Genomic DNA, 284,213 nt, shown 5'->3' on the forward strand with positions numbered 1-284,213 from the left:
TGACCACATAAGGAAACCCGTCGCATAACATTTAATGGAAGTCATCCCAGAGAAAAGGCTCGATCCCATCCGAGGCTCCGCTTGATATTTTCCCTGATATAGTATTCGTTTTTATTAGTGCTGTCAAGTGATTTATTTTTTTGAACTAATTAATCACAAAAAATTCCAGGATTAATCGCGATTAATCACATTTTTCAACTACTATTTTTTGCGTAGCTTGTAACCGATATTTACTTGAATAATATCTTGGAATAGATGCAAAATCACCAAATATGAAGTATATTTAATTCAAAGACTGTTCTTATAGCTTTCTCGGATTCTTGAATACGATCTAAATGGAGACATCTTAACAGGCATTTTTCTTCTAAACATTTCTCGAAACTGCTCACAAGCGCCAACACTCCAGCAGTGTTGATTTGCAAGGCCCAGTGGTAACTTGAACGCGGTGTTTTGTTCTGACAACGTGCTAAAGATGGACAGCTAATATGGCACAATATTGGCAAAGTATGCAAATTATTTTTGAAGTAAATCAAACTGAGTTAACTGAATTAAAATATTTAACCGAGTTAAAAAAAAAAAAAATTGGGATTAATCACCTGAGTTAACGCTTTCATTTTGACAGCCCTAGTTTTTATCCATTAACCACCATGCAGTCGTCTGCAACGCTCCTTTTTTAGTCTGATGTGAATAACGCTACCGAGAAACACATTGCCATCATTGACAAAGAATGACTGGATCATAAAACACTCGACATTCTCTGCGTTTCCTCGTTCTTCCATATTGTACTTAGAACATTGTGTTGATGAACTTCAAGAACTCATAACGTCATTATTACCCCGCACAAAAAAAGCAGCATAGCGAAAAAAAAAAAGAGTCATGGAAGGGTTTATACGACAAATGTTTTATGTATGACGGTGATTTGAGGAATACGCTTGTGGAAATGCATAATCTATGGATGTACGTCGGATTGCACTTGTGGATGGAAAATGTGTCTTAGTTAATGGTGAAGGGCGACTAATTCTTTGCAAATTAGCAGCAGATTTTGCTTTTTAATTTTAGTACTGCCTGTTTGCAATAAAATGTTCAACCAACAAGTCAATCAAAGGTGTTTTATCACATGATTAAGGGAAGTTGTTTTCTAAACCCCCTTTGTGGGCCCCGAGCAACTGGCGGCACAAATGATTTTTTTTTTTCTCCAGCATTACTTTGCAAATTTAGCTTTACCATCAGCTTCAACAATCCCAACTTTCATTCTTAGTTCCGACACTACCTTTTAATCGTAACACCCGTCTCACGTAACTAAGGTATTAACGCTCTTGTTAATGAGGTCCTGGGTACTTTGGCAACTAAATAAATGAGCAGGAGATGCAATAAAATAATAATTCTAGACCTCAATAGTAAACTTTAAATGACGGTGTGTCTCCACTTTACTTTTATGTCTTACGAAGAATAAGTCAAGTAACTTGAGCACGTTGGGTAAACATAACCCAGTCTGCACGATATGCGGTTTGAACATCGTGATTGCGATGTACGCATGCGCCATAGTCACATCGTAGGACGTGCGAGGTTTCTTTTTTTTTTTTTTTTTATTTTAGAACACGGAAACCTTTGGTTTGTTTCATAAAAGCAGCGCGCTACACTATGCTCTACATTGTATAGACTACACAGACCGTCTTGCTCACGCCCCCTGCTAATTAGTCAACTAACAAAAGGTATAAAATGCCGTGGCGCACGTATTTCTCTCAAGTGGCCATCCCAGAGCTGTATAATAAACAAAGCAAAGTCTTCCCAAACAGAGCTATTTGAGTCATCTGGTGAAAACTTTTGTAGTTTCAATATCGCAATGTACATCGCAGCCTCCCCAAAAATCGCAATGTCATTTTTTATCCAATATTGTGCAGCCCTACTCAAAAGCCTAGGAGAACAACCCAGCATTTTTTTAAGAGTAAGTTTACTACTCTGCAGTCTTGATATTATTTTAAAATGTTTTCTTTTTTGGCGAGGTGGGGGGGGGGCGTTTCAGACCCTTCAAAGACTAGAGGACTGCTTAAAATGTGTTTAAAACAAATGACATGTCATGGTTGCGAGTTTCCCATGGATCCGCCCCCCCCCACTGCCACGTCTCATTTGTTTGGGACCCTTTCCCAGTTTTTGTCCCTTTGGAAGAAATCCGTCGCAGCAGTGGAGGATTGGCTTGTTCCAAAAAAGTGTTCTTGCTGAGACCGCTCGACGCTGAGCTCCATTGAGAGGCGCTTGAATGCCTTCTGCTGAGGCAGGGCATCCAGCGGCCATGCTTTGGATGGCCTCCGGCGTGGCCCGCTGCCCTTTGTGTCACCCAACAATGACCAACGCGCCATTGTGTGTCGACCCAATGGTCACCACACACACACACGCACAATGTATGTGTGTGTTATGTGCCATTCTGTGCATGTATGTTGGCTGATTTTACTTTTTCTGAGCGTTCACAGGGGGAGGCTTCGTCACCGCCACGGGGGGCCAATCAGGCACTTGTCCTTTGGATTTATGCCAGCGCATCCAGCTTGGCGACTTTAATCCAAGTGGCAACATTGGTATAAAAAAAACCGAGAAAAAACACACACACGCGTTCACACACACCATAGGTGAGCGAAGAGGGACAAGATGCCCTACACACCGTCTGGCTTTTTCTGCGACCGGCTCATCCGGGAACGAGAGCGGCGTGACGGCGAGGGCACCCTCAACAAGCCGCTGCGCTTCAACGGACAGGACTTTGGTGCCCTGCGGCGGGAGTACGTCCAGCGCGGGACCCTCTTTGACGACGACTCCTTCCCGGCCAGCATCGAGTCGCTGGGCTTCAAAGAGCTCGGACACAAGTCCAACAAGGTCAAGAACATCGTTTGGAAGAGGCCCAAGGTAGGAGGGAGAGAGGATGGATGGAAGATTGACAGGCAAGGGGGGGGGATTAATCACGTGTGTGTGAAGTGGGAAGGGCGGGGAGCTATGGAGAGCAGTTTGATCATTTACAGTATTCCAAATTCTTCACGTTCAGCTTGAGGGTCATGTGCTAGCATGCTCATCAACATTGGTAGAAAGATGCTGTCTGACTGGTAAGTTGATTTTTTTTTTTTTGGGGGGGGGGGGTTTGTATGATTTTCCACCAGAGCACCAGGACAATTTTGGTGTCCTTGTCGGACAACTACAAATTTAAAACCAAACAAAACTTGTAGTGCGTGTGACACATGCCTATAATTGGGCAACATTGTTGCAAGAGTAGTCGAGTTGTTTACGAGTAATGTTTAATTCTGTACCAGTAGGCCGAAAGTGGCACGGGTACTGGAGAAAATGTCCCAAGTAAAATTTGAAACAAATTAATCAAACAATTTTCCGTAATTAATTGCAATTAATCACCTTTTTGTACTACAATAAGCTTGCGACGGATGTTTACTTGAGCAAAATCTTGGAATTCATTTAAAAATCAGCAAATGGAAAGTATAGCTCGATTCAAAGACAGTATGAATAGCTTTCGTTGATCCTTCAATATAATTCTTCTGTAAAATACATGTGTCGAACAAAACGATCAAAACTTACTCAGCTTCAGAGGCATCTTGCTTATATTCAGAAACAGAAGAGGCACAGGCACAATCTGAAATATGCTTGGACACCACAGTTGCCAGAACAGAGAATTGAATTTTGGGTATTTTCCGATTATTTTTTTTTTTTTCAGGGGAATTGTTTTTCACGTTAGGGACCATAAAAGATTTTTATCAGCATAAAAAAAAATTAAAATGTTCCGCGGACCTCCTAAAATATCCTTAATCCCACCCCCTCCCAAAATTCTACCTCCCCTGGATAACACCAAAGTTATAAACTATTTGAACTTGGCTTTGCAAAGTACGGAAATTACTTTGGCTTTCTCCAACAAATGTCAAGCAAGTAAAACAACCATATTTTTATTCCACTGATACCATAAAATTTGAGATTTTTATTTTATGTGGCCAGTTGAAGAAATTGGGTCAGAGGTCAATCATTTGAGCATTTACTGGACATCCTTGCCCATTCAGCGCACTGGAAGGACAATTTCATTTTTACTAGTATCCTTTTTTCCACTACTAACCTACTAGTGCGACAAGTTCCGAACAGTCGTTTACTAATATGGTTTGATTGCATACTAGTTGACCAAAAGTGTAACTAGTAAGACACAGTCATACTATCGTGCGGTCATGTTATAATAGTGAGGAAAGACTCTGCTGACTTCCACTAACAACCCAGGCTAAATTTAGCTTCAAAGGATTCGATTTGAATCGATGGGATTGCGATGGGATTGCGATGAGATCAGGATGATGCAATGAGTTTCTTGTTGTCATTTAACATCTATGAATAAACTTGCCTGTCCTGTAAATGTGGCATTTCCTTCACATGTATACTGTATCTCTTCAGTAAAAGACGATTTGATACGCATCTCGATAAATTTTGAAATGGGACGATTCCATTTGATGCACTCGCATCTTTTAAACCAAAACCGATATAATCTGGTATAATTTAAAAATGTATATTGACGTATAAAGCGGGGGGGCCCCATCGTGCTTGCGGGTGGTCTCGCTTGCTCGTTGTAATCTAATGATAATTTATTGCTGTTGCTAAAGTTCAAAGGTGTTTCAAATTTTTAAGAAGGCTGAAAGTCTTTGTCTGTTGTGCTTTGTGCAGGAAATCAGCGAGAACCCACAGTTCATTGTGGGCGGGGCCAGTCGAACTGACATCTGCCAAGGAGATCTCGGTGAGTTCAACTGCTTCTGATGGTGTTCAGGCCTCGCTGGCTCTGACCTCCCAACACTCGTGTGTTGTTCTGTGCGCAGGTGACTGCTGGCTGTTGGCCGCCATCGCCTGCCTCACACTCAACGAAAAGCTGCTCTACCGGGTGGTTCCTCCAGACCAGAGTTTGACGGAGGACTATGCTGGAATCTTCCATTTCCAGGTGGGCCAAAGAGCTCCTGAGGCCTGAGGTCGTTCTTCATCGGGTCTCCGCTTCAAAACGATCAATCTGACCTGACTACTCCTGCCGATCTCGGTCTTCGTCCTCTCCCACAGTTCTGGCGGTATGGCGACTGGGTGGACGTGGTCATTGACGACCGCATCCCCACCTTCAACAACCAGCTGGTGTTCACAAAGTCGGCGGAGAGAAACGAGTTCTGGAGTGCCCTGCTGGAAAAGGCCTACGCTAAGTGAGGCGCCTAATTCATTTGAAACGCTCAAGACTATAAAGTCATCTCTCTCTCAATATTCGATCGCTGCAACCTCTCCGTTATATTTTGTAGTAAACCCTTGCTTCAGATCCCTGTGATTAACGTGTATTGATTCTCAAATTTGCTCCTCCAACAATTTTTCTTCATTACTGTGTTCAGACTGCACGGCTCCTACGAAGCCCTGAAGGGCGGCAACACCACCGAGGCCATGGAGGACTTCACGGGCGGGGTGACCGAGTTCTACGAGATGAAGGAGGCCCCCAAAGATCTCTACAAGATCATGAAGAAGGCTCTGGAAAGAGGCTCCCTCATGGGCTGCTCCATTGATGTGAGTTTGGCGCATTGTGGCGAGATTTTTTTTTTTTGTTCACGCTTTGTTTGTTTACGCTAGAAATAGCTGAGTTGTTTTTGTCCACTCGCTGAGTGGCGGCGGACTTCGGGCAGTTTGGGTTACTTTTACCCAAGATTGGGTTTATTTTAGCAGATTGGGTTGGAAATTGGATTTGGGCAGACTGGAGTGATGAAGCTGGTCGCCATTTTGGACTTTTTAATGTCGTTTTTTAAGTAAAGTGCAATTTGTCTCAGTTTTGATAAATCAAATGGTAAATTAATTGATTTATTGGTGTCGGGCAGAAACATTGTATGTCCAATGAAATTTCCCATTTTTTCCACATATCAGAACTGGTCTTTCCTCATTTTTCTGGTATTTTTACATATTGATAACCAATTCAAAGCGCAGAAAATGGCTTGAATATTTTTTTTTAATTTTTTTAGAATTGACTTTGATGCAACGGCAGTTTTTGGTGCAAACAAAAATAAGACACGCATGGCTATGTTTGCATCCCCAGTCACTGGTCCCTGCTCGCTTCGAGACCCGGACCGCCACGGGTTTGGTGAAGGGGCACGCTTACTCCGTGACAGCGGTAGAGGAGGTAAAAGAGTGGCAGCATCGGGAGGAAATATTTGATTAGGAGAATTTCTGATTTGTTTTGTCTTTGGCAGTGTCGGCCCTCACAGCACAGAGAGACCAAAGTGCGCCTGGTCCGTCTCAGGAACCCTTGGGGCCAGGTGGAGTGGAATGGATCCTGGAGCGATAAGTCAGGGTCCCGACCAGAGAAGTTCCAGTCCAGAGTGTGGAACATTGGCTACTTTTACAGTTTGGTCTGTTCCTTTTTAGCTCGAAGGAGTGGGCGACGCTACCCAAGGCAGAGAAGGAGAAGCTACAACACCAGAGCGCAGAGGATGGAGAGTTCTGGTAATGTGGCTAAAGACAAGACCAAATGTTTTTGTGGACATTTTACTCCCGTTGAGAGGAAGTTGGATTTTCTTGATAAAATATATTTGTGAAATGTGACTTATATTTTCAAGAAAAAGGTAAGGTGGTAAAAATTAAGTCTGATTTTTTTTTATTTTTCAACACGCTGTTTGAAAAAAATATATTAAAAATAATTCTTGTCAGGTAGAATTTATCTTTAGAAATTATTATTTTTAAGGAAATAATGTTTTCTCTTCAAGGTGAGCATGTCTATTCTCATTGAAAATTCTCTATTTTTCCAGAGCAAATTGTACTTTTTGAGACACAAATATGGTTAACTCGAAATTGAAATATATTTTTTTAAAATTAAAAATTAATTATTTTCTTGAAAATTACTTTAAAAACGTATTTCAAAAAATCTTTTTTATTTCCACCATAAAAAATAAAAACCAAAAATACTTTTTTTTTTTTTTTTATTCGAGCGTTCCAAGGGAAAACCTTTTCGGAAAGAGATTCTTTTTTCCAAGAACAAAATGTACTTTTAGAGAAAAGTTCCTATTGTCGTTAAAAGGGTTTATTTTGTTTGTAGCTAACATCAATGCATTTTCTTTTACTAATTTTTCAAAAAAAAAATATATATTTTTAAATTTTTTTCCACAACTGATGTTTTGCATATTTACTATTTGGTTCATCCATCAGTCACTGATTCACTATTATTGCCCCTCTGCAGGATGTCTTTTGAGGACTTCAAGAAGAATTACACAAAGATCGAGATCTGCAACCTCACTCCTGACGCCCTTGAGGATGACAAGATTCACAAGTGGACCGTCTCTGTGAATGAGGGCCGCTGGGTGCGAGGCTGCTCGGCCGGAGGCTGCAGAAACTACCCCGGTAAGACACATCGTTGCCGAGACGAAATCCCGAGGCACTCAACGGCATGTCCAACCGGGATGATGCCACAGACAAACTTAGGACAGGCTAAAGGAGCAATAAGCCTGCTTTACTAAGATCCCAAGTAGCAGACATTAAATTGCAAATCCTGTGTAGCATCGCCTTTAAAACTTGGGAGAGCACACCTGCAAAGCTTCTCTGGGAGAAGCCAGCACCAGTTGTCACTGCGTGTTGATATCACTTAGATGCAAGGAATTATAGCGCTGAGGCGTTTCATCAAAAGTCATATTGCATGACTCCTTCTTGTGACTGCCTTGTGACAATCATTCACAAGCTCCAAAGATCTGTTGTCCCCATCGTCTCCTATTTTCTCTGAACGCCCTCGTCATGCTAACACATAGTGGTGCCGTTTGCACCGGTATATGCGCCGCTATCTCTGCGGCCCGTTCCAAATGGCCCGTGGACCAGTGGTTGGGTACCACTGCTCAAGCGCATGACTAGCACGTGACATTTCAAACGGAATGAAAGGAGACACACCGGTTGGCTATGACTGAACTTGACTTTAACCACTCCCACAGTGGCGCTGCACTCCGTCTCGTAGATCTGCCGGCCTGCAATTATTTGCAAAATGACCAACATCGGGTCTAACCGACTTTCACACAGAGATGTGTCAAATGCCGCAAAGGCTTTAAGGCAGTCACGAAAACAGAGTCCGATGTCTTTGAACCACACCAGCAACGTTTTTTTTTCTTGTTTCGATCCCCGCAGATACCTTCTGGACCAACCCTCAGTACCGCCTTCGCTTGCTGGAGGAGGATGACGACCCGGAGGACAACGAGGTTGGCTGCACCTTCGTGGTGGCTCTGATGCAGAAGAACAGACGGAAAGAGCGCAGGATGGGCGCCAACCTGTTCACCATTGGCTTTGCCATCTACGAGGTTCGTAAGCCGGCTTCGGCGTTGGGTAATTGAGCGGTAGCAGGTAAACGACAGATCAGGTGGTTCCTGTGGTCTGGAACGCTGAGGTTCTAGGTTAGGATTGAGACTAGCAGAGAATCTTTTGCACCCAGTATCACCAAAAAAATAAAAAGCCGAGTTAATGAAATGAGTAAAAGCGCTAAAGAACAAGTTCTTGCCTAGATCTGCTTAAAGACTGCAATGGCTGGAATATAAACCACCGGCTTTCCACCTCGCAACGTGAGGCACTAGCCACCAGCTATGCAGGATTTAAAGAAAAATATTTTAAGCCGCTCAAACATTCAGCACAGTTTTAACATTTACTTCAGTGACTTCACGTAGCAAGAGAGGTACCACACTTTCAGAACTACTGCCTAAGAACTTCAGGAGCGCCCATTTCCAACCAAGAGGAGGCCAGGTCCTGATTGTTAACCATCTTCTCTGTCTGTCCACAGGTGCCAAAGGAGGTAAGTCCGTCCCCACCCAAGATCCGAGCGCTGAGGCGAATCTTTCTCCTGAGTCAGAATCAGAATCAGAAGCGTTCCCACCAGAATGTTCTGCGTCCTCTTCCAGATGCACGGCAACAAGCAACACATGCCTAAGGACTTCTTCGTGGTCAGTTCATCCAGGGCACGCTGCAAGTCATACATCAACTTGCGCGAGGTCACCCAGCGCTTCCGGTTAAGCCCCGGAGAGTACGTCATCGTGCCGTCCACTTACGAGCCCCACCAGGAGGGCGAGTTCATCCTGCGTGTCTTCTCGGAAAAGAGGAACACGTCAGAGTGAGTGGACGCTGGTTTACGGGTTCCTTTTGGTGGGGGGGGGGCGCGGCTAGACATGTTGGCGTTTCGAACACAAAAGTGCGCTTGTGGGTTTGTGGGGTGGTGGTGGCGGTGGGTTTTTGAGGTGCACCGCCAAGAACGAACCATTTTAACGGAGATTTGATTTGTAGAGCTGGAAGAAAGCGGCCCCAGTTCGAGGCTGTTATGGAATCTTTTTTAGGACAAGCCAATCCCGGCTGGGGCGATCTGCGGTAAACGTTCAAAAATGTCTTCAACGAGCCACCGCCGATCGTCACTGGTCCCAAATCCACCATCCAAGCTGGCCGGGAGTACCAAACGTCAGCCTGACGGACTGTGGGAGCCTGCACAGGAGTCTGCCATCGACATTCTCCAACTGGGATACTCACACATGCTACATGCTATAATTGATGATTATAACTAGGGATGGGCATGGTAATGGATGAATAGATCGTCAGGAATTATCGATTAATCGGGTCTGTGTCTGTTATGGGAAGTTCATCATTCCCAGAAATCCCTTGATTGTTAATTGCCCAATGAAAATGTATGACGTCAAACACCCATCCCTAATTATAATAGCGGTACGGCTCAAATATTTTTCTTAGCACACGGCGTACAGCGAGTGAGCTGATTGGCACGATGGACCGCACGCGATGATAAATTGTTGTTGTTGTTGTCAGTAACCGTCCTGACTGTGTTTTGTTGGTCTTCTCTCAGGGAGATAGAGAACAGGATCGAGGCGGACCATCCTGTGGTGAGTCGCGTCATTTGCACTTTTACGACCAATTTGCATCTTTACTAAAAGTAATGCTCACTTTTGATTGACATTGTCAGGGAGGCAGTCATGTGTTTAGTATTGCGCAATTATTTTGTAGTGGCATATAATTATATATAATAATACATTTAAAAAATACATTAGCCTTTTTAAATCTACTACTTGTACATTACTGAAAATTGTGACCGACTCCATCGTGGACGTTTGTCACCACGGTGGTCCGGGCGTCCCTGACCTCAACCTCCACCTCCACATCACCAGCCAGCGCCAGCCTCAGCAGAGGAGGAGAGCGAGGAGGACCAGCAGTTCCGGACCATTTTTCAAGAGATTGCCGGCGATGTGAGTACAAACAAACTATCAGAGGTGGCAAAATATTCACAATCTGTATTTCGGGGGATTTTAAACGAGCAAACGAGAGATTTTTTTTTCGGGTTGTGGATATTCCATCGTAGTTTAAGCAAAGCACCTGAAGCACGAGCTACCAAGTGAAACATTCTGTTTCTGATTTTTATTTTCGTACAAGATGGTGTCGAAGAAGGCAATGTTTTTCACAGAGCATTTTACAACTGTCCAACGGTTGATATATACATATTTTTTATCTTGAAACTCTTCCTTTAAGGAATAGTCGAGATACGCTAGAATCTGAAGGTAATTAACACTCATCTTCCAAAAAGTTTATAATTGACTACAGATACCACAAGATGGTGGCCAAGCATTTTTGCAAAAAGACAAGGCTATGACTTGACACAATGAAGCTCCTCCCCTCATTCCAACATAGTTGCTTCACACCAATATACCACAAGAGGGCGCTCAAGCCATATTTTTACATTGGACAAATTACTTAGCTGGTCTTTTTTCACCCCCCACGATCTCGATAAAAATCTCAACAGCAGTTGACTTTACAACTCTCCATCTACATCGTCATGCCGTTTATCGCGAAGGTTGAAAAAAGTAACAAGCCTATTTTAAAAAAAAGTAGATAGGACACAAAAAAAAAAAAAACGTCAGTAGGAAAATAAATATTCAAATGAGATCTTTGTACCTTATTACTTTCAGCCAAACCGCGCTAAAAAAAGGTAACAAGCTGAGTCTTCACGTCTGTAATAAAATCACAGAGGTGACTAACCCTCTTGCAGGACATGGAGATCACGGCCAACGAGCTAAGAAAGGTTCTCAACAGAGTCATTGCCAAATGTGAGTACATATTTTGCGTTCATTCTTTTCACCGTGACGTCACGCGTACTTCAGAGTGGCAAGAGCTCATGATGACTGATAATGATGGTGATGACGATGATGGTGGTCTTCATGATGTGCTACAGATAAGAGCTTGAGCACAGAGGGCTTCAGCCTGGAGAGCTGCAGGAGCATGATAGCTCTGATGGATGTATCCTTCGTATCGAGTGCGCAACAGGCCGACACCAGGGCCACATCTCGTTCACTGACTTAAGGAGCCTCTACTGGTATTAATTATAATTAATACAGTCAGTGGCGGGCCGTGCATTTCACATGTCGGCCTTCAGTGAAGTCCTACTTGAATAAATCCCCCCTCATAATACTATCATTTATGATACCGGCTGGACAAATAATATATTGAAAGACACTTACAAAGTACTGGGTGAGTGTCGGACGACCTAGCTTCTCTTGAAAGGTCCATCTTGATAATGGCCTCGCAAGTGTATCTACACTGTATTAAATCTACACTTTTCCCTCCTTTGGCCATTGTGGTTTAAAAAACCAAGAATATATTTGAGATTTTTGAACGGTTGCCAGTTCAGATGATAACGCATAGCGTTGCCCCCTCACGAGTGAATATCCAATCACAAAATGCGTTCATCACCTTCAGCGTAAGGCCAGCGAGAAGGCTCACTGTAACCAATTCGTGATCTGATTGGCTGTCGCAACTGTCTATCAAATCTGTGTTGTGGCGCTTTAAAGTTTAAACATTTGGGCAAAGTATTGAACACAAATGATGCACCCACATGAAGATAGACAAAGTACTCGTTGTCAGTTATATATTCTTTCTCCTCTGTTGTGAGGAATGACTAATATTAATGCCAACGTAGTGGATTCCGACCAGGTCTCCGCTGGCAGGTATACAAATAATCCTTTGTTTTTGGATATGTGAGAAATAATGATAATAATAATAATAATCAGTGAGGCAAGACACCTGCTCCTCATTCTCCAAACACTTAGATTGTCTTTATTTACATTTTAATTTTAACATTGGACTGCAATTATATAACTCTGTTGATTTGCATTATTTTAAGCAAACGCACATATGAATTTCGCTTATTACACACAAAGAAACAACCCGCAAATGCCCAGGAGCCAAAAGAAACGAATAAATAAAAATAAATTGCTGTGTTACACTTCCTCAACGCCATTACGTAGTCACATACCGTGTTATTTAAATACACTTACGGCACTTTTAGCTGATAAGTAACACATCGCTGAATATACATATGTGCTCATAAAAAATTGTAATCATAGTAAAAAGAAATAACTGACCTGGATATGTGAGAAATGACGCACATTAATTAGCGACGCAGGACACCTGAAGTTTATTCTCCATTAATTTGGATTACGAGCCTCACTTCCGCAAGACGCCGCGACATCCCTGCGACGCTGCAGGTCAGTGCTGCCACCTAGTGTCCACTTTACAAAATCACATACTGTTATAATTTCTGAACATAAAATAGAAAATGTAACAATAACTCCAAATTGACTCTGATGGAAAGAGACAAAACATATAAACGCACACCTCAACAAAATACTTATTTTGCGAGTATCACACAATACTTATGAGTTGAGACATGACAATTTACAGAATATCAATTCGCCTAATATTTTAAGAAAGGTTGTGTCGTAACAACATGGACTCAGATGGACGGAACGAGTCGCCTCAACCTTCAAGAGTTCCGCCATCTGTGGAATAAAATCAAGCAATGGCAGGTCAGGAAGTGTTAAAAACCTCCTCAACATTTTTCTATTTTCTCCCGCACTCACTTTTTTCACTCGCTCTCTTCCAGGAAATCTTTAAGCACTACAACCCCGACCAGTCCGGCAGCATCAACAGCTATGAGATGAGGAACGCCGTCAACGATGCAGGTATTTGACCCACCGCCTTCACCACCTTCACGTCCGTCGTCGCCGTCATCCTCACTGGTGCCGACGTTGATGAACTCATCCTGTTTTGACTGTTCTTGTCACTGTGCAGTCATGTGTCTTGTGTCCTGCTCAGGCTTCCGCCTCAACAACCAGCTGTACGACATCATCACCATGCGCTACGCCAACGAGAGCATGAACATCGACTTCGACAGCTTCATCAGCTGCCTGGTCCGCCTCGAGGCCATGTTCAGTAAGTCCTGCGTCTTCAGGAAGTTGTCCACGTTCTGTTAGTCTGACATGTTTAGGAAGTCATGTTCAGTAGTCTGAAAGGTTCGGGATGTCGGACATGTTCTGGAAGAAGTCAGCTGTGTTCGGAAAGTCGCCCATGGTCAGTCAAGCAACCATGTTCTAGAACAGGGTTGGGCAAACTTTTTGATTGGCGGGCCACGATGGGTTCTAAAATTTGACAGAGGGGCCAGACCATGAGCAGATGGATGGAGTGTTTTGGTAACCACACCTCACCTAAAAAAAAAATGCATTTAATTTTAAATGAAAGCGAACAAAAGCATTGCAACTAAATATATGTCTTTGACACACTACAGTATTTAGAAAATAAAACATTAACAAGGTTTATTCATTTCATTTTTTTTCAAGCTTGGCGGGCCGGATTAAAACGTTTAATGGGCCACATGTGGCCCCCGGGCCATAGTTTGCCCACGCCTGTTCAAAAAGTCAGGTGAATTTCAGAAGTCAGCTGCGTCCAGGAAGTTGGACGAGCTCAGAAAGTGGTCCATGTTCTTTAAATCCGACATGCGTAGGAACTCGTGTGTGTTCAGTAATGTGCTTTGTAAACAAAGTTGTATTGTATTGTCTTCTGTAAATCGAAAATATTCAGTAAGCCAGTCAAGTCGTTCAAGAAGGCGAATAAATTTAGCAGGTCGCCAGCGTTGAAGAAATCGGCTCGGTTTAGGAAGTCCCATGAGTTCAGGACGACAGACGCGTTCTTGAAGATGGATGAATTCAGAAATTTGGACGCGTTCAGGAAGTCGATCGCGTTTCAGGAAGCGGTCTATGTTCAAGACGTCAGCCGCGTTCTGCAAGTTGGATGATTCCAGGAATTGGATGCATAGAGGAAGTCGACGGTGTTTCAGGAAGTCGGACATGTTCAGGAAAGTCGTCGTCCGTGTTTAGGAAGTCGTCCATGTTCTGTAAGTTGGACACGTTTGGGAAGAGGTCAGTTATGTTTTTAAAGTCCGACTTGTTCAGTCAAGCGGCCACCTTCGAGAAGTCGGATGAGTTTCAGTCAGCTCAGTTCAGGAATTCAGATGAGCTCAGAAAGCCGTTAAAAAAAGTCGGTCGCATGAGTTCAGTAAGTCTCCTGCGGTTTGTTGAAATTTGCTGTTTTCTGGTTTCATTTTTACCGTCTTGTGTTTTTTATCGTGCCTCTAAGGGGCGTTTCAGGCCTTCGATCAGGATGGAGATGGTACGATCCGACTCAGCGTACTGGAGGTAAGAACATCACACGACATATTACAACTCTGATTTGTATTAAATAAAAAAAAATACAAAAATGGAAAGAGCACTGTTGGACACGGTGGCACCTGCATGACTCGTACAAATCAAATCGATGTCACCCCTGCAGTGGCTTCAGTTGACCATGTACGCCTAAAGAAGACGGCGGCACGATCGAGGACCAGACCTGCCAAGACTTTACCTCATGACTTCCTCCTCAATTCAGGCCATTTGCATCGATTCTGTACTTTTGTTCTTTTCCCTCAACCCGCCGCCCAAAGCAATCACTTTCTTTTGTCATTTGCATTCACGGAAACAACTTTCCTCCCGGCTGTTTGCTCCAATTTTTTTTACGTACAGGCCATTTGCATCTATTCTGTGCTTTTGTCCTCGATGCATGTAGACATCGCCACCATTTCCTCCTCCCACTTGAGCATCCATTTTGTTTTTGAGTCCTACCACCCCCAACTCGCCCCAAGAAAACCCTCACAAGCCTTTTTCACACTTTCCTATCATTCCGCCATCATTTCCCCTTCCATTTTCCTCCTCGTCTTTTTCATCCATGGAGAGATCCTACCTTTCTTCCTACCAATACAACCTCCTCAGTTTGGGCCATTTGCATGCATCTATTTTACAATTTTGTCTTTCACCAAGAAATGACTTTCTCTCCTCCTTACAGAGTTACCCTTTCCTTCCTGCCACCTGTGTATTTTTTTTCTCTCAGGCATCACACACACACAACGACCTCTTGACGTATGCCACCATACCTCACAGGCCTCACCACCTCACACACACACACACACACACATTCACGCACACACCTGGAGGTGAGGACTCAGTGGACTACTTGTCGAATATTTTTTTTTTTGTTCACACCAACATTTGGGGTTCCAATAAGGAATTGATGAAGAGAATATGGCTACAAAAGGTTGGACTGCTGTTTATTTTATTTATGATTTTCATTTTTACTATTTAAGGCTTTGGTCAAATGAGTGTAATGCATTTTTAGAGGCTTTTTATCCCCAACCAATAACTTAATACATGTTTTTAATTTACACGCTTGACGTTGTTCAGAAAGAGTTTCAAGCAGTAGACCTCTGCAAAGGCCATCTTAATGTTTAAAAATGTAATAAAATTATATTTCAACCCAACCATTAATAACATCTGATATTTGATTTCTTTTTGAAAGGGAATTTTTCATGTTGCATTTACTGCATGGTGTGCAATATGGATCTTATACCGATCAATAAATAATGCAAATACTTGGTATACACACACACACACGCGCGCACGCACACACATTGTATATAGTACATGCATACTTAAAGTGAAAGAAAGAAATCAGACTGTCTATAGTGTTGCATATTTTTCATTTTTAATAAATGTCTTTGATTGCACGGTAAAAAAAAAAAAACAGTCAGGTAACATTGAAGAAGTTTAAGCAAAGTCAGTGTTGCCAGGCCGGAGGTGAACGCCGTGATTTGCTTCCTTTCGACTTCGGCTGAAAACGTTGTATAGAACATACGCCGGCGAGGGCGAGTTGAGGTTAAAAAATTAATCGTGACATTATTATTATTATTATTATTATTATTATTATAAAACCCGGACTTTCATTAGTAAGAGAAGCGTTGATAGGGGGTATGGCATGGGAGATAATCTCCAATTTCTTTCTACTGCTCCATCAAAGACCTCCTTCTACACGTAACTCGTCACCTCCTCATGTTACCAAACCGCTAATATATTAATAAGTTGGAAGTAAGAAAAATACAATGCTGTATTCCTTCAGTATTGATAAGAAAACAGCCAGAATCCAATTATAAAATCAGCTAAAAAAAATGTCACAACTTCTGAGCTATCCTTTTTGGCTCCTGTTGCCGTCTCGAGACGGTCACACGCACTTTCATGCCATCACCTTTCATTTTCACCGCAAAAAAAAAATGACAAACGGCCACACGACACTGCACCAAAATCCTTCGAATGTCTTCAAAAAAAAAAAAAAAAAAAAACCTTGAGCAACAGCCCCCTCCAAAAAAAAACCAAAAAAAAAAACACCTTTAATGAAATAAAGATACCACATAATAAATATAGCAATAAAGTTTTACAAACAGGCTAGTAGCCATGTCATAAAACAATTAGAAAGTAAACAATGGCTAGTGCCATTTATTCATAGCTAAGCATTGGAGCTAAATACAGAGATTTTTTTTTTTCTGGGCAAGATGGATGTTGCTTCTTTTCCTAGGATTTATAGGTGGCGATTATTTAAGATGGCTGACTCTGTGTCAAAAGATTTATAGGTTTACTAAAGCTTTTTAAACTGTTAAAAGTACTTAAAAAACATTGTGAAGTGTAAACAAAATAATAATAAAAAAAAAAAAAAAAAAGCTTTGTTCGGCTAACAAGACAGTCCGTCCTGTTGTACACTTAAAAGGAATAACAGCTGCTCTTTTTTTTCTTCTCAACTCAAATGTAAAGAAAAAAATAAATCAAATCAAAAGATGAAGGGGTTGCTCACAAAGACACGTCACAACAACTACAAGAACAAAAATTCCCATGCCATACAGCTCGGCCGTAGGACTCAAAAGCACGGCGTTCGCTCTCGCGGCGGCGCTGACGTTTCCTTGGCAAAACAAAAAGAAAGGTCTTCGTTTTTGGTCAGTGTAAAAAGACGCAAGGCGGCGGCGGCATGTGAAGATGTCGCCGCCGCCGCCGCGCTCTTCAGGGACGTAGAGAAAAAAAAAAAAAACGGACAGGGAGACACTTGAACGTTGGATTCCAACATGGAACGCAAAGGTCCCAAACTTCCGCCCAATATGGGAGACGGGAACTCAAGGCTCCGGTTGGGCCTCGTCAGCGTGCTTCTGCACGTGTGCGAGCATCGCCTGAACAGACAGAGCAGAGCCGCGCTCGCCACATATTCCGCCGAGGGCTATTGACGAAAATGAGAAGCACTTACCTGCTTGGAGCCGTTGCGAGTGCCAAAAAACTCCTGGCAATCCTTCCAGCGGCACCGGAGCGTCGGCTGGTTGGCGGCGTGGTCAGCGGCCACGTGCTGCTGCAAGTGCGCCATGACACCGAAAACCAGCGAGCAGCCATGCCACTGCGGGCACGGAAAAAAAACAGCTTTAACCAGCACCCTTTAAGATAAAAAATTCAAATCGTCCCCAAAAGCCACCGTTGAAGCTACATCAAATTCAGCAGGGATGTCTATCATGAACAGAACCCCCCCCCCCCCCCAAAAAAAGGGGGCGAAAAGACACAGCAAGACCGTTAGGATTGAAGGAGCCATTTTGGTCCAGGTGCACTTCTAAAAAAAATTAGGCACGTCATCATGAATAGACCCACAAAAAAAGTACTCAAGAACCCAGGCCTGAAAATATAGCTAGTCGGCCATTTTGTTTTGACGTGGCCATTTTAGCACAGTAAAAAGTGCTAGTATAAAAATAAAAAAGTACAGCTGTACCTTGATAACGAGACAGTCAGCGGAATAAAAAATGAAAACAACTCACAAGAAGCATGGAGGAGACGCTAAGATGTAACTAACGACAGGTAAAAGGCCAATCTGTGTTGGGGGGGTCACTTACTAGGCCACGCCTCTTAAATGGACACATGAATACTACAATATGTCTGTGTAACCTTTGGCCTAATTACACTTTATTTTATAACAGTTATTCCCTTACATAAATTTAGGACCAACTTCAAAAAGTTCCCCACGTTTTGTAAATGTTCCAACATTTTTTTAAATGCCAATTTATTTTGGGGGTTTTAGACTATTTACAATTAATTAATTATTACTGATCACGTTACTAAGAATTTTGAAAGTTAGATTTTAATACATTTTGATGTAAGTTAACGCCGTGTTTTTAGATTCACTGATTTTGTTTTTAAGCTTTTTTAAGGATCCACATGATTGTTAATGCATCTTTATGCCGGCCAGCATACTGCTTTACTTCACTTTTTGACTTTACAGAACCCCTTTAGGGGACAAATTAGCGGGAAAATCCCACCCCAAAAAAAAAAAAATTATAAATATACCCTGCAGTGGTAGTTTTGTGTCAGGTTGAGCTGGACGGCCTGCACGGTGCCGTCGTAGCAGCCAGTGTAAATCTGGAAAAAAGGGAAAAAAAAAAAAAAAAAAAAAAAGGTTACCAAAACGTCTTCCGTCCAACAACACCGACCGAGCATGTTACGACTCACCTTGCTCTGGTGCACCGCCATGCTCGTCACCATGTCCGAATGTCCGGTGTACACCTGCAGCTGCTCCCGAGACTGCAGAGGTTCAGAAAGCAAGAAAAATAAATAAATAAATAAAATCAGTCGGCGGGGGACATGAGGGATCCGTGAAAACGGACGATCGAACATCAGCCGCACCTGTAAATCGTAGACTCGGACCTGCTTGTCAAGGCAGGCGGTCACCATCACCTTCCCCACGACCGTCACCACGGTAACGGCGTGACTGTGGCCCTTGTAGACGCGCAGCAGCTCGCCGCTCTAAACGGAAAATGTTGGTGACATACGACTAATTGATCGTAGAGCTTCAAATGAAATTGCTAAATCTTAAAAGGGGATTTTAAGTGTTTTTCTTTCCATTCACAAAAAGGAAAAGCTGATGACAATCACTTTTTTTTTTTTTTGCTTTAAGGATTTGCTTTATTTCTCCTGATCATAATGTCCATTTTTTACGGAAAAAAATAATCCGTAATAAATTATCATTCTCAAATGTGCAAAAAAAATTAACGATGCAAGCAGCGATGAATCCTGACAATGACCAACAAACTTTGTCGCCATGCTCCGCCCACATTAGAAGCCACTGGCAAAAAAAAAAAAAAAAGGCGTGACAATTTAGGTCCGCCATCTGACTAAAATGCTTACAGCAAATAATAAATGGGCTTTCCCTTGAATAGCGCTTTTGCACCTTTGAGCTACTCAAAGCTCTTCAAAACTCTTTCCTCATTCACATCCTGATGACGCAACACCAGGACACCATAAAATCATCTGAAAGAGGACTCACATGGATGTTGTGTGCAAAGACACACTGGTCACTGGAGCCGCTGAACACCAAATCGTTCACAACCTGAAAGCACATACATTCAGGTTGATTTTTTTTTTTTACAAGCATCGGCCTGAACATCGCCGCGGCCTTTGCGGGAAGGGCCGGCGCCCGGCGGACCTTCATGCAGAGGATGGTCTTGGTGTGTCCCTCCAGCGTGCGCAGCAGCAATCCGGTTTTGGCGTCGCGCACGCTGATGGTGCTGTCGTAGGAGCCCACCAGCAGGATGCGCCGTGCACCCTCCTGCGACGAGGCCAGGCAGCTGACGGCCCGTGGGGCGTGGCATTCAAACACGTCATGTTGTTTATTGGTCTGTGGCAGAGGTGAAGTTGAGTTTGAGTACAGGAAGAGGTACTAATAGGAAAAGTGGTACTTCGTTACTGCCCGCCACTGACGTTACTCACCGTAAGATCAAAGGTAACCACGGTGCCGTTTGCCAGACCGGCGTACAAAAACTTCCATCGGTTGTGCAGACAAAGGACCCGATCTGCCAGATTGAACTGCTGCTCTAATTCCTGCGTCTGCAAGCAAGTACACAAGCGCCCACACCAAACATTTAAATAGCTGACAGCCTGGTGGAGGGCAAACAGTTTTAAAATGTCTGTTTAAATATTCAAAGGACTGGTGGAAATTATGGCTCCCAGTTTTGCTGTAGACAGTAAATAGTCAATTTGTCAGGCATCTGTCTGGACACCTATTTCCATTACTTCTTACTAGAGAGTATTTTCATGTGTAAATGTCAGACTATAAAATATGATGAATGAAAAATGTCATGAATAAATTCAACAAAAGTAAAACAGATAAAATTTATTGCAAAATATAATAATAAAATAAAATATTTTGTGGCATTAAAGAGTGTGTGTTTCATACCTGGATGTTTGCTACCTAAATTCTCAATAGTCTTTTTGTGCAGGCATTTGTAAGGACACCTATGACCCCTAGTTTGTTATGAGAGACATTCTAAACAAGATATTAAAACAGGCGTGGGCAAACTACGGCCCGGGGGCCCCATGCGGCCCGTTAAATGTTTTAATCCGGCCCGCCAAACTTGAAAAAAAATTAAATGAATAAACCTTGTTAATGTTTTATTTTCTAAATACTGTAGTGTGTCAAAGACAAATATTTTGTAATGCATTTGTTCACTATCATTTAAAATTAAATGTATTTTTTTTTTCTCAGATGAGGTGAGGATACCAAAACACTCCACCCATCTGCTCCTGGTCCGGCCCCTCTGTCAAATTTAAGAACCCACCGTTGCCCGCCAATCAAAAAGTTTGCCCACCCCTACATTAAAATGTTTACATGCTTCAGTCAGTATAATAAAAAAAAAGAAATGGGCCAGTCATGTAGTCTTCATTCATCTTACCTTAAGACTATAGCAGCGTATGGTCTGGTCGCTTGAACCCGAGTACAAGCGGCGCGGCAGGCAAGGGGCGGCCGAGACTAGCAGGCAGCTCACTTTGGACGTGTGTCCGGAAAAGACGGCAACACACTTGCGAGTCTGCGAGAGGCGGAAGATAGAAGGTTATTTGCATTCCATGCTAGAGATTGCGTCAGGACCCACCATCAGGTCAAACGCTTTGACGGTGCGGTCTCCTGAGCACGTGTAGAGAAGTCCGTTGTGGATCTGCATGCCATTCACCGCCTCCTGGTGGCCCTCAAAGAACCCAGTTGACGTGTCTGCCCAAAAAAAACAAAAAAAAAACGCATTCTAATTTCCAAGAGGGCAAGAAGATGCAAATGATAAAAATCTGCTCAGTGCAAAATAAACTTACAAGAAGGGCTCCATGTTATAGTTGGAAAAGAAAATTCACTGGAGAAAAAAAGCAGAGGACAACAGTTTGAATTATGTCAGGATGTCATGAAAGGCCGCATGCAACGACCCAATTCAGGCCAAATTCTCATAATGACCAATAAATTTCACCCACTTTACACAGCATAGGCAAAAAAAATAAGTTTTGCAATATTAATGTTGCCCATGTGGAGGCGTACATCTTTAAAAAAACACCAGAAAAGCATTGAAATGATAAACAGGCCATTCCAAAAGTTTTTTTATAGCCAAAATTGAAATTTTAAACTAAAATGGCAGACTTCCTGCGTCATTTAAGCAGACTTCTTCGAGACGTTTTGGTGGGTCTTCACATGCCAACCAAATTTCAGGTTGCTAAGTGGGGGCTGAATTTTTGTTGCAATTCTACAAGGCCGCTGCCAACAGCAACATGACAACAGGTCCTCAAAACAAATCTTCAAAAAGTCTGGTTGCTAAGGCCAAGTTAAAAAAAGGCTTTGTAAAGACTTCACCTCTCGGATGATTTACAGATGTCCATGTCGCTGGTGGAGGTGACCTCATTGCAGGCCAGGCTCGGCTGCTCGCTTCTGGACGGCTCCGGGAGGTGAGCAGCAGGAAAGAATGACGTGGTCCCGTGGGGCTCCTCAAGGGTTGCGCCAGTCTCCATCGTCTCCGCCACTTCCTGTTTGAGAGGCTTGACGTCTTCCACTATCTTCACGTCGCCCCCTCGTGGTAGCGAGGAGGTGCTGACCTGAGTGCTGCCGCTGCCACTGCTGGCCCTCCTCTGCTGTCGGAGCCACCTGGGTCTGGAGGCCTCGGCGTCCAACTCGGTGTCACTGCTCTCCGGCAGCGCGTTGCCGTGAGCCTTTTCCAACACTTTCCTCTTCTTCAGCTTCCTCACCCGCTTGCCGCCGCTCAACTCCGAGGGCGAAGCGGGTGAAGCGTTTGGCGCGCGGGGTGTCTCGAAAGCCGGCGAGTGCGATCGATCGGCGAGGTTGCCCGTCTCGGTGCTCCCCCTGCTGGCCAACAACGGCTTCACGTCATCTTTGGAGTCAGCGAGGGGGGTGGCTTGAATGGCTTTATCGGTAGAATCCAACAATCCCGATAGACTGCAGGCGTCGCCTTCAGCTTTACGCAAGGGCTTAGACTTTATTTCCGCATTTGCTGTTGGCTTGGGGCATGTTGCGCTCTCCAAAATGTCTGAGTCGCAGCTGACGTGCACGGGGGATGCGGGTTCCTGCTTGATGGTTATGGTACCGGAGAACGACGGCGGTGGCGAAGAGCTCCGAGCAGGAGCTGCAGTGCTCGCAGGAGAGCACAACGGAGCCACAGAAGCCGGTTCTTTTTCCGCTGGGCCCATCTTCTCTTGTTTCAGTCGGATCTGTGGTACTTCTGCCACTTCCGTGGTCTTGGCTTGAAAAAAGGAAAAGGAAAAAAAGCTTAAATATGAGTTGTGAAGTACAGCGTTGCCCAGCTGTTCCGATTTAAGCAATCATGTGTTTTTTGGAGAAAACAGGCAATTTAAGATTAGAGCACCGTAATGTTTTACTGGAAGGCTAGAACGGATTAATGACATTTCCATTCATTTCAATGGGGGAATATGATTTGAGATACAAATATTTTGCTGAGAAGTCAACACGAACCTTGCATCCCTTTTAATAACTCAATTCGTTTTGCTCTGAGCGTGCTCATCTCCGCGGTAATCTGAAAAAGAAAAAAAAAAGAATATTCAAAAGCGTGCAAAAATAATCATGGCTGCTTATTGTAATGTCTACCTGCTGTTTGACCACCATGGCTCTCTGAACCTCCATGTAGGCGGCCTCCAGTGCCGCCCGCGCTTGGGCTAGTTGTGTTTCCGCCGTGTGTAGCGAGCGACTGAGTTCCTCCTCCCGCAACGACACGGCGAGAAGCTGGTCGATCTGTAAGCGATCCGCTTCAAATACAAACAAGAAAGGCACTTATGTTTTGTGGGAAGAATGCACTTAAAAGTAATATTTAATGTAGGTTATACATTTTTTTTTTTTTTTTTTTTCAAACCGGGAGTTTCACCCCAATTTCTTGTATTCGGAATAAATGTCCCAAAAATTCACAAACTTGGTTTGGATTTGGTCTTTCTTCTTTTGCTGTCTTGTTCCACACCTGAAGCCTCCTGGCTCAGAAAATCCTAAAAAAAAACAACAAAAAAAACTTCATGACACCTTTTTATGGGTCGCATTCCACTAAAATCTCCAGAACTCACGCCGGGTGTTCTTCGCCTCTTCGCTGTTCCCTGTCCGTCCATCTGCTTGACTCCGACGCTGTTCTCCTCAATCTTGCAATCCGCTCTCTGAAGAGCCTTGGCCTTCTCCGACATCAGCTGATCTGCTCGCTTTTGAGCTTCCTCCACAGCGAGGTTCAGAATCTGCTCCGCGTCCGATCGGCTGCCGCTCTCCTTGGCGACCGAGGACCTCCGCGGCGTCTCGTTGGATTGTAGGAGCGAGTGCTCAGACGCCGGAGCCAGGCTGCTCTCGGAGAGGGAGCGCTTGCGGGAAGTGGAGGGAGGAGAGATCTCCATCAGTGACTCCCAAGGGAAGTTCTCCAGCATGGCCATGTCTTCCTCCTCTTGGCTCAGGTCTCCATTTGGTACCATTTCAATCCCGAACCTGGAGGGAGGGAGACACCGAGTAGTTGTGAGACTTCAGAAAAATTTAGAGAGTGAAAGAGCTGCAGGGTTAGGTGAGTTACCTGGGCATTCCTTTCCCCTTGTCCTGCTTCTTGCGCACCTCCTGGTACACCTGCTCCCAGTTGACTTTCCGCCGAGACCCGGAGGAGCTGATGAGCTGCCGCACGGTCGGCTTGAGTCCAAAGTCCTTTTCGCTGTCGGTCCGCCGAGACTCGCTCAGGTTGCGGACGCGCCTGGCGCTGTGGAGGTTGGGTTCGTGGCTGCCCGGCTTGGTCTTGGTGCTGATGTGCTTGGTCAGGTCGCGCTTCAGGACGGGAGGCAGGTCGAGTTTGGACAAGCCGGACGCCTTGGGGGAAGCTTTGTCCGAACCGGAGGCCTCGCCCTTGGAATTCTGATCTTCTTCCGCTTCTTTTGCGTCTTCGTCGAGAGGCGGAGAGGCCAGAGCATCCTCCGGGTTCTCTGGGCCGTCGTGTTTAGAGGCTGCGGGACACGACTTCTTAGCGGTGGACGTGCTGACCTGCAGGGACTGGAGGCTCTCAGAAGAGGACGCGGAGAGCTTTTCTTTGGACGCGCAAGATGTTGGCGTGCTTAATTTTGGCTTTGCCGCATTCTGCTGCCAGTTGTTATCCGTGTTCGCTGTAATCGGAACCTGCACCGGACACTTGGGCGGCTCCGTTGCGGTGGTGTGTTGGGGCGTTTCTAGTCGGCTGTCCAAAGAGCTCCTCCTTTCAGGCCGGGTCAAGGACTTCCTGGTGGTTTCTGTTTGCTTTGGCGCTTGTCGCGATGGCCCGTCAGGAGGGGTTCTAATTCCTTGAGGTTTTGGAGGCACTTTGGCTTGACTGTTGGAGGGACCATCTTTGATCCGCTCCAAGTTTTTACTTTTAAGTGTCTCCTTCCGGTCCTTGGCAGTGGAGGTGAATGCTTCTGCTGCTTTTTCCTGGCTTTTCGGCCCTTTTGGTTGTTCTGCTTGTTTGGATGCGGAGTCCTTGCTAGGTAGCGAGTCAACTGTCTTGCCGACGGAATATGGAGACCATCGGCTGGTCTTGTCCAGCGTTGGATTGCTGGCAAAGCTCGGTTTGCCATGCGGCTCCCGGTTGGCTGTCGGCACACCCTTGCCTCGGGGCCCTGCGCTGTCATCAGACCTGTTTTGGAGGTTGCTTACAGGACTGGCAAAAAACTGTGGTGGCGGCGGGTACATTGGAGAGGAGTTGTTGTAGCTCATCGGGCGAGTATTCGGTGGGAACTGGGAAATGTTATTCCTGCCGTACATACCGTAGCTGCTGCCTTGGTTACTGAGCCAGGGCAGTCGACTGGGGTTGCAAAATGGACCATCCCGGGAGCCCAAAGCACCATCCTGCGAATAGCAGCGCCCGCCTTGGAAGTCACCGGACCCCCACCTCTGGAAATTGGGGGGTGGCTGAGCGTGCCAGGTGGCGCTCTTTCCTCGCACGTTGTTTGTGTTGCCGTTTAAGGAGGGCGACGCTGCTCTGAAGTTTCTGTGCTGGCCGCTTCGCCAGTCGTAATGGGGATGGTTCCAAGAGAAACCGTACGGCAAAGGCTGAGAACCTCTGTTCGGCTGGTAGCGTTCCTTGGCATCCTTTATTCTCTGCTGGATCTCCCTTTTCTTTGCTTCGGCCGCCTCCTGGGCCAGCTTAGCAGCAGCCGCCGCCTCTTTTTCTTTGCTGAGGATGCAGACCGGATGGTATAATATAGTCAAAGGAAAAACATACAAAATGACACAGACGACTATCAGGGCCGAAATTCGATTATCGGCATCAGCCCTTTTTTTTTTTTAAACATGCAAGCTCTCTCTCTCTCTCTCTCATAGTATCGGAAGTTCCTTTAGGCCATTTAGGTCATCATCTCTATGACTCGTTGTCCTGAGTGTAAGGTACCAATTGAGGATGGAGGAGAGTTGAGTGACAAGTTGACACCCGACACTCACAGTCACCCCCATTAGCGGTGTGTCCCACCTGAATGAGTTCTGAGTGAAAGCAACAAGAGAATAAATGCCAGTTCTACAATTATCAAATGCGTCAATTTGGCAGAAAGATGGTGCGAAAGGGGCCTTAAAAAAAGATCACTCCCGGCAGTAAATCCCGCTTCTGTTTTTGGCTGCACACGTGAAATTGGAGTGTGGCCCAGATTGGACTGAGGCAGCTGCTGAAAGAAGCCTGTGAGTGCTCATGATAAGAATGTGACTATAGATAGCAGGCGAAAAACACTGTTCACAGGCTTTACAGTCAGATTCAAAAATAGCAACCACATACAGTACCGGTATTAAGTATTAGCATTTTATTCAAGGTAAAGATTATGGAATAATTTAATTTAGCTGTTGTGTTAAGGGAAAATTTGTTTTAACTAGAGCAGAGGTAACAGATGGCCTTAGTGCAACGCAGTAGCTAAATTAGGGGTGGGGCGCTGTTCTGAGGATATTTTATCCATCATATCATGATAAAGCAATCACGCATTAATCCATTCATTAATTATTATTATTTATTGTAATTTATCATTTGTTTCTCACATTTTGCCTTGCACCTGATTGCAGTGACGACAGTGACCTCTACTGCCCCAAGTGGTGAGTATAGGAAGTGATACCGCACATCTTTCTGATCTGTTTTTTTTTTTTTTTTTTTTTGCACGCAGAAGCTAGGCAACATCTTTATTCAGATCACGTTCAAATTTGGTGTGTTTGCAACTATGCTTGATATCCTAACCTGGGTGGAAAACTGCACATCTAACATTTTTCCCTGGTAGATTCCACAGAGTTCAAAAGACATTTGAGCTTGCCTTATCATCGTAACGTGATTCATTTTTAGAGCGACTTTTATGGTGACTATGCAGCAGGGGCGGGCAAAGTATGACGCGCCGGGGCACGTACAGCCCACTCAAATCTTTGATTTTGCATTTGAATTATAAAACCTTTTTTATTTTATTAAATAATTTTGGACAAAAAAAATCAAAATAAGAATGATATAATTTATCATTTAAATTACCTATGTTACATCCAAATGAATTTTTTTTGTACCAAATCTACAAATGACCTGGCACATCGTTTCATTTTAGAACTCAAAAGGTTTGCCCCTCCTGGCACACGATGTCATAAACAACTTGGGGATACATTTCCGTCATTTATATATAAACAACACATTTCTAGTTTTACTAGAAAGCCAAAAGCTAAAAAAAAAAAAAAAAAAAAAAAAAAAACAACAACGAAAAAATATACAATATCTTACCGTATCTCTTCTTTCCTCTTGTGAATGAGCTCCACCAGCGTCTGGTCAAAGTAATCCTCGTCACGGTGGACGGCGCCAGGGGTCGTCTTCTCCCTCTCCACGTTTTGCTTGTGCGAGGGACTGGAGATGTGGCCGGCATAGTCTGTCAGGCTCACCAGCGACACCTTACACACCCGGCAATCGTGGCCGCAATCCCTATCAGGGAGGAGAGGCGACAAAGGGCGCTCAATGCTTCCTTCGGGCATGGTGGCAGCGTTCTGATGAGCTTCTTTGACGTCTTGGGAGAGGAGAGTACTCAACAATCCCTTGTTTTCTTAACTTATCACCAAATGTTCTATTTGTTGCAGATCAGGAGGTCACTAACTTAAAATTTCCATGTCAAAACGTTTAAAAAAATAAAAAGTATCTTCCTGATCCATGAAGTGAGTAGTTCCCTAGTGGGTCATTAATGGCAAGCAAGCAGGAGCAGGCGGAAGCAGCCGGGCCCGGGCGGCGCGCTAATGGAGCTTGCCGGCCACGCAGCTCAGGGACGCTCGGCTTAGTGTTGGGTCATGATGGCGCCCGCTGCACTGTGAGACCTCGCTCAGGCGGCTGTTTTGGAAGTATCCAAATGCCCCCCCCCCCTGCCCCCTTGCGAGCCACCTCCCACCACCGTGTGTCCTCTTCATCCTGCTGACCAATCGCAAGCAGCGTAACCAGAGCTGGCAGCTGCTGGCCACCTTTGACTCCCTAACCTCACCCAAATATGTCACCTTGCGCTTTTTTGGGGGCCGTTTTCTCACCCCTCGAGCACGTTTCCGCTGTGGTTCTCAATTTTTGTCACCCTGGGACACACAATTTCATCACTGACACTAAGTTGTGACCCACTTTCATACAAGTCAGGAACAATTGAGTAATGTATTGGTCAAAGATTTGAAAACATACACTACTTGTAAGAAGTTCTATTAGGGCAGTGCTTCTCAATTATTTTCTGTTACGCCCCCCCCCTAGCAAAAAGAAAACAATTCGCGCCCCCCGCTCCCCCATTCTCCGCCACAACTATAAATATCATTTTTGTTGCAAAACAAACCTACACCGTAGACTTAATACGCACAATGGGCGACGAGAGTGCCACTGCCAACTACTGGAGAGGATGTGCAATTACACATAGTACGGCGGGAAAAAAGCAGGTTTCCCAGGTTCACACGTGCCCTGGGGGGGGAATTTTTTTTTTGTGCTGATTTTCTGATCAAAAAATTAATCATACTGGATTTATGTTTGTGCATTGTCCGCACTGTAATTTGAAATAACATCCTGTTTTTGAATAACTTAAGAAAAAAAATTCCATCCATTTCACCGATTAATCGAAAAAAAATATTAACGGATTAATCGAGATCTAAAATAATATTTGGTTGTAGCCCTAATTGTCTTGTAAAGAAAATGACTGCACAAACAAATAGAGGATTCAGCACCAACTACAGCGACATAACCTAACTTTGTGCACAAGTCACTCACCGACGCTAACCTACTGGGTTAGCTGGGTCATCGTTAAGAGTAAATATTTACATTGAAAACCATCCCATAAGCGGTCCGTGGCCCACTTTTGGGTCCTGACTCTCGAGTTGAGCATCATCACTTTTGGTGAACTTTGGTCTTATCACTTTTTATCAGCCTGGACTGACGGGTAAAAATATTTCACATTGACGCCTGGCATACTTTTATCAAAGAGTCACGAGCCAGCCAGCTGCCTTCTAGCGGGTATCCGGCAAGCTTGTGTCTAAATATACGTGTCACAGTTGGAACAGCTGCAAAGTCTGTTTGAGCCCTGACCGGCACGTGCCCGTACGCGAATGTGCTACACGGTGACCCACATAAAATAAAACTTAAAAAGATCTTTTTAAATGGATTAAAAACAAAGATAATTTTGTACAATTTTACTCCGAATGATTCATATACTGTAGAGGGGCAAGTATTAACCACCATTAACAACTATTAACCTCAAATTGAATTAGTTAATCAACAGCTATATTTTGATATTTAAAAAGAAAATTCACCCAAAAAAAAAAAAAAAAATTCAATTCATCGTTTCTGGAGAAATTCAATTCAAATTGTCCAAATCCTCTGAATTAAAGCTTCTCAATGGGAAATTTTCTCAGATGTGTAGTCCACAATGAAAGCAGAGTGATTTTTTTTTGTGTGTTTAAAGGAAATAAGACATTCAGAAACAGTTACTTTTACTTTTGAAAACAATTATCAGAATAATTATTTTTGCCTATTTCTTCACATCCTCCAGACCAAACCAGTAACAACATAATCAATATTAGTGTTTTTTCTGCACTGTTAATTCGAAAGGATGATGGGTTTTTTTTTAAATAAAGAGATAGACAGTGTTTTCCTTATCAGATTGGATTTATAAAAAAAAAATATTTACAGATTAATTCTTTTTTAAAATAAACATTAGCTGAAGCCCCAGACGTAATGCAGTCATAATCAGATCATTAAGTTTAAGATGCGATTCCTTCCCAGTTATGATTTGATTCACTCCGATTAAAACAATGTGAATGCAATTTATTCTGTTTATGATTTTTTGTCAAAAATGAAATGAAATTACAACTATGATGTGCTCGCACCAACCATGATACAATTAACTCTAGTTACAATATAATTCATTCCAATTCCGAGCACATTGCCAGCTAATGTTTGGCAAAAAAAAAAAACCGCTCTTGCAGCATGTTTCCAGTTGACTTACCGCCCTTTGAGTTTCTCCAACTCGCGATGGTGCAGCATGCTTCTCATGTGCTCGTCCATCTCCTACGGATAGACGAAATAAAAATATAGTTGACAACTCATCGCCGCATTGTGCCTATGGCCCCTGAACAATCAGCTGTAGTTATAGAATGTGCAGATTTAAAATTGAGTGACAAAGTATCGTTGGCAACTGAATTACCTTCTTGGAGACGTGGACCGTCTCGCAGAGGATGCACTTCCTGTCTCTCGTCATCTTGACTGAAGCAAATTTGCCTGTGACTGACAACACAGAGAAAAGGGAATATTGTACATTTACAGTGTTACCTTGACAAATGACTGTATAAGCTTGACTGGCCCATTGAATTCAAGCTACATAAAATAAATAAATAAATAATTAAAAATCATACAATAACAAATGAACGGCATACACAGCCTAAACTAATCAAATCTAATCAAAAGAAATTCATGTTTTTTAAATATGCCTTTGAATTGAAAAATAGATTTTAATAGAAAATCATGTCTCCGTTGTAAAAATAAAGGGGAAGTCAAGTCAAATATGTTCTTTGCAAAATAACAGGTTCCCGTCGTTACCTGAGCAACCGTGATGTAATTTTTAGTCAACAGCAAGTGGCAAAAATCTCCACCCAAGAGATGAATAAAAACGGCTGGATTTTGCTGCTTAATTCAGATTTCACAAATGCAATATTAATCAGAATGCTGTGTTATTAGTGGAAAGGACATTTCTGACTAAATTTCATCTTTGGACTCTGAAGGTCTAACTTATTGTAAAACAATCAAATGCTCTGCTTGTAATTTATATATTTTCTGTTTATGCCAAATATTGCCAAACCATTTTTTTGTTTTCGAGTACTCGTGAGATTATCTTGCTTTTCTTTTGTAATTTATGTGCCTTGGCTCACTTAACGTTGGGAAACCCTGGCCTACGTAATAACGTGACGTTTGGTGACGTCACAGTATCCATGTTTAAAGAGGGCAAGGAGGGAAACTAAACCCTTACAAACGTTGTTTCCTTTTCACTTTAGGAATGGAAAAAATACAAATGTTTTTGCTTAAACGTTCGAATTTGGATGAATTCCTTCCTATGACTTTATTTAGACAAAGTGGATAGTTAACATGAGCCAAAGCGCATATTGGTCGTCACCTCCTTCTCATATAGTTATTTGTTTGTTAGCATACCTTATGCTAACTGCATTATTTTAGTGACCAAACGCTTGACGCGTCCTCACGAAATACACACAAAAAGGACATGAATGAACCCAGCAAGTTACCCGATCATTTGCGGTCATTATGAAACAAACAAAGTCCTACGTAACATAATATTTGTAACAGTGGGCAAAACTGGGCTAGCAGCCACCTAGCATGTTAGCCACCGTAACTAAGGTAACGCCAGGATTTCTTGAACGCAACCGTGGTCGTATGGCGACGGAACGCAACTACATCGAACCGTTCTCGAACATTCGAATCGTAAAAGATGGTTCGTTTGCTACCTTTATAACATTCACGAGTGTCCGCGGCTCCACATTTTGTCCTCCATCGCGATCCCAGTTAACAACATCCTCCACCCGCGAAGAACGAACGAGCCACCGCCGTGCAGCACGGCGACGGATGCAACGTTCAAGTACACCGCTGCCCAGTGGGAAAGAAAAGAATCTCAAATTTGCATAAATCCGGAGTAAATTCATGTCATATTTTGTGATTTAGTTAATCTGCATAAAAATAAGTAAAATGTGTCTTAATTTGTGAAATTCCGTTTGAAAATGCGGAAATGTTCAAGTTGGAAATAGAACCGAAGGCTTAGATGAGAAATATTATGATTTTTGGGGAAAATGTGGAATAGCCAACTAAAAAAAGGGATTAGTTGGATTATGTGAAAATTGTAAAATGTACATGTGAAACGCGGAAAGAGGCAGTAAATATGCAAAATATTTTTGTGCAAAAATGTGTAATTTTTAAGAAAATTTGACAAATTCGAAAGACGGAGTTCTCAAAATGTTATTGTCATTAAATGTTATAATTAAATTGGAATGGTTTTAATCAGATTAGATGTGTGGAGGGATTAGAAAAGTGTGAATTTGGTTTATGATTGCCTGAATGATCTGATTATTCACCTTGTGGAATGGTTCGAATTACTTTCAGGAGTATGAGCGGAGAAAAAAAGCGATGGAATAATACAAAACTGTAGTCTCAAGTTTAGACATACAAAGATATTTTATCCACACATAATTTTAAAAACATGAGCTATGAACACATCATTTCATAAAATCACCAACACATAAATTCAAGTCATTTAAATCAAATTAAACAACAGCAGGACTACTTAAGGCTTCTTTTAACACAACAAAATTGAATTGCAGTAAAAACAAATGCGAACGATTCCCTGTTAGCCATTTAAAGATGGCAATTGGCGATTAGTACGGAGCTACGGAGCCCCTTAGGGGACATGGAAGAGAAAAAAAAATAATTTGCGTTCCCTCGCAAAATCTTTGCGTTCCCTTGCAAAGATTGCGTTCCCTTGCAAAGTTTGCGAGGGAATGCAAAGTAGTTTTTTTCGAGTGAATGTTTATTTATTAATTTTTTTAATGCGCGTTTATGTACTTCCGGGTCAGTTTGACTACCCTTGCCTCGAATGCGCTGCTGTTCAAGAGACAACAGTACGTTGGAGGCGGCACTAATCATGGAGGAGGGCTTGGAACTGTCATACACTTATTTGAAAACCGTGCTTAATATCCAGAACTGATTTTATTTCAAGACAATTTCAAAGTAAAATTCAATTAAACTCGCCCACGGGTGAACACACTCCATCTTTGCTGCGTTTGTTTACACGGAAGATGACCCGGAAGTACATAAACGCGCATTAAAAAAAATAAACATTCACTCGAAAACAAAACAAAACAACTTTGCGTTCCCTCGCAAAGTTTGCGAGGGAACACAATTTTTTTTTTTTTTCTCTTCCGTGTCCCCTAAGGGGCTCCGTACTAATGTTCACAGGTCGCATACACTGGAATGTTTCTGTAACGGATCTGAAATGTTTGACTGTGAGAAAAACATCTTACTGCTTAGGACAAAAATGTAACGAGAGGTGAAATTCATCTTGGTTTGAAATGTTACAACGACCAAAAGAAACGCAGCTCTTGAGTCCGATTTGCAGACCCGACTACGTTTTTTTTCTCTTTTTTTTTTTAGATATTTTCACCATTGTCCACATTGTTCAATTTAGGATGCCCTGTTGGCGGGCTTTGTTCCTTAGATGGCGCTTTCGCATTCTGATGATCCACTGGACGGTCAGCTTGGCGAAGTTGGCCGCCTTGAAGAGAGCCATGAAGACGCCGCAGAGAATCGCCGCCGATGACCACGGGTTTGCCGTCACGATCTGTTTGAATTCCAAGAAAAAGAAAATATTTTGTTTCCACGGAGGAGTATGTTTCAATTCAGCTTCATTTAGGAATTGGCCAATTCATCGGAAAAATGGAAAAAATGCACACAAATTTCCCAAGTGCTCAAATACTCACAACACCCCTAAAAAATGTGTCTCTTCTCCTTGTAAAATATGTACGTATATATAAATGAGTAATAAAGTCTTATTTTGGCGGCATCTGTATCACATTGGTGCTCAGCAACTGTGTAGAACCAAAGGGGAGGAGCTTCTCAACAATGATTGATTATTAATTGTTAGCATGTCAATGCCTTGTTTTCTATGGTATGAGAATTAGCAGTTGTTAGCATTAAGCTAGCAGGGATATTCTTCAGGCAAATGTTTTCTATTGTACGAGAATTAGCAGTTGTTAGCATTAAGCTAGCAGGGATAGTCTTCAGGCAAATGTTTTCTATTGTATGAGAATTAGCAGTTGTTAGCATTAAACTAGCAAGGATAGTCTTCAGGCAAATGTTTTCTATTGTACGAGAATTAGCAGTTGTTAGCATTAAGCTAGCAGGGATATTCTTCAGGCAAATGTTTTCTATTGTACGAGAATTAGCAGTTGTTAGCATTAAGCTAGCAGGGATAGTCTTCAGGCAAATGTTTTCTATTGTATGAGAATTAGCAGTTGTTAGCATTAAGCTAGCAAGGATAGTCTTCAGGCAAATGTTTTCTATTGTACGAGAATTAGCAGTTGTTAGCATTAAGCTAGCAGGGATAGTCTTCAGGCAAATGTTTTCTATTGTACGAGAATTAGCAGTTGTTAGCATTAAGCTAGCAGGGATAGTCTTCAGGCAAATGTTTTCTATTGTACGAGAATTAGCAGTTGTTAGCATTAAGCTAGCAGGGATAGTCTTCAGGCAAATGTTTTCTATTGTACGAGAATTAGCAGTTGTTAGCATTAAGCTAGCAGGGATAGTCTTCAGGCAAATGTTTTCTATTGTACGAGAATTAGCAGTTGTTAGCATTAAGCTAGCAGGGATAGTCTTCAGGCAAATGTTTTCTATTGTACGAGAATTAGCAGTTGTTAGCATTAAGCTAGCAGGGATAGTCTTCACAAGGCAAATGTTTTCTATTGTATGAGAATTAGCAGTTGTTAGCATTAAGCTAGCAGGGATAGTCTTCAGGCAAATTTATTTTGGTTGTTTTAAATATTAAAAATGGAATTGTCTTTGTTTTATTTTTAATTTGAGACTAAACGTCAACTGGAATTGACATTAAACAGTTTTGGAAGAGTGGTGTGTACCATCTCTGTCGGGATTTCGAACGTACCAGTTGGATTTCTTGTATAAAGGGATCGCGCCACTCAAAGACAGCAAAGAAAAGCTCGTTGCTCCTTTCGGTTTCGGGTCTCTTGTCATTGAATTTGACCACGGCGGACTGAAAGACAAATCAGTAATCATCAAGACCACAAAGTGGTAACCGATCAATCTTAGCTCTAGGGTCCAACCAATAAAGAGGTTTTTTTTTGTCTGATTCCGATATTTGGCAGGAAAAAAAATCTGATAACTAATTAATCACCGCATTATTTTAAAAATACATGATGACTAAAATAACTTTTTGGGTGGTCCCTTAATGTTTACAGCAACGCAGATATGAATAAATAGTAGAACATTGCGAGTGTTTTACAATGCCTTACATTTTAGTATTCATTTAATTACATAAGAGAGAGTAATATTCAAATACAAAAACGTGCAACGAAAAAAAAAATCTTCTAAGGCTTGTTTTCCTTAAAGCAGGCGTGGGCAAACTACAGTCCGGGGGGCCACATGCAGATCCGTAAACGTTCCACCGAACTTGAAAAAAATTAAATGAATAAACCTTGTTTATGTTTTATTTTCTAAATAATGTGGTGTGTCAAAGACATATTTTGTTGTAATGCTTTTGTTCACTTTCATTAAAAATTAAATTTATTTTTTTTCTCCGTTGAGGTGAGGTTACCAAAACACTCCATCCATCTGCCCTCCGTCAAATTTTAGAACCCATTGTGGCCCGCCAATCAAAAACCTTGCCCACCCCTGTCTTAAATCATTAACTACCAGAAGTTTATTGAATTGAACGGTGTCAGAGCTCCATCTAGTGGACAAATGAAGCAACGGCATCTCTTAGTGAGTCTAACAGCTGAGGAAATAAATAGGGCTTTATCGGCATTTAATCTGCAAAACTCCGGCCAATTTGGATTCTTTTGAAATGCGCTAGTATCGGTAAATATTATCGTCAGTCGGATCCTACTTACCTCTTGGCGAAACTCCACAGATTGGTCGCTTTTCCCTGATGTCGTGACCAAGGACATCTTGACCCACGTGCGGAAGCCCCCAGAGAAGGTCCATGTGGAGTAGTTTCTCTCACAGTCCCTCATGAACTCAGATTTATTTAAACTGGACAGTCAGATTTTGAAGAATCAGTAATGGGCTAACGTCGCTGTCATTAATTTAATCTGATTGGACGCTGAGTAAGGGCTACGCTCTTTCTCCGATTCTGGGATATCTAAGCTTCGTGTGATTTTTTTTTTTTTTTTTCAATGTTCGGTTTAATGTCATTGGTGTCGGAATTTAAAATAAAAAGACGATGACAGCCTTTGTAGAATTCAGAACCAGTACCTTATTGGTTCAACGTCATTCTAGCACACAAATCATCTAAACAATAATTTGCAATCTGATATTCAACAGTATGAACGCTATCTTACCTGTTGTCCAGGTCGCGGAACTTCGCAAATAGCATGTACGTGATTGCGCTGAAGTCCTCCTCCGTTTCGTTCTGAATGAACTGCATAAAGATCAACTCCTTGTTTCGGACGTCCGACGGTCCTCGCACCACCAGCGCCTTCTTCTGACACACAGCCGCTAACAACGGTTAGCTCGTTTTCGACAACAGCGCCGTAGTCACCACGCACCTTCGTTCGGTTGGTGAAGAGCCCGTCGTAGGTCACCTCCTTGAGGACGCAGTCGCCCTCTTGAGGCTTACCGGGGTCCACTAGGGGCGGGATGTGGTCGTGGTAGTGGTGCCGGCAGCTCAACAGCCGGGCATTGCCGGGATACAGAGCGATGCCTATGACGATGCAGATTAAAAGCTTTTGCAGAACAAGCCATAAAAACCGAGGCAGCCATTTCATCATCTGCGTCATCTTCAAACTCGGGAATCTTAATTCAGCTGGAGGAGCAGGATTTGGATGAAGAAAGCAGGCATGGCACGGAAGTTGAAAAGTAAAAGTCTTAATGTGCACAAATTCAAAGTAAAAACAGAGCAGGGCAGGATTCAGAAGATGACAAGAGTTGGTCTTAGGGATGGGGCAAATGCGACCTTGTTTCAAGGTATCGAGGACTCACGAAGGAGGCCGATACCAGCCACCGATACGTCTTCATTGCCTCAACGCTAAAACTAATTCCATTCATTTGAACAATATGCCAGAACGGAACGAAGACAAATGTGTATTGTCTGAATTGTGGAATATATTGCAACCCTGATAGAGCACCTGGCGGCGAGAATGCGTCCACTTCCTTGTAGGTGACTGACATGACGGGATGGTTGAGCTTCTCCAGGAAGTCAGAGATGGTCTGGTAGGCCAAGAAGGCGGCCACGGCGGTCAGCAGCAGATAGATGAAGATGAGCACCACCGTGAACACGTTCTTCAGGCACGCCTTGCTGACCCGCTTGGACGGCGTGCTGCTTCGACCGTCATCCTCTGAACAAGCGGGGAAAAAAAGCAACTTTTTGACAGTGGACAAAAGAAATAAATATAATGACAAAAAAATAAATAAATCAGCAAGAAAAAGAAAAGTAACAACTCTCTGTACCTGGCGAAACGCTTTCATTGCGCTCCTCGCCGTCATTTTCCACGACATCTCGGAAAAAGTCCGGTGACTGCATTTCTTCACTGCGTTCCTCGTCATCGTTGAACTAAAGCGTCAAACATACTTACTGGATAACAAAGTCAAAGCCCATAAGCTGCATATATTTGAACTAACGGTGGGGCAACACATGTAGATGGAAAACGTCACAAAACTCACACAGATAGCAAAGCCAGTCACAGTGACCCATATTTCCGAAATGAGTTTTTGTCAAGATCAAAAAGCATTTCGGCTTTTTCAGTTTTTCACAACCAATACAATGTCTTGAAAAACTGCTGTGCTCAATCATTTGAAACAGTGAATTTAAACAAAAACGACATTTTTATTTATTTATTTTTTTTAATACTTTTACCATTGGAATGAAAACATTTAGTTGATGACTTGAAAAATATGCTGAGTCCTATTTGCACAGAGTATAAAAGTCAGAGAACATTTTCATTTTTGCGTGTAACAATTGAATAAACACAGACTTACAAACACTTTTTTTTTTTTTAAGTTTTGCCAGTTCGTTCAGTCAGGAAGCTTCTTTTCCTGCACTTGCATGCGGATCACATGACTAGAAGTGTGCAGGATACACTCAAACACGCTCAAGGAATTCCGAAAAGTTGTTAGCCGCACAGACAACTGACGCGTAATAAAACGAATAAGCATATTAGTGCATTTCGTTAAGAGAAACGTATTTTTTAATCAACAATTAGACATAAAGCAACGTACCTCTTGATAAGTTCTGTCCTTTCCGAGCATTCCGTAAACTAACCTCCTAACCGAAACAGCACTTCTGCTGAATGTTTTTCCCCACTCCACCCTTAACTTTTCGTCAACATTTTAAAGCGCAACGGCAGAAAAAGGGGGAAAGAGCGAAGCGCATAAAAAGACGAATTGTTCAAAAGACGATAAAGGACCATTCATGACACGAAGAGACGCAAAAGTATCATTTAAAACAAAGTTCGCGTCTGGGGGTGGCTTCTGCGCCGAGTACAGCCTCGCTGACTGACGTTGACTTCGCGGACCCTGTGGAAAAAATGCAATCCTACTTTAGGGTTAGGTGTAAATTACGATATAAGAGGACAGGCGTGAACCTAAACCTGGTCGTATCGTATTAAAAGGTGGCGACCATATAAAATTTGGTGGACGGGAAATTCTACTTGGGGTTTTATATTAGGCCCATGACAAATTGGACGTCTAGGTATATAAATGGAGCGCGCCTTTGCTAGATAACGTAACGGCGATGTCCGCGCCCATTCCGCTTCAAGACAGGGTGCGTTCGATTTGCTTGCCAACAGGTCCAGACATCACATTAATTACATTTACTCGTAGTTCGTGTGTGCACATGACATATAAACGTTGTCGCTACAAAGTATTTTATAAGCATGTTATACCTACACGGTGGTTATTTAATTCCCCAAACGCCCATGTCACGGCTGCGGCTGAACAAAAAAAACGTAATGTAAAAATAAAAATGCACAGTTTGACCATAATATTGGAAACACGTGGTTAAAATTGAATATGCAATATAAAAAGTTATGATTACAATTTAATGATAAGTATTCGTGTCAAGAGTTTCAATTGAGTTTGAGAGAATTGGTTATGGTGCAAGGAATGAATAATGTATGTTTTAATATAACACACATTGTTAGCACAAAACATTCCAGCTTGGGTTCGAAAGAAAGAAAGTTGGAAAAATCTACTAAAACAGATTTTAATTGAAGTTAATTCAGAGGCACTTTAAATTATGACAAATATGTGCAGACATCAAATAATTCTGGATGGAGACATCTTGTAGTTACATGAGAATATGTACACTTGTTCAGTTTTTTTTTCCAACCTCTTCCTCACAAGAAAGTAATTGAATCACCATAGGGCACAACACTGATGGAATATGTTTCTTTTAAATGAGTTATATTAGTCTTGTGGTATTTGAACTAGGATGTGTTGACTTTTACATCCACTTGGTTATAATTTGTATGTACTGCACTTTGCTTATGCTGCCATTTTTCAAGCATTCCATCGAAAAAATAAATAGTAAGGCTGTATCTAATATTTTCTATTTTATACGGTGACCAAAATTTTTACATGACTTTTTTTTTTTTAAATGTACTTTATGGTACGACTAAAATTGTTGAACCATTTTATCAATAAACAGTATGCTGTGGTTGAACAAGATTTTATGACTTGAGACTTTGCTAAACTCAAGCGATGACGTCTGAAACGTAGTGGGGCCTCAGCTTGACATACATAATTTCTGCAACATTAAATTAGGATTTGCTTGAAACAAAAAAAGTTCAGATTTGAGCGTAATATGACTAAAACCTCTGATACTTGAGAGTTAAATAGAATAACTAACACTGTTCCCAAACTTGATTGAGCAAAGGCATACTTTGCAAAAGAAAAATCTCACAGGACAAAATTCTCGCAGAGGAGCCTCCTCTATGGAATGGTGAAAATTGCAGGCTTTTTATTTTAGAAACAACAACAGAGTAACAAAGCATTAAGTAAATACAATGAGCAACCAATTTGCACAAAAATTGCTTGCACACACGCTAAAATGCTAACAAGCGCCAAGCAACCACTACTCGCCAAAACAAGATGGCGGTAGACAACTTATTTACAAGACAAGAAGCAGTCGAAAAATAAATACATTTTATGTCATCACCAAGCCTCGCCGCGCACACAGTAAGTTGGACTTCTTCGATTTGCGCTCTTCGACTTGTTTGGCTTGTCGCTCGGCCCTGAAAAAGCCACAGAACAATCAGCACATTACGGTGTTCAAAGCGCTACGTTGTGGAAAATCTGAAAAGCCCTCATGAGGGATTGGCAGCGACAAACAAAATACAGTTACATGGTGAAGACAATTTTTACAAACACATTATGGAAAAACAAGCAGAATTGGTCTTAAAAACTCAATTTGGATTTATAGATCTTTAAAGAAATTAAATCAGTTAGCATCCAGGTTTTTTTTCAAGCATACGCCATGCATGATGAGCAAAGTAAACAAAAGATATTACCCAACTCAGTACGAAAATAGAGGGCTGAACGCTGTTTCTTTTCTACCCAAGTCATTACAAATTGTGGAAAAAAAAAAAGTGAAAGGGGGGAAAAAAAATTATGCTTATTTTTACAAGTCCACATTTTGAGAATAAACTCACATGAAGGCTTGAAAAATATGAATAAATAGAGTTGAAATGCAATTTATTTCATTGTATTTCATCAAGACGGAATATAATCTCATTTCACATCATATCCCCAATTTCCTAATTGTACTTTAAATTGATAAAGGATTTGAAACTCCATGTTTTGCCGTTCACAATTCATAGGGGAATCGAGAAACTTAAGAATCCAGGTCATGCAAATGTGTCTTATAATGGGCAAGGTGTGAACAGCAACAACTTTGCTAATTAAAACAGAACCGACCCAAGAGGGGAAAAAAAAAAAAATTAAAAATAAGAGAGATTTAGCGTATTTTCTGAACTATAGAGCACCCCTAGTGGTGAAAGAAAAATCCACAGAAAAGCCGCACCGCTGTATTATCTGCATGGTTCAAAGTCTAGGGAAAAAGTAGCGGTTTTTCGTCCGGAAAATACGGTATCTGTGTTCCCACCCCATTTCATCGGGGGGGGGGGACTCTCTAAATACACTTTGCCCTGAAACATTGAGTCAATTATGAGAATATTCAAATAGAGCATACAGTGCTACATATGCAAAATGAAGACTAATAATACACACCTGGTCTGCACTTTGTGCTGTTTGTAGTAATTCTTTCGAAATTCTGCAACCAAAGACTTGTTCGCGACTTGGTCGTCTTTGCAGTCGCCGAACGGCTTCAGCTTGCCTACGAGAGCCAACGTGGTTGGTTAATATAGTGGCGTCGGGACTAAAAGGTGTTGTGACGTTTTGTTACCCGTGTGAGGCTTGTAGGAGAGCGGGCGGGACAGGCTGGCCTTCAGGTCGAAAACGGCCTTCTTCTGTGTTCCCGGGGTGACGTTCGTGTTGCCAGTGAACACAAAGGATGCTTTTTTTTTTTTTTTTTTAAGGAGGGTTGGGGGCAACAAAGGTTATTGTTAGACCATGTTTGCATGTATAGCCCACAAATTAATTCACCCAAGTACTCGGCAATAAGTGGAGCGCAAATCTTGGGAAGAATTATTTTTTTTATGCACTTCATTTCAAAGTCCACACAAGACACACCTGTGTTCAATTCATGCTCCATTTCGCTGCAGCACTGACCTGAAGGTTTGGTGGTAGACAATTTCGAGGTTTCCCTCTCTGCGGGCGTCTGCATCTTGGGTGTGCTGGTGGCCAAGGCGAGCGACATTCGCGCCGGCGTCTTCACGAGCGACCTCTTGTACTCGTTGTCAGGCATCAACTCAGAAAACCTGCACAGAGGCGTTATGTAGAACGTGGAAAAGGAAGGGGGCAATTAATCAATGTGAAAATCCCCTTTTTATTTATTTTTTAAATCTTGCATGCTCCATAGTTCAAGTCTGATGTGCACTACTTGCACCGAGAACATGGCTGCGAACAGAGAAGATCGTTATCAGGATTCTACAAAGCTTGCTGATGAGCTGATCATTTAAAATCGGGTGTTTTGGAGGAGGGAAACATATGTTAACAGGCTGCATCTATAACAGCATAATGGAAACATTTATTTCAATGGGGAAAGATGATTTCAGATACAAGTGCAGATACAGATGCAAGTTCTATGGAGTGGTCTCCTGGGCAGGAGGCATCTCGGGCCGGGACAAAAAGAGACTGGACAAACTAGTGAGGAGGGCCAGCTCTGTCCTGGGCTGCTCCCTGGACTCTGTGGACTCAGTGGGGGGCAGGAGGATGACGGCAAAACTGTCATCAATGCTGGACAACCCAGCCCACCCACTCAATGACACTCTGAGAACACTCCACAGCTCCTTCAGTGATAGACTGTTACACCCTCGCTGTACCAAAGAGAGATTTCGCCGCTCCTTCCTGCCGACTGCTGTCAGACTTTTTAACAAGAACATTGGGTCAGGCCTACAAACGGGAAGGCATTAGTGCAATTGTGCAGTCCTGGGATGCAATATATACTACTACTGTACTTTCAGCCAATGGTGTACTTAAATATTGACCAATGATGTATTTTGTTTACCATTACAGTATTCTTATTACAGTACTTCTATCACTGCAGCTTTTCTACCATTGCAGGACGTTCACTATTACAGTACTTTTATCATTGCAGTATATCTTATCATTGCAGTACTTTTTACCATTAGAGTACTTTTATCATTGCAATATTTTTATCATTGCAGCATTTTCAATCATTCAGTAGTTTTTATCATGACAGCGTTTCCCCTTCTGTATAATGGACAGGCATTAGGAGTGTTTCCTTACACTTAGATACGTTTATACTGTGTATATTTGCATGCTTTTTATGAATGTCTGCTGCTAATGTTCGACATTAACGGCTACATTACGCCGCCGACTCTGTGTGATCTTTATCTTTGCTGCTGTAACACCTCAAATTTCCCCATTGTGGGACTAATAAAGGACATCTTTATCTTTACCGGACGTTGATCCTTCTTGTGGAAAGCACAGAGGGCTTGAACACAGCATCTTGCTTCTTCTCAGCAATCTTGCTTTGAGGATCTGGTTTGCCCGTAGTCAGTGGATTCTTGTTCCTGTAGGGCGCGGGGCTGAACAAGGACACGCGACTAGCCTTTGCCGCCTGTGACACACCATAATCTGGGATGTAACTTTCGGCGCACTCTGTCGTCAGATAGCTCTAAAAAGATGCCCTGTGTGTACCTTGAGCTCTTGAACAGGCTCCATCTTCCTCTTGTTGTTGTTCTTCCTCTGCAAATAAGTGTCAATGGACTCCAGTTTGGTGAAATGGGCTTCGTGGATTTTTTGGAAGTCTGTGCGAGAAAAGGAAGGGATCACATAGAAATGTTCTTGTATAGTGACCAATTGTTTTGAGGAAAAAGAGCACCTACTGGGAGTGACTGGTTTCAGGGCTGCCCTCTTTACCTGCCCACCTTTGTAACGAGGGATTTTACCAGTTTTGGCCACAATGGGAACATTACCTGCGCAAAAAAAAAAATCATTTTGGACACCAATGCCCATTCATCACAGAGTATATTTATAACTGATGGAATTAGTAGGGGACCTTCTCTAAATTCTACAACATGATAATTATTAGCATTACTGACCTTTTTCATCCTTGGACTTGCTCTGAACATGACCACTCACATTTGAAGACACAACCACAGGTTCATTCTCTCCCATCTTTTCCGTCTTGGATAGAGAAGACGATCGTGTCTTCTTGGAGGCGTGGACCCGTGGGGCCATTTCAATGCCATCCTTTGGAGGAAAAGTATTCAGTGTTGCGTTCAGGTGGCCTCGGAGCACAACAAGTATGTGTGTGTATACCTCATCAATCAACTTGGCATCAGAATCACAGGTTCTTGTCTTTCTCGCTTTTCCTCGACGTGTGTTCACAAACACTGAGGACCTGCAAGCCGCCTCCTTGGATTCGTCTGCCTTTACTTCGGCAGTTACATTGACCTTCATCTCTTCCACCTGTTCAACACGAAGTAAACAGGATTTTAAATAAAAACCATATGGCTTCTTTGTTTGACAAATCAGCCTGGCCGAAACATCAGACTTGATTCAAAAGTGTACCTTGTCTTCCTTGGTGTCATTTTGTTGCTCATGATGCTTCTTAATCGCTTTTAACAACTTGTCTGCCTATTTGCACACGTATAGAGAGATGAGTACATCTGAACAGAATCGCGAGTTTGTAGTCTTTGGGCTAAATGTTAGCGCCTGAGAAATCATCGTCCTCCTTACCTTCATATTAGCCTTGAGACCAAGCTGCTTTGCTTGGTCGCGTAGCTCCGCATATTTCATTGAATCAAAATCCATGGCTTAATAAAACTAGTCAGAAAAGAGCCGAAACTCGCACAGTTCTCACACCAAACAGTGTAAAACGACTCGAGATTCAAAACGGGGGCGCGGGGAGCGTGATTGGCTGAAGCCGTGAAAGGTTTCGATTGTGTCCAATCGCTGAGGCGGAGGTGCTTAACCCATGAGCCAATCGCAGAGGACATGACAATGCGACAATTCAATTCAACGTTGACATGCCTCCCTCTTACGAAAAATGGCCGAATTTACATGCACAAAAATTGAACAAGGAAAAAGGCAATCTTAGACAGACGAAGAAAAAAAAACGCAGCCAGAAACGTGTAGTGCTGGAGCGAACCACCTGGCCGCCGTTTATTCAATACAAGTCACCACCCCGTGAAACTTAATGCAAAGTATTTTCAATTTGGAACAACCCAGAGTCCCAATAGTCATTATCTACCCTGCAAAGTTAAATAAAATAAATGACTACAATTCAGAAAATACGGGATATCCCCAATTATAACAGTCGAAACAAAATTCACAAATAATAAAATAACTCACAAAAGACGCCAGGGAGGTTTCAAAGAACATCCGAATAACATTAAGATTAGATACAAAACATCAAATACAAAAATATGTAATGTAAACTCAATCAACTATAAATGCGCTATATAAATAAAGTTCTATTGTATTGTATTGTATTAAAAAGTTTTCAATAATTCACGTTTTCGCAGCTTTTTGTTTCTTATTGATAATGTAGAGCAATTATTATTATAAAAAAAACTAACTCAATTTTGCTGTAATAATATGAATGTTTATTAAATAAAATAGTGCGTAACGCCGTCTATTTCAGTCATGAAATAAACAAAAAGAGGAATGAAGGCATCCGAGCCCTGTGATTGGTGGAAAACACCATCACGAAGTTAGCGCGATGACGTCATCGCGCGGCGCCCCAAAGAGCTTCAAGAAGAAGAAGTGACCGTGCGGATCCATTTAGCGCACTCAAACGATAGTTACAGGGGTGGGCTTTAAATACACGCCCAGAAATGTGCGCCTAACTATCGGCGCCGCAATATTTAACCTCGCGCAGCTGACACAAATCCACTAAAAGTTGTTCCCATACCAGACGACGCGCCGAAATTCCGGGTAAGCTGTTTGAACAAAGCTAACTCGGCTAACCGCGGGGGGGGGGGCTAACAGGTGTAGCATGCTAGCTGAGTTTAGCCGTGTTGTTGTTCTTTTGTCTGGCAAACTTCTCGAACTTGACTTTATTTTTTTTTCATAACCGCCTGTTTTATCGAAACACCGTAACCTTAATAAGCACACAATTACGTGCAAGTGTTGTCATTGTAAGTATTAGTGGTTAATTGAGTGAAAACGTTGTTTTTAGTTGGTGCGACTGGCTCGTTTTGAGCTCGCTGCCATTGGTACACAAATGTGAACAACAGCAGCCCTCATGTGATGGATTATGGTATTAATCGTGGGCTGTTCATCCAGCAAAAGATGCCGGTGTTCAGTTAAAGCCCCAAGAGGTGGAGGAGGGTCAGCCTGGAAGAACTGCCGAGTTTCCATGTAACTAAATCGCGGCGTTGCGACATGTTTTACTGGGTCGCTTTCGTAAGCACTCCCAGACAGGCACTCGTGTGTTTATGGAACACACGTGTACGTATGTGCAATATGTTGACAAGGTGTGTTCTTGAAATCACATGAGTTATTGCAAAAGTATTTTTTTAATGACGCAAATGTGGTTATGTGCAAAATTCCCTGAAGAATTCATCCAAAATTTGTTACAGTTTATATAAACTAAGTAAGTAAACTTTTATTATTTCAGTTTATTTATTTTTATTTTTTTACATTCATTTTCCTAAAACATTTATTGTTGTTTGGGTTCTGGAATTCATTACATTTAATTTAACAAAAGTATACCTTTATTATTTCATAAATACCTTTATTTGTTAAATTTAAAAAATAATAAATTATTCTAGTCGTGATGTCTTCTCTATTATTATTCTTTCTTGTTATTGGATCAGCGACTTGGACTCGGGTGCTTAAAAATGTGACATGGACATCCCTACAGTCAATAAAGCAGTCAAGGTTTTCTGAAATATAAGTTTTTCCTTTTTATTCCCAAATTTTTATTGGAATACCATTTTTTTCTGTGTCAAATTGTTGAAGTATCTGTGTTATATTAGTAAACTTTTTTTTCTTCTCTTTCAAAAACTTGAAATGTTTAGTTTTTAGTTTTGGAGTTCTTCTGTTTCATAAAAAAAAATAAATCCACTTTATTCAGCAGACTTGTGGTTAAATAAGAAGAAACAATAAAATAAAAATACTAAATGTAAACTGTAAGTTTGTTTTTGAAATACTAAAAAGGGTTGGTTCTAAAAAGTGGATTTTTCTTTATTTCTTGAAAGATATTTTATAGTCAAAACATTCAAGGGGGTTTAATTTTAAAATCTCCACCACCAAATGTGACTTTGAGATGCAAATGAGCTCATTTTGTCTATTCCAGGGTTGTTCCCCATCGCCTTTAAAAGAAGATGGAAGGTCTGCACCCGCACTGCCTTAAATGTATCAACCGGCGGTGCATGGTGCGGCCGGAAGCGGGTCTATCCTGTGACCTCATCGGCTGCCCGCTGGTGTGCGGCGCCGTCTTCCACGCATGCAAGCTGCCCGAGCACCGCCTGCTGTGTCCGTACGAGCGCCTGCCGTGCCTTAACAGCGGCTTCGGCTGCCCCTTCGCCGTGGCCCGAGCCAAGATGGCAAAGCACCTGGAGACCTGCCCCGCCAGCATTGTGTGCTGCACCATGGAGTGGAACCGCTGGCCCGTCAGCTACGCGGACCGCAAGTCCTACGAGAACCTGAGCCGGGACTTTGACGATGTAGAGCAGCTGGACATGGCGCTGGCTCTGCAGGTACGGTTATAAAATGAACCCCTGCCGTTTCGCAGGGCATCGGGACTAGGGCTGAACGATTTTGGAAACTAAGATAATTGTGATTCACCCCACGAGGAATTCCTAACTCAAGTAGAGTTGTGAACTTGCGAAACACTCGGACTTCCCATCTTTAAGCGTTCACTATGACAACGTCACTAAATTCAACCAAACGAGAGTGATGTCAACAAAGTCACTCGATTGCGCTAAAAAAAAAAAAGGGGTGCTTCAAGGTGTTTATTTGTCACTCCTAGTCGAATTTTACACGAAAATTCAAACGTAACACAAAGGAGAGTTAATTTAAACTCCACAATGGTCAACAAAACTCTATAATAACAAAAGTCTGATAGCTTAATGCAATAATGTGAAACGGGGACCTTCTCTGAATTCAGTCTTGCCAATGTTATGTGTAAAAAAAAAAAATATATATATTTTTTAAATGTAGTGGTCATGCGAAAGATGTAAGAGAAGGGGGGATTTACTGTGCTTCCAAAATTTCACTGTAGAAATTTAACGTAAACCTATCAGGAAGTTTGTCGAAAAAATTCCGCCCCTTTGCAATTGTACCCGCAGGACCAGCGCATGCTCCTGGAGTCCCTCAAGGTCACCACCACCGTGTCCAAGGACGGCAAGGCGGACGACGCCAAGATGGCCACGGCTCCCGGGCGCGAGACCGCCAACGGGGCGGTGGAGATGGAGGAGGAGCCCTACAGCGACTTGTACCGAGCCTCGGTGGAGACGAGCCGGAGTTTGGCGGCGGCGCTGGACATCCTCACGCACTCCAAGGGCGTCGTCCCTCTGAACGGGGAAAATGGCGACGCGGGGAAGAACGTGGACATGCGTGAGAGCGACTCTGACTCTGAGTGCGAGCTCGGGGCGGTGGGCGGCGCGGACGATGGCGTTCTCGCCTGGCCGGAGGAGGACGAGGATTTTGTGGAGTTGTTTTTCGAGGACAAGGAAGACGCCATCGAAGACTCGGTGGAGGAGGAGGCGTTGGAGCCCGTGTGGCCCGATGCGCCTCGGGACTTTGTGCCCGCCGTCTTGCCGGACCCGCAGGCGGAACCGCTGGCCGCACCCATGCCCTTCCTCTTGTCAGACCAGGTGAGGAACAACTTTTTGCACCAGCTACCCACAGAGCTCAGGTACCGCTGCCTGGAGCGCAAACTCCAGAATGTGGAAGTTCTGCGAGGCATCAGCATGTTTACTTTCAACGGCCGCCGCGCGCTGCTCTCGGACCCGTACCTCTTTCGCGCCAAGATGGAAGACAAATCGGTGGACACGTCGGACCTGGAGGTGGCCGACGACCCCATGGGCCTGCACGGGATCGACCTGATCACGGCCGCCTTGCTCTTCTGCCTGGGCGACTCGCCGGGCGGACGCGGCATCTCCGACAGCCGCTTCGTGGACGGCTACCACATCGACTTTGGCACGCAGACCTTCTCCTTCCCCTCCGCCATCCTGGCCACCAACACCATGGTGGGCGACATCGCATCGGCATCAGCGTGCGACCACGCCAGCCCGCAGCTGTCCAATCCCAGCCCCTTCCACACGCTGCGCCTGGACCTGGTGCTGGAGTGCGTGGCGCGCTACCAAACCAAGCAGCGCTCCATGTTCACCTTCGTGTGCGGCCAGCTGTTCCGTCGCGACGAGTTCTCCTCGCACTTCAAGAACGTGCACGGCGACATTCACGCCGGGCTCAACGGCTGGATGGAGCAACGCTGCCCCCTGGCGTACTACGGCTGCACCTACTCGCAGAGGCGCTTCTGCCCGTCCGCGCAGGGTTTCCGCATCATCCACGACCGACACCTGGGCTCCTTCGGCGTGCAGCCGGGCCACCCCGCCAAAAGTGCCGACAAGCCACAGAGGAGTGCCCGACCGCGCCTGAGCTCCAAGTGCGACCAATTTAGCGGTTTGCCCTTCGAGGTGCTGCAGCATGTTGCCAGCTTCCTGGACAGCTTCAGCCTGTGTCAGCTGTCGCGGACGTCGCGCGTCATGAGGGACGTGTGCGCCAGCCTCCTCCAGATGCGCGGCATGGTCGTCCTGTTGTGGAAGAAGAAGAGGCGGGAGGACGGCTCGCTGTCGTGGCAGATCACGGACAAGGTTGGTGTTCCCTGCCTGTTAGGTTGTCATTGACGTGAATTTGTTTGCCTGTGAAGAATATTGTTCTTAACAATTAACGTGGTGGAATGCAAATTTCTAATTGCAAATGTTGCTTCATTCTGGTGGGTTGGCTTTCATTTTTTTTAGATGTACCGTGTACCATCCGTATATTTAATTTATTAATTCATATCGTGTCTGGCAAAGAGCAGTATAGAGGTAAATATCCCGCTACTGTATATCTCTTCTCGCTGCCTCTTTTTTCACAGGTGTGGCGCTTCAGCACGGCCTTCGGCACGGTGAACGAGTGGAAGTTCGCCAACATCACCAGCATGGCCGACCACCTGAAGAAGTGCACGTTCAACACGGTGGCGCGGCGCGAGGAGGCCATCCCGCTGCCCTGCATGTGCTTCACCCGCGAGCTGACCAAGGAGGGCCGCTGTTTACGCTCGGTGCTCAAGCCCGTGGCCTAAACTCCTCAACGTCAAGCTCTCTTATGCTATGGAAAGCCATTTGACAATTTATTCCATATCCTTGTTCTCCATCTTAAACCGTTCACTGCCTTGGCTGGCGTCTAAAATTTGAACGTTGCCTGTTGTCGTCTCGGGTCGGCAAATACATTTTTCAGCAGGGTGAGACGGAAGTGTGTTTTAAGCTTGTAAAGATAACCAGTAGAAGTCAGCAATGTAGCACTTTACATTTTACAAAGTCGGTTAAGCCCCGTTTTTTTTTTAAGGGATTTTATTGGAACTAATGGCCATAGTTTGAAAGTCCGACAAGTTTCGGCATTTTACACTCGAGCAGAGCACGTATACAAATAGTATTAAAAGAGTTTATGTCGCCGTAGTTAGCCTAAGTTTGTGGTTGGCGATTGTGACGAAATACGAGATCTCGGAGTGGATGAAGAGGATGATTAAAAAAAAAAAAAATCTGTCTATGGCTGACACCGCATTTACATCGGTAAATAAAATTTTATTTCGCTATCAAAAGCCCTTCTTAAATGTTGTTCAGGCTGTTTTATTAACGGAAACCACTATTCGGATGTTCGAGGTCATTCTTTGGTCATCCCGAAAAAAAATAAATAAATGGTCAACTCCTCTCCAACGCTAGCACGGAACACAAGCTAACTTAAAGAGTGCCTGCCACAATGTTAGGCACGACTTATTTGAAATGGCGTCTTATTGGAATCCTAAATGGCACTTATGAAGTATTATTTTGGGGAATGTATAAAAAATTAAGCCAAAAGAAGCGATAAACGAAATCGTCGAGCAGAAATTATGCTAATGCCGCATCGTCGACCACTGTCAGGTTTCCCCAGTTTTAATTATTTCATTTTTTAATGACAAACCTTGTAAGATGGATATCCAATAAATACTCAAGCAGCTTCATGGAAAGCTTTGTCAGGATTTATTTGATATCCTTGACCATTGTAGTGCAGACTAGTGGAACGACTGTCTTATTAGTCGCATTTTTTTTTTTTTTTGCAGTCATCGTCCAAAAGCGGCACAAACAGTGGAGAAAAAACTTGACTAGTATTTGCTCTACTAATTTGGTGAATGGTCTGGACTGTACAGAGTGTACTAGTATTGTCAATTAACCTTGAGATGAATTGCAAAGATAGAATATAGTCTCAAATGGCTTTCCATACTCACGTGTTTACAAAAAAAAAAAAAAATCACCATGAACTCCTTTCCCTAAACGAGAGCACATCCACAACCACGCCACTGTTGTGTAAATAATCTCACCCTCTGATGTTTATTTTTATAGCAAACTAAAGTCAGTACTGTGCATACGTCGTCGGTGGAGGACGTAAGCGTCGCAGCTTTATTTCTATACAGCAACACCTACCAAACATCTGTGTTGGCAAAATATTTGAAATGGTCAAACACTTTCACCTCCAAGCTAATTGCGCTGGCACGCGAAACTAAAGGCGAGGAGCGGCCACCTTCGTCCGTTTTCGATCCGAAAATGTAGCAGATAATTAAGAGAAAAAGTGAATGTAAACAATTAGAGTGTTTTCAAATAGCGAGAGTCCGAAAAAGAAAGTCAAACAAGCACCCGCGGGCACGGGACGGCGAATAATAAACCTCGCTGGAGCTTCGAAGCTCGCTAAAATAGTGAGAGAACAATGTCAAGTTGGAAAGAACGAAAGGTAAAGCGAGATTGATAATGTTTCACCTTCGTAATTATGATCGAAAGAAATGCGAGAGGGGGGGGGGACTTTTTGACTTGGGAGTGTGGAAAGAAATACTTTAAATATTTTTTGTTAATTTTTTTTAGCTGAAACTATGAAGAAATTGTGGGTCAAAAGAACAAATCAGATATTTTTTTTATCCTATTTTTTTCTTTTGATCGAGTATCTTGTGCAAAAGGAAAAAAATGATAAATATTATATATATATATATATATATATATATATATATATATATATACATATATATATTTGTGGCACTTGGAATGGGAGGAAATAATTCTCGGTTGGGGGAAAAAAAATCAAATTCTCTTTTATTTTTATTTCATTTTAATCTAAATGATTTTTGTATTTGTTTTATTTATTTTTTAAAAGATCAAATATTTAGGAAACATTTCATTTGTAACAAAAGCATAAAACATATTTGCGGTTGATGTGGAAAAAGAAATGTCGTGAGATTCCATTGAGCCAAAAGTTTGGTGAAAAATGTCAAACAAAAAGAACATTTCTCAGAAAACGTTGTTTGACATTTTTAACCTTTTTCTTCCAATTCCAATCATATTCCTTTTAGAATGAACTGAAATATTTTTCACCCACTAGCAAAATGTGAAATTGTCTTCGGATTAAAAGTAAAGCTTTGAAAGAAATTCAGAGTTTATTAGTATTTTTTTTAACCCGAAAATGTAATAAATATTTTCAACTTTGTCCTTTTGATCCACAAAAAGTCTTTAAATCTTACATTTCTGATGAAAAACGTTGCTGGCATTTTTATTTATTTGTTTTTTTTCCCCCAAAAACCATCTGACGAATTATATTTCAAATTTCATCCCACAATTTCCGTAAATTTGGCCCCGACTAACTTAATGCGGAGTGATTACTGAAGTTAAGAACAAAGTTAATCTCACTTTACGTTTTAGATTACCTTTAGCGGGTAGCGGAAGTGACGCTAATGAAAGAGTGGAGACGGCCATTTTGCTTGGTTACTCTTCAAGTGACAACGAGGCCTCAGTGTTACAAATAGCGAACCGTGTGTTGCAGTGTTGACATGAACAGATTTACTGTATCGTTTTAATAACTACTTCGATCTAGTTTTTGGAGTGAGAAATGTAAAAAAAAAAAACTAAAAAAAACGGACGTTTTATATGTCAAAGTATCAGAAAGGAGCGCGTTTGATGTTTTTTTCTACTCTTCCTGGTACTCTGAAAGCTGCCTCTGTAACATCCACATGAGTATTTTTATTTTTCGGTGAATTATGGATTTGCACTTGAAGCATGTACTGTAAAATGTTGAGTTGTTATTATGCATGTGGGTTGTCGACTTGTTTTGTAGTCTGTCGCTGTCGGGCGGAAGCCTCGCGTTCTCAAATTGATTAATTTTGACGACTTGGTTAAACTTAGTCGTCCGGTCGGTAATTGAATATGCTGTTTAAAAAAATCACAGCGGGTACTCATCAAAGGCTGCGTCACACTGCAGGGCCCAATTTGTTCAGATTTTTTTTTTTTTATGTACACATAATGAAAACAAATGCGACCACTAATGTGAACGAAAAGTGTCCGTCGAGTCACCCCAAAAAACGACAATTTTACCGAAGTAAAATTAGCGTGTCGTGGCTTTTTTTGTCATCTCGTATCGCCAGAGTAGCCAAACGGGAGGAGGTAGAAATATTTTGCGGATATAAGACACTATTCCTCGAGCTCTAACTTATCATTTAATGTCAATGTCAGGTCATTGGCGTGTGAATAAATGAAAAGTCTGCGTGGATGAATTACTACGACCACCACATATATAACAGTAAACGACGATGGTGACATCTTCCCGAACTTTTTTTTCAAAAGTCCATGAGCCATTCATGTGTGAAAACTCTGAATATACAATACAATACAACTTTATTTATGTAGCATATTTTCACAACAGCTGGAGCTGTAACAAAGCGCGTTCCTTATGGTATATTTATTCATTTGATACACCAGGCTCGCTGAAATGCATCTAACCGAGCTATTTTGACTTGTTACCGTCTAAAAAGACATCAGCCACATAATGCTGCACGGCTCCCGCAGAGTGAAGAAAGAGCCGGAGTGAAAATACAAAGAATGAAAATTGACCATATTTTGGACAGATGGGATTTCTGCCTGACAGCGACAAATTCATTAATAGTGTTCAGTTCTCAGGCACGGTGCGATGTTAAAAAGCGTGTGTGTGTGTTTCTCTATTTAGGTTTTTTTTTTTTTTTTTTATGTGTGAACTTCCATTTTGGTTTTATTTGTACTTGTTCTCACTGGTGTTCTAAAAGCCTTTGTTTTCACTCCAGCTGTGAAGTGTTCTTTCACCACAGGTTGCCAGCTTTTGAAGCGTTTCAATAAGAACAATAAAGAGGCTTTGCAAAGCTGCTTTTGGACTCTTGTGGGCGGTCTTGTGTTGATGAAGCATTGCCTGTCACACTTTTCAGAGAGAAAGCACCATTCGGTGTTTTCTTGTCATTCATATTTTTCAGTTGTACTTTTTTTCTATATATTATAGAATATATCTACATTTTTACTTAGTTTGAAATAATATTTATTTGAAGACATTTTTCTGTTTTAATCCAGACATTTATTTGGAATTTCTTATGTATTTTGTAATTTTCACTTTTTTAAATTTATCTTTTCATGAAATAACCAGATTTCACATTCTCTATTTTTTTTAAATTTCATCTGACAATATGAAAATATATTTTCAATTGGCTCATTACCACCCAAAAATTTGAAATATTTTTAAAATTTGACATTGTTTTTAGAATTTTTTTCAGTTTCATTTTCTCAAATATTTTCAGCATTTCTTTCTGAAATATTTAATTTTTTAAAAATATTTTCAACTCTTCGCTTTACCCCAAAAATGTTCCTGTCATCACAAATACTCGAGCAATATTTAATTTGGTACTTTTCATTTTCCCCAAGAATCCTTTGCATCCCAAATTTCTTATCCTTCCAACCACCCTACTCAGACGTCCCATTTTCTTTTGCATGAATGTAAATTTGTGTCACGGTTTCCCTTTATGACTTTAATTGTTGCAACCACGTTGTTGACTTGGCATTGCAGTCCACATCAACAACAGAGGAAGTGCAATCATCTCAGTTGAGATGCAAAAATTCCCCAATGACGAACAAACTGCCCGGACAGTTATTATGGGAATTAGCTCGTGACAAAAAATAAAAATAAAAACAAATTTAACACGGACATACTACCAAGGATTTCTTTCAAATTATGGTTTCAACTACGTGTTGGGTTTTAAATGGGAAATATGAAACATAATGCTTATTTTAAACCCTAATTTCAAACCAACTATTTGTTTGAAATCCTTTATCCCGGCGAAAATAAATTAGATCCAAATGTATTTCCCTTTGGAAGGAAATGGCGGAGCTGGTATTTTTTTCCTTGTGAGGATCATGGGAGGGCCAAGACTATCCCAGGAGTCCGCAAAACAAAAGAAATCACGTCTTATACATCCAAGAAACACTGATAAACATTCATTATAATTCTTCTACGTTGGGCCAGGTGAAATGAAAACTAATTCCCGGGAAAAAAAAATCAGAGAATACCCAAAAGTCAAATAGGTGCCTGGGGGGGGGGCAGTGCCCCTGCGCCCCCCCTCTAGCTCAGCCAGTGTTGGAGCACATTTGCCTTGTTCACTTCAGTGGCAGCAGGGGAAACAACAGCAGAAGATCTTCTTGCAAGGGTTCGCCTTCTTGTACCTGACCGCCTGGCGCACGTGGTTACCGGCGGCAACCACGTAGTCCCGGGTGTCCCGCACGTGCGCCTCAATCTGGTCCGCCTTGCAGCCTTGCTCCTCGGCCAGCAAGGCCACCTGGAAGAAGAGGTCGCGCACGTCACGTATGCGGCCTTCCAACTCCACCAACTGGCGCCGGCGGCTCTCGATCTCGCTCAGAGCCGAGCGGGCGCCGCGCAAGTCCGACGTCATCAGCAAGCCGTTCCCTGCAAACACGTCCCACTTGCCCGTCTCCATCATCTCCTCGATCTGACCCCGGGTCACCTCCTTCCCCACGATGGCCGCCTGCCGCTGGATGCGCGTCGTGCAGTTCTCCCGCTGCTCCATCTCGGCGCTGTTGTACTCCGTCATGGCCCTGTGGAAGCTCCCGGTCAACGCGGCGTACTGGCATCGGGCCACGCGGGCCACCACCGAGGAGTCGCCGTACACCCGCGCCAGCTCCTCGCTCAGCCCTCCCAGCTTCTCCAGCCGAGTGATGAGCGCCTCCCCGCGGGTCTTGATGGCGCGCCCCAGAGCGTTGGCGTCACGTTTGATGCTGCTGAAGCGTCGCACTGAGGTGAGGAAGCGACTGCTCTCCTTTCCCAGACGCTTGACGTCCATGGTGAGGAGCAGGATCTCCTTCCTGGTGGCCTGGACCTCCCTGTGTATGCCCTCCATAACCTCCTCGCCGCCAAAAAGCGGAACGGCAGAATCGTCCTCCTCCAGGTCCTCTCCGGTGTCCCCCACGCGGTACTTCACCACCTCCGGTGGCTTGGAGGCGGCGGCTCGGAGCTCGCTCAGTCTGTCGATCATCTTGCCCTGAGTGATGATTGAGCAAAGATATTTTTTACTTGGAGCTGCAATATGCTTCAATAAGAACAAAGATCTTCAACACCGTTTCTGATTAGACTAAAACTCGAACCGCCTCATGATCACCAACATACCTGTATGGCCAGGTCCATGAATGCTGGGAAATCAACACAATTCTCATCTTCGGGAGTCATATCAATAAATACAAGGCAACCAGTTGTATGGGCACCTGTTACATATTTTTAACTAATTAATCGCAACAAAAAAAAATCCGTAATTAATTGCGATTAATCACGTTTCGTTTATTACTATTTTTTGTGAAGCTTTTAACAGGTATTTACTTGAATAATATCCTGTAATTAATGTAAAATCACCAAATATAAAGTGTATTTTGAATCAAAGACTCTTCAAATAGATTTTTTTGATCCTTGAATACAATCTAAATAGACTCATCTTTACAGGATTTTTTCTTAGACACAATTCTCATAACTTATAAAATACATTTAATTCTAAACACCACACACCAGCAGTGTTGGTTTGCGAGGCGCAGTGGTAACTTAATGAGGATGATATGCTAACGATGTTCAGCTAATATGGTACCGAGTTCAATTTGGCTTTGCAATTGTTTTTAAAAGTAAATAAAACTGAGTTAAAATATTTAATCGCGTGATTTAAAAAAAAAAAATCTCGAGTTAACGCTTTAATTTCGGCAGCCGTAGTTTTTACTTAAATATCTTAACACATTAGAAGAATTTTGAGTATTCTACAAGTCACGTGGTCTTCACACGCAGTAAATTCTTTCTTTCGGATTCTAGAAGGCCAAAAGTAAGTAAATCATTGTCCTATGCTACATTTCAATATATTTCAACGATACTGTTGACTAACTGCGGGTGTTGAAATCTCAACTCTCTCATGATACTAATTTTCTTCATGTTATTTATTTTATTTTTTTACGGAATCCATCGTAATATGCTAAGTGTCAAAATGCTATTAGCATAAATCCCATATGACTATATTCCAGTCAAATGCTAAACCTGAAACTTGTTACTTCCAGCCTCTTCTCGTCAATGAGGAGTTTCAGATCATCAAAAAAAACCCTTCGAAAACAAGTCCTTCACTTTTTAACGATCAGAACTTCGGCAAATGAGAACAATTCTCCAGAAAATAGGCTTCAAACTGTTTGTTGAAAACAAATAAACTAAAACAAACTCTCGGTTGGAGTATGTCAAATTAAACATAAAAAAATAAAAAATACATGTACTGCAATTAAAACAACCAAACAATTGTGCCTTTAAAATGCCCTCCCTTCTAGCTTAATGCTAAAATACTCGAGTTGGCGAAATAAAAATAAGAGAAATTTGAGTTTATGCAAATGAGCACAATTTGATGGACTGATTGGCGTTCTAAACATTTCTTTACATTGAACACACTCGTTGTTTCCGGTGACTAATGCTGAGTAATTGTCAGCATTAGTTGAAAAGGAAACTGACGTGTTACTTAATGACTCGATTACTTACTGTACTTCCTCATTCTTCTCGTGTAGACACTTAATAAGGTTAATCAAATCTACAATCGACAAGCACTTTGTTTGCAACCTAAATGTGAAACAATAACCCCCGACTTGAAACTCGATCCCCCCGACTTGAAACTCGATCCTGATAACGACATGTGATAGCAGTGGTAAGAAGAATTAAGATCATCATTCAATATTATTATTTACGTCACTTAATGTAACTCTCCACTGAAGGCCCAGGTCCGAAATGCAACGCCTGGAACAAAATTGGATCATATCTACTTTATCTTTATTGCACTTGTCTTTCTATCTATTTGCCATCCAAGTCTATCGTATATAATCTATAAATATTTGTATTTAATCTTTATTGTATGGACTATCTATCTATTCATCCATCTCTTAGCGTGACCAGTAGATAGTAAATTATGATTACAATGACGCAAAAAAAAATGAATTCAAGTGCAGTTACCTGGTTCTCTTCGAGAGCTTCAAGTTACTCGGTGTTGGTTTCCTCTTTTTGTAGATTCCGTTAGACGCGAGCGCCTCTCAAAAAGGATGCGGAAGATTACGCCGACTTTATTTTTAGACTCTTTCTCATGTCTTAAGAGCTTTAGTTGAAATATGACACTGCATTTCCAGGAAATGAATTCAACAGCAACCGGCGGTGTCATTAACATCGAATCGGACCACTGAAAAAAATAAATATTTTCTTTTAAAGAGAAAAAAAAGTTGAAGTGCGAAAAAAAAAAAGTCCAGGTTGTTTTCTTTTGACCGCCAGCAGGGGGAGACAAATCCTGCTAGATTCGCACTCCATGGACATTTCATTAGGTACACTCCGAAGATTCATTTAACACTTCGACTGTCCAATACGAGGGTACGGCACATCCGTCGGAGTTAGAATACTAACCAAGGGTTAGGGGTTTCAAATTAAGGTTTCAAGTCTGGGTTAGGGTTTTAAACAAGAATTGGGGTTTCCATTCCCAATTAGTTTTGAATTAAGGTTTTGAGGCAGTTATTTTTTTTCACAAAGCCTGGTTGCAAGACAAAATGTTTAGTAACGCCACCTGATTTAAAATGAATAAATCATTAAATAACACCCAAGACTCCACAAAACAAACATTTTCACCAGTACTCAAAATGGCAATTTATCTGCAAAAAAAAAAAAATCCAGTTTTGCTGGATTTGTTTGTGGATTCTTCGGAGAACTTGCTGTTGGTATGTTGACACTTGCAAATGCCTTGCAGCATTTAAGATATGGTACTGAGAGTGAACTGAGCGCATCCTTCAAGCTGATTTTTTTTTTTTTTGCCACACTGTATCAGAGGCAGTAAATGACACGTAGGCTTGTACAAGATTAACAAAACAATTAACTAATGATTTTTTTTTAACACTAAATTGTTTGAAGTTAACATGCAAAAATGTGGACTGTTAATTAACCAAACCCAACTTAGAAAAAAAACCCACATTTGCTCAGCTTGTCAAAAGACTAATTGTTTATGTGGACAAAGATTGGAAACATTAGGTTAGTTTAAGTCTTAACTGTTTTTGAATTTTACCACAGCATTTCACTTGCCTTGTGAAAGATTCAGAGAAATAAACCATTTTTGATGGCCAAATTGTTTTTGAGGACAAAATAGTGTCGAAGCATCTTCAACACAATAGCAGGAAGATTATTCACTTTTATGATTATCACAAAACCAGGAGATTTGTTTTAGGTTTGTCCGAGGACTTTGTCAACGCAGAAATAACAAACACTTAACCAATGTTTCCGATGTGTTTATTTTCTTCTGTATTAACAACACATAACATTGAGGCTTTAATCGACATATTTCACGGCGTGATCACGATACTGTACTAACACGTAGTGTCATTAGATTATTGAGCGTTTTGGTCCTAGTTGGCTCAACTTTTCCCATCAGCGGCTGATTTTGTAGACGTGATCGCCCACCTGGATCACGCCAGTCTTGTCCACGCGAAGCAGCTGTCCAAACAGCGGCGCCGTCTTGTAGATGTGCTTCTCCTCGGGTTTGCACAGCCGGTAGCTGTGCAGGCAACACCAGACAAGCATTGTCCCCCAAAAAACAAAAACAAAAAAAACAAACAAACACACACATACAAACTTGCACAAAAAATATAAATAAATAATAAAATGCATCCAATGTAAATAATGTTGGCATTTTTTTTTTTACTTGGACGGTCTTAGAGTTGTTGTAAACTGAAATCTATGAACTACACCCAATGCATTGTGTGTTAGGCATACCCGTCAATTCTAAAAATGTCCAATATGAGAGCTGGATCGTAAACATATGCTATTTCTTTACCGAATGATTGTCGTTTTTTGTGGTGCGCTACAGGGGGTTGTGTATGATAAAATGAAATGACTACAAAGGCAATCAAATTAAATTGTTTTTTAATGCCATTACAATTTAAATAGAATTAAAATTAAAATCCTCATGAAATTCAAATTAATTCAGGATTAAAATTCATTCAATTCAATCGAAATGCGAAATAATTAATGATTAAATTGTACAATCTGATATTTCTGAATCAAATTAACCGTGAACTATAAAAACAAATTGCATTATATTTGATTTCAATCAGAATTCAAGTATAATTAAAATGCTATAAGAAATTCAATTTTCTACATTAAAATGTGAATGAATACGCAACAAAATTACATTTAAAACAAAATTGTAAAATTTAACGGTTAAGAAGCATATCAAACCTATTTCTTATAATCATTTATTGACAGTTATTATTATTATTATTTTTAATTATTGAATTTTAGATGTTGAATAGCATTTTAGTTTTAATTGACTGCTTGGTTTAGTTTATGAAACTTGTATTTAATTAATGGTCTAATTCCAGGGATTTATTCGTTGATTTAACGGACGACCGTTTGTGACGCAAAATATTAAAAACAGCTCTGTCTGCAAACTACAAGTGTCCCATACCTCTTCAGTGTTTCTAAAGGCTCCTTTCTGTTGATGATTCCAGTTTCGGGGTCGACCGTTGTAAAAATGCACCTGACGAGAGGACAAAGTTTAAAGGTCAGCTTTGAAGAAATTTGCTTACGGACAGCATACATCTATGGTCTAAAGCTTAATTTAAAATCATCAGTTCATTTATCAAAATTCCTTTCTGTTTTAAAGGTAAAGTTTTAAAAATAATCCACCCGTTAGTTGGTCATCGGATATTTTTCCTGCAATAATAAAAAATGCATAATTTTCTAAAGCCTTCATGCAAAATGCCATAGATGGCCTAACGATACTAGCACAAATATCACACCTTACACTTTAGGCAACAGATATTGAAACAAATAGTGGTGCAACACACGTAGACCGACAGCCTTTAATAAAAATAACATTTGCTCACCACCCAGAAGCAAAAAAAAAAAAAAAAGTTACCTCCCGCATGACATCACTCGCTGCAGACGAACGCTGCCAATCTGGATCTCTTCCCATGAATCCTGTACGCGCACACCCACACAAGGGGGAAAAAAAAAGCATGTTGCCAGTTGAGCCGTGAGTATAATTAGTCCTCCGCCCCCGTAGCACATGATGACTTTTTCCTATTCTGTGACAGAAGGAGGCTCGTCGTACTTCGGCAAATGCCTCGCAGTCGCTGATGACGATGTTCGGCCGGAAGCGCTCCACCGTCACGTTCTTGTCCAGCTTGCTGCTCAGGTCCTTGACGGACGCCTCGGACAGCAGCATGACCGGACCGCAGTCAGGGTACGCCACCTCCTGGACCACACCCACAAAAACACACATGGAAACATTAGGAGGGTTCATTGTAGATTCCTAAGCAGTCTTGGATTTTTACAGCCAAGGAGTTCTTTTTGTCATATGTATTGGTGGCTGGTATCGGCAGCCCCCAAAATTACTCGATACCTTAAAATAAGGCTAGTATCGAACCAATATTGATCCCTTGTATGGGTACCAGAACTCATACATATGGTTAAACGACCCTTGATGTATACGAAAACATTTCTTTTCTTTTTTTTTAAATACTCCATCCGGACTAATTAGGTTTGTAAAAAAAACTCAAAATTACGCATGTGGCTTTAAAATAATTTAAATCCTGTTAACTGACCTCATTTGGAGGGAAGGGAGATTCTGCGTCCACCGCCCTCCTGGCCCTCATGCGGGGCTCAAAGTGCACCAGGCGGAAGGTTTTCTCCGCATTCAGATAGCGGACCAACCAACGGGATGCTTCGTCGCCGCAGTCACGCCCTTGGATGTCAGCGCTGAACACTCTGCCATCACAAAAAAACAACAAAGGCATTGCGTGGACAAACAAACCAAGGATGCCATATGAACATTAAGCAACGCACCTGCAGTTTATCACGGCGTTGTTGGGCTGATTCATGGGGAAACGGAGCTCGGCCATGTCGGGCCCGTTCAGGCACACGTCACCTCCCTCGCACGTCAAAGACACCAGAACCAGACGAGGCTCCTTGCGGCCCGTCACCATCTGGCCGTCCTCCGTCACCACCATCCAGTGGCTGCCGGCACAACACTGACAATGGTCTTTGATTGAATAATAATAATGATGATAATAATAATTAATTGAATTGATTTAAGATTATTTTCCCCATTTCCACACATTTTCCATGGAGAATGCATTTCTTTTAATAGAAGAATTGCAAAAATGTATTGCGTTTGAAAATAATTAAATAAATAGAAATCACTAAAAACGTTTGTGGCGACTCAGGGTGATAGATAGATACTTGTGCACTTTCATTAACAAATGTAACTTTTTGGTGGCTTCAAAACGCATTGACAAATAATCTGGAGGGTGACACCGACTCACCGGTCCTGCAACGGGCCGCACTTGAGGCCCATTTTGAGGCACTCCGCAAGCGGCACCGACGTCGCTTTGCCGGACTTGAGCGGGTGGACGAGGAGCTGCGACACGACGCCCACTCGCACACGCGTCTCTGGCTTCCGCAAGTATTTATAACCGACGCCCAGAGCCACCACCGCGGCGGCGGCTGCCCCGCCGACCAGCAGCAGCGTCGACTTGTTGTGGAGCAAAGTTTTCACGGCTTCCCTCGGCTCCATTTTGGAAGTTTGCTTGCACTTCGGACTTCCGCGGGGAAACTAAAAACGTGACGTTCATGGAACCGTCGGTTTATTCTAGCGTCACCGTTGCTGGTGCTACGTTCAAGGACACAAACACCCTTTTCCGTTAACGGGGGTTTTGAATGAGCATTTTACGCTTTCAAGTTTTGTTGCCCGTGGTATTGATTACATTTTTCATATTTTTCCCCACGAAAGTCTCAGAATGTGTTATTGTGGGCCATTCAAGGAAGCAAAATATTTCTTATGAACGGAAAATTTAAAGGAATGGGAAGGTTTTTTTTAACTTACTTTTTTAAAACTTTTAATCAAGCAATTTGAGTTTTCTGCTGATATTGCCGCATGTTATAAGCGCATTTAACAAGAAAGAAATTACCTGACATGTTTTGTTCATTTTTATATCCAATGTCACCAAATATATCGTGGAGTTACAGCAATCCCCAACTAGAGAGTGTTTCGACGTATGTGCTAAAAATAGAAACATATCCCACAATCCCTTGCGATCGTCCATTTTGGATGTCAACCCGGCGATTTTTGCTTGTTAGCAGACGGCGGTCGCTAGGATGTTCTGTGGATTGAAGGACTTTAAGAATTCTAAAATTATGGAGGCATATAACAGGTGTGTTCGGCTGGGTTCGCGATTTGTTTGTTTCCAATTTTCAAAATGGCTCCTGGAAGCTTGTGAGAGCAAAAGGGCTTCATTCACAGAGACTCTCAACTTAGTTCACACTCCTGGATCATTGCGGATACCTCCTCTAAGATATTATGGGCACACTGCTAGTGCATTGCAGTTGGGCTCCTCAATTATCAAAAAAAAAAAAAAAAAAAAAAGTCACAAAATGAAATGTGAATGTAATCTTTTCCGTGACCTCAATGGTCACTCAAAACACTCGTGTCTTATGTCATATTTCTCCACTGATATAAATGGAAATGTCATGCCACAAACCCTACAACATTTACTTAAAGACATGTTTTGCTTCATTTCAGTGAAGATTGTGCTGCTTCGTCTCGCGTGACGACCTTGACCACCAATATTATCTGTTCTTCGTAGAGCATAAAGAATATGCCTGTGAGTATTGTTACCTGGCCTGTCTACATGAGTTGCTCCACTGCTTGTATTCAAATATCCATTGCTTCAATAACGCTGTTCCAACGACACTATTCATTAGCCCATCCATGGTTTTTCCCGTTATTTGTTAGCATTAAGCTAACTGACTTAAAGGCAACATTTTGTGGTTATATGATTTCATGTAATTCTCAATAGTGTATCAAATGGTGGCTGGCATAATATCTCTTGAGCCTGAGACAAGGTTTTTGTATCTCAAGACCCCGCTGTACTTCCTTGACACCAATTCCTACTTCCCTATTAGCCATGGCTTTGGCACCAGGCGCAAATGGGTGGGAGTTCACAGAATGTAATGTAAAAATATGTATGTTCTCCCACAACAAATAAGACACATGTAGCAAATTATTATGTGACAGAGGCATTTATTAACCAAAATACGTGATCCCATAGATGCGTCATAAATTGCTATCGCTCTAAAAAATATATTTTTTATTTAAAAAGAAAAAAAAAATCCACGTACAGTTGAATAATTGCATTACCCAGTATTATCATCAAAGACCCCCCCCCCCCCCCCCCCCCCCCCCAACGGAGGCTCAGTTTATGCGACATGGCTGTGTGAGAAGTCAAGTCTAACATGGAAGCTACACGAGGTGCGCCAGCTCAGGCAAAGGTGTCCCGGGAATAATTGCTGCCAGGTCCATTTAAAATAGCTCCACTTTTTTGGGGGGACCCAATGGTGCATTCAATGTTCAATGGATGCAACGTGGAGGCTGACCTTCTCAGGGGGACTATTTTTGGGCTCTGACATAGATAGTCGGATCCGCTGCCAAAGCACAAACAGCAGATGCTCGGCCGGCGGGGGTTCAAAACAGGGATTTGTCCAACGGATGCTCCTTCTGTCGATGGTTTAATGGCCCAAGGCGGCCTTTGTAGGCACGTCGCCAGGTCTTGAAAGCCTCGACGTGCCCAAGATGCGTTGCGTTCGTTATGTCCGACTGTGTTCTTAACGGTTTCCCGTCAAGAGTTAGCACTAAGGGGTGTGTATCGCTCCAAAAAAAGACAATTTGAGACGCATCTCGAAACGCAAGCAGCGATACAATTCAAAGGGTCAGTTGTGATGTGCCATACTTTCGCACGGTTACCCGCCCCTTCTCTTATCCCTCCTCAATTTGCGCGACAGAGCATGTTTACCTCCCGATTTGACACTGCACTGACCAATGCTCATATTGCGCTGAATGAGTATTTTTAAATTTGCCGTCACTTCACAATAAGACACGAGGTGTGTAACGGAAAACTGATTTCGAATCGGGAAATTGATTTTCATTTAAAATATGTAATTGCATTGAATCGAACCAAATCGTTCCACTTTAAAATCGTCCTTGAATCGTATCGCACATATGCACATATGATACGTACCAAAATCGTCTTTTATTGCTGTAAAGTGATTCATTATATATATATATATATATATATATATATATATGTTGCAAAGTGATTCATTTTTTGAACTAATTAATTCCCAAAAAATTTTGTTCTGAGATGATGTGCGTTAGAAGTAAAGGTAATGTGGTACAATATTTGAAAAGTATGCAAAATATTTTTGAAGTAAATAAAACTGTGTTCAAATATTCAACTGAGTTAAAAAAACAGATTAATCACCATAGTTAATGCTGTAATTTTGACAGCCCTATATATATATATATATATATATATATATATATATATGTGTATATATTTATCATTATTGTGCCGTGTTGTTTTAGCACCATCACACCTCCCACAGCTCTCTGTCCGGCGCTGGCCCGCGATAATACCGACTGAGCACTTTCACATGACACTGTGTCACGCCGCTGCTTATAATGAATCTGCTGAAGGTTTTCCGGAACTGGACGTGGGTCAGAATCCCAATGGGGAAACCATCTGGATCGCACAGCGGGTTCTATACCGTCTATATAAGTCTCGTTAGATGCGTAGAGAAACTGGCAATTTTGTCATTATGGATTCCGTTTACTGATCACTAATATTTTTGGTATTAAAATAGCAAACCGTGATGTAAAGTCTTTTCTAATTACCGTCTATTGGAGGCAGTGATTGACAGCTTGATAATTATCCTTTGTGCTAACATCGCAAAGCCCCTCCCATCTGCCAGTGAAGACCGGAGCTAAAGATAGTCCCTAAAAATAGTCCCCTTACCATCTACTACTCCCACCCGTCCTTTTTGGGAAAAAGGATCACTTCATGATACAACCGTACATCAGCGCAACTACGTCGCTTATTTTGAGTGCTTCTGTTTTTTTTGTTCTGGGCTGTAACTATCGGAGGACTTTTGAGACCTCTCTTCTCACGTTTGCATTTTCAGGCTCCAAATCGTTGTGGTCGCTTCATGACACGGCACATCACTGCAACTTTGCCGCTTGTCTTGTGTCCTTTTACATCGAACCGTCGACCGAGAGGACCTTGAGAATTTTCAAATTGCTGTTCAAGTCATGATGCGACACTTAAACTGCAACTTTGCTCACTTTGTCGCTTATTTTGAGCTACGGTCCTTATCAAACCACCCTAGAGACTCTTTAGAGCACAGGTGTCAAACTCAAGGCCCGGGGGCCATATCTGGCCCGCGACCTCATTTTATGTGGCCCGTGAAGGGCAAATCATGTGCGTCAACTTTCTGTTTTCTAACACATTTTCTTCACTTTTAACAACATTGAGATATGCGATATTGTCATTTATTTGGAACCAATCCTCCCCTTTTAAAATGAATTGAAAAATTGCTCAACTAACTATTACTGGCTTCTGATTTCAAAACTTGCTTTCCATCATTTTTTTGTGTGTACGTGAAAATGTAAGGTGATCACACACTTATATGGTTTCACAGTCATAACGGCCCTCTGCGGGAAACCATAACTACAATGTGGCCCGTCCACAGAAATGAGTTTGACACCCCTGCTTTAGAGCTTGTCCCCCTAGTAATCCTTGCCTTCGTCACATCTAGGATAGATTACGGTAATGCATTTTGGAGTCAGCCAGTCCTCGCTCATGCTGCTGGAGGTGCCGAGGACTAGGCGGAGCCTCAGGGGGGGAGCGTGCCTTTTCTGTTGCCGGTCCTTCCCTATGGAATGAGCTTCGATTAAATGTTCGGCAAGCCCCCTCTTAAATCCCATTTGAAGACACATTTTTCTTCTTTAGCTTTCGACTCGCTGTTCTTCTGGTGTCTATTGTATACGTGTTTGAATTTGTGTTGTAATTACTCGCTAATTACATTACACCATATGGAAAGCACTTTGTTACGGGTCCAGCTGTTGTGAAATGCACCATATAAATAAAGTTGTATTGTATTGTATCGACCTGTTCCAAAAGTTTCCAAAAGGAGAGAATGTGACTTTGCATAACGGAAACCTTGTTTGAAATCCTGAAGATGACGTGCTTGAAGAATACTTGAAGTCTAAACGATCAAGTTTGCTGCGTGTTTGTCTTTTTTAGCACCACAAGTTGACCAACTGATGCGCTGTCACTTCATGACACGAAATTGCAACGCTGCATTTTTGCTCTTCATTTTGAGTCGTTCCAGAGATGGGCACTTGACCCTTTTTTTTCACGGTCAGTCCCCCACCCTTCGGCCGCGATCTGGGTAACCATCCGGCCTCGACCCTCCGGCCTTATACATAAAAATTGTCGGTCCCCGGATTAAAATCCACTGCCGGCCTTGGTTTATCGAACCATTTTTTAAAATTGATCACTCCTTTCCCCCAGCCCGAAAAAATGGGCGTCTGGCCGGGCCGTAGGGGCCAGACCGATCCCCCCCCCCGGGACGGACTGCCCAGCTTGGAGTCGTTCTGTGATTTCATCTGAAGCTTATTCTTGAACCGCCATCTCAGGACACTGCACCACTGCAACTTTGTTGCTTGTTTCGAGTTACTGGTCGAGTTGCTCGATATCTCTGAGAGCTAAAAGAATTTACGATTTCATTTTGAAGCCATCACCTGAAGAAGAAGGCCATCAAGTTCACTGCATGTTTGTTTGCTTAGCACCAGAACCTTTGAAATCTCCCAGCCAGCATGAGTGGTCCGCTTTTGGTGGACTTTAAACGGAGCTCCGTCTCATAAACATCCGGAAAGGCGAGAGAATGTCCAGGGGCTTCTTGGAGCGCCGGCGCGGCGTACACACGCAACCGGTGGACGCCGTCTGGACGTCACGCGTCCTGTCGCTCGGCAGGTAAGTGTCAGAGAAGCCGAGCTCCCGCGGCACGGCGTCGGCGCCGCCCCGCGGCTTGCCATCGCTGCGGTACCACAGGCATGAGCAGATGGTCTGGAAGTGCAGCACCTCCGTGTAGACGCCTTTAGCCTTGGGCGTAGACGGCGCCGAGGCGGCGGGCGGCATCAGGCACGCCATCTCCGAACCGGGCTTGCCTCCGCCCGGCGGCGCACCATGCCTCAGGGCGTCCCTGCGCTCGTCCTCGGCGTTCATAGTGAGGAAGCGCAGCACCACCAAGTTGAGGAAGGCGCCGATGACCGTCAGGCCCGTCAGGATGTAGACGAAGCAGAAGGCCACGTAGCGCGGCTCCTTCTGCAGCGCGTCGTGCCGCTGCAGCGCCACGTAATCGCCGAAGCCGATGGTGGTGAGCGTGATGAAGCAGTAGTAGAAGGCGTGCAGGAAGCTCCAGCCCTCGCTGCGGGAGAAGGCGGCCGCCCCCACGCACAGGGTGCCCGCGCAGGAGAGGAAGCCCACCGCCACCATGTTGGCCATGGAGACCTCGGTGTGGCGCAGGGCCAGGCACTTCTTGGCTCGGTGCAGCAGGTGGCGCACCAGCGTGTTGATGCGCTCGCCCAGACTCTGGAACATGACCAGGGTGAGCGGGATGCCCAGCAGGGCGTAGAACATGCAGAAGACTTTCCCTGAGTCCGTGCTAGGGGCCGCGTGGCCGTAGCCTGTGGGCGACACAACACATACGTCTTGACCAGAACTAAAACATTTTTTTTATTTTTTTTTGCGTTACGGCTGCATCATCCAGGTCATTGTAATATGTAACGGTTGATTCAACAGACTAATTGGAGGAAAGGTTGTCCATGAAAGTGTTCGTTACAGTACAGTAATACCTCCATCGGCAGAATGACAGTCCAGGTCACTGCCTCAATATGTGAAATCCGAGATGTAGAAACATGCAATTGAAACCCAACCCTTGCTTGGAACCATAATTTAATCGAATCTCTGCTTGAAATATTCCCGCCGATGTAACTCTCTCGAATTTGTAACCCGATTCTAACTAGTTTTAAATCCTAAAGTCTTGAAACCCAATTTTTTTTTTGAAACTTTCAGCATGATTTAAAGCCTTAATTTGAAACCCTAATTTTCTTTACACTTTCAGCAGGATTTAAAGCCCTAATTTGAAAACCCAACCCGGGCTTGAAACCGTAGTTTAAAACCCTAACCATGTCTTGAAACCCAATTTTTTTTTGAAACTTTCAGCATGATTTAAAGCCTTAATTTGAAACCCTAAGCATGTCTTGAAACCCTAATTTTCTTTACACTTTCAGCAGGATTTAAAGCCCTAATTTGAAAACCCAACCCGGGCTTGAAACCGTAGTTTAAAACCCTGGCCATGTCTTGAAACCCAATTTTTTTTTTAAACTTTCAGCATGATTTAAAGCTTTAATTTGGAACCCTAAGCATGTCTTGAAACCCTAATTTTTTTACACTTTCAGCAGGATTTAAAGCCCTAATTTGAAACCCAACACGGGATTGAAACCCTAGTTTAAAACCCTAACCATGTCTTGAAACCCTATATTGTTTGAACACTTGATGACATGATTTAAAGCCCTAATTTGAAAACCCAACCCGGGCTTGAAACCCTAGTTTAAAATCCTAACCATGTCTTGAAACCCTAATTTTTTTACACTTTCAGCAGGATTTAAAGCCCTAATTTGAAATCACAACCGTGGCGTGAAACCCCAGTTTGAAACCCTAACCATGTCTTGAAACCCTAATTTAAATCCCTCATTTTTGGGACACTTTCATCTTGATTTAAAGCCCTAAATTGAATACAACGTTGGTTTGAAACCCTAACCATGTGTTGAAACTGTCATTTGAAACACTAACCTCGATTCAGAATGCTTATTTAAAACCCAACCCTGTCTTGAAACACTAATTAAAAGCCCCAATTAAAAAAAAAACATGGCTTGAAACCCTATTCCAAAACCCTGAGCCTAGGCTCCAAATCCTGTTTTGAAATCCAAATTTGAAACCCTAAACATGTTTTGAAACTATAATTAAAAACACAAATCTTTGCTTGAAACATATACCTCAACTTAAAACCCTAATTTGAAACCCTCAAGATCTCATCCCTGTTTGAATCTGGAACAAGACAATGCCCTCTTTTTTTTAAACCCTCACCATGTCTTGAAACCCTAATTTGAAACGCTGCCCCTTATTTAAAAGATTAACCTGCAGGCTCGAAACTAATTCAAAACACAACCCTTCCTTGAAATATTCCGCCCTGACATCAACACCCACCTTGAAACCCGACCCTACTTGAAAGCCTGATTCCAAACCCGACCCGCCACTCACCTATGGTGGTGATCACAGTGATGGCGAAGTAGAAGGATCCCGCGAATCGCCACTGCACGCCCGCCTTGTGCGCGCGCAGCTGGGCGACCACCTGCTCCAGCTCGTCGAAGTTGGCCCGGCTCAAGTTGAACTTGCGCATCATTTCTTGACGCCGTACCTCCAACCGCCGCTTGTGGCCGCGCTCCTCGCGGGACTCCAGCGTCTCGAACACGGCGGCGCCCACCACCAGATAGGTGAGGATGCTGACGATGAGCGCCAAGGTGCGGGCGTTTTGCCGCTTCATGGCGGAGGAGGGGGAGGAGGGCGTGAGGAGGGGGGGACGAGCCGGCCGAGAAAGGTTTCTCCAAGTCGGGGTGAGCGTCCGGGCAGCACCGCCGCCGCCACCGGAGCTCTTTGTTCACAACCTCCTCCTTTCTCCTTCTCCCTCCGGCACACGTCACTGGACTGTTTGTCATCAGCGTCTATTTTGGAGGATGACACGAGTGGGCAACCCCGCACAAAAAAAAAACGGAGAGGAGGAGGAGGAGGAAACCGAATGCAAAAAAAAAAAAAAAAGAAAAAATTGACCGAGGTTCAAGTTGTCTGTCAGGTTACACGCTACTTAACGGACGCCAAAGTCAATATTGAAGTGGCACGCCCCGTTTTTTATTTTTTTTTCACAACTTAATTTTTTTCTCTCTGCTTGGTCCAAACAAGTAACTATTATTTCCTACCATATTTATCTTGGCTTTAGTGTTACTTTAAACCAGGAAAGTTGCCATTTTAAATGGCAAAATAAAAAAAAAGTTTTTTTTTTGCAAAATTAAAAAAATAATATTTTTTTTATTATCATTTTGAAATATTGATGAATTTGCCAAATGCTTGAGAGTTACAACACTTTTTTTTAAACAAAAATGTAGTTAGCCCACTTTAGTACTTTGAAACCCGAATCCTGATAAGAACTTTTTCTCCAACCGACCCTTCTCAAGATTTCATTTTGACATTATCTTTTTGAAAGGTGATGCTCGTTCCTTTCCATGAATTTGTGTTTGCAACGCGCTTTTGGTGGGGGACGGGGGCAAATCAGGTTCATTTTTAAAGTCTTGCCCATCTGCATTATCATGGGATCGTCTTCTAAAAGTAGCATTGGCAGCTTTTGTCTTCATCTCGGGGAAGTAGTCAATGCCGACAGTGAATAAAACACACGCGCACGCGCACACACACGCACACACACACACACAGGGCAATTCATGGTTGAACCAAAAAAATTCAAATACACTGGAAAAAGGGAGCCTGAATCAAGAGTAAGGTATCAAATTTGGCTTTCAAGGTTTCTAGGAAGGGTCTAAGTTTTAAATTAAGGTTTCAAGACCGGCTTAGGGTTTCACAAAGGTGTTATTATTTAATAAGAGGGCTCTAAACACGAGTTAGGGTTTCAAATGAGAGATTGAAGTCATGGTTAGGGTTTTGAACAGGGTTTTGAATTAAGGTTTCAAGAGAACAGATTGTTTTAAAATGTGACTCTTGAAACCAAGAGTTAGGGCTTGAAATTTGGGTTTGGATTTCAACAAGGGTTTTGTTTTAAATTGTTTAAAAAAAAAAAAAAGGTCCAGGGTTTCAAACCAGGGTTAGGGTTTCAAGTTAGGGTTTCAATCCATTGTTAAAGTTTACAGTTTAGGAAGAGCTATGGTTTCAAATTTCGTTTTTGGGGTCTAGTATCTGGTTAAATCTTGAAATTAAGGTTTCAAGACAGGTTTGGGGTTTCAAAGTAGGATTTAAAGACAGGCTTTAGGTTGTGATTACGATATCAAGACCAGGTTAGGGCATCAAATTAGGGTTAATTTGTTAGGGCAGGGTTATGCTTTCAAAGTAGGGTTTCAAGCCTGGGTGAGGGGTTTCACACTAGGGTTGGTGTTTTGAGTCTAGGTTAGGGTTTCAAACGAGCGGTCAGCATTAGGGTTTCAAGTTAAAACTAGGTTAGGGTTTTCGAGTAGGGTTTCAAGACTGCGTTAGTGATTCACAGTAGGGTTTTCGACTAATGTCAACAGCCAAGTTGTCATGACCCGTTTCTGTCATGCCATGTTGTGTTCGTTTTCTCAGCTGAGTGGGGGCGTTTCCTCCAGCGATCGTCTCGTGCCATGTCATCAGGAGCGGAGAGACGCGCCCACCAGCTCCACACCTGACTCTCATTCACCTACTGATTACACACTACTTAAGCCACCAACACTGACAAATCAGCGTCGGATTATTATCCCACATTGCTCGTGGTCCTCGTATCGATAGCGTTCTTGCTTCGTGTGTTGTGTTCAGCGTTTTGTTCGTTTCGTCTCCAGCTAATGCTCGGTTCGTTTCTGTTCTCTTTTCACTCATTGGTCCTCTTCTTGCCCTTTTGCGGTAAACTATTTTCGTTATTTGTTTCCTTGCCTTTTGCAAGTGTTTTCCGTTCCGTCGTGATTCCTTTTTCCTGGTGTGAGTTATTCCACCAGCGCTTTGTGTTGATCGTTTTCGTCGACGGTTGTAATTATAGATATAACCTTATACGTAGATACCTCGATACCTAGATTTATTTTTGGATAACTGAATATTCAGTGTAATAATAAATATCTTTGTAACCCATCTTTTCCTGTGTCTGCGTTTTAAGAGTCCAGCCACAATTTTGCAGCGATCGCTGGAAAAGCCTAACACAAGTGAAGGGTTTCAAAATATGGTTTACAGTCTGGTTTTTAAAAAAATACTTTCAAGTCGGGGTCAGGCTTCCAAAAGCCTAGGTTAAGGTTTGAAAAACGTGCTACGGTTTCAAATAATGGTTTCATGTTCTCATTCCAGTAACAAACGCGACAACAAATAAAACAAGTTGGAACAAGTTTAATTGGAATGTGAGGAGATTCAAAAATTAAAATGTTAGGCCAACGTAATAATAAAAATAAAATAATAATTAGATTTAGATTTAGTTTTACGACATCAAGACACACACACAAGTGTGTGTACTGTACAGTACGGCCGTTTGAGTGCTTGGGTGGGCTTTGGCGTTACAAGGCCTCAAATTCGTCGATTCTTTGCTTGGTGTTGCCCATGCGGATCTGCCTGAGCGTCTTGTACTTGTCTCGGCCGGCGCGCACGTTTTCGGCGTGCAGCAGGTCGCTGGCCGTCTTCTTGTTGTGGTCGCGAGACTCCTCTAGCTCCGAGCTCAGCGCCTGACCGGGGAAACAGGTCAAAATGGGTCAAGAGGTCAAAGGACACGAGTGAGGAGCAGGTGATTGAACGTAACGCGCTTCATTTACAAATTATAATTTAAAACCTTAACATTAGTTTGAAACCGTAATTTGAAACTTTAACCCTGACATGAAAGTCTAACACAAGCTTTAGAGGCAAATTTTTTAAAATCCTAACAAAACTTTGAAACCTTAATTTGACACCCGAACCCTAATCATGAAAACCTGATACAAATTCCTAACTGACTTAAAACCCTAATTCAAAACCCTAACCCTAGTTTGCAACCTTTACCCCGATTTAAAACAATAGTCCTGTTTTAAAAGCCTGATTCGCAACCCTACCCTAAAATTTAAACCCTAATTTAAAATCCTAATGCTGTCTTAAAACCCTAATTTGAAACACTAATCTTGCCTTGAAACCCTAATTGAGAACCCTACCACTGGTTTGAATCCCTAATTTGAAACTATAAACCTTATCTTGAAATACTAAATTAAAACCTTAATCCAGGTTTTAAAGCCTTTGTTCAAAAATTAAACCTGATTTAAAACCCTAACACTATCTTTACACCCTAATTCAAAACCTTAACTCTAATTTGAAATCCCTGTCTTGAAATGCCAATTTGAAATCCTAAACTTCAAATCTTAATTTGTAACCTTAACCCAATATTGAAACCCTAATATAAAACTACATCCCCCATCTTGATACCTTAACCCTGCCTTGGAATCCAAATTCAAATCCCTAACCTTATCTTGAAACCGTATTTTGAAACCCTGAGCTTGCTTTAAAATCCCAATTTGTAGCCCCTAACTGCACCTTGAAACCGTATTTTGAAACCTTAAGATTGGTTTAAACCCCTAATTTGTAGCCCTTACACCAGCTTGAAACCCTACATAAACCCTTACATCAGGTTGAAACCCTAACATGAGAAATTAAACCCAATCTTAATTTGAAACCTCTAAATCTAAAACTCTAACCCCAAACCACACTTGAAATCCTATTTTGAAACCCTACTTGACTTGAACCAGCCCAATCCCCGCCCCCCTTCTGCAGTACTCGGTTCCACGCCTTCCAACTCACCCTGAGCTTGGCCTGCAGGCGTTCGTTCTTCTCGGCCTCGGTGAGCCTGTCCTCCTCGCGGCGGTGGTCGTTGATGCCCTGCGAGTGCAGCTCGGCGCTGTAGGTGCTGTTCTCCTCGCTGTGCTCGTGGTCGCTCTCGCTGTCCGAGGAGGACGAGGAGGCGGCGACGGCCACGGCCACGGGGGCCGAGCTGGTCATCACGCTGCGCAGCTCCTCCTTAGTCTTCACCAGGTTCTCTTCCACCTCTTTGGCCTGGGGACAAGGATCTCGGTCTAGAGGCCACTTTCACGTCGGCTGGACTGCGGTTGCCCCCCGAAGGTGGATAACAGGAGCCGCGCCCGGTTGACTCCCACACCGCAACTACATTATATCATTGTTCAACATTCGTGGCCCGCTGTAGCGCTGATTTTTTTTAAGCAAATGTTTTTTTTTCTAATGTATGCGTTCACAGTTTTTCAACTAACGGCGATGGAGAGCCACCATAGCCGATGCACTTTTCAGCTGTTTATTTGAACGCTGAAAGAACAGTACAACAAGTAAATGCAATATGTCTCTATTGTCTCTATTTATGCGTTGTTTCAATGCTGTTGTCAAACATAAGGAGTCAAAAGTTCAAACCCGTTGGAAATCGGTAAAAATCGTACTCAAGTAAAGTTAAGGCTGAACAATTACCGTAATTTCCGGATTATAAAGCGCATCGGTTTATTAGCCGATGCAACTCCTTTTGGAAAATAAAGAAATAAATTAATAAAAAAAAAAAAAAAGCCGCAGTTTTCTATGTTGAAAAAAAATTGTTGTTTACTGTATGTACAGAACGATTTTGTACTGTGAATGCACATAAAGGTACATAAACAGATTCTTAAAACTTTGCTCATTAAAACAGAACAGACCCAAGAGAAAAAAAAAATCTAAATTTATTTAGCATATTTCTTGAACAGTAGAGCGCCCTCTAATGGTGAAAGTAAAATCCAAAGAAAAGCCGCGCCTTTGTATTAGCCACATGGTTCAAAATCGAGGAAAAAAGCAGCGGCTTAAAGTGTGGAAAATACGGTAATCGAATTCAAGTCGCCATCGCAATGTCATTTTCAAATCAAAAGGCTCCAATTTCCAAAGGCAAAAAAAAATATTTAATTGCAGTTAGCTGGTAGGCTTTTTTTTTTTTTATTATTTTATTTTACCTCTATGTAAAAAAAATATTTATTTTATGTACTTTATTTATACACAATCTCGATACGTTCAGAGCTCAATGCAGTTTACAGATCATAATTTCATGAAACATGAAAAATTTAAGTCATAAAGCCACAATCTGATTAACGCTTTACTAACTTGTTTGCGCCACACTCGTTCGGTAGAATTTGGTGAAGTCAAAGTGTTTAGGAAGTTAATCACAAAAAAATCGTAATATCGAGGGTGGGGGGCGGATCGCAATTATTTTTCAAACTCGTTCAGCCCTAAGCAAATTTGGATAATAAAGTATTTGTACTTGTCGGAAGCTCACCTTGCAGTGCCACGTCTCCGCCTCCTCCTCCTTCACCCGCTTGGCCTCCTCCAGCAGCAAGATCTTGGCGCTGTACTCGGCCAGTTCCATAGCCTTGGAGAAACACACACGGGAACATCTGGCACCACTGGTTGAACGCAACACAAAGAGGCGGGGTCTACTGGGATCTTACCAGCTGCTCCTGGCTCTTTATCTGGTCCTCAGCCTGCCTGGCCAGCTCCTCCTTGGCGATGATGGCCTCCATCCTCTCGGTCTCCAGCCGGGCCGCCTCCTGCGCCACCTTCCTCCGTTCCTCCTCCAGCCGGATGGCCCGGTCCAGCTGCTCCTGGAGCTCTGCAAGGCGGGAGAGGGTGTTCCGTCATCATTCAATCCAGAAGACGTATTTATACATTTTCAAAATTGTAGTCCCTGCCTCCCGAAGACGTATTTATACGTCTTAGCCTTTTTTTTTTTTTGCATCATAGCTCCATGTTTTTATCTTTCGAACACAATATTCTGTAAGCCTTGCAAAATCAGTCAAAATCCAGGGAAAAAAGGCTGTTATTGAGGTCTTTCCTGTCGTGAAAAACGGCTGGGATTGAATGAGTTAAAGTGGGGCAAATACTTGCGTGTACAAGCCGCACTTTTCCGAAGTACTTTTTACGAATTTTGTGAAGCACTTTGAGTTATCTGGTGCATGAAATTTTGCTATTTAAATAGAGATGCCTCGCCTTGCTGTTAAATTTGGGTGTGGATTATTTAACAAGATTATGGTAAAAATCAATTTTGCAAAAGATTTCTGCGCAGATCCAATTACGGACCAGACCAGAAACTAAAACATAATCATTCAACAGTTTGAAATGACGTCCGGGATAGAGAATAAGACGTTTTAAAAATCGGATTAATTGACGAAATAATCGGCTGATGAATGGATTATTAAAATAATCGTTATTTGCGGCCCTATCGCACTGCCTCACCCCTCTCGGCTCTCCTGGTGGTTTCCTCGTACTGCTGGAGCTTGGTCATGAGCTCGCGCTTCTCCCGTTCCATCAGCTCCTTGTCGAGCTCGATGGCCTCCCGCCGCTTCTTCTCGCTCTCCAGCTGGTCGCGCTCTATCTTCTTCTGGAGTCGCTCCTCCTTGGCTTGGGCCTTCATCTGCTGCACCTCGATGGTGTCCGTCTTGCGACGGCGCATGTACAGTTCGTGGTTGCCGATGCTCAGCTGCAGGATGCGCTTGTTGACGCGCAGTCGCGGCGCGTAGAAGATGAAGTCCTTGAGGAGGGGAAGAAGACGACAACATTGCCTTCATGTGGGTCGATTTAGTTGACTGTGTCTTTGATGTTTTCACCAGTGAATGGCTTTTTGGTTCCTGACAGCCAGTGATGACGTTGACCCGGTCTTCCTTTGCCGCTAACCAATCAGCTCCTGGCATGTTCTAATGTCAAACCAACTGTAGTCTTGTCCGTGTCTTTGATATTGAAATCACTTTTGATCGCCCTTCTAGCTAAAACCTTGACCACTGTTCCACTTCTGCATGATCAAATCAGCTCCTTCATACTCCAACATCCCGCCCACCTGTGTAAGTGATTAGCGTAGCTGTGTCTTTGATGTCATCCCTCAAGGCAGGGGTGTGCAAACTTTTTGATTGGCGGGCCACAATGGGTTCTGAAATTTGACAGTGGTGCTGGACCAGGAGCAGATGGATGGAGTGTTTTGGTAACCTCACCTCATCGGAGAAAAAAAATACATTTAATTCTAAATGAAAATGAACAAAAGCATTACAACAAAATATCTATCTTTGACACACAGTTTTTAGAAAATAAAACATTAACAAGGTTTATTCATTTAATTTTTTTCAAATTCGGCGGGCCGGATTAAAACGTTTAACGGGCCGCATGTGGCCCCCGGGCCGTAGTTTGCCCCATGCCTGCACCACGCCTGCACCAAAGGGATCCGCTTTTGTTCATGCCGGATAGCCACTCATTACTTCATCCATTATTCTCGTTTTGTGCTGGTCAATCAGATCGTTGCCCCTCCTACCCATTGTCTTGTGTCTTTGATATTTGCTTCACTTTTCTTCTTGGCAGCCAGTAACTACTTTGCCCACTGTTCTCCTTTTTTGCTAGCCAAACAGCCATCATGTCCTACCCACCTGTGTATTGTCCTTGTGTAGCAGTGGCTTTGATTTTTTTTTTTTTTTTAACCCCCACCCAGCTGAATCGGTTTTGTCTGCCCGCCAATCAGTTCCTTGCCCAATGCACTCTATTTGTGTCAACCAATCAGCTTCTAATGTCTTGCCTACCTGTTTTCTTGTCTATGTGAATGCAACAGCTGTGTCTTTGATTTTCCAGCGAAATCTCTCGCATTCCTGCCTGCCAGCCAATCACGACCTTGCCAGCTGTCTCCGCTTTCTTTTAATTGGCTGGAGTTCATTTACTCATGACCCGCCCGTGTGTCTTTGATGTGTTTAATTGTATCCAGCTAATTAGCGCATTGCGAATATCCGACGCACCTTTATCTGACGTGTGACTCATGTAGCCACGCCATTGATGTTTTTTTTTTCTTCCTGGATTTAATTACTCACAGGGGATTTCTTGTCGATCGGCTTGATGATGAACCTTTTATCGTTAAAGGAAATGTTCCTGATTTCACTCCAGGGAAATCCGATCTTCGGTGTCATCCTGAATGAATGAAATGAAAAAAGTTAGAAAGCATAAAACTCTACTCGGACTACCTCTATATTTTTTTCCACTTATTGAGACATTAATGAACATTTCAAAAATAAAATTGTGAATGTATGCATTTTCATTGGTAGTCCCGCTGGCTGAAGAAACATTGTAATGCAACTTGATATTAAAAACCAAAAAAAACCAAAAAGGGAGTTTATAATTGAAATTTCAGAGCATGTCTGATCTGGTCAGGCCATCGTAACTTTGTAGGTGGTGGTGAAGAACCGCAAGTAAGAGTTCAACGATCTCGCCAAACTAATGCGGTCAGCAGGACGAGGTCGACAACCTGAAGTGCGATGACGGCGTGTCTTTGTTTGTGTGTGTGTGTGTGTGTGTGTGTGTCAGCATATCAACACACAAAAACAAAACCCACTTGTCCTCCTTCGCGTAGATGTTGAGGCCCAAGGTGTCCACACCCAACCACAAGTCGGTGCCCTTCTTGTTCTTGATCTCAAAGTAGTTGACACCGTACATCTCCAGGTCCTGGGCGATCTTCAGGTACTCGATTATGGCCTCGTCCCTGCGTGGAGTGCAAAAATGTTCACGCTGTTGCGAAAAATAACATGATGTGAGGAATGAGTTCCAGCAGTCATTTTAGGGAGCACGAGGGTGATTGTTTTGACACTGCAAAGGTGTTATTGTTACTACCACATGATTGTTTTGACACAATGAGAGAGTGATCTTTTTTTCCGTTTGACCACTCGTGTGTGTTTTTTTTTAACTACACGTGAGAGTGATTGTTTTGACTACACGAGTGCGTGATTGTTCTGCTGAGAAGAATGTGTGATTGTTATGACCACATGAGTGAGTGATTGTTTTAACTACTTGAGAGTGATTGTTTACACCGGAAAGCACGAATGAGTGAGTGTTTTGACACATGAGAGTGTGATTGTTTTGACCACACAAAAGAGTGATTGTTTAGACCAGAAGTCTCTAAATCCGGTCTTCGGGAGCCCCTATCCAGCCTGTTTTGTGTCCGAGGACCGGACTTGAAGAGTTTAGAATGATACCAGAGAGTGATTGTTTCGATGACATAAGTGACTGATTGTTTTGACTAAATGAGAGATTTCATATTTTGACCATACAAATGATCAGTGATTTTTGGAGACGAGTGAGTGTCACATTTACAGGAGTGTGAATGTTTTGCCAACAAAAATGAGTGCTCAACGCGATTATAGTCAACTACACAAGTGTGCGATTGTTTTGACAATATGAGAGATTGTTTTGAACACAAAATAATAATTATTTTTGACGAAGGGAACATGTGATTGTTTTGACTAGTCTTGATAGGTTTTAACTACCGTGACGAGAAAGTGTCAGTTTTGACAAATGACCAGGGGTGGGCAAACTTTTTGATTGGCGGGCCACAACGGGTTCTAAAATTTGACAGAGGGGCCGGACTAAGAGCAGATGGATGGAGGGTTTTGGTCACCTCAACTCATCGGAGAAAAAAAAATACATTCAATTTGAAATGAAAGTGAACAAAAGCATTCCAACAAAATATCTGTCTTTGACACACCACAGTATTTAGAAAACATGTACAAGGTTTATTCATTTAATTTTTTTTTCAACTTCGGCGGGCTGGATTGAAATATTTAACGAACCGCATGTGGCCCCCGGGCCGTAGTTTGCCCACCCCTGCACTAGACAGTGGGTTTTTCATATTTCATATTACAGCACGCCGCACACAAACAGATGGACCAGCAATCGTGAAAACTTGAACTTGGCGCAGCTCTTCAATTGAACCTACTTGAGCATGCTTCCGTGCTCCTCGTGCCAGACCTGGATCTTGTCCTCCCATTGGTCCTTGGACAAGCTGTGCTGCTCCAGGACTCTAAGGAAGTTAGCAGGTTAGCATTGTTGTGTTTGTGTTGTATTTAGCCTTCAGGCGTCCTGCATTTCCTCTAACCTTCGCGACATGAGACGCTCCGACGACATGTAGCCCTGGCGGTGCACCAACTTCTTGTACTCGCCATACTTGGCCTGTATGGCGTAGGAGGCGAGGAGCACGGCCGACTCGGGTGGACAGTAGACCTCCTCGTTGAGGATGTCCTCCTTCACCTGCAGGTAGAAGAGTCGGCGTGTCACGTCCTGAATCAGCTCCTCCGTCACGTCCTCCGGGTAGTACTTGGCACGCAGTTTGAATTGCAGCGGCGTCTCCTTGCGAATGTCCTGGGACATCACCTAAGGACGTACCCAAACATTTGATTTTGGGTTATGAGGACATTTGTGAAAAAGCTTATTGTAAATGTAAAGAAATGAATAAACAAAAGAACCTTTTTGTCGATGTTGAGCCAGGTGTATAAACCTTTTCCATCGACAAACTGGAGCCCAAAATACCAAACTTCACGCAGTCCGATTGTCCTGGCCACCTAAAAAAAACAACAAAAAAAAAACATTTGAATAAATATGGAAAATTTCTCACCCGTTACTATTCTTAACCAAAGCTAATTTTAATAATAGTCATCGTAAACCATTTGGGTATGATGCTGAATCGGAAAAGGCTGATTATAATACGTCAACTTCACACGATTGCGATATAGTCTTGGCTGCATGAGAGCAAAGGCAAGTTACTTCCCAAATTTGATATATTTCATTTTTTACTATTTATTGCATTTAGAAGTAATGAGTTTCTTTCCAATATTACTACATGTGCAGAGCAATGTTACCTTTTATTTTTAATTTAAATGTGCGATTTCTTGATTTATTAATGCTTTTGACATCTTCAACAGAAAATGTCACATTTGTATCCACAGTTGGTCAATCTCACTTGTAATGAAGTACAGTATAAAGGTAAATATTTCGACTCTAATGGTGAGAGAAAGCTACCTTTGATTAATGTTTGTAATATTTGCATCAATAGCAAATTTTATTTTTTAATATTCAAATATTGGAACGGATATTTGTTCCAATAAATAAATCTACAGCATAAATAAAATGATCAACATAGTCAAATGAATTTACACAGATGGGAAAGATACCTTTATATTGCCAATATGCATTCCTATTATCATTTAGACCAGGCGTGGGCAAACTACGGCCCGGGGGCCACATGCGGCCCGTTAAACGTTTTAATCCGGCCCGCCAAACTTGAAAAAAAATTCAATGAATAAACCTTGTTTATGTTTTATTTTCTAAATACTGTGGTTTTTCAAAGAGATATATATTTCTGTAATGCTTTTGTACACTTTGATTTAAAATTAAAGTTTTTTTAATGTTTTTTTTCCCGATGAGGTGAGGTGACCAAAACACTCCATCCCATCTGCTCCTGGTCCGGCTCCTCTGTCAAATTTTACAACCGCCAATCAAAATGTTTACCCACCCCTGCATTAGCGTGTATTGTAAATTTTTGGACGCTAACCCCACTCTCTATTATTCCTATACAATAGTAATAAAGTTTAATTCCTTAATTGAGATAGTTTGCTTGATAATAATTTTTTGTAGTGGGCCTCCAACCTGGTCAAAGAGCTGCTTCCCAGTCGTATTGGGGTGGAAGGAAAACTCCAACTCAGCATCCATGGTCGTGACGCGAACGTTGACCTGCGGAGGAAAGGTTGTTCAGTCATGTGACACAGTGACGCTCTCTTCACACTCCTCTTTCTCTGATGTCTATACTCAGAACAGAAACTTCCCTCAAACTCTAAAACACACACGCCGTTGATCTGAGCGGAAATATTGATTTTTCTGAATGAAAAGCAAGAAAAAAAGGTGTAAATAATTGTCTTTTAATGTGGAAGTGGATTGCTCATAAGCTCTAATTGCTCACTATCTCATCAGACTTTGGACTGCGGTCACCGGGCGAAAATAGCACAACGGTCGCTAACAACAACTTGCCGGCTTTCGCGTTCATCTCCATTTTTTTTTCCTCATGTTTTTTGCTTGTGCCACATAGCGACGGGTTTTGCTCGCCGAAAACGGTTACAAATCGCAAATACATGGATGAGAAATACCATGTGACCCCGGCCCCCGCCCCCCTCCTCCTCCTCACCCAACCCCTTCCGCCCCGGATTCGCTTACGCAATGATTTTATGAACGGGCGCTAACGCACGCCCCAGGCCGTCATAAAGATAAACCCAGTGGAAGTTGGGCAACAAAAAAAGTGGAACTCTTTCGATCATCACCACCTTAGTTCCGTACGCATATACGGAGGCCTACCTTTAAATTCCTTCGAGTTAATGATTCCAAAACAAGACAAAAAAAAAAATCCATCTTGAATTGACATTTTATCCAAGAAGAAGGCGAGATTAAATACCTGCGATGTGACTCATGACGATGTCAGCGTGACCTCTTGGGCAAGACTTTCTCCTTGGAGCGTCGCATTGAATTAATTTATGTCTAACGTTCTGGACGGACGTTCTTGTGACTTCTTTTCAAATTTTTAAACTGACGAGTGAGACGACTCTTTGACATTCAAAAATTCTAGCTCACTTGGAATGTGCGGCAACTGGTTAAGTCCTACTTGTGGTTAATGAGTAAAAAGCCAAGACGGAAAGGAACCCATTTGTGATCTCGATCACAGAACAAACACGGGGAAAAAAATGTTGACGTCTTGAGCTGTAAAAATTCTCCATTCTCACCGTTTTGGGCATCTTGACGGCGGCGATGGTCGTCCGGTAGTAGGAGGAGGTCGTAAGGTGTTTCCCCGGGAGGACTGAGGGAGCAGCGGAGCGTCCACCTGCTGAAGAAGACGGCTGGGCTGTGGCTGGCTGACTTGCCCGAGCGTCGGAGGGCAGGGCGTGTACCCTTTGAACCGTTGAGGGCTGTGACGTAGCGCCTTTGACTTGGTTACTATCGCGCAAACAAGAAGGAGACGTCCGCCCAAATCGCAGGCCGGAGGGTGACCTTCGATCCGAGCCGCAGTACGTAATCCGGACGTGCTGATTATATATGCTGAAGCTTCAGCGTGATGGATGCTTATCACGGGATCGAGATAACGACTGTTGTTTATTCACGCCCGTGGCAGTCGAGGAAAGAGTTCCCTAAAAAAAAAAAAAATTTTTTAATACAGCGCAACTGTCATGATCTATATTTGGATTTTTGTATTGTTTTGAATACATTCGATTTAGTTTTATGTGGTTTGCGTCCTGTCTCGTTTTTTTTAATTTTTTTTTTTTATCTGTGCCTTTTGTCGACCAATCAGCTACCTCGGCCGCTCGTGTCTTGTCCAGGTGTTCTTCATTGTCGTGCCACTTTTCTTGTATTTTGTTCTCTGCTTTCTTTCTGTCCTTGTCCGTTTATGGTCAGTGTTTGTTTTAGTACTTCCTGTTTTCCATTTTGCAAAAAATACATTTGTTTTTTCAGAGCACTTCTGCCTTGCCTCCGTGCTTCTCTGCACTTGTGTCCTCAACCCTGCCAAATTATGACAGCAGCAAACCCTAAATGTCAGAGGAATGATCGGTCACTGGTAAAAAAATAAATAAATATGTACTTTGACCTCAGCTATTTTAGCTGACTTGTATCTCATCAAAAATCAATAATATCCTGGGTTCGAATGACTGTTAAAAAAAAATCAACACTGTTTTCCTATACGGAACCACCATCCCTGGACGTTTGAAGAACATCCATGACTGGGTTTGAATGAGCCTTTAAAAAAAAAAATCAACAGTTTTCCTATACAGTACAACAATCCCTGCAAGTTTGAAGAACATCCATGACTGGATTTAAATGAGCCTTTTAAAAAAATCAACACTGTTTTCCTATACAGTACAACAATCACTGCAAGTTTGAAGAACATCCATGACTGGTAAAAAAGAACAAGTTATGGAACAAAATGAGCTCCGACCTCAACTTTCTTGGTCTTCTTTTTTCAGAAACCCACCAAATTCCAGATCTTTTTTCCTCTACCAAACAACAATCCCTGAATGTTTTAATTTTACTCCAAAATCTACATACTTTATCCCATGATGACAATGTACATTTATTAGATAGGGGATTTTTTGCAAATTTAAACATGAGATGTTGTGTCAACTTTTGAGGGGGGGACAAAAAATCAATGCAAATTTGAAGACAAATAACCTTCAAGTATGTTTTTAAAGTGCTAGGTGTGTTTATTCAATAGAAATCAGTCAGTCACGAGTTTCAATTGTACACGTCAAGTGTTTGTTAACATATTGTAACAGCTCACTAAGTATCAACCTAACAACGTTAAATTCGAGTCGAAGAAGGAAGCGATGAGGTCAAAACTCATCTTTGATGTTAAAATGCGGCTGGTCCTCCGGCTTGAAGTCCTCGTTGGGACTCCCGTCCTGGTTGAGGATGCGTGCGGCCGTGTAGCCCACGATTGGGTACTTGGCTTTGTACGTGCCCTCGAAGACGCTCTCCAGGGACCGGAGCTGCTCTGCTGTCAGGCCCGTCTGTCATAGAAAAAGATGGGACCCAAAAAAAAAATAAACATTTAGTCCACGGGTGGGGTCACAATTTGAAGAATTGGTAGGGAGATTAGTTATTGTGACGTTGTGCAATACTCACGATATCCGATGTCAGGTCTTCTGGCTCGAGCGACATCTTAGCTACGGCTCGAGTGGAGTCCTTACCCACCAGAGCGTTATACGGCCCATTTTTGCCATAAAACTCTGATACGAGAGAAAATAAATGCGTTATTCTTCCTTCATCTTCTTTTTTGTTTGCAGTGTCTTTATTCTGCTTCAAGGTTGTTAAAATTAACAAAAACTAAAGGAAAAGTTCAAATTAAAAAAAAAAAAAATTCATGAACAAAATGAAATGAAAACAAGAGTGTTTTTTTAGAGATAATTAATTGGAACTACAATATATGTTTATAAAACTAAAATCAACAATAATCAAAGCAAAAATCTCCTTGGTTGTTGTCTCTTTGTCAATTAATTTAAAACATGACCATTTTGGGTTTTTTTTTTTTCCAGAGCTGCAAAACCAGTCATAACATTAGCAAAGCTCCTGAAGAATATGGTATTATGTCAACATGAGGTGGCGTGGTGTGCATGACAAATGATTGATGTATTGTCAGTCATTCCTTCAGTCACTGGTTGGACTTCATCGTGTAAGGTGGTTTCTTAAAAATCTAAATAGAGAGGGATGACTATTTTTTAAGCAGATACAACTTTCATATTATGTTAGAATGAATTATGAATTCACTTGGGGAGGAGATTTTTTTCGGAGGAATTTAATTTAATTTATTTTTTATGGAATTGTGATTTTTTTTCATTATGTTGTTTCAAAAGAAAATATCAAAAAAACAGAAAAGAAAATCAGAAGAAAAATATTCTGAAATAGCTACAATTCCTCCAAAACAACAAACATATTCCATAAAATGGAAAAATCTTGAAAAAAAAAATATATATATATATGGTTCCGTATCCTGTACTACTGTCATACTTGATAGTTTTAACAAATATGAATCGACATATATGATTCGCAAATTTTCTGCATTCATTTATTTTTAGAAACAAAAACAAAATATATAACAATGTGTGTGTATCACTGGTACGGGACGTTATCCAAGAACTAATGAGTGTTCCCAGAGTGAACTTTTCCGCACCTGTTCCTTTGGTGACGTCAAACACCACCCCCTTTATCGCCATGTAGATGGGCTCGCCCTCCTATGACAATAGCGACATATTTTAGCGGCCAAATATTTTGTTCTATCCGGGATGGTCAATTACGTCCACGTACGCGATTGCCGTCGTACCGCCGGAGCTCCTCCTCGGTGAATAACCTCACAGGTTTGGTGGCCGCTTTGTACTTTAACTTGTCTGCTAAAGACACGTTTAATAGCGTCACGAGCAGCACAAAAACTGAGCTTGTTACTGTTACCATGGTAGAGTTTTTGTTCGTTTGTGCTTTTCCCGCTGGACCCGGAAGGATTCGTCAAAGTCACTTCCTGACGCTTCTATATATGGTCATCGGTGCGTTTAACGTCAAAGAAAATGTAGGAAATGGGAGTGATAACTATTGCGTTCAACGGCATATTATGGCAAACTATTTAAATTATAAGGGTAGCTATCAATGTAAATGTCTAAACATGGTCGATATAAACAGCATACTCCTTTTTAATAAGTGGAATTTCCATTCAAGATATTTGTAACGCCATTCTAACTAGTTGAAAGAGCAGGTAGCAATAATCTGATTCAGTTTTGCATAGTCAAAAAAAAAACACTTTTATTATTCATTTGCTTTGGTTTTGTCATTAACAGACTTGACCGCACAGACCTCTTACCCTGTTACCCCAGAAAAGCACCTTACTTATATTCTGTAGTTTTTTTTTTTTTGCTTTTCACAGATCATATTTATATGCACTACTCGATTGATTGTGATTATTGTTTTAACAAATATGAGAAAAAAAGTGAGAAATACGAGAAAATCACTGGAGAGGGACAAGCAGAAAAGCCTTCCCGAGTTTCCCCCCTGCTTTCTTTGCCCTTTTAGGAAACCTACATTCTATGAGAAATGTTATCATAGCAATTAACAACAATCAAAGTAGTTAATTTGCGGAAATTTTGTTAACTAGGAAATACTTCACAGTACGGTTTTATGCACATGGGATTTCATTGTCTCAGGCTCAAAGTCAGGCAGTTACTTTATTACTCCTGAAAGCCCAAATACAATCAAGTCATTGTTCAGCCATATTTCCAAGATATCTGGATTTGAGTTAAAACTGTTATATCTCCAAGCAGCAAATAAATGAGGTGTTCTCACCCACTGCTCCACCTTGTCACATCCAATATGGCGGCGACGTGGACGTACCAGGTAGTGTATGTATACAGTATGACGTCGCTGCCAGTAGGCATTTGTATGTACAGTATTTACTTTGACCATTTTGTTCCGGTTTTACAATAAAGTCCGCATTTATCACAATTTACATGACTCTAGTACTGAACACAGGAAATGTCAATTTACCATTTTGAAACGGTAACTGAAAAACAATCTACACAGTGTCAAACTTCCGGATTCCTTTTATACATCTCGTAGGCAAACTCCTCCGTGTGCGCATAGTCTTTGCTGACTCCAATGTAGTCGATCTCCAGCTGGAAAGGACCGTCCGCTTTGTCTCCAAGGGTAAATCCGATAGTGTTAATCTGTATCATAGAAAAAACGTTTTTTTTATTATTCATCAAAATAATTGAACGCTTTTGAGATTAATCGTGTTAATGTGCTGATGTGAATAATTATGCCCGCTTAGAATACAGAAAAGCACAAAAAAAAAAACATTTTACCTCACTTTAGGAAAAACAAGTACAACTCCTGTTCAAAAATAAATCTTGCGTTACCTTATCACTAGTGGTACGTTGGCTCCCTCTTGTGGAACATGAAATAATAAATTGGCATTTAATCCTTAACTGTTTTATGATTTGATATGTAGTTATTAGATAGTTATTGATCTTGCAATTTAATATATTTGAAATCATTATGAAATTGCACTTTAAAAAAAAAAAGAAGTTCCTCCATTCAAACACGGCATAATGTTACAGTGGCTAACAAAAATATTTGCTATACTTGTAAGAAAAAAAAAGTCTTGTTTTTGATAAAAAGATAGGCCTGCTATGCTTCTGTATTTTCATGTTGGTCATGGTGGTGACATGTGGAGGGCTAAGTATTTTTTAAAGTTGTATCTAGTGTAAAACACGTGAGAACCAATGCTTTGTAACATTCAATATCATTAAAATGGATTTACAAAATTAGAATATAGAAATACTATACAATAGACATTGTGATATTTCTTAAATTACGTAGACTAACATTATGCTCAAGTTTTTTTTTTTAATCAACATGTGCTAAACAAACAACTTTCATTTGTACAAAGCTTGCTTCTTGACTATGAGGTAATTAAAGTAATACTTAATGTGACAATACATCTCATCGTATTCATTGCTTACAGATGCCACAACGCGGTGTCAAAGCACTGAAAACAGAGGAGAATATCAAACCATGCTTCTAACATGTAAATAATCACAAACCAACAGACTCCATTATATGCTTGACTGTACTAATAATACCAAAGGTATTACATGGCATACTAGCCTGGTTAACATGCTCGCACAAATTGACATGTCATCCCACCCAGGCACTAGCACTTAACGCAAATGTTATCGTTAAATCAATTCAACACTAAGATTTGAATAGTAACATGTACCTTGTCCAGCCAGAGAGGATGCTGCTTATCCTGAACTCTTCCACGATGTGTGAGGAAAAACTTTGAAAAGGGAATCTGCAAAGATGAGTGATTTGATTCACATGATTAACAACATTGAAGCTACTTCTTATTTCTCCAGGCATCACGTATGATACAGTACCTTGACGTCCTGCCAGTAGGGCCCCCCTCTGGTGTACAGGAAGTAACTATAAATGTCATCTTTCTGGTGAGAGAAGTAGGTCTCGGCGCCGATGTTGATCATCCACGGCCGGCCGTCGCCGCGCATGCGTAGATGGAGCGTATTAAAGCTGGTCCAGTCATAGTGCTGCTTCCGGTCAAATGACGCCTTAGGGGATAATGGAGTTCAGAATTCTAGTAATTCCACTTGATGGCAAGGGTTAACATGCCCTAGGGGTATGTAAACCTATGAGTAGAAGGTTTCAGGGCATCTAGTGAACATGCCAACCGCATTTGAGAGCAGAGGCAATAGCATGAATTTTCACCATTTTTAAGGATGATCTTTTTATAGAATATTTTATATTCTCTGAGGCGTGTCAAATTTAGAATATATATTTTCACATTACAGGGACTTAAAGCACAGAGTTCTCGTACTTTTACACAAAATTGGAAAAATCAAGGTACTAACCAGTGGCTGCTTGGAGCGCATGCTGCAGTAGCCACTGTAGCGCGTCTCTCCGTCCCTAGGGGGCGTCGATCTCAGCGTCCCATAGAGAAAACATGTGTTATTGTTCCTCCCAACCTTTAAGTAGGCTTCACTCTGGCCTCCTATCTCATGGTCCGACGACACGGTCCACTGCTCCAAGCTCTCGGCCCCCCGGAACTCCCACACCACCTGGTTCTGCTCCAGCATGTGTTCCAAGATGGGCTTCCCCCGGGGGCCCACCCAGCGTTCGAAGAACTCCTTTTTCAGCAGCGTCATGTGCTTGCGGATGCCATCCAAGCCTTTGGAGAAGCTGAAGTTGATATTCAGCCACGGAGGCTTGTCATCTCTGGGCTTGCCTGGCCGTCTGTACGCGCCCTGGGTCACGCTTCGACTGAGCACAGGAGAGAGAAGGTGCTGATGGTGCTGGAGGCATCCCAGAAGCCTCATTGACGGAAATCGAAGGATGCTGGACATTGTCTTAGAGATGTGGACAGTTTACAGCTGGGAGGCAAAACAGAGAAGTTGAGGGTGAGCTTATTAACTAGAACTATAAGGAATCTTCACGTTGACAATTTAAACAATGCCGATGAAGGGTACGTCATGCATGAACACACTGACTCCACTTGTTCCGATTTCACATTATTTTGCATTTACCATTCTGATGCCGTTCGTCACAGGATTACGTGGGTCAGGTTGTCCTTGGATTTCTTTCAAATCATTTCATTTTTGGACGTCCATGATCAAGACCGCAGACCATGTCGGATACTCTGGAAAACGCCAAATGTATAATTCAAACTTGTGTCATTGAAACGGAAATATGGAACGATTCGGTGCCTTCGCTAGAACGTACAGTTGTGTGGACATGTGTGCACCACCTAATTGTATCCGGAAGGATGAATTCATTGATGGCAAAGGTTCCAGATATTACATTTGCGTATTTGGTTTATTCAGGCCGTAAATTAATCAAATTAACTACCCGTTGCACATTAAAAAAAATTATATTTTATTTTTGAATGTTTGGCAACATCTATGAAAGCAAATGGGAAACGCTCCGTCTCAAAATATTTTAATTCGATTGAAGGATTTTTCTCATGCCTTAAAAAGACCGAAAAGCAAGTATGCTTGGAAAATAATTGTAAATAGCTTGATACTTGTTATTTTAATTTTCCCTCCTTGTTTGACAATCAATTTAGGGTGTATTGCCCGAAGACAGATGGGATATGCTTCAGAACGCCCGCGACCTTCGTGAGGATGAGCAGTCTGGATAATTCATGCATGGATGATTTTTTCTTCAATTTTGTGTGAATTTAAAAGCCTAATCTACTTTTGTGATTTAAATGCAGTTTATTTGATAACTCTATTTTCATCCAAAAATACATGAATATATATTTTTCTGTGTTTTTACATTTTTCATTTTTTATATAAGAACTACCTTATATTACAGAAATATATATTTAATGAAACAAGTAGATAGTTTTGAGTGTTTTTAAAGATGTGGTTTTATTAGTTCGAAAGTTAGAAAACATTCTCGCCGCAAATGTGACGTCAACAACAACGCCGCATGCTCAGTGGTGCCTTGTTCCAGCACCATCGTGAATCCAGATTATTCAGGACAGAATTTATACCATTAATTATATAATAAAAATACAGAAAATGTGATTTCATTTTAAAATAAAAAAAACAAAACAAAACACTCGCAAAACCCAGCGCTAACCATGACGTCATCACCACGCGCATGCTCGATGGCGCCTGATTACTGACCCCCATCCCTCCCGCTCCCCCCAACACAACCAACATAAGGCGACTCCACCGCGGCAGTGGTGCTTTTAGCTTGGCTTAGCTCGGCCCGCTCTGCACGTTGTAACCATGGTGAACGTCAAGAAGCGGAAAGGTCGCGTCGTTATCGACTCGGACTCCGAAGACAGCGCCAGCGACGACAATTTAGATCAGGTGACGTGCCTTGCAAGTTGTCAACACTTTGCTGACGCCAAACCAATGTATGCTAAGTAGTTAGCCCATTTTGGCCTCGCTCTGGGAGGGAAAAAAATACATCAACAACTGAAAGTAGGCTCATGTTGTGAAAATTCTTCCACAGTGGCGCTACAAAGTCACCGAAATAGTTCTTTGTTTGACAAGTTTTACCCCACTTTGTCCACACGATAGCAACTAGACTGCGCGTGTCAATAGAAGATCACTGCTAGCTGCGTGATGCTAACGCTAAGGTGAACATTTCAGAGACTGCACCGAGTGGCTGCTCCTATTTTAACTGTGGTATATAGTCGAATCGTTTGTTGATCTAGCCCGTCTGAGTATTGTGACCAAGTTGGTTTGACTATGACATGTCTGCAGTGATGTTTTCTACTACTACGACTGGTGCTGCTGATGGCGGCGACTCGTCTTAAATAGCAAACCTTATCGCCGCGGTGACGTCACCGACGTGCTATTTTGGTGCGTTGTTGTCAAACAAGAGCGAGCGAGTTGAGCGAGTCGTAATCTGTCATAGTTGCGTTTGCAGCGATGCTTGCGCGTTATTTCTGCCTTTGTTAGCATTGTCGGCATAAACATCAAGTATGGAAAGCCGTTTGAGTATTTATTCGATCTCCTTGATGAGAGATGGGATCAAGTCACACATGTGCAAGCCTCAAGTGAGTCTCAAGTCGTAAATTGCAACTCCCAAAAAGAAGATAGTTTTACGTTATTTTCTTAATTTGAAGCGCGCTTAAAATAATACAAAGTGCTGTCACTGTGTAGTACATTAACAATAAATGAATACAATATTATTTTCTTATTAAAATATACTTTAAAAACTACTGGTGAATTGTTGCACCTCTCGGCAACTAATTAATTATCAAATTATTTGACAACTATTTTGATAATCAATTAAATGATTAGAGGGAGACATTTTATTACAATTGCCCAAATCCTTGGAAATTCAGCCTCTCGACAATAAATATCGTCGGATTTCCGTAGTCCTCCATCGAAGAAGATTTTCTTTGTGTTTGATCAAAATAAGAGATGCACAGTTAGCTACTTTCACTTTGGAAAACAGTGATTTTTGGCCTATTTTAGAGAGGCCAAACCATTTACTGAATCACAATTAATTTGGTATGCACTTTCTGCACAATTAGAAATAATGTGATTAATCAATTGTAAAAATAAAACTGGTCATCAGAAAATTTGAATAAAACACAAATGTCCCCCTGGCACTTCAAACTTAGTTTAACCTATAAAAGCTTGTGCAATACGGAATATAACCATGCATTGTAATTCAAAACTCAGTTTCAGAAAAACATTCCACCTGTTGCTCAACCTCCACCTTGATTCATAAATATGACTACATATATCGCGATATTTCATGTTATGATATCGTTATTAGATTATTGTGAAAGGCTGATTTGCTAGAGGCGGCACGGTGGACGACTGGTTAGTACAATGGCCTCACAGTGCAGAGTTCGTGGATTTGATTCCGGCTCCGGCTTTTCTGTGTGTGGTTTGCATGTTCTCCCTGTGCCTGCGTGGGTTTCCCACATTCCAAAAAAAAAGCATGGCAGGTTGATTGAACACTCTAAATTGCCCCTATGTATGAGCGTGAGCGCGGATGGTTGTTCTTCTCTGTGTGCCCTGCGATTGGCTGGCTACCAGTTCAGGTTGTACCCCGCCTACTGCCCATAGACAGCTGGGATAGGCTCCAGCACCCCGCGGCCCTTGTGAGGAGAAGTGGTACAGATAATGGATGCATGGATTTGCTAGAGACAAAAAAAAAAAACCAAGGGTGGATTCAGATTCAGCGCCCTCCCCCCTCCCAAAAAAAAAAAAAATCTAAAAAAAGTTTAGTTGCGTCTCTAATATATTGATTTTGAATGACATTTTTATTTTTACGGCATAGTAATCCCTGTTAATCATCCTCCCGCCTTCAGGAACTGCTGTCATTGGCAAAGAGGAAACGGGTGGACTCCGGCGAGCAGGAGGAGCCGGTGAGCAAACCAGCAGCGTCCAGCGATTCAGAGACGTCAGACAGTGACGACGAGGTAGGACAGTCCAGCTATGTTTCGTCTCACATGACAAAAAAAAAAAGATCTCGACGTCAAAGAGCTTTTCCATTGCTTTGGTCTAGTGGACCGTTGGGGGCACCAAAGGCAAAAAGAAGGTAAAACAAGGCAAAGTTCCCGAGAAGAAGAATGCCACCAAGAAGAAGCTGCATAAGTCGACAGCGTCGGGAAGCTCGGATGGAGACAGCTCAGGGGAGAGCTCTGCGCCAGAGGAGGGTACATTGATGTCACTAAAAACCTAATAAATGACTCGTTTTTGGACCAGATTAGCCAACTCATCTTAAATCACTGCCCTCCATTTAATCGAACAAATTTGATGGTGGCCCATGTCCCTCTCAGGCGAGGTGTCGGACTCGGAGAGCAACAGCTCCTCCTCCAGCTCAGACTCTGACTCGTCGGAGGACGACGTCTTCCGGGACGGCTACGACGACGACCTGATGGGCGACGCTGAGGACAGAGCGCGGTTGGAGCAGATGACGGAGAAGGAGCGCGAGCAGGAGCTCTTCAACAGGATCGAGAAGAGAGAGGTGCTCAAGAGACGGTGAGACAAGATCCGTCGCGCTGTGCCGTTTTATTACCGGACACACCCCCAATGGACTGCTCTTTCTTTCTTTTGTACTCTTACTTTTTTTCTCTTCTTTTTCTCTTCCTTTTTTCTTTCTTTCTAAAGGTTTGAAATCAAAAAGAAGCTGAAGACGGCAAAAAAGAAAGAGAAAGAGGAGAAGAAGAAGAAGCAGGAAGAAGAGCAGGAAAAACGCAAGCTATCTCAGGTTCAAGACACACAAGTGGTGAGTAAGTAGCCAAAGGAGTTGCGTGACAAAAATAGAACACAAAGTTAAAAAAAAAAAAAAAATGAAAGCCATCTTGCATAACAGAAAGTACTGAGTGACGAGGAACTCACGTTCTGTCTTGTATGCGCCTGTAGGTGATGTCACATAACAAGGAACGGCGGTCCAAGCGCGATGAGAAACTCGACAAAAAGTCTCAGGCTATGGAAGAGCTGAAAGCCGAGCGTGAGAAGAAGAAGAACAAAACGGGTCGGTGGCATCAGTGTGTGTGTGTGTGTGTTTGTGTTTTGGTGGAGCTATTTGTGGAGTTATTTTTTAATTTTTTTAAAAATTTTTTTTATTTTTTTAAAGAGTTGGCCTGGTCTCATGTCATAATGGGAAATCGAGGCCGATCATGTAAATCCGGCTGTTCCGTCTCATTTTTTTTTTTTTAATCACTCACAGAGTCAAGTATGCATTTGTAAGCGCAAATAGCGCCGGTTGGATACGTGTGTTTTTGATCAGTGGTCCCCAACCTTTTATTGTGCCATGAATCTGTTTCACATGATGGAATTTGACTTTTTTTTTCTCAGATATTTATTTATTTATTTTTTTAATGTTGCGGGTTTCTTTTTGGTGTTAGTTTTATGCAGGTTCGTCTTTTTTGTGGATCTTTTTGCATGTGCGTGTTTTTTTTTTTTTTTTTTTGCTGGTTTGTGTTTTTTACAAGTTTTGTATTTTTGTGTGTATTTAGTTTTTTTTTGTGCGCTTGTTTTTTTATTTATTTTTTGCTGGTTTGCGTTTTTTTTATGGGTTTGTATTTTTGTGTGTATTTTTCTTGTTTTTTGTGCCCTTTTTTTTTTTTTTTTTTTTTTAAGTTAGTTTTCTTTGCCCGTTTGATTTTTGCATGTGTGTATAGCGTTTGGGTTTGTCTTTGCGTGTGTTTTTTTTTCCGGTTTATTATGTGTTTGCACAGACATTTTCATTGAAATTTTTTTTTTTACGTGTCCATTTAGCTCGCAAGTCATCTTTGTACGTGCGACATTTGTCTCTGTGTGTGTGGCATTGACACTCCTTACGTTTTGCCGAGCAGCAGAACTCCTGGCCAAGCGTGAACCCCTGAAGACCAGCGAGGTCTACTCTGACGATGAAGAGGAAGAAGAGGAGGAAGATGACGACAAGTCATCCATCAAGAGCGACAGGAGTTCGCGCTCCTCCTCGTTCGACGACGACGACGAGTGAGTCTCATTCCTGACCTTCCCGCTGAGCAAAGTTCTCTTGGCGTGTCCAATAAGTACGGCGATCTTGGTTTGACAGAAAAGAAGAAACGCCACCTAAATCGCAGCCTGTGTCGCTGCCTGATGAGCTCAACCGGATCCGCCTGTCTCGACACAAGCTGGAGCGCTGGTGCCACATGCCCTTCTTTGCCAAAACCGTCACAGGTTGCTTCGTCAGGATCGGCATCGGGAACAGCAGCAGTAAACCAGTCTACCGGGTAAAGTAAAAAAAAAAAAAAGTTGTTCATGGCTATTAATGACCACATACGGATGGTTGCTTGCTTCTTTAAAAAAATAATTTGTACATTATTCTCAGTGCCATTTATTTTCTCCATGCTTTGATGAGGTTTCCTTAAACCTGCGCATGTGCTTCTATGCCAGATTTCTAATGTATATCTAATATTGTGTGCCAAGGTTGCTGAAATTATGGATGTGGTGGAAACGGCCAAAGTTTACCAACTGGGCACGACGCGGACAAACAAAGGATTACAATTACGGTAGGTAAACTATTCATATTGTGGTACACTATTATACAACTTTATTCATTTGTCTTGCTTTGCGAGTAAAAAATTCAAGTTGCGAAATGTAAAATTCGTATTTTACGGACTATAAGCTGCTACTTTTTTCCTTGATTTTGAACCATGCGGCTAATACAACGGTGCGGCTTTTCTGTGGATTTTTTTTTCACCGGTGGGGGGCGCTCTATAGTTCAGAAAATACGCTAAAGAAATCTTGTTTTTTTTCATTTTTATTTATTTATTTATTTATTTATTTTCCCTCTTGGGTCTGTTCTGTTTTAATTTGCTACATTGTTGTCGTGTTAAAAGGTACTGCTTTAAGAATCTGTTATGTCCCTTTATGTGCATTCACAGTACAAAATCGTTCTGTACATGCAGTAAACAACTTTTTTTTTTTTAACAGAAAACTTGTAGCTTTTATTTTTTCCAGAAATTATGGTTAATTGTCATTGCTGTATGTTTTTTTTTTTAAAACACATTACTGTTTAAACGCATTTTTTTTTGTTTGTAACGAAAAAAAAAAAACATGTGGCAGCAGATTGATGGCCTATCCACTAATTCAAATTGGGAAAGATTTTTTGAGTTACAAACATAGTATTTTAACACTAAAGTCTAGGCAGCACTGTAAAGGTTTGTTTAGCATAGCGCGACCAATATCCTCTTTCATTATATTCCTCAGGCACGGCGGCGACATGCGCGTCTTCCGGCTTGAGTTTGTGTCCAATCAGGAGTTCACGGAGAACGAGTTCATGAAGTGGAAAGAGGCGGTGAGTGGCCATGCGTGCGGATGACAAAAAAAAAAAAAAAAAACACCACCACGACCTAAGATGGCTTCTTCATTCTGCCTCGTTTGCAGATGATTGTTGCCGGCATGCAAGTGCCAACGTTGGACGAGATCACCAAAAAGGAGCAGTCCATCAAAGAAGCCATGAACTACAAGTTCAATGACAAAGACATAGAAGATGTCAGTCCATTTTTGATGCACGCTGGATCATGGTCAACCCTCTCACGACTAAAACCGCCATCGCCCTCTCTCTGTATCTCTCTCTCTCTTGCTCGCTCTCCTTTGCTGCAGATCGTCAAAGAGAAGGACAGATTCCGAAAAGCGCCACCTAATTACGCCATGAAGAAAACTCAGTTACTTAAAGATAAGGTAAAAGAAGTCACATTACATGTTTATAAAAGTGACTCTGTATCGTTACAAGGGCTGTTTCGAACATTTTAAATTTCCATTTTAAAATCGATTATCATATTGATTTATTCTATCAGTTTACTTGATATTGTTGTTTCACTCTAAGCATGTGTTCATTTCCATGACCATTTGTTGCCAGGAAAGAAAACAAAAAAATAATTAAAAAAAATAGGGATAAGCCTCCACTTCATGTTTTTATTTCCCCAAATTTTGGGGGTTTCAAATAATATATGGGAGGGCTATATTAATTATATGCATATTTTGGCTATTTGTGGGCTTGCGCAGACCTTTTTTTTTGCAAATAGCAAGGGGGTCTACTGCATTATTGTTTTAATCTGATTTATGACTTTCTGATTTGCATTTTCACCGTGTTTGAGAGAATTTTGTGGTTGTGATTATCTTAGTGAGCGCTTAAGTCTGCAAAAGTCAAAATGCTTCGTAAGTTAACTTATTGAAGTTGATAAAAAAAAAACAAAAAAATTTTTGCCTTTATTTTAGCCTAAGTCTAACTAAAACATTTGTTTAATACGCCTGACCCCCATTTATTGTAATACAGCTCATTTATTTGTTAAAAAAATACAACGGGAATAGGTCTTTAAAAAGCAATTTGATATTAAATTGCAATATTGAGGTTGAAAAAAAAAAACTATTAGGTATTTCAGCACAAGTATAGAGCATTCAGATGTAAAAATGATAGACCAGAGATGTCTTGAATTTAACATGGTACAATAATCATGATCACAATTTTTTTTTTTCCTTCTCTTAAAGGCCATGGCGGAGGAGAGCGGTGACGGCGACAAAGTGAAGGTCATCCAGGATGAGTTGAATGAGCTGGAGGAGCGAGCAGAGGCGCTGGACCGGCAGAGAACCAAGAATATCTCCGCCATCAGGTTTGAAGACTTTTACATGTTCTGCGTTCTCGGCATCGTTGACGCAGTTGTGTATTTTATCGTGCAGCTACATTAATCAGAGGAACAGGAGCTGGAACATTGTTGAATCGGAAAAAGCTTTGGTGGTAGGTGATCTTGCGTCATGTTGCAGAAAATGCGTTCCAACGACAACAGGGCGGTAACACTTAAAATTGTGTGTTCCTGTAGGCCGAAGGACAAAACGCCAAAAACCAACAAATGGACCCGTTCACGCGGAGACAATGCAAACCTACCATGGTGTCCAACGTAAGGCTTCTTTTCTTATGAATAGATCATATTATGTATTCATATTGTCTGGCATTTTCATACTTGTGCTTGTGTGGCTTTCAAAGGCCAGAGACCCGTCAGTGCACGCCGCCATTCTTGCTCACCTGAATCAGAAGTACGGCTCTGGATCCTCGCCCGACCAGTCTGCTCCTGAGAAGAACAAACAGGTGAGAGAGTCGGTCAGATACGAGAAAAACATGAATTGTATTGGTGGCGTGTCACAAACCATTTAGCCGACTGGTGTTGCATCGTGAGCGTAGCTGCTGCATTCTTATTTATTTATTTATTATTTATTATCGTCGCATTTTGTGAATAACGCGCATCTCATGAACCACAGGGTCCCACGGACCCGAAGGACAAAGACGTAACCAAGCCAACCACTGACCTCTCTGAAGACTTATTCAAAGTTCACGATTTCGATGTGAAGATTGACCTTCAAGTTCCTAATGCAGGTGGGCAGGTTCCAAAGTCGCACCTCACCCTTTTTACCCAATACCAATGCTAACATGTGCCTATCTTCCCTCGGGCCGGGCACCAGAAGCAAATTCTCTGTCTGTGAGCTCCAACGCGCTCCCGGTAAAAGACGGTGCCCCTCGGCGATCGCTCAACCTAGAGGACTACAAGAAGAGGAGGGGACTCATCTGAAGACCATCGCTCTGCATGAGGAACAGGCTGTGAAAGAGCGTGCGTGTGTGTGTGTGTGAGTGAGTTAATTGGAGGTGTGTGTTCGACAACAGACTTTTTATCAGAGGACATACGGATCCAGCCACATTTTTCTCAATATTTGTTTTTTTTTCTCAAAAGAACGCACTGGCGCTGGAATACACTCTATTACATTGTTGATTGAAGTTACTGGATACTTAATAAGTTTTGAGCAGCAGTTAAAATACTTCTTCTATTCTTCCCCTCTCTCGATGCCCGTCCTCCATGTTTGTCAAGTAACTCCATAAATTTAAATGAGCTGGTACGGTTGGTTACATCCATGACTGTCACTTTGTGTAAAAGTTTGCCAGAGGTTCAAAAGGTAACATGTTTCTTATTTAGTTTTTTTTTTAATGGATGTTGCTTCATTCCTCTTGTATATCTTGTTAGATTGCCTAAAAGGATTTAAAGAAAAAAAAAACACTCAACAACAAAAACACCCTCGTCCTTAACTCCCAGAGCAGATTCTATTTGTTATTGATTGTCAATAGTCGGTTCCTGTATTGATGTGGCATGCCCTGTAAATATGCATTTTGGAGTGAGTTCAGGAGGGGGAAAAAATAAAGAGGCACTGTTTCATATATGTTCTCAAATGTTTTTCCCTATGTGCTATAGTTAAAACTGCTGAGGATAAGTGGTTTGGATGATGGGTGGATGGATGCACTGTCATGCAAAACACGTAATTCACATGACTAAAATCATATTTGTCAACGCTTGGGAGAAAATACTTGCACAAACCTATTGTATAAACGCTCGTACTTGTAAAACTAATATAAACAATCAGGCATTATTTTGGCCACACTTTTGGGGTTCTAACAGTTGCTCCTGGTCAACAGAGCGAGAAGAGCTTTTTTTTTCCTACCCCCCCCCCCCCCCCCCGTACGATATCTTGTTATATATTGCAATGACATTCTCAGATTTTATTCAAACGATTTTCCACTGGAATGCTTGTTGCGAGCTCTTTTGTTTTTTGATCAGGCATTTAGCCACACAGTGTCGTGGTCTACTTCCACACCGAAAGCAAATATTAATTACTTAATTTTATTTTTGATTATTCGCTTACATATCTATTTTTGTCCAAATTATTTTTTATTAAGCTTTCAACGCTCTTTAAATATATATATATTTTTTTAATACGGCACTTTTGTAGCCACCCGTGTTGCGTTATGGGGTCCTTGAAGTTTGCTTCCTAGTCCACGTAGAGGAGATTTGTTATATTTCGATGTTTGTAGGCGTCATATGATGACATTTGCCCGCTTGTACCCAAACGACATTACGCTCACTGGTGCAACAGTTCAGCCTCGAAGATAGCACATTAGCCGGGAACGTTTTGGGACATTTGGACGTCGTTTTAATACGGTAAGATAGTAGCGTCGCTTGAGCTGGGTTGCTAAATCTCGTAGCATTAGCACAACACAATTTGAAGTGCAAGCATTGAATTGTTTAATTAAGCGATCGTGGGATGAAAAAGACAGCATTCATGACCAATATTTTCCTTGGGTTCTTTGGAGAGGCATTCAGATGCTGTTTGTGCTTTTGTGAGCTTTCTGCAACGCCCTAACATGCCACGTTAAGGCGCCTGTCAAAAAGAAAATCGGTGCAGTAATTGGTCCAAATTAGTATGTTGAAGTGTTCGACGGAAAGACTTAAGCTTATTTTGGGGGGTAGTGGAGGATCTAAATTTAGCCTGGGTTGTTACGGAGAGTTCAAAGTTTTGAGATTGCATTACCAAACACTCCTTCATTTGGATTTGCAGGGTAGTTTTCACCCAACTATCATTGGTTGCTTTGCGACTCGTTTTGCATTTTAAAAGAATGATGGAATCCGGCGTGCCTTCAATTCAAATAATACTCAATTTTGCCCACCAAGAACCGTAGGATGGTGCTATGCTACCTAGCCTTGATGCATGAACTGATGAAGCCTGCTTGGATGAGATGCAAAATGTCCTGTAAAACAAGCAGAACAATATCAGTGCCCAACAAACAAACGCACAGATAAACAGATTTCATTTTTTTTTAAATAGCATCTTCACAATGTGCTATTTATTTTCTCTGCCTTTTCCATCAGCAATTAAAATGTCCTGGTTTGCCGAGTTTGCCGGCAAAGCTGAAAACTTCCTAAATCAAGTGGACCAGGGCGCTGCCAGCGCCTTGAGCAAAACTCAAACCAAAACATCCTCCCTTGCCTCCTACTACGATGGCGATGGAGCAGAAGTCCATCCTGAATACAAGGCGGAGTCCAGCGCGTTTTCTCACTCCGCGTCAAGCTTCATCTCTTCAGCGGCGGGCAACATCAAAAAGACTGCGTCTGCTCCTGTGACCACGTCAGTCCACAAGCAAGCAACGGGAAAAGCTTCTAAAGCACCCCTCTCTGCCTCCTCCTCAACTTCCTCCGGCTTTGCAAAGCGCAAAAAGAGTGCGCTTGACGTGGACGATGATATGCTCTTTGACTTTTTGAATAGCTCAGAGCCGCCAGTCAGTACCCGTCGGGAGCCCAAGAGGGACGTTAAAGTGGCGGGTGCAGACGCTAAAAGCCCGACTTCGAGGCCTCCTGGTGCCGACCTGTCACTCGCATCCACGCCATCCTCGACACATGACGTGTCCCGGGCGTCCAGCTTTGGCTCTCAATCCGCTCACAGCATAAAAGGGTCAGAGGAGAGCTCGGTAAAAGAGCAAAACCAAGGTATGGCAAACATTTTGAAAGAATCGAATAAGGCGTGCACTACCATTTTTTTTTTTGCCATAGTCTTTCAATTTTATCACATCACCCAATTCATAATATGAAATGAAAATTCAAAAGAATGTTAGAATTCAAAATGTGAAAATGAAAAATCTGATACGTTGTCTGTAATAAACAATTTATTTTTTCTTCTACTAACAATTAGAAATGTAACAATTCATGGGCAACGAACAGATTCTGAAATAATAAATCATTTTTCATAATCAATCATTTACATACCTTTATTAATTACATTTTCAATGCTCTGAATTTCATCTGCTCAACAATAAATATTATCCGATTTCTGTCGTTATCTTCGAGAGAAGACTGATTATCTTTGTTTTGCCTTAGAATGAAAACTCTGTGTTTTCCTTTGAGGAACAATGATCAACGCTTTTGCCTAATAATCATCATAACATTTTGTTTGTGCATTTTCTGCACTGTAAATTTGAAATGATATCCTGTTTTTGAATAACGTACCGGTTTTAAACTATATACCCGTAAAACAATGAAACTTTAAACAGCATATTTTAGAATAAATTACAATAAAAGATAAAAAGCTAAACTCGGATATTTCTCTTCTCAGCCATCCCAGATTTAGCTGAGTCTTGCGACACAAGTTCGCCTTCCCCTCAAGAGTCCGGCCGACGGGAGTCATGCGGTCCCCCAGAGGAGCCGCAGGGCCAGGTTCTGTCCAGCCTGCGTCTAGAGAACCAACTCCTGCGTAGTGAGGTGGCCTCACTCAACCAGGAGATGGCCTCGCTCATCCAGCGATCAAAGGACATGCAAGAAGGTAGAACTCATTTGTATATATTTGACATATGTTATCGCCTTTTTTCATCGGATTCCTGTTGTCGCTCCCGCAGAACTGAGCAACGCGAGGCTGCGCGCCGACAAACGTAACACTGAGCAGTCTCAGAGCGACCGTGCGCTGCGGGGCCTGCGCTCGCAGGTGGACGACCTGAACGAGACGCTGGCCGCCAAAGACGGACAGCTCGCCGTGCTCAAGGTCCGACTGGAAGAGGCCGACCAGCTGCTGAGGAACCGAAGCGTGGCTCTGGAGGAGGCGCAGAAGGAAAAGTCCAGGTATGATTTGTCTTTTGAAGTCAAGGTGCATTTTCAGGAAATACGTGTCGAGGACGCTGCTGTGCTGTTTAGGATCTTGGAGGACCACACGGAAGGCACCAGCGTGCACTCGCAGGCTCTGGAGAGCATGCACGACAGGCTGCGAGAGGCCGAGCAGGCCGTCAGGAGGGAAGAGGACAACTTCCGACAAATGCAGGTGACGCTTTGTCCTTTGTCGTTTTTGGTTTGACGCAACAACAGCGATTTTATAGCCGAAAGGTTGGGGGGGGGCACCTAGGACCAAAAATTTCCTTACCCGTTGTATGACAAAAAATATTTTTAAAATAAGGACAAAATATGAACATGCAAGCAAAATGCATGCCCTTACAGTATTTGTTTTTTTTTTATAATAAATGTCCACTACTCCACAAAGGGTTTGAAGCAATCAACAAAATAATAACAAACTGTTAATTTTTTTATTCATGTTTTAATTTTTATTCAGTGCAAGGGGCTCTCTTGCTTAAAAAAATTACCGTTCAAGGAAGGCACAAAACTGCTTAACAACATAAAGTGCAAAAATTAATTTTGTAATTTTTTTTCTGACAAAATTCAACTCACTCAAAATGTTAATATTATCGAGGTCCTTTAAGAAGCGGTGGTGCCTGTTGCGCTGACACGTGACATCGGCGAGTTTGCTTGGAGTGTGGCTGACGGCAGCAACATTTACATTACAATGTCGCCATCTACTGGCCCATGATGCATATTTTCGCATTTTCAGTCTTAAATGGAGGTCATTTTACTGTAGTCTTCGATGTCATTCCTCTAAGAACCCTCGTTTGCCAACAAGAGACATCCGATAAATGTTACCAATTTGATTTGTTTATTTAGAGCGAATATGCCAGCCGTCAGTCACGGTTGGAGTGCGAGCGGCAAAGCCTGGCCGAGGCATTGACCACGTCGGAGAAGCGCGCCGCCGAGGAGAAGCTCCACGTGGACAACCTCCAGCAGCAGTTGAGGAGCGCCAAGAGCGCCGCTGAGGCCGCCAAGCACGAGCTGCAGGACTACAAGCAGAAGGCCTCGCGCATCCTACAAGTAAGACTGGCCTCCACCATCACCACTACGAAGCAGTGGTTCTCAACTGGTCGCTTGGGAAACAAAAGTGGATCACGGAGTGGTAGTAACAAAAAAAAAAATTTACGTTATGTTTTGTGGCCTACATATTTTTTTTTTCCTCAGACATTTTTTACAGTAATTATGACTTCACTACATGGCCTGTCATTTAATTACTATATCGACTTATAGTTGCATAATTGAATTGGACAGATTTTTTTGTTTTTTTGTTTGTTCTGCTGTAAGAGGCGGGACTTACACGCATAAACACATAAGTCGATAGACGGCACGAACAATGTTGACACAGAGAGGGATAAGTGTTGTTGTTTCAAAAATTAAATAGTAATAAAAATAAGAATTTTTATTTTTTTGTATATTTATGATTATTATTATTTTTAATTTTATTATTGTTGATTTTCTTGATTTTGAGTTTAATTACGCTATATTTACTGTGACCTTTTTTTTTTTTTATCTTGCGCACATGAAATATATTAAAAAACCTATACTGAAATTAATAAAAACTCAACTAAAAATTTGTGGAAAAAAATAAAAACAAACAAACCTGCTCTGAAAAGAAATTAAATGAACACGGAACATATTAGATAAGAGACTTTCCTAGAAAAAAAAATGTGGCTGCATTTTTTTGTATATATTGGTAATTTGACTCTGGCTCTGTAACTTAATTAACTTTTCTCAAGTCAATTTGAAATTCATTGAAATTGCAAACCAAATATTTATTTGCCTCCATTTTTGCACATGAAAGGTGGTATTTCATTGAAATATCTATTTTGCTATAAAGATGCAATAATGTGTCAAGTATTACCATAATTAACAGTAGGCGGCACTCCTGACCATCTCTGGTTTCTGTTCTTCCTTCGAAAAAAGGCGAAAAAAAAAAAGCTGCCCGAGCCTCAAAAAGGCATCTATAAAAATCTCTGTTTGAATAGCGTGATCAATCCTCACCTAAATTCATCTGCACATCTCAACTCATGCCCAAGTCATTCTTTGAAACTATTAGAACGAAAATGGAAGGAAAATGCGGCTCCCAGCACGACGACAGTTGAGAACCATCGATTTATAGGACGTGTCTAAATTCAATCCATGTTAAGTCCAAAGAGAAGCTGATCAGCAGCCTGAAGGAGGGCTCCGGTTTAGACTCGTTGGACGGCAGCGGCGCGGCAACACTGGAAATAGAAGAGCTACGCCACGAGAAGGAACTGCAGAGGGAGGAGATCCAGAAGCTGCAAGGCCAAATGCACTCGCTTCGGACTGAATTGCAGGTGAGAGAATCTGCAAAAAAAACAACAAAGAAAAAACGACCTTGTCTAGATCAGCTTGACTCCAGGGGCACTTAAATGTATGGCTTCACCTGCAGGATTTGGAGAGCCAATCCCTCGCCGAGGCGGAAACGTGGCGGCAGCAGGCGGCGCAGTTTGAGGAAGAGCGAGCAGCGCTGAACCGCGTCAAACACGAGCTGGAAGCCGAGGTGGAGCGGCACAAGCAGGTGGAAAAGCGGTTGATGATATTCCAAAATGTTTTTTTTTTTTTTTGTCAAACTCTTGGGATTGTTCTCAGGAGCTGCAATATTTGGAGGAAGAGCAGAACCGTGCCAAAAGCACCCTGCAGAGCCGGGTAAAAGACAGAGAAGACGAAATTCAGAAACTCAGGAATCAGGTTGGTCTGAACACTCGGCAGTCACAGTGCTGTTCTGAATGGCAAGGTTATGCATTTGTTTGCTTTTTTTTTTGGGGGGGGGGACGAAATGATCTCGCAATCTCATGCATCTTTCATTTGATTTAGTTTGTTGGGTTAATTTGAAACTTTTTGGATTTTCATACGTTAACCACAAAAGATGTCAGTGTCTCAATTTAAATTGTATTTTGTTTTCAGAGGTCAACCATAAAAATGCCTCCTTTGTTATTTTTAAATATTAATTTAAATGTTATTTTCATGCTACTATTATTTTTTTATTTATTTGAAATATTATTTTCAGTAAATGTGTTTTTGTGTGTTCGATTGTTTTTTTTTGGGTTTATTTTGTTTTGTTAATGTTATTTTTTTTTCCAGAAGGTCAAACGCAAAACTTTGTTAACAGGTTCCTCTGTTCTATTTTATTTTACTGAAATTAATATTTATTTAATCTTTATTGTCTTTTTTTCAAATTAGGAAAATATGTCTAGTTTTGCACCACAAAACGCTATTTGCATGTTTGTTAGATTTATTTATTTTTTTTAGAAGTTTTTTTTTGTATAGAAGTGAACTACCCAAAGGTCTTATTCTTCTTTAAATTCATATATCTTATATATTTTTGTATTTTTCTGTACTTTGTTGTAGGGCTGGGCGATAAACCGAAATTTTACCGTTACCAAAATGTATTACAATGACCGACATCATTTTGCCCAAGTCGGTAAATTCGGTGTCTAAAAAAAAAAAAAGAAAAAGAAAAGTCTTTTCTGTCTGCGGCGATGTTCATGCCCCTTTAAGACGGCTACACATGTAGTCACGTGACTCATGCGCTGTAGAAGAATGTAAACAGAAGACGCGTTCGTAGCTGGCGATTCAAATCCTGACACGGCTGCAGACGAAGTCGAAATTGTTCCTGTCGCGCTTGTCCCGAAAAGAAATTCGACATCTGTCGTTTGGAAATGTTTTGGATTCCATAAAGACGAGGTTTGAGCAAAAGAACATGAACTACAAAGTGCGTCGTAAGCACCTGAAACAGCGCGTCCAACCTTTTCTTTTTCACCACCCACAACACAACCATGCTGTGCTGAAAGTTCAAAGTGAGAAGCAAGGTTCGACAAGTGACAACAGCCCATAACGGAGGCGACACCATACGAGAGAACGTCTCAGAACTGGACGCGATAGCCTAGCACATAGCTAAAGATTTAACTCCTCTAGTTACAGTGGCGCGCAGAGGATTTAAACGCCTCATGAAAGTAGCCAACAAGAGGTACGAAAATATTTGTTGCAAACCGTACTTCCCGATATGGACAACATCGGGACGGGAGCGGAGACATGTCAAGCATTTTGCATCCACATCCGACTTGTGGTCGAGTCGCAACATGGATCCCTGTTTGAGCTTGAATGTGCAGTACATAGACGACAAGTGGCGACTGCGCACTAGAGTACTCGAGACGGCACATTTTCCTGATGAAGCACACTTGTTTATTTGGCATTGGCATTCCATTGACATTTTTTTCATTTTATTTAGCATTTTGTTTACAGGCGACTAGCTCCTTTGCACATGGCATTATTTATATTGTTTACAAGATACCTTTACACAAATCTAGGCCTTTGCAAATGGCATTACAGCATCTCGGCACAATCTATTTGCAGAAAAAGATTTTGTGAGAGGGACCCTTTTTCTCCCGTTCTTTGTGACATTGTTCAAGTCATGCAAAGCAAGCTATTTTGAACGTTTATTCAAATGATTTTTGTACTTTTATTTTTCATTGAAATTAATGTGTACCAGTTGGTCAATAAAAAAAGCAGTTAATATGCATTTCCTGCATTTATTTTGATGTTGGTCCTCAGGGGGAATTTATCGCACATTTATTGTTATCGAGGTAAAATTACCCAATTTATCGCAATATTGATTTTAGGTTAATCGCCCAGCCCTACTTTGTTGTGTTTGGTTTTAGTGTTACCTTTATGTTTTTAGTTGCAATTTATTTTTGTACATTATTTACTTTTTTGAGAGGTCAACCGCATGTTGTAAGGTTAAAAACACGCACACACACATTCACACTAGGATTTACAATACATTCGCTGTACCCCAACTTCAATTTCACATAATTGCGCATGTCAAAGCTTTTATTTCTTATTTTTTTTCTTTCCAGTTGACCAACAAGACACTGAGCAGCAGCAGCCAAACGGAGTTGGAGAATCGCCTGCACCAACTGACTGAAACGCTGATCCAGAAGCAGACCATGCTAGAGGCGCTTGGCACGGAGAAAAGCTCGCTTGTCTTCCAGCTGGAGCGTCTGGAGCAGCAGCTCAAGAACACCCAAGGGGGTCCGGGCTCCGGGGGGCCCACCATCAACATGAGCGGCGTCGAGGGGCCGGGTAGCCTGTCGTGCTCGCCCATTTTGACCACCAATAAAGTTGATGTATTTTTAAACTTTTTTCTTCAACGTTCAGGGGCCAGACAAAGGAACATTCCGGTGCTTTTCAGCAATGAGGACAGTCCCGGTGTGTACGGAAGAGTGCAAAAGGCGGCCAGCACCATTGACCGCTTTAGGTAAATGTTTGCGTCCTGAAAATTAGACTACATTACCCACAATCCAGTTTTGTATCGTTTCTATTTCTCTCATTCCAGCATCAGACTGGGGATCTTCTTGAGGCGCTACCCAATGGCCAGGGTTTTTGTCATCTTGTACATGGCGAGTATTTGTTTGAAAACCTTCTGTTAAGTTGCGGCTAAACTGTTTTAAAATAAAAAAAAAAAAAAGATATATACTGTAAATATATTGTTATAATTGAAGAAAAAATATATATTAATATATGGTAATATACCACAAAAAGATTACGTCGCTTTCATCAGTTAACAGCAAATGGCAAAATGGTCGATTAATTCATATTCCACAAATGTAATAATGTTGTATTTTATTTATTTTTGTCCCATTTGTTTGTTTTATATACATTTTTAAGTCAACCACAAAAATGTCTTAAATGTAATTATTTATTACATTACTGTTTTTTTATTAATTTAAAAAATATTTTTAATTAATTTCTTCTTTTTTCAGTATAGCCAACCACAAAAGGTCTCCAGTTGTTCTTTTTTATGTATTTATATTTTTGTTTTGGGTTGAACATGGAGTGGGTCACATTGACCCGAGAGCATTTTTGGTGAAGCAGTGATGCATAAATGTAAACAAAGATTTTGAAGGTTAGATGAAAGGCGCAGTTTCCTCCAACTAAGCTTTTGACTGGTTTTGCAGGCGGTGCTGCACCTGTGGGTGATGATTGTGCTCCTGACCTACTCTCCGGAAATGCACCACAGCCATCCCGACGGAAGCTAGTTGAAAATGTCACCGGGAGCTGAACTGTGTGGGGCTCGGGCATCTGTCTTTTTTTTTCTTCTCTTTTGCACATACTGACACTTGCAGACGTATTCTCCCATTTTCCACCTGGCAATGGCATTATTATTCAACAAAATTACTGAGAGGTATTCCGGTTTTTGCAGTCTCATAAATCGTAATTGGGATAAAAGCTGCCCTGTGTCAAGGGAGTTCAGAGGGCGGGGCCAATGGGGCAGGCATCCCCCTCGAGAGGTTCCATCCAGACTGCTGTCAGACTTTTGAGAGAATGTATTTAACGATGTAAAAAAAATATTTTAATAAATGACCTAAATATTACGGAGTCCTATTTGTGTTAATTTAGTGTTGGTGTGGCTTTGTCCTAAGGATAAATTGGGCAATTTTTAAAGAGTTTTGTGTTTTATTAAAAAAAAAAAAAAAAGGAAAAATATATTTTTATTTGGTACTCAGAAAATGTTAAAGGGTCAATGTGACCTTTTACCGGCTTCTGGAAAGTCTCTGAAATTAATATTTTATGTTAAAATGTTTTTTGTTTTGTTTTTTATGTACAAAGCCTCCAACCCCACATTGTTAGGGAATTGTGTGTAAAATTGTGGGTGAAGTACAGTGTGTGCAATTGCGTTTCAATTGCAATGACGAATAATATTTTCAAAGAATGGGGGTATAAATAAATAATATTAAATTATTATTTGTTTATTTTCTGGCCTCCCTGTGTGGAGTTTGACTGTTTTCACACAAAGTCAGATGGGATCTCTGGCAGGAAATAAGAGGATGGATTCATATTTTATGAAATTCCTCAACTACGTCGAATGTCACGAACACACACACGCACATCTTGGAACCAGATCATCACAAAATTTGAACAGATTCTTAGTTCGCCCTCATTTCGCCACTTCGACAATGAATCGTCGAGATGAATTATATCGCATTAGCTTCAGTGTGCTAGTTAACGATACAACGGCGATCAAACCGTAGCCCACTTGGCTACAATAACGACGTAATTCCCAAATTTCTGACATTAACGCCTCACTCGATTTGCGTCGCATGTTCTCACTGGCCCTTTAAAAATGGTCGGGCTTCACTTCGCATCCCACAATGCACCGCGGCTGTTGTGTCCACGTCACAGCTGACAGCCAGCCGGCCCCTTAATGGCTGCCGCAGCCGAGTTGGCAGTCTAATGAACCGAACGAGTGAAAGCTTTTTTCTTATTATCAAGGTAAACTATCGAGGAACTAATTCACCTCGTTAAAAAAAACATTGACAGTTTATCTTAATGCACTAGGTCACTGGCGAACCGAAGCTAGGCTAAGCTAGCCCAACCCGGTTGCCCCTCACCTGTTTTGGTTCGGCCGTGTTGTTGTTGGTGAGCCAGCCCAAAAATGTCATCGTGGCTCGGCGGGATCGGCTCCGGCCTCGGACAGTCATTGGGCCAGGTCGGGGGTAGCCTGTCGTCCTTCACCGGGCAGATCTCCAACTTTACCAAAGATATGTTGCTGGAGGGAGTGGAAGAAGTCGGGGGTAAGTCGCCACATCATCATCACCATGAGCAGACTACTTTACTTTCTAGTTATTCAACTATAACGATTATTTTTTTATTTGATGAATGGGTGATGTCAACGATGGAATCACATGGCTACGCGATGAGTTTGTCAATTATCAATCATTGTTTCCCAAAACAATGTGAAGGAGTACGATCACGTGGCTACACAAATGAATTGATCACGAAATTGCCTCATGCTTAATGATTCTGCAACTTACCTATTTCCCCAAATATTTAAGAAATAGCATCTTGTGACTATCCAATGAGTGTCACTTGTTTCCCAGAGCAATGCAGAGGATGGAATAACATGGTATTGTCTATTCATGAGTTTTATTATTATGGTTTTTTTAAATGATTTTTTTGCAATGCAAATAGATGATGGAATCGTTTGGTAACCTCATAAATTTGGCACTCATGGGCTGGATTTAAAGACGGAACAAATGTAATTCTTCAGAAGGCACCGCTGCACTGCATGTTTTTTATAGACTGCTATTTTTCTTACCACAGGTTCAAAAAGTTCTTCAAGGGGAGATATAATGAACTATTCCCCCATATATGGAAAATAAAATGTACTTGATAATGATAAAATATGGTGTTAAATATGAAATTTATTTTGGTGATTGGTGACACACTGGCCAATGAAACTAAAAAGAGAGTTCAATATATTGACTGCATAGGACCATCAATATGTCGTCTGCTTATGTGTCTGTCATGTGAGAGAGTTAAAGCAGATCTCATGCGCCGTGATAGAGACACGTGCTCTGTGTTTGTTTCCATTCTGGAAATGCACGACATCACGTTGGACTTATGTGAATGTGTTTTTTTTCCGAGTGTGGAAAAGAAAAATAAGTAACTGTTTCTCGTGTTCCGCAGACGCTGCTACAGAGCTGCAGTTGTCCAATTCCAAGTTGGCGGACGTGGAGGCTACTTTGTCCTCGCAGAAATATGAGGTTGGATTATTATATTATCTATTCGTATACCTCCGCCTTGATGAAATTTGTTTCACAAATGGAGCCATCCGCAATGGCACTATTTACATGTGTATTTTTTTATTACCAACAAACAAAAAAAATACTTTTTGTATTCACATTATAATGCATTTTATTAAGAAAAATATATTGCCTTCATTTTAAATTTCCTGACAAATATTTTGGATATGCAAGAATATACGTAACAGTGACTGTTATATTTCTTGGAATTTTTTACCTTTTAAAATATTCTGTCCATATTTTTCATTGCTTTCCAGCCAATGAAAAAAAAAAATTATAATTACAGTGGTCAACTGCAAATTTTAATCAGCGATGGCTTTGTGTCCCTTGATGCTGTTTTAAAAAAATGTTTTTACTTTTTTTTTCTAGCATGTTTTAAATTTTGACCTATATGCTGCATTTTACAGCTACGAAGTTTACAAAAACCCAGCTGATGTCTTACATATAATAATAATAATAATAATAATAATTATTATTATTATTAAAACCTAATGTGCGAGAAAAAAGAAGAGGGCAGTTTTCGAATCAGTGCAAAAAAAAGAATCTAAAAAGTTTGTTGACCTGTGTTTTACTAGGTGTCTTCAAGAAACTATTAAATATGATTTATTTTCTACAAAATAAATAATTGTAGATAATTTAAATAAATATTTTTCCTACCCAATTTTGTGAATGTTTATTTGTTCATTTATTTATTTATTTATTTTTAAACAAAAGTCAAATGTTTATGTATTTATTATTATTCGATATATTTGTGCAAACCGGCAAAATACATGCTTTTCGGTGGCTGGTGCAGATGTGTTATTAACGTAGAAATATAATAACACTGTATACTAAAAGCATTTTGTTTTGGGCTTTCAAATGTTTTGCATCACAATACAGCTTTACAGATGCCAAATGTTGCTCTGCCACTACAAAGATGCGGTGCTCTAAGTTGTTTTATTACAAAGGCACTTTTTAGAGACCAATTTGCAATGTCACCTTGCGCTACAGTCCAGTTTAGCGTCATGGTGTGACTTGCCGTGTTTTGAGACAACATTATCATCATGCTGTTGACACGGCAGGAATGTTTACCATCTCGTTTGCATGCTTGCTTGTCGATTGCTCGCGGACATCTGACAAACGCTCCTGTTGACTTTTTTTTCTGGTTCAACATTGTCAGGACTTCCTAGTAAGCAACTGCGTCCCTTTTTTTACAGTGCGAGAGGTTGAAAAAGCTCCACGCCGAGCTGGAAGAGAAGCTGGAAGCCTCAGAGATCCAAATCAAGCAGCAGTCGTCGGAATACAGGACGCTTTTGCAGCAAAAAGATGTACGAGTTGGAACTATATTTAAGTTTCTCCGAGGGATGGGTGATATTGCCTTGATTTTTTTTCTTCAGAAAAATAAGGTTCATGCAACAAACAAATGACAATAACATGCTTCTATGTTGCTGTATTTTTATGTTAGTCATGATCATACTTAATGAGCTTACTATAAATTTTTTCGGGTGATATTTGGTGTTCAACAGCAAAAAACAAAAAAGCAACCATTTCTCTACACACTGAAGTGACAAAGTGTCATCCAGGTGGAGATCAGTCACCTGAAAGCCCGACAAAGCGGCCTCCAGGAGGATGTCCAGAAACTTCAGCGTTCCGTCCAGTCCACCTCTGCCGGCCCGGCGCTGCCAGTCACCACGGCCTCTTCCAGCATCGCCACCACGGCGTCCTCCTTCTTGTCTCAGCCCTCTGCGTCCCACCACGGTTTCCACGGCGACGACATGGACCTCAGCGAAGTCATCTCGTCCCAGCAGGAGATCAACCGGCTGGCCACCGAAGTGCTGCGACTGGAGGCGGAGGTGGCGCACTGGAGACGCATGTCGCAGGTGAACATGAGCATGATGATGATGATGAAGTTGGTTGGTTAGGTGGTCTGTCATTTATAATTCTGGTCGCATCATACAATACATTTCTCTAAATCTTTATTTACATACTCCATTTCACAACAGCTGCTTAACAGAGTATACGATTGAATTGCTTTGAATTAATTTTAATTGAGTGGAATTTCCAATTCAATTCCCAAATCAGATTAAAACGGTCATTATCATTTCCCCAAATTAAAATGTAATTTCTTTATTGATTTGAGATTACAGATCAAAACAAAATTTCCAAATCAATGTAAAATGACACTTCAATTTAAATTTCCATATTTATGTTATGTGTTTTTATTAAATCACCCCAACATTTTTAACAAAAAATTATTGTAGGAATATTATACCGATAAATAATAAATTGACAGTCAAATGTTAAATACAATTTAATATGAAGTTAAATAAAAAAAACTACACTTACAGTTCAAATAAATGTAACTAAAATTAAATAAAACTAAAATAATATAAAATGCAATCCAAAATTAAACTGTTTCATTTCCAAGTTAACTGTCAAATTATTGTCAAATTAATTTCTAATGTAATTCAAATTAAAATTAGTTTTAAATGTTGTAACTAAAATGTCATTCCAACTTAATATTGGCCTATATTTTGTAGTTTTCCAAATGTTTAATTAAATTGGATTGAAATGTGTAATTACAAATAAATATACAGATTCTAAATAAATGAAAACACAAGTTAAGTAGAAACATTAAATTCAATTCGATAGTATGCCATTGATGAAGTCCAATTTTTTCATTTGCTCCTTAAGGCATCGACAGCAGCGGGGGCAGGTAACTCCGACCAGGGTGAGATTCTCAAACTTCAAAGAACAGTTAAGGTAAATTAAATGATTTGATCCCACTGAAATACCAACCTGGCTATACAATTTACAATCCCAATAAGACTTGACCTTTTTTGTTTTTGTCTTTTTGCAGGAACTGCGGGACAAGATGAGCCTCGAGGTGGACGAGCACCAGCACGAGCTCGCCGCCCTGCAGGACGCCCAGCGCCAGAAGATGGCCGACCTCAGCCGCCGCCATCGGGAGGAGCTGGCCGAGTATGAGGAGAGGATCGAAGAGCTGGAGGAGCAGCTCCAGAATGGTCTGCACGTGTTTCTACTTGAATATCTGACCACTGTCATTGAGGTTACGCTGAAACCTTGCTGCGAAAATTTGCATATTCCAAAAGTGTTGCCTTATCTTTGGCAATTATTAATAATGAATTTAATGCCTTTTGTATATACTTTACATGTGTCAGCTAATCTCCAAATCCTTCTTCAGATGCCTCTCCAACCAGCTCTCCATCAACACCCCCCAAAGAATTGGAACTGCAAACCACCCTCGCCGCCCTGCGCCAGGCCGCCGAAGCGCGGGAGGCGCGTCTCTCTGAGCTATCCGCCGACCTGGAGGAAGCGCAGAATGTCCGAGCCTCGCTGAAGTCAGAGAGGGATGACGCCCAGGAAGAGAACGCGGCTCTGCTGCAGAACTACGCCCGGCTGCAGGCCTCCGTGGAGGAGCTTCAAGCGCGGGTGCGGGAGCAGGAGGGCAAGGCTATGCAGAAAGCTCAGCTGGAACATGAGATCCAAGTGCTCAGGGACAACCTCGTCAGTGCCGAAAAGGAAACAGAGACGCTTAAAAACCTGCTTGAGGTAAGTCAGACCTTGGCTGTGACTGCTCACAATGATTATTTTACATTTCTCTCATTGTTCTCCCAAATTAGGCAGAACCAAAAGAAGAGGTGGAGCATGCCGATATCTTGGAACTGAACACCATCATCAGCGCATTGAGAGAAGAGAAGGAGGACCTGGAGCAAGAAAAGGTGGGGGGCGGGGCGTGTGACCCTTGGGAACATGCTTTTTTCCCCCGCCATACTACAATAATGTGTAATTGCACATCCACTCCAGTAGTTGGCAGTGGCGCTCTCATTGCTACGTTGTAGGTTTGTTTTGCCACAAAAATGGTATTATTTATAGTTGCGGCGAAGAGTTGGGGGTGTTGGGGGGGCAAATTGTTTTCTTCTTGCTAGGGGGGGCGGGGGTGTGGGGGGGGGCTAACAGAAAATAATTGAGAAGCACTGTGCTAACGTTAAAGTGTTTTTTTTTCGTGTTGAGTCATTTAAGCACAGATACAGTTGTTAATGTAACATTGTTCGTGGTTGTGTACATGCTGCTATTTGATCTCAATTTTAAGTGCTTTGCGGACAACTTGTGGCATCTTTATGCATCTATAAATCCTTTTTAGGGGACGTTAATTATTTACTGATTTAAAATAAATAAGTAAAATATCTCCCCTATTCTCGGCCGGACTTGATCCCAATCTGCCGCAAATTATTAGTTCGTTAGTCAGTTATTCATGTGTATACTGCCCCCGTCCACCATAGAAATAAATACGACTAGATATTCTCCAGGCTTCTAATGACCTATTGCAAGTCGGCCCCTTTCGTTATCGGACACTACATCAATGCTCAAATTTCCCCATTGTGGGACTAATAAAGGACATCTTTTAATCTTTTATTTGTCCCCCCCCCCAAAGCTCACTCTGCAGCAAAGGCTGAGCGAGGCGGAGGAGAAAGCGGCGAGTGCGGCTCGACCAGCTGAAACCGAGTCAATGGAAGACCTGAAGGAGGCGCTGGAAAGGCAAGAGAGGACCCTGAAGGCCACGCAGGAGGAACGTGACACTCTCCTGACTGAGCTCGACGAGCTAGACCGGCAAAATCAAGAAGCAACGCAGGTCCGACCAAACTTGGCTAACAATTATCATGTGAATGCTGCGTTTACGTGTATTATTTGATTTTTCAGTACTTTTACAACTTCACGTCGACCGCTTCGAACCATTCCGACACATCCGGGCAGCTGAAAATTATAATTCAGTAATTTTATAATTTTTCAAAGCTCGCGTTCTACATTCCAAATGTGCTCACTACTTCTCTAGCGTTTCCGAACATTGGCTCAGAAGCGTTCACACGCAATTACTGTATTACGTAAATTCCAAGTCTCTCACCTTAATTTATCTTCTGGTCGCAGCATCTGGTCTCAGTGAAAGAGCTGCTGAAGAAGGCCGAGGCAGAGCTTAGCGCCACCAAAGAGCGGAATAGATCGCTTGAGCACGATCTGGAGGCCCAGAAAGAGAAAATCAGCCAGAGTGCATTCACGCTCAACGACCTGCACATGTGCAAGCAGCAGCTAGAGGGCGCTGTCCGGGAACTGAAGGACAAACTGAAACAAGCTCAGGAGCAAAGCAAAGATTCCCGCAGAGAAACGTCAGAGCTGAAGAAGCGCTTGCAGGAGAAAGAGGAGCATCTGTCGGCAGCAAAAGAAAAGCTCGGTCAGACCGAAAGGACAAAAGCGGATGACGGCGAGCTGGCGGTGAAGGACAGAGAACTTTCGGACCTTCGGCGAGAACTGGAGAAAGTGACGTCGGAGGACTTGGAGCTGACGATGGAGAACAGGAAGTTGAAAGAAGCCTTGAGGAAAGCGGAGGACTTGTTGAAGGAGACTCAGACGACAGCGAGCAGGACGGTGCGGGAGAAGGAAACGCGCATCGAAGCCCTCAAGCTGGAGAAAGACCAGCTGGACCGCGAGTTGCAACGGGCCGAGCGATCGCTTGCGGAAGGGGCCAAACAGTACCAGCGCACCGTTGACGAGCTGAGCCGGGCGCACTCCATGGACGCCTCGGCTCTGCAGAAAGAGCACGAGCGCGCCGTCAAGCTCAACCAGGAGAAGGACACGGAGATCGCTCAGCTGCGCCTCGACGCTGAGCAGTTAGCGTCCGACCACCGGGACACCAACGAGATGCTCGCCATCACCGTCGCCGGACAGAAGCAATTGAGCGACTTGCTTCAGGAGAAGGATGCCTTCGCCGAGACGCTGAAGCGGAACGCGGCGGGCGCGCGGACCGAGCTCGAGACGAGCGTCGCGGCGGCCAAGAGGGAGGCGGACGTCCTCAGACAAGCGCTGGAGGAGAAGGACAGACAGCTGGCGGGCATGAAGGAGGACAACAGCCACTTGAAGGAGGAGATGGACCGCGTGCAGGATCAGCAGAGCAGACCTCCGCGCACCCTCGACATCATCACCGAACTTGAGGCCGAGATCACCCAGCTCAAGTCGTCCAGAAGCGGCCTGGAGGAGGAGCTGCGCCATCTCCGGGAGAACCTGGAGGAGCAGCAGGCGTCGCTCCTTAGCGCTCAGAGCGAGCTGGAGCGGGCCACTCTCGACTTTGACACGCTCCTCCAGGCCAGGGACCAGGAGCTGGCTGGACTACGTCAGACCCTGGAGAGTCGAGGTCCGGCCGAGTCCACGTTGGAGCAGGGCGACGTCATACTCCAGGAAGACAAGACGGTGTCTCTGAACCAGGAGAACGGCAACGAGAAGCATGACCTTTCCAAAGTGGAGCTGGAGCGGCTGGTGAAAGGCATGAAGGAGAAGGAGACGGAAATTAGCCAGCTGAACGAGAAGAACATGTCTCTGACCAAGCAGCTGGACCAGCTGACGCTGTCCCGTGATGAAGTGGGGAAGCTCTCCCAGGTGATCCTGCAAAAGGACCTGGAGATCCAGGCCCTTCACGCGCGAGTCACCGTGGGCGCCAGTAGTCAAGACGTGCTCTTCCTCCAGCAGCAGCTGCAGGCCTACGCCGTGGAGAGGGAGCAGGTCCTCGCCGTGCTCAACGAGAAGACCCGGGAGAACAGCCAGCTGCGCTCCGACTACCACCGCCTCATGGACATCATGGCGGGCAAGGAGGCGGCGCTGCTCAAGCTGCAGCAGGAGAACCAGCGGCTCTCCAACTCGAGCGACCCGTCGGGCAGCCAGGAGATGTTTAAGGAGACCATCCAGAATCTCTCGCGCATCATCCGGGAGAAGGACATCGAGATCGACGCGCTGACGCAGAAGTGCCAGACGCTGGTGACGGTGCTGCAGTCGTCAGGCGGAGACGCCGGCGGCGGCGGGGTCAGCAGCAACCAGTTCGAGGAGCTGCTGAAGGAGCGCGACACACTCAAGCAACAGGTGAAGAAGATAGAGGAGTGGAAGCAGCAGGTGATGACCACCGTCAAGAACATGCAGCATGGGTCGGCGCAGCTTCAGGAGGAGCTGGTCGACCTTCAGGCGCAGGTGTCGGCCGACGGCGACGCTGGCTCCAAACTCTCGGTGGACTACGTTAGGCTCATCCAGAGCTACGAGCACAAGGAGCAGCGTCTGGGCAGCTTGAATATGGAGCTGACCCAGCTCCAGCAGACCCTGAGCCAGCTCAGCAGCACCAAGGATCTCCTGCTGGGCCGTCTGGACCGCATGGATCCCGAAAGCAAAGCTCAGTTGAGTGCGATCGACGCTGCAAGTCAAGACCTGACGTCCCTTCAGGCCCGGTTGGCCGAGCGGGAGAACCTGATCCGGACCCTCCAGGAGAACAACCACCGGCTCTCCTGCTCGGCCTCCTCCTCCGAGAGCGAGCAGAGGAACCACGCCGCCGAGCTCCAGCAGGTCCGAGCCAGCCTGGACTCGCTGCAGAGATCCGTCCGCGACAAGGACCTGCTCATCAAAACCAAAGGGGACCAGCTGGCTCGGGTGGGCGAGGCGCTGCGCAACCGCGAGAGCGACAACGAGGTGCTGAAGCAGGCCGTCACCAACCTGAAGGAGCGCGCCCTCATCCTGGAGATGGACGCCAAGACGCTGAAGGAGGAGAACGAACGGGTGGCCGCGCGCTCGCGGGAGAAGGAGTCCGAGTTCCGCGCGCTGCAGGAGACCAACATGCAGGTGTCCATGCTGCTGCGCGAGCGCGAGTTTGAGCTCAGCGCCATGAGGGACAAAGCCGCCACTGTGGAAAAGATGCTCAAGGACAAAGAACAGGTCAGTTCACGAGCCACTCGCCATTTTTAATGCTTTGTTACCTGCTACCTGGGAAGATTGGGATTTTGCCAAATATCTTTTTTTTTGGGGGGTGCTTATGCCTGGTTTGTTGCCGTCTTCTGTGGCGCAGGGTAAATCGGGTGAGCTCAATCAACTCCTGAATGAAATCAAGTCCATGCAGGACAAAGCGGTGGCCTTCCAGCAGGAGCGGGACCAGGTGGTGATGGCGCTCAAGCAAAAGCAAATGGAGACCACGGCTTTACAGACTGAGGTGTGAAAGTTCACTTCACTTGACTTTATTGTCCAAAATGAAACTTTCTTGCGGGCAAAAAAGTAGGGCATGACCAATATGGATTTAAAAAAAAAAAATTAAACCGAATCTGATTTTTGGCAGATTGAAATTCCGTTAAGCAAGTAATCGACTAATTTAGTTAAAAAAAATCAATAAAATAACTTAATAATAATAATAATAATAATAATAATAATTGGTCCCTCAACATTTGCATTAACAAAAAAAAGATGTGAATTACAGACAAAACATCCGACTTTGTCCTTTAGTATTGTTTAACTTTACGACAGAGAACACTCGCCAATAACCGGCCTATTTTTATTTTATGTTATGTTTTATTATTTTAGTTGTTGGGGCTGAGTTAAGTTTGAATGTTCTTAGCTTTATCTTCTGATGTAATATGTTAAGGTGTGTCTTTAAATAAATGGAAAAAAAAAAATGTCGGCTGATTAAATCTGACAGCCGATTAATCGGTCGGGCCGTAATAAAAAAATATTAATAAATAAAAATTGAGCACGAAAACAATGTTCAAAAAACATAATAATCATATAGCAAACAATATTTTATAAACTTTTTTTTAAACCGCCAAGAGCTCTCTTTACTTTGACAATTAGCTTACGGTAGGTTTCCTTTTTCTCTTGACTGCCCTTTGATGTTTATTAACTTTTCATGTGGCAATCAATCAAAACATTTAAGTCTGTTTTATTTATTCAGCGCCAACTCACGAAATAAGTTATCTTGAGGCGCTTTACAAATCGAGCAATTTAAAAACCACGCTCCCCGTACAAAAAAAAAACCCTCAAACAAAATCCAGGCTCTTCTGGGTGACCGTTCGTTAGAGCGCGAGAGAACAACGTTTTATTGACCGGAGGCCCAACGAGCGAACAACAGGGACAAAAACAGCCGCTGAACAAAATATCCCTGCGTCCGCACAGCTGCAATACGTGCGGGACAAAGAGCAGCGTCTCAACCTGGAGCTGGAGAGGTTGCGCAACCACCTGCTCGAGATCGAGGACTCATACACGCGGGAGGCCCTCGCCGCCGAGGACCGCGAGACGGAGCTACGGCGCCGCGTGGCGCTGCTGGACGAGCGGCTGGCCACGTCGTCCAGCGCGGTGGAGAGCGCCAGGTCGGCATCAAGCCCAACCGAGTGGACTCAAGTGGAACGAAGCGAATTGCGATTTTTTTTTTTTCTTATTTTGTTTGCAGCCAGCAGGCCAGCATGCAGGTGGAGTCGCTGCAGGAGCAGCTGAGCGGCGTGGTTAAGCAACGAGATGACGCCCTCCTGCAACTCGGGACCTCCCAGGAGCAGGTCAAGCAGTATGCTGTTTCCCTCTCCAACCTGCAGATGGTGCTAGAGCAGTTCCAACAAGGCAAGAATTTGAGTCAATGTCGATATTTGCGAACCAACAAGTAATTTCATAGAATGAATCACACCAAGGAATATATATGTATTTTTTGTTTTTACAATTATACACATATTTGAGATGCTAAAGATGAATATATTTTGTTGTGGTATTTGGAGTATATATGATATAAATGTGAGGAAATGCAGATCATTTTAAATGGTGGCAGGTGTGTGCTCATTTAACGCAAACTTGGGTGTGATTGGTTAATTCTGAACACAGCCATAAGAGGGTGTGCACAATTGTGCAACCACGTCTGTTATCTTCGAGTTGTGCATCTTCTAATTCGCAATGATGTCTTTTATTTTTTCCCCCAAAAAGTTTTTATATCCACTGCATGGATATATTTTTCTGATCTCTCTCTCTTTTTTTTTTTTTTGAATTTGTGGTGTTTTTTTCAATGTAATATATTTTCTTTATGTACTTTTCTTTCCTTTCTTGTCAGTTTTTTGCACCATGTAATACAATTTAAAATTTACAGAGCTACAGTGTTGTTGGTTGCACAGATTACCGTTGGGTTCTGACACAAAGTGGCAGCTATTATTTATTTATTTTTTGCGCTACATGAAAACGTTTTGTATGTACAAACAAATCTCCGCCAATTTGACTGTTTTGGCCAAAGCGTGTCACAGAAATTGAATTAAAACCCCCGTGACTCATAATGTCTCCTTTGCTGCCGTTCAGAGGAGAAAGCCATGTACTCGGCAGAACTGGACAAGCTCAAGAAGGAGAAGGAGGAGTGGCGGAGGAAGGCCGAAAAGCTCGAAGATCAAGCGTCTGCCCTTCAGGTGCTTTCATCGCCTCATGGTTTAATTGCAGCACGACATTGAAATGTGGAAAATGACATTCCCGTTGCAGATGAACCTGGACGAGGCCAACGCAGCTTTGGATTCGGCGTCTCGGCTCACTGACCAGCTGGATTATCAAGAAGAGCAGATTGAGGAGCTGAAGCAGCAAGGTGAGCTCGTGGACGATCTTCGCGGTTTACGTACATGGATGCGCACGTTACCCTATTTTGCCGCCCTGCGTCCTCCGTCCGTGACCTGGGCACTTTTCCGTCCTCACACTTTCGTCCTCATTCATAAAAACAATCGCCCTCCCTCTTCATCTGCTTAAAGCGCTTCTGTCCTTGCATGTAACCCTCCTTCTCCTGTCCAATAATAATAATGGACTACAAATCATCGTATTTGACAGCCACAGCTAAATTTAGCCATAAAAACAACTTGGTTTTACCTTAGTCCAGGCGTGGGCAAACTGCGGCCCGGGGGCCACATGCGGCCCGTTAAACGTTTTAATCCGGCCCGCCGAACTTGAAAAAAATGAAATGAATAAACCTTGTTCATGTTTTATTTTCTAAATACTGTGGTGTGTCAAAGACATACATTTTGTTGTAATGCTTTTGTTCACTCTCATTTAAAATTAAATGTGTTTTTTTTTTTCTCCAATGAGGTGAGGTTACCAAAACACTCCATCCATCTGCAACTGGTCCGGCCCGCTGTCAAATTTTAGAACCCATTGTGGCCCGCCAATCAAAACCAAAATTTAGTACACAGCAGCAAATTAAATAGCATACAAGAAAAATAATGAAACAATAATTGAAAAAAAAACATGCGTTTTAAATGCTATTATTTACATCCTTTAGTGCCATAAAGCATCCTGGGAGACTGGAAATTTGATTAGATTCTTGTTGTCGCATGAGGCAAATTCATATCTGAGCTCGGACCAGCGTTGAGACTGCAGAGGCGTCTGGAATGAAACGCAACTTAAGATGCTTCATTTGGCTCTCACTTGCTTCTTCACACAGCCTTACGTGTGTTTGCATAGTTGCGCTTCCGCCCATCATCCTCCCTTGTCCTTCCTCCTCCATTCCAAAAATTGGCTTGCGTCCAGGACGGACGGTTTCGTCCCAGGACCATCGTCAAATGCCCATCTCTGCCGATGTGATTAGATAAGAACAACAACAACGGCGTTTATTGTCCCTCTGCCCTGCGTGGAAATTCCATCTCGCTCACGGCAATTTCATCATTTTTAGGTTGCTGTTCGTTCCACCTCCAGGAACTCACCTCGCCCCTGCTGCCTTTGGCCTTTTCCTTCTAACAACAACAATGTTATTTTCTTTTAGCTGAGAGTAAAACAAATGACTTTTCCAACATCACATATGAAGGCCGCTTTGTGTCTGGTGCAAGACTCGTTTTCTCTCTCTCTCTCTCTCTCTCTCTCTCTCGCTCTCACTCTCGCTCTCTCCCTCTGCCTCTGATGATAAATTGTCTTTATAAGAGTAGGACAGATAAAATCGAGAACAGGCATTATATTGTCAGTTGTTCCTTTATTTCTTCAGTGACGGCGAGAATTTTTGTTGGCTATAATTGGATGGCTAATCTATGAACTGGCGTAATGATGTCAGAGGCTCCATTATTAGAGAGGATCTCAGAATCAGAAATCAGAACGTGTCTGCAATTAAGTATATTGAAGCTGCTGGTTAAAAAAAAAAAAAAAGCTGTCAAATGTATTTTTCGAATATTTAAAATTTTCTCTCACACTTTCTATTGCTTCCTTGCTCTCTTTATATGAAAACAAATTCTCTACGTTTTCCTGGAGTTTATTTTAACGAAGGTCTTGTTGTTGTTGTTAAAACATGGCATTGTTAAACCTCATATTCGAAACCACTCAAAAAGACCTCCTCATGCCTGCGTCGCAACTTTCTCCCACGCTTTTTTTCCGACTTTAATGCAACGTCTGATCTGACTCCGTCTTGATGCTTTGTGTTATTGCAGACTTGCTTTATGAGCTCATTTGTTTTCCCTCCTTATTTGACTGCCACCTATGGAACATGGATGGCATGCGGCGGCGTCTGTGAATGTGTGAATGTTCTGCTCAGCTAACGTGCTTGCGTGTGTATGTGTGTGTTTGTTTTTGTAGTGGACTTGAGACAGGAGATGTTGGAGGAGGCCCAAAAGAAACTGATGAACCTGCTGAACAGCACCGAGGGCAAAATTGACAAGTAGGTGAAATTAGCATCATCATAATTCTATAATGCGCTCATTTCGTACATTATCTCATTCACTACCAGCCGAGTAAAAAAATATTGATCTATGACGTCTTTATCCGTCAATGGCAGCAAATGAGATAAGAATGAAATTCTCAGTCTTTATTTTCTCACGTGATGGACCTTGTACATTCATTCAAATTCCATTTCATTTTTTGCATCCCCAGGGCCCTAATGCGAAACCTGCTTCAGGGTTACTTCCACACGCCCAGAAACAAGCGCATGGACGTGCTGAGGCTCATGGGTAACGTGCTGGGGCTGAGCCGGCAGGACGTGGAAAAGGTCAGCGATTCATTGAAGCCGTTTTCGCTTCAAATGAATGACATCATTGTGGCACCATTTGCGCGCCGAAATAACGCCGCCGCTGTTGCGGCGCGCCTCGTAAACGCGCCAGCACAGTGTCGCGCGTGTGTGGCGATCAAACGGCCCTTTCATTAATGTTCCGTTAATTAGCGCGGTATACTTTATGTGCGACTTGGTCAAAAACAACGAAGTATGTTTTTTTATTTTTTTTATTTATTTTTTTGGGGGGTGTTTATGTGCTCAAAGCGCTCATTGGGAAAAAAAATTACTTCAATTTTAGCCTGATTCTTACTACTACAAATTAAGAACTGGATTTCCAAGTGTGCAATTCTGAACATGCGCTCTGTTTAAAAAAATAAATAAATAAAAAATACTAAATAAATAAATAAATAAAGCATCGACTGATGCTTGGTTGTTAAAAATTAGGAAATTTCGATGCTCTTTAACCCAATTCCATGATTTCTTAATATACGGCTTTCGGACAAGGAATTACAAGACACTAAAATATCACACTAGAATTAAAATGACTCTTTTTTTTGGGGGGGGGGGAGTGAATAACGGTCGGCGTTTCTCATTCAAACATTGAGCACGACTTTCGATATCGTGACGACTGAGGGCGACGTTAGAAGCAAATATTGTAAAAAGAAAAAAAAAAAGTCCCCTAATAAACCGGAAGGGTCGTAGAATCGAACAAGGCCTGAGGGTTGAAAATCGCTGCAGCGAGCTTGAAACGCGCGTTTAGAAATGAGCTTTTCGCGGACCACAGGAAACCCCAAAAACTTCCACGAAAAGCCGGGGGGAGCTTTTCTTTCTTAACCAAAAGGTCTGGCAGCCGCCCAGAGGAATCATTCCAACTCTCCTAAAGGGAAACAGATCCGACAAATTGGATTACTGCCCCCCCAAAGACAAAGAACATTTTTATGGGGTTGCACTTTTGTCATGGTGGGTCCCTCCTGTTTTTTTTATTTTTTTTTTGTTTTTTTGAAAACCAATGTCCCTCCCCGCCTCATCTTTACATCCCCCTTACGAAATCATAAAGCGCTCTAAGTGCATCCAGCTGCGAGCGAGCGACGACGACGACCAGCGAGGATGACAGCGCAGTGAGACCGCTTCCTCTCGCTGCGACGTGTCGAGTCAGCAAAAAATACACCGCGGATTTAATTATGCGGCCGCAGTCCGGGAGGGGAGGGGGATAAGGCCCGTTATGTCTTCGTCAACTTGTCTGACTCTGCCGCAAAGTTGCCGCAACGGTTCTGGTATTTTTCAGACTTCTGGTTTTTACGGGATACGGACTCGCTTTCACACAGAGACACGGCGTGCCGATAGTAGATAATTCGATAATGCCGGCGTTAACATCTGGTGTGACATATTATAATGTTTCCAGTGTTATTAGCTGCGGTAAGTACTGCATTTTTACCGCCTTACAATTTAAGACAAATAATGTAATAAAAAAAAAAAATAGCAACAATGGGAAGACTTTCGTTGATACTTTAAAACAGGTGTGGGTAAAATACAGCCCGGGGCCACATGCGGCCGGTTAAACGTTTTAATCCGGCCCACCGAATTTAAAAAAAATTAAATGAATAAACTGTGTTAATGTTTTCATTTCTAAATACTGTGGTGTGTCAAAGTCATACATTTTGTTGTAATGCTTTTGTTCACTTTCATTTAAAATTAAATGTATTTGTTTTTCTCCGATGAGGTGAGGTTACCAAAACACTCCATCCATCTGCTCCTGGTCCGGCCCCCTCTGTCAAATTTTAGAACCCATTGTGGCCCGCCAATCAAAAAGTTTGCCCGACCCTGCTTTGAAAGAATCAAATGTTCTGCCTGTGAAATTATTTATTGCTGTAAGCGTTAACTTACACAAAACCAAACTCGATTTACTTTTTAGGGTAATTAATCGGTTATCAGAATTTCATCCTGCCAAATTTCAGAATCGGCCACAAAAAATTGATATCGATTGGACCCTCTTGATATGTTCTTTGTGGCCCACTCGTCTTAACACCATATTCTGATTAATATTGCGTTTGTCGAGTAAGAATTCAACAGATGAACAATTGAACTAAAATAAAACTCTGCACCTCCTGTACGCTAAACGGCAAAGGGAAGCCTTGTGTTTTTAGAAACAAATCTCTTAATTCACTTTACAGGGTATTTAAAATGTTTTTATTTTACGGCCATGTCGCCCAGCCCAAGTTCTTGCCGATTTCCACATGTTGTCTTTTCGTGGTCCAGATGCTGGAGGAGGACATGGCTCGCGGCGTGAGCGGTTGGGTATCGAGCTGGCTCGGTGGCCGAGGCGTGCAGAGTGTCCCCAACACGCCCCAGAGGCCTACCAGTGGACATCGCTTTAACACGGTAAGAAGAAGAAACGATGCTGACACATGCTACCGTGACGTCAGCATTGTCCTATTGGGTCGCCTCGAATGCTCCACGGCAGGGATTCTCCAACTTTTCGGCACGAGGGACATAATTTGCAAAGGATTGGGTCCCGAATCCTGCTGCATGGAATTGCTTATTGATGCTCCAAGTTGGCGGCAAAGCACTACTTGCGTCTCAATGAATGTTTATGTCTCAAGTTCTCAATACGCATCAGCATATTTTGTTGACAGCAAGATGGTGGTGCCAAAGCATTATTTATTATTTTGCCTGAGCACAAAAAAAGTGAATAGGTGAGTTTTTCAGGCAATAACTTTTATTTTAAGAGCTTAAAAAAAAGATGGTTAAAAAAAATATGTGATTGTATCGAGAACCGCTGTGTCCATAAATGTCACAGGAAATTAAAAACGGACTATTTTCCAGAAGAGAAGTTGAAAAGTAATGAAAATTTGATTTGTTATGCCACGAGAATCAATCTTGAGAAAAACAAATACTATTTTGGCATAAATGGTCTTATTTTTCCCCAAAAAAGTTGTAATATTATGATAATAAAGTATGAGGCAAATCATATTTTATCGATCTTAACAGTTGCATTTCATAAATACATCTTTATTCTTGTAATGCTCTTTTTAGTCTATAAAAGATACCATTAGAACAGGTGTGGGCAATCAACGGCCCGGGGCCACATGCGGCCTGTTAAACGTTTTAATCCGGCCCGCCGAACTTGAAAAAAAATTAAATGAATAAACCTTGTTGTTTTATTTTCTAAATACTGTGTTTTTTTTAAGACATATATACTGTTGTAATGCTGTTGCTCACTTTCATTTAAAATTAAATGTATTTTTTTTCTCCGATGAGGTGAGGTTAGCAAAACACTCCATCCATCTGCTCCTGGTCCGGCCCCTCTGTCAAATTTTAGAATCCAAAAGTTTGCCCACCCCTGCTCTAGAATACCTTTTGTTGTTGAGACAAACTCACTTTAGCAAACAGTTTTTCGAAAAGGAAGCTTCAAACTGCTAAATGTCACTTCCAGTTGAAATTTACTGTCAACCAAAACACCTGAGAATTACACTTTGTGTATTTCCAAAAAATCCTCACACGCACACAGTCGTTTTGTCTGCTAGCATAATGCTAATGCTAACACTTATTGGGAAACGCTATACTGTATATTGTTTATCATCCATCATACTTTGACTCTTCGTGGGGTGAAAAAGCCAAAATCTGCAAACAATTGTCACTCATTTTATTGCATTGAAAAAGAAAAAGATTTTGAATCTGCATATGCTGAACCTTACGTATGTGGGTCTCCACTGAAGAGTCCTTCAAGCAAATTTATTTTGAAAACTAAAGGTGCAGCAACACCTCAGACAATGTAGAAATCCTCAGCCATAATATTAATATTAACATTAACATTAACAATTTATTGAAAATTATTTTGCGGCCAGTTTGAGGAGAATAAAAGTAAATTTTCTTTCTGCCACAGTCTTTCTCAGAGATGTTTGTCAAGTTCCTGGAGACTGAGTCGACGCCGTCGCTCCCCCCGCCCAAGCTTCCCGTCTTGGATATCCCTCCTCTGAGCGCCCCGCCCTCCAGGAAAACGCCGTCAAGCGGCGCAGCGGCCGGCAAATCCAGCAACCCCTTCCTGGCTCCGCGCTCCGCTGCTGTGCCTCTGTTGGCCGCCGGCGCCACCATCTCCGGCGGGCCGGGCGGGCACCTGCTGATGAAGCCCATCTCAGACGCTTTGCCCACCTTCACGCCCGTGCCCGTGTCGGCCGAGGCCAGCGGCGGCGCCGTGCTCAAGGACTTGTTGAAACAGTGAAGTGGGAGAAGACCATGTTTGTCCTATGCAGGATCAAAGTGCTTCCTTAAAAAAAATCGGTGATGCTCGAGAGCATTTAATGCCGTTCTAAAAAATGGTAACAAATGGCTGAAATCCCCGGCAAAAGGTGGCTTCAAACCAAAATGTTTGTTTTAAGTATGGGTGCTTAAGGCTGTGTTTGGAATCGTACACGCAGTCTCTACTCTCTTATCACTATATAGTGGTCCCTTGTGGTACAAGTAACCCGATTTCCAAGTTTCTCAAGACGCGAGCCGTCGTTCGGCCGATTTCCTTGCTTTGACTTGCGAGCAAAAAAAAATTGAGCAGCACTTTGGCGCAGTTCTATGAACACGCTTCAAATTGAGAGCTAACAAATGGCCTCTCTGTTACGGCGTCACGCCCCTTTAATAATGAATTTGAGCACAAACGGTGGGGCGGTGCATGTAGACAGATAATATAACGACACTCACAGGGGAATATTCTTTATCCTCTGCAAAGAGCGACTATTACTCTGGCTTACTGAGGTGTTACCTCCATGTATCTCTGTATTAAATTTCCAAGACCTGGCCAAGGCGCGCACACTTTTTGGAGCAACACAATGAGCAGTTAATTGAAGAAAAAAAAGAAATGTGATTAAAAGTTTAATTCTTTAAAATGTATGTATTTATTGTATATATTTTTAAAGTACACGATTAAAGAGTGCTATTTTTTCATATTTCAATATACACTAAACTTTTTTTTTGGGCTGGAACGGTTTGAACCCATTTGCACTCATTTCAGAGGGGTGAAATGATTTCAGTAGCGAATGTTTTTGAGTTCTGAGCATGGTCACGCAATTCATCAAACTTGTATCTCAAGGTACCACTCTATTGGGATTTACGTGTCGAGATCTGCGTCGTTAACTAAAAAGTTTTTTTTTTTTTTTAAATAATCAAATGATTGATGATGAGTTTAAACACATTTTAAGCTTTTTGGAAATAAGTAAGGATTATTTTTCATTCTGGGGATAAATAGTGGATATGCTATATTGATCACTCATCAGTCACCTGAAAAATAGTTTTGGAACAAAACTCATGCGCTGTTAATTAGCATAATTACAGTGCAGAGAAGCAATATCAGATGGTGGACCATCTGCCATATAGATTAACGTGAGGATATTTTCTTAAAAAAAAAAACAAAAAAAAATGCAAGCCAAGCACGATTTAGCCAAATCTTAAAGCACTTTAGTCCTGTCTAAACACGTTGACAATTTTTTTTTTAAAGCGTTCACTAAATTCTACCAGACAAGTGTGGCGTAAACATGAATTAGTAAATTGGATTACAACAATAATGCTAACAAATTTTTAGTACTTCAGCTTTTCATGTTTCACGAGACAATGGTATGTAAATGTATGGACTGCAATTCCTCAGCTTTATAAGTATACATATCGCTAAAGGAAACTGGCCTATTTGAATCAACCCATTACGTGACAACAATCTACCATTAAAGGCCACATTTAGAAGAGCAAAAAAGCAGATTGCCTCCCAAATGGCTCCCAAATTTTATATCGCTATGGGTAACTGGCCTATTTGAGTCGAACCACTACCTGACAACAATCTACCCTGGAAGGCCGCATTTAGAAGAGCGAAAAAAAGCAGATTGCCTCCCAAATGCCTCCCAGATTTTATATCGCTAAGGGTAACTGGCCAAATTGAGTCGACCCACTACATGACAGCAATCTACCATAAAAGGCCACATTGAGAAGTAGAAAAAAAGATGACCTCACAAATGTCTCCCGAATTTCATGTCGCTAAGGGAAACTGGCTTATTTGAATAGACCCACTATGTGACAACAATCTACCATTAAAGGCCACATCGAGAAGTCAGAAAAAAGCAGATTACCTCACGAATGTCTCCCAAATTTCATGTCGCTGAGGTAAACTCGCTTATTTGAATCCACCTAGCCTGTGACAACAATCTACCATGACAGTTTGGAAGGGAAGAAAAGCACATTTTTCCATTTTAATTATGTTTTTAAACATGTCCTAACTGCATTGTTTCTCAACCCAAGTGACCTTGTCAACATCTCAATTCTCAGCCTTATTTTATTTTTTACGTCCATGATGCCGAGCACGCCAGCAAGCGGAGCTGCCAAGCATTCTGCGGTCACAGTAACCCGCACAGACTACACGACAACACGTGTTCAAGTCATAAAAGGGCGTCCGTAAGCAATGCTACTATTACACAGGACACGTTTATTAGGCGGGATTGTTGTTTTTCTTCTGCTTAGGGACGCGGGTTAAGAAGTAGGACATCCAAGTGCCTGTTATTTTGTGCAAAGAACTTGTATAATCAGGTGTGTACATGCTTGATAGGAATATTTATATTTACAGACTTGTTTGTACATTTATCTTACTGTAAATCTGGGATTTTTTTTTTTTTTGTAAATTGGAGGAACAAGAAAAAAATAAAAGTACTTCTGCCCCCTGTTGGTGGCTTAGTTTGATTTGAGCACAAGGCATGTAAAGGGGGGGGGCGTCTTTTGGTCTGATGGGATCCAGCTGTGGAGTAAGGCAAGGGGCGGGGGGGGCAAAGCTGAATCAACTTTAAAAAAAAAAAAAAAAAAGTGGCGACACCAGTAGCGCCTCGGTCCACTTTGGGGAGGGGGGGTAAGTTGTGTATGACATCGTGCGGGTGGGGGTCATTGCTGACTGGGGGGGGTTCAACTTTTTAAGGGTCGTCGAAGTGAAAGGAGCAGGGGAGGAAATGAAAAACACGCTCAGTGACATACGTGGCTTCGCGCTTTGCTTCTCTTCAAGGTCAGTATCGGATCTTTTATTTGGGTTGTCTTTTTGCATTGTTGTTTTCGAGTAACAGGAAGTTTGCAATGCAGCCTAAAAGTGAAACAAACCAAAGTGGATTTAATCTTCTTGCAGGATGGTGGCAGCTCTGCTATTTATTTTGCTTTGTATGCAGTCTGCACACAGCCAGGTAAGAACTTTTACTCATGGCCTTCACTCAAAAATCAAGTCAATCAGTTTTGTGCCGTTAACATGATACATTTGGCAATGACATTTTAAAATGGTTGGTTAAAAAAAATCAAACACTTTTAAGGGGATTTTATTTATCATTTTTCATTCATTTGAACTTATCACGAACATGATCAATTCTAGTGGTACGGCACAGCAAACTGTTGACTTGAGTTATTAAACATCCTTGAACGGCATGTTTTAATGTTGCCTTCTGGAATATGTTGGAGTCAAATACTGCATTTTTGAGTATTATTTCGTCCATGATGAATAGTTTCGGACATATTTGCCTGCACTGAATGTGTTTTCTTGTACTTTAATTCACTTAGTATTTAAAAAAAATTCAATATAAATATATATTTATATACATTTATGTATATATATGTATATATGTATATATTTATGTATATATTTATGTATATATATATATATATACATATATATTATGTCACGTATATAAGGAATAAATATTTAATTTGCTCAGGAACACAGCTGGCATCTCAGGGCTGGACTGGCCAACTGGCCTACAACGTTGCTACCCGGTGGGCCGGTGTCTTTTGGGGCCCATGCAGGACTATTTAATTATTTTCCTCCTTTCTACCTCAGAAGACCGGCTCACAATTTCGAAGGCGCACCAAATTCATCAATTCGCAATATGAACCACAAACTAAACCAGTCAACGTCCATCATTTCCACACCATAGCAAGCAAACAACATAACTGAGAAGTCATTGTTTATCATACCAGCCACAATCATGATTTCATGGTTAACGTGGGGAAAGACTAGTTTCAAGTAATAAAATAGTAGTATTAAAATGTCACTTTTAAAGTATTCTATAGAATCTTCAAACTGTGAGCTGTTGCTTGAATGAGTTCAATTGATTGCAAAAGTCACATGATGTCATGTCCTGATAAGACACTAATTGTATTGGTGTACACGCAGACGTGCTCCGATGGCTTCAGATACGACCGAAGGGCAAGACAGTGCGTAGGTAAGTGTTACTGTCTTGTGCTGTTCAAGCTAAGTTACCGATTACAATGTCCAAATCATGATTTAGTATCGTTTGTTTGCTTGATTCAAATTTTGAAGCCAAAACAGCAGACATCCTTGGTCTTGTCAGGCGTGGCTTCTTGAAACTTTTTGGGTGGCGGGGTTAACTCATGATACACATCCACTCCAAATTTTACGTTGCTAAGTGGAACTGGGTTTGAGGGAAGATTTGTGAAAAACTATTTTGGAGCCAAATGGTGCTTTGCCAAGTATGGCTTTTTAATTTTTTTTTTTTTTTTCGGGGGGGGGGGTTCCTTATTGTAGACTTGCCTGTCCAATTTCATGATTCTTAATTTGAGAGAAAAAAAAAGGTTCAAAGGTGGTGCTGAGTCAAAATGATAATTTCAAAGCAAAATGAAAAACTTCCTGGATCTTTTCGAGCAAGGGTTCATCAGACTTTTTGGCGTGTCCACTCCTAAGTATGGCCAAATTTCATGTTGCGCAGTAAAACAAACTTGGTTTTCTCAATTTTCTGCTTCTCTAACTTTTCATACAATGTACAACCACAAAAAATTCTTGGCTCTTCAAAAAATTGCCATTTTATTTATGTCTATAAGAATATTTATTTATTACTTTTATTAATACTGGCCACCATAAGATCATGCACAGTTGTAATATTCACACTATGTTTGAACATGGAAAAAAGCTGAAATTCAAATTTATTACAAATAAAAGTTCAATAAATATCGAACCTAAATAAATGCTTCTAAAGTTCTGAATGCAACTCAACTCCCCTTAATAAATTAAAAAAAACTAAAAAACGATACTGGATTAAAAAATAAATAAATAAATAAATAAAGTTGAAGTCGGAGCTTCCCAACCTTCACTCAGTCAAGACACGTTTTATAGAAGAAAAATCATACAGGAAACCATCAAACAAAAACGGAGGAGAAGCGGCAGTAAAACAGGCCAAAATCCACAAATTAGGAGTTGAGTACTAGTTGCATACTTGGTGTGGTTTACCAAATACAGGCGAGTAGAAATCTATTTCTTTCTATTTAATCATTTCAAAAAACGTATCCGCTCTTCTAATTCTCGTTCGAATTTCATGTTGTTCAGTAAAACAAGCGTGTTTTATTTATTTATTTTTTAACTTTAATGTGGAAGGGCCCTCAAAATGAATTAACCTGAGTATAAATGCGTCCGTCTCGCAGATTTGGATGAGTGTCGGACCCTTCCAGACCCCTGCAGGGGGGACATGCGTTGCGTCAACCAGAACGGGGGCTACCTGTGCCTGCCCCGGGGCCTCTACAACCAACCTTACGGGCCCGATCCCCAGCAGGTGCCGCAACAGCCCGACCCGGCATATCCGGGACGTGGGGGCGGGGGCGGCGCCGCCACTGGGACCGGCACGTCCGCCGGACAGCCCGATAGCTTTGTGCCGGCCCCCCCGAGGTCGGCCGAACCCAGCTACCCGCAGGTGGGCTATCCGGTGCCGTGCATCCTGGGGTACTCGTTGGCGGATGACGGAACCTGCAATGGTTAGTGCTTGTATTTGCTGTTTGCGTGTGGTTTTTTTGTTGTTGTTGTCGTCCATGGTTTGCGTGTCAACTCTTTTTTAATTTGATGGTTTTGTGAATCGTTTTCCATCAAATAATTTCAGAGTTAAGTGGTTCCCTGAATTAGGTCAGAGGGCTCCCTCTAGTGGCACATGAAAGAATCACTGAAATGTTTTAAATACTGAATGTCTTAAAAATGTTTTCACAATTTTTTAAAATATATTTTAAAATACTGATATATTGTAGTTATTAATAAAGAAATGTTTTTAAATTCATTTTCTATATAAAGCATTTAAAGAATATTTTTGTGGTTTAAAAAAAACAATTAGAACTGCATTTTGTCAGAAAATATATATTTTTGAAAATAATTTATTGATACAAATTTTATTTTTCCACACACATGGGCTTTGGAGCTTCATTTAATATTTTTTGCTGTTTTTTTTTCTGAACCTTTACTCTTCTAAAATTCTCAAAGTCGATCCCTCTGGTTTAGTTCAAATCAGACGCCAACCAACCAAAATATTACAGTACACTTGCATTGAAATTATTTCTTGACAAGGATAATTATGTCTTCCTTTTTTTTTTTTTTTTGTGGTGTGGACCTTATTATGTCGCCAAAACATTAGAAAGAGCCTTTGAAATGATGCGCTGTAACAAACATATTCTTACAATGATGCCCTATTTAGACACTTTTTCTGTCGGACGTTATGAAGGGCGTCCAGGTGTGCCTCATTAAGTGTTACTCAAAAGGCCGACTTGTTTTGGGTAAACGGTGTCGTGCCAGCAGCAAGCATAAAGTCATTTTGCCATATTTGTATTGCGTAGAACAGGCCCACTTGTGTACTTGTGAGCCAATCAATCACAGCCACCATCCGCCCCGGCCGTGTGTTATGATGTAGTGACACCACCTACAGACTTCCTGTCTGGACGCAGCACAAACTCGGCTTTGACGGGAGGGACAGCAGAATTTTAGTGGCCTTTTTTTTTTTTGTGGATATTTAACCGATTATCGCCACCAGAAACTCCTCATGCGGTTGTGAAGAAACTAAGGGAGATTGTTGGAACATTTAAGTCACACACTGCCAGTACTTGCCAGAAATTCCTGCAGCTGTTTTCGTTTTGGAGTTCAGAGTCGCATATTCTTGACTCACTTTTCGGTGGACCGACTTGGTTCCCTGAAGGGCAACGCGAAGTCCGGCTAATCGCCGGTCCGAGCCGCCTGAGCAAACAAGAGCCCCCCCCCCGCAACCCCGCCCTCCGCTTCCCTCCGGCCCGGTAGATTTTTGTCATTGCCTCTTAAGGAAGTCGGAGGAATTGTACACGTAATCAGAGCGATCTGTTAACGCCGAGCGAAAACAAAATGGGAGCTGATAGCTGACAGCTTTGACCTGGAATGTTGTTGAAACAAAGGCCGGAGGGTGGGTGGGGGTAACACGGCGGAGAAAGGGGGTGGGGTGGGGGTTTAGCTGGGACATTTCTGGGATTACTTAGAAGAAAGTGAAACACCTTCAACAATACTGCTACCACGACTGCACTCATGCGAGACTACATGTTACAATCACTTTTTCCAAAAAGGAATTTTGACAAAAGCCTCTCACACAGTCTACATGCCAACCATTAATAAATATTTAATTGTTTAATTAGGAGTTGATTAATTATAGCGCTGCGGTTAGTGAACGTTTTTTATGCTTTACACGATCAGGAGTTTGGAGATCATCACCGTTTTGCCAGTTGAAAAAATTCCTGATTATTGATAACCGGGCTGATCGGAAGATGACCCGATCTATCCAATCAATTTAAAGAAGTTGTTTATTTACTGTACAGTCGACCTCTGCTATTTGAGTGGTGGGGGTCCTAACACACTTAAAAAAAACAAAAAAATAGTTTTTACAAATATTGGAATTGACTTTATATGCTTAGACACGCTTTGATTATCAACGTTGGCAACACAGAACGGTCCATGAAGTGAACGTGATTGTGTTTGCTGTCTTATTTTACGGCTCTGATTAGTGACGTCATTGAACAATTAGCATATTATGACATTACAGTTGATTAATGATTTTGCATAAAATCATAAATATCAGCCGATCTGATCCAGCCGATCCGGTATGTCTCTAATATTTTTTAGATTTGAGTATTACTATGAAAAGTGACTGCATTAAAACACATAAACATAACACGTGCGTGTGTGGTACAGTTACGGTAATTATTTTTATCCACTTGGGGTTGTCGTCCTCGCATTTTATTCTAATGTAGCATCTTTGACTCTGATTATGCATCGCTTTAAAATGTCAAACCTGGCCTTGGTGTCGTGGGCTATTAATTCGCTCACCTTGATCTTTTTTTTTTCATCGAAATTCCTTTCCTGGTCACACAAAACGTTCACTCGACTGTATCTGAACTAGTCACGACCTTTTCAAAGATTGTTAGCACCCTCTAGTGGTGGAAAGTTCATCCTGCTGTCATTGAGATTTTCCCTTTTCGGTGCTCGTCTGGTCAGGTGTCGCAGAAAGGATTTGTCTCAATCTGTCAAAGTTTTAATTTTGTTTTAGCCTACAAAGAGAACAATTGCTCTTAACTTTTGCCGTCAAACTGCTGTTCTAACGTGTCTCTCTTTGCGTTTAGATAGCGAGCCTTTCATTTGTTAGCAAATGCTGTCCTCTAAGTGGTCAGAGTTAGACATAACAGCTGTGATATTGTTTTTTCCCCGTCATTTATTTTCTGCATAGCAAAAAATTTGTTTATAGTTTTCCATGTTCATTTTTTATTTCTGTACTTAAAGTCCTTCATATGTTATTTTTTTTAAGTACTTTCCAGTTTTTTTCGTTTTCAGTGCAGATGCTTTACAATTGGCAATTTAAAACCAATATATTAAAAAAAAATCCTGATTCTAATTGATATTGTACGATTAGAAGAAGTATATTGTGATCATCTTTTGCCCAGCCTTATTTGAAAGCAATTTCCCCCCCAATGTTTTTCTTGTGTTTTTGTCCCGTTCTTTCAGACATTGATGAATGTGAGACCAACTCCCACCACTGTAACCCCACCCAGGTGTGCATCAACACGGCGGGGGGCTACACCTGCTCATGCACCGAAGGCTTCTGGCTCATCGGGGGCCAGTGTCAGGGTGAGTTGCTCTTCATCTGTCGGTCTACAGGTAAACAAAATAACACGCAACGACAATAGTATTCGCGTTTCGGTTCTTAATTATCATTCGGCGTTGGTCACTGGCTGTTCACTCATTCTTTATTTATCATTATGGATGGATTTAGATAGATATGTCGTGCAGAAACAGTCAAGCTGGAAGAAATCTAAAAGTTTTTTTTTTAAATCCCCCTATGTATATATATATATATATATATATATATATTTGAAAAAAAATGGGGCTAAACCTACTATACACATTTTCCATGAAAATAGGGCTTAGCGCCAAATATCTCCCACAAAAAAGACCCTCACAAATTAAAAATATTCAATTAAAAAATTATAAATTAAAAAAAAAAATTAATAATACATTTTAATATATTTAAATAAAGTCAGTGGATGTCCACTGTGACCCTTTAGTCAACACCATCACCAACACAAAAACAGCGACCTCCTGTGGTCACTTAACGTAAATGCAGCTTTCTGTTCAAAGTTGGATAGAAATAGATCTTTAATTGACACCAAGTGTCCTCACCGTGTTCTTTACAGATATCGACGAGTGTCGCTATGGTTACTGCCAGCAGCTGTGCGCCAACGTGCCGGGCTCGTATTCCTGCTCGTGTAACCCAGGCTTTGTCCTCAACCCGGACAACCGCAGCTGCCAAGGTGTGTTCGCTGACATCATGTATTTCCCCAACTCCACCTCATAACCAGAATGTTGGCCAGTGTGTGATGTTTTATGATCCTTTTTTTATTATTGTTAACAATTGGACATAAAGTCAAAGGTCGTGATGACATCTCCAGAGAATCGCTCTTACGCAACCTTGACGAAATGCGAGCGCAAATCATCTGTTTGGAAACGTTTCAAGAAAAAGAAGAGTTCCCGGAATTGTTGCATAAACTTTGTGTACGCGTGTGTTAGATGTGGACGAGTGCACGGACGAGCCGTGTAGTCACGGCTGCTTCAACAACCACGGCTCCTTTATGTGCAACTGCGACGAAGGGTTCGAGCTGGCGGCCGATGGAACCTCCTGCAACGGTAAGGCCAAACATTGTAACAAATCATCAAGAATACTTTAGAGTAATCCCCCAAAAAAATGGGGTGAAATGAAAAATGTATAAACACTAAAAACAAGATATGGGCGATAATAGAAACATGAAACAGAAACGGGAACTTGTAATCTAACTGGTTACCTTCAAAGCCAAGTACTTAAATAAAATAATAGTTACTTTTAATATCAATTAATGAGTGAATTAACCGAGTAATTTTTTTCAAGTTAACTGTGACAACACTGACAAATATCATCAATAATAAGTGCGTTGTATAAAGCAATTCTGACCAACATAGGGCAGGAGGGCCACATGCGGCCCATCCACAGTCTCTGACTGGTCCTCACAGTGATCGTGAAATATGTGGCGGTTTTATTTTGAACGTTATGACTTTATTTTAAGTGCATGCATGTGGACGCTTGTATAAAGGAGGGGACGAGCAAGAGCTCTGACTTTTCACGATCGGCTGCTACATAGTTTCCTATAGTGTACGTATTGGGTGTATTATAAAAGTCATCGCTGTGATAATACTTGAAGACTATTGGCTTTTTCTAAATTATTTAAAAATAGTATTGACAAAGTTCAAGTTAGCATGTTGATTCGGCCCTCGTTTCTCATGTGGGCCCCTTTACAAAATGAATTGTCCACCCCTGCCTTAAAGCTACGGAGCACAAACTGTGCCTCAACATACAGTATGTAATACTCAAATAACAATACTCACAGGCATACGTTCTTTATCCTCTGCAAAAAAAGGACTTAATATAAGCGGTTTGGATAATGGATGGTTGGATATATCTGGAGTTTTTTGAGTAACTTACAAATCAGCTTTTGTTTAGTTTTCCCTTCATGACTGTGTTATACTGCCTCCTGGTGGTCAATACGTGCACACCAAAATGAGTGACAAAAAAATAAATGCACAAATTATTTAATTCTTTGCATTCTATTTAATTAAGTTGCATGTGTTATAATGATAATGATTTTTTTAAAGCTTCATTTATTTCCTTTTTTCAATACGTGCTCTCCTGGAGTCTTTCTAATTGTATTTTTTCAAATTAATTTCCCAAAAGAATTCATATTTTCATAACTTTCCTGCAGACGTAGACGAGTGCAGCTTCTCCGAATTCCTGTGTCAGCACCACTGCGTGAACACGCCGGGCTCCTTCAACTGCATCTGCCCGCCCGGCTACTTCGTCTTCGAGGACGGCCGCAGCTGCGAAGGTACAATTGAACGTCCGCTCGCAAACAAATCAAAAAGCCGTTCCCGTGCACTCCGATGTTGGAACTGACCCCGAGTGGTGTTGTCGTGTGCTTGATTTTGAAGATATCAATGAATGTGAGAGTGGTAACAACACCTGTACAACAGAACGAGTCTGTTTCAATTTCCAGGGAGGCCACACATGCCTGGCTCCTTTACAGTGTCCGCCTCCTTACGTTGAAGTGGGCGACAAGTGAGTACGGCGTCGCGGTTCTGAACGCTTTTAGCGTCGTCCTCACACGCTCTGCTCTGTGGTGTGCGCAGTCAGTGCATGTGCGCCACAGGCAACCCTGCGTGCCGTGACCAGCCCTTCACCATCCTGTACCGACACATGGACCTGTCGTCCGGACGCAGTGTGCCTGCGGACATTTTCCAGATGCAGGCCACCACGCGCTACCCGGGCGCTTTCTACATCTTTCAGATCAAGTCGGGCAACGAGGGCCAAGAGTTCTACATGAGGGTGAGGAACGCTCTCCTATGTCATTCGCTGTCCGACTTGACATATTACCATCATTTATGACACCACGGCTGGAGAAATAATATACAAACACTTACACAGTTGTGCCGCCTATTGATTGATTAAGAGACTCCAGTTCCTTTTACAGATGCTAATTCTTCAACACACCATCGAGCTAAAAGTTCAAACATAAAACAATGTATCACATTCACGACAAAAATAGCTTTGCTTCGAATCAAAGCTAATCACAATAAATGCAAAAAAAAAATAATACTGGCCATTTTGGCCTGCTCTCAATCAACGGCAGACTTTTCCCGGAGCAAATCTTGACAGTCAAAAACTGTGATGCTTCAAAACGTCTTATATTTGCCTTATATATTCTCTCGGCTTTGGCAAAAAAACGAGGAATGACGAGGAAAAATTAACAGATCAACTTGACAAAAAATGCTGCTACGGCAAGCGCTTCTCGATCTCTATAAAGCGTACGGAAATTATCTCACATGCAACTTCCGGTTAAACCTTTCAAAAATAAAAGGCGCGTTATATCAAAATAAATATGGCAGCATTTACAACAGTACTGGGTGAGTGTTGGACGACCTAGCTTCTCTTGAAAGTTCCGTCTTGAAAATGGCCTCGCAAGTGAAATCCACACTTTTCCCTCCTTTGGCCATTGTGGTTTAAAAAAAACAAAAAAACAAAAAAAATAAGACTATATTTTACATCCATGAACGGTTGCCAGTTAGGACTTCCGGCTGTGTTGATTTTTGCATAGTGCTGCCCTCTCACAAGTGAGTATCCAATCACAAGACGCGTTCATCACCTTCAGTGTTATGGCCGGCAAGGCTCACTATAACCAACTCGTGATCTGATTGGCTATCGCAACTGTCTATCAACAGTAAAAGCCCCCTTGAGACACAGAACAGACGCCGGCACGATTGTATCTGAAGGTCTCGGACGAATAGTGCGTGCTACTGGTATTGTGAAATCTGCCTGGCAACACGAGCTAGCGGAATTCTGATTGGATTAAAAACTCTCCCCTAAAAGTACAATACTAGGATATAATATGACATCAATGTGAAGAATATGATATTGTTTTTCTTGATCATGTTAGGCCATCAGAGAAGGCCTTGACCGGCCACCACGGGTCATTCGCCAGTTAGCCTCGGTGGAGTTTGATGCCGTGCATTGCTGGAAAGCCCCAGCAGGTGGCGCCACACCACTCTTAGTGTGAATCCTGAAAGCAGCCCATTATTATGTGCTTCCACATAATTCATCCAATTCAGGGAATTCCAACTTCGATATATTCCAGATATTAACGTCATCCAGGGTGTTATTTTCCTCATTCTAAAAATTCAATTTCACAACAATTATTTCATTACAATTGTTTACCACCCGAAAGTGCCACATTCAACATAACAGGTTCACCTTGTTCTCATTCAAAGTTTAAAATTTTTAGTTAATTCAATTTCCAATGTGGGGAAAAAAAAAAAAAATCAAAATTTTTCAGAATCAGAACGCCCTTTATTGGAAATATTGGAGAGCTCCCTTCTCCAGTGCAATATAACAATTAATTTAATGAAATTGATCAATTAAATTAATTAAAGATGAAATACAAATAAATATGAAATAAAATAAATAAAATACATTATGTTGCAGTTTTACCAGCTCGGGTGAGTATTGTCCTTGATGATCTTGTGAGCTCTCCAATATGTCACCAAAATATTGGACATTTTTCACCAGTTCTTCAGTGTCATTAAATATCATTCCCCATTTTTCAAATCATTTGCAAACGCCTCGCTATAAAGGCGTGCGATTCTTCGTTCTTTGTTAACACATTTATTTGAATTGTCTTTTATTAGCAAACCAGCAACATGAGCGCCACACTGGTGCTGTCCCGACCCATCAAGGGACCCAGAGAGTTGGTCCTGGATCTGGAGATGGTGACGGTTAACAACGTCATCAACTTCCGCGGCAGCTCCATCATCCGGCTGACCGTCTTCGTGTCAGAGCATCCCTTCTGACGCGTCGTCACGGTCGGGAACGAGCCCGACGGAACGCACCCCGCCCCGCCTTAATGGACTCTCAGCTCTTAAGGCGGCAAGATGGACGCTCTAGCGGGATGCGTCCGGTGTACAATTTCTGCCATCCTCTTCTTAGAAGCACCGCAAATGTTGTATTCTCAGCACGTCCGCCGCTGCATCTTTTTTTTTTTTTTTTCCCTTCAGATCAGCCGTGAACAAGACTTTTATTGTTTATCATCACATATGAATTATTGAGTACAATAAACGTCTGTATGAGCAGGCCGCTGACACCACCGCCGCGGCGCCTTTTTCGCTTGAATTCCTTTTCCAGTTCATTTTCCGTCCCGCTTATGTTGCTGACCTCTGGAGTCGCTCCCCGGCTGACTGGGGCGAGAGGCGGGGTACCCCCTGGACTCGTCCCCTGCCCACTGCATAATGCATATACTGAAATTGAGTGATTTTCCAAGTCAATCTGACTTAAACCCTACAGAGAATGCAATTTAGGAGAGGAGACTTGAGTGGACACCCTAAAACCATCCATTTCATCGTCTTTTCAAAAGATATCGCCCTCATTATGGTCGCAGGTGAGCCGGAGTATGAGACGAAAATGCTGGCCTTCTTTATCCAAAGACGATCAATTCATGAGATGACGTCGGTGTAAGAGGTAAAGGGAATAAGTTGCGTTTCAAGTAAACGTGCGCTCGTTGCACTTCGGGAAAGACGGCAAAATCGCGGCATCAGTGCAGGAATTAGACACGTCCGCTTTAAATGAGGAGGCTTTGGACCTTTGCTTTTTTTTTTTTTTCATGTTGTTTAATAGCTTGCCTTGTGTACACGTACGTGCACAGACTTGGGTAGCGAGTCTGATGTCACAACATTTTTTTTTAAAATTTTTTTTTTTTTTAATGAAGAAATAATTGGATTTTTAAATTCAGGGGAAAAAAAAGTTTCATCGACGTCCAAAGAAATTTGTGCACAGTATGTCAAATATACTTTTTGGGCATGAATCATGTAATTCAATTGTTTAAATGTCGGATTTAGAAAAAATATATGAAATCAATAACATCATTTAAATCAAGTCCTATTTATACTTGGCAAAAAAAAAAAAAATCAAGAAAATGTATTATTTTATTAAAAAAATAAAAACTTCACATTTTTCAACCTATTCAATGAATATTATAATTTGTATAAGCGGGATTGCCAACATTTTTGTTCGGCTGGATAAGTTCGACAGCAAAGATTTGTGCCTCGAAATTGCTCGATTACCTAAATAAGTGACGGATTAAACAGTGTAATCAATTCAAAATCGATTCATTTGCGACAGCCATGGTTATTATTTTTAATCATTTATGTGAAGATCCTGATCATGTTAATGATTTTTTTCACAATAATTAGGAAACAAATGCCGTAAATTCCATTTTTTCTTTTTTTTTTTAAAACGTGGCCAGTTTGCATTGTTGCATTCATGTGCATGACTGTGGACTAAATTTCACCCAAGGAGCCTCGTCCACATTTCCCGCGAACACATTAAAACGCTGCAAGTATGGGGAAGGAGGGAGGAGAAAGAAAAGTGGTGAAGGAGGAAAGGGAGGAGGAGCGTAAACATGAGTCGGCTGGCAATTCTCGTCATTCTTGTGTTGACTCGACCGGCTTGGATGCGCACCAGCAAAAAAAAAAAATTATATATATAAATAGATCATCTGTTCAATGAAATCAAACATAATCCAGGTGAGGTTTGACTTTTTCTTCATCTTTTTTTTGTAAATCTCATGTTGGAAATCCATTTTTTCCCGTCATTTTATGCCTTTAACTAACGATCGGGCGCAACTTTTTCACACTTTCACTTCTGTGGTGAGACTTTGAAGCTAAATACTTTTTATAATACTTCATATTTTTATAGATATTCTGTATTTAAAGTTAATATATTCAACCAGATATATATTTATTTATTTTATGTATTTATTTTTTGTGGTGTAGAAAACACTTTTTTGGAAAATTATCCCCCGCATTTTACGATTTTTTTTTTTTTGGGGGGGTCTAACTAAAAAGTTGCATATTTGTTGACACTTTGTGATGTTTATTGGTTTCAGGCATGGAGTGCATCAAAAACTGCTGCAAGAAACTCACCAAAAAGCGAGAGAAGGAGCCGGAGGAGATGAAAGGTAAAGTATAACACGGCAGTGGTTACGTCTGGTCTCAGGGCAGAGGGCCTCGCTGCCCCGCACGGCAGAAAAAGGCTCAGGAGGGTCGGCGCCGTTTGAAGAGTTCAAATACAAAAATAGACAAGTTCAATTTTGGTGAATTGAGCAAAGTGTTGTTTTTTTTTAACAGTAATTTGAGTTCCAGGTTAGTTGTTAGTTGAATAAATTGCTGTTTTTCAGGATTAGGAAATGCACCATTGATAAATTGCCGTGATTGGCAGTGTTGAGCCGTGGCTCTATTTTTGTCCGAATAGCGTATTCCGGTTTTTTGCATTTGAGCTTTTTCTTTTTAGAACACAATCCAGCCCGTGTGGTGGGGCACTTTGCTGTTTGCCCCTAAACGCAAGATTTAAGGATTTTACAGAAATGTGGAAATCAACAAATTTATTTTTTCTGGTTACATTGCTTGTGATGTTGCTTTTTGTTAGGGAGAATTCCAATTTTTTTTTTTATCTGTTAGCTGCAGTGGGGAAATTTCAATCTGTTCTCCAAATAAATATTTTCCATTTTAATTTTTTTAATTAATTTAATGAATTATATTTTTTATTTGCCCCTTTTGCAAATACTATTTTTAAAATATATGATAGGTGCAGCTTTCTAATACCATATTTTCAAGACTCTAAGCCACTACTTTCTTCCTAAATTTTGAACCGTGCGGCTAATACAGCGGTGCGGCTTTTCTGTGGATTTTTTTCTTTCACCAGTCGGCGACGCACTATAGTTCGGAAAATACGCTTAATAAATCTTGATTTGTTTTTTTTCTCTTGGATTTGTTCTGTTTTAATTAGCAAAGTGGTTGCCGTGTTAAAAGGCACCGTTTTAACAATCTGTTCATGTACCTTTTTGTGCATTCACAGTACAAAATCATTCTGTACATGCAGTAAAAAACTTTTTTTTTTTCAGCATAGAGAACTGCGGCTTATAGTCTGGTGCGGCCTGTATATCTTCTTTGTTTTGGTTTCCCAAAAATAGTTTGCGGCTTATATGCAAATGCGCCTTATAATCCAGAAAATATGTTGAATGTATTTTTCCTGGTCACACCCTGCAGCTTCTGCTTTTGGTGGGGCACTCCCTCACCTGCTCCTAATCCAAATGAACAAATAAAAAAACTGAAATAATCAAGCACTGCTTTGCTCATTTGTCCCCGAAAGGTATTGCGGTGCAGCTACCCGCCCCCCCCAAACGAAGGGGGGTTCAGAAAGACTACCTCCTGTCCAAGCTGCCCCCTGACGGCAAGGAGGTCCCGTTCGTCCTGCCCACCTTGAAGGCATCATACGTGCAGCCCGTAGCCTCCACGTTCCCAAAGCTGCAGTACGGGATGCCAGGTACGTTCATTCACGCGACATTTCTTCCGCCTTTTCGGTCACTTCCATTCCATAGATGGAACATTTCTGAAATGACAGCAGGAGTACACATTGGGCCTTGCTGAGATCACGTCTTCTTTTTTTGCACTGCACACTTTGGATTGCAAACTTCTTCTAGTACAGGCGTGGGCAAACTACGGCCCGGGGGCCACATGCGGCCCGTTAACAGTTTTAATCCGGCCCGCCAAACTTGAAAAAAATTAAATGAATAAATCTTGTTCATGTTTTATTTTCTAAAAGCTGCGGTGTGTCAAAGACATCTACTTTGTTGTAATGCTTTTGTTCACATTCATTTACAATTAAATGTATTTTTTTTCTCCGCTGAGGTGACGTGACCAAAACACTTCATCCATCTGCTCTAGTACATGCTGGGGTACTTTTACACTCGCCCCAATTTATTTGACCCCATTTCGTCTGGGATATCTCATGGCGCACTTATTGATCAATAATATTAAATATTTAAGTGCGTTTAGTTAGGTGAAAAAAATACACCAAATGAGTTCGTGCGCTTATTATTGATATGCTGTTGCGCAATTTTGTGCCATCCTTGAAAGGTCATTTTTGCACGACAAAAACAAAATCACAGCATGTGGTTATTTTTGGATTGTTCAAATGCGCATATTTTGTGGTATTCTTGTCATACATCTGGTTAGGATGATCTTGAGATGCTAAGAATCAAGACTCCCTTCATGTGTGTGACTTTGATTAAAAGGTGCTCGGAAATCATTGAGGCGCGACTCGATGCTGCGAGCAGGATGTCCTGTTTGGATAAGAATTGGTCGTTTACCTTCTCACCGTGTGGTCGCTGGGTCGGCACGTTGACCTCTTTTGCTGTTCTTTGTGCTCCAGGTCCGGCACGCAGCACGTACGCTCAGAGGAAAGCCGAGCTGCTGACCCCCGCCGCTGCCACTCCGTTTGCGTATAGCTCCGAGTCCAGTTTGCACACCGTCGCCGGACCCGAGAGGGCCCCGTCGGGCCTGAACCCCCGAGATATTGGGGGCAACCAAAGCTACTTAGGTATGAACATCCACCGCCTCCCGCCAAAAACAAAAAGACTACCGTGATTCCTTCGAATTTTTTTGATTCTCATCATCAAATCAAAAGATGTCGTGGGGCACTTTCCAGCTTGCCCCTAATAAAAATTTTCAGTTTTTTTTTTTCAGTGCCACCAAACATTTTAAGACAGGTGTTGCCAACCTCAGTGTGCAAAAATCATATTTTAGGGGCTTGTGACAATTTGGAATGAAACTCACCTGCCCCAGAGCAAATGATCAATAATTGACATTTTTATTTTTATGTTTTTTTTTCATTTTTTTTTTTTTTTTGCCATTTGATGCACTTTAAGTAACTCTCTCTTTTTTTCTGGACAGATCAAATATTTGTGCTGTAACTTGTTGCTAGGCAGAATTGATATGACACAAGGTTCTCTGAGCGACTATGTGACAATCATTTATTTGGTGGGGCACCTGCCCACCTGCCCCTAATGTCAAATTTTTAAGCTCTTTTAGTCCCTCAAAACAACACAAGAATATTGAGATAGCTGGAGAAAAAAAATACAAGTACAGTCAAATAATTAGTATTTCTGTCAATCTTTTTGTGCTTGGTTACGATTTGTTGATATTTTTCATTTTTTGAATTTATTTTTTTGCCCATCTTTGGTATCACTGACTCATATTTTTATTATTTCATTATTTTTTGTTGATCTTTTTGTGATGTCAATTTGTACTTTTTTTGTGTACGATCACTGGGTCACTCACTTCTTCTGCTTTTTGTTATTCTGCAATGTTTGTAAGTCTTGTCAGGTAATTGTTGTTATATATATTTTTTTGTCTTTATTAATCATGTCACGTCACTTTTTGTTGCGCTTCCGTTTTGTCAAGTCACTTTTTGTGACGTCTCGTAGCGCTCATTATAATTGCTGATGAATGATTTGGGGCACTTCGCTACTTGCCCCGAATACAAATGAGCATGCTTAAAACTATTGTAGTCTCAAAACAGCACAACCACATTTTTATTTCTTTATTTATTATTATTATTATTTTTTTTTAGCTGTAGGCACCGATGAGCGACTAAGTCGGTCCATGTTGGAGCTCAACAAGCCTCACGGAACTCAAATGAAGGTCAGACACTTGTTGTTTGTTTTTTTTTTTCCCGCGTAAAGTGATCCATATTAAATTCAAGTTTTTCCGTTGGTGTTTTTTTTTTTTCCATACACACTTTGTGTCCTGCAGAGCTTTGATTCCATGTCCAGTGTCCTCAGCACGCCGGCGTTCATCAGTGACTCGATTAAAAGCAGCACAGGTAGAAATGAATCCACCTTGGGTTGTCTTTCGTGCCCGCAAGTCACATTTTTATACTTTGGTGATTTTTCTTGTTCTGTACGACTTGTTTTTGTTCACCTCTCGTGATGTGGAGTCACTTTTGTACTTTTTGTTTTTCTTTTGTGTTATTGAGGATTTTTTTCCTGTTTTGTGATAGTGCGACCACTACGCCGTTTTTTTTGTTTGTTGTTGATTCTTCCATCTTTTTTTTTTTTTTAATTTTTTGTTGAGTCACTTTTTGTTGTTTTGGGAAATCATCGCGTCTCTTTTTTCATTGAGTGACTTTTTTTTTCTTGTATTGATTGACTCTGCTCATAACAATGTCACAGGTTGCTAGGCAACATTTATGGGGCGCAAGTATTTCTGCCCTGAGTGGCACACATTTATTTTACTTGACCTGGTGTTGCTGTTGCCTTGCAGAATCTTTCTCATCACTGCTGAGTGACGACCTCGGGACGTTGTGTGTCCAACTGAGCTACCAGGAAGAGGTGGAGCAGGTGTGGATCACGCTGGTCCAGGTAAGGTTTCGCAGTTTGGGTCCTCACTGGGACAATGACGTCCTTTGTTGCATCGCTGAATGTAGTGAATGGACCCTCTGTGTGACATTCACATAAGTGGTTCTAAGAACAAGGAACTGCTTTCTTAGAAGAAATCTGAAGAAAAAAAAAAGAGATTAAACGAGGTTGGCTTGCGCTCGAGCAGTAGTAGCACCTCCCTAAAAGAATTAAATGTCTATGTTGTTTCCTCTGCAAACTGGGTCAAAGTTATTGCAGAGGACGTTTAAGGTACAGGACGACAAGGCAGCAACAAGGAAGTCACATTTAGCGTAATGACGCCAATAAAAAGCCATTTGAGTATTAAGAGATAAGTCGAGTTAAAACATTTTCGTTTCCTGATCCCAACACAGTGTGTCTGATCTGGTGGGGCAGTGCCCCGAATGTAGAAACAGCTCAATAACTGTAGCCTGTTTTTTTTTTTCCTCATCAGTGTTCCCAACCCAGCCTGCCAGTGAATGTGGCTAAAAAGTCAAAGATCCGAATCAAAGGTGTCATCACGCTTCCAAAACCAGTCAAATTCCAGACCTCCATCAAGGAATACTGTCAGGTACGGGAAACATTTTGACAATGCAAAGGTATAAATTTTATATATATATATATATATATATATATATATATATATATATATATATATATATAATTTATAATTTATAATTTTTATTTTTTATTTATTTTTATTTATTATTTAATTTTTATTTTTATTTATTGTTTTTATTTATTTATTTATTTTTTTTAATTGGTGCTGGCGTCATTTTCCTGCGCATAAAAAAATAATTCCATCGAGCTTAGCAAAACACGGACATGGGTCTTTTCATGATAACAGACAATGGGAAACACAATAGGCACACGGGCAAAAAATTTGCATCTACAATTTGTATGTAATGATGTTTCTCTTGAAGCAACGGAATATCTGAACAGAAATTCTAAACGTTAAAAAAAAAAAAGACTGAACGTAAAAAAAACCAAAAAAACAGGCATGTATTCTTTATCCTCTGCAAAGAACGACGATTATTACTGCTGTACTGAGGACCCGAGAGAGGAGCTGAGCCTCCAGTAGAGCATGTCGGTCTTCCCCTGTCGTGGCCAAGGTGCACACCAAAATGAGAAGCACAATGTGTATTGAAGAAGAACGTTTTTATAGAATGTTTTTATACAGTTTACTGCTCCGGCCTTCTGATTGGCTCCAGTAGGTGTTGAATATTTACCAATAATTAACCTAAAAACTTTTTTTGTTAGTTTTTTGGAGATTTTAGGCTTGGTGAATGGTAAGCCCTGTCCACATGAAATTATTCTTATTTTCTTCAGTTAGCTTTTTTTTTCTCTTTTCAACATGGCCTTTGGAATCTACTTTAAAGCTCCCAACTATATTTTGACGTAGACCGAGATTTTTTAAATGCCACTTCGGCGACACACTTTCATTTGCGACCCTGCACTGGAGAAAATATTTGGTTTAGAAATTCCAGCATGCATGTCAACATGGCTTTCGCCTCAAGGTGTTTGTTAAGCAAACCCCCCCCCCCGCGTGTGCACTCAGCTGTTACCGCTGTCGGTACGCCGCTTCATGACCTTTTTAAGTCTTTTTTTATGTCGCCACACAGCACATATCCTTCATGGAGACGTTTGTGTTTGCGCTGAGCCTCCAGAGCCTCCGCGGCAGCGCCCTACTGCTGAAGCTGCAAACGCAAGGCGCCAGGAAGCATACGGTGGCCGAGTGCGTCCTGTCCCTCCGGTTGCTCGGCCCGCAGGAGACCGAGCAGTGGGTGGCCCTCAAAAGCCCATGCAAGTCCTCTGTGAGTACCAACGGGGTAAAAATGTCAACGAGTCTGGGCAAAATCACATTTGGACCAAATCATGTTGAATCCAGATCTGATTCCAATTGTGATTTTGCTGCAGTGTAAACACAACAGGGCAAAGTGAATTAAACATGATTAAATGTTGCGATTTTATGCGAGTAGATTCAGTTAGTTCAGTGATTCGCAAAGTGTGACACTTGAAAGAATCTCTGCCCAGGTAGATTGTTGGACAATCGTCTTTTGTTTAGGCGCAGTGTTGATGAGCAAACTGTCCGTAATGTTACGGTGATGTTGGTAGTTGGAGTGCTCCGAATTATTTTTAGGTTGTATTTGGTTTAAAAGATTTGAGAACATCTGAGTTAGTCAGTCAATCAAGTCAAATTTAATCAAAATGACACTTTTGCCACAATGTGGAAACTTGCATTGCCACATAAAATTTCATTTAAAGAGACGCTCTTTATTGATTTGCTAGTGTTAGTTACTTACTTACTTAGTTACTTACTTACTTGTAAATTAAAAAAATGTGGCCCAAGCTGAATTTAAATTGAATCCGGATTTTATCCAGATTACGATTTTGTCTCAATGTAAACGCAACCTCGAATATCCCAATTAAACGTGTCCGGCAGATTCATTTTTAATTTATTTCATTATTTAGCGTGTTGGGTAAAAAAGTATTCATGTATTTATCATTGTATGACACCGTGCTATTAGGCACAGTTTGAACTTTAACATTATGATTACATACACTATAGTATGAGAGAAACTAAACTCTTCTTAAATCATTATTAATTTACAATGAGTTGCATTTTTATTTTATTTTATTTATTTATTTTATTTTAAGTACATTTTTCACTTTAATAATGTTTAAAAATATACAGTTTTTAAACATTAAATGTTAATATATTGGTGATAAAAGATAAATCGAACAAAACTGTACTTAAAATTTACTATACATGAGAAGTGAAAGACACTTTACTTTAAAAGAAGAATTTAAAAAAAAATTTCATCAGTATTTAATTATTCCATGTAAAACTTGTGGTACTTTTGCCACGAAATTTCATTTGCTATGCGTATGTAGTTTCATTGTCAAATCAAGTTATCAAATTCAAACTAGATCTGATCTAGATTGCTCTCTTTGCCGCAATGTAATGGAAAATGTCTTGTCAATTTCCACCACTTGTAAAGTCAACATTTTAAATGAAATGTGATTTGTGGATGCAAACCTATAGTTGAATCCAAATCCAATCCAAATTAGCGTCAAAGTCAAAACTAGTTGAATCCAGATCCGATCTGGATTGCAAATCGCGTTGTACATTTTCCATAGTTTTTTGTTTCCAGCGCCAGCATCGCAACCTCTCATATTATGTCACCATTTACAGACCGTCCATTACGGGATAAAGTTTACGCATTGTGAGTCACGTAATCAGCGCTGATGATAGCCCTCCCTCGTAAACCAGTTTTATTCTCCGCCGTGGTGAAATGCGGTCCGACTCGCTGCGCAGCTGTTGCGGCCAAACACTATTTCCTCTTTCCTCACCCGTGAGAAAGAACATTCCGGTTTACTGGTTGTTCATTTGTACAAGTATTCCGACGAGAAACTTTGTTGTTATTTCGACTTCAAAGCACTTCAAGAGCACACATGATTATTTTGTTGTTGTTGTTGTTGATAAATTGGCCAATTTGAGGCGAGTTGGGGGGTGAAATGTGAGCGAGCTGCTTGTACACTTGGTGAATCATCATTTTATACTCGGAGGAACAGTGTGTGTAAGTGGGTTTTTTTTTCCTCCTACCCATCTGTCCTCCATTCTCCTAACACACACAAAAGCTCCCTTTTGTTGCAATCGCTACAGAGATTTTCTTGGAAGGGCTCAAGCTGCAACGACAGCTTCCACCGGCTTTTTACCTACAAAGTGACCTAGAAAGTCAAAAACAAAAAGAGATGACCTCCACCAAGGCTTCACTATTGTTGACAAGATTAAAAGTGAAATTAATGGGAGGGAAAAAATACACACGCACCACAAATCATATTGTGATATAAGCTTGTGAATACCTTCCAACCAGAATGAATTAAGCATTATAAGTGATGATGATTAGGAATAATAATATATTTTTTTTTTATAATAATACATTATTATTATTATTATTGTTATTATCATGATCATGTATTGTATTATCTTATCTATTAGCAGGATAATAAAGGTGCGTGTTATATAAATATATATATATATATATATATATATATATATATATATATATAGAGAGAGAGAGAGAGAGATTTTTTTTATAATAATACATTATTATTATTATTATTATTATTATTGTTATTATCATGATCATGTATTGTATTATCTTATCTATTAGCAGGATAATAAAGGTGCGTGTTATATAAATATATATATATATATATATATATATATATATATATATATAGAGAGAGAGAGAGAGAAATGATGGAATTAAGCGACTGACAATTACAATTCGGTTCAGCATGGAAAATAATGACTGACTATAAATGACTGTATATAAAGAAATAATAACGTAACCTTCTTGGTTGGTGTAATTTAAAAAAAAAAGGAAGGGAATGTATCTTCCACGTCCACATTTGCAGTCCTTTATTTTTCAGGGGCGAGGATGCGAGCTGCACCTCGCAACCTGCTTCCAGCCCGTTTGCAGACGCATGCAGGTCCGAGTCCTCGCTGCGCAAAACCTGCCGACTTCCTCCTCGCCCCTCCCGCCCGGTAAACCGCGTCATAATTTCCATATTTCGGGCAAATCAACGACTTTTCCCGTGATGACGATGATGAGGATGATATCTTCCGCAGCGTACGCGGTGACTGTGGAGATGCAAGGGGCCAGAGGGTCGGTGACCAAGCAGAAGACGCGAGCGCTCAAGGCCACCAGGGGGCAGTGTCAGTGGAACGACACTTTTTACTTGGAACTGGACGCTCTGGACCCGGCCACGTGCGAGCTGTCAATCAAACTCTTCAGCTGCATCTCCATCAAGAGGAAGCAGTGTGTCGGACAGGTTCGTCGAATACACTTAAGTCAATGCTCGGTCTAATACATTTACTCACGGGTTTGTGTAATATGTAACTATTATCTAAAAAAATACATTACAATACAATACAACTTTATTTATATGGCGTATTTTATAACAGCTGGAGCTGTAATAAAGCGCTTTCCATAGGGTGTAATATAAATTTCGATCTATCTAACTGACTTAACAGATTTAAGATTTTTGGTCTTTTACTGAGGTATGAGTTTTGGGTTGGTCTAAACCTCTTACGGCCATGTTGGAGTTATTGATCAGTCCAAAATTCTTATGAAGTTGCGTTTGTGGATGATTGTGCAGGTCCAGCTGGGATTGGACAGCCCCACTGAGGAAGCAGCGGAGCAGTGGAAGGACACCGTGGACCATCCCGAGAAAGTGGTGCTGGCGTGGCACACGGTGACCTAAAGTCACCTTGTCGGCATTTTTTTTTTTTTAATTTACACAGGTGGAACATGAAGTGTGAGCCTCGCCGCGGCATACAATTTGTCGCCGCGACGGAACAAAAAACACGGACAAGTTGCTCACTTTCTCCACATGAGCGCACTTCGCATGTTCACCGACGACGGACTGTCCGCGAGCAGCTGACTAATTTCAGTTACTGCTTGGTCTACGACACTTACAAACATTTTTGTGTTATTGGTTGTTCCGGTGCACGAGTTGTTGGTCATCTAATACTTTTATAAGCAGATTGGAGGTATAATAATTGGTCATTCTACTACGTTTTGAACAATCTGAATTTATTGGTCAGTCTAATACACTTAGGGACATGCTCAACTTATTGGTCGGTTACATTAGTTATTGATCATAAAAAAATGGTACAAGCAGATTTTCATAATTGGTTGATCTAGTACCCTTGAGTTATTTTTTGGGGGGGGGCTCTTAGTAACTGATTTGTGCTGTTGTTCAGCCTGCTACGCTTGGATAATTGGTCATTCCGATACACTTATTGATTCACGTTATTGGTCATTGGAATAACTGGCTAACCGGCTGATTACTAAACGGAACCCCTGATTACGAACATGTTCAAGTTATTAGTTGGTTTAAATGGATGGTTTTAAAAAATAACTCGCTGAAGATATTGATCAGTTTAACACTTGATAATATTTTGAGTTATTTGTTGGTCTAATTCGCTTACTTACAGTTCTGTTATTGGACGACCGAGCACACTTATTTAGTAGATTTGGAAACATTTCATTGAATTGTCACTTGAATGTTGTGCATAGTTTTTGTGGTAATTTATTGAAGATTAATTACACTCATGTTTGAGTAGCATTCAAACCTTTGTAGATGTAAGCACTTTTATTATTATTATTTTTTTAATAGTGTATTTAATATTTGTTTTAGTTTAGTGCAATTAAGCGTGGACGTTTTTATCAATCTGAACGAGAGGATACGGACACGCCCGTGGCGGGACTTTGACGGGAAGCGTTCATCACACGGCGGCCATAAAGAGAACAGGACACTTTGTTGTAAAATAGGTCAACAATTGAGAACTCTCCGGGCGAGAAAGGGGAAAACAGTCAATGTGGTCAATCCTTCCTGGTCCACTTTTCTGTGTCACATTCCATAAAAAAAAAAAAAAAACAATTTCAGAGTCAATCAATGTTTGGGGAAATGGCCGCCAATCATTGCACAAGAATGGCAAAGGTGCGAATGACCAAACCAGAGTGACAGAAGACAAAATGGTGGAACGCTGTTTTGCAAGAGTGACACCGGGACGATGGGATCGCCAACGGAGAGCCTCGCAATCGTCAACGCTGGATTTGCCTCGCCTTTTGTCTCAAAAGTTGTTTAGTGTGTTAGCCAATAAAGAACTGTTCTCTTCTGTTTTTTTTTAAATTATGATTGGGATTCTGAACCAGAACCTGGATGAGTATCACTTTTGGAACAAAGATGTAAAGTGTGGATGGATTTGGATGTGATGCAGCGTGTTCGGAATCCTCTACCAAGATGGCGGCGACGAGAGTGATTGCACGTTTTCGTTAGTTTTTTTGTGTTTTTATGCCGCTTGCTGGCACGACAGACGGGTTGCTAAGCATTAGGGACTCAACTCTCGTGTGTGTCCCCCCCCCCTACAACCTACACAAACCCAAAAAGTTTTTCGGAGATAATAGCTGGCGGGGCGATTGAGTCAATCAGGAAGAGGATGTCGAAATGAGACGGCGTGCTTTTCAAACTCCGACATTGTCATGATCGAACACCGCTCCCATCGATGCATCTTGCGAATCTACGTTCTCTGCTAAACAAAATGGATGAAATTTGCGGAGCAGCTAAAATGGCAACGATGTTTTTTTTTTTTAAAGAACTGCGTTCCCCCCAAGTTTTTTTTTATTGCGCGTTTATGTACTTCCGGGTCATCTCGGACGTGCATCGGAGACGGCAAGAATCATTGAGGATGACTTGGAATTCTTCTTACGGTCAAGAGAAGACTTCTTGTGTTTAGCACTCGCTTTAGATATATTTTGCTTATTCGGGAATCGTGATTAACACCTAGAGCTGATTTTCGGAATTTGTCAAACGAATTTCAATGAAACTCGCCCAGTCGAAAACCCGGAAGTAGATAAAGGCGCATTGAAAGAAAATGCGTTATCTCGCCAACTTTGAGAGGGAACGGATTTATTTATTTATTTTTAATAGGACAAACCTTTTTAAACCTCCATATCAACTGATAGGCTCCTTAGAACTTCTCCTCTCAATGACGAACAAAAACCTTCACATGTTCTGCCGCGCTGTGCTTGACCGAATCGTGGCGCAAAAACGCATCCTACCCAACTTCCGTCTTCACCGCGCCCACCTGCTTCACGGAGCTATCAGGGAATTCAAAAGGCGTCGGAATATGTTTCTACATCTACGAGAAATGGTGCACTTATGTCACGGAGCTCAACCCACAATACAGCCCGGACTTGGACTCCCAATTTTTAAAGTGCAAGGCATTCTACTCACGTCACGAGAGTAGAGATAATCATGGACTTCAGAAAACATTCTTCGCCACAGCTGCCCTTCCAACTAATTACCCTGTGTCCGACCTTCAAATTCCTGGGAATCATAGTCTCCCAAGACCTGAAGTGGGAGTCCAACATCAACTCTGTCCTGAAAAAAAAAAAGACCCAGCAAAGGATGCTCTTCTTGAAGCTGCTGAGGAAGCACGGCCAGCCGCCACGAGAGATGTTGAGACAGTTCTACGCAGCAGTCATCAAATCAGTCCAGTATTCCTCCATCACACTCTGGGACAAAATGAGACTGCAACGGGCCGTTAGGACTGCAAAAAAAATCACCAGTAACCCTACTGACAGACTCTTGAGGTCCTCCACACTTCACGAACCAAGAAAAGGGAACGGTAAATGATCTTGGACCCTCAACACCCTGCCCACCACCTCTTCCAACTCCTCGCCCTCAGGTAGGTGCTATCAAAGTACGCACACCAAAACCAGCAGATGTTTGCCAATTTTGCACCCCCCTTTGCGGCATTATTACGGCATGGATCATTATCGCGTCAGCTCTCTGCTCACTTGAACAACTGTCATTGAGCATATTCCGCAGCACTAGACACTTTCAAGTGCACAAGGACTTTGTGCATAATTGCATACCCAATGTTGCGTTACATGTACTGCAACTGGTCACTTTTTAGTGTTGTAAGCGCCACACCACTGATCACACGATGTGCGCTCTTATGACTCTCCAAGTGGTTGCACAGCTGTCATTGGGTCACACTACTGCACAGTGGTACCCTTACATTACCAAAATATTTACCATACTTAGTTGCTGTAATGCTAGTGTAGCTCATACTGCCGGAGACAAATTATGTCATCATTGTATTTATAAAGTACAGTACAATATTAGTGTGCTATTTGTCTTATTAAAAATCACATTCCAAAATTTTTTTTTTGTCTGTGCGGAGGCCAGAAAGGATTAATGGCATTTTCATTTACGCAGTTTGATATAAGTGACACTATTATGATTATAATTCTTTTATTTGAACATAGTCTGATGTTCATTTTGACTTTGATTACTATTCTAAAATATAGTGCCTAAAATATTTTCATTTCAAGATATGACACTGTCATACATGTATTTGTTTTATTTCAAACGATGTCACCAATATTTTTTAGTTTACTTTATTATTAGATTCTATTTTTAATTTAAGACATCACTATTTTATTATTAGTATTTGGGGATATGGCATTGTTTTATTATTACTATTAGTTTGTTTTGGAATATTATTATTTCAGTATGTTTATTTATTTTAATTCCAAGATGCTGCACGAATGTTTTTGTATTAGCAGTAGTACTTAGGTTATTTTTTTCCCAAGACATCATATTAATTTGTAGTACTGGTAATTGTTTTGGTTAATATATTTCCTAATTATGCATATTTGTTTGCAAATGTTTTTGCTTTTATTCCTGAAAGGTAATATGCTGTTTTTATTGTTTTCTATAAATATGTTGACCTAATTAGCTTGACTAGCATTAGCATGTTTAGGAAAATGTTGAAAAACAGCAGTCTTGACTTTTTTTTTGTGTGTGTGTGTGGCGTCAGTCCTTCTTACTTGTAAATTGATGTTAGAGTGCCCCTATGCGGTCACGAACTGAAAGTTCAAGCTGGACAATTCCACTCAGTTTGTCAAGACAATGTCAATACATCTTTATTCATTTTGCGCTTTCACAAGTGTGCTTGCCCAAGGCCAAGCCAACATCCTGACTTCAATTTGGACTATATTAATTTCTTTATATGTATTTTCAAAAATCATATTGTCTATTTTTTATAATTAGGAAATGCAATAAAAAAAATAAACTGTCATTAAAAATCCGTCTTAATATTAAAAAAAAAAAATCAAACATTGTATGCACTAACCGCCAATTCATATTAGCCATTCCTGATCCTAGTTCGCCAGTCGTGTGACCGACTAGTAATGAAATTTTACAGTGACGATTTATCATACAACCAATACAGATAGATCGGTCGTTAGGGGAAACATACTAAAACAATTCGGAACTGTTGCCGTTGCAATAATAGTAGCCAAGTGGCAAGTGCAAGGTAAAATGGCCACGCAGATAACAGCAGGTGGCTTTTGCTGCTCGATTCATTTTCCACAAATGCAATATTAATCAGAATACCGTGTTTTGACTAGCAGAGGCTTTTATTGTCAAGAAAACTTGTGAGTTGACTTCTCCTTTAAAAGAAACAGGATTGAACTAAGTGAGGTGAGGTAATGAGGGGGTGGGGGGGTCATTCAGTCGGGTTTGTGCACTGAAAGAAGGATGACAGTGATCGAGGGAGAGAAGTGAGCAGACCGTCAGCTCATCCATCACAGGTGTTAGTGTCATTATTCAATTACCGGCCATCCTTAACACCCCTCATCACACACAACGCATCTTTGTGTGTGTGCGTGTGGTCAGAGTATTACCCTTGCTTGCTTACAAGCGTCGTAGAGCAGAGACCCTTAAATCCCACTCATGTCACCCTATGACACCCTCTCGCTCGGTGCACTTCGTATCTTCGGCCTAATGTACCATCAAGCTTCTCCATTTATCCTTTCCCACTGCATCCACTCGGTGGCTCCTTTTCATCCGCCAGGAGATGAGGAGGGGGCAAGGATGATGAGATGTCGACGTGAGTCTATTATGACCCCAACGATTTGGTCCTCGATAGAGTTCTTTTAGTTATGCTGTATCAACGTTACCGCACATGCGTCCTGCTCTTGTCTGACTTCACCTTCGCTGACGTTTGGCTCTTATTTTTCCCAGCAGCATGTCTGCTTCTCCTTCTCCTCTGTGAGGTTGTTGGAATATGCACTCATTAATAAACTACACTCTCGCAGTCTTTACAGGTGGAGCGTGACTCCTTCTCTTTTGTGAGCAGGCAGGCAGGGGCGGTTGGGACGTATAAAGAGTGCGCGTGTGTGTGTGTGAGATAGCCAAAGGCAAAGCTTGCCATATGGGTCAAACTCAAGGACGTTTGTCACCTGATGCACGTCGTCCACACCCATGCACATTCAGACAGGAAAAAAAAAGTACGGTTTGATCTCTCTCTCTCTCTCTCTCTCTCATGTACACACACGCATGCACACATTTTCTTGTTTACATGTATCGAGGGGACCGTGAGGGAATTGGCACTCTCTTGTGGACAATGGTTGTTGCATAAGACTTTTTTACCTCCTCCAGGCTCCGGCCCATGGATCAACGCTTCATTGGCCCGCTCGCACTGTGTCATCGCCATACATAGTTTGTGTTTATACTGCATTGATATCGGTATCGGGCAGTACTCAAGTGTGCAACATCGGTAATGTTTTATTGGGACACGCTTAATTATTTTTTTTCTCTCCTACCGACATCTGACATTCATTTGAAAAGTCTATTTTCTGGTGGATCACAGATTTGCCCCTTCTCTGAGCTCATTGTTGAAATTGTATCTGATCGGTCGTCCGAATTTTGAAGACTGGATTTTTAATCAAATGGACGTTTTTGTGCATAATTAAAACATCGGATTTGTGGAAACTCTCAAGGCTTACATTAGAGTTTAAATATTTTATTTATTTATTTTTTACATTTTAAGAGCAAACAGCAAAATCTAATAAAGCATATTGTCCAGCTGTACTAAAACAGGCAAAACAAGCCCACAGTAAAACAGATAAAGTGGGACTTGTGAGGACTAGAAGTTAAACTCGGGAGATTACCAGCTAGATAACCAATTGGACTGGTTGGGCTGATTTCCCGTTTTCTCGAGCACCCTATACAAGATTTAACAAGCTGCCATTGAACATTTGTGCGAGAAATGGGGCAGAAGAAACAACACAGTGGAAGCCATCTCACACACAAGTGTCGTGAATACGATATCAGCAGCACATCAGTGCAAGTACACCACACGGGAAGCGGGACACTCCTTATGAATATTACACGCACCCTTCTTTCTCTCTCTCTCGTTCTCTCAGGATGTGTTTTAAAAGCTTTTGCGTCTGCATGACATCAGCTGTGCGCTTGCTCCACAACTGTCAAAGTGTGCCATATATGTTAGAATCACTCACAGCTACCTTATGAGATCGCTGTGTGAGAATGGGAAGTGAAAACATGAAAATGCATGCGTGAGTGTGTGTGTGTGTGTGTGACATCATTGCATATCAATAAATGTCACACCCCGTCCGCTCTGGAGCACGTCATTATCACGTTACTGTTAGTGCAAAAAGAATACTAAATGTACATTAAAAATGTATTCATTCGTGCAAATCAAGCTATATTATACAGTCGCGAGGAAAAGTGAAGTACATTCGGAAATTATTCACAGTACTTCACTTTTACCGTATTTTGTTATGTGGCACCTTTACTCCAAAAAAAAAAAAAGATTTCATTCGATTGGACCACTAAAGACCAGAAGTTAGATTTTCCTTGAACGTCTTTTATTCACAAGATCATTAAAACTCATTCACTGCCAGCCGAGTGAAAAAAGAATGAATCTTTGACGTCTTTAGCCGTCAATGGCAGTAAACGAGTTAAAGGGTGTTTTTTTTTTGTTGAATTTTTGAGGGATTAAAAGAAATATGTGCATTTGGTGATAATGAAGAATTGAATCGGGCTGTTGGGTTAATTCAACGAGCACTGTGATTGGCTGTTAGCTAGCGAATCAGTGCACTGGAGAAGAACCGGGAGTGATGAAAGCGGGAAAATTGAAGCAAATTGAATGAACTTTGAGAGAAGCGCACAAAGACAAAGTAATCACTCTCATTCACGGACGACCGCCGTTATTCAACATCCCTGTCGAAAGTGACGCATTGACTATCGCCCCCAATGGCATGGAGGGGTACTACTTCTCACGCATGCGCAGAAGGTACGGAGTAGTTGGCGTTTCCGTCGGCTTCTGCGATGGGTTCTTTGGTCATTGTACGCTCCGGCGTGCTGACTCCAAGGTTGACGCGATAGTTGACCACTACGGTCGAGGACTTTATGTGAAGAGACTCTCCTCTCGAGCAGTAATCTTGGATTTTGGAGCAGATTATTTTTAAAGGACGTATAATTCGGCAACAACATCCCCACCGTCGCTTTCATTCAATTTCATTTTAAGGGAGCGAAAAGACGAGAAGATGCGGCCGACCTACGTTTGACATTTTCCAATTTAAAAGTCATCCTGCCGACATGACCCATTTGGGTTGTTATTAATCACAAGCGCGACAGCTCCTCCAGCTAAAAGCGGCGCGCATTCCCCGAACATCTGTTCGTGAGACTATACCATATATTTACTTAGAAAACACACTCGCTTCGCTCTGGTTCGCAGTCATTAAGAGTGGAAGTTAGCGCTCATGAGCATTTCCAAATACATTAAGGACATTTAAGCAAAATGACAGTGGACTTTAAGGACATGATCTGACAAGTGCGGTTGCAAAATAAAAGCTTGATCAATTGTAAAAAAAAAAAAAATATATCAACATTTGGAATTGAGATGAATTAGGAAATTGTTCTTTCATTGTCATTGTGCTTTGTGTGCATGAGATTGAAGTGACAAAATAGCAAAAACCAAAACAAAAACGGCATAATCAACTAAATGTTGCTTTTTTTTATTTTTATTTTAAATTTAGATTTACCTCTGTTTGTATCTCGTGTCAGGAACTCTACTTCACGGTTCATTTATTGCTACTTCATTCAATCGCAAGCTTTTCATTAGTGACCATAACTTCATCCATTGCGGGGTTATCTCGCGATCTCTTGCGTTTTATTATTCATTTTGCCTTTTAAAAGTTACCTTTAATAAATTAATTGAGTGTAGCAACTGCTTAGAAAGGTGTGAACCGTGAAGCCGTATTCACTTATTTCATTGACACGGCATATGTTTTTTTAAAAATTTTTTTTTAGTTTATTTCACGATTTATTTAATGTAATAATAATTTATTAATTTAAAATAAGGTACCAAGATCATATGCCGTACCCTGACTCATGGCAGAATTTTTTTTTTCTCTTTGGTTGCTACTAGCCTCATGCTAGTTAGCGCTAAGCTAGTTCATCTCTCAGGTCCGACATCCAACTTTCGTTTGTTGCTAGCACGGTGTTAGCTGGGTAAAGTAGCGCGTCTGTACCTTACTCTTAGGTGTACTCCTTACTAGGGCTGCACGATATTGGAAAAAACTGACATTGCGATTATTGGGGAGGCTGCGATGTACATTGCGATATAGAAACTAGAAAAAAATTCACCAGGTGACTCAAATAGCTCTGTTTGGGAAAACTTTGCTTTGTTGATTATACAGCTCTGGGACGGCCACATAATAGAAATACGTGCGCCACGGCATTTTATACCTTTTGTTGAGTGTGCGGATCCTTATTTGGGGGGGTGTTGACTAATTAGCAGGGGGCGTGAGCAAGACAGTCTGTGTAGTCTCAACAATGTACAGCATAGTGTAGAGTGCTGCTTTTATGAAACAAACCAAAGGTTTCCGTGTTCAAAAAAAAAAAAGAAAAAAAACATCGCACGTCCTACGATGTGACTATTGCGCATGCGCACATCGCAATCACGATGTTCAAACGGCATATCGTGCAGGCCTGCTCCTTACGTAGAAAGAGCAGACAAAAGGAGACATGAGGACCATCCGAACATTCCTCTCTCTGACAACAATATGTTATGACGGAAAGTCAGAAAAAGTTAACCTCCAATTTGCGGAAATTCATATCACGGCAGGTCACGGGACATATCGCCCGCGAAAACGAGTCACAGCATTTCTGATTTTTATTTCATGAAACCCTGACTGTGGATAATCTGATGAACAATGACCAAATTGGCTGCGTAGCCGCGAGGCTGACCTGATAACGTTTGAGTTGTGAGACAAAAAGTGCGTTTTTGTGTCACGCTGGCCATCCGGCTTAAACATTTTACAGTGCAGAATACTTTTTAGAGAATGTTCAGGTTTGATGTTGAATGTGTGAGCAGATGCCAGAAATGCAAAACGAGTTAAGATGAGATGAGGCCCACAGACTCCACAGTTACCTGATCCGGTGCCAGCTGGGCAACGGTCCAATCGCCCGCCTGCCTGCCCGCCAAAAAGCTTTTCACTGATGATTTATCGGCATTCACAATAAACCATAATAATCATCATCAGAATTTAGAGGACGTCTGTCTGTAGGCTTTGTTTTCATTAGAGGGCCTCCGCATTAGGGATGAAGCAGATGGCAATGCCAATATGTAATTTATATTAGTTTAGATAAATTAGAATCGCCAAAAACTGACAACCAATACCGACTGCTTCGACAGTTCTAATATGACCTTTTTATTTTTGTATTAATATTTGGTTGAATAAGAACAGTAATATTTTCCACTGAACACAATCAACGTATTGTTTTTTAACAAAATATAAATGATTTGGTTCACAAGCAATATGTCTTGTACAAAGTTGAGTTTAAATTAAAAAAAAAAAAAACATTATTTTTTTGTTTTAATTCTTCTTAGGAAGTCACGATGTCTCACCACTGGCGAGCTATTTTTAGAACAGACCCGTGAGCTACTCATGATGTCCTTGGGGAGAATTATTAACATTATAAAAATATATAAACATTGTTAAATTACTATCTTGTTTAGGGAAGTGTGAGTGCGTCGCATTCGTGTGATTAGACTGTAAACACGATGAAGGCAAGTCGCAAGCACGACACAGTCAAGTCTGTAAAAATGAAATCTTTTAATCGGTGGCTTGATGTTTGATGGTTGCAATCGGAACCAGAGCCAGAATGGTGATGAATGAGTACGCATACAGGAAGAGTCTGAGACAGACTGCCAATTTAAACAAAGTCTTGATCACTCACTTTATCACCGCCCCCAAAAAAAACCCCAATAACAACAAAAAAAAAACAAATCAGGATAACAACACTTAAGTTGCTTTGCTGTTACATTTAAAACTTGTTAAGACATCATTCTGGAATCATTTCAGTGAAATTCATTTGGGATCTTTAATAAGTTGGAGTTTGGCGTCAGAACAATTGTACAATGGTGCCTTGAGATACGACTGACCAGACGATTGAGTTTTCCCCAAGATACGAGCTGTCATTTGGCCGGTATTTGAACTTAAATGGTGCAGCAACACATGAAGACAGGCAAAAAAAAACAAACAATACCCATGAGCATATATTCTTTATCATTACTGCAAGTATTGAGTCCCTTACAGTAGCTGTGAATGTCTTCTTTTTTTGTCTGCATGACTCTTTTATACTGCCCCTGGTGGCCAAGACGTGCACACCAGAAGATGCCGGAATGAATGCATCATCAAGCAAAAAAAAAAAAAAAGTTCATACTTTTGATTCTATTGTACAATATTTCTTTATTGAAATTTTAGTTTTATTTTCTTTAGCCAGGCTGCAATGGTTCACAGCGTTTCTGTTTATTTCCATGGCTAAATTTGATTTAAATTGTATCTCAAGGCACCGTAGTATGACTTGCACAAATTAAAAAAAAAAAAAAAACCACACAAAAAACATCTCTTGTGGGACACAAAAAAATCAAAAGAACACAAAAACAAGATTATTTTCTTCCATATTACCCGTGGTCATTTTGCATTTGAAAAGTTCCGCAAAAACGCAGCGCCTCCACTCTGGATGCGTCCATTCCACTGATAACGACAACAATTCGGCTATGCGCCCTCTGACACCAAAGATGGACTACATTCAGTGTCACGGCCGCTCTTCAATCGTACATTCGCTTCTCCCTTGCACCTTCTTAATGGCTGTCAAGTCTCGACACTTTTAGCCGCCGGGTTGGGTTTTGAAAGCTTGTATCGGATGGAATACAAATCATCTCATTAGGCTTAGTCCGGAAGTTAGAAATGGTTCCTCGACATTTACTTTCCGTGGCTATTTTGGTCAAGGTTGGTTGGGTACAACACTTTTAATAAAAAAAAAAAAAATTAAAATGAATGTTGACTTAATATTTTTATGTAAATCTGCTCAATGCAATTGTTTTGTCAGTTGTACATAAAAAAATATGAAAACATTCCTAAATTAATAAATTCAAACAGTTTGTATTGTGAAGGTAAATTTTCAGTACAATCATTTCAACTAAATTTGCCAGTTTAATTTTGTCAGCCCAAATTATGGCTAAAAAAAAAAATCCATTTTCATTCCAAAAAATTTTGAGATGACTTTTTTTTTTTTTTGCAACATGGCATTTATCCATTTTAGCTTGCTTTCCTGAATTCAAATTTAACAAATTAAATTAAAGATAAATAAATAAGAATTGTTCTTTCACTCACCAGTTCATCCAGTGAATTCCTCAGACAAAAAAGGAAAAACAAAAAAAACAAAAACAGTGTATGCCACAGACATATTAGTTGAAAAAAAATGCGGTAAAATAATAATAAATTCCTCAATAATGCCATCGGAAACCCAACCCTGTCACTTTCTAAGCGTGATCACATGCAAACTGGAGGTGGTGTGGCGACAGATTAACTAAACATAAATAAGGATTATATCAGTACAATCACCTGACGGCGGAGGTGTGAGCGTTGGATTGGTCGCTACGGCAGCGAGGTTCGCCACCGCCACCGATTAAACAACAACAACAAAAAAATCTTATTAGTCATAAAAGTCGTCGCTCATTCAGTCAAGCACACTATTTACAAAGGCATACACATACGCCAGTAGGGGGCGTACTGTACATATTTACACACACACACACACACACACAACATCCACACAATGAGGAGTCAAGAAAAATGACTTTCGAACACAGAATGTTAACTGGCTGGGGAAGCTAGCGCAGTAATTCCCGACCACTGTGCCACAGGAAATGATCCAATTTCACTGGATTGGGGCAAAATTCTGAATTATTTACGACAAATAATGAAGCTATTGCTTATCTATCTATGCCAGCGATGTATCGTGACAGGCAGAACAATCCAAAGCTCTTTCGCTAGTCGGTCCGATCATCCGATCCAATCCACCTGTGTGACAACATGTTCCCATTCATGCAACAGAATTATGTAAAAAGGCTCAAAGTGATTAAAATGAGATCATTTTTTTTCCAGTGGGCAGTAATCCCCGGCATATTTGTGATTCACTATTGACATATTTACCTATTTCTGTTTTGGGGGCGGTACTTATTTTCAGTTATGTATTATATTTTGTGCTCTTTCTATAACGCTTAAAACAGGGGTGGGCAAACTATTTGATTGGCGGGCCACAATGGGTTCTAAAATTTGGGCCGCATGTGGCCCCCGGGCCGTAGTTTGCCCACACCTGTCTTAACACATGGCCCCAAATCCCAGGCTAATGAAGGATGTCGGAATCAAGGAAGTATGTTGAAGTGATACATCGCAACTATATGAGGAGCTTCGAATAATCGAGAGGAGATAAGTTTAGCCAGGGTTGTTAGAAGCTGTGGAGAGTCTTAGATATTTTTTTTCATTTTTTAATCAAAATCAATTAATCTGCAAGTAATTTCAAGGATCATGTAGAATTTTATATTATCATTAGGATAAAACATGGCACCGAAGCGCTACTTTTCAATCAGACAGTGCAGAATACCTTGGCCCCAAGATGGCACCAAAGTACTACTTTCCTATTAGACTTGTGGTATCAACAGGTATGGGCAATCATAAACCTTTTGGGGAATTTTTTTAAGCAACTACAGAAAAAAAAAAGGAACGTCCCTAAATAAGTGGGTAGTGAATCACAAATATGCAGAACACTAAATACTTTTCATAATCTTGTTTGGTGGTGTATGGTAAATACTGTATGTTCATTGGCTCAATGACAGTTGGGAATGACTTCGCTAGTGTAATAGAAGATGAGGAGCGGCTTCCTTTCTATTGGCGGAAAACATTAGATCGGGACCTGATTCTCTCTGCCGGGGTCCGCAAATGGACCACACACCGCAGTTTCCCCACCACATTGAGGCACTGCAGCCCCTGCGTTCAAAAGCTGTCAAATTGCTTACGAAGCACCCATTTGGTCTGACGAGGAGAAGAAAAAAAAAAAAGTCAAATCAAAGAAGAGAGGGAAAAAAATGCCAGACGCTAAATGAAAGGCTCCGGCCGCCGCGGTGCCCGCCTCGTCCCTTCGCGTTTCTGCAGTTTAAGGCCGTCGCCGCGACTTCAATACCTCGCCCCAACTGGCGTGAGCCTTGCTAATTGGCTGTCAAGAGTCTGCAGGTGTAACCGGGGAGAGAGCTCTCGCAACGTGGGCGCGAGGCAAGGCTTCGGTCCGCTGGACATGGCCGCTCGGATGCTGACTAAAACAAAACAACACGAGCTATGGAAATCCGTTTGAGCATTCATTTCGTATCCAGTAGAACCCCTCGAACCAAAGTTGGAACAACCGCATCTTTTCCACTAAGTTACCCCCCCAATTTTGTATGACATTTCTTTGCACGAGTAGGACATGTTTCATGTGAGGCAAAACTGTGGACTAATTGACATAAGTCTGCTACTAGTACTGACGAGAAGAATTTGACAAAGTCACTAGTAGGACTAGTAGCACCCAGTTGTCAACTCCTGCACAGTGTTGCCTCACTAGTAACATGTAGTTGTCCTGCTAGTTTGCCAAAATTGTCCCACTCGTACAGACATTTGAGCATTGGTGATATCCAACTTCAGGTCCATGTACTAGTGCACACCTTTTTTCCTCACTAGTAATACAATTTAGAACACTAGGAGAATGACATTTTTGTCACTACTAGTTCCACTCTTGGTGTCCTAGAACACTATTCAACAATACAGTTTACTACTAGGCCTAGTGGAAGGCAGTGGTGGACAGAGTCGTTCTACTAGTGCATCCAAGTCGTTCTACTAGTGCACTGAATTACCAAGAGTCATGAATAAATGCTTCAAGGGCTTTTCATAAAGCCATTTGTGCTTTATACTTGTACGCACCTTACACGTAAGACAATTCAGCGCACTAGTAAGATGACTAGGACACACTAGTAGAATAAATGTTTTACTAGTAATGTTTTTTTTCCCCATTGCTGCACAACTACAATATGTGTGACTAGTGAGGCATAAATGTGCTACTAGTGCTAGTGCTACTGTACTAGGAACATAGTAGATGTTAACTAGTAGTATTTTACTGCTAGTTGCATGCAGTTGTCAACTAGTGCACTGTTTTGCCTCACTAGTAATTATCCTACTAGTATACTGTACCAAAGTCGTCCGACTACTGATGAGAAAAAGTGTACTAGTACATGGACCTTAGGTTGGGGATCAAAGATATTAGTAAATGTTCTGTACGTAAAGTTGTTTGAACAAATATTTTATATTCTGGACAATTCAGGGCACTGTGTCTTACTAGTATCGTTTTTTCCCCGCTACCAGTGCAATCATATGGTTCAAAGGTTTAATTGCATACTAGGACTAAGGATATCCAATAAACGCTCAAACAGCTTTTTTTCTAGTGCGCTAAATTGTCTTAGTTGGTGAGGAAAAAGACCGCACTAGTATGCAGGCATTAAACTAGGACATCAAGGTTATCGAATACGTTAAATTGTCAACCGGCTTTCCATCGTAAAAAAGGAATCTTCAGGCGGCCATGTTTTTCTCAGTGTTATTACAATTCTGCTTTTAAAAAAGCATAAGCACACAGACAAAAAAAGGGGGAGGGGGGGGACAGAATGAGCTAAAATGGTCCTCAGAGTGAGACTTGTGGATTTGGAGACCACTGTCCAGGAATTAGACGGATCCCTTTCCATTTGATCCAATGAATTCACATGTTCAAGGAAAAGAAAGTTGCACGTCAGCGCGTCTAAAAATACCCTTCAGTCGCTTATGACGACGGGAGACGCGCGGGAACTCAGCGGGGGGGGATAACGGGCGGGTGCTAATAAATGGGCAAACCCGAGCCATCCGGTCCCTTGGTCGCCATAGCAACGGCGCAGCCCGACCGCCTTTTTATTTCTCTCTTTTCAACGGTCACTGGAAATGCAAAAGCAGTTTGAGGAACGGCGCTTCGGTCGCTACCAGCGGTTGATGATCTGGCTCATGTAGTCCTCGGTGGGGAGACGGCCGCCCCCCGCCGCCTCCTCCGTGCGACCGCCCTCTTCCTCGTCACCCACGTCGTCCCGTTCCTCGCCTCGGTTGGGGCCCTGGGGGTGACGGCGGGCCGAGGGCCACAGGCTGAGGCCCAGGCCGAGACCCTGGTGGCTCTGCTGCATGTGGTTCTTGATGCGCTGCAGCCGGCGCTCCTGCTGTCTGGTGTACTGGTAGCGCTGCTGGAACAGGTCCCGGGCGTAGTCGTACAGCTCCATGTCGAGCTCGTTCAGCTCCTCGATGCGCTGCACCTGGAGAGGAGGGGAGGAGGGAGAGGTGGTGTTAGAATAATATTTAGAGGTTAATATACATTTGCCATGACGCAGCTTTATTTCAATACATGGTGCGCATGACATGTTGCAAATTAGTGGCGTGGACTATGCTTGAGTGTTTACAGTCAGAGTGGAGGTACAGGAGGACACCTTTACTGCAGAGCGGTGTCTGCAATTGGCAGGGCGGTGGCACTTCTTCAGAAGTGAGATTGAAGTAAACAACATCGTGAGGAGCCCTGATAAGTTGGCATCGAAGTCTGAAGCAAGCGACATCGTGCTAGGTCCTGATAAAAGATGTTGACGTCAAAGTCAGCTGCGACCCACGGCGGCACGCCAATGATAAACCGGACTAAACCAGCTTTTGAGAAGACGAACTGTACCACCCTTGAGTGTAATCTGATTTCTTGAAGTGTAATCTGATTCCCCGATGTTATAAAAGGGAATGTGTGAAAAACATCGAGGAACAGAAGGGAGATGAAGTTGCCAAATAAACTTTATTAACCTCTCTGTATCCACTTGAGCTGAGTGCCTCTCTTCTTTCAGCTGTGAACCCTATAATTCAAATTGGCGAACCTGACAGGTGGTGATGGAAAATTTATTTCGGAAATCAGCTGATATGGATTTTTTTGGAGGCAGATGATAATTGGAATATCTGGCAGAATAAAATCCCAATATCCGATTAATCGACTGATTAAACCCCAAAATATGTCATGAATACAATTTGTTTAGCTCCTTAACACTAACAATACTTTGTCTCAAATTTAAAAATACCAAAGAGAGAAATATGTTTTTTTTATGCGTGTTTGAATGTCATTATGATGGTGTAGATTTTTTTTTTTTTTTTTTTAAAGAAATTCAAGAAATTGACTGATTAAACATAAGACGATTATGAATACATAATTTTTTGTGTCATTTAACATGATAACGAACAGGCAGATATTTGACATGTACAGTAAATTTTGTCTTATTGTCTTAAAAAAGACAAAGGTAAGGGGAAAAAAATGTTTTATTTTTATTTTTTTGGCACTGTCACGCTTTCATTAACGATTTTTTGTTTAACTTTACAATGAAGAGAAAATTTGCAAAAATCGTCCTTTTAAAAAAAATTTTTTTTTTTGCCAGATTTTTCTGGGAGGACGTTTGAATGTCTTATTAATGGTCTTATGTTGTAATTGTTAATATGGTTTAAAAAAAAAAGAAAGAAAAAAAAAATCAGCAACAACAACACTGGAAAAAAAAATCTATATATTCACAAAATTTTTGCCAGGCCTAACAAAATCGTCGTATTAATTTGGACGGCCGATTAATTGTTTGGGCCCCGAGTTTATTTAAATGGCTTCTCACGGGTATGACTTGCAAAGTGCTTCACATGTAATAATACAGAATCACAAACATATTAGACTTTATTCAAAAAACACAAATCAATTGCCATCCCCCAAATAAATAAATAAATAAATAAAAATAGTTATACAAACCGTTGCATTGTCCAAGTCCACTCCGGCGGCTCGGGTGCTGTTGTACTGCATGAAGGGCCTGATGAAGCGCAGTCTGAAGGTGCGCTCGAACAGGAACTGCGTTTTCCTCTGGTACTCGGTCAGGCCGAAGAAGGCCATGTCTCGCAGATTCTTCTTGGCCGACTCCAGGAGGAGCTGGGCTCGCTTCTTCTCGGGCACGGTGGACATGTTGTAGCAGCCCACCAGACTCAGGTCGGCCAACATGCGCACCTAACGGACAGGAGGTGACAGCAGGTGGTCGGCACCATGATTAGTTTTAAATCAATTAAAAAAATAAATAAATAAACAGAAAATAATACGTTTTTGGGTTCAATGAATGACCTAAAATGTTATTCAATCGTTTTTAATCCATATTGGGTTATTTTTGAATGTGTGTTCTTAGTGTTTAAAACTTTGGTTTTAAATATAACTTCTATATAGCACAATTTAATTGTACAGTACAGTTTTCTGTAAATTAAAAAAATATATATATATTTAAAAAAAAAATAATAAAATAGGGATGTATTTGTGCAGCCTGCTACCAAATGGCCGTGCCGCAGACCAGTGTTTGGGGACCGCTGCTGTATATTAAGACTGATGACAAATGTTTCTCGGAACTTGCCGTGCAAAATACCCCTAGCTAAAGAATGAAGTGGCATCCTTCAAAACATTTGCTACACTCCCAAAATCGAAAAAGCAGAATATGCTAAAATCCTCCAAAAATTGCAAAAAAATCTTTTTAATTACAAAAAAAAAAAAAAAAAAAAATGGGGTAAAAATAATTTGGGTCATTGTGTGAAAAAAAAGTGATTGATAAAAAAACTGATATGCAAAATACAAAAAAAAAATGAAAATGTAGTTAAACTGAATGTGAGAATATTACAAAAATACAACAAAAATTACAAAAACAACGAGACCACACAAAACACCGGTAAGTTGGAAAAATTGAGAAATTCCCAAAATAATTTACCGCCAAAAAGTATTAGATTAAAAAAATAATAATATATAATAGGGAAAAACAAATACCATTATGTATAATGTATAAAGGACAAAGAAAATATTAGTAAAATAAAATGAAATATTTTGTTTTAATCAAACATTTCTGGCTTGCCTTATTTTTATTTTTTTTTTATCGTTTTCTGTTGCGACATGCCCTAAGATGATTAAGCATGCTGACAACTGCATGAATACGGTAAAAACCATTATTTAAAAAAATAAAATAAAATCAATAAATCAAAAATGAAATGGCTGTACCAACCGTCTGTAACGGTATGGCAGTTTATCAGTAAACTGTATTCGTGAGAGAGAACGTGTTCACCCCTGAAGTGATTAGAAATGACCTCCACAGCTTGTCCACTTTGCGCAGAGATCACGTCGCACCATCGGCGAGTGTTGCGTTACAGCAGGCAAGAGACGCCGCATACTGACACACTCGCACCGCATGCACCTGCTGGGCTCGCTGGATGCTTCAGTAGGCACACGCGCATCCGACTGCGCGTGTGTGTGTGTGTGTGTGTGTGTGTGTGAGTTGTAACGACCGTCAGGCTCAGATGAGATAAGATGGCCAGCATGGTTTAATATTTTTTTTTTTTTGCAAAAGAGACATAACTGGAAGGCTAATTGGATGGAGGGTTTGAATGAAAGGAGGACAAATCAAGGATGTATTGACGGTAAGAAGGAAGGGAGAGAGAATTGAAGGATTGAAGTAGGACTGGGGGAAACAAATCAGTCAAACAAAATAAATAGGAAAAAAAAAATCTCAAAAACGTAAAGACATCAAAAATACATTCAGGGACACATAAAACTTCCTCTTTTTAAAATTTGCTGTTGACCACTGGTGACAAAGTAATCGATTTTTGATCATCGATTCAAGCTTTCGAGATCTTGCTGAATTTAAAATTGTCTGGTCCCTGGGAAATTAGAGTTCGGAAGTAGACTGAATGTTTGTTCTTTTTTCAGTATAAGACATTTGCAAACATCTACTGTGATCTTTGATCAAAATTTGTGTCAATTTTCTGACATGTTCCGGGACCAAAACAGGAACTGAATAATAATTAATTTATGGGCGCATTTTCCGCATTGTCAATTAAACATAATTTTTAATAAAGGGATGGAAATGGAAAAAAACAAACAGATATACAGATTAATCAACAAAATAGTTGACAGATTAATTGAGATAATTGTTAGTTGTAGCCCTAATTGTAATAGTTTAATTTAATGCTTGGATTCAGCGTTGTCCCAATCCGATCAACATGATCAGAAATCGGAGCTGATGATTTTCCGTAAATCAGTATTGACTGGAAAAGATAGGACCTGAACATTTTCTCAATTTCTCAAGTCCAAAATACTTTAGTTCAAATCGTCTTGGGATACCTTTAGACAAATTTAAAAAAAAAATTCAAGATAATTGAATATAATATCACATTTTGGATATTTGGGTGATCTTCGTTCTTTGAGGTAATTTATCGGACCTTGATATCGGAACAGACTCAATATCATGGGACTCGGACTCGGGTGCACAAAAAATGTCACGTCCCTACTTGTATTTGTTTTAAAAAATGACATCGGAAGTGGGCCTAAAAAAAAAAAAGCATATTAAATCGCAATTGCAAAATCGAGTGGGAAAAAAAAAGATAATTCGATTGTGCTAAAATCGCTCCGTAGAATCAACGTTGCTTCACCTGTCTGTTGTTGGCCAAGTTGTAAGGGCAGTCCATGAACTGCTGCAGGGTGCACCCCGACCAGTCGGAGCCCTCGTAGCAAGAGGGCAGCTCCTCGGGCGTGGGCGTGCGCCCGTCGCACATGTGCAGCGAGGTCTTCCACGTGGCCCCCCGCTGCACGTGACGCCACTCGCTGAGGTAACGCGACACCGGATCCCTCAGTAGCGTGATGTAATAGAACTTCCTGCTGGAGGGAAAGCGGAGAAAACGAGACAAAGAGAGGTGAGCAAATTGCACTGAAAATTGCGCGTGACAAAAAAGGTTAATCAATAAGCTAACGGGCGCGTTTAAGAGAGAGTAAAAACAAGAGGACGCTATTTATATTAATGACTTTGCTCGCGCCGAGTGGCACAGCTGATATAAGGAGGGGAGGGGGGGAGTCAGTGTTGACATGATAATAAGATGGCGTGTAGTTCCGCTTTCGGCCAGGATGGGGCGGTGTTTGCTGCGTAACAAGTGACGGGACGCTTTGCGGTGAACATTATTTCTACAAGCACTTAAAAAAAAAGAGGCTTGATGATGATGCGTCTAACAAATGTGAGCAGCAGACAGGAAAACAACATGAGAGAGGCGGTATTTGGCAGGAAGTGCGTCCGGTTGGTCTTCAGGTCACAATGCAAAAAAAAAAAAAAAAAAGTAAAAGAGATGAAAATGCTGGCACAATCACATTTTTGGTAGCAAAAGCGTTGGACTGCCCCACAGAGGGATGACTCATGCTGCATCCAGCATTGGACTCTTCTTTTAGGCTATGTGTGTGTGTTCGTGATTTTTTTTTGTGCACATGTATTGCTGAGTTTAAGAAGCTGTTCCCAAAAGAATCCGTATTTACAGCCATTGTATGAATTGACGCGTGGTTGAACCTGAAGCCCAAAGGTTGAAGCCCTTTGCATTTACCAGTACTCAAGTACTAGCTCCCATTAATCTATAGAATAATTATTAGTTCGTGTGATTTTTTTTTTTTTGTGTGTGTTTTTCATCTGCTTATGGAGCGCATCCGGAAGAGACCCTCCCACGAGAGCAAAGACATTTCCATGCCTTCAAACTCCACCTAATTACTCCGCTCTAATCAATCAACACGTCCTCATTTTTGTGTGCGTGTGTATGTCTGCAAGTGATGGTATGGATTCACCCTTGAACTCATATGCGCATTTTATGTTCGCATCCATCCTTCGGTAAAGCTTTGCTTTCGACCGACAGACTAGACACAAAAGCATCCTGCAAAAATCCCAGCGAGTCTCCATATACCTCAAATCCTGGACTACATTAATTTCAATTGGGGCGATCCCACATGACAAAACAAGCGCATCCCAAAATGTGTTCCCGCCAGACAAAATAAATAAAAAAATAAATAAATAAATAAAGCAAAGCGGGGATCACAGAAAACGTGTGAGCCCTAAATCCAGTGGCAGCTGGGAGTTTCTGGGCAAGGAACCAAACGCACTCTTGATCCCAGGATGGGGAAAGAGGCGGAGATCACAACTCGAAATGCCATCAATCCTGTCCTCCGATCTAATGAAAGGGGGGGGGGTAGAAAAGCGGCGAGTGGAGGGAGGCGCGATCAAAACGGGAGCCGGTGCATTGTCGAGATTCCTATGATGACATTAACACCATTCCTAATGCTCCTCGGAGTGCAACGTCCGTGTGTGTGTGTGTGTGGGGGGGGGGGGGGGTAAGGGGGGCGTGATGTCTATTAAATCAGTGATGACATTTCCCTTCCCATTCCCGGCTTGCATACCCCTGCAGGAACTCGGTTTAGCGATGAGGAGGATGAGGAAGGTTAGCAAGGGCGGTGGGGGGGGTAAAAAAAAAAAAGAGAGGGGAGGGGTGTGAATCTCAATTAGTTTTTTTCTAATACTCTGAAAGCAGCGAGGGCCCAGAGCCCAAGTGATTTATCAAAGTTATGGCTGCGGCTATAATGAAGGCAGGAGCGTATTAGCGGCCACAAATAAATAAAACACACGCACGTACTAAACACTGCTTGGTCAAAGTTGCTCACACCCTTTCCTCTCTCGCCCACGCATATTCTCACTCTCGCGTTTTCTCAACCGCTGGGTCTCGCTCAGTCACTCGCTGACGTCAGTCCCCCGCGAGCACGTGCCGCCACGGCTGCAGGTGACGAGGCTCATTATGCGCAATAAAAACAAGCGCTCGTCTCAATGTGACATGTGACACGTTGTCGCCGTCATTGAGCAGCTGGTTCATGCGCTTATGTAATAAACGCTCACCAGACATCGCATTAGCGAGATCCGATTCTAAAGTATGGAGAATTGGGCCTCGGAGAAAGATCGCCCAAGTGCATATTTCCGGATATTACGAGCCGCCTCGAAAGCCGCATTTGTCCCTCTTATACACGTAATACGATCGAAACAGCTGTCGCCACAATAAGACAATTCATACGATTACAATTCAGACAATTATACGAGTAGTTGCTCCTCGTCTTTTTGGATGGCATTCATTCATTCGAATTCCCCCCCCCCCCCCAAACCAATTTGTCGACTGAAGGAGCTCTTGTGTTTTTTTTTTTTATTCTGGCAGGAATGCGTGCACGTGTCAAGCAAATCAGCCGGCACTTCGCCGTTCACACTATCGATTTGATTTTTTTCTTCTTCCTCTTCTTCACACTGCTCATGTTGCATAGCGCGCTGGTAATAAAGTGGGTGTTTGGCACGGACCGGTGCGATGCGGCTTTTTGAGCCACTACTACTCCTGCCCACTTATTCCTTGTCGCTTCTTTTTGCTGCGCGTGAACAGAATTGAACCTGCGACTGTGGGCTTGAATCGTGCGAGTTGTGAGGCAGAATGATAATAACAACAATAACACATCATCTGGAGCAGGCCGTTATCGTTTTTCTATTGGCCTCAAATCTCTTAAGTGTTTAGAATACGACCAATGTGGATATTTTGAGGCAATTACCGATGAATCGGCCGATTTTGTTTAAAAATGAATAAATAAATCAATTATTCTCCTTTTTTTTGGTCCTTCAATGACGATTCCAACAAGCGATTAATCGCCTTGATCGCAATAACCGATTAATCGGTCGATTCATTTAGAAATGAATAAATAGATAAATAAAAATTGTGAACATTTGACTGTTTTATACTGCTTTGCTGTTTCGTATTTATCTAACTTTACACCAAAGAGAAAAATTAGCAAAGATGCGCCATTTTTTTGGGGGTCGATTTTAGGCAGAAGGGAAAGTATAAGTATAAGTATTAAATACAGAAATAGCACCCTCAACTGGTGCTGCGCCCTTTGATACAGCACGTCTTTTGGCCGTAAAAATACGTTACATATATTTTTCTAGTGTTTGAAAGCAGTTGTTGTTGAGCGGGTGTTAAATTTCCTGGCATGAAATGATCTCAATTAAGCCAAACAGCCTTATTGCATGAACTCACACTTTGAGCTGCAGCAAATTTGTCCGCAAACTAATACTGGTGACTTTTTTGTATTTTGATTTGGGGGCGGGGCGTTTATATTTTTAGCTGAAAGCAATTGTCATTGCGCTGACATCACCACCTGCATCGGCTGCACGAAAGGGCACTTTCAGTCACGCAAATGTTTTCTCTACAAATTAATCCGGGTGAGTTATTTGAGAGTGGCGTTGAATTTTTTAGAGCGTCTGAAGCAATATTTCATTGTGCTGAGATTGCCATACATCCGATTATCTTATCGAAGAAATCAGCTGCCTGAATGGGCACTTTCACAGAAGTTTTTTTTTTTTTTTCTTTGCAAATTAATCCTTCTGACTTATTAGAGAAAGGCGTTTAATTTTTTTTAGAGCATTGAAAGGAATTGTCATTGTGCCAATGTCCCAATGCATCAAATGATCCTAATCAAGAAACCACATCAGCTTGCCTGAACACTTTTCACACAAAACAAAGTTTTCTTAGTGAATAGCTCATTGTGCTTTATTTGAGGGAGGCATTTATTTTTCAAGAGCCCTAAAATCAATTCTCATTGTTGCACTGACATCGCCACAAATTGAATTATCTTAACGAAGCAACCCGCAACGGCTCTCTGAATGGGCACTTTCAAACAAGAAGACTAGTCTCAGCAAAAAAAAAAAGTCCCAAGTGGTTTATTTTAGGGAAGCCATTTATTTTTCTTCTTAGCCTCTAGTTTGAAGAAATACACTTGGCATGTGACCATGTCAGAAGTGCGATCAAGAGAAAGCCCTCAAGGAGAACGAGGGTCTACAAAGTTATCCTGAGAATCGCAAATGATTACTTCTAAAACCTCCGACACTTTAACCTCTCTCCTCTTGTGGTTTTAAGTCGCTCTTAATCACACACTCCCTCCACCACTAAAATTACTCTGTGTGTGTGTGTGCGCGTGTGTGTGTGTGTCGTAGATTACCATGCACTTGCCCTTCGAGGCATTGGATTGTGTTCAAATCCTCTTGTGATACCACAACCCAAAGCACGTGTCGCAAATTGAGGGATGGACCGCCGAGTCGTTTTTTTTCTAAATATGCGCCTTGGCAAATTGTGAAATACTAAATTTAGTATGACAGGTGTTTTCAACTGGTGAGTTGTGCGGTTCTCCTTTTTACACTCTTACGACGGTTAACATGTTAATAAAAAACCTTGGCTGCACAGTAAATAAAGGTTTTATGAGGGTGACAGTTTGAGCCCTGGAAATATTTAACTTGATATTATTTCCTGTGGGAAATGATTAATAGTCGACGTCTAAACAAGAGTGCAGAACAACCGGGGGCGGCTCGCGGCTGCACAAATCATCAGCATACAAAAGTGTCATTTTGTTTTAGGGGCCGAGTTTAAAATTGAGCGTCCGGCCTTCAGAGGGGCGCGCCGGTGCGCATACCAGACGATCAAACAAACCGATGATGGCGGCCGAGGCTCCCATTTATTAATATCACACGGGTTTTTGTTGAAACCCAAACTTGAATGGCCACAACATTAGGTCCACAGATTTCCATTCTTGAGCTGGATCAAAAATTTGGAGAACATTTTTGATTGCGCTTTCACATCGGGAAAAGAACAGTTCTGTCAGCGTAGTTGCATAAGTCAAGGGATAACCCAGATAAAGACAAAGGTGTGTAGTGCGGTTATTTTTGTGCTGTATCCAATCAGCTTGCACCTGCGCCAATTGGGGCAGCGACCAACCAGATAACAGCGGACGGCGCTTATTTTTACTCCGTTTTGGAAAGGGCGACACATGAATCAAGCAAACAATCCACTAGGACTTGGTGCAGAATGAGGAAAGTACGATTTTCATTGTTGTTACAGTCCACTTGCATCGGGACCAAGAGGGGGAGTTATCCAGCTGATGAAGCCGTAAACGTTCTTTGATTTTCCCCAAATTTTGGAAAGGGTTGACATAGGGACCAAAAAATTTCTATAATTATTGCGGTTACAGTCCGCTGGCATCAGGGCCAAGTGGGGACAGTAAATCACTTTGTCACCATGTTACATAACCGATTTCCCCAAAAATTAAAGTGAATACAGTTCCACATAAAAGTATAGATCTGGGATATATCTCAACCCTTTTGAGTTACAGTCCACTTGCATCGCGGCCACATGAGGGCTTGACACAACGAGATCCAACAATGGTAAAAAAAAACGATTCCTGTTTATCACAGCTGGCATCTGATTAGCAATGAACACTACTACCACTGACAGGACTGGGGTGGAGCTAACGAGAGTGAGTGAACCAGCGCTATTCTCGGGGGACAGGTATGGAACGCTTACAAATCTCGGAATAATTGGCATAGCACCCTAAAAGGACTATGCAATTTCGTAAAGACGCCACAAGATGGTGGCGAAGTCCTTAAAATGAAGACTGCTATTCCATTTGGATTGATTTATTTGCTGTTACATCTAGCATGTACACAATCATGTACCCATGTTACATCAACTAAACATGAAGTTTTTGAGAATTCCGTAAGCTGCCTTACTGAAACAACCAAAAAACAGAACAAAAGGGACTTGCGCTGTGAGTCCAAGAAGCCGAACAGATGTACTTTGTAGCACCAGAACCAAAGCCAGAAGGAGCTAGCGCAGCAGAACATGTGAGAGAAAGTTAAGCTGGGGTCCACCAGTGCGAGGCAGATGCCAAGCTAGCTCAGCTAGCTAGCTAACTTGTGCCAAAAAGGAGGCAGATGTCCGAGACAGTGACGATTTACCGCACAGAGATCGCTGTAAACCGGCCCAACTTCAACATTTGATCACAGCACATCGATGAATCCTGGTAAAAGTCAAACATCGAAACTAAAAAGAAAAATTGTTCAGCTAACATATGGACGTGTGCAATTTACTTTGAGGCTGCTATTTGGATGCGCAATGAAAAACAATAAGACACATTTAACTGTCAAATAGTTTTAGGGCATGATCCATTTTTAAAACGTTAGACAGATGGCGGAATGTGACTGTGTTGCCAGATAGCGGACCGTGCCAACCCTCAATTACCAAACGTTATAGCAACAATTAGAAACGTCTCGAAATCCACGTCATCAGGAACCTGTTCGAAAGAGTTCTGTGGGCATTCCTGTTTGTTAAGCCGAGGGATTTGTTGCATTTATTGATTCACAGTGGGCGGAGCCAAACTATGACTCCACCTTTCAGTCACAAGCGCTTTGTATATTTTCACTCACTAAAAAAGGACATGCCTAAGCTTTACCCTACATTTCATTTTATTGTAAATTAAAATGCCATGACAGCATATTGCAATTTTTTTCCCGGGCATGCTTATTTTAATAATCATCTTCAAACATTATGAACGAATATTACAACTTTATACCTGTTCCATTTCAAGTATATTTTTTTCTCGTAACATTACAATTTGATTGTGTAATTTCATTCCTTTTTATTTTTACATATTCTACCTTATTTTGAGTTAAAATGTTTGTCTCTATAAATATACTTGTGAAATTTATTTTATTTTTTTTCATGTAGCTTATAACATTCTTATCTAATTAAGACTTTTTCCCTTAGCTTCTTGTCGTATTTAATCGTTATTTCAGCAAAATTGCTTGCGTTAATAAAACCACTTTAGTCTGGTAAAAATCCTTTTTTTTTTCTTTTCTTTTTTTTCACTCCACTTTCTTCCCTGGTACGACAACAAAACCGCTGTAACGCCAATCAAAACTGGACACGTCTATCCACGGACAGGCAGTATTTTAAACTCGGCCACCCTTTTCTGACCAACACGATCAAGCCACCCCTTTTATAGAGGAATCTCTGGAAACTGAAAATCTAAGCGCGTTGCTAACCTGGGAGCCATTTGGCCTTTTGGAGTCCGTAGCCGAGGCAATTGCTTAAGAAAATGCAGCTGCCAGGGTCACGGGAAACATCTCCATAAGGTCATGAGTGTTGGCGAGGGAGGCGAATGGGAACGCTGAAAAAAATTTCATGCATTGGACGACGCAGTCACGCCTGTGGTGGGTCGGCATACACATTCCAAATGTAATATTATGTTTTGGTAAATGATGTTGCCACCAAACTAATTGGAAAGGACAGTAATCTCTCAATCACCACACACGACTACGTGCATTTTTCTATTGGTTACAGTGTCTTAGTGTCGGATATTTAAAAAAAAACAACATTTTTTGTCTTAACTCTTTCACTACCAGCCGATTAAAAATATAAATAAATAATAAAAAATAATAATAATAAAGAAATAAAATGGATCTTTGACGTCTTTAGCCGTCAATGGCAGTAAATGATTTAATGATTAAATTTAGTGTTGACTCAGAAACAGAAATTCCGCAGATGTAGCCTAGATAGTACATGTGTACCATAAAATGTTTCTTATATTCATTTATATATATTTTTTTAAAACAAGCCTTGCTCTGTGCACAGAGCATCTGTTTCGGTGCTCGAGTGTAGCGTCATTTCACGAGAAAGGCCACGGACTGTCCTGCCACTCCCTTAGCTTCTCAGGGAATAGCCTCGTGGAATGTGTTGGCTGGAAGTACAGATGATATCAGCGTTGTGTGCGCGCGTGCATGAGGACGGGTGTTTTGAAAAGAGAGGGAGATGAGCGACATGTCTGGACTTGATTGCGAATGGCGGCTAAACGGACACGCTGACATATTCTTTTTTTTTTTTTTTTTAACCGTAGAATGTATCATTGCCTCGCGGTCAAAATACACGGACACAAAAAATGAAAGTACATGCAAAGCGAAGAGAAATGTGTTCAATTTGACACCCCAAAAAGTATTTTAATAATCCTGCCAAATTTGAATAATTAAAATAAATAAATAAATAAAAATGAGCAAGTATATAAGACGAGGCTTTCCATGGCGTGATGAGAGGCGCTAGCTAGCAACTAGCTTGCGCGCTAACTAGCTTCCTGGGCTCCTCACGGATGCCGGCTTGATGATGAGAATTTGGATCGTTTTACAATGCGACAAACGATTGGATGATTATCAAAAATATTTACAGATTAATATGATCATCGATAAGTTGCCGATTAATTGTAATCATATTGAAGCTTCATGGCAACCTCCTTTGCTTCTTGCCGCTTTCATTTTATCCATATTAAGAAGAAGAATAATTGAAATTGCAAAATCCTCAATCCATTATGACATTCTTGCGCTGATGAGTGAATGTAAACTTCTAATTAAACAAAAATAAAGCAAAACAATACAAGAGTAAACAACTGTCAGCATCAGACCAACATTGTCTGCTGTCCAATAATGAGGCATCGGGACAGACAGAAATAGACACCTCAGCCTCAGACAAGCTCCGGGGTCATCTTTTCTTCCTCGCTCCGACTCGCTCTCCGCCTCCGAGTCGATCGATGGCAGCCTCGAGGCTCCGACAACTCGCTGGCTTCAGTTTTTTTTTCCCCCTCTTAAACACACAGACGAGTGTGAAAAAGAAAGCAGACGAAAAGAATGGCCGAGGGCGATGTGAAGCTTTTGCGGTACAGATGTTCACATTTTCTTCCCATTACAAAAACCCCGACAGACCCAGATTCTCTGACAGAATCAGAGGAATTTTTAAAGGTGAATGCTTCTCAGGTGGTATGACATGGAACTCGAGCTGAATTTTGGGGGGGGGGGGGGGGAAACACCGCCAAATCGCTATCTCGCTTAACTGAGTAATTAAGACTTGATGACCGGCCATCAAAATTTACTGAAAACAAAAATTTCCGCCATCAAGCAACAACACCTCTCTTGTCTATGTGGCTCAAATTTAAAATCAATTGGTCAAAATCAAAAAAAGGTTTCTTCAAGGGAAAAAAATTACCCTAAAATAGCCACTTCAAACCGAAAATGACAAAAATATTCTTGAATTTTTTGCGGGTCTCTTCATGATATAAATGGCAACAACATTTTACGTTGCTTATTAAAACTGGCTTTGGCGTACAATTAAAAAAAAAAAAAAAAAAAATTCCATCTGCGTTTTTTCATTCAACACACAAAAAAAAATCCCAATTTGCCATCACACTCTAGAAAAAGCGGTTCAAAATTGGTAGCAATCAGAAACAATCTCAAGGAGTAATTTGTCTTCGAAAGACTCCTGGAAATGATCAAAATAACTCTATACTGTTTGCTTCGAACCAAAATGAATGACTTTGTATTTTCGGTAATGGCTTCTCAAGATTTTTTTTTTTTTTTTTTTGTGGGTCTACTCACGATAGACGTGACAACTAAATTTAATGTTGCCAACTAGTATGAGGAGCTCAAAGAGGTTTGTCTTTGAAGGACACTCAGGAAAAGGCCAAAATGGCGGATATCCCGAGTGTTTTCCGGCATGGCTTCTTGAGACATTTTTTGTGGGTCTAATCATGATGGACATGCCCTCCAAATTCCAGGCTGCAGGGGCTAAATTTCCAAACCAAACTTCATGATTAAAGTATTTCTGCGGGGATTATGTTAACCTCTTATAGGTTATATAATTTATTATTTATTAACTTATTAACATTATCAATTACTGAATAGTCCTAAACACTTTTTAACTCTTAAATATACGGAACTGTAATTTGTAAGTGCAAGTAGAAGCGGCCCCGCGTTTAACTATTGTATCTATTGTACACTACACATTTTATTTATTGCAATATGATATAATTTTTAGGCTTTCAACATAAAATAAATTAAAAAAATACATTAAAATGCACATAGACCGTAAAATACTGAAAAAGTCCACAATATAAAAATAACAAAAATTGCTTTGCAAAAAAGTGAACTGTAAAATGCCAAAGGATGATTTTGTTAGATTTGAGTTGATTATTTTCCCATCATTTCCTACGGAACAGATATTTTAAAACTCGATGCAAAACAAGTATTGGATATCAAATCCAGTACAACTAACGGTACATATCTGGTCCAAAACCAACATTTGTATGTTATTCTTTTCAAAATGTGTCGCTTTAATGGCTCCTGAAATTAACAAGACCAACTTTCAATGCAAAACATACCACCAAACGTGATTATTGCATCATTCCATTCAGATTTCAAAATCATAACGCTGGATGTGCTTCTGTTTAACAGCATTTCACCAGCTGTGCTTTCTGAGAGGCAACAAATGAAAGCTTGGCAGTCACTATTCCGCGCACGCACGGAAAAAGTGCACGTTGGCAACGCTAGTGAGCATTGTCGTGCAAACGCAACAATAACAAAAAAACATATTTGACACGGCTCGTTGCACCGCAGTGTCCAAACAAAGCGTCATCTTTTTTTTCCCGTGATAGCTGCCCATAAGAGGAGATAAAAATAAATGCCGGTGGAAGGCTGCAAGTGCAGCCCCCGTTCCAATTGGGTGTTGCAGCACAGATGATAACAAGAGGGGAAAAGCCCCCCGCCGGGCCACCCCCCCATCCCCGGAATGTGCTCAGGCCTGTTCGCGCATGTAATTTGTGGGGTGGGAGTGTTGCATTTGGGAAAGCTGGAGTGGGGTCATTTTTGAAATACACTGAATGTGGGATTAGGGATCAAGCCCTGAACGGAATAACAAGAATCCATGAATTATTGATGCCCCCCCAAAATGTTTATATAATTGCCTGTATTAATAATTGAAACCCTAAATATAGCCCAAAAACATGATCCTCAAAAGATACCTATAATATCCTGTAAATCAATTTGGGTGACTTTGGTAGTATATTTTAGAAAGATGTGTATTACCTGAGTTGTTCAGCAACTACATGATTATAACGGAGAAGCAAACAACATACAAATAAATATATACCATATTTTCCGGACTATAAGCCGCTACTTTTTTCCTAGATTTTGAACCATGCGGCTAATACAACGGTGCAGTGTTTCTGTGGATTTTTCTTTCACCACTAGGGGCGCTCTATAGTTCAGAAAATATGCTCAATAAATCTCAATATTTATTTTCTCTTGGCTCTGTTCTGTTTTAATTCGCCAAGTTGTTGCCGTGTTAAAAGGCACAGTTTTAACAATCTGTTTATGTAACTTTATGTGCTTTCACAGTACAAAATCGTTCTGTGCACACGGTAAACAACAAATTTTTTTCAACATAGAAAACTGCAGTTTATAGTCTGGTGCGGCTTGCATATCATTTTTTTTCGTTCAAGAAATAGTTGCTGCGGCTTATATACAGGTGCGTCTTATTATACTTAGTACGGAAAATACTGTAATAGAAAAATTAAATGCAAAAAAATATTTGGAAAGAACAACTACAAAAAATATATAATACAAAAAAAAGTAAAAATACATACAACAATTTTAAATAAATGATTGTGAAGTTAAAAATAAATACCAAAATAAATGTGGAAATAGATATAAATATATAAATATAATAAATAAAATGAGCACAGCACACAATACAAGGCATTTATATTTAATTTAATTTTTTTTCACTTATTTTGTTAATTTGTTTTTATTTTCAGTTTTATTTATTTTGGTTTTGTCAGTTTTGGTCTTGAGTGTTTTGCGTCCTAAAAAGAACAAACACACCTTTTTATTGTCTCACAGATATTACAGAACCTGAGAGGTGCACTGGCAGAAAATCTGAACCAAAATTGCACATTTTCCTCACTTTTAACAGATATCGCAATCATTTTTATTTTTTTTTAAACCATCAAATCCATTCTTAAGATAAAATGATCAATCGTTGTACGGTTTGCTTGAGGAGGTCCATCGTGTCTCGTGGAGGACTTCCGCCTCTCCAGTAAAGTGGCTGCAGATGGAAGCGAAGGCCCCTCTCAGTATGCTTAAATATTTGCGTTGCTCAATTGTCCACGCCATTCGATTTGCAATCCGATTTGTTGTTAACCTCCGCCGAAGCAAAACATAACGACAGCGTGGCCCGCGACGCCCTCGCTCAGCCGATAATTGATTGATCATGCCTTGAAGCAATGACCTAGAGCAGCGGTCCAAAAAACACCGCCCGCAGACCACTTTAAGATGTCGAGATACGTATGGAATCGTCGAGATGCACAAAAGTTCCAGTTTAGTTAAAAAATAAATGGGAAGAGAACCTTGAAAAAAATAATGGCATCTTAAATCGCAATCCCAAAAAAATTAAATTATTGTTCTAAATCGTTCAGCCCTAATCAAAACACGATGAAGAATTCATCACGTCGTTTAATCGGCCATGTTCAGGCCGTAAAACAAATCAAGCGGACCGTCTGCATGCTGATTCCTCTCTGGTCGCTCATACGTCTTCCGCCTGAAAGCGAGGTCAAAGCCATCATCGCTGAGATAATGCTATGACTATGCAGCACGAGCCCACCCGGGACCGCCGCTTCAGATGCACCTGCAGATATGACCTCATCCTCCCCGATGTGATGATGTCACCAGCGGCCAGGTCCTCACTGCTCGCTTTTAGCCGAGAGGTGGAGGAGATAATGAGGTGAAAATAAGCGGCGGGGAGGAAGAGTAGGTAGGGAGGGAGGGAAGGAGGGAGGCGATTCAGAGCTCGGGGGCCATTAAAGTCTGGGTAAAAAGGGGGCTAATGAGGAGGATACCGGGGTGGGTGCCCCTGAATAAGGGAGGAGCAGCCACACACACAAAAACACACACACACACACACACCCCCACCCCCGCACACCCACACACACCCGCTTCTCTTCTGGCTGGGATTAAATTGCGCAACACCCGTCTTCCTCCCCTTCGCTAATCAGTCGTCGCATACGCGGCTGCAGGCAACAGGGTGTTCACTGTGTGTGTGCGTGTGTGACTGGAGGAGAGAGTGTGAAATTAGACCGATATGGTAGGTAACATTGCAACATTCAAAAAATGTCTTGACAATAATTTGTTCCATGCGCCCCACTAGTCAAAGCGCAGCATTCCGCTTCTGATATTGCGTTTGCAAAATCGGCCATGTTTCCATCCATCTCAGGGCACGGCCGTTTTGCCACTTTTGCTGCCGACTGAAAATGACATCACAGTGGCTAAGGCCTTGCAAACGTCACTTGACCAAACGCAGAAAACAGGTGAGTCATGTCCGGCGTTACCTGAGCCCTGATCCACTGTGATGTCACTGTCAGTCAGAAGAAAAATGGCCGACCCCCCTGAGATGCATAAAAACGTTCTGCTTCGTTCATGTTCCACAAACGGAATATGAATCAGAATAGTGTGTTTGGACTAGTGGGGGAACAGAAAATATTCATCTATCCATTATCTGAACCGCTTCTCCTCCTCATGAGGGTTGCGGGGGGTGCTGGAGCCTATCCCAGCTGTCTTCAGGTTGTAGGCCAGGGACACCCTGAACGGGTTGCCAGCCAATCGCAGGGCACACGAAGACAAACAACCGTCCACGCTCACACTCATACCTGAGGCAATTTAGAGCGTCCAATCAACCTGCCATGCATGGTTTTGGAATGTGGGAGAAAACCGGAGTACCCGGAGGAAACCCACGCAGGCACAAGGAGAACATGCAAACTCCACACAGGAAGGCCGGCGCCGGAATCGAACCCACGACCTCTGCACCGTTAGGCCACCGTGCCGCCAACATAGTAGATATTGTTAACAACATATTTGACTTGACGTTCCCTTTAAGATATCGCAATGTGAAATCCCATTGACATGCTAATAGAAAATTAGCAGAGTTCGAATTGCGATAGCAGCTCCTAAACAGCGGTCTTTGTCAAACAAACAGAGCGGAGTCACATGAGGCAGGGTATCCTTGAAAAGTAAAAGTAACAAATGTAAAAATAAGATAAAAGGCAAATAGAAGCAAAAAAAAAAGAGACATGGTCATGTGCTGACACGGCGACATTTAAGCGTCTGCAACAAAACTGAGCTGCTGTGTCTTTGAAATGATTATTCCATTCCAGTACGTTTTCCAGAAATGGCGTAAAGTCTGCGAATAAAAAGTCCATCGGACCCGGTCGAGTGGGATATTTGCCGTGAATGTGCAATTTGTATTTCCCTGCTTTACTCCCCAAACATTTTTACCGCGCAAACATTTCATTAAATTTCCCCAAATTACTAAAAGGACAATTAGCAATAAAACTACTGAAAGAAAAATACTCAAAGGATGATGTCATATCTCTGACTGATGTCACTCCCGGAGTTTCTTTGACCATTTTTGTGCAATTTTCCTCACTTTCTTCATGAATGATGGTGAAAACGATGCATGAATCTTAACGGCAAAATGTCTCTGCAGCTTGTCCCACCCTTCGAATTCGAAAGGCAAACGGAGTGTTGCCGCATGGCCCCTGTCACTCATCCAGCCCCTCGCGGCGGCCATTTCTATGACCAGCCCGCCACGCACAAATTCACCCTCGGGAATCGGAAGTGGGGAGGACAATTGGCTCTTTAAGAAGTGAGCAAAAAGTGTGAAGCCAGGCAGAAGAGGGCGAAGGGGTGGGGGTTTCCGTATATGCGAATGTGTATGTATGGTGTGTGTGGGCTAAGGGATCTTCCAAGTCCAAATTAAGCTGCCTGGATGTTGGAGGACTGGTCCAAACATGCCCCACTTGTTAAAGAGCCTGTGAAGTGAATCCATAGATTTGTTTTTAAACACATTAGTCGTGTTTTGAGATTATTGCTGAAATCATGCAAAGATTGAGGACTTTGGAGTTCTGTGGAGATACATTGTTGAATTGCTATACACCGTTTTAGTTTTAGTTTTTTTTATGAGGGGTTGGGGGGTCGGGTGTTGCTGAGGCACTTCAGTTTGGGATTTTTCATCAAAGTTTTTTTTATTTAAATTTTTTTTACGTGAGTTTTATCGTTTAAATTCAGTTAGTTTGAATTGGTTTTAGATTTGATTGTATTTTTTTTTTAACTGCTTCATTTTAATTTGGTTTTCATTAGCTTTAGTATTAGTTTTCGTGATATCAATTGCATATAGAGAGGATCTGTATTTTGCAAGATGGAAAAAAAAATGGTCCTGATAATTATTGTATAATAAAGTAAACTTTAACTCCCAAACGACAGTTTGAAATTCCGTCTTCTGTACAGCCATTACCGAAATAAGATCAGATATGAAATTAAGGACCAAGATAAAAATGAAAGATATTTTTGCTTTAATTATGGTTAGTTTTCGTGTCGGACATGTAAGATCTCGTTTCAGTGAGTCATCATTTCTTTCAAAAGCACTTTCATTTTTTCTTCAGTTTTTGTTATTTATTTATTTATTTTTTTACAATAACCTTGCTACAATACCGTTAGCTAGCTAGCTAGCCATTTGACAATAAAGCTGTTAGCTCGCGAGCTAGCTGTTGGCTAGCGCCGCTCGTCGTGGCGCGGAAAGCCTCATCAGAAGCTTTGAGGCTCAAACAGGTATGGATATGCAAAAAGAAGCCAGACGAAGTTTTTTCGGCACCACACAGACGGCATTCACAAATGCTTCACAATTTTGATATTCAGGAGTAGGTGATTACACTGTTAATTACACTCTTCTCTGTGGTGCGTCAACTTTACAAGACTTTTTATTTCCATTTCACAGGGACTATAAAACAAGAGGCTAATGAGCACTTCTTTCAGGAAAGAACGACAACGGTAAAGAAAGTTGTAGGGAAGCAAAGCAAGACAACATCCTCGGCTTCATTAAGCAGCTGCACCGTGTCGCCACCATGCTGGCGCATCCCCCCCCCCCCCCCCCCCCCCCCCCCCCCCAAGCGGCCGTAACAATTAAAAAGCAGAGATGTCAGGATGAGGGACGAAAAAAGGGGCCCCGAATGAAACGCCGATAGCCAAATATTGTGCACCGGGCATGACAACATTTTTGGGAGGGGGGGTGCGGGTGATTTTTTGCAATTTGTAGTAGGGCTTGGTTATTATCGCTGCGAAGAATGGGGGTTCAGTGTACTCTGAGCAAATGAATCCGTACGGTTCGGTTTGGCTCGCTGTGCTGCGTACGTGTGGCGGTATTGCTCGTCGGTTTATGACGCAGGTCTGTTCCAAAGCCCTTTGTTACCCAGCAGAATTTAGAAACGGTAATCCATGCATTGGTCACGTCTGGGATAGATTACGGTGATGCATTTTGGAGTCAGCCAGTCCTTTCTCAAGCACCTCCAATTGGTCCAAAATGTTGCCACTCGCCTCTTCACGGATCACATCACCCCAATCTTGGCCTCTCTTCACTGTGCACTTTAGAGTTTGCTTTAAGATACTTCTGTTCGTCTTCAAAACTTTAAATAACCTCGCCCCATTATCGCCTCAGGTCTGCAGACCAAATGCTGCTGGAGGTGCCGAGGAGTAGGCGGAGCCTCAGGGGGGGATCCTGCCTTTTCTGTTACCGGTCCTTCCCGATGGAATGAGCTTCCATTAAATGTTCGACAAGCCCCCTCCCTGTCCATTTTTAAAACCCGTTTGAAGACAGAATTTTTATTCGTTAGCTTTCGACTCAACATTCTGCTATTATTCTGGGATCTATTTTAAATGTGTTTATGGGTTTTAATTTGTGTTCGAATTACCTGCTAATTTATTTGACGGCATATGGTAACCGCTTTGTTACAGCTCCAGTTGTTGTGAAATGCGCTATATAAATAAAATTGTCTTGTATTAAATATCAGATTTTTTTTTTTAATGATTCAATTAAAATGCATTGAAATTGTGCCTAAATAAAAAATTCAAAAAGATTAAAGTTACCGTAAATACAACTGAACTAAACCGTAGTGGATTAAAGAAAGCTTAACATAATACCGTCTGGAGATCTGAATAAAAATTTCTGCGTCCCACAAGGAGCATCCCGTGTACCACTCGCGCTCCACGCGCCACACTTTGAGAATCGCTTCTTTTCCGACGGGCACATCCAGGTGACCGGTGCAATGAGGATAATTGCATGCATTTTGCACAGACGCTCTCACTCGCACGCTCACGTGCACACAAACTAATGCGTGCGCGCACTCGCAATTGGCAGCTGCTAACCTCGGGATTAAGTCCAGTGTGACAGACACGATTTCAGAGCGCATCTGTGACAGGGCAGAACAAACACACACAGCGAAAACCAAGCACAGAGCTGCAACATTTTCTCACTGGCTTGCGAAGAGGGAGCAAAAAAAAAAACCAAAACTATCACAGACCAAAAGAAAAAAAAAAAAAAATAGCAGAGCCCGAGCACCATCTGCCAGGTGCACATTGACTAAAACGCTCTCCGATTTAAAAGCCTACTTTGAATTCTATACAGATCTGAAAATATGTTTAAAGAAAAAAATCAAACATGAAAGAGAAATGTAACCACCTGGGGAAGAGGAGAGTTTGGTGGTGGTCTCCCACTTTGGATGAGAACAAGAAAGGGATCAACCAAAGCGATGCCGTGTTTGCCTTCGATCGAAACACGCACTTCAGAAAAGAATCCCGGCCTTGGGTTGGTTGCGAGGATTGTATTAGATCTCTCTTTGGCCTCATTCTGCCCCTCCCCCTTTTCCCCTTTTGCCTCCGCGCTCTCATATCATTACGTATGACGGCGATAAGAATTGAAAAGCCTTCTCAGCCCAGCCACACAACTTCAAAACTGCTTTTCCAAACACGGGGGTGGGGGGGCTGCGTGAAGTGGGGGCGGGTCACTCTTTGAAATGACACTTTGATTTTCTTCAGCAGCTTATAAGAGGGCATCCCTCTATTATAAGGCTTATGACATCTGGCCTCCACAGAGCGTCAGCCCCCCCCCCCCCCCCCTTCCCCCTCCCCCTACATCTGTGTGGTTGCCTTTAAGAACATGTGTTCCACTCTTTGTATGCGTGCCCATCCCAGGCATCGTCTCCCGCCACTCGCTAATGCCGGATGGCATGCGGAGGAATGCCGAGTGGCAGCAGCTGTTGGCCCGCTGACGTTCCCCCGACGACCGATAAGAAACGACTTGCCAACGTTCTGCTCGTCATCTTGCGGTTGGCCCTTCGAGCGGCTTTGGATGGAAGCGCAAAGAGAGAGTTAGCAAAAATCGGCGTATTGTTGAAGAATGTCCAAGTGCATTAGGATTTTTTTTTTTTTTAATCAAAAAAATAATAATAATACAATTTCTTCACACACACACAAAAATAGGTGAATACCAAAATAGGTGAATTCTCGTGTGCCAAATTTTGTGTAAGCGGGGTTCCACTGTACCATTTATCTGATCCAGCCCCCCAATTTTGGGAAAATTTGTAAATTGTATGACAGAGTACAGTAACCACACTTCCCCACCTCCATTGCTGTTTTTTTTAGTATTTTTGGTTAGAACTATTTAAAATTTCCGTCCATTAATTTCAGGTGTAAGTCCACCATTGGCCACAAGGAGGCGGCACTCCTTAACATTGTCTACAATTGATAGAAGAAGACTGAAAACAGGAAGTACAACAACCGTATTTCAAGATCAGCCTTGTTTGTGCTGATATTACATTTTTTAAAAATCTTTCTATCATTTTAAAACGCCTTCATTGCCATTGACGGGTATAGAAGCCAAAAATTAAATCATTTTTACCTGTGCTGGCAGTGATTGAATTAAATGTCTTTAATGGCCGAGTGGTCTAAGGCGCCGCGTTCAGGACCCAGTCTCCCCAGGAGGCCTGGGTTCGAATCTCGAATTTCCCCATTGTGGGACTAATAAAGGGAATATTATTATTATTATTATTATTATTATTAATGACCTTAAAAATAAGAGTCATTTAATGCTATAAAATCATGCAGAGAAAGTATTTATCGATATGTTTTTTTTGACTTATTGCGGGGGTTGTCTGGAACGTAACGCCCACGTATGCTGGGGGTTTACTGTATCAAGGAAGGGAATGCAGAGTTGCAGCAGCTGTCGTTTTTGTACATGCATCCTGACGGGATAAAAACTTTTCGCAAACATGTCGTCATTGAGGCGGAGGACCCCTTTCAACCGGAACACCATTACCTCGCAATTCAAAAGCGGGATGCATCTAAATGCTGGAGCCGGAATTAGCATCTCGTGCATTTGCCATCTGGTTAGATTGGCAAATTGTGGACTTGTTTGCTTTCTAATAGCAAAACAAAAGAGGCATAATTAAGCCAGAGCTTTGCCGCTTTCTAGACATGGGTACAAGTGAAATTATAAATGAAGTTTAGTCATTTTGTAAAACATTGTGTGTGTGTGTGTGTGTGTGGCGGGCTTAAGAGCTTCTCTTTAGCATGCTGGCATGTTGGCCTTTGGCCAACATATTGAGGCCATAAAGGGCTTTGGAGCCGCTACTGAAGGGAATAAATACATTAGGTGAAATGTCTAGTCTCTGTGAGACTAACAATAGCAGATTTTGTCTCCTCGGAAGCCATCAAAGGCGGCGTGGGCGGAGGCTGATATGTAATTAAATGAATGCGCCCAGACTAACGAAACAAGTACAGGCAAGCATGTGTGAAGCTCCAACAAATGCAGAAATCGGATGAACACAGAAGAGATTCACGACGCTTCCCACTATGCTCAGTTTAGTTTGTTTTCATTTCACTCTATTTGGTGTGGCGGGAGCACGACGAACAAAGATGACTGTTGTATCATTAATTTGTGTTTTAACTTACCACTTTCACTGTTTTTGTTTATTGAATTATTGCTACTTTAGGTAATAAAACCACAATATTGTCTGCTATAAATGAATCAGTCAAAATAAGATAACAATAAGAAGACAAAATGAACGTAATACAAATACTAAATAGCAATTGCTACTTTGTGTTTTACTCTGTGTGAAGCGCTTTGTTAAAGTTAAAAAAAATAAATAAAAAAGATAACTGTTTATCTGCAGTAACAAGGTTAGCGTGAGAATGGTTGAGCTGAAAGATTGACACCCCGAAAGTCACAATTGTCTCTGATTGGTTGTTTTTTAATTCAGTTTTAACACATGACGAAAAGTGATTTATTTTGTGTGTGTGTGTGTGGGGGGGGGGGGGGGGGCGGAGGAAAATTACAAACTCAAATTCACTACCAGCCAAGTAAAGAAAAAAAAATTAGATATTTGACGTCTTTAGCCGTCAATGGCAGTAAATGAGTTAATATGGAGATGTGATTCGGCTATGGGCCAACCCTCCAAAATCGTGAATAATCCCACACGGATGCCTTCTCATCTTTAACAGAAAGTGTGGATGTCGCCGATTTTCAAAATAACTTAAGTAGCCCCTTGCTCCCGTGCGCTCCACTAACTGTGCTCATTACTGTGACGGACTAAAGGCAAAGGACGCATTTCATTAATATGCATGCATGCATGTAAAAATTAAGGTTGAAGAATGTCAAAGTGGCTCTCACCTCCTTCGATATGTCCTCGGTGGAATTAAGGATTTGGGAAGCCCGAAATGACGGGCTGGTCACTGAGTAAATTGTGGTTGAAACTCACAAGGGACCGAGCGCCGGGGTGGGGGGGGGGGACAGTACGGCATGCAAATGAGTCTCCTCCATATGGCGAGTGAAGTGAACACACCGAAACTGAGTCCCCCAGCGGAGGGCTGAGCGCTTTTCCACATTTTTATGCTAAATTCTGCAGCGCTGATATGGTGGCGCTCAGAAGGAGACGTTAAAGGAAAACAGGATGCGAGGGGAGGATGGAGATGGATGGCTGGAGGAGGACGAGGCTTAAGAGAGGAAATTAGAGAAATGTGCTGATTTACATTCTGCAAGAAGCACAGCAAACATTTTTAGTTTTTTTTTTGACCCGCCTGCATACCTCCCACGCGCCGGCCGGGTCACCGTCGGATTCCGTCCTCCCGCTTCTTGTTATCGGTTCAACCACCCACGCTGGAGCATCCCTAAGAAACGTTATTAACTGCTGACCTCCAGACGCGCTGTCGTCCAAAATGCCCGCAGGAGCGCTCTGCTTGTTTAACCCGCCACTGTCTCATCTGGCGGTTGGCCTTCACGAGGCTCCGGATGGCAAACTCGCCAGTTCACAAAACGGTGAAGTGATAAAAGCGAGCGTTGCGCTAGTGAAAGGTCAGGTTTTCTCAATCGAGTATGATCAGGGTCACGCTGGGGATTAAAGTCGTAACATTAAGGGGGAAAAAAACATTTTATACATGGGAAGAAAACGACTCAAGTCAATTCGACTGTATTAGCAGATGTGTCCGTCCCAATATTTAAAAAAAAAAAAAAAAATTTTTATTTTTGGTGGGGGAGCCAAAGAAAAACGTCGAATTTTTAAAATGTTTTTTTGGGGTGACATTTTTCAATATTTTTTTTCTCCCCAATGCATTTTAATGGGTGTGAAGCAGATTTACTGGCTAGCTTGATCACTAACCTGCGTGAAAAGCGAGAATCCACTGTATAGATGCAACGTTATTAGAAAAGAAATTGTAAAATTATCAAAAAGTTTGGGAACTTTCCAAATCAATATGAAAACAAAAGTTGCAAAAGAAAATATACTTCATAATAAATAAAGGACGTCACACAATAAAAATTTTAATATTACCAGAACAATAAAACTGAATCTCACCCAAAAATATTGGAAATAATAATTTTATGAATTTATAAAAATGTATTTATGAATAAATAAAAATTAAAAAAAAAAAAGCTTTGTAGTGTGTAAATTGTCCAGAATTTTGCAGCTAAATCGTAATATTACAGTAGAAAAAAAAGTCAAACTTTAAATTAATACATTGTTGGGAAAAATGATTAAATAAAGTGTAAGAAAAATTCTCCTTGGGGAAAAAAAAAGAAAAAGCTCAAATACATCCTGCATATTTGCGTGCACCCCATTTCAACCGCGGCCTCACGAGTTCATGATGCCTTTGAGTGATTTCAGGAAAGCGTTGCGCAAGTGGAAGTTCAGACAAGTCCCTCAGCGAAAGCCATCCGGCTCCGGCAGTCGGATTCTTTCAAAAGGGATTCGTCCAAACCCTGCGCTTAACCTCCAATAGGGACCCCCGCGGCAGCTGGCCGTAACTTCCAACTTGCAAACGTAAATCCTTGCAAATGTAAATAACACCATCTGTAAAGGTGGGAGGTAACCAGCTGGAGGTTAAATCTCACTTTTAACCGCAATTCAACCCCCCCACGCCTCCTCTGATGGCGATACCGGTGACAATGTTCCACTGCGATGTGTGTGTACACCTGTGAGGTGTGTGTTGTAAAGAAGGAGGTAAACAACAGAGGGGATGATCAGACTGGGATTTTCCTCGAGGCAACATCTGCCCTGGTTGAGGAAAAAGGCCTCAAAGGGAAAAAAAAAAAAATAAAATAAAGAAAAAAGCCCCATCCCCGCATTCCGAGAGCATTCCAGTGACATTCATCACCCGTTGTGTGAACCCCCCCCCCAAAGACCCCCCCTCCCCTTTCACCTCTGACTCCTTTCTATTCTCCACTCTTCACTTTGACCAAAGAAGCAAAAAAAAAAAAAAAGCTCAGGAATGTCTCGAATGACTTGCGGACGACTTGCCAGAGTCGGAGCTGGAGCCGTAAAACGATCTGGTGGCGGCACTTGGGGTGAATGTTCATTTATTTTTATTTTTTTAAATCCAACCCCTCGCGCCATTCAGCTTCGCCGCCGCCCCCTTGTTGGCTTGAATAAAGAAGCCAGATCCAGAAATGTCCGGAATTTCTTACAGAGAGACTAATGAGCACAGACCAGAGTAAAATCTGGGTGTGATTTGGTTTATTGTTTTCCCCTTTCTCTCTCTCGCTCGCTCTCTCTTTCAGAATTGCCCTCCGCTTTGATTAACAAAGTGAGATGCAAAAATAACCAGATTGTCTCATAAGGGGACTCGCCAAAGATGCAGTCGGGACGATGTTTCCGTGGCGACACCAAGTGATATTATATTTTTGGATCCTCTTCCTCCGACTTAGCCTTCTCTTTCACCCCCCTTTGGGCTCGGACGAAAGAAGTTGGACCCAGGAATGTCATGCGCAGGCGCACACCCACCAAAGGACCCCGACCACATCTAGTACCGACACCGGCACTGGGCGTGATAATTCATTTTATTCTCCAGCCCCTTCGCTCGGGTCTGCCTCCAACTTCTTGTTAGTTTGACTAAAGTAGGATACAGAAGTGTCCGGAATGTCTGTCCAAATGCAGAGTCAAAGCACGATCCGCTGGCGAACTCATTTTGGTGGACGGGCCACATTGTAGTTCTGTTCCGTTATGACTGCGAATCCATAGAAATGTTGACGATCGCCTTACGTTATCACACAAGAAATGGATGAAAAGCCAGTTTTGAAATCAGAAGCCAGTAAGTTTATTTTTTTGTTCAACAATTTTTCAATTTATTTTAGAAGGGGAGGATTGGTAACAAGTAAATGTCAATATCTCATATCTCAATGTTGTGAAAAGTGAAGAAAATGTCCAAGAAACAAGAAGTTGACGCATAACATTTGTCCTTCGCGGGCCACATAAAATGAGGTCGCGGGCCAGATCTGGCCCCCGGGCCTTGAGTTTGACAACCGCGCTGTAAATGATTTTACATTTTTTTTTTTTTTATCTGCCGTCAGCTTTGCTCTCTCTCCCGCCTTTATGCTTTGACTAAAGAAGAGTGACTCGGAAACGTCATGAATGTCTTAAAGGAGAAACTGATAGCGCAAAAAAAATAAAAAAATAAAAAAAACTGAGCCAGAGTCGCCGCCGCATCTGGAGCGTGATCCGGTGATCACTGTTCATTTTTTTCCCCTCCCCACTCACCCCGATTTTCTTTCCACACGGCCATCGCTCATGTCTCTCTTTTCCACCTCTGTGGGGATTTGCGGCGCTCTAATAGAGGCATCTAGCATGTCCCACGAACCAGCGGAACAGCTGGAGCCGGGATGCGTGCAGCGCTCGGGCCCATTACGCGTGCGTGCGGTGGGATCGGGTGAAAACATCTGCGCTACGAGGAGCAACGGGAGAAATGATGCTGCGAGAAATGATTGCGAAGACCGTGCCAGGGATATCCGTCACACTCTGTCACATCAGCTCGTCCGACGATGCGCACACAAGGACTCGCGCTGACCCGCCCCGCCGAGCCCAGCCGAGCCGAGGGCTGCTCTTTATCGCGCGCTGTAAATCAGACATCTTCTAATTGTCCCTGACTTCCCTGCTCCTCTGACAATCTGCTCCTTGACAACCGGCCCATATAATTGACAAATGGTGCCTTGGACAACAGGCATTCGGGGTAATTGAGTGTTTATCGGGCGGGGGCCTTCATTTTCCCGTTTTTTTTTTTTTTTTTTTTAGAGGCTTCTGTTGGCCCATCGCATAAAGTTTGATAAGTTGCCTAAGGATTGCCGGACGTAGCCAACGCCAAGCTGACAGAATGACACCGGTTATCGCACAGTGAAGTTACTGTAACTGCGCGAACTCACAATCGGACCGAATTTTAGCACTTTTTTTTTTCTTTTATTCAGAACCAAAATCAGACGGACCCGATTATCGGAAGTGCCGAATAAAATACCATCAGAAATTATCCTGGTTTTTTTTCTGAACTGATCTACTTGAAAAAAGATTGCCGATCGTAAACCTTTATCAAATTGATTCACCATTCATAACTGCAAATCCATGTGTTGGGCCGAGTCACGGACTTTCTTACGTGAAATCGAACGATAGCAAATCACTGCGCTTGTAAAGGACACAATTAGAGAAGCAACTGCTTCTCTTCTTTGTTGTCAGTTTGGATGCCCGTTGGTACCTCGGTGCCTCTCACAGGTCGGTCTTATTACTAAGACAAACACGATTATCAGCCGGGCCAAATATCGTGTCCGATATTTGGCATTTTGCCGATTATCGGAATCGGCCTTTTTTTTTTTACTTTCAAGGCCGATAAATTGAAAGCCGGTTTATTTAGACATGCAGCAGATCACCTCTCTCTCTCTCTCGCTCTCTCTCTGGTGTGCTGGTACCCCCGCCTGCAGAAGCCAATTGGCCCACCCGCAGCACCATCTGATTTGTTCCTTGTGCAGTAAGTAGCAGCCAATCTGGACGAAGCTTGCTTTTTTCACCTCGAGTCACACGAAATGCGGAAGGCAACAGGCAGTAAACCTTGATGAAATTTTCATAAACGTCAGTCTACTACAGTTCATGACAAATCAAGAACCATTTGCCATCGTAAGCTTTAAAAAGCTGTTTGTTTTCATTGAACTATAAGACATGCAGCAGAGCCAGGGAGCTCCGTGCACTTTTTGTTAGAATTAGAAAACCAAGTTGTCCATTTTCTAAGATCTAAAAAAAAAAGCTTTAAAACGTTTTGAATCACGAAAGCTGATTAATAAAAGGCATTCAAACTAAGTCAAGTTTTGGAGTTTTTAGTTTTCAAAATGTTATACACCATTTTACCCTTTTTTCAATATCGGGTTCAAATATCGGTTATCTGCCTCCACTAGTAATCGGTATCAGTCCTGAAAAATGCCCATCAGTCTATCACTAGTGGAGATATGTGTCTTGTCTTGATAACTTGCCAAGTTTTTCCTCGTCATGTGTAACCCGTTCACCCACTCGGACTTTGAACCCGCGCCCCCAGACGATTCACCGACTGGGAAAGCGGAGAACGCTAACCGCTGAGCTAACCGCTGAGCTAACCGCCAACTCATTTCTTTTCAAGGCTCATAGGATTGAGGTTTTTACTAACCAACAACGCACAGGTGGTCTCTCACGGTGTAAAACCCGGTTAAGGCGTTAAAAATCGGTACGCTTTATAGCGCAAGCCGAATGATGTCGAACGGTGCGCCGACGCTATCCCCCTTCGGCACTGAAACAATGCACGCGCCGCTCATCGAGACGCCCGGCGTCAAAGAAAGAGTAATGGATCCTAGCGGGAAACCTAAGCCAGATAGTCGGAGAAACAAAGCCCTCATTGTAATCCCAGGCTCTCCTGCCTGCCTCTTGTGCATTCATCCCACCGTTAATCCCTTTCATATTACTCTGTCGGCCATTAGAAGAGGAGAATTAGGATTCTACCGCCGATCTCTAATCTCCCTCCATTCTCCTGCGCTCCCTCGATAAATCAGCACTTGGCAGCACACGAAAGACAACACGCGGAAAATAATATAAATTGGAAGATCCATGGAAAACAAATGCGAGCCTAGTTTTCCGTGTAACAAATATTAGCGCATAGCTCAAGAGCTGGAAGGCTGATGGGAATTAAAAGCGAAAGGTTTGTCCAATTTTTGGAGATGGAGACTCATGTGGCGGAGAAAATGGCAGCTGATTAAACAAGGCCATCACAAGGTCTGTGGACTCAGTTCCAGGGTTTGCTATGATTGGACATGATCTACGTCTTTTTTTCTTGAACAACGGTGCTTTCCGAGGACGAGGATGAACTTTTGCACCGCCGCGCGTCTTGAGCCAAAGTGCATAAGTCGGAAAAAGGAAGATTGATCATAGGAGAAGTGCTAAATATGCCAATCGAGGCGCTGGATGATGTGAATTCGAAGAGGGAATATTAGGATCACAGATGGGAGTAAAGGTGCAGAGCTTAAAGGAAAACAGGAGTCATTTCTGAGAAAAAAAAAATATTCTGAGATAAAAGTTGTAAATTGTAGGTAGGTTTCTTAAGGGCAGAATATTAAGAAGAGAAAAAATTGCAATCGCAATGAGAAAGAAAAAGACCTTAACAGAATAGTTTTTTCCAGAAATGTAAAATACAAATTGTAACCAAAATCTGCTTGATAATCAGTTAATTTATTAATTAGTACTTATTATATTGGATCAAACGTTGATGACAATTTTTTTTTTTTTTTTAAAAAAGCAATTTTCAGTAAAAAATGTGAAAAATACAATTCATAATCAGTGACCCATTCATCTGAATAGAGTAATAAAAAGGGTGTCATTTTACAACAATAACGTCTTATTTTCTCGAGGAGAGAGTCATAATATTCTCATAATGTACAGTATGTATACCGATAAACTGTCGACAAGTTTGGGTTTGTTTGACTATCTAACACAGAACCTTCCAAACTGCGGTATCCATTGTTACCACTAAGCCAAGCGTGGGCAAACTACGGCCCGGGAGCCACATGCGGCCCGGCCCGTTAAACCTTTTAATCCGGCCCGCCAAACTTGAAAAAAATTAAATGAATAAACCTTGTTAATGTTTTATTTTCTAAATACTGGAGTGTGTCAAAGACCGGTATTCTGTTGTTAATTTTCATTTAAAATTAAATGTATTTTTTTTGCTGATGAGGTGACCAAAATACTCCATCCATCTGCTCCTGGTCCGGCCCCTCTGGCAAATTTTAGAACCCATTGTGGCCCACCAATCAAAAAGTTTCCCCACCCCTGCACTAAACAACGAGCAAAGAAACCGTTAACCGACCGTATATACCGACTTTATTCAGGATTCAACACTAAACGTTATTTTCAGCTCTCACAGTGTCACTGCTGTCTTTTCGCTTATTCCTGGTGGTGGATGGGATAAAAAAAAAATATGAAAGTTGAAGGCATACCACGAGGATTACAAATGAAAGTGGAGTGTGTTTCAAAAGCAAATAAAGAAAAAAAAGATTTAACATCAGTTGCAAAAAAAGTGAGTGTTAGGCTTTGGAAGTGGCTGGAAAGTTTTGCTCACTGGCTATGTTCTGACTTAGCCCCTCACCCCCACCACACACGCAGAATTTTCACATAAAACCTCATGATTCCTTTGAATATTATTTTGTATTCGTGTGATAAGTCAGGACATCAACGAGGTTAACCGCACAGGAAGTTATTGACTTCACTTCTATAGATTCATTGTTGGTGAAGTACAACTGGAAAAAATCAGGGTGGGGTGGGCAGCTGGGAAAATAGATGTGTGTGTTTTGTTGAACGGCATGTTTTGGGCAACTTTTGGTAGGTAACCAATGCGATTAAAAAAATTTACAGTATTTTCCGGGCTATCAGGTACACCCGCATATAAACCGCAGCAACTCCTTCTCTGGGGGAAAAATAACAAAAATGATATACAAGCCGCACCAGGCTATAAGTCGCAGTTTTCTATGTTGAAAAAAAAATTGTTTTTGATTGCATGTGCAGAACGATTTTGTACTGTGAATGTACATAAAGGTACATAAAAAGATTGTTAAAACAGTGCCTTTTGAAATGGCAAAAACTAATTAAAACAGAACAGACCCAACAGAAAAAAAATCACGATTTCTTTAGCGTATTTTCTTTACGATAGAGCGCCCCCTACTTGTGAAATAAAAATCCACATGTACACGAACTGTGCCACTTTAACAACTTTTCTAATTAAAACAGAACAAACCCAAGAAAAAACATAAATCGAGATTTATTTAGCATATTTTCCGAACTATAGAGCGCCACCTACTGGTGAAAGAAAAAATGCACAGAAAAACCGCACCGTTGTATTCGCCGCGTGGTTCAAACTCTAGGAAAAAAGTAGCCGCTTATAGTCCGGAAAATACGTTCGGCAGACTCGAGTTCGGACTTAGGGCAGCATTCTGTCGGCATTTGTTAGTACACGAGTTTTGTCACGCGAGAAAATGTCAACCGAGGTGGGTAATGTTAATCTTAAAAGGCGAGAGTAGAAGTACGTGAGTTCTTAGATGATCTGCGCAGGTCAATTTGCGACACACATTGCCGTCGACTTGAAAGGCACTAAAAAGCGATGTCAGCTGTGATTATTTTATTTTTATCATTATTGTGATCGTCTGTCAACTGATGTGGTATGCCGACAGATTTTGCCGTTTAAAGACTGACAACGCCTGCTTCCGATACGCTTTTCAGTTTTGCCGGTCACTCACATCGTTCTCGTGCTGCTCGGCTTCAATTCCACATTTCCTCAGCTTAGCTTTCCAGTGATCCTTAAAGCGTTTATATTGGCCACATTCCGATTAGCTGATAATCTTGAAATAATTATCCTGCGGGCGATTGAAGAGTGATTTCTCCTCACCAATATGCTCGAGGAAACGGCCGGGGCCAACAGCTACAACTGTTAAGCCTTTTCAATATTTACAATGGCAAATTCTTACGTCTGTGGTCAATACCGAGACGGGTCACGGATTTGTAAATAAAACAATAGCCAGTTAAAAGTGCGACAGACGAGCCAAATTTGAAGCAGTGTCAGACGGGGCCGATTATCTTGTGGTGTGCGATGCGTTAAGAGTGATCCTTACTCCCCGATCTGCTTGGCAAACAACCAGGGTAGACAATCACGAATGCTGAAGCTGTTCAATATTTACAAAGGTAAATCCAGCCAATCATGACAAGTTTTGTCTAACAAGTCATTCACTACAACAGAAATTACAAAGTGAAGAGATTGCAAGCAGACAAGCTAACGGTTGTTTGAGATTCCTCTAGTTTTTATCCTTTGGCACTATGTGTCAGTCTTTGGTGCTCTGAAAAGACATTTTTTATGTGTGAGGTGCGCTGATCTGCGAGACCAGAAAAGAAAAATACACGGTGAGATTTTGTCGTGTCACATTTTAAAAATTGCTTACGTTGGGAGTATGCGCTGTCTAAATTGCTAGCTAGCAAAATTGGAATGTAGCCTCATTTCTGTTGAGTGTGAGTGCACCCATCTTGTCAGTCACACCATCTGTCCCTGATTGGTTGTTTTTCCTCAGGTGTGCTGGTTTCTTAAAAAAAAAAAAAAATTGGAGGTACAAGTTTTATTTATTTTTTTTCTCATAGTTCATTTTACAAATTTACTCCTGTTAGGTTATACTGACAGTTTTAATTGCAAAACGGACCCTTTAAGGCAGCGCTCCTCAAATAGTGGGGCGGGGTGTGATGCTGGGGTGGGGCACGTGTGACCCTGCGGAACACGCTTTTTTCCCCCCGCCGTACTACAATAAAGTGTAATTGCACATCCACACCAGTAGTTGGCAGTGGCGCTCTCCTTGCCCATTGTGCGCCGCGAGTGTAGTTTTGCAACGATAATGCTATTATTTATAGCTGCGGTGGCGAGTGGGTGATGGGGGGGGGGGAGCACAAATTGTTTTCTTCTTGCGAGGGGGGGGCGTAATAGAAAATAATTGAGAAACACTGCCTTAATGGATTAAAAAATAATTTTGAACGTGTGTAACCATCTTAAATCAAGAATACTGAGTACCTTTGTGCACCAATGCCAGAATAACACTATTTCTCACGAGCAGAAGCAATTATAAAATGCTTTAAATTAAAGCGTAGCCCAAAGCCTTCTAGCCTCTCGGGCCTCGTCACGTAATCATCGAGGCTATTGTGACTTCTCCTGGTCCATCTCCAAGTCTCATCAGGTAGCGGCTCCGAGGCACTTGGAGAAGGGCAATTTGCACCACTCCTTGCCAAGAGTGTGATTTCTGTGAGACAAGCTGCTATCTGAAGGGCGACGTCCAAGTCATTGGAGATATTCAAGCACATAAATGTACTATTCATCCTCCCATTAGTTGCACATCTCGCCGTGCTTACCAATGCTTTAACTCAAACAAATGTCCTCCTTGTCAATGATGGCTCATGTACGTGCTTCGGCCCACCTGGAGCTCAATAAACAATGGACATGGACTCTGGAGGACCTCAGGGACCACACCGCAGTCCCCCCTCCCCCCTTTTTTGTTTTTTCTAAACACATTCATGCTCAGTCATGTCATGCTTGGATTTAATTTGCCGTGTCCCACCCTGACGTTCCAATGTGTTTACAACATATTTTTGAAGGGAGTGATGTCATAATTCATGCTGTCCAGCCGTTACTATTCAGCTGGGACGCAAGAGCCGAGAAGCAGCAATTTACTGCAATGGCAAAACAAATTAAACGTTAAATGAGGTAATATTTTATAAGTTCATGCAAACTCAATTTCATAAGTGCGATGACGTGTACCTTTTCTTGATTCGATTTCTGACCAAAAAGAATTAAGGTCATACATACAAAAAAAAAGAAAATATATAGTGCATACTATGAGAATTAAGCGGTATTTATTTTAAAGAATAAAGTTGCCTGAAAAAAAAATGTGCAATATTAAAAGATTAAAGTAAATTCACATTTTCTTAAAAGCTCAATATTTTGGAATTCAATTATCACATATTTTAATCTTTCACATATATCAATATTTAATTTGTAATGTTGAGAAAAATATGTCTTAAAAAGTAGAATAAAAATGTAAAAAGTATGACTTATTTTTAGGAAAACTATGACTTCTCAGCGTTTTCAAACTTAATATTTTTGTGAAAAAACTTTTTCTCGCCAGTTTGGCCCTAATATTGCTGCTGAATTAATAAAAAAAAACAGGCTATTCTATGAATATTTTGAATGAAAATAAGTTGCTTGAAACGCTTTGTAAATTTGTATTAATGTTGAAATTATGTGGGCAAAATTTGGTATTTGTGCGTCAGTCATTCTGAGTCAGTATGCTTTTTTTTTTTTTTTTTTTTTATTGAGGGCAACGATTATGCTCCTGAATTCTTGCCAACGATAAACACATTACAGCAACGCGCAAACAACTTTCCTTAGATCAGCAGGTGGCGCCACTGTAACTTTTGCGAACGACTCCCTGAAATGTTTATACCGCTCCTGCCAAAATGTGAACATCGCCAGGATAAAACACGGACGTGCAAAGTCCAATTTCCTACTTTCAATGGAAGCCGTTAGCTGCCATTCAACTTTACGTCGAATGAAAAACAACTTCCAGGGCAGGATGAAGTGTGCGTGGAGCCACATAAGGTTTTCATTCGCTTTTTTCCAGCTCTTCTGCAAGTTATTGTTATTGCACCGTGCCTGGACAGAGGACTGTTGCATTCCTTTCTGCTGCTTCGGTGTCAATCACTTAACATTCCCGTGAATCCCGGAACGTTTGGCAGGAGTGAGGCATGCACGCTGCAAACCATGTTTTCTTATTTGGGTGGGCAGGGGGGGTCGGGGGGGGGGGGGGGAGTAACTCTCAAACTGGGCTTTGCACCAAAAAGCTGTATTTTAAACAAATTAGCTCTGGCATGTATAGCGCTCTTCACATGGTCGTGGAAATAGTCGGCCTCTTCATTTAGCCTCGGCTTGGATGTTGGGACTGAGAAGTCCTCAAAGGCATGAATTAAATTAAGCGTGTCACAAATGTCAAAATTGTTCTTTTCAAAGGAAGAGCAATGAAAAAGTCGTACGAACTAAACCGGGGGGGTGTGCAAACTTTTCTTCCGGTGGCCACGTACAGAATAAGCAAAGGACACGAGGGCCACTGAGAATTTAATTTTTTTTGCTTGTATGCTAAAATTAGCCAATGAAGCAATTGAATATTGTTTATATATTACAATCTTTTTTCTTTTTTTTTTTAAACTACTACCTGAATGGCTTTCTAGAAGGCAAATTGTTTAAGATTTTGGGGTGATCAAAGAGCCTGTGAAAATATTTGCCCCTCACAGAACAGCAACCGAGTCTTATCTCTACATTCCGAACCAGCTACTTGGTAATCATTCATTTGATACGTTCACCATTTGGACCTTGACACTGAGCAGAAAGTGGAGGAAACCATTTTATCTTTATTCACCACAGTGTTAAGAAATATTGCTCGTTTAATTGTAAATAGTTCATCTGCATCTTTGCAAATAAAACAAATTTTTTTTAGGAGCAAATGGCATTTTCAGTACATGCCGCGGGTCTCTTAAAAATGGACAGCGGGCCACAAATGGCCCACGGGCCATGGTTTGGACACCCACAGAACTAATTTATATGGTTATGAAAACAATTTTGAAAGAATTTAGTTTTGAAAATATCCACATACTGCACCGATTAAAAATGTCCAAATGAGTCCCTATTTTCGCATTCCAGATCAGTAGTCGGAACTTTGCAAACAACAACCAACCGACATACCAGCCATGGATGGGAATTGGAGTATAATTACTTCGTCGATCGATTGGTGAAAATGAATCATTATTTTTCTTGACTTATTAATTGAAAATCATTACAAACTTGTAAGTTTAAATGTTATATGAATTTCCTTTTGCGCTGCGCTAGTTTTGCACTGAAAAAAAAAAAAAAAGAATCTCGCTAGCCATGGCGTCCATTAGCAAGACTGAGTTGCACTTTGTCTGCTGTGTGGCTAGCACGTGAGGCAGTTATACCGCCTAATATTTTCTCGAAGGTAACTCCATAAAATAGAGGGCAGGGTAATACGGATATTCATCAAAGAAAATAATTTGCTTTATTTCTCCAGATACTAAACACGGCTTGATCCAGTTGTTCCTCGAGACAGTAGGAGGGATTAGCTTGCATCCGCCTTCACAGAAACAACGGGAATAAATATAACCCGAGTGTAGAGGCCACACTAATGCTTTAAGCCACTTAGACACTGCAGTCGAGTTTATTACCGCTTCGGATGAATTAAAAGTTCCAAACCTTTGTTGTGATCAATAAACTCCAATAGATTTCCAAGAACTCTCAACAAACCTTCAAAAGCGGTCGAAAATAGTTGGATTCTTACAGTTGAACACCTGACGAGGTGAAGAAAGAAAAAAAAAGATTACCGTATTTTCCGGTGCCCCCTTATATAAGCCGCAGCAACTCTTTTTGGGGACAAAAAATAAATAAATAAATAAATAAGCATATATATATATATATATATATATATATATATATATATATATATATATATATATATATCGTTTCCTATGTTGGAAAAATATCAATTGTTAACTGCATGTACAGAACGATTTTGTAGTGTGCATGCACATAAAGGTATATAAACAGATTGTTAAAACGGTGCCTTTTAACTCATTCACTGCCATTGACGGATATAGACGTCAGAAACTGCATTCTTTTTAACTGGGCTGCTAGTGAATGAGTTAACATGGCAACAGCTTTGCTCATTAAAACAGAATAGAACCAAGAGATAAAAAAAAATGTGATTTATTTAGTGTATTTTCTGAACTAAAGAGCGCCCCTAGTGGTGAAAGAAAAACCCACAGAAAAGCCGCACCCTTGTATTTGCCGCATGGTTCAAAATCAAGGAAAAAAGTAGCGGCTTATAGTGTGGAAAATACGGTAAATAGAATTGCAGTGACAGCATAAACACATTCCGGTTTTGTAAATATTATGCGGGAAAAAATATGTAGAAAGTAGCAAAATGGGTGAATCACAGTTGCTTGAACAAGTCGATTTACGACTGAGTGTACCAAAGAGTCGCAGGACTCCACTAAAATCCTCTCTCGAGACCCGCTGCTCCCCAGACTACGCCGTCTCAGAGTGATTCGGCCTGATCCAGCCTCGCAACAGGCCATCGCGCAACGGTGGTCAAGGACAACCCGGCCCAGCCTCCACCTGTCAGCACGAGACCGCAGGGGAGGGATTATACGCAGAGTCGGGGGGATAGATTAAAGGGCGAAGCATAGAGAGATCTGGAGTGCCAATCCGCTGAGCAGCAGGGATCCCCTCCTAACCCAGCCCCCGCCCCGCCCTCCATCCGGGGTCGGCGCAGGAGACGATGTCACATTCTTTCAAATTCCCAGGTCTCGCTGTTGAGTGCGATCACGTCTGCACGAAAAGGCCCGTTGCATAATTTTCTTCCTGTACCATCCAAGGCCTCGCCAAAACAGCCCTGAGTCATGACACAACAAATCAACAGTGGAGATGAAATAAAACTTTGCGATCTCAACTTGCGACGGAGTTTGAAAGCTGGAGCGGGCTCAGGACCGAATGTTTTGCGTCATCTGCCGAGCTACGTCTCGGAAAAGCGCTGCTACATTTGGATTACAAAAATGTGTTTCATGGTGTGATTTTTCACATTAGACCCTCTGACAAGTAGGTAATGTTTATTACATTTATATTACGTTTATTGAGCTAGTACCGATATGCCTTTTTCAGGGCCGATACCGATTATTAGCAGTCATGGAGGCCGATAACCGATATTTCAAGCCGATATTCATTGGTAGAAAAAAAGGGGAAATGGTGTCAAAATTTTTAAAAATAAAAACTCCACAACTTAATTAGTTTAAATGTCTTTAAGCACGTTTATTAAACAACTTTAGTGATTTACAACATGTTAACACTTTTTTAGATCTTAGAAAAAAACTTCATTTTAAAAGTCTAACAAAAAGTGCACGGCGCTCGCAGGCTCGGCTGCATGTGTTCTAGTTCAATGAAAACAAACATCTCTTTGAAGTTTACTACGGCAAATAGTTTTCGATTAGTTGTGAGTTGTAATAATTATAAGACACTTATTCAAATTTTGACAAAGTCTGTTGCAGTGCATGTGACTTGAGGTGAAAAAGCAAACAGGCATCATACTGCTGATTGGCTGCCACACACTGCACAAGGAACCAATCAGATGGTGCTGTGGGCGGGCCAATCTGCTTCTGCAAGCAGGGCCACCAGCACAGCAGAGAGAAAGAAGTGTTTATTGGCCTTGAAAGTTATTAAAAAGGCAGATTCCGATTATCAGAGCCAAATATCAGCCCCGATAATCGGCTCGGCCGATCATCGGTCTATCACTAGCTAGTACACATTTTACATGAGTAAAATGTCAAAACGCAGAACAGACATGTCCTAAAAAGCATATATAATCAAAATAAAGATGATCTCATTGCAATTTCCTCAAGTTTGAAACAACCTCCAGCCTGGGACGTCACAACATTCCAGGAAAACGGATATTTTTACGACTGTTTGACCTCGCCAGAAGCCTGCACTCCAGTGAGAGGCGTTGATTATCATTGTTGAAACTCTGATACAGCGTCGACATCTTGATACGTTTGCCCGTTTGCAATCAGTATGTTATAAAAATTACCGAAGCAACTTTGACAGACACTTCAGATTTTTATTTATTTATTTATTTTTTTTTTGGGACGGGGGGGGGACCAGGCTCGCAGCTTATCCATTGATTCTGCATAAAGCTCCTGGCAGAAGTACACACTCTTCCTAAGTGCTCCTCTTCATATTGTGATTCCAACTGCTTCTCACTTCATATTCCTCTACTTTTAACTCACTCCAAAGCAATTTGATCCCAATCACAGCTTCCCTTTTCCTCACCTCACTGTGTTCTGACACAAAGCATGAAAGTCATTCAAATAATTGTCATCTAATTGTTTGGACTGGAATCCATGCGTACCAGAAGAAACATTCTCGCCTGCTTCCAATGGTGTCTGGCAGCTCGGAGAGCACAAAACTCTGGTGGATAATGCAACATTAATGCAGATTGTTTCACGGGAAAAGCATTCCGGCATCCCGACGCTCCAAAGGCGGCCATTTGGCATCCAAACGCTGACATCAGTGGAAAATATGCACCACGCACGCTTATAATTTGCCACTTGGGGAATGCGATGCTGTTGATGTTGGAAAGAGTTTAAAGTCACTCAGGAATAAGCGTGCGTAAGAGCGAGCGAGGGGACGGAATCCAGATGACTTCATGAAGCTACGAGACAATAAGCACAAGTTGGACAAACGTGTGGAAAAGACTTTTTTTTTTTTTTCGCCTTACGCGTCCTTATCGCTTACACATCCCGTGTTTTCGCTCGAGTTCTCCCCTCCTGCTGGCCGGGGAAAGAAATTGAGAAAAACACTCCCGCCTCCATACAATGATTTAATTAGCTGATTTAATTAACTGATTAACAAACTTCCATTTCAATGCTACAAATAGCGGCCAGCGTTTCTAAATCGTTGTGGCAACATGGCGGCACTTCCCACGGCGTTTGCAGTGAGGCAAAACAAGGCTGCTGCCCTACTTACACGGCATATTATATTTATACGCACACATATCAGCGCGCATGAAGCCCAATGCGACAGATACCGTTGAATAAATAAGTAAATAAATGCTGAGCTGCCATGAACGGACCCTCGCGTTGGGAGGGGCGATGGAGGATTTGACGCGAGGATTCAAAGTTGGTTGGAAATCTGAAAGTCAGGAAGACAGTAATTGCGAATTGAAAATGTATTATTTTGGTACGACTGGTTTTGTGAAATCTGCCTGGCAACACGAGCCAGCTGAATTCTCATTGGATAAAAAGTCTCAGCTAAAAATGCAACTTTAGGATAATGTGATGGATATGATCATGATTTCTTGAATATTTTCGTCCAGCAGAGAAGGCCTTGACCGCCCACCACTGATGTCTCGTACGCGTAGTTCACATTTGGGAGCGATTGGACACGTCTAGCTAAATAGCTGCTTCGAAGAAAGACTTCTCATTTGTCTTATTGGCTTAAGGTTGATTGCGACTTTTCTGAACAAATTTAATGTTGCCACATGTGCAATGACGAGAACTTATCCCATCAATCCAATTTTTTTATCAATCAAACCATCAGTTCAGGTTAAAAAATGGTATCAATTAGATGAAATCTCTCAGTGGAATTTGATTTTGAGGAACATGTGGAATCTTCAAACCAAAATGGCAGACGTTGGTCAATTATTCTTTGGAATTTTTTGGTGGGTCTACTCATGATACACAGGACAACTAAAATTTATGTTTGAAGGACACCCAAAAACTTAAAAACATGGCTGACATTCTGTGCCTTTCCGTTTTTTTGTGGGTCCTCTCGTGATAGAAGCGTCCACCAAATTTCATGTGACGTGAAATTAGCATGAGGTCTAAATTTTCCTGCCAAAGGGTAATTTATCCGCAGGACCACTTAAAAAAAATATCTACTGAGTATTTAAATAAATATTTATTCGATTAAGGAATAATTATGAAGAAAAAAAATAAAGCTGTTTCAATTTCACTTCAACTTCCCTGCATTTTTTTTTTCCTGTCAAAAACGATTTGCCTGCTGAAGGAAAATTCGCTGTTAGCCCTCCATTTTTCTTGGTTATTATCGCAACTCATTCCGACCAATGTTGGAGCGGTGAATGTTCTGCTTTTCATCACTTTGTCTTTGAGACTGAAAAAAATTAAAAATAAATAAAATGAATACACCTGCGTGATAGGAGCAATTCAGAATATTCTGAAGTTTGTGTGCGGGTGCGTGCGTGTGCGCGCGCGTGTGTTTGTGTGTGTGTGTGTGTGTGCGCGCGCCCGACTCTCCGATTTTTGTTCTCCAACAAAGGAAGGAGCACGCCCCGGTTAAATTAGCAAGTTTCATTCCATCAATGTTCATAATTATTTCATGGCTTCTTGAATATTTCATGTACTGTGAGTGAACGTGTGCGTGTGTGCCTCACAGTTCGTGTGTGTGATTGTGTTGATGAAGTCTGCGCGTGTGCGTGTGTGCGCGCCGGGACATTAAGTATTAACCGAGCTAGGGGGCTCAGAGATGAATGTCCGGGTCCTCTCCGGCTCTCCCAGCATGCTCCGCCGCACACTTCTGTCTCGCCTTTCCAGGATCGGAGCCTGGGGAGCTGTCAAGACGCGCCGCACTGCTTTGCGTGTGCGTGTGCGTGTGTGTGTGTGTGTGTGTTGTGCGTGTGTGTTGTGCGTGTGTATTAAAAGTGCATTGTCTGACAACTTGGGGGAGACAACTCATGCAAAACCCAGATGAGTTAATAATGCCGTTTGAGGGTCCCTCTTGTAAAGGCGTCCACATCCCAAAAAAGTGACGCAAAGACCGCCCCGCCCCCGCCCCCCCCCCTCTCCCGGCTCCCTGCACGGCGCCTTCCATCTGTCCTTTCTCGTTCCCTTGTCCTTTTTGTTCCGAGAGAGCGAGAGGAAAAGACAAATTGAGGCGGCGGAGGAAAGAATGTTTTGATGGAGCGCCGGCGCCAAACAGGTGTCAGCCCGTAAATCTATCGACCTGTCAGCCCCCCCTTCTCTTTCTCTCGCCGTGTTCATTTGTTCCTCCTATCTGGGTCATCCTTTTTTTTCTCCTTCCCAGCGGCGGGTGTACAGGAGTCACGGGGGGAAAAAAAGGAAAGGGGAGTGACAAAAAAATAATGATAAAAGGGTGGCGCTAGCAGGGAGTAGAAAAAAAAAAAAAAAGGACCTTGGGATGTTTGTCAAAGGGCGCTTATAAGAGTCCACAGCTCCCATTAGCGGCAGAAAGTGCGCCTGTTTAGCCTCGAAATGGTATCAAGTCGACTCGGCCAGTTACTACGAGCAAACACAGGAAAGTAGCTAGTGAGATGAAAAAGTAATTATTATTGACAACGATAATTCAGTAATCTTCCACAATATGACCAATGATTTACCGTATTTTCCGGATGAAAAAAACGCAACTTTTTTCCTAGATTTTGAACCCACGCGGTTAATGCAAACGTGCGGCTTTTTTGTGGATTTTTCTATCACCACTAGGGGCGCTCGAGAGTTCGAATAATATGCGAAATAAATCTTGATTTTTTTTTTTTTCTCTTGGGTCTGTTGTGTTTTAATTAGCGCAGTTGTTGCTGTTTTAAAAGGCTGTTTATGCACTTTTATGCGCATTCACGGTACAAAATCGTTCTGTACATGCAATAAAAAACTTATTTTTTCAACATAGAAAACTGCGGCTAGCCTGGTGCATCTTCCATGTTGTTTTTTTTTTTTCCCCAAAAAGAGCTGCTGTTGCTTTTATACAGATGCGCCTTATAGTCCGGAAAATATTGTAGATCTTATTCAAGGAGCAAAGAAAGCTATTAGAACAGTCTTTAATTTAAAATCCACTACACTTGATTTTACATTAATTACAAATTTTATTCAAGTAAATATATCTTAAAAGCGTTTAAAAAAAAAAAAACAGTAGTAGAAAAAATGCGATATATCAGGGATGGACAAATGGTGGCCCGCTTGCCACATAGTATCTTACTTTGAGATGTACCTTGATTAATTTCTTCCCCCTGAAAAAAATGTTTTTTGCAAAAAAAAAAAAATATTTTACAGGCCCCTATAAATCTTCAAATCGGACCAAAGAATATGAAGACATCTCTTAGTTGCGCTCACACCAGTTCTTACATTACAACGAGAGTAGGCCTAATGATTTTTGCACAACTGAACACACCGTCTCTTTGTCATGTCGTGTGGTAGCGTGTCTCATGTGGCTCAGTTTTTTGCAGTTTGCTTCTATATTGTTTTGATGCGGGAAACATAGAAACGCGCAACGGAGTTGTGCTGTATCGACTGGCTTCTTAGAAAGAAGAAACAGACTTTGACGACAACATCAGTGGGATCCCTTCCCGTGCGTCAGAGAATAAGGACAAAAACAAATACACATCCAGACAGCTAACTGAAACACTCACGCGCAAAGTTGTGTGGGAAGAAACTGCCGATATCTGCTTAGACAGACTTTTGCGGAGATCGCAAAAGGGAAAAGTGCTTCCGGGGAGAAAAGATGAAGAAATGAGAACTTTGCGTAAAAGAAAAAAAATGATAAATGGCACAAGGTGCAAGGATGTATCAGTCATAATCAATGCTAACTTGTCAAATATGGATGTCAAATGATTACGGGAGCAATATTGCCAAATTTGACCGCATTTCCCATTCATTGCAAGCCCCTTGGTGCTAACTTAAAAAAAAACATGAAATGCACGCAGTACCCCACAACAACATCCTTGAGTGTATTTTCACTCACAGAGGCAGCACTTCATCACAAAGCTTGATGATTTGGCAAACATAGAATATATATATATATATATATATATATATATATATATTAGTGCTTTCAAGTGATACATTTTTTTAAACTAATCACAAAAAAATCCATGATTAATTGTGATTAATCACATTTTTCAACTACTATTTTTTATATATAATATATATAATATCTTGGAATTGGTGCAAAATCACCAAATATGAAGTACATTTAATTCAAAGACTGTTCTAACAGCTTTCTTGGATTCTTGAATATGATCTAAATAGAGACATCTTTACAGGTATTTTTCTTCAAAACATTTCTCAAAACTGCCCACAAGCGCCTCACTCCAGCAGTGTTGGTTTGCAAGGCCCAGTGGCTTGACTTGCAAAAGATGGACAGCTAATATGGCACAATATTTGCAAAGTATGCAGATTATTTTTTAAGTAAATCAAACTGAGTTAACAGAGTTAAAATATTTAACTGAGTTAAAATTTTTGGGATTAATCGCCTGAGTTAATGCTTTAATTTTGACAGACCTTATATATATATATATAAAAATTTTTTTTTTCCAAACCCCATAAAATAGTTAAAAAAACATTGATAAACATTCAATGCATGTTCTCCACAAAAAGGAAAACAAACAAACTATATAATAATGCAAATAGTTCATAATTCTTTTTTTAAATACTATGCAAATTGTCAGAACATTGTAAACGGGGGGGTGTGGGGGGGGGGTCAACTGTATCAGTAAAATGCTGAAAATCTCTTTAAGCCTGTCATTTTCTACAAAAATAATTACCCGAATGTTCAAAAGCAAACAATTCTTCAAAACCAAACGTGTGGCTGGATGAGTGCCGATATCAGGTATCAGTATCGCGCCGAGCCTTATTTCAAGATATCGAGTAATCATGAAGGATGCTAGTACCAGCCACCGACCCCTGAGGCAAAAAAAGACAAAAAGTCTTCCTTGCCAATCTTGGCCGGTACACTGTGACCGTTTGACACATCGTGAATCATCATGTGCGTCAGAAAGCTCGGAAAAGGTATTTGTTCACAATTATCTGTCGTTGTGTTCATATAAATCGAAAGTACTGGATTAGTGGTGAGTACTCAAAAGTGAAAACTTGTACAGATATTGGTCTGAAAAAAAAAATGGTATCGAACATCCCTAGTTAAATACTCGTTTGTGTTATTATACATCAACTAAAATCTAAATGCAACTTGGAAAATATTCTGCACTTGAAAACTAAACATTTAGTGTGCATGAAGGCACTTTTTGATATTCAAACATGGCCACACAGGTGGTTGTTTCTCAGCTGCAAAGAGGAGATAAGCGACCGGAAGGATGGAAGATGCCAACAGAAAAAAACTAAACAAAAAAAAACACAAGATTACAAACTTGGCCCACGAGCAGCATGAATGCGAGGAAGGAAGGAAGGAAGGAAGGAAAAGGGGCCAAATCCCTCCTGGAATAACACAGACGTCCCAACAGGGCGAGAGCAAACGCACGCAAACACTCCGCTGGGAGAACAAATAAAGACAGGCTGACCTTTGACCCGTCAAAAAGTCGCGCTAACGTTTAACTAGCTTAGCAAATGAACACTTTGCATTGTGACTGCAAACTCAAATTCTGTGTGCGTGTGAAACCAACAAAGCGCGTATGCGTGTGGCACCTCGAGAAAGTGTGTGAAAAAGCACAAAGACAAACACGTGAGACAAAAAAAAAAAAGATCTTACCTGTTGCAGAAGAGTATCACGAGAAAGGCGAAGGTGGTGGGCGACCATGAAAGAGAGAGAGAAAAAAAAAAGACAACATGGAGGGTAAATTAACGAGGCACGCTGATGAGGGGGCAGGCGAAACATGTTGAAAGTAAAAGCTTTGCTTTTTAAATGCAAATCCACGACCGCAATGCTCATGCATACTGTATGAGAGCGACTGGCTTCTAAATAAACAAGGTGGGGTTGTTCACCTCCAACCGCACGGAGGCTCGGATTTATCAAGATGCCAAATAGTGGCTGCTAAAATGCACGTTCACTCACTCTAACAGGTTGTGTACGCTGTTGGCAACAGGTGCAAAAGTGCTGGCGGACCGCCATTTGTAAAAAAAAAAAAAAAAAAAAAAAAAAAAAGAGGCTTTTGCACTTCAGCTAGCGTTTCGCGAGGGATGAGCGGTTCATTCTTCGAATCGACATGGCAATGGAGGAGGATGACATTTTCAAATCGCCAAGCCTTCAAAATGATTCATTCATTCGGGGTTCATTCACCTTTATTTTCGCGGAAGTCTTATTACGTAGAAGACCAAAATATTTATTGTCCATATAAAAAAAAAATCTGATATTAATTAGTGATAGTCCCATGATCCGCAGAGCCGATTATCGGGGCCGATATTTGGCATTTTGCAGATTATCGGGGCCGATATTTGGCATTTTGCCGATTATCGGGCCGATATTTGGCATTTTGCCGATTATCGGCATCAGCCTTTTTTTGTTTTGTTTTTTTATAACGTTCAAGGCCGATAAATTATAAGTTTATTTATTTTGTCTCGCTGCAGCGCACTTCTTTCTCTCTCTGCTGTGCCGGTGGCCCTGCCTGCAGAAGCCAATTGGCCCGCCCACAGCACCGTCTGATTGGTTCTTTGTGCAGTGGGAAGCAGCCAATCAGGATTACGCTGCCTGTTTGCTTTTTCACCTCGAGGCACACGCACTACGGGAGAGGTCCCGGAAGGTAAGGCAACAGCCCAAATTTTCAGAAATGTCAGTCCACTACAACTCACAACGAAAAGAAAACTATTTGCTGTCGTAAACTTTAGAGATGTTTGTTTTCATTGAACTCTAAGACATGCAGCGGAGCCTGGGAGCTCCGTGCACTTTTTGTAGGACTTTTAAAACTAAGTTATTAGTCTATTTTCCAATCATCTTTAACATGTCGCAAATCACTAAAGTTGGTTCATAAACATGTGCTTAAAGGTATTAAAACGATGTCAAGTTTTTAATGTTTCACCTTTTGACCCCTTTTTTTCATCAAATGAATATCGGCTTCAAATATCGGTTATCGGCCTCCTTGACTACTCATAATCGGTATCGGTATCGGCTCTGAAAAAAAGCATATCGGTCTAGCCTTAATAGTAATCGTAATACTAATAGTTTCTATCTTTTGTCCGCGTGGATCTAGCATTTTGGAAGCAAAAATACGATCATTTTTTAAAAATAGTTTCAGAGTGAACAAATCTGAAAACGCTACCCATACTGTCCGCATATTTTCTAACTTGGTGATACGGTCGTCCCAGATTTCACGTAACAACGTGCTAACACCGCCAACAACAACATCAACGTTAAATCCTGTTGCGTTCGTGCGAGCTGATTACGGATGACTACGACTGCCTTTTGGTATGTCGGGACAGGCGGCATCCGTCATTGGGAGGCCGACATTCAGAGCGAGCTCCATCCAAAAACTCAAAATTCACCCAGCAGAGTTTTAGCTCGTATTCAATCCCCTGAAGGATCTCTTTTCTTGCTGGCTTCGCACTCCCGCCATTATTCTGAATACGTTAACATCGTGCAACTTTATGTCAACACACATTCTTGAAAAATTTGTTTTTGGGCAACTTTTCAAAACTGAAACAGATCAGCATGATCCACGCGGACATGGCCCGAAACTCTGCAACAACGGGCATTGTTAATTCCTTGCAAACTGCCAATGGAATGAACGGAGAGAGAGAGAGGACAAAAAAAGGTGACCTATTTAGGAGACAAAAGCGATGACGGGGAGGACAGAAAACAGACAGATGTATAAACTGGCAGGTGAAGTCAACATGACATGCTGGGACTGATTTGGAGACGACATGCCAAAATCCATGACTGTGTAAAAAAAAAAAAAACAGTGTTGAGGGGGTGGTGGTGTTGCTAGTGGTGAGGATGGCTTGACACCTCATTATAAATGAATGAGAGCTCAGGGGAGAAAAAGACAAACACACAGCGAGAGCTCCCGGCCTCCCTTGGATGAGCCCACCAGATGGACAGGTAGGAGAAAGAAACAGTACACAGGAGTGATTCCCAAATGCCCCTTTCGTCTCTTTCCAAATCTTCCGCCAGGTGGGCGGCACCCGCTTTTCAGATGGCGATCCAAGTCGAACTGGATGGAGGGGGATTGATGAAATTGAACAGAGCGGCGACAAACGGAGGGGAGGCGCGAAAGAGAAGCGAGCGGGTGATAGAAGCCTGCTGGCTTCTGTCGGCATGGACGGAAATGCTGGTTTTTAAAATAGCAAGATTTGGATGGAGCCGATGTTAGCCGAAGCTGCTATCTCGCTAGCATGACTTATCGGAATGGAGCGTTGCGATAAAACCAAATGTCATCGGTTCGTTTTATTTTTTAGGAATGTGAGAGTACAGTATTCGGTATACAAAGTCGAGGGTGACACATGAGTGGGCTTTCACTCTAGTCCCCGCCCACTCAGAAAAAAAAAATGTGGAACATGTTTTGCTTGAAAAAATTGATAGAATATTTTATTGTAGAATTAATAAGGGCATGAGTGATTAATAGCCAATATTAGCTTTTTTATGATCTTTTATCAGCTGTATTCAGATTTATTTATTTTACACACATTGCCACATTACAAATGAAGACAAAAATAATGACATTTGAACAGTTTCCCCCCCTAAAGAGAACCCCCCCCTCACAAACTAGACCCGTCAACGCCCCCAAAGAAAAGAAAAAATATTTATATTTATTTTCTTCTTTTTAAGTTAAACATACCGAATGACAAAATGATGTAAGCATTAAGGGACCAAAAAAAAAAAATACGTTATTTTATTCATTATTTAAAAAAAAAAAAATTATTGGTTATCAAAATATTATTCTGCCAAATAGTAATCGGCATCGGCCTAAAAAAAAATTAAATAAAATCAGGCACTAGAATATAGTGTCAATTTTATTACAGATGGCCGCCCAAGTAAAACCGGCGGGAGGGGGAGGGACTAACGAAATTGCACTGAGAAGGCGACAAACGGAGGGGAGGCGCGAAAGAGAATTGAGCAGGTGTGTGCCATGTCTGATAGGAGCCTGCTGGCATCTGTCGGCTTCCATCGGACGGACGGGGGGGCGGGGGGAGGGATAAGAGCGAGATGACAAGAGTGGGCAGGGTGGCAGTGTGTGTTTGCGTGGGGGGGGGGGCAAAGGTAAGACGGGGAGAGACAACGAGAGGGATGGCGAGAGATCCGAGTTGGCGTCTGAAATTCCGTGGGACCGGCATTCCCGCGAGACGCCCACAGCAGCTCAAAGCTGTCATGAAGCATATTTTCCCTTCATGTTCGCATGCGTGTACGGTGGAAGGTGAGCATGCGGCGAGGGGGGGGGGCTTTTATTGTCCCCCACCAACGATAAATTAATCAAAAGACAGCTGATGCCTGTAGCGCCATGCATATGCATCAATGCTTTAAAATGCGACCGTGCTATCAAGGTAAGGCAGCAACTGACACGGTTGTCTGGAAAGAGATGACTCGCTTCGAATTAGTCACTGAAAAAGCTAGTTTAAAAAAAAAAAAAGCACATTTTATAGACAACAACTTCAGTTGTACACACAGAGAATGGTGTGAAACAAATGAAATGATAAATAAAAAATGAATAAACAGCTGATGGAGAGACGGGGACAGGAAGGAGCCATTTTTGTATTTTTATTTTGATATATTTTGTATATATTTATAAATATATGTTATTCTTATTAATTTTAATGTTTCTCAAACCGTCAAATGTCTTGCTGCTGTATTGTGTAAAAAGGGTTCAACAAACGGCGATAGACCGATTATCGGCCGGGACGATTTTCTGCGCCGATATTTGGCATTTTGCAGATCATTTTGCCTTTTTAATAACTTTCAATGCCGATAAATTAAAAACTGGTTTATTTTGGCTCGCTGCAGCACACCTCTCTGTCTCTGTCTCTCTGTCTCTGTCTCTGTCTCTGTCTCTGTCTCTGTCTCTGTCTCTGTCTCTGTCTCTGTCTCTGTCTCTGTCTCTGTCTGTCTCTGTCTCTCTCTCTCTCTCTCTCTCTCTCTCTCTCTCTCTCTCTCTCTTCTCTCTCTCTCTCTCTCTCTCTCTCTCTCTCTCTCTCTCTCTCTCTCTCTCTCTCTCTCTCTCTCTCTCTCTCTCTCTCTCTCTCTCTCCCTCTCCCTCTCCCTCTCCCTCTCCCTCTCCCTCTCCCTCTCCCTCTCCCTCTCCCTCTCCCTCTCCCTCTCCCTCTCCCTCCCTCCCTCCCTCCTGGTGGCCCTGCCTGCAGAAGCAGATTGGCCCGCCCACAGCACCATCTGATTGGTCGCAGCCACTCAGCAGTAAGCTGTCTGTTTGTTTTTTCACCTCCAGTCACACGCACTACAACACACTTTGCCAAAATTTTAATAAGTGTCTTATCATTACAACTCCCAACTAATCGAAAACTATTTGCCGTAGTAAACTTTTTAAAGAGACGTTTGTTTTCGTTGAACTGAAGACACACAGCTGAGCCTGGTAGCTTCATGCACTTTTTGTTTGACTATTAAAATGAAGTTGTCTATTTTCCAAGATCTAAAAAAGCGTTAAGATGGAGTAAATCACTAAAGTTGTTTAAACATATGAGCTTATTTAAACTAAGTCATGTTTTGCAGTTTTATTTTCTCAATATCGGCTTGAAATATCGGTTATCAGCCTCCATGACTCGGTATCGGTATTGGCCCTGAAAAAAAAAAAAAAAACAATACCGGTCTCTCACGAATAACAAACCTCCTGCGTGTGCGTAGCAACAATCAAGCAAGTTGGAGTCGCAACGCCATCGCGCATCCTGTTAAAAGTCAGCCCTTCAAATTAAAAGCCGACTGCAATTAAACCATAGTAAAGTTTTTGTTTACATTTCTGTTGACTACGAAACAGTCGTTTGCTTCTTTGATGACTGCTAATTAAGCCACCATGTGGGAAAAGAAAGTTTTGCAAAACCTCCGACTTTCATTTTGAAGGCTGACGTTTGATAGGACGCCTTCCGCCAATGATGAAGTGTTGCGGTGCGGTTATTGCCATGAGTTGTTAATAAACGCTTGGATTGTGGAAAACGCCTTGCCATGTGTTGAACCCTTTTTTTTTTTTGCCACTTTCAAAATGCTTTGGATGTACGCACATCAATTCTGGGAAATGAAAGGGAAATGGGGCAAAATTGAGAACAGAATCGTACGAATTGAAGGTCATTTGAAAACAGATTGTTGCTTGGTTTTAAAGTGTCCGAAAACGCTTGGAAAAGTCACACAGGATTTTTTGGGGTATTTTGAGGCACAGTTCCATTGTGACTAAAACATTGATATATTAAAAATAATTACTCTCCTAATTCATGCATTCTTTCCCAGCTCATAAAAATTGTCAATGTCGTTCCTTTCGCGTAATCCCGCGAACAAACAAACAACACTTCCCACACTGGCACCGAATACAACAAACACAAAAGACGCATTCTTGTTTTGTTCCAAATAAGCAAAAACAGGTCGAGCTTATGCAATTAATAGCTCAGCGGGCCATTATTTATGACATCCCGTTTGTCTCTGCGGCTTTCACTGCCTTTAAAAGGCAAATTTAACGAGAAAGCGGCATACTGAGAGTGGGCCGAGCGCCCGAATCCCCCAAAACAACAAAAAAAAAATAAATGTTAATTTTTTCGCGAACGGCCCTTTCTCTGGAACCTCATGGTGATTGCGTTCATAGAAGCTTATTCTGAATATTTGACGCGTTTTGACTTTTTGCCTGTTGTGTGATCTAAAAAGCCCTTTGTCTGCATGCCAAAGCCTGCCTCCAGCAACACAAGTTCACCCCCCCCACCCACCCCCCCTCTGAAGTCTGTGGGAAAAAAGGACCTGGAAATGGAGGGGAAAAAAAGCCTGGAATTCCTGAAAGCATAAATTAATGGCAGAACATGGAAAAGAGGGCAACTGCGAAGCAAATGCCGAGCAGACCTAGTTATGATGATAATATTGCGAATAAGTAGAAGTTTAAAAAGGCAGGATAATGCCCCGCCCCCCCTTGTGGGTGTGTTATTTACTCTGAAGCTCTTCAGCCTCCAAAAGGGGTATCCGACTTATATTATATTGTTGTAGCATCATTAAAAGGTCAAGGGTCAATGGTGGTGCCACACGAAAATAGCATCGCACTCACTTCCCAGGGTGTCACGTTCACACACACGCGACAAGCTGGGAAGCACCGCTTGCTACCTTGCAATAGAGATCAACAAAACTACTGCAAATAATTCAAACTCGCTCACGCAATATGCACGCCGTGTTATTAATTGTGATAGTTCCTCACGCCAGTTATTCATAATAACCGGCATCTGGCACATACAAAATAAACAAAATGACTCCAAATAATCGACAGAGTAAAAACATTTCACAGTGAAGACCTACTTAGTCCGACTTGAATAAAAGCCCCTCATTTATGACACCACGGCTGGACAAACAATATACAGAAACACACACACTACTGAGTGAGTGTTGGACGACCTAGCGTCCCTCGAAAGGTTCGGCTTGAAAATGGCCTCGCAAGTGTATCTGCAATTAAATCCACACTTTTCCCTCCTTTGGCCATTGTGGTTTAGAAAAAGCACAAATATATTTTCGATTTTTGAACGGTTGCCAGTTCTGACTTCCGAGTGTGCTGATTCCGCATTGCGCAGCCCCCTCGCCGGTGATTATCCAATCACAAGTAGCGTTCATCACCTAACTCATCAACTCGTGATCTGATTGGCTAACGCAACTGTCAATCAACTCTGAAACCTCATTGACTTTGACAGAACAGACGCCCGCACGATTGTATCTGAAGGCCTCGGGAATGCTGCGTGCTGTTGGTATTGTGAAATCTGCCTGGCAACACAAGCTAGCGCAATTCTGATTGGATTAAAAACTCTCATTTAAAAATACAACTCTAGGATATAATTTGACATCAATGTGAAGAATACGATCATAATTTCTTGAGCAGCGAAGGCCTTGACTTCCCACCACTGTTTTTTATTCAAACTGATATAATAAGCTAAATTTTTTATTTTATTTTTTTATCCGCTTCATCAATTAATCGAAAAAAGTACCGGATAATCGATTAAACTAAGTATTACTTGCGCTCCTAATTGACTCGCAACAAACAGCAAAGCACGACTTGCTTGAATACTAATCTTCCGCTCTTCTTTTGACCGCTTCATATCGCTCTTTTATCTGCCGCTTTTTGCGTACCCGCTAGAGGACAATTCACACTTCCTGCCACCGTTTCTTTTATTGACTGGTCGCCGCATTTTTTTCCGGCTTGAGTTAAGGTTAATGTGTCCCGTGTGTGTCATGCAAGCGAGCAGTGGCAGTTTTTTTTTTTTTCCTCCGCACCAGACCGCGAGTGGGCTTGATCTCTTTGCATAATTGACGCTACCGGCTCGTTATTCATTACGGGATTTGCATGTGCAGCTGCAAACAAGAAAGAAAGAAAAAAAACATGCATTTTTTTTGTCAGGGACAATGAGAGTTGAATAATAAAAATCCTCAAAGTCTTTGTTTCAATTTGGTTTGAACTTGTGCATGTCTTGGTCTCAATACAAGCCCTCAAAGTCTTAAGTAGTATTGTTCCGATTCCACTTTTTGGGACCCGATACCGCCAACTGGCTGTGCGCTATCATCCGATACCGATATTGTACCGATACTTTTGAAAAATCCAAATCTAAGCACAATTTTTCTTGTAATTCAAAAGAATTTGTCTCTAATTGGTCGGAACCTCTCAACAGGCTTTTAAAGTCTTGGTCACGACTTGGCGTAAACCCGGCAAAGTTTTGTTTTTTAGCCTTGCTCTAAATCCTCCAAAGTCATGGTCTTGACTCAAGCCCTCAAAGTTTTGGTCTCCTGCTTTCAAAGTCCCGATCTTGCTTTGCTCTAAACTTTTCAAAATCTTGGTCTCAAACTCTTTGCATCAACTCATCGGCAACACCTCAAAGTCTTGCTCTCAACTCGCTTTGAATCGCTAAAAATCTTGACCTTGATTCAAGCCCTCAAAGTCTTATTTTCATCTCAACCCCTTCAATTCTTGGCCTTGTCTGGATCGCAACTCTTTGTAGTCTTTCTTGGTCGCAAGCTGGCAAAGTCCTGGACTCGGCTCTGTCTCGAGCTTTCAAAGTCTTCACGTTCAGCCAAAAAGCCGAGCTGCACTGCATATCAGTTTTGTCACTAGCAATGAGAATTGAATAAAAAAAAACAAAAAAACAAGGTGTTTCATCAACTAATCCACACCTCTACAGCTCAATTAAGACCTGTGATTCACACGCAGCTGCACCACGTCAATGTTTCTTGTGGCCGCTGGTGTGCGATGGCCCAAAGAAAAAATCCTCTAAAGAGAAATTAATTAGATTTTTGCTCCCAAAGATCATAATCTGAATTTCTAAATCGAAGCGGACTTCCACCGAGCAATAAAAAAAAAAAAAAACGCCTCTGGTGTGGGGCAGTGGCGTGGTGAGCGGTTCCAAACCTTCTCAAGCACACGGTGAGTCATGGAGCAACACTTTTCTCCGGCAAAATAACAAAAAGGCACAAGATGCGTGACAAGACTCGCGCTCGCCAGTTATTACTAAAGGGACCGAAACATATCAACAACAGCGTAATAAAAGGCGGAAAATCGGGCACACGTGTAAACAAAACATCTTTTGTGAGTCGGCCAGCTACGACGCGCACAAAAAAACAAAGGTGACCTATTTCTGTTTTTTTTTTTTTTTTTGGCCATGTTGCTGCGTTTCCCCAATGAACTGAAAACGAGCAAGCCACCTGAGAAAAAACCACAATAGGTGGCAAGGGGATAAAAAAAAAGAGAGAAGGACGAGCGAGAATGTCGATATTTAGAAGCTCCTGCCAACAACAATAGGCAGGTGCAGATTACGGGAAGGTTTTGTCGTGAGAAAAAAAAAAAGAATCAGGGAAACATGAGATGGAAAAAGATGGAGAGCAGTCAGAAAAAAAAAGGAAGAGGTATCATATTATGATCAAGCACCCATCCATCCGTCCATTATGCAAAGCGCTTATCGTCACGAGGGTCGCGGGAGTGCTGGAACCCTTTCATCTGTCTTCAGGGAGTAGGCGGGGTACACCCTGATCTGGTTGCTAGCCGAACACACCCTTCAGGTACAAAAATGTTTAATTTATTTATTTTATTTTATTTATTTATTTTTTATTTTATTTTATTTTTTATTTATTTAATTTATTTATTTTTTATTTTATTTTTATTTTATTATTTATTTATTTAATTTTGTATTTATTTATTTATTTATTTAATTTTATTTATTTATTTATTTGTTTATTTATTTTATTTTTTATTTTTTTATTTTTTTTGGCTTGGGCGGCACGGTGGTCGACTGGTTAGCTCGATGGCCTCACAGTGAGAGACAGCATCCGGCGTGGGTTCGATTCCGGTTCCGGCCTTCCTGTGTGGAGTTTGTATGTTCTCCCCATGCCTGCGTGGGTTTTCTCCGGGTACTCCGGTTTCCTCCCACATTCCAAAAAAAACATGCATGGCAGGCCGATTGAACACTCTAAATCAGCCATAGGCAAACTACGGCTCGGGGGCCGCATGCGGGCCGTTAAACGTTTTAATCCGGCCCATTGAACTTGAAAAAATTAAATGAATAAATCTTGTTCGTTTTATTTTGCCTGTAGTTCTGAAGTGTCGCCACTAGGAGGCACACTCCAAGACAATTATTTTGTTGTAAGTTTTGTTGATTTTCATTTCAAATGAAAGCATGTTTTCGCTATATACTATATGTATTTTTTTCTCAGCTGAGGTGAGGTTACCAAAACGCTCCATCCATCTGCTCCTGGTCCAGCCCCTCTGGCAAATTTTAGAACCCATTGTGCCCCGCCAATCAAAAAGTTTGCCCACCCGAGTCTTGGTCTGAGTCTGATTCAAGCCCTCCAAGTCTTTTTTTAACGGTCTCAACCATTCAAAGTCTTGCTTGGTCTTCACACCACAATGTCTTGGTCTCGGCAAAGTCTTGATCCTGACATTGTGTCAACCACTGCTTTGGTCTCAACACGTCTTTTTTTTTTTTTTGTAACTCGTGTGACTGCAGAGAGGTCCACTGCGGTCCTAGAGCAGATTCTCTCTCCTCTCCCCTCCCCAGCTTGTTTTTTAATACACTTAATCTCCATCCCTTCCCTCTCTTTAAGCGCCCTGCTCTCTCTCTGATGAGTGACTGATGAATAAAGTGGCTCTTTGAAGTCAAGAGTCAAGGCACGACCGGTCAAGCGTTAAGGGATGCCGCACAAAAGACGGCAGCGACAGAGAGAGAAAGGACGGAAGGGGACGGGTGCGAATGACGGGCAGAAGGGCTGAGATATATTCAACAAGAGAAAATGTCAAATGGTGATCATCCACAAAGTCAGTGAGGGACTGCAGCAAGTGTGTGTGCGTGTGCGGGGGTGTGTGTGTGGGTGGAAAGTGCAATTTTGCATGAGTGCCTCCGAGTATTTGCATTGTGGCGCTCGACATGCAAGAAGGTTCAATATCACGAAAGGGAAAGTGGGGAGGGAGCAACTCGAGTCCTGCTTGCTTGGCTTTCTGGAACGGGCCCTTGAAGGTCTGCAGGGACCGCTTGGAGCGTTTTGGCTTTTGAGGGGTTTCAGATGCCCCCCCCCCCCCCCCCCCCCCAACAGTGCTTTGTAGTGAGTAGCAAATCAATACAATGCTTCTGGGGTGCTTTATTTTAAAGACATTGCACTCGCAAGCCACCGTATCTTAATTACGTTTGCCTTTCAGAGTTATTGTTGGGTTTATTGTTCTTCGTATGTGATCTGAAGCAGTACACACACACACACACACACACCCCCACACAACACAACACACAACATTTTCTCATGCTCACAAAGTTGCGGTCTGAAGCCTTCAAAATCCCATCAAAGTCTTGGTTGTGACATGGTCTTAACGCCTCAAAATCATAGCCCAAGACTCAGTCCTGAGCCGCAAAGCAGAGGTGGGCAATTCCGATGTTGGGGGGGGTGCGGGGGTCATTCTCCAGGATATTTTATGATATTTTCAAATGATCAGCTCATCAGCAAGATCCGAAGAACCTGGGTAATGATCCTGATCATTTGAATCGGGTGTGTTGGAGCAGGGTGGGGACGTATAAAACATCCAGAAACCCGGTTCTCGAGGACCGGAGTTGCCTTCCCCTGGTTTGGTCTCAAGCCCTCAAAGTCTTGGGCGTAACTCGATCTCAGATAAAATATATAAGATACCGAAAAAAAAAAATTCCCCTATTATACATATTGTGGATGGCCACACAAGTTTGTCACATAAGTCATAGAGCAGAATTTCAGAATGTTGATCTTCACTTGCTCAGAGCCGATGACTCAGATACACGTCAGAATAATCACACTTTGTATTTCTTTTTTTTTTTTTTTTTTTGTGCATTGCCTCAAAGCGACACCATCACATCTAAGAACAATTTGCCGTGTGTGTTCAGCCTCTCCAGAATGATTTAAAAACATTTGCCTGCAGGCTGTTGGCTGCAAAGTTGTGTTGGCAAACGTTGTAGGGCTGGGCCATTGTGTGGAAAAAAAAATAATCCCAATTATTGCAATTGATATTGAAGTTGCGATTAATAAACACAATGATTCATTGATTTAAAAACTTGCAGGAACCACCAGAAAATAATTTATAATAATAATAATAATAATAATAATAATTAAATGGATTAATTAATTAATTGCGATGAGATGCAATTTAAAAAAAAAAAAACTGCTGTTTCTGCGGTACACGTCTTGGCCTCTTAGGGGCAGTGTGAAGAAAGTCGTGATTGAACCTCATTAATATAACACATTTTTTCACAGATAGAAGACTATATGTGAGTATTTCTACTTATATAAGTATTATAACCCGTCTGTATGTATTCCTACAGTGTTTGTGTGAGAATTTTTCATGAGCTAATTCTTACTAGTCCTTCGATAGCGTTTTTCCATTGAAAGCTAGCAAGAATTAATGTCGCAGAAATGAGACTTGGTACTTTTTGGATTTAAATAAACGACTACTTTTGTCCGGTTCATTTTCAAAAGGCAATGTTTTTAGGATGGTGAAAAAACAAAACGGAAATCATGATTAAATTCCGATTCATTGCCCTGGCTATTTACTCGCTGGAAATCCACAAGCATACAGTACAAAAATGTAATGTGGCAGTTGCATTGAAGGGATTCAAATGGCTGCTTCTTTCGCTTTCAAAATTGACGTAGGAGTCTGCAAAGCAAAATGTGAGGGAGATGAAAAAAACTCAAGGATGTAAATAAGAAATTAGCTTTTAGTGCTGATTAGAGTGCTGATTAATAACTACTTACCCACCACTTCATGGAGTGGAGATGCTAGAATATGCACAAACATGTTCATACTTGCTCTATAATGAATTAGTCCATCACCTCCATCTCCCCGGGGAGCTAAACTTGACCAGGCAAGATGTTTCCATAGCCATGACAACGCAGACAAACACTGGCGTAGTTTTCATCTCAGGATAAAAGCGGTAACGTGGATTGCAGCATTATTCGCCAGTGGTGTGCATTTCATGGATAATTTAGAATCCCTTCTCAGAACGTCATCAGAACGACACGGGGATTGAGTGGTTTGCAGTTCAACAAAAATATGTTTTTTAAGGTTAAATGAAGAGTCGAAATTGCAAAAAGTCTGACAAAACTAACTACCGCAAATAGTTTTCTATTAGTCGTGACTTGTAGTAAACTGACGTTTATTTAAATTTGGGCAAAGTCTGTTGCCTTACCTTCCGGGACCTCTCCCATTGTGCGTGTGATTCGAGGTGAAAAAGCTAACAGGCAACTTACTGCTGATTGGCTACTACCCAGTGCACGAGGAGCCAATCAGATGGTGCAGTGGGCGGGCCAACCTGCTTCTGCATGCAGGGCCACCAGCACAACAGCGAGAGAAAAGTATGCTCCAGCCAGCCAAAATAAACAAGCTTTTAATTGAAATTTATCGGCACAGAACGTTAAAAAAAAAAAAGGCAGTTGCAAATAATCGACAAAATGCCAAATATTGTTCCTGATCATCGACCGGGCCGATAATCGATCTAAAGCCAAAGCCAGTTGGGATGGGCTCCAGCTCAACCTAGTGAAGCTAAGCTTTACCGAAACAAAAATAGATGCATAGATGTTTAGTCGTGTAGAAGGGCGCCTTGTGCCTTTTCGCTCAGAAAATGGGAGCGGGATGGAGGTTTGTTTTCTCCCGCAGATGCTTCGGTCGATAATACAAAACTGTCGACTCACATACAAATGAACTCTGCCACAAAAAGTTCTATATTAAGACGTGGCATGGAAAAGTGACTCTATTGTGCTAATGATACAGATAGCGATGATAATGGATCACTTTACATGGACTGTGTGAGGAGTGACACGGTGGATGAAAATCATCAATGATTCATCACCGTATCGATCTAACGGAAGTGAATGGAAACAGTCGCCAAGCATTCATAACATTAATTTTGTCCGAAATTCAATTTAGTACCGCAAATCTAAAATATTTTCTTGTCGCTATAATTACGTTTGTTTTCCCAGATCGAAGCAGACTTTACAGAGATTTCAAAGCTTCATTTTATGTCCTATATGTTATGTCTTTGTTGATCAAAGTTGCTTGCAGTTTTAGTGGCGCTCGTATAAATTTCCTGTGTTTTTTTTTTAAGTATTTGGCCAATAAAGGTGATAAAAATAATAATAAAAAAAAATAATAATATTGATCAAATCATTAAATAAGGCATGTTGACAAGAAAACATCCTATTAAAAAGGTGAAAATTGTCCTAATGTACTTGGTATTGGAAAGCTTTAATTAGCACAGTGATGAGTGGCAATGATTTTTGGGGATTTTTTTTTTTTAAATAAAAAAACTGGACTATGCTCTTCATGCACTATCAAAGAAATTTACAAAAAAAAACAAACAAAAAAAAAAAACAATTATCGACTACTAAATTACTTCGCCTTGTCTACAACCGACACCGCGCTTAAATAAAAAATAATGCTCAATCTAAAATATCTTGAAACGATACATCGCGATTACCTCATTTTGTCCTGGGCCTTTTTTTTTGTTGTTTTTTTTAAATATTGCTTTCGAAATTTGTCAGTCACCAGAAGGCTGCCATATTTGTTCTGTCTGTTAGATATTACACACACACAAAAAAAAAAATGGCGGCGGGGTGGGATGGGCTCTCCGTCATGCACTTCCCCGAGGGCAAGCAAGGAAAAGACTTGACTCCCTCGCTCATCTCAATCTCACATCGGATCAGATCACGGGCGGATAAAAGCACTTCCTGGCACATCACTTCCTCTCTCTGGAGGAAGCCGACACACGCTGGCAACCTAAAATGACAGCGGTGGCGTCGGCGGGCGACGGATGAGGCGCTTTTTTTTTTTGACAGCGGTTAAAAAAGGAAAGAAGCAGCGGGGGAGAAAGCTAAAGAAGGAAAGGATGGGTTAGTAGAGGTGAGGGATGAGGGGAAAAGAAAGAAAACAAACAAAAAAAACAAATACAATCTCGAAGGGTCCGGTGCCGCAGATTTGTGTCGGGTGAGGAGGCCGATGAGATCGGGACAAAGAGGTGAAGATACTCTCAGGATAAATTCACACTCGGGTTTGGACACTCTGGCAATACACATGGCGATTGCGATTATTTTAAAAAAGTGAATTTGGTTCCGCTTGAGAGCGATGCGGTGCGAAACGGTGTGGAAACAATGCGACAGTTATTTATTAATAATAATATAATTAATAATAATATATTAATAATAATTAATAATTTTTCCAAACATGTTCAGACCACATATCCCCGATTATCGTTGTTTTATGGCACTAAAAATATCCAATGTACTGTAAATGGTTTTACTTTTGAAGAGGGACAAAAAAAAGTTGCTGAATAAATATTTTATTGTCTAGGCCAAATGTGTCAAACTCGAGGCTCGGGGGCCAGATTTGGCCCGCGACCTCATTTCATGTGGCCCGCTATGGGCAAATCATGTGCGTCAACTTCCTGTTTCTAGCGGATTTTCTTTACTTTTAACTACATTGAGATATGAGATATTGCCATTTATTTGTTTCCAATCCTCCCCTTTTAAAATGAATTGAAGAATTGGTGAACAAACGATTACTTAGTGGCTTCTGATTTCTTAACTGGCTTTCCATCCATTTGTTGTGTGAAAGTGATAACGTAAGGTGACCATCATGATTTTTATGCATTCACAGTCAAAACGGCCTTCTGAGGGAAACCAGAACTTCGATGTGGCCCGTCCTCAAAAATGACTTTGAAAATAATAATAATATTTCTAAAAACAAGGCATTCCCATACACAAAATATCGTAACTACTTGGAACTCCAGAAGCAATCGATTCAACATAGAATGTTTTTGCTGTGTGCTAGCTCCGTTAGCATGCTCCTGCTTGTTGCTTGTTTTTTTGTTTTTGTTTTGTTTTTTGTACACACCATCCTTGTCATTTCTCAATAGGTGTTCTCATAACATGAAAGTCCGTTTTTGTTGTTGAACCTGTGAACTTTAGAGCTGCTCAGAATAACTCAGAATTGGCATGGCTTTTATCAAGTTGTCCTCCAGACTTGAGTTTTCCTGCTGCGTTTAAAAATCTTCCCGTGTGAATCACCAGTTGTACTGGAACTGGCACTGGTGTCAGTTGTGCGACTTCTGTCAATATTTACACCCATTTTTATTTGGCTTTCATCGTCCGACACGTTAAGGCTGCGACACACCACGCCGACGGGCCTCGTCGGGCCGGTTACGGAGCATCGTCGTTTCATGCGCTCTCACGTTGTATTAGAAATGAAAACGCAAAAGCCTCAGGCGACTGACTCAGTCTCATGATAGCCAATCCATCCCTCGACAATTGAGTCATCCAAGAATTCCTGACTGATGGGTGCCGATTTAGGAGTTTGCTGTCAACGCAGCGGTGTATTTCACCTTTACGAACGGCTAGCAGTTGTCGGTAGTGGGCGGTCGGGGCTTTCAAGACCTTCTCTGCTGGCCTGAGGTAAAATCAAAATCATGATCATATTCTTCACATTGATCCTTGTGTTATATTTTTAGGTGAGAGTTTTTATCCAATCAGAATTCGGCTAGCTCGTGTTGCCGGGCAGAATTCACAATACCAGTAGCACGCACTATTCGTCCAAGTCCTTCAGATACAATCGTGCGGGCGTCTGTTCTGCGTCTCAAGGGGGCTTTTACAGTTGATAGACAGTTGCGATAGCCAATCAGATCACGAGTTGATGCCAGTAAAGGCCTTCTCGCTGAAGGTGATGAACGCGTCTTGTGATTGGATACTCTCTCGTGAGGGGGCAGCACACCCGAAAGTCGTAACTGGCGTCCGTTTGAAAATGTAAAATATATTATTACTTTTTTTTTAAACCACAATGGCCGAAGGAGGGATAAGTGTGGATTTAATTGCAGATGCACTTGCGCGGCCATTTTCAAGACGGACTTTTCAAGAGAAGCTAGCTCGTCCAACACTCACTCAGTTCTGTGTAAGTGTCTTTCTGTAGATTATTGCTCCAGCCGTGGTGTCATAAATGATCGTATTATGAGGGGCATTTATTCAAGTCGGACTAAGAAGGACTTCACTGAAGGCCTACGTGAGAAATGCACGGCCGCCACTGGCAGTTGTATATCTTAATTGTCCATCATCTTTATTTGTAATACCGTCATTTGTTTTCTATGACGGACCATCAAACTCGAAAAATTTTACTAGGTTGAGAGGCAGAACACATTTGCGTAAATTCAAGGGTCAGTTGAACCCAACATATTTAAAATAGATTTCTATGAACAAGAACAATGGGCCAGACTAGAAGACTATTCTGTGGCAAACAGTGACTACAAGAGAAGAGTGTTGCTGTTTATAAAAAAAAAAAATAAAAAAAAATCTGAGAATTCAATTGGTCATTTTTCAGAATCAAAACTTTGGCCTCCAATGTTGCGCAACTAAAGCGGCCGCGGCGGACACATTTAGCCCTGTGGTTTTCCCCCAAAAACACACATGCGTCAAAACATGACAGACGCCGCAGCGCATGCGACCGTTGCTTGACTGCCCAAGATAAAAAAGCAAAGTTGAGAGGCAGGCTAAGCTGTGGTGATCTTCGCAGGCTCTGCCCTGAAGCGACGCAGGCCGAGTGGAGCAAAATGAAAATCTCTTTTCACTTCCCTTCCCACCGTTGTCTTTCTATGAATGGCATCGCCGTTGAAGCTTTTACTGCCAGACCAAAAAAATAAATAAAAAATTGCGTCCAGCGATGGCGTGATGGGCAGAAAATGGTTTGGAAAGCAAAAAAAAAAAAAAAAGAAACAAAAGAGGGTGAGGCCTGAAGAGACACTGAAACAATACAATCATTCACTTGGTAAAAGTTAGCATCAAACTCCGCCCCCCTCCCCCCCCATCTGAAAGCGCCACGACGACATTTGCATTTTCCCCACAATTCAATTAACACGCTTGTCAGCGTCTCCCTCTTAGTTCACATGCTTTCTCTGGTCATCGAGGAAAGATCACAAAGGAAGAGACGGTTTTCTTTTTTTTTCTTTTTTATTTTAATTAGCTTGTGTAGAAACGTGAGGACCTCACACCGAGACGTAAAGAATCTTGCAAATCTGAGCTTTTTTTTTTATTATTTATTTATTTTAATATTTTTTTTTACAGCTAGCCAACTTGACCAGGACAAATAAGACTTCAAACTTACCTGGCTTTAATAAAGGTGCGATCATGAAAACAAAAAAAAACCTTTGGTCCTGCTCAGATTCTAAAATCTATAATTCATAAAGTTAGCTATTAAATATTGTAGCTTTCCGTCAGAAAGTTGTTTGGAAACTTGCCGGCAGTCGAAACCTATGACAACAACGAAAATGAACTTTCATATTCTCACTTCCTGCTTCTCCACCAATCACCGAACATACATCATTTGTCTCGTCATGCTTCCGTTTCTCGAATCTCGACCGACGCATTGTGCTCGGCGCCGTGGCGGGAACACAAATAGCACAATCGTCGACGCACGCGTTCTCTCTCCTGATTGGTCCGTTATGTCACATGCTGCAATGACGAGGAGGTGCGCAAAATATCTTTATCTTAATGATGCCGGCTCCAGCTTTTAGAACGACGGCCAACTCCCGACGTGACATTTCCGCAGCCGTAGGCTTGGAATTGTTGGGGTGCCAGCGAAGGTGGAAGGTTTTGAGGGACAAATTCGTCCGTATGAAGAAAAGAATTGGCGGGAATGGTGGAGACGCCGGCGGGCGGATGATTCCTGCGTCGTATTATTTGATGTGGCTGTCTCCCCATATCCGGCATCGAGAGTCGGAGTGAAACTGCAGCACATTTTCCGAATAACGCGTGTGGGTGGGCGAGAGTGCGAAGGCAATTGACGCGTGACATTGACGCAGTGACGTATGTACGGACATCAGATGTGGAAGTATAAAGAAGCCTTCAGCCTTCCAGTGACGAACTTCACTGTGCTTGTGATGTCTCGAGGCACACTGGCTTTCTTTAACATACAAAAAACCTGTTTGCAGATTGAACGCTATCACAGGTGTGAATGAGAGCTTGAGTGCTTCTCTGTCCTACGATTGACTGGCGATCTTGCAAGCACAATATATATATATATATATATATATATATATATATATATTTATATATATATATTTATTTACTTATTTATTTATTTATTTAATTATTATTAATTCATTAATGGCAAAAAACAATCCGTAATTAATTGCAATTAATATTTTTTTTTCTACTTCTGTTTTTTTTTTTTACGCCTTTAACAGGTATTTACTTGAATCACATATTGTAATTCACGTAAAATCACCAAGTGTAGCGTATTTCAAATCAAAGTCTGTTCTAATAGCTCTCTTTGACCCTTGAATACAATCTAAATGGAGTCATCTTTTCAGGATTTTTTTTCTCAAAACTGATGCAGTACATTTAGTTGTAAGCATCACACTACGGCAGTGTTGGTTTGCAAGAGATGATGTGCTAAAGATGTGAAGCTCATATGGTCCAGTGTTTGAATTTGGCTTGGCAAGATATGCAAATAAATTTTCGAAGTTAATAAAACTGAGTTAACTGAGTTAAAATATTTAATCGTGTTAATTTTTCCAAAATTAATCTTGAGTTTACACATTTATAAATATAATATAAGATATATATATATATTTATATGTATATATATATATATTTATATGTATATATATATATATATATATATATATATATATATATATATAAATAAAACCCCTCTTGCCTAAAGTCCGCTGTGCTCGGCTCCATCTCACTTGCGACCTCTATGAGGAAAAGTCGTAGAAAACTTACGGATGGCTACTATTATTATACGTGATATCCCCGCACTGATTTTGAAGAGGATAACAGGAAAGGACAGGGAACGCCATCAAGGAATGAGGCACCACGGGGTAGGGTATTAAAAGACTTTCAGGAGCGATTTGTAGCAAGAGAGCGGATGACAACAACAAGGCCAAACCCAATTTAGAATGCTGGAATCATCCCACAGACGCACTGACATTGCCGCCGGGCCGGCTAATGACTTGTGCGAGCCTCTTGTCTGATTAATAGCCCCTAATCCCATTCTCATGGCATAGCGTAGCATTCCGCAGAACTACTCATTACCCATTTATAGAAATACCCCCCCCCCCCTTTTTTTTACTTGCGAGGCCAACGCTAGGCTAGCCTAATCAATAGTGGCTAATCCTATTGGAAGATCCGCATAGCGCGCCCTCATTACAGGCTATAGCAATGTCTGCTAATCATGCGTTATTTGGCCACGCAGCTGCGGGGGCGGGCGTTTGACAGCAGACTGGCGAGGGCGGAAGAAAAGGGGTGACAGAGAGTCAGGGATGCTGCGTCATGATTAAGAAACACGTCACTCTCGCTTTTCTTTCTTTCAGACACTCTCGCTCTCTCTCTCGGCTTTGTTGGGGACCTCAGTCCCTCGATTAAGGCTCGGCTCGGTGTCTGTGTCAGTCGAGGCTTATCAATCAATGGAAAAGTCATGCAGCTCCATAATGACTCATCAATGGCGAAGGCTGGCAGGCGGACCGGCGATAACCCCGCCAAAGGCTGAGCGGATTCTGCCGTCGTTACGATGACGGCGAAAGAAAATCAATGGTGACCTTAGCACAATTTGACCGGAGTGGGGTGGCATGTTGACATCAAGAATAGTGATAGACCATAAGCTTTTTTTCAGAGCGGATACCGGTAATTAGTCGTCACGGAGGCTGATAATTGATTTTTGAAGCCGATGTTCATTTGTTGATAAAAGGAGTAAAATGGTGTCAAAATTTTGAAAAACTGCAACTCCTAAACTTTAATTTAATTGTTAAACAACTTTAGTGATTTACAACATGTTCAAGCTTTTTTTGATCTTAGAAAATAAGTTCAATGAAAACAAACTTCTCTTTAAAGTTTATTGCGGCAAATTGTTGTCGTAGACATTATTAAAATTTCATAAAAGTCTGTTCCTTGTTGCCTCCCGTAGTGCATGTGACTCGAGGTGAAAAAGCAAACAGGCAGCTTAGTGTTGATTGGCACGGCACAAGGAACCAATCAGATGGTGCTGTGGGCCAATCTGCTTCTGCAGGCAGGGCCACCAGCACACCAGAGAGAGAGGAATGTGCTGCAGCGAGCCAATATAAACCAGCTTTTAATTTATCTGCCTTGTGAGTTCAAAAAGGCAGATGCCGATAATCGGAGAAAATGCCAAAAATCGGCCCCCAATAATCGGCCCGGCTGATCATCGGTCTATCGTGAATCAAGAACCTATGACATTTTTCCACCATTTTCCAGCACTGAACAAAAAAGTTTTAATCACCGCACTTCACAATGTCACGGGCTATAAAATGGCTGCCGAGTCAAAATAAAGCTAGGAATGCGAAGCGAAAAGAGAAGCCCCCCCACACACACACACCGGAAGCGATTTACTCGCTCCCAAATGAGAGTACAGTATGCATGTTGCGGTGACCCGAGGCTGAACCAGAGTTGAACTCCCGGAGACGAAGCAGCAGCGGTGTTGCCTGTCTAAGCTCGCCTCAAGCCATAGACAGGCAGGAACACAGGAGGCCTTATCTCACCCTTTCAAGTCACAACCATTCTTTTCGCTACAATGTGAGAACATGACACTTGTAACGCCAGTGGCTGAGAGCCGTTGCCCGCGACCACTACCGAGGGCTCCGTATCAAATTATCCACGTCTTAGTTTCTGGACTCATGAATTGCTTTCATTCGGGACATTTTGAACCACTTTGAAAAGAAAGCCAAAAAAAAACCTTCCTATTATCGAAAATACGGCTTCAAAATAGTGACGTTGTGGGCGTGTCCCACTAAATACAGAAACCACACCCAGTAAGTAAGAGCAGCGCAAATGTATCCGCTTAAAGCCTCCCGTGGCTGGAATATCTCCCCACCGGGTTGTTGCGGGGATTTCCACGCCGGCCGCCAGCTAGCTTGTGAGCTAACCTCGGCTGAGAAACGAGCTCGTATGACGTTTCGGGGAAAGTTAACAGTTGAGTAAACATGGCGGCACATGTCATTCTGCCTGAGGCTCGCACTGCATAATTTGAGCGCGTGCTTTCTGCTCGTTGGATACCCCACGACATTTTGTTGCGGTAGCCCGAACAACACAAAATACACTCCATGCGATGTAAACTCGAGCATCCGGGGGAATGAATCTTTGGGGTGCAGGCGTAGCTTGCTTGCTAATAACTGCTCGTTGTTGTAGTCGAAGTGATATTAAAGGCGGAAAGAGCGGACTCATGCCGCTCGTCCTATTACATCACTCGGCAGTTTGAGTTCTTATATAGTGGGAAAGGTGGGACTCATGCGAAACGCTTAGCTGCATGTCTTATTGTTCAATGAAAACATTTTTTTAAAGTTTACTACGGCAAATATTTTTCTATTAGTGGTGAGTTGTGGTAGGCTGACATTTATTAAAATTTTTGCAAAGTCTATTTCCTTTCCTTCCTATTTCCCTCCCTTTCTCCCCCATAGTGCGTGTGACTCGACACAGGCAGCTTGCAGCTGATTGGCTGCTACTTACTGCACAAGGAACCAATCAGATGTTGCTTCTGAAGGCAGGGTCACCAGCACAGCACACACACACACAGAGAGAGAGAGAGAGAGAGAGAGAGATGTGCAGCAGCAAGCTATGATAAACCAGCTTTCAATTTGTTTCTTTAAAAAAAAAGGCTGATACTGATAAACGGCAAAATGGCAAATATCGGCCCAGATAATCGATCCGTCCGATTAACCCCACAATAAAAGGAATTAATGAATAACATCACGCTACATTTTCACAACTATGGCCTCCACTACATAATTTTTAGTCTCTGCACATTTTTAGGAAGTATGTATAATGTATGTGGGGGAAAAAAATCACAGAATTCACTTTACAGGGTCAATAAGAATATTTGAGAATACTCTTGCATACCATAGTATCCCCGGGAACAGTAAATATCTTCTATTTCGATTCTCTGCTTTTCTATCCTACCCGACAGTCACTTAGCAACGGTCAACTATATGGAATTCATTGTTGAGTAATCATTTGTTGATGCAATTGTGGCAAAATGGAGCACACTTCAGTCTCAACTATACCACTTAAAGACGATCTTGACGTCAGCTGTGGAAAGCTGAGCTACCACCACAGCACAGCAACTCCTCAAGGCGGCATCATATAGCTCAATAGGACAACGGGCATTTTGCGGGTTTTCTCCGGGTACTTTGTCTTCCTCCCACATTCCAAACGCATGCATGTCATTTTCATCAACGCCTCTAAATCGTTTCTAGATTTTTTTTGTGAACCGATCCGATTTTTGCGCTCTTCTGAAAGCCGTGCCGAAAAATGTTGCTTTGGCATTTTCGTGCCTAACACTAATGTTGAACTAAAGCAGTGCTTTTCAATTATTTTCAGTTACACACCCCCACCCAGCAAGAAGAAAACAATTTGCGCACCGCACCCACCACCGAGTCTCCGCCACAACTATAAATAACAGCATTTTCGTTGCAAAACAAACCTGCACCGTAGTTAATACTCGTTAAGGGCAAGGAAAGCGCCACTGCCATCTACTGGAGTGGAGGTGCAATTACACTTTATTGGAGTATGCCGGAAAAAAAACATGTTCCCCAGATTCTCACGCGCACCCCCATGGGGCCCTCCCCACTATTTGAGAAGCACTGAACTAAAGGGAGGAGCTTCATTTCGTGAGGCCATAGCTGTATCTAATCTGGGAAAAAAAGTGCTTTATCTCCATCTTGTGGCTTTATAAGAAATTAGAAACCGTTTGGGGAGGGTTTGGTTAACGTAATTCTTTAAGTCAACACAGTGGTGATTATTTTCCCCCCCAGTTTTTAAACTGCCCGGGCTCTCCCAGCCGGCTAAGCCTCCATTGATTAGCCCTAGCGTCGGCCCTGACCGATTAGTGGGAATTTCTATAATGGGAAACGAGAATCACTCCGGAATGTGATGCCATGAGACAAGGATTAGCGTCCGTTATCGCCATGAAAGCGCTACAAAAAGCAGGCGACGTTGGTGAAAACCAGCCCAATCCTAACCTGGTTGCGGTGAAACCTGCAAGCGATTGACTGCTTGACCGGCTGTGGGGAACGTTTGTGTCGGGCGACGCTGATACGCGGCGCACTCGGGGGATGAGTGGACGTAAACCGGCTTTGGAAGCGGCTGGCCCGGCAGCGCTTATACGCGGCTAATCTGATTGGATTAACACCGACCCGCCAAGATACACGTGCACGCGCACATGCACTGTAGATACACATTTGCACACTCGCACGACGTGCCAATCAGCCCTTTTCCTGGAGTTCATCTGGATTCTGGGATATGTTGCCACGCTGATGGAACCATGCAACAATACACACACACACACACACAGGCGGAGTGCAGTGATTTGTGCTGAGAATCCAAAACAGACCCATTGAAAGAAGAGTAATGCCCGCTGCTTGACAAGCGTGCTAATTGACTAGCCCCCTCCCCGCCAATGAAACTAAACATTTTCACCCCTCCGGCTTTTATATGTTCAATCATTCCCTGACAGCCCTCCTCTTCCTCATTCTCCTCAGTCTCGTCTCCGTCCTCCTCCCACGCCGCACACTCGCACATGTTATCGTTCATTAGAACCGAGTCGGTTGTCCATTAGGCAACGCAGCCATTTTGGAAATTGCGGCAAATCTTCCATGAAAAAGACATTTCCTCTAATGCGCTAGCCACGCTCAGGAGAAAGAGGAAGCAAACGGAAGATGAGGGGGGGGGTAGAGATGGAGAGGAACAAATGTGAAAGAAGGAGATAGAGCGGCGAAGAGAAAAAAAAAAAAAAAAAAAAAAAAAGCCCCCCTCCCGGCCATAAAGCCACCGAGCGGAAAGCAGGCCTGCTGTTTGATTCGGGAGTGACACCACCATGGAGGGATGGAGGCAGCGGGAAAGAGCGCATAGGCGGGAAGCAGAAAGGATAGGGAGGCTGAAGAAGAGGAGGAGGAGGAGGCAGTGATTGGAGAGGAGTAAAATTAGCCCTGTCCTATCTTTACGTAGACACGCCGGGATTAAACGCAGACAGGCGTGAGAATCGCGGGACAGATGGTATTCGTCATTGACAGAAAGCTCGATAAAGAAATGGAAAATGTCCGATGTAATGTATCAAAAAGGCTGAACGCACATCTGATCGGCAGATATTTTGCAAAATCGGTCGTAATTTGACGTTCTATCAGTGATGTCATTGGTCCGATTCGCCAAATAATACGTTCAAGCAAACACAATCTCGTTTATTCCAGGAACGTTACGTGCTGACATCGTTAACGATCTAAGATTTCTTGGCACACACAGTCGGGGTTTTATTCGTTTTTTAAATCAATATTTGATAAAAAAAAAAAAAGAATATGAATAATATAAATAATTAAAAGAATATATAATAAATAAATAAATTAAATAGTTGAGCGGTGGGGTGAGGGCGTTTTGGGTTTACTTGTTTAAATTTCTTAGCGTATGTTTAGTGAACAACTTTCCAGATCTTTGTGTGTGCGTTTTGTTTTTATTTTTTTTCAATAGACATTTTTGCTTTACTATTCTTAAAAAAAAAAGGTTACATGAAAACTTAAACTAAAGTAATTATCTCCCGATAGTTTTCTACAGTAATTAAATTTGTCAATTTTCCCAAAATTCAGAATTGAAATCTTCTCTCATTTACTGCCATTGACGGCCAAAGACGTCAAAGATCAATTTTTTTTTAATTTTATTTCTTTTTTTTTTTTTTTTACTCAGCTGGTAGTGAATGAGTTAAGGGACCGTTTCACTTATCTTTTTATTTATTTATTTATTTTTTAAATGCAGAGAGATCCAAGGGTCAGCAAAATCGCTTAGAAATTTAAATGTATAAATAATTCTAGATATTGAATTATTTTATTTCAGATATTTGTCAAAATGCCAACAACTGGCACCAAGCATTAGTCCGGCCGACAATGGGTCTATCCCTACGGCGCCCATTCAATGGACAAAAGTCGTTAATATTTCAAAATAATACATTCTAGACCTATAATGGAATATTTTTGCTCACCGTTACCACACTGTCAGAATCTGACACTGGCCAAGCCTAACGCACGATGCATATCAGTCGAGAAATCCCAAACGTGGTCGCGTCCCATATTACCGCCGCTTATCTACGCATCAGCCAACGATCAAAGAGGCGACCTGCCTCTCCGTTCATCTTCGCGAGAAATCAATGAATAGTAAAACCCTTAAAGGTCGTCAGTGCAACAACTTCCATATGCAGCGGATCGATGGCAGCTTCGGACAATCTCGCAAATGTCACGACGCCCGTCTTCTGCTGTCATTCTAAGGGCAACTGGCGAGCGTGCGAGGGCAATTACCACGTCACGTTTAACAAGTCGCAAAAATCTTACTTCTGTACGGCAACTTTAACCCTCGGTAAAGAATTATGGAATCGCCAGCCTTGGATGATTTTTATTCAGATGTTTAAATTTTGAAGAAAAAAAAAGATCTCAGACGTGCCACAAAACTGATTTCTTATGCAAACGTTGTGAAAGACGAAAACATTGCATGACTAACTTTGAGAATGATTTCCTTTGATTCAATTGACGGCTTTCGTTTTGGAGCGATGACTCATTTCAGTCCACTTGGTGCAACAGCTCTCTCAATTGTAAATAGTCCCATTTAACTAATGACTAACAAGAAGAGCAAATCCGATTCAGGTTTTCCTTTTGAAAATAGAAATTTACAGAGTGATTTTATTTATTTTATTTATTTTTCGGCTTGATATTCGCAAGTATCGGTAACTGTTACTGACCGACTTCTTTTAGTGTCTCTTAAAGCCATAAAGTTGCCGTTTGAAATGACTTCAGGTTCGTGTTATGTCTTTTATCTGCTTTTTTTTCGCCCTACAAATTGAAACTAAACGAACATCCTCCGAGCCCGGTAATTTTTGCCGAGGTTTTTAAATGCAAAATTGCTCTGCTTTTATGTAAATCAGAAAATGGAACAAAAATGCAATCACATAAAACAGCTTCCATTTTTTTCTTTTTTTTTTTTTTTCTAGGAAAGCATAACATCAGTAGTTGCTGCTTATCTTTTTCTGGATTACATTTCAAATAAAAACTGCAAACCACTCTCGGTAAATTCTCCAATAAATGAAAGTGGACTTTGGTGTCAGAGGGCTAATTTTAGTTTTCAAGTTTTGCATTTTTACACTCGCTGGAGTAAATCATTAGCTTCGTTCAGTTGGTTTTTTTTTTTCCTCACGTTGAGGCGGCCAAATCCCTCTGAGAAATAATAACGGCAATTCCAAAAGGACTTTCACACTGCCCGCTGCTCGAGCCCTAATAATAATAGCCCTACAGTTCAGCAAATGTCAGTTAGAGCGTCAAATAAAAACACAAAATACTGTCAACCGCAGCTTGCCAAGCATTGATCATTCTTTTTCTTTTTTTTTTTTTTCCTAGAGGGCCTTTTTCTTTTCCCAAACATTGAAGTTGGCCTCTTTAGTGCGCCCCCGTCCGACTAACGGAGATGGCTCCCATCCATGTTATTTCTGCAGCGTCTGAAAGGTTTTGTGTAAAATCCACACTGACAGCCGGATGAGAACGCGGCGTTGGCAAAATAAAAAAAAAAAAAAAAAAAAAGGAACTGCGGCTTCTTCTGGAACGTTCTGGCGGTTAACGGGGTAGCTCCGGAAGTAACTAAGTATAAATACTTCACTTGCCTATTTTTGAAAACATTTATCGGTCATTTTCATCGATTGAAATCTGACAGCATGAACAACAGCGACACACCAAACGATATTCCCCATCCATGAACTTGTTTGATGTGAATGGTCCAAAAATTATTTGTCTAATCTTAAAAGACACATACAATTCTTATGTTTTTTTTCAGTTTGCTAATTAGCTAATTTAACATATTTTGTTAGTAGTTCACAACAGTAGCAAAGCTAAAGGAACACTTTTTCTTGGCATGAAAGATGGAGCTAATGCTAGCTTGCTCATTTTGGGGGTTGTGTCAAGTTAGCAAAACAGATATTTGTATAGATTTCATAGCAAACATGAACAAACATTTTTTTTTTACTATTGCAATTGATTGAGAGTCTGTACTTTTTAACTGATCAAAGGAGTCAAATCAGTGCAGTGAAATATCTGTGCCGATAATTCGATATCGATATGCATCGCGATAGTTAGGTGATTGATATCAATAGAAAATGGTATCGATAAATTATAGATCCAACACCCCCCAAAAAAAAAAAATCGATTGAACCTATCACGGCCCAACTCGTCACAAACTTCCTCCCATTTACAACCTGAGGTGGCGAAAGGTTGACTTTCCCGCCGACTTGACGAAACGGCCCTCGGTTCCAGAGAGGCCGGCGTGCGTATTAGTTAAGTCGTTGACACTCAAGTTATTTCAATTTTGAAATAAACTTAAAATTAACTTTTGAAGCGTTTTAAACAAGGCGGCTTGTTTAAATAAATCTGTATTTAATTAATACTGAACAGAGTGTTTGACTTTTTTTTTCTAGTTCAGGTTAAATGTTACATTTTAAAATAAAACAAAACAAAATCAGCCCTTTCCGTTTTTTATTTTCAATACTAAAAAAAAATAATAATAATAATAATAATTCGATATATATCGATATCGACCGATATGACATCATGATATCATTTTCAGCCATTTCGCCCCGCCCTAATCTGTACAAATCCAGCACGTGAGTATGATTGTCTACTCCGGCAGCAATCAAACATTTCAAGCGAGCAGGTAAAGCATTAAATAAAAGAAAGAAATAAATACAATTTTAAAAAGACAGGGTCACGCACGTCTGCCCGAGGGGATTTAGCAACGCTACGGTGAACATACGCACCGCTGACCCAAGAACTACGCAGATCCCGCCGAGATACCCCGCTAAACAACCACCATCTTTGTCGCCCAAGTTTCTACCACGCTGGTGTGACCGCCCTGGAGACGAATCTTGCAGCAAGAGTGCAAACACACATCTGTGGACTGACGCACATGTGGACAACTCGGCCACTCAGGCTGCGGCAAGCTCACCTTCAAAAAAAAAAAAAAAAAAAAGCTTTGATGGACAGTCTTAAAAGTTTGGAAGGAATTACGACTTTCAGAACAAAGAGTCATAAGAGCCGACAGAAGTAGGAGAAATTAAAACGACATATGATGGCTTTTCATTCCCATATGTGGACGCTTATTAAACTGTCGTGATTATAAACTTTTGACTCATGGAACACAGCGAAGACATTAATTGATGAAATGAAACCTGGTCGAGGAGGCCGCCAAGAAATAACAGTGAGAGAGCTTAAGCAACTGCTAGTAAATGAATCCCAATAAATTGATTAAGCGGTCGTTAATTTCCCCTGATGTCGAGCAAATTTCTCCATCAGCGTGATTAATCACGTTTTTTTTTTTTTCAACCATCATCAGCTATGCAACTGTACTTTCACCCAACGATAATAAACCATGAATAGTCATAAATATGAATCATGGGGAACAAAGCGAGCAAGTTTGCGAAGAAAGTGTGTGCCGGCTTGACAATGAATAAAAAAAAAAAAAAGTAACTTGCTTGCGCCATTTTAATCCACTCAACAGTTGACGAAAAAAAAAAAAAAACAACGCCAGCTTCAAGTTTGAGGAAGTGTATCACTTCAATAACCTTGAAGGAGGAAGCTTTCAATCCGTTTTTATTTATGTATTTTTTTTAAGAATATAGCACATGACTTATGATGAATCTTGACTCATAAATACATTCAGGGTGAAATGTCAAATGTTGCAATATAACCTCCTTGGTGGAGCGGGGAAAAAGCACAAAAGACGAAGAGAAAGATTTGCCTGTGCTCTTGCCAGAATTTTCTGCTTCCCGATGCGACGGAGTTGTTTTTTTAAGTGTTAGAATTATATCGATTTTGAATATTGTAACGACGGTTAGCCGCAAATTCATATCACGGTATAAATCGTATCCCCCGTCACGGTAACGGTACTCTACGACATATCCCAATCGAATTAAAATACTCTTTCTGAATTGATTAATTAGATCCATAGCAATGCAGAATTTATAAAAAAATAAATAAATAAATAAATAATACAAACAAAAATTGTTTTAAGCATATTTATTGTTCGGTTCTCAAAACTCAAAATTAAAACTCAACGGTCTCGTGTAAATGATCACATCGCAGAAATGATAAATATTTCATAAACAAATTTACTTTTGACCGTGGCTGACGCATTTGGTGATCTACTGATTCATTTACGGTTTTTGAATTATTTGTCGTATAATTTTATCTGTAGACAATTACAAACATATCTACAAATTTACTGCCCATACTTGATTACTCTATCCCGTAAAATTGTCAAAAGTGTAATGTAGCACGCTAGCACTTTTCTGCCGTTTTATTTTACATTTCATGTTAGCTTAGCCGTTAGCATCGCTTCACAGTAGCGGTGTGCGTCTTTTCACAAAAGCCGATTCGATATTATTCTCGATACCTGGGATAGAATACGATTCAAGGATGTAACCAATTTTACGATTCGGGTGATATAGCGACAGCTGGAGCTTTTGTCTTGTTAACGAATGCACAACACTTAAATACTCTCCGAAGGTCAAATTATCCAAATTAATTAAATTCAAAGAAACAAATCATTAGCGACGTCTTCACTTTTTTTCCACGTCTCATTTTGTGTCGCATTATTTATTTATTTTTAGCATTATTTTAGCATCGTTAGTGACTTTGAGGTTTAGCTGTGCGCTAGCTGCGTGCGCGACGCAAGTTAACATAACCTCCAAGATCACTTTTCAACGTAGACGCACACACGAGCGGCTGGCAGCTCCTCCAGCTTCATGATCAGATGTCCTCGACGCCATTTTCACACTCAAAGTCGTGATCTACGACAAATTCATGTCTTCCGGGCAACGCTAATAGTCACCAAGTTTTAACAAAGAAAGAAAATGGCCATGCATGTTCCTCCTTCTTTCAGAGTGTGCTCAAGATGAGCTACACAAAACACACCAGCATCTCGTAGAGGAATAAAGATCCAGTACAAGATCCAAAGAGGCTATAATTTTGTTTCCTAATCACCGACTCCTTGGTTCCACCGAATTGTGTTGACCAAGCACATAAGGATTTGCCTTCGTAATTATTAAACAAATGAAACATTTACGAGAATCACGAGAGAGAGAAAATGCTCATTCGGTTCAACTGTTGGAACGCGCGTGCCAGCTTCAGCTTGTAACGTTCCAAATAATGAACAGGTTTAAGATTCTCGAGTCTCTGCCCCCCCCCCCCAAATCATTTCCAAAGCAGATTGATGATGAAAAATTGTAAAATGGGAACACACCCTACACCACAGGATAACGATGCAGGACAACTTTCTGAAACATCCGCTCATCTGGGTTATCTCACAAAGAAACAAAAAAAATGCATGTAGCACGCTTCTATCCTATAGCTCACCTCCAGCAAAAAAAAAAAACATAAAACGATGAGAGCCCAATTACTCTGCATCCACGCTGATATCTCAGCTTGGACACGTTATCACCTCCAACCGGCAGGAGGGTGGAAGCGGGGGGGGGTGGGTCCAAAAGCCTGACGCCAGCAGCAAATACCAGCATTAGTGTGTGCGTGTTGTGTGTCCCAGCAATAATAATCACCCGGATTAGAGCAGAGCCAAACCCCTGCGGGGGCAACAAACACCCCCCCCCCCTTCTCTGTCTTGCACCCCTGTCTGCCTCGCCCAAGCCCGATCCCCCACTTTTTCGGGGAAGGCCCTGGGAAGTGCGGCAGCCGGGACGTTCTAGCATATCTGCGAGGTACACGGGCAGGACACTCACACAGGTTCCTCTTTGTGTCCTATCACACACAACCAAATAAATTACCGAGCGTGACAACAAAAGCGAACCCCACCGCCCCCGCCCTCCCCTCGACAGGAGAATCCTTTTCAGCACACGGGGCGGTGCGCTGACATGGAAGTTGATACGACTGTCAATATGTCTGGAATGCGTTGGGATTATTTATTAACATTATGGGATATGAACGGCTGCATCTCGTTGGCAGCTCGAAGGGGGATACATTTGGGATCAACACGCACACACACATCCTCTGTACAGTTAAAATGCCAATCATAGTTTTGCTTTACAAAGGCATCCATTATCAAACAATTGCACCATATTCTCACTCGTCCTTTATTTGTCATAACAGTTGTCTGATTTGATTTGCAACACATACTTGGAGCTTTTGTGCTGGTCTCCTACACTTTTGTTTTGTCAAATGCGCTCCAGGATAAAGCTGCCAAACAGCTCAAACAATGACGTTTTGGTAGCTCTCATTACGGCGACTACTTAAATCCCCAGGTTTGTAAAAAATGATGTTACCACACCCGCATTTAATAGTTGCTTGATTTGATTTGAATAGCAGTACATATTTGAACCTTTTATAGCGGTCCAGTGCAGTATTTTGCAAGCGAGGCTACAGTAAATGCATGCATATTTATCAGAAATGTCAATTTAACTACTTGAATGTTCGCCACTCATTTACTTGAAGTACCAATGGTGGCTTGTTTTGGTTTTAATTGCAGAATATATTTGGACTTTTTCTTGGGGTAGGCTTCGGTCTAAATTTGATCGTATTGGAATTCAACAATTTAAACCACATCCTCATCACTTCTTTATTTGAAAATGATGCCACCACACCCAGTCTCAACACTTGATTTGAATCTCAACACCCATTTGGACCTTTTTGTACCAATCTGATACTATTTATTTTTTTTGTCTGTATAGTCTGTGTTGGTAAATGATTAATTAAGATCAGGCCCAGCAGGTTCAAAAGTTGCCCTGCTGCAATCACGATGAATGCCACTTTGTGCGTTTACCTCAAATTCTTTTGCTTGCTCTCCTTCTTGTTGAGCACCCCGGGCACGCAGTTCGTCAGCTCGGTCCAGTCGGCGTGCAAGCCGCAGCTCCAGCCGGTGGAGAAGCGCGAGAAGAGCCAGGTCTCCTTGCGGTTGGGCCGGTAGCAGGTACACTTCTTCTGGCCCGGCCGGCAGTCGCACGGCACCTCCAGGCGAACATTTTGCACCAGGTGGCGGCCGAACGTAGTCCCGCCGGTCTTCTGGATGTGCAAGAACACGATCACGTCCTCCCCTTTGATTTGGAAGTCGACAGTCCGCTCCAGGTCTCGCACCGGGAAGAAGTACTTCTTGACGTAGTGGGGGTCCGGCGTGGGGAAGATGTCCCCCTCGTCCTCCTCGGCGAAGTAGCCATGCGGCGAGCCGAAATTGATGACCCCGGGCGCCACGTACTGATAGAGAATCAGCATAAAACACACGGATCCGACCACGATCAACAAGAATTTGCTGCTCCTCTCCACCATGTTCCTGCCCAGTTGCGGTGCCCGCAGTACGCTACCATTTCCCGGTGAGCGGGGCGCTCGGCTTCTTCATGCCCGCCACGGCGACCAGAACCGCCGTCGCCGAGACTCGCTTCCCCGGCAATCAAGAGCGGCTCGCTCCCCGTCGGCGAACTTGTCTCATCGTTCGCGGCGTGGTGCGAGTGAAAGACGCATTGTAAACTCCAGCAAGAAGGGGGGGAGAAGAGAGCGGGGAGGAAAATAAAAAAAAAAAAAAAACAAGCCCACCCCCCCAGCCTCCTCCTACTCCGACAGGCAAGCGACCCTCCCCAGGTTTACTTTATTTCGCTTGGCTGTCCGACACAGCGGGCTCGCCGCATCACCATGGAGCTGCGGTCCCCGGATGAAGCGAGGACTCCCTAGGATTTTTCAACCTCGCTCTCTCCCCCCTTCTCCCCCTCTCTCTCTCTCTCCCTCCCTCCCTCACTCTCTCTCTCTCTCTCTCTCTCTCTCTCTCTCTCTCTCTCTCTCTCTCTCTCTCGTTCGCGCCCGCTCTCTCATTTCATTGGCTCACAGGCAGACCGCCCCTTTTTACGTAGTCAACCTGGAAAGACACTTAAAAAGAACCCCGCCGATAATCTCAAAATACAATCTAATCACGAACCGTTACTATCAAAACACACTGTTAGAAATGTATAATAATTGATTGTAAATTAAAAAAAAGAATCTTGTTCGTTTACAACAAGTGGCTGCCATGTTTTGTTTTTGCCTGCGCAGTGCCTTCTGGGATGATGACGTCATGATTGACTGATGGGCATGACGGTTTTGTTTTTACTTTTATGTGAAAAGAATCTGTTCACCGATCATTCGCGCTGAATCAGGAGTCACCACATGAATAGACAGCTAAGAAAAAAAATGCGCAGTGATGGGGCATTGCAATTTTCTAAAAATGTCAACAATCATTCGAAAATGTGAACAAAGGCAAAGAGTAATAGAATTAAAATGTTGCAAATTGATCTTTATGTTACATCTATTATCTATTCCACCCATGCAGGCACGGGGAGGACCTGCAAACTCGATGTGAAAATCATAATAACCCATAACATTAATAAATGTATTTTATAAGGCAAGATGGCTGCCTTCAGCCGCAAGAGGCGACTGGCAGTCCAGGTTATTATTTTCATCCGTGCCTCAGCTCCAGAGAGAGCTCACTGGTGTGTCTGCCGATAAACGCCGGGTAAAACCAAATGAAGTGAACGCCTGAGTGTGACGAGTGTAAAATCATGCTAAAAGACAAAAGGAGTTGGACACTTCCCTTGGCTTCTTCGTCAATAATCTTCACTGTTCTCCCGTTATGACAGATGCGTCCACTCCGACAGAAACATGCGTGTCAGAAAATGACCAGCTCTGGCTTTCCTCATGTTTTGCGATCTCTATTTTGCTTGCGGGCGTCTTCATCACTTTCCTCAAGTGTTTGACCACAAATTGAAAAAGGCTGAACAGAAGAGTTCATCGCCGCTCACAGATCGCTGCAACAGCTAAAAACAAGGGCGCGCATTCATGGTACGACTCGACTCAAAATGCATTGCAACGTCAACAAAACTGGCCAAGTATATGCAAATAGATTTCCGACAAAATGAGTAAATACTGAAATCCACCCTGACCACTCGTACATATGAACTCATTAACTGCCATTGACGGCTAAAGACGTCAAAGATCCTTTTTTTTTTTTTTTTTTTTTACTCGGCTGGAATTGAATGAGTTAATTGACAAAAACAAAAATGAAGGAAATTCCCCCAAAGCATTTTCCGTTTTTTTTCAAATTTTATTTTTTTTGATTCCCTTAACAAAAATGTTTTCTCCATTTTTGTTTTAGTTATCTCATTAGTTTTCATAAAGTATAATAACCTTGGCACAGTTGTGTTTTATTTAACTTTTTAAGTAGAATACCTTTGCATTTAAACATTTAAAAGTGTTTATTTTCATGGAATTTATTCAGCTAAAAAAAAAAAATAAAGAAAAAAAAAAATCCTTTTTATTTAGAGTATTTCGCTAAGTTATTGAGTACATACAGGAGTGTTTTTTGGGCCTACTACACGACTGTATTTTAATGCTCGTCATTGCGATGGAGCAAAGATTTTTTTTTAAATTTTATTTATTTATTTTTTTTTGAGGTGCACTTGGTGCAAAACTGAATCAACAAAATGATGGACTGGTTAGCAGTCAATGTCAAGGCCCATCTCGACAACGGACCGGTTGCCGGCCAATGGCAAGCTCCATATAGACAGAGAATAAAAATATGAATTTGATTACAGTCGAGCTTGTCTTTCCGCTGGATGTAATAGCTGCTATCAAAATGTCTTATGTTAATTGCCAAAGGCTGAGGCGCCGATCAGATTTGCTTCTGCCTACTCCTTTTGGCCAAGTTGTCTGTGTCACTTGCTGCTCAATGTTCCCAAATTGCACGAGAAACGAGAATACATTTTTCAGTGGACAATAGACGGCTTGGAAATCAGTGTCACGGCACTCGTGGACAAACGATGGCGTGATTGCCGGCTAATGTCGGGGTATATCCTTCACCCAACGCCCCAAAACGAACCCGCCGACACACACACACACACACACCCGCACACGCACCCCCACACACATAAAGGCTGCATAAAGACTAATGGATGGATAAAAGGACCACTTTGACATGTTTCACCTTTAATTTCTTTCACATGCTAAAAAAGCAGCAGGGAACATGCTTAAAAAAAAAAGCAGCAGGGCCATAACGCAAAACGTCTCGACTTTTTCACGTTTTTGAATAGAGCAGTGGCCCTGTATGCCACTTGAATGGTTCCACTCCTGTACTGAGCAGCAGCAGAATCCAATTTGCACATTCAGAACCAAAACGAGATCATTTTGTACCAAGGTGACCTTGGCCAGGATTTCAAAGTCAAGCAAACAATTGCGATTCATGCTGTTAGTAAATGAATGAAAATTTTTCATCATATTTGAGTTTGAAGTCATGTCCCAAAAGTCACGATACATTTTTTGGTTTCAGTTTTGTTTCAGGTATCATTCGGACACACGTGAGGCCTTCAGCGTTCGATAGCTTCGGCTTTGCCGTTTTTATGTCCTTGCCCACGGCTCTCCAAATGATATTGTAGCAGCGTTATAAAATTGCCGCCGGGCAAGAAGTTTTTCTGTCCCTGACTGCCCGTTTGAGGAGTTTAATGGCTGTCACACTGCTCCAACTTTAATTTACCAGTGGCGGGCCGTGTGTTTCACACCTTGGCCTTCAGTAAAGTCCTACTTAGTCCAACTTGAATAAATCATATTACCATAATTTATGACACCACGGCTGGACAAATAATATACAGAAAGACACTTACACGGTAGTGAGTGAGTGTTGGACGACCGAGCTTCTCTTGAAAGGTCCGTCTTGAAAATGGCCTTGCAAGTGTATCTGCAATTAAATCCACACAAGCAAAAATAAATTTTAGATTTTCAAACGGTAGCCAGTTACGACTTTCGGGTGTGCTGCCCCCTCACAAGTGTGTATCCAATCACAAGTCGCGTTCATCGCCTTCAGCGTAAGGCCAGTGAGAAATTCTTACTGTCATCAGTTTGTGATCTGATTGGCTATCGCAACTGTCTATCAACTGTAAAAGCCCCTTTGAGACACAGAAAACGCCCGCACGATTGTAGGCCTCGGACGAATAGTGCGTGCTATTGGTATTGTGAAATCTGCCTGGCAACACGAGCTAGCTGAATTCTGATTGGATAAAAACTCTCACTAAAAATACAACACTAGGATATAATATGACATCAATGTGAAGAATATGATCATGATTTCTCGATGATGATAGGCCAGCCGAGAAGACCTTGACTGCAATTTCCGCTATCCATGGCAAGTTTCTCAAAGTAGAATCTGTTCTTAAAAAAAAGCATGCAGCGAAAAGCCTGCAACTACAACTCGTGATGAAAGCACCAAACATCTAGAGGAGAGGGAGCGTTTACCCACTGACTGATTTCAGGTTGTTCAAAGGCTTCATGCCGAAAATTATGACTTTAGTATCACACCTCCACCATAATCAAAACCACCCTCTGCTCTTGGAAAACATGTGGTTCAGCGACACCAAGAACACAACACGTGGCTACGGTAGAGATTTGCTTTATGTTAAAACAACAAAGGGTGTGAGCGGAACGTAACGATGGCAAATAACGCACAAGAATACACCGTTAATTTATCCTCGCCTCACTAGCGGCTAGCTAGCTAGCTAGCTAGCCGCTAGTGAGGCTAGCTAGTTAGAACTAGCTAGCTAGTTCAATAGCAAGCACATGGCTACAATCTTTTTTTATTTATTTTAATTTTTTTTTTTACTGGAAGCAAAGTCACCCCTAACCTGACATTTTAGGGACGTAAGTAGAATATTTTGCGGCGTATATGAATCACAAATTGACTTGCAAAGTAAATATTATTCACATTCCACTATAAACTGGAAAAAATCAACCGTTTTATGACATATTTAATTATATGATGGTTCATTACCTATTTGGACGAAAAAAAATCTTCTATAATAAATCAGTTTTTTTTATATTTATTTATTTATTTTTTATTTGCATAAATTATCCACCGTTATAGAAAGCCAATGATTTTTTTTTTACATTCTTTTTTTAATTATGTACTTGTCTGCAGTCCATCCTGATAACACAATTTGAAATCCAAGCCAAAAAAAACGCACCAGTCACCGATTTAACGGCCAATCCTTCAATGATCAATCAGTCCAACCCACCGTGACGATTTCTCATGTTGCAGTTCGCCTCGCTGCCGCTACTCATCTCTACCGAGTCACTTTGCTCCATTATTGAGCGGTTCGACATGTACGCTCACCTCCTTAATCACCTGACATGTTTCTCACGACGGCCTCTCAGATAAGGCCGACTTGACTGTCACCTGTGGTTTGCCAGCTATTTATCAGCCATTCGTTTGCATATCTTGTGGTTGAAAAGCATCAGTCAGTAAACTAACCAGCAGGTCGAATGGTAATCAAATCAAGTTGGCTTGAGAAAAATCCGGCACATCTTGAGATGACATCTTCCTGAATAAAATTGCTTCAAATTATAAAGTTATATCCAAAGGACGCCAAACATGAAATGTTACCGGTTTGATGCACCATTGTTTGGAATGTCCAATTACAAATACAACCGAGACAGTGAAGTTTTGTAGCGAACCAGGATTACGTTCTTATATGCCTGATTAAAATTCAACAAAATTTTACTCAATTTATTTGTATTTAATTCAAAAAGAGCTCACGTATCACCACAGGTCGTCATAGCAGACTTTGCCAACCCGTTCTCCAGATTATTCAGACGCACCCGGACAGCTTTGTGTCTTGAGGTGATCTGGTCTAATTCACACTCTCTCTTATTGGTGTGCTTTACTTCCAGTGAATCAGCATCTGCCTGTCACAGTCACTGTTAAACACACTCACGATTACGACTTTGTGCCTCGCCCCTGGCATCACCAGAGACGTTCCTTCTCGCTGTGTTGGGAGGACGCACAAGAAGTGGCTCAGAATATTAAGTGTGTGGGAGTTGTTTGTTTGTGTGTGTGTGTGCTTTGTTCACCAACACGCGCGGCGCCATAATGAGGCGCGTTGCTTAAAGAAGACGGATGTCACTGGGTGCCTCGCCCCGTGGCTCCACGACAGAGAAATGGCAGTTAGTGTATCATCAGTCGCAAGTTTCTTATTGCCTTTGCATAATGATGTTTTTCATCCGGTTTGCCGCGGCTTTGGGGTGCAAAGTGTCTTCTGCCTGTTTGGTGCTATATTTACACACGCCATCTGTCTTCCTTTCCTACAAGCAGCATTTTAAATGAAGGATAAGCATGATAATCAATTAGTGGAATAATCTGATGGCGTGGAATTGATTAATCGTGTCTTGAAGCAATTGAAGCGAAAAGGAAGCGCTTGGCTGCAAGCGCTGGGATGCCCTCTGTGGCCGACGCGTTTGCAGTTCGGGACAGTGGTGCATCGAGATACAAGTTGAATTTGTTACTTGAGCGCACTCGTGTTGATCTCAAATATTTTTTACCCATTAAAAAGAATGGAAATGACAGTTTTCCAGCCTACCCAAAAAAACAATGTTTGTAATGTGATTTTTAATTCAAAAAATATATTATATAAATTATATTTTACTTTCTAAAAAAACATACAGTCATGACATAATTATTATTTTTTTTGCCCCAGTTCAATGGGCATTGTGCGAGACCAGGGGTGTGTCACAATGGTTTCTAAAATTTGAGAGGGGCCGAACCAGGAGCAGATGGATGGAGTGTTTCGGTAACCTCACCTCATAGGCGAAAAAAAATACATTTTATTTTAAATGAAAGTGAACAAAAGCATTACAACAAAATATCTGCCTTTGAAAAATCACAGTATATAGAAAATAAAACATTACCAAGCTTATTCATTTAGTTTTTTTCAAGTTTGACAGGCTGGATTAAAACCTTTAACGGGCCACATGTGGCCCCCGGGCCGTAGTTTGCCCACACCTGTGCTAGATGATTAAGAATTTATGCCCGTGAGTAATTTTATTGTCAGTCCACCTGGGTTATGCCATTGATTGTGTTTGAATATTAGCTGCTTAAAGAGTTATAACATCGCAACAATGATGATTCATTAGCCCGTCCGTCCGTCTATGGCATTTTAGTACCCAGGATGTTGTCAGAGGGAAGTGGACACTGAGATTAGAGCGTCATCAGCAGTTTGCAACAGAGAGAAGCGCCGCTTTTGGAAATTTTCATGGCTCAGCACCCGTTGCCAATTTTGCCACTCAGCAAGTTGTGTGCAACGTTGGAAAGTTGAACAAGTGTGTTGAAAAAAAATTAGAGTAAATTGAATTAAGTTCGCAAGGAGCCGTTATATTTCATACCTGAAAGCCTAATTACCCCATTTTTTTAATTCACATGTGTGTACAGAAGTGAATGTAAACTGGCAGCAAAAATAACTTATAAAAAAAAATATCTGCTCTGTACTGTATTTAAGCAGTTGAAAAATAATTCATCTCAAACCGTGTTATTATATTATTCTATAGGGGTGCAAAAATGAATCGATTAATCAACAATTTTTGCTCAATTTTCTGACATGTTGCGGACTGAATGACGAACTGAATCATAATTAATTGATGTCCCCACGTTTTTTGCCCTGTTAATTTGTAATTAAAAAAAATTCAAGTACATTTAATCGATAAGATAATCGACAGATTAATCAATTATTAAAATAATTTTTACTTGGAGTCCTGCTATTCTATCCGAATTCAAATGTGAATTTGAAGAAAAGCAGCAAAAACAGGCAGCAATTTTGTATACGTGGACTTTGTTGCGTGCTGTATATGCTATTTGGTAGAAAACATCAGCACTAGATTATAAAAGCGTAAAAAAATTACCTAAATAATTGTGTTTATGATTTTAATGTCACATAATGAACACTATCCTTCTTTTCTAAAGTTGAATGGTGAACAAAAATATTCAGTGCCCACAACATTTTTCTTCCCGCCGTAGGCGTGACTGGATGTAAGCTTCTCGGCGGCACCACGCTTGTTTGTTCTTCACAAACAGACGAAGGTTACGTCAAAAGAATTAGCAATCTGTTTTCATCACAAAGTCCCCCCTGAAAATGTAATTCCCAGAACCCTCGTTGCCGTTTCAGACGTAAATATTTTCTTTGGATGTGCTTAGAGGGGGTGGGGGTAGGGGGCGGGGCTCCGGTTGGGGGGGGCATGTATTTCCTAAATTCCACACTTTGTTCCTTCTTTCACTTTCTCTGCATGGGCATTTTTTGTTCAGTGTTTGTGTGGATGGCGTCATACATTTGTGAGTTATACTTAGTGTCTCTTCCCAGTTTATCGGCATCCCTAAAGTACTTTTACTACTACATCGCTCTGAACAAATAATTGCAGCGACTCATGTAATTGCCATTTTGTTTGGAGTCTCTGTAAAATGAAATGAAATGTCGTCTCAATTTGACACATCAACGGTGTAAAGAAACCCGACAAAATGGATTGATTAGCAGCTAGCAGCTAGCAGCTATCTAGCTCGATCAGGTGTGTCAAACTCATTTTTGTGGGCGGGCCACATTGTAGTTCTGGTTTCCCTCAGAGGGCCGTTATGACTGTGAACGCATAGAAATGTATGATCACCACAAATTGATGGAGGGCGAGTTTTGAAATCACAAGCCAGTGAGTAACTGTTTGTTCAATAATTTTTCAATTTATTCTAAAAGGGGAGAAAATAAAATGCATTATCTCATTTCTCAATGTTGTGGAAAGTGAAGAAAATGTGCTAGAAACAGAAAGTTGACGCATATAATTTGTCCGTTGCGGGCCACATAAAATGAGGTTGCGGGCCAGATCTGGCCCCCGGGCCTTGGGTTTGACACCTGTGATGTAGATTGAAACTAATAACTAATAAAAACTAAACAAAGTTGAAACAACAAAAAAATAGAACTAATACAAACTAACAAACATGCTCTAAAAAACAATTACAACTAAATGAGTTTCAAAAAAACAAAGTCAAAATGAAAATAAAAGTTATCTATAATGAAAAATCTGAAAAACGTTGTTTCAACTTTGGAATCAATTATGCTTGCCTTTAAAAAAAAAGCTTAATTCCAGAAATTTGTTTTCACTTTGATTTGTTCAATGCAATTTTGTTTTCGTAAAAGAATTTTTTTTTTCTGATCCACATTGAAGTGACTTCATTGCATTTGAACTTTCCTGACTTTTCACCCATCTATTATGTTGCATTTGAACCGCGCACACCAAAGTTCATTGCAAACTCATCCCCTCAGGGTCGAGCCCTCCCCCTTGTTTCATTTGTGTAACGTTGCCCAGAACATTCCTCCGTGTTTGTGTAGCCGTAGTGTACTTTTCCCTCCTGCCTTGTTATTTTTCTTGTGACGAAGTGACCTTTGAACTTGTTTCTGCCAGAGGACTTATGTTTTCATCGGGCGTGTCGGCTTTTACATTTAATTCTCTCTCACGCAGACGCGAGGGATTAAAAACCCATCGGCCAGCGGCCAGCGGGGGAATTGGATTATCATGTGTTGTTAATGATGAAGGTGGTAGTGTATTTAAAATGCCGCGCATAACGACCGTTCACTGTCGGCTGGCCGCTCAGGCGCTATTGATTTGTGGGGATTATGCCGGTTTGAGAAATATGTTGGAAAAATGTTTCTGATGTCAAATTGTTATTCAAAGATCATAGTTCGAGAACAACTAGCAAATATCCGTTTAGAGAACAACCTTAAAGGGGACATATAATTGAAAAGTGACTTTTAAAAGGAGATTACAGTATAACAGCAAATTGACTTTTTGCTGTTTATATTCATCGGGTCGCTGAAGTACCCGTCCACCGCTTCAAGTGGGGAATAAACTGCCGACTAAGGTGAATTCACAGTTTTGCAAATTAGCATATTACAATTGTTGCCAGGGAACCTAACCGTTTTTATTCACTGAAAAACGTACCTTGATGTAATCAGCCCATATGAAGTTATTTTATTCAGTGTTTTTTAATTAATTGGCCGATTAATCGGTTATTGGAATTCTATTATCTATTATTCTAATATTGTAATTAACATCAGGTTTCAAAACAAAACCCATATTTGTTGGCTCCAATTAGTCACTTCCGTTTTGGGAGATTTGGGGACTTTTTTCTGCTATTCTCTACGGTCCACCCAAAAAATTAAATGCATAAAATATCGGCAACTAACCACAATATAACATTGGAATTATGTAAAGAAATGTAGAAGATATTTAAATGAAAATGAAATAAATAAAAGAATTGTGGTAAACATGCAGTGAGAGAGAGAGAAAGAGGAGAGAAAGAGAGACACACAAATAGAGAGAGAGAGAGAGACAGAGAGGAAGAGAGACACAGAGACAGAGAGAGAGTGAGAGAAGGAGGAGGAGAGAGAGGCACACACATAGAGAGAGAGAGAAAGAGAGAGAGAGACACACACAGAGAGGGACAGAGAGAGAGAGAGAGGGACAGAGAGAGAGAGACACACAGAGAGATGGAGAGAGAGAGAGAGAGTGAGTGAGAGAGAGAAAGAGGAGGAGAGAGAGACACACACACATAGAGAGAGAGAGAGAGTCACAGAGAGAGAGAAAGAGAGAAACAGAGAGAGAGAGACCCAGGGAGAGAGAGAGAGACACACACAGAGAGACGGAGAGAGAGAGGGGGAGAGAGAGAGACGAAGAGAGACACAGAGGCAGAGAGATAGAGTCACAAGAGAGAGAGAAAAAGAGAGACAGAGAGAGAGAATGAGCGAGAGAGAGAGGAAGAGAGACAGAGAGAGAGTCACAGAGAGAGAGAGAGAGAGACAGAGAGAGAGGGGGAGAGGGAGAGAGACACACAGAGAGATGAGAGAGAGAGAGAGAGAGACACAGAGAGAGGAAGAGAGAGAGAAACAGAGAGAGAGAGACCCAGGGAGAGAGAGAGAGAGACACACACAGAGAGATGGAGAGAGAGAGGGGGAGAGAGAGAGACAGAGAGACGAAGAGAGACACAGAGGCAGAGAGATAGAGTCACAAGAGAGAGAGAAAAAGAGAGACAGAGAGAGAGAATGAGCGAGAGAGAGAGGAAGAGAGACAGAGAGAGAGAGAGAGACACAGAGAGATGAGAGAGAGAGAGAGAGACACAGAGAGAGGAAGAGACAGACAGAGGGAGAGGGGGGGGGGGAGAGAGGGGGAGGAGATGCTGTTATTACTCCTGGTCCATTAGAAATGTATAAAACTAATTTAATAAACAAAAATAATAAAAAATATATGAATGTGGTTGTCGATATCTTAAGACATCAAATAACCGTGGGAAATGCAGTGTCGCATTATGAAATGCTCTGTGTGAATTTTCTTTGTCAGCATTTGCCTCGGGATGCGCAAGTCGCTCCAAACGCAAGCGGACTCGAATAACCAAAAGCTTTGTTTGAACAGCGTGCAATCGGATCTCGCGACTCCTTGGACGACGGAGACGCGCGAATGCAAGTAAACCTCACATCCTCTCCTCTTTTCTTTCTTCCTCTCGTTTTCATTTTCACCTTTCTTTCTTCGTTGGCCGCCTCAAGCGTCAGCTTCAATCGCAGCAAAGTCCACGCCTGCCTGTCCAAAAAGACTCTGTTGTGGCTTCTGCTTTGGAATTTGAGCTTCTTCTGTCATCCCGCCCTGCAGCTCAACTTCCGTGTCATGCCACTCGCGCCGTATTGGCGTGACTTGTTGGAAAATACAATATTGTTCCATTGATAGCTCGGGGAACTGGCCCGCCATTCGGAGATCGTAGAAAGAGGCATGACCGTAGCTCGTGTTTCATGAGAACGAGATAAAGTGCATCTTAAACGTGTTTTTTTTTTTTTTTACCTTTAGGATTTATCCCAAGGTGACCTTAAAGAAATCTTGATGATCTGAAGCACAAAAATTGAATATCTTATAAAATATTTTCTTGTTGGCGATAAATAAATGAATTCCTCTCTGATTATTTTCCAAGCAATTTTTGTAAAACATCAAATTCCATCGATCATCTTGTAGACCAACAAACTACCATCACGTTATGTTTCGGACATTTTTTTTTTTTTCAACAAATTCCTCCATCGTTATTGGAAACTTACCAAGAAATGAAATCCATATTGGACACTTAATTCTGTTCACATTGGAAATCATGTTTACCAGAGAATTCCATCCAAATTCTATTTTTTCTTCTGACAAATTATTACACGGGCACTTTTACCGACATTTTTTTCATGTTTGGCATTTAAAAAAAAAAATTACATGAGATACTTCTTGCTTCAAATTTATGTTCATATGCGACAATTTGAGCGACAAATTATGTTGCGATTTTGGATACTTACCAACAATTAATGCTCACATTGGATTTGTACCGACAAATTAAGTTAATTTGGGATTTTTTTAACCAAAAAAACGTGTCCAGATTGAGCAATTTTGACAACAAAGTAAGCCCGTGTTGGACACTTACCAAAAAAAATATTAAAAAATGATGTCCATGTTGGACACTTTTACTGACAAATTAGGTCCAAGTTGGAAAATATATCGAAATATTTGACACATGCCAAAAAATGCCGTTCGTTTTGGACACTAACCATATAAGACATTTTGTCCATTTTTTTTACTTTTTTTCATTTGACATTTTTAAACGTTCAATGTTCTGCAAATTTTTTTTTTCTCCCTTCGGCCACTGATGGATGACCGTACGTGACTAATTTATCTCTTGAATCTATCGTTTTGTCAGCAAATTTCAAGATTCCGCTTTTCTTGAGCAATATCTTTTATATGAAATCCATAATTCAATTTGTATATACCAGAACAAGCTTGTGCATGTCCGTGCTCCTTGCAAGATTGTCCAAGAGGGATTCTTCCATTTTTTTTAGACCACACAAAAAAACAAAAAACAAATTCATCCTTTAAGAATTCTTGTTTGTGGGATTTCTGTGTGTGACAGCGTCTGCGATAGACCGCAGTCTCCATTCATGAATGCTTATTTGGAACACTTCCCTGCACATCAAAGTCAGAAACAGATGGACGGAAAACAATTCATAAAGGAAATCTCTCAATTTTGACTCGATCCATGAAAAAAAATAAATAAATAAATAAAAGGTCTGGAATGGATAATAAAAGACGGAATCCAGGAATCGCCTTTCCGCCCCCTCCGCTATCCTCCTCTGCCTCCGAAGTATAAGCAGATTAAAGTTAATGATCTAAAGTGAATTAGATATTTAATCATCTTATCATCTTAGTTTAGTCAGGTCATAACTCTGCGCTGATGTGAGATCTCATCGGTTTGAGCCGAGCTGTCCGATAAGCTCCATTCAAAGGCCGCCGGATTCGGAAGGTTCATCTCCGTCAATTTGGAAATTGGAAAAGAAATTCACCTCGATTATTATTAGTATTTGTATTAAAAAAAAAAAAAAAACTTACTCTGCACTTAGCTTCAGATGAAAGCTGTTCATATAACAAATGTCAAATTAAAAAGAGGAAAAAAGATCCCTCCGCTGATTAATCTCATTTCTTTGCTGCATTTGAAAAGTGGTCATCACCCGCCTCAACACGCTGAGTAGAAAGCACTTTCATTTTCCTTGCGCACATGCACACACACTCCAACGCCTCTGGTTCTGCTTTAAGCGTTCCTCTATTGTCGTCGCTCCATTCTGGTTTGGCGAAATGAATGCCAATCTACTCGCCCACTTTGCAGCCCCGCGCGTCGGTCAGGTGTGTCATCACGCCGGCGTTTTCCAAAAAAGCTGTTGTGCAAAAAAAAAAAGAAAATTGGCTGCCTGCCGTGCGACTCATTCGTCCCAATTTGCCGTGAGCGTCGGACGTTGGCTGACAGGGTTGGCGGCGATGATGGCGGGGACGGTTCATGTCAGGTGACACTTGAGGAATGCTCGCTATATCGCGGGCAAAAGATTGTGGTTAGCTGGTCCGCCCATTATTGTTTTTTTGTTTTTTTAATTGATCTTGAATTCATTTTTGCTGTCATCATCTTGACCAAGGGGTGTGCAAACTTTTTGATTGGTGGGCCACAATGGGTTGTAAAATTTGACAGAGGGGCCGGACCAGGAGCAGATAGATGGAGAGTTTTGGTCACCTCATCTCATCTGAGAAAAAAAAAAATACATTTAATTTGAAATGAAAGTGAACAAAATCATTACGACAATATTTATGTCTTTGAAAAATCACAGTATTTAGAAAATAAAACATTAACAATGTTTATTCATGTAATTTTTTTCAAGTTCGGCGGGCCGAATTCAATCGTTTAACGGGCCTTACGTGGCCCCCGGACCGTAGTTTGCCCACGCCTGATCTTGACTAATATTGTTATATCTACCTGCTCAATTTTGGAGGTTTTATGCTAATCCGATTTTAATCTGCACAATCCTCGAGGGATTTAGTGTAATCTTGTTATACCGGCACAATTTGGTGATTTCAATATTTTAACCCGAGCAATTTTTGGGAGGAAAGTACGGTAATCCGATTTGTACCTAAGCAAATTTTGAGGGCTTTGAGATGCGTAACTTGGTGAATTGAGGTAGTTTAACGTGCAATTCTGGGGAGAAATACCATCATTGTGATTTAATTTACGCAAATTTTGGGGGATTTTGGTCATTTTACATATGATTGCGCAACTTTTAGAGGTCTGGCGGTCGTCAGACTTTAATCAGCACAGTTTGGTGTTGGGATTTACAACAAATTTTTACGCACTTTTCACAACCTATTTTTACTAGCATCACTTTTTAAACGTGTATTTATAACTTTTAAATGTGTTTATTTTGCCAGTCCATCTTTTTCACATATCACAATTATAACCTTTCTGCTCCGACGGAAATTATTGCTCTCGTTTATTGTTTGTTCTTAATCGAGTGAGAAAAGGAAGGTGCCAGGACCGTGTTCTAATTTTAGCATCGAGAGTGTGTGCGTGTGTGTGTGTGTGTGTGTCGACAATCTCCAAAAGATCACATCATCAAACTGTAAGAAGCTACAGTTTTTCATGAACGCAATTGGGAAATAATCAAAACGGCGATGGCACCGTTGATGAAGCAAATGAACCTCTTTATTTCCACTGAGGAAACTTCATTTTATAATTTAGCTCTATATTTGGGATCCTGCACACGGTGGAATGCGAGATTGTATTAAAAGTCCAGCACGCCCAATTGTGTTACACCTTTGAACAAAATAGTTGAGATGATCACATATAACAGTATATAGAGTGTGTAGCCCTAATATATATATATATATATATTAGTGCTGTCAAGTGATTCATTTTTTGAACTAATTAATCACAAAAAATTCCATGACTAATCACGATTAATCACATTTTTCAACTACTATTTTTTGCGAAGTTTGAAACAGATATTTACTTGAATAATATCTTGGAATTGATACAAAATCACCAAATATGAAGTACATTTAATGTAATCTAATGGCATTCTTTAATTCATGAATACCATCTAAATGGAGACATCTTCACAGACATTTTTCTTCGAAACATTTCTCAAAACTGCCCACAAGCGCCAACACTCCAGCAGTGTTGGTTCGCAAGACCCAGTGGTAACTTAAACACAGTGTTTTGTTCTGAGACGTGCTAAAGATGGACAGCTAATATGGCACAATATTGGCAAAGTATGCAAATTATTTTTTGAAGTAAATCTAACTGAGTTAATTGAGTTAAAATATTTAACTGAGTTAAAAAAATTGGGATTAATCACTTGACGCTTTCATTTTGACAGCCCTAATATATATATATATATATATATATATATATATGTATGTATATATATGAATAAGCCTAACCTAAAAAATAAAGAACTGTGAATACTTGTATGTATATGCTGATTATGTACCGACATGCTCACCCCATTAGCTGAGCAAATAATGGAACTTTCATATAATGTAAACGGAGTGAGTAATTATGTAGTGCGCTGGCAGGCCCCTGCTCGACTATATTTTATTAAATGTCAGGAAAACGCATAACTTGGCTCCATAATTGTGCAGCTCACAGCACCGGCCATTAATTGGATCTTATGTCACATGTGTGTGTGTTTCACCAATTTCAGGCGCAAACTCACGCCACACAGATTGAGACAATTTGTTGATTTTGGGAGCAAAAATATTTGGGGCAGGGAAGAAGCATATATTTTTTGGACAACGATGAAGGTCAAGTGGCAGGTTTGGTGGGAATAAATGTATAATTGCGTTAAAAAAAAAACGTGAACCTCCAATAGACAATCGCAGTTATCTGAAACTAATCGTGGAAAAACAATCCGGTTCAATGTTTTTACCGCACGCAGCATGTGACTGTCACAGTGCTGTGTGAAAAATGTGTAATTCTTTTTGAACAGAAATCTCAAAAGCGATGTTCTCCTCCCGCCTTCACCAATACTTCCAATCTCGTTTAGCACTTGTCAAAGTCATTAGCCTGGCAAATATTTACACGGCTTGTCCAACGAAAATGTGAAAACGTGATTGTGTTTTTATCTATAATTATGATTTTTGTGAGCAAATAACGCAAGCGTTTCTGGAATTCCATTTGGCTTTGCATGCTTTTAACTTCAACTGGAGACACAAAACTGAGGTAAGAAAATTGGGTGGCAAAGATTCACAGCATAATAATAAAAAAAAAAAAGTACCCTCGATGAACGAAAGAAAGAAAAGAAAAAAACTTGAGATCGCTCGTCCCCTTAATTCTCTGTGAAGTTTGAATAAAAGTGACATTGAAATGACTTTAATTAGGTTCAAGCTTCACGTTAAGAATATTTGTCAAAGTCAAACGGAAGGAGCCGGCGATTATGTGAAGCTGTTAAGTGCAATTTTGCAAACAGTTGTCACGTTGCATTTCTGCTAACTTTGTGTGATGTCATTGATACGATGACTTCCGTTACTTGTGATCGTGTCGTTCGTTTATTTTTTTGTGGGTTTGCAGCGATTGAAATAGCGCGAGCCGTTTCCAATATTTTGGCTGCTTTGTGACATCAAGACAGCAAATTGTCTTTCCTACTCCCAATTTTTTTTCTGTAGAATATAATAAAAGCTGGTGGTTGAAGAAGGTCATTCTATTTTATTTAACTCTTTCAAAAACACAAAAAAAAGTTCCTCCTATTTAAGGGCATGCATCAGCGTTTGAAACATCACGGTAATTTTTTACCCATTTGACGGCTGGAAATTTTGGCCTGTATGAGCAATTGGTGGATATCAGCCAATCGGAGAAAGGGATGTTCCCCGAGTAGAAGATGAAACAAAAGGGTAGTTGTGAGAATGCTGAGAAATAATGAAATGATATTATTTTTTAGTCTAATTTATCAGGAAGCCATATCATACAAAAACGGTAAAAAAAAAAAAAGAAAATGAAAATCCGGATCGTCCGGTGTTTTAAATTGTAGGAGCATTGGCGTGGAGTTTGACAAATTGTCATTTTGGGGAAAAACCTTGTCACGTCGCAACTCAAAATGAACGCAGTTGATTGATTGATTTAATTATTTGTAATTAATTAATTAATTAATTCGCCATTTTTTTTTTTAGAATAATTCCCATTTCGCAGGCAACACCCCTCGCTGTGGTGTCGAAAACCAAAGCCATTCATTTTCACTTTACAACCATTTAAACCAGTGGTGGGCAAACTACGGCCCGGGGGCCACACGCGGCCCGTTAAACGTTTCAATCCGGCCCGCCAAACTTGAAAAAAATTTAATGAATAATTTTTCTAAATACTGTGGTTTTTCAAATCCATATATATTGCTGTGATGCTTTTGTTCACTTTCATTTAAAATTAAATGGTTTTTTTTTTTTTTTCGAACGAGGTGAGGTTACCAAAACACTCCATCCATCTGCTCCTGGTCCGGCCCCTCTGTCAAATTTTGGAACCCATTGTGGCCCGCCAATCCAAAAGTTTGCCCACCCCTGATTTAAACTGTCAAATGTTGGTTATTCTATTTATGTGGTGTCACAACTTGCACGATATCATGTGAATTTCAAACTTTCTACATTTACTGTCAAAACATTTATCAGTAATATGGAAAAAAATGAGAGGACATTTGAATATTTACTTTGCAAGTCGATTTACCGTGCGCACTCCTATATTTTCTGCTTATGCCCTAAACAAATTTGAGTTGAGGACCACGGTGCTCGTATTTTTTTTTTTCCATCTGTGAGAAATTCATTTGGAAATTATTTAGGGATCACAGTTTGACATCTACATAATTTGAACGTTTAAAACTTTTATTATCTGCAATTACGACAATCCATCTATGTGCAAATTGTTGCCATTCGTGGTCTCTAACCCTACGAATAGGAACGATACATCAACCAAGATCTAAAACATGCGCATCATTAACTTTTGAAGGGTATCATTTTTTTTCACTTTATACACTTTGTGTTCATATGTACCTCATATTCCGACGACATATACTGGAACAGAAGCATCTTTTCTCACTTGCACGCCAAGAACAGGAGAGGCTCTTAGCATCAATCAACGCTCGGTGAGTCGGCCGTGACAACTGCATTACTCTGATTTTATGTTTCCGTCATTAATACTCATGACTCGCTACTCGTGTCGGTAAATTGCCGGAGAGTGATGTATGTATGGCAGGTTGGCGCAATAACAAACGTGGGACTGTGGCGCAGTCGAGTTGGAACGTGGTCTGCATTTCAGAAAATCTCAACTGGTAAAAGACAGTCCATGATCCCATGTCGTATGTTTTACATTTACACCTTTTAAAAAATATTTATTTTTCAACTGCGACTAAATTTGCCTGGCAACTCAAAAAGGCGTCCTTCCATTCGCTCGTTGTGTCGCGTAGCGAGCAATCACATCATTAGTATGCCATTAGCTGTTATTATTGATTTCAGATTCCGCTTCTCAAACCCCCCCCAAGAAGCCCCCCCCGATTGCCCTCCCATCCCTTTGTTCAGTGACACCAATTTCCGAGACGACCCGTGAACTTCATCACCTTATGTATTCCTCTTTCTTGCCGCAGAATTCCAATCGGGTCAGCACTTTTCTGCCCCTCGCAGACCTTTTTCTAATTATCCCATTTCCCTTCCTTTCAATAAATAATTACAATAAAGCCCATCAATCAGGAGGGAAACATTGATAACCCAAGAGAAAGTCCAATATCCCTTTGGCACGCACGTCCTGTCATAAATACAATGTGTGTGAGTGTGTGCAGAACCGACTGACCCAATAAGCAATAAAGGCAATTGCGACGGGTGGGGGCGGGACTTCTAAAAAAAAAAAAAAAAAACGACTTTCATTAAAACTGCTTATTGTTGCTATTAAAATATTTGTTGTGTTTACTTCTGGCTAACTCACATTTTCCTAATGTCAATCAAAATATTTCCTTTTAAGTCTTTACAAGATACATAGGTATGATTTTTAACTCAATTTGTTTGACTGTACATTACTGTTAGAATACATATTACTATTTGGAATAATAGTCAATAATTTACATTCCTATATTCCATATTAAACGAAAATTTACTTTATATAACTAATCGCAGGCATGTATTCTTTATCCTCTGCGAAGACCGGCTCCATGTACCGAATACAGTTTATCAGTGTTATACTGCCACCCGATGGCCAAGGCGCACACTGCAGGAAGGAGTAGCGCAATTTTCGTAGAATTGAAGCAATAAACGTGGCAAAGATGTTGAGTACAATATAATTTTTTTCCCCAAAATGTCTTCTTTTAATATCTAGCAATTTTAGAATGCTTCTTATTTCTTTGGTTTAATTTTAAATGTCTTAAATTATTTTGTTTGTCCATGCTTTTAAATATTTGTATTTTTAATGACATGAAACACATTGAGTCACTGTGTGCATTAAATATATTTTTTGTCAAAATAATTTTTTTCTTGTTTTCTTTACGGGAGCCTGGAATGGATTAAATATAATTTCATTCCGTTCAATTAAACCTACAAGTTTAATATGCCGCTGAAGGCTACACATGCCCCTTAGCCACTCAAAATGAACGTTCTATTTAGTCTATAACAATGATTAACGATTAATCACTCGTTTATGAATAGCAGACAGGCTATTAACACATGTTGAAAAGATCTGCAGTTGATAATTTTATATACCGGTAGGTAATCATTACAAGAATATTATTAGCCTGCGTCAAAACTGAGCATGGAAAATTACCGGCATATAAAGGTTGAGACACGCCAAACTGCTTCAGTTTGTGAAAGAAAAACATGTCTACTTAAATAAATGTCCGTCGTACACCGTTTATGGCACTGCAGTCTGTGCGTCATTTTGTAGATGATAATCAAGATGCAAGTAAACGCAAAGCACTTGTTAAGCCCTCACCAAGTACACACTTCCTCACGGCACGTATCCCTGCTGCATGTTGATTTGCGCGCGCACACACACACGCAAACACACGCACACGAAAACACACACGCAAACACACACCTGCCGATGCTAATGTGAGTCTGCAGTAAAAATCCCCGGGCTAGCGACTCTCTTTGATGGTTTGCTATCGCATTTGCCCGGAAGTGCGACGTGGCGGGCGTTTTCCTCCCAAACCGGCTCAACCCAGAGAGTTGGAACCTTGGAAGGAGACACCTTGGTCACTTACAAGTGACGAAGTACACGAGTACGACTTTCGTTTGGCGAGTACGTACGTTTTTTTTTTGTTTTTTTTTAATGATGTTTTACTTTTGTTACCTGCATTTGAAAACCAGTTAGTGTGCTTTTCGTTGCCTTGCTTTACTACAAAAGAAAATTACAAAATTAAAAAAAGACGTACGGTAACTTTTACAACTTTTTAAGGGACTACAATGAAAACAAATGTCACTTTGCTTCCACGTTGCAGTGTAAAGCTAGAATTTCGTTAGTACTGACGTCAGTTTTGCTGACGGATGACATGAAACATAAAAAAAAAACAACATAAAAATGAAAAAAAATTATGGTCTATGCCCGATTGAAATTGGTTTTCATCTGTCACTGGAATCATTCTCAGTCCATCACTGACATACTCTCAAACCCCAAGTTGTGTCATATTATACAAAACAACCCAACAATTGGGTTATTTTAAGTGTTTTTCTTTTCTTCTTTTTTTTTTTGTCCCATTGGAGCCGCAGTAAAAGAGATTTTCAGTGTACTTTTAACCTTAACATACTTACAGAATTGAATCTTCATTTTTTTTAGCTAACATTCTAAAACAGTTGGGGATGAAATGGACTGACAGACCTTTTGGGGTTATTAATTAGAACCAGAGGTCTCCAACCACCGGTCCGTGGGCCTCTTTGGAGGGGCCGCTGTGGGCCGCACAGATGAAAGAAAAGAAAAAAAAAACTTGCAGTACTTCTGGTTTATTTATAATTTGAGGCTAAAAAAAAATCTTATTTTGAAAAGAGACACGCTGCTCTCCGTTACATCCATCTATGATGGAGTCATGACAAGTGGTGCAACTTTGACCCGTGATCCGTACGGATCAAGCACCACGATTCGGACCGGGTTGACGAATAGAAAACTCACATTAAGGCAACATGATTATTCCGTAATCACTTTCATAGCATCTGAAGTTGAAATCCCACATGGATCACGCATGTCGCATGTATGAGGTGAAACAAGTCCTCAAATTAATTAAGGATTTTTTTTTCACCGCCAGTCAGACAGACAAGTCAAGGAAGCTGCAAACATACTCGACGAACACACCGCCTCCGTAATGACTAACTCCAAAATAAATCTTAACAAATAATCCATTGAGTCATTGATGCCAACGCAAAAGACTTTTACTTTGAAATTTGCCCTCGTGATGACATAACGGCGACCTTGACTTCCATTTTCGACCTTTCGGCTTGCTTTATCGCAGTTTTAATTGTCGTTACATAGTTGCCACCAACATCAACACAACGCCATCGTGAAATTATCTTCAGTCGCTAATTTAGGATGCTAACAAACCGCTAGTTAATTACGCCATCATTGTATGACACGACACAAGTTTCTGGTGTTAGCGGCTACTACTAGCTAGCTGTTAGCATTAGCAACATGTGCTACACTGGATAAAGTTATGAATTTGTCTGGGCGGAAAACAGGAATGCGGACCACTGATTTAAATTCAAACGCGCAGTCAAATGAATAACGCGCAAAACAACCCCTTAAATTTATTTTGTACATAAATTGGATCAACCCCCAAAATGGAGTCGGTCCATTTTTGACACAGATATTTGTTTCCCCCGACATTTTTTATTTTTTTTCTACTCAAGCACAGCGTGAGAGTACTTTTGCGACGTCTGCTTCTTGCCAAGGCCAAAATGAGTGTGTGAGCCTCGTCGCTCGGTAGCGGCGCACCTGCTCGGCCGCTTTTACGAGGAAATTGGAACATCTGAGAAGGAACACTGTCTGCCGGAAGAGTAAACAGTTTGCTTCGTTTGAACGTGGGAGCCCGAATGCATTCATTATGGCGTTGTTGTGCTCTGCATGTCAACACTCAACCGCCCCCGCGTGCTCTCATCACCATGCAAAGCCGATCTCAGGCACACACACGGAGACACACGCGGTGGCAGCCCACATCACTCCAAAACGAGGAAATGACTTTCACCGGACTCTAAAATATTCAGATCTTTTTTTCTTTTATTTTTTTTTTCTTTTGCCGCCTCTAACAACGCCGCCGCCTCTCCAGGCGTGCCCGCTTATTCGCTGGCTAATTGTCGCCGCTACATGCTGCCGGGAGGGCCGCAAACGTAAATGAGTTGTTTGGGTGCAATTTCACCTGGATTCAAGCAGCAACGGCGCCTCGCAAAGTAGAGCGACGCTTTTCTGGAGGAGAAAGATTTCACAGAATTTGGCGGCAAACGTGTCCGTGAAAGTCCCATTATGTGTATTTTTCAATATCCCGTCTGATGGTCGTCGGATGTTGGCAAGTTGCCTTCTAAGAGCAGAGTGGCTGAAGCCGACTTGTCAGAGGCGATTCCGGTTCCGCGTTGCTCCAATATGAGCACTGTTTTCCGTTGACGGCCAATATGTCGCTTTACTTTTCCCAGTCAACTGATCAATGTATCGAAGTCACGCAACATTACTGAATGATATTTAATGACATTGTATAAATATGCATATTAATGTTAGACCGATTATCGGCCGGGCCGATTATCTGCGCCATTATTTGTCCTTTTGACAATTTATTATTTTTTTTTTCTAACTTTCAAGGTCAATGAATTATAAGATTGTTCATTTTCTCTCTCTCTCTTCTCTCACTGTGCTGTGCTGTGCTGGTGGCCCCGCTTGCAGAAGCAGGTTGGCCCGCCCACAGCACCATCTGATTGGTTCCTTGTGCAGTGGGTCGCAGCCAATCAGCACTAAGCTGCCTGTTTGCTTTTTCACTTCGAGGCACACACACACACTACAGAGGAGAGTAAGGCAACAAACTTTACCGAAATTTTAATAAATGTCAGTGGACTACAACTCACAAATAATAGAAAAAGTATTTGCGGTCGTAAACTTTAAAGAGATGTTTGTTTTCTTTGAACTATAAGACATGCCACTGAGCCTGGGAGCTGCGTGCACTTTTTTGTTTGCCTTTTAAAACTAAGTTGTCTATTTTCTAAAAAAGCTTTAGCATGTTGTAACTCACTAAAGTTGTTTAATAAACATGCTTTTAAACTAAATGCCTTCAAGACATTTTTGGAGTTTTTATTTGTTAAAATTTTAACACCATTTGACCCCTTTTTTCAACAAATCAACATCGGCTTCAAATATCGGTTATCGGCCTCCATGACTACTCAAAATCGATATTGGCGCTGAAAAAGCATCTCGGTCTATCACTAATGTGTATGTACGTTTTGTGATGGAACACTTGCGGAAAGAGAATTGTTGTTCACAGGTTCAAGTGAGCTATTGGGGGACTTTTTTTTTTTTTTTTCAATTGTGCATCATATTTTAGGCTTGAACTTAATTTTCCTGTTTTAATGTTGAAATATGCAAAATGTCACAGTGGTTTACAGAAGTGGTTCCCAAAGCTTTTTTGCTCTTGACTACCCTCAAACCTTTTTGTCATTGCATGATTATAAAACAAACTATTAAATAAGAGGAATTCAAATGAAACATAAAACTAAAAATAAATAAATAAATAAAAAAAAAGCTGAGCTCCTTTGAATAAATTCTCATTCAACAGGAATTTAATTTTTGAATATTAGAAACAAAACCCTCAACAAGAACAATAATCAGACCTCTAACGCAGTTTTAGCTCGGGGTTCGTGTTCCTCTTTTTGGGAAACACTAGTTTACAGGGAGTTAATCGTTTTAAATTTGTCATGATATTTATTTTTCTTCATTTTATTTTGAAATTCTGTTAGTTTTAATTCATTTTTATAATGGGGTTGTTAGTTTTTATGACCTTTATTTTTTTTACATTCTTTTATTCTAAAATGCTTTGTTTTAACTTTGTTCAGTTTTAGTTTTAGTTTTAGTTTTTTATGGAGAGTGTTTGTCAAGTGCAAGGTTACGCAAGGTTACTGTGTAATAATCTCCCAAACGACCGTCAGGTTTGACCGTCTGTCCAGCCATACAGTAATTTCAAAATAAATTCCTGAAATGAACCCCGAAAGCTCATGTATGACAGCTGACAACGTCGGACATTTTCGCTGTAATTGTAGTTTCAGTTAGTAGTTATATATCTTTTTCAATCACTCTCATTTTTTTTCGTTACTGTTTTTTTTTTTCAATTTTTGTTGTCGATATGTCGTTAGTTAACCGTAGTGAAGTACAACGTGATGAAAATACTTTACAAGAATAGTATCTCTACCTTGTTTCTGATAAGCACTTTGTCTCGAGAGTATTTTAAAGTTGGTCATGATGAGCGGAACTTGGAGACCCACGTATTTTTTCGAGGCGGTAATTGGTGTAAAGCATGCGCGAGAGATCGTCCTAGAAAGATGCTTTTTTTTTTTTTGCTAAATTGTTTCAACGCTGTCACATTTACAGTGCATACGTATTCAATAACTGCGTCTATTCAATTCAAATCGGTAAAGATGCCAAGTTCCTTGCGAAGCGGAGAGCGACACTTTTCGAAGGAGCGAGCTTTTCTGGAATTTGGTTGAAACACATTTCTATGAAAGTGCCAGCCAGAGCCAAGAGTGTCTGTGTGTGACGGTGGAACGCGGGTGGTGATGGCGTTTTTGTTTGGGGTTTTTTTTTTTGGGGGGGGGGGGGGAATATTCTGAAGCATCGGTGAAGAGACAGAGCATGAAACGCTTTTCCAGGCAAAGGCGGCGACAGGAGAAGGCTGGTGGGTGGCAAAGCGGCCGCCGTTGCTGCATTTTAAACAGGTTAAAAATGCTTGGCGTTAGATGATGATGATGCATCATTACATCATCAGCCCGTCACGTAGACATTATTTATCATAAAGCGCGCCGCTCGCCCGCCGGCGTCTGCAAATTATTCTGTGGCCGTCTGAGCGAGTTTGAGCTTTGCGTCACTGCGTGTTTCCAATGTGTCATCTCAATGTGAGATTATTTTTCTTTTTTTTTTATTTATTGATTTGTCACATATCAAAATGAATACGGCCTCGAGACCTTAGAACAGGCGTGGGCAAACCACGGCCCGGGGGCCACATGCGGCCCGTTAAACGTTTTTATCCGGCCCGCCGAACTTGAAAAAAATGAAATGAATAAACCTTGTTTATGTTTTATTTTCTAAATACTGTAGTGTGTCAAAGACATATATTTTGTTGTAATGCTGTTTTTCATTTTCATTTAAAATGAAATGCATTTTTTTGGTTTGAGCCGATGAGGTGAGGTGACCAAAAAAAACAACCAAAAAAACCTGGTCCGGCCCCTCCGTCAAATTTCAAAACCCATTGTGGCCCGCCAATCAAAAAGTTTGCCCACCCCTGACTTGGACCGTATCTGCTCTTTCACGATCACTACTCACCTCAGGATCAGGTAGATTTATCCTGGAATTCTAAGTTAAAAGTCAATTTTTTTTTGCCACACACTGCTGTCTCAATCAAAAGGAAAAGGTTCCTGATTCCAAACGTCACGCTTCCCATTTTGAATATCAAATCTGAGACTCTTTTGTCTCAGGTGGCATTCTTATCGACGACCAAATGACTTAAATTCCCTAAAGAACAGCACTGAATTCCCAAGTCAAGTGCTCTTTGACTACAGTTGAACTTATTGATTTCATCCCTACTCTTCCCTTGAAACCCCCCATTTTCCAGACTATCTCTATCCAGAGAAAAACAAAAAAAAAATAAAAAAAAATATATATATAAAAGAATAAATAAATAATAAAACAGCAACAACTTTGCGAATGAAAACAGAACAGACCCAAGAGAAAAAAAAAAATCGAGATTTATTTAGCATTTTTTTCTGAACTGCACAGCGCCCCTAGTGGTGAAAGAAAAATCCACAAAAAAGCTACACAGTTGCATTAGCTGCATGCTTCAAAATCGAGGACAAAAGTTACGGCTTATCGTCCGGAAAATATGGTAAATTTTATCTACTTCCTCTTATCCAGGTTTGTCTTAAAGAGGAAGTTCACCTAAAAAAATTCTTAACCGGAATATGTTCCATGCAGACCTACTAGGCGATGCATGTCACTCCGATTAATATTGCCTTTGTGCAATAGGAAAGTAGCAAAATCCACACGTTTTTAGTCATCTGAATGGGCGGCCATTTTGTCACTTCTGTCGACTGAAAATGACATCACAGTTGTTCAGAGCTCAGCCAACAACCAATCATGGTTTCGCTTCAGAAAACATCATTTAGTCAATAGAAGTGACAAAATGGCCGCCAACTCAGATGACTAAAAATGTGTGGATTTTGTTGCTTAACTCATAATTCCAAAAAAACAATATTAATCCGAATGCCACGTCAAGACTAATGTCGGTGCATCGAACATTTTATTGCGAATAATTTTGGGGGGTTGACTTCCCCTTTAACTCTTGTTTTCATCCTTTTGACGGTAGCTGAAAACGGGACCCATCAGTCATTTTCATTCCGATCTGAACTGGACTGGGATCTGAACCCGGCACCCGGAAGCTCCTCTGATGTTTGTCAGGTGGATCAAACACGGAACACTTTGGTCACAAGTTACATGACTCAAACCCTTGGTCACAGGTTGCATTCTTGCCCACGACGTTGTATCTTAATCCCCGGCCGGCAAGGGTCTAAAGCCCAAATCTGACAATTCCCATTTAAATACACGTTGGGGGAATAAAATACGGTAATTGGCCACTCCTTCATCGCTCTAACTGCTCCAGCAGCGGATCCAAACTCCAAAATGAGATCTTTGCACGCAGGCCATAATCGAGCTTTAGTATTAGCTTTGATTTAGTGGCGTAGTAAAGAAGCCCAAAATGAGACTATTAAAGTCGTTTTATGTGGCTCCATTTGTAGCGTTGTCATTTTCAATGAGCTTTTAATTGATTTTCAACAACATGATTCATTGTGATGCGTTGAAATTTGCAACACTTGAACAAACTTGCGATTTTCAATAAAAAAAAAAAAAAAAGTTACCAGCAAAAGTTGGTCATCATTTTTTCAGATTTCTTGTTAAGTGGCAATATGTATAAATGTGGAAGGCCCCCAATTGTGATCTACCAATGCAAAAAAATAGACTCGAGTTTTTGTTGTGGTGAAATTGAGTTAGTCACTTTTGTGGCAAAGTTTTTTTTTGTTCATTACTAATATTGTTGTAATGATTTTTGGACATTTTTGTGTTTTATTGCGAGGTGTGGTATGTACGTTTGGAGTAGTAATAGACCGATTATCGGCCAGGCTGATTATCGGGGCCGATATTTGGCATTTTGCCGATTATCGGCATCTGCCTTTTTTTTTAACTTTCAAGGCCAGTAATTTAAAAATTGGTTTATTTTGGCTTGCTGCAGCATACTTCTTTCTCTCTCTCTCTCTCTCTCTCTCTGCTGTGCTGGTGGCCCTGCCTGCAGAAGCAGATTGGCCCCCCCCACAGCACCATCTGATTGGTTCCTTATGCAGTCGGTGGCAGCCAATCAGCAGTAAGTTGCCTGTTTGCTTTTTCACCTCAAGTCCACACGCACTACGGGAGAGGTCCCGGAAGGTAAGGCAACAGACTTTTAATAAATGTCAGTCCTCTTCAAGTCGCAACTAAAAGAAAACAACTATGAAGAGATGTTTGTTTTCATTGAACTATAAGACATGTAGCTGAGCCTGGGAGCTCCATGCACTTTTTGTTAGACTTTTAAAACTAAGTTGTTAATTTTCCAAGATTTAGCTTTAACATGTTGCAAATGACTAAAGTCATTTAACAAACATCTGCTATAATGACAATAAAGGAGTTTCTGATTCTGATTAAAGGCATTCAAACTAAGTTAAAATTTTGAGCTTTTATTTGTCAAATTATTGACACCATTTTCCCCCTTTTTCAACCAACAAATATCGGCTTCAAATATCGTTTTTTTGGCTTCCAGGACTATAATCGGTATCAGCCCTGAAAAAAGCATATCGATCTATCGCGAGTTTGGAGTACTGGACCCCTTGATGCAGTTCGGTCCTTGTATGATCGTGATCCTCAGTTGTTGGAGTCAGTAGAGTGCCCCCTACAGGTACGAAATGAGTTCCTGTCTCATTTGGAGGAGTTCAGATGTCTTGTTTTTTGTTTTGTTTTTTTTTCCCCCAGAGTAAGTAAGGGAAGAATAGAAACGACGATCGACAGGTGGATCAGGGCATGTCTGTCAAGGTGAAGAAGGAACGGACTGAAAAGAAGAAGCTGTTGATTTAGCGGTTGATCGCCGTTCCTACACTCAATTAATTTCACGAGCTGTGAGTCATGACTCAAAGAACACGATCGTGGCCATAAGCAACCAAAATGAATTTCCTTCTCACTTGCAAGCTGCAGAAGTCGGACCAAACTCACTAACACGACTCTGCCGACTCTGTTTGTGACATCACTTATCAGGCCACGCCTCTTAAAGGCACTCACTTTCTTTACCTTTTCTTTAATTGGCTTTTTCATTAGCGCTGTCAAGTGATTACATTTTTGTAACTAATTAATCATCAAATTATATTATATGATTAATTGCAATTAATCACATTTCTCAACTACTATTTTTTATAATGCTTGTAAAGATGATGTGCTAAAGATGCAAAGTATGCTATTTTTAAGTAAGTATAACTGAGTTAAAATAATTCAACGACTTAAAAAAAAAAAGATTAATCTCCGCAGTTGACCCTTTAATTTTGACAGCCCTAGTTTGTATACAACACGCTGCTATTTTTTTCCATAAAAAAAAAAAGTGTTTTTTTTTTTGGAGGGAGGGGGGTGCTAAAACGGCATAATGGAATTTCAATTAATTTCATCTGGTACAAATGAAATTTGTAACGCAAGGATCACAATGCTGTCTGTGCAGCGCAGCAGGTATTTGTTTGAAAGCTGTGTCAACATTCCACCTGCTTTATTTCTGCGACATCATAGCAGATTGTTCATTATAATCTTTGGCACAACATCTGGATTCACAAGTTCCTCTTGCGCACTTTCCTCGGCATAGAAAAGAGCCGGAATAGCCCACGGCAAAGGTGGAGATGCCGCTGGCTGTCCTCAGACAACAGTATTGACGTGTGTGTATGTGTGTGTATGTGTGTGTGTGCTCTTGTTTTGATGACATATCAGAACATTTTTAGGATAACACACCTGTGTGGGTGTGTGTGTGCGTGTGCGCGTGTGTGTGTGTGTGTGTGGGAGTCTCATGAAAGGAAGTGTGCGTCGTTCCGCTTAGTGTTGACAAGAATTTTATCCAGCCATCCATCCTGATTGCAATACAGGGAATTAATTACGCCAAACCACGCCGGGCAATCATCTGGCAATCTAGCGCTATCTCCAAGTCTCATGTGATCTGCCATATGTTCCTTTTAAAAGCGGTCAAGTTAATTTGCATCCCTGCTTTTCATGGCCATGTCCCTTTTCGAAATCCCGCCCACGTTCCTAATCTCTTGCAAATGACGAACGCCTGTCATGATATGTCCAAACGCCGTTTGATAATTAGTCCAACGTTGCGGTAAATGTCACAGTGCTTACGTTCACAAATGGAGGCAATAGCACGTCTCGCGTCTAGTGCAGAAATAACGACGGAGATGGTCTGCAGACAGCAAAGGTGTCGTAAAGGCAAGGGAAGGCCGTTTTATTTCTGTAGCACGTTTCATATACAAGGTAACTCAATGTGCTTCACACGAGCAGAGACGCAACACCTGCAAGCAATTCGAAACACAGAAGTTAACAACATTCAAAAGCAGCATACAAAAATTTATAAAAATGTACGTTGACATTTAAACACATGATCAGAAAACTTTAAAAACAGTATAAGTAAAGTAAAGAAATAAAAATGGTTTACTAAAAGGAAAAAAAATAATTTACAATTTTTTAGGGGGACCTTAATTAAATATTTGAGAAAAAAAATCAAATTTTTGTACTTGGATTCAAAAACATTTACAAAAGCAAGACAATGTTTTATATTTGAAAAGAACAAAGCGGAATTATGGCCGAGTCTATTCCTCTGTCTTGTGCACTTTGAAGTCGCGGGTGTCGGTGGTCATAATTGTGTTTTGTGGACGATTTGGAGCCGAAATGATTCAGCAGTCGAAAATGGGGTTCAAAGGTCCAAAATACAATAAGAAGTCAATGAAACAAATTTGTTTGGCCTTGGTGTTAGGGTTAAGTTTAGAGGTCATCAAGGTGGGATCGTATATTGCCTCCTTTCTTTGACTTCCTGTTCGCATTAGAACAGTGCAGCTTTTAATTTATGGGATTTTAAACGGTTTAGCACCAGCATACATAAATGAATTTGTGGACATTTATGACAACATGTTAGTAACACTAGTACAGTGTTACCTCAACTTATAAATTATTTTATTTTAACATATTGCTGTCACAAGTGCTAGCTTGAACAAAACTCTTCAAAAAAACAGCTCAAAGACTTTCTAAAAGTTCTTTAATATCCCTCTCATTTGTTGTTTAAGGTAAAACTAAAATTAAAACAACAAGAATTGTGTTTTCAACCAAACACCCCATCATTTTTGTCTGATGAAAGTCTGCTAGCTTAAAGCTAACATACACGGGCTAATGATAGCATCACTGTCTTGATGTTATATATAATGGATATTTCTACACTCGCATATGTAAATAAAATATCTAACAATAATCACAAGAATATTTTGTTTATCCTCTGCAAAAATAAATAAATCAACGGCATCTTATTGAACAGTTGTGACTGTGAGCTCAATATTAACTGTACAGTGCTAATTTTCTGAACACATTACCCAAAATAATTTTTTGATGAGCGGCTGGATGGGATTAGTATGACTTGTTCGGCCAATGTTTAATTAAACATGTGGTCATTAAAGCGATAATTACTGTCGTTGATTATTGTCCATTATTTGGACGCAAATAATTGATTGTTGGCCATTTGGTTTCTGTGTTTTCATTTCATTAGTAGTCCATCCACTCGCCAACCGTTTTCTGCTCATTTTGTGCGTGGCGCTCTTGTGAGCCGTGCTCTTGACAGATATTGGCTTGGCAGCCATATTTTGACTACAGGGACCGTACATTTCAATAATTTCTAATTACACGCACGTAAGCTTCAATAAATCTTATCGCAAGTTCGCGGGCCAACAAATTGCGCCTGTGATCTTGCTGCGTCGATAAAATACCAAGGTGTCTGGTTGGATTGGATTTTGTTTTGCCAGATGAAAGACGCAAATATCGCCGAGGTCTTTAATTGCGTGCGCCGTCATTTATCTCCATGTCGCCTACATTTTGAGTTGCCTCAATTGTCTCGTCGGCGAGGCCCAGCCTCCTTCGGCGGAGCTGTTGATTCCGAATCAATCAGGGCGCCGATCTAATTTGTCAAAACGTGGCTGTCGCTGGGGCCGTGCTTTTCTGAGATGTGTGATAAGGCAACAGAGGGACTTCTGCTTCGACTGCTGCCAGGAATAAAAACCAGACTTTGGCACTTTGAAGCCAGTGCGGATCAAAAAAAAAACAACAGAGGGGCCTTTGTGGTACAAAGGGAGCGTTTCCCCCTCTACGCCCCCCCCCCTCGCCATTTCCCTTATTCCGCCACCTTTTGTTTGCAACCCGCTTGTCACTCTTGTGAGCCCCCACATATTCACTACAGCCTGCGTTGTAATGTTTGTACGACGACTGCGAGGAAGCGATGTGACTGCGCGCGCCGAGGTGTGATTGTGCCTCCCTCGAGGCTTTGGAGCTGGCAGTGCAATTTCGTGCCTATGTTGATATACAGCTGATAAAGTCATGCAATTTGTATTTTATTATTACGAGCGGCTACCCGGATAAACAGAAGATAGATTAAAAGGGAACTAAAGCCAAGTTGGCATAACAGATGTTTTTTTTTTTATCTTTCCTTACATTCCTACGAAATACATTTAAAACGTTGCCTGGACTTTGGTGATATTCAATACCAGATTTTTTTTCAAATACCGCTACTTGTTTTTAGTCTTGAGTACTCATCGAGAGCTTTTGCTGCATAAAATTTGGATTCACATCTTGACAGATAATTGTGAAGTGTCCTTTCTTTCTCTCTGACGCACGTGGTGATTCGTATGTGTCAAATGGTTCCCGTTTAGTGCCAACTACTGGCGAGGAGGACTTACTCAGTGTCAGATTATTATTTTTTCCCCCCCTTAAGTATTGGTGGCTGGTGTCGGCCTCGTTCGTGAGTACCCGATACTTTGAAATAACAACACCTAGCGTCATTCCCGCCATTTTGTCTTTTCACACATTATGAATGAGTGAGAATGTGACATATAGCATGTTTGCTAACTCCTGCTGCATTTTTTTTCGCCATGAAAATTGAATTTATGAACGACCGTTATTTCGGGCTTTTGTTATTGACGGTGCTGACAGAGAATTTATGTGTTACAAGAGTATTTGTGCGTGAATATTCTATAATTGAAGAAATATCATTTTCCCGGTACTTAATCTTATTTTCTACTGGCCTTTCCCCATCGATTCCGAGCATTAGCACTGCAATGTTTCTAAAACAAATGTTTTGTATTTCAATATTACAATGTGCGCTAATCATTTTTCTTGAATTGTACTATTTTCATGATCCCGTGAATCCAAAATCCAAATCGACCGTTGCATTTCGAAAAATCGCCCAGCCTTACACGGGACCGAAATAAACAAACTTTTCCCCTAATGTTCTCATTTCAGATGTACTTTTTACAGTCTCTTTTTTGATGCCTCTCACATTTTTCTCCGCCTCTCGCTCAAGGATCTTTAGCGCAAATTGGATTTTTGTCTCCCTCTCGCGCCGTCACGTGTGGAAAGACACTGTCACTGTCAGCGCTAATATTAGCAACGGACAGTACATCTGGTGTCCCCATCAATCCCCCCCCCCCCCCCCGATTCCACTGGTCCCACCCCCGGCACCTATGTTCCCCGACACCATAGTCATTTGTCTTCTCCTTGTCGTCTGCAATGTTGCTGGATAACATCGGAGGCCAGCGGAGCAGACAAGGGAGTATTGGAATATCGATTCCGCTCCATTCTCCCTATCCTCTTTTGCTCCAGACTTTTTTTGTTTTTTTTGTTCCTTCCCTGGCCTGTGTGATAAAGTGACTGCTGCTGATGGGTTTTTCCCTCCTTCAGTGCATGCGCCAGTGTGTGCGGGCAATTTATTTGCTGCGGCTTTGTGGCCATAAAGGAGCGTTCCTGTACAAGTTGCAATTCTGTGGCAATTCATATCTATTTGATTGCGTGTTGAATCTATTTGTTTGCCAATGGCTGCGCAGGTGCGCCGGATGCCTTTTAGCATTTGTGGAGACGTACATTTATCTGTGGTGATAATAATGCGCTGTCGAAAACCCTCGGACAGCATCTTTTGTTGGGGGGACGAGCCGCAGTATTCTCAAGCTTAAGCTCAAATTCATCCTTTTTTATATTTTTTTATTTTTAAACAAATACAGAAAAAAACAAGCAGAAAAGTGGCACATTTTCACATGATCCAATCATGTGAGACATTGCTTTGATGTGGTTTGAGTTTTTATCTCGTCGCCTATTTGTGGAGAGGTGCCAACTCACTTCACAGCAAGCAGCAGTTTGGCAGATAGCAGAATTCTTTAAAAAAAAAAAACAAGAAAAGTGGATTCAAGCTGTTTATTGCCACTCCAAGTTGAAGCTTCCTGTCATACCTAAAACATTTCGTATATATTCCACATTTTGTATTTCAAACTACTTCAGTGCACTCGCTTCATGCTAACATTGGTGTCGTTGTGTTATAAGACTTGAAACACAAATGGTGAAGCAGCACGAGTAGACAGGTGATATAAAAATATTCACAGGTATATGTTCTTTATCGTCTTTGAGGAACAACCAATATTACTGCGGCTTGCTGAGGAGTTACTCGATGCAGTCCCTTTCTTTTATTTGTAACACGATATGGAAATGTCCATTGTTTCTTTATCAATAGAGGATACTTTGAATTGAATTGAAGCAAAAAAAAAAACAACATTTTCTTGAATTCTGTCAGGCGGCACGGTGAACGACTGGTTAGCACAATGGCCTCACAGTGAAAAGTTCGTGGGTTCGATTCCGGCTGCGGCCTTCCTGTGTGGAGTTTCCATGTTCTCCCTATGCTTGCGGTACTCTGGGTACTCCGGTTTCCTCCCACATTCCAAAAACATCCATGATAGGTTGATCGGACGCTCCAAATTGCCCCGAGGTGTGAGTGTGAGCGCCGATGGTTGGTCGTCTGTGTGTGCCCTGCGATTGGCTGGCTACCCGTTCAGGGTGTCCCTCGCCTACTGCCCAAAGACAGCTGGGATGGGCTCCAATTATTTTACACTCTCTCCCAAAAACGATGCTCGGAAAAGAAAATTATAACACATGGCTGAGCTACAATGTTTACATTCTTCCAACAATATTGTCCCTCAACGCCTGACGATGTTGTAGAGCGGTGATTTTTACCTCAAGTTCTCTAAACACCGTTTCCCACTTCCCTTCCATTAAATCACGATGCAGCCCGGTTGTTATTTTAGTGGGCCTCGATTTGTAGACGCCCATTACAGTTCAAATAATTCCGTGTCTCTCCAGCGGGACCTTGTATTTTATTTCTCTCTCTTATAATAGTCTCTCGACTGGAAGTATATAAAATGGTCACGCTTACTTGAATTGTTGTTTTGCTGCAGTTCTTGGAAAGCAATGAGAATTTCACTTTTTATTATGGTACATGATGTAGTTGTATATTTCGGGATCCGCTGGAGGAATGTCTTACCGAGGCTGTTAGGGATGAACTGTGGTCTTGATTTCATGTCTTAAGCCATGACACATATGGACAATTGGACGAAACATTTTCACATGTTCCACGTGGGAGCTTCGGCCGCCTCTGGACCAAGACGGTAAACATGATGTTAAGGCAAAAAAAAAAAATACAAATAAAAATTGTAATTATGTCATTTTTCAAAGTCATTCTGCCCAAATGGGTTTTATGCAAAGTAAAACATG

The 284,213-nt window shown here is 41.4% G+C and overlaps 17 protein-coding genes and 1 long non-coding RNA gene across 23 annotated transcripts; 8 read left to right on the forward strand and 10 right to left on the reverse strand.

Annotated features, from left to right (window-relative positions):
- Positions 1–2,476: 2,476 nt before the first annotated feature.
- On the forward strand, positions 2,477–15,667 carry capn3a (calpain 3a, (p94)). 2 transcript variants are annotated; one of them, XM_088312940.1, is made up of 22 exons: positions 2,477–2,892; positions 4,684–4,753; positions 4,833–4,951; positions 5,065–5,198; positions 5,379–5,547; positions 6,068–6,151; positions 6,222–6,316; positions 6,397–6,474; positions 7,205–7,365; positions 8,134–8,303; positions 8,777–8,788; positions 8,895–9,103; positions 9,274–9,354; positions 9,839–9,875; positions 10,158–10,235; positions 11,033–11,090; positions 11,216–11,289; positions 12,780–12,848; positions 12,926–13,004; positions 13,138–13,254; positions 14,455–14,513; positions 14,647–15,667. In XM_088312940.1, the coding sequence occupies exons 1-22, from the start codon at positions 2,641–2,643 to the stop codon at positions 14,671–14,673; spliced, it is 2,232 nt and encodes a 743-aa protein (XP_088169066.1). In that variant the 5' UTR covers positions 2,477–2,640; the 3' UTR covers positions 14,674–15,667. The 2 variants fall into 2 exon arrangements, with proteins under 2 accessions (XP_088169066.1, XP_088169057.1); XM_088312931.1 differs by lacking the exon at positions 9,274–9,354 and having other exon boundaries at positions 11,216–11,280.
- Positions 15,668–15,869: 202 nt separating this feature from the next.
- znf106a (zinc finger protein 106a) lies at positions 15,870–31,597 on the reverse strand. Its single transcript, XM_088312953.1, has 21 exons — positions 31,486–31,597; positions 30,177–30,256; positions 29,979–30,040; positions 27,251–27,445; positions 24,077–25,696; positions 23,592–23,994; positions 23,447–23,516; positions 23,128–23,285; positions 22,996–23,056; positions 21,865–22,765; positions 21,339–21,376; positions 21,128–21,243; positions 20,930–21,064; positions 19,968–20,084; positions 19,684–19,875; positions 19,525–19,587; positions 18,885–19,004; positions 18,711–18,782; positions 18,549–18,620; positions 17,470–17,613; positions 15,870–17,395 (listed from the first exon to the last, which is right to left on the reverse strand). Exons 2-21 carry the CDS (start codon positions 30,228–30,230, stop codon positions 17,342–17,344), a joined length of 4,647 nt encoding a protein of 1,548 aa, XP_088169079.1. The 5' UTR covers positions 30,231–30,256; positions 31,486–31,597; the 3' UTR covers positions 15,870–17,341.
- A 590-nt stretch (positions 31,598–32,187) lies between these two features.
- On the reverse strand, positions 32,188–38,241 carry pacc1 (proton activated chloride channel 1). Of its 2 annotated transcripts, none has more exons than XM_088305131.1 (8): positions 37,976–38,241; positions 37,208–37,310; positions 36,886–37,095; positions 36,307–36,461; positions 36,100–36,236; positions 35,650–35,791; positions 34,686–34,793; positions 32,188–33,368 (listed from the first exon to the last, which is right to left on the reverse strand). In XM_088305131.1, the coding sequence occupies exons 1-8, from the start codon at positions 38,003–38,005 to the stop codon at positions 33,207–33,209; spliced, it is 1,047 nt and encodes a 348-aa protein (XP_088161257.1). In that variant the 5' UTR covers positions 38,006–38,241; the 3' UTR covers positions 32,188–33,206. The 2 variants fall into 2 exon arrangements, with proteins under 2 accessions (XP_088161257.1, XP_088161246.1); XM_088305120.1 differs by having other exon boundaries at positions 36,100–36,239.
- A 1,448-nt stretch (positions 38,242–39,689) lies between these two features.
- On the reverse strand, positions 39,690–44,336 carry nusap1 (nucleolar and spindle associated protein 1). 2 transcript variants are annotated; one of them, XM_088305108.1, is made up of 11 exons: positions 44,084–44,336; positions 43,916–43,981; positions 43,664–43,813; positions 43,444–43,594; positions 43,228–43,317; positions 43,040–43,149; positions 42,799–42,959; positions 41,486–41,634; positions 41,160–41,270; positions 40,985–41,090; positions 39,690–39,990 (listed from the first exon to the last, which is right to left on the reverse strand). In XM_088305108.1, the coding sequence occupies exons 1-11, from the start codon at positions 44,156–44,158 to the stop codon at positions 39,903–39,905; spliced, it is 1,257 nt and encodes a 418-aa protein (XP_088161234.1). In that variant the 5' UTR covers positions 44,159–44,336; the 3' UTR covers positions 39,690–39,902. The 2 variants fall into 2 exon arrangements, with proteins under 2 accessions (XP_088161234.1, XP_088161225.1); XM_088305099.1 differs by having other exon boundaries at positions 43,444–43,813.
- Positions 44,337–45,084: 748 nt separating this feature from the next.
- Positions 45,085–50,168, forward strand: fbxo30a (F-box protein 30a). Its single transcript, XM_088312965.1, has 4 exons — positions 45,085–45,283; positions 46,650–47,052; positions 47,644–49,170; positions 49,437–50,168. The coding sequence occupies exons 2-4, from the start codon at positions 46,678–46,680 to the stop codon at positions 49,638–49,640; spliced, it is 2,106 nt and encodes a 701-aa protein (XP_088169091.1). The 5' UTR covers positions 45,085–45,283; positions 46,650–46,677; the 3' UTR covers positions 49,641–50,168.
- A 3,059-nt stretch (positions 50,169–53,227) lies between these two features.
- On the reverse strand, positions 53,228–58,043 carry stx11a (syntaxin 11a). The gene is made up of 2 exons (XM_088312976.1): positions 57,893–58,043; positions 53,228–55,919 (listed from the first exon to the last, which is right to left on the reverse strand). Exon 2 carries the CDS (start codon positions 55,911–55,913, stop codon positions 55,026–55,028), a length of 888 nt encoding a protein of 295 aa, XP_088169102.1. The 5' UTR covers positions 55,914–55,919; positions 57,893–58,043; the 3' UTR covers positions 53,228–55,025.
- A 1,140-nt stretch (positions 58,044–59,183) lies between these two features.
- On the reverse strand, positions 59,184–62,595 carry marc1 (mitochondrial amidoxime reducing component 1). The gene is made up of 7 exons (XM_088313002.1): positions 62,239–62,595; positions 61,760–61,930; positions 61,519–61,681; positions 61,026–61,169; positions 60,831–60,892; positions 60,378–60,449; positions 59,184–59,465 (listed from the first exon to the last, which is right to left on the reverse strand). The coding sequence occupies exons 1-7, from the start codon at positions 62,487–62,489 to the stop codon at positions 59,339–59,341; spliced, it is 990 nt and encodes a 329-aa protein (XP_088169128.1). The 5' UTR covers positions 62,490–62,595; the 3' UTR covers positions 59,184–59,338.
- A 356-nt stretch (positions 62,596–62,951) lies between these two features.
- LOC148342955 (uncharacterized) lies at positions 62,952–66,773 on the forward strand. Its single transcript, XR_015846303.1, has 3 exons — positions 62,952–63,126; positions 63,495–63,576; positions 65,933–66,773. It is a non-coding gene; the product is annotated as an uncharacterized LOC148342955 (long non-coding RNA).
- Positions 65,859–70,432, reverse strand: kcnk3b (potassium channel, subfamily K, member 3b). Its single transcript, XM_088312990.1, has 2 exons — positions 70,135–70,432; positions 65,859–68,498 (listed from the first exon to the last, which is right to left on the reverse strand). Exons 1-2 carry the CDS (start codon positions 70,415–70,417, stop codon positions 67,654–67,656), a joined length of 1,128 nt encoding a protein of 375 aa, XP_088169116.1. The 5' UTR covers positions 70,418–70,432; the 3' UTR covers positions 65,859–67,653.
- Positions 70,433–72,963: 2,531 nt separating this feature from the next.
- Positions 72,964–83,616, reverse strand: ezra (ezrin a). The gene is made up of 12 exons (XM_088313023.1): positions 83,187–83,616; positions 82,066–82,149; positions 80,886–80,981; positions 80,519–80,793; positions 80,360–80,443; positions 78,983–79,129; positions 78,465–78,561; positions 76,858–77,152; positions 76,074–76,234; positions 75,902–75,994; positions 74,404–74,655; positions 72,964–73,307 (listed from the first exon to the last, which is right to left on the reverse strand). The coding sequence occupies exons 1-12, from the start codon at positions 83,196–83,198 to the stop codon at positions 73,143–73,145; spliced, it is 1,761 nt and encodes a 586-aa protein (XP_088169149.1). The 5' UTR covers positions 83,199–83,616; the 3' UTR covers positions 72,964–73,142.
- Positions 83,617–84,633: 1,017 nt separating this feature from the next.
- nenf (neudesin neurotrophic factor) lies at positions 84,634–86,434 on the reverse strand. Its single transcript, XM_088306892.1, has 4 exons — positions 86,257–86,434; positions 86,123–86,183; positions 85,078–85,181; positions 84,634–84,962 (listed from the first exon to the last, which is right to left on the reverse strand). The coding sequence occupies exons 1-4, from the start codon at positions 86,398–86,400 to the stop codon at positions 84,786–84,788; spliced, it is 486 nt and encodes a 161-aa protein (XP_088163018.1). The 5' UTR covers positions 86,401–86,434; the 3' UTR covers positions 84,634–84,785.
- A 713-nt stretch (positions 86,435–87,147) lies between these two features.
- ndufaf1 (NADH:ubiquinone oxidoreductase complex assembly factor 1) lies at positions 87,148–90,249 on the reverse strand. The gene is made up of 5 exons (XM_088305154.1): positions 90,033–90,249; positions 89,361–89,879; positions 88,875–89,060; positions 88,715–88,789; positions 87,148–87,659 (listed from the first exon to the last, which is right to left on the reverse strand). Exons 2-5 carry the CDS (start codon positions 89,850–89,852, stop codon positions 87,519–87,521), a joined length of 894 nt encoding a protein of 297 aa, XP_088161280.1. The 5' UTR covers positions 89,853–89,879; positions 90,033–90,249; the 3' UTR covers positions 87,148–87,518.
- A 907-nt stretch (positions 90,250–91,156) lies between these two features.
- rtf1 (RTF1 homolog, Paf1/RNA polymerase II complex component) lies at positions 91,157–99,660 on the forward strand. Its single transcript, XM_088316494.1, has 18 exons — positions 91,157–91,328; positions 93,296–93,406; positions 93,493–93,643; positions 93,767–93,968; positions 94,098–94,215; positions 94,353–94,464; positions 95,288–95,432; positions 95,512–95,689; positions 95,886–95,968; positions 96,669–96,756; positions 96,846–96,953; positions 97,065–97,142; positions 97,950–98,071; positions 98,139–98,196; positions 98,279–98,356; positions 98,443–98,544; positions 98,715–98,829; positions 98,916–99,660. Exons 1-18 carry the CDS (start codon positions 91,245–91,247, stop codon positions 99,020–99,022), a joined length of 2,040 nt encoding a protein of 679 aa, XP_088172620.1. The 5' UTR covers positions 91,157–91,244; the 3' UTR covers positions 99,023–99,660.
- Positions 99,661–100,220: 560 nt separating this feature from the next.
- golga5 (golgin A5) lies at positions 100,221–109,332 on the forward strand. The gene is made up of 13 exons (XM_088313037.1): positions 100,221–100,438; positions 101,147–101,761; positions 102,384–102,590; positions 102,664–102,883; positions 102,956–103,079; positions 103,751–103,954; positions 105,082–105,252; positions 105,348–105,476; positions 105,548–105,646; positions 107,815–108,040; positions 108,116–108,215; positions 108,294–108,357; positions 108,916–109,332. The coding sequence occupies exons 2-13, from the start codon at positions 101,155–101,157 to the stop codon at positions 108,994–108,996; spliced, it is 2,232 nt and encodes a 743-aa protein (XP_088169163.1). The 5' UTR covers positions 100,221–100,438; positions 101,147–101,154; the 3' UTR covers positions 108,997–109,332.
- A 783-nt stretch (positions 109,333–110,115) lies between these two features.
- trip11 (thyroid hormone receptor interactor 11) lies at positions 110,116–128,668 on the forward strand. Of its 2 annotated transcripts, none has more exons than XM_088313048.1 (20): positions 110,116–110,230; positions 110,297–110,532; positions 111,428–111,504; positions 112,740–112,850; positions 113,106–113,402; positions 114,217–114,285; positions 114,383–114,548; positions 114,728–115,095; positions 115,167–115,265; positions 115,979–116,176; positions 116,470–119,283; positions 119,414–119,554; positions 120,508–120,701; positions 120,782–120,945; positions 121,663–121,766; positions 121,837–121,936; positions 123,898–123,979; positions 124,192–124,306; positions 126,566–126,688; positions 128,193–128,668. In XM_088313048.1, the coding sequence occupies exons 2-20, from the start codon at positions 110,394–110,396 to the stop codon at positions 128,526–128,528; spliced, it is 5,697 nt and encodes a 1,898-aa protein (XP_088169174.1). In that variant the 5' UTR covers positions 110,116–110,230; positions 110,297–110,393; the 3' UTR covers positions 128,529–128,668. The 2 variants fall into 2 exon arrangements, with proteins under 2 accessions (XP_088169174.1, XP_088169184.1); XM_088313058.1 differs by having other exon boundaries at positions 114,217–114,279.
- Positions 128,669–131,249: 2,581 nt separating this feature from the next.
- On the forward strand, positions 131,250–142,308 carry fbln5 (fibulin 5). Its single transcript, XM_088303913.1, has 11 exons — positions 131,250–131,327; positions 131,445–131,499; positions 132,480–132,528; positions 133,742–134,068; positions 137,091–137,213; positions 137,780–137,896; positions 138,153–138,269; positions 139,376–139,498; positions 139,602–139,728; positions 139,800–139,995; positions 141,852–142,308. Exons 1-11 carry the CDS (start codon positions 131,275–131,277, stop codon positions 142,011–142,013), a joined length of 1,449 nt encoding a protein of 482 aa, XP_088160039.1. The 5' UTR covers positions 131,250–131,274; the 3' UTR covers positions 142,014–142,308.
- Positions 142,309–143,638: 1,330 nt separating this feature from the next.
- tc2n (tandem C2 domains, nuclear) lies at positions 143,639–155,088 on the forward strand. Its single transcript, XM_088305553.1, has 12 exons — positions 143,639–143,741; positions 144,104–144,175; positions 145,366–145,539; positions 146,428–146,595; positions 147,628–147,698; positions 147,810–147,879; positions 148,320–148,417; positions 148,887–149,003; positions 150,055–150,246; positions 152,873–152,987; positions 153,072–153,274; positions 153,602–155,088. The coding sequence occupies exons 2-12, from the start codon at positions 144,106–144,108 to the stop codon at positions 153,704–153,706; spliced, it is 1,383 nt and encodes a 460-aa protein (XP_088161679.1). The 5' UTR covers positions 143,639–143,741; positions 144,104–144,105; the 3' UTR covers positions 153,707–155,088.
- An 8,840-nt stretch (positions 155,089–163,928) lies between these two features.
- Positions 163,929–249,653, reverse strand: hs6st1a (heparan sulfate 6-O-sulfotransferase 1a). Of its 2 annotated transcripts, none has more exons than XM_088313077.1 (4): positions 248,745–249,653; positions 173,725–173,947; positions 171,026–171,274; positions 163,929–169,529 (listed from the first exon to the last, which is right to left on the reverse strand). In XM_088313077.1, the coding sequence occupies exons 1-4, from the start codon at positions 249,242–249,244 to the stop codon at positions 169,206–169,208; spliced, it is 1,296 nt and encodes a 431-aa protein (XP_088169203.1). In that variant the 5' UTR covers positions 249,245–249,653; the 3' UTR covers positions 163,929–169,205. The 2 variants fall into 2 exon arrangements, with proteins under 2 accessions (XP_088169203.1, XP_088169195.1); XM_088313069.1 differs by having other exon boundaries at positions 173,725–173,950.
- Positions 249,654–284,213: the final 34,560 nt, after the last annotated feature.

The sequence above is a fragment of the Idiotropiscis lumnitzeri genome, chromosome 1, assembly GCF_059441095.1.
Source record: "Idiotropiscis lumnitzeri isolate Australia: NSW breed Sydney's pygmy pipehorse chromosome 1, RoL_Ilum_1.0, whole genome shotgun sequence".
NCBI classification, from domain to species: Eukaryota; Metazoa; Chordata; class Actinopteri; order Syngnathiformes; family Syngnathidae; genus Idiotropiscis; species Idiotropiscis lumnitzeri.

Excerpts from the sequence above, each read along its gene's own strand:
- pacc1 (XM_088305120.1), bottom strand. The coding sequence starts at position 38,005 with ATGCTCGGAAAGGACAGAACTTATCAAGAG. Across the intron at positions 36,462-36,885 it reads GGACGCATTCTCGCCGCCAG|GCATCGCTCTGTATCCCGGC; the intron begins GTGCTCTATCAG and ends GCATCGTCATAG. Across the intron at positions 34,794-35,649 it reads CTGTGGAGTTTCGCCAAGAG|TCCGCCGTGGTCAAATTCAA; the intron begins GTAAGTAGGATC and ends TTTGTCTTTCAG.
- ndufaf1 (XM_088305154.1), bottom strand. The coding sequence starts at position 89,852 with ATGTCCAGCATCCTTCGATTTCCGTCAATGAGGCTTCTGGGATGCCTC. Across the intron at positions 89,061-89,360 it reads TGCGCTCCAAGCAGCCACTG|GCGTCATTTGACCGGAAGCA; the intron begins GTTAGTACCTTG and ends TTATCCCCTAAG. Across the intron at positions 88,790-88,874 it reads CCTACTGGCAGGACGTCAAG|ATTCCCTTTTCAAAGTTTTT; the intron begins GTACTGTATCAT and ends TCATCTTTGCAG.
- fbln5 (XM_088303913.1), top strand. The coding sequence starts at position 131,275 with ATGAAAAACACGCTCAGTGACATACGTGGCTTCGCGCTTTGCTTCTCT. Across the intron at positions 134,069-137,090 it reads GGATGACGGAACCTGCAATG|ACATTGATGAATGTGAGACC; the intron begins GTTAGTGCTTGT and ends CCGTTCTTTCAG. Across the intron at positions 139,499-139,601 it reads GGACGGCCGCAGCTGCGAAG|ATATCAATGAATGTGAGAGT; the intron begins GTACAATTGAAC and ends TTGATTTTGAAG.
- nusap1 (XM_088305099.1), bottom strand. The coding sequence starts at position 44,158 with ATGGATTTTGATTCAATGAAATATGCGGAGCTACGCGACCAAGCAAAG. Across the intron at positions 43,318-43,443 it reads CAAGTCCAAGGATGAAAAAG|GTAATGTTCCCATTGTGGCC; the intron begins GTCAGTAATGCT and ends TTTTTTGCGCAG. Across the intron at positions 41,091-41,159 it reads CTCCTACAAGCCTCACACGG|GCAAGCTGAAGCCGTTCGGC; the intron begins GTAACAAAACGT and ends TGGCTCTCGTAG.
- tc2n (XM_088305553.1), top strand. The coding sequence starts at position 144,106 with ATGGAGTGCATCAAAAACTGCTGCAAGAAACTCACCAAAAAGCGAGAG. Across the intron at positions 147,699-147,809 it reads CTCACGGAACTCAAATGAAG|AGCTTTGATTCCATGTCCAG; the intron begins GTCAGACACTTG and ends TGTGTCCTGCAG. Across the intron at positions 149,004-150,054 it reads CCATCAAGGAATACTGTCAG|CACATATCCTTCATGGAGAC; the intron begins GTACGGGAAACA and ends GTCGCCACACAG.
- marc1 (XM_088313002.1), bottom strand. The coding sequence starts at position 62,489 with ATGGAGCCGAGGGAAGCCGTGAAAACTTTGCTCCACAACAAGTCGACG. Across the intron at positions 61,170-61,518 it reads CTCCCTTCCCTCCAAATGAG|GAGGTGGCGTACCCTGACTG; the intron begins GTCAGTTAACAG and ends GGTGTGGTCCAG. Across the intron at positions 60,893-61,025 it reads ACTGCGAGGCATTTGCCGAA|GATTCATGGGAAGAGATCCA; the intron begins GTACGACGAGCC and ends GTGCGCGTACAG.
- golga5 (XM_088313037.1), top strand. The coding sequence starts at position 101,155 with ATGTCCTGGTTTGCCGAGTTTGCCGGCAAAGCTGAAAACTTCCTAAAT. Across the intron at positions 102,884-102,955 it reads GCGCAGAAGGAAAAGTCCAG|GATCTTGGAGGACCACACGG; the intron begins GTATGATTTGTC and ends TGTGCTGTTTAG. Across the intron at positions 105,253-105,347 it reads CGCTTCGGACTGAATTGCAG|GATTTGGAGAGCCAATCCCT; the intron begins GTGAGAGAATCT and ends CTTCACCTGCAG.
- znf106a (XM_088312953.1), bottom strand. The coding sequence starts at position 30,230 with ATGACGAGAGACAGGAAGTGCATCCTCTGCGAGACGGTCCACGTCTCC. Across the intron at positions 23,995-24,076 it reads AAGGGGAAAGGAATGCCCAG|GTTCGGGATTGAAATGGTAC; the intron begins GTAACTCACCTA and ends CCCTCCCTCCAG. Across the intron at positions 19,876-19,967 it reads TGGTTACCTTTGATCTTACG|ACCAATAAACAACATGACGT; the intron begins GTGAGTAACGTC and ends CCTCTGCCACAG.
- rtf1 (XM_088316494.1), top strand. The coding sequence starts at position 91,245 with ATGGTGAACGTCAAGAAGCGGAAAGGTCGCGTCGTTATCGACTCGGAC. Across the intron at positions 93,969-94,097 it reads AGAGAGGTGCTCAAGAGACG|GTTTGAAATCAAAAAGAAGC; the intron begins GTGAGACAAGAT and ends TTCTTTCTAAAG. Across the intron at positions 98,545-98,714 it reads CTCCTGAGAAGAACAAACAG|GGTCCCACGGACCCGAAGGA; the intron begins GTGAGAGAGTCG and ends CATGAACCACAG.
- fbxo30a (XM_088312965.1), top strand. The coding sequence starts at position 46,678 with ATGGAAGGTCTGCACCCGCACTGCCTTAAATGTATCAACCGGCGGTGC. Across the intron at positions 47,053-47,643 it reads ACATGGCGCTGGCTCTGCAG|GACCAGCGCATGCTCCTGGA; the intron begins GTACGGTTATAA and ends TTGTACCCGCAG. Across the intron at positions 49,171-49,436 it reads CGTGGCAGATCACGGACAAG|GTGTGGCGCTTCAGCACGGC; the intron begins GTTGGTGTTCCC and ends CTTTTTTCACAG.
- nenf (XM_088306892.1), bottom strand. The coding sequence starts at position 86,400 with ATGGTAACAGTAACAAGCTCAGTTTTTGTGCTGCTCGTGACGCTATTA. Across the intron at positions 86,184-86,256 it reads GGCGGTACGACGGCAATCGC|GAGGGCGAGCCCATCTACAT; the intron begins GTACGTGGACGT and ends CTATTGTCATAG. Across the intron at positions 84,963-85,077 it reads AAGACCTGACATCGGATATC|ACGGGCCTGACAGCAGAGCA; the intron begins GTGAGTATTGCA and ends TTTCTATGACAG.
- hs6st1a (XM_088313069.1), bottom strand. The coding sequence starts at position 249,244 with ATGGTGGAGAGGAGCAGCAAATTCTTGTTGATCGTGGTCGGATCCGTG. Across the intron at positions 173,951-248,744 it reads AGCAAGCAAAAGAATTTGAG|CAGGAAGTTCTATTACATCA; the intron begins GTAAACGCACAA and ends CTTTCCCTCCAG. Across the intron at positions 169,530-171,025 it reads TGGACTTGGACAATGCAACG|GTGCAGCGCATCGAGGAGCT; the intron begins GTTTGTATAACT and ends CCTCCTCTCCAG.
- kcnk3b (XM_088312990.1), bottom strand. The coding sequence starts at position 70,417 with ATGAAGCGGCAAAACGCCCGCACCTTGGCGCTCATCGTCAGCATCCTC. Across the intron at positions 68,499-70,134 it reads CACTGTGATCACCACCATAG|GCTACGGCCACGCGGCCCCT; the intron begins GTGAGTGGCGGG and ends TGTCGCCCACAG.
- ezra (XM_088313023.1), bottom strand. Across the intron at positions 77,153-78,464 it reads CGATCGACAAGAAATCCCCT|GACTTCATCTTCTACGCGCC; the intron begins GTGAGTAATTAA and ends CCCCTCCTCAAG. Across the intron at positions 75,995-76,073 it reads TAAAGAGCCAGGAGCAGCTG|GCTATGGAACTGGCCGAGTA; the intron begins GTAAGATCCCAG and ends TGTTTCTCCAAG.
- capn3a (XM_088312940.1), top strand. The coding sequence starts at position 2,641 with ATGCCCTACACACCGTCTGGCTTTTTCTGCGACCGGCTCATCCGGGAA. Across the intron at positions 6,317-6,396 it reads AATGGATCCTGGAGCGATAA|CTCGAAGGAGTGGGCGACGC; the intron begins GTCAGGGTCCCG and ends GTTCCTTTTTAG. Across the intron at positions 13,255-14,454 it reads CCGCCTCGAGGCCATGTTCA|GGGCGTTTCAGGCCTTCGAT; the intron begins GTAAGTCCTGCG and ends CGTGCCTCTAAG.
- stx11a (XM_088312976.1), bottom strand. The coding sequence starts at position 55,913 with ATGATCGACAGACTGAGCGAGCTCCGAGCCGCCGCCTCCAAGCCACCG.
- trip11 (XM_088313048.1), top strand. The coding sequence starts at position 110,394 with ATGTCATCGTGGCTCGGCGGGATCGGCTCCGGCCTCGGACAGTCATTG. Across the intron at positions 113,403-114,216 it reads ACTGGAGACGCATGTCGCAG|GCATCGACAGCAGCGGGGGC; the intron begins GTGAACATGAGC and ends TTGCTCCTTAAG. Across the intron at positions 124,307-126,565 it reads GCCGGCAGGACGTGGAAAAG|ATGCTGGAGGAGGACATGGC; the intron begins GTCAGCGATTCA and ends TTCGTGGTCCAG.